The 288,358-nt window shown below is 33.9% G+C and overlaps 4 protein-coding genes and 1 long non-coding RNA gene across 6 annotated transcripts in view; 3 read left to right on the top strand and 2 right to left on the bottom strand.

Moving 5' to 3' along the window:
- Fbl6 (F-box and leucine-rich repeat protein 6) overlaps positions 1-10,932 on the top strand; it is a 58,329-nt gene extending 47,397 nt beyond the window's left edge. The window contains exons 9-11 of the mRNA XM_072530370.1: positions 1,467-1,686; positions 6,332-6,491; positions 8,981-10,932. Coding sequence (XP_072386471.1) covers positions 1,467-1,686; positions 6,332-6,491; positions 8,981-9,230 — 630 coding nt within the window. The 3' untranslated portion in view covers positions 9,231-10,932. The remainder of the gene's footprint in view (positions 1-1,466; positions 1,687-6,331; positions 6,492-8,980) is intronic.
- Positions 10,933-12,542: 1,610 nt separating this feature from the next.
- On the top strand, positions 12,543-17,885 carry LOC140440096 (uncharacterized). Its single transcript, XR_011950786.1, has 2 exons — positions 12,543-14,381; positions 14,471-17,885. It is a non-coding gene; the product is annotated as an uncharacterized lncRNA (long non-coding RNA).
- Positions 17,886-38,883: 20,998 nt separating this feature from the next.
- On the bottom strand, positions 38,884-39,486 carry LOC140438968 (uncharacterized). Its single transcript, XM_072528602.1, has one exon. It carries the CDS (start codon positions 39,484-39,486, stop codon positions 38,884-38,886), a length of 603 nt encoding a protein of 200 aa, XP_072384703.1.
- Positions 39,487-46,244: 6,758 nt separating this feature from the next.
- On the bottom strand, positions 46,245-149,768 carry poe (E3 ubiquitin-protein ligase-like protein poe). Its single transcript, XM_072530367.1, has 46 exons — positions 149,572-149,768; positions 149,355-149,452; positions 132,044-132,283; positions 126,810-126,997; positions 125,001-125,182; positions 124,523-124,844; positions 124,172-124,465; positions 122,759-122,996; positions 119,249-119,578; positions 116,526-116,743; positions 114,627-114,753; positions 111,931-112,157; positions 109,067-109,440; positions 104,718-105,001; positions 102,923-103,091; positions 102,588-102,831; positions 100,632-101,688; positions 97,721-98,361; positions 97,162-97,423; positions 96,399-97,105; positions 91,675-92,143; positions 89,596-89,948; positions 89,236-89,543; positions 88,755-89,176; positions 87,702-88,351; positions 87,339-87,616; positions 87,014-87,257; positions 84,036-84,210; positions 83,522-83,970; positions 83,032-83,250; positions 77,651-79,272; positions 76,077-76,264; positions 74,770-74,934; positions 73,043-73,257; positions 72,569-72,742; positions 71,068-71,686; positions 64,803-65,182; positions 64,566-64,745; positions 60,362-60,586; positions 57,816-58,036; positions 57,042-57,583; positions 54,014-54,257; positions 50,096-50,416; positions 49,673-49,997; positions 48,427-48,583; positions 46,245-46,495 (listed from the first exon to the last, which is right to left on the bottom strand). The coding sequence occupies exons 1-46, from the start codon at positions 149,706-149,708 to the stop codon at positions 46,431-46,433; spliced, it is 15,549 nt and encodes a 5,182-aa protein (XP_072386468.1). The 5' UTR covers positions 149,709-149,768; the 3' UTR covers positions 46,245-46,430.
- A 1,331-nt stretch (positions 149,769-151,099) lies between these two features.
- On the top strand, positions 151,100-232,286 carry Vav (Vav guanine nucleotide exchange factor). 2 transcript variants are annotated; one of them, XM_072530368.1, is made up of 14 exons: positions 151,100-151,358; positions 165,353-165,604; positions 170,936-171,108; positions 175,685-175,750; positions 191,585-191,726; positions 206,982-207,143; positions 213,815-214,015; positions 217,251-217,370; positions 217,868-218,149; positions 223,395-223,597; positions 223,879-224,253; positions 228,169-228,324; positions 228,622-228,799; positions 232,001-232,286. In XM_072530368.1, exons 1-14 carry the CDS (start codon positions 151,323-151,325, stop codon positions 232,058-232,060), a joined length of 2,406 nt encoding a protein of 801 aa, XP_072386469.1. In that variant the 5' UTR covers positions 151,100-151,322; the 3' UTR covers positions 232,061-232,286. The 2 variants fall into 2 exon arrangements, with proteins under 2 accessions (XP_072386469.1, XP_072386470.1); XM_072530369.1 differs by lacking the exon at positions 191,585-191,726 and adding an exon at positions 199,831-199,933 and having other exon boundaries at positions 151,103-151,358.
- The last annotated feature ends 56,072 nt before the right edge of the window (positions 232,287-288,358 follow it).

Here is a 288,358-nt window from a genome sequence, read left to right as displayed (position 1 = left end):
AGAATATACAGATCAGGTCAAAATCTTAAGGGGGTGAGACAGGGGTGCATAATTTCTCCACTGATATTCAATCTTGATTCAAAATTGATGCTAAGACACTATGGGACAGAGCTGGAAGTACAGATATACGACGTAGATGCAAGGTGGAAATGACAAAAAATAGAGTAGTAAAGACGGCAAGAGACGGTTCCCCAATAGGAAGACCACGAAAAGGATGGAACGACAACTTACTGGAGGCACATTGAAAAACACACAGTCATGTCTAATAAAAACACGAAGATATTCAATATGTACTCGGAGCACATTTTTGAAGAGGCTCCAAAAGATATTGATGAAAAAATCTCAATAAATGGAGTCAAGTTCAATAACCTGCGGTATGCAGATGATACAAGAGTGTTTTTCAATACCATAGAAGGGCTGCAAAACCTAATGAACAAAATAACGGAAACAAGTAGAACATATGGACTGGATATAAACACTAGCAAAACCAAGCCAAGCTAATGATCATCAGCAAGGAAAACATAACTGGAGCAATCTCTATGTGAACCAAATGAGAATTGAACGTGTCTCACAGTACAACTACTTGGGAACTATAATCAATAGTCGTGGAACAATACCCAAGAAATTAAATGTCGCATCGGAAAGGCAAAAAGTGCATTCTTGACTATGAGCTCTATGTTCAAGAGCCATGACCCCACCTTAGAAAAAAATAAGGCTCCTTAAATGTTACGTATACTCACTGCTTCTGTACGGAGTAGAAACGTGGACACGTGGCGGAAACTCTATCAAAATTTCAGGCTTTTGAGCTATGGTTATACAGAAGGATCCTGAAGATACCATGGAAAGACAAAGTCACCAATGAAGAAGTACTACGGAAGATGAACACAACCGCGGATTTTGTCAACATTTTGAAGGGCCATAAGCTGCAGTACTTGGGACATATAATGAGAAATCAAGGCAGATATATGCTACTCCAATGCATTTTGCAAGGTAAAATTGAAGGAAAAGTGGCCCCAGGACGAAGAAGAATATCTTGGCTTGCTAACCTGAGAGCATGGTATAGAAAGACCTCAACACAGCTATTCTGTATAGCAACCAACAAAGTCATCATAGCCAGAATGATCGCCAACGTTCGGAATGGACAGGTACCTTAAGCAGAAGAAGAAGGGTGATCTATTTATTACGATTCATTAACTGTTAGAGGTGACATAAGTTAATGTCACCTCTTCTGATTTAAAATGTTTCTCCTTTGACTAGAAGAAGCATACGATCGAACACATATGTCTCTACATGTAAATATTTATTTACCAATATATCTTATTCTGGAGTTCCAAGTTTTTCAATATTACTCTCATATTCGTACAAACAAAAAAACTAAAATTATATTTGGTCTTTAATATTCCATTCTTACTAAATTTTTATATTTCTGAGATCAAATTTGGTAGGAAATTCTCTTTGTATCGTAGGTTGCGTCTCCTGGATTTCCTCGCTTGGAAGAGCTTTCTCTTGCTGGACTGGAGGAAGATCAAACGACTACTTCTAGATCAGTGGACGACGATTGTATAGAACGTCTACTAAAGAATAGCACCAAACTGAGACTACTGGATGTCAGGGGATGCAGCAAGCTGACCGATTCTGGATTGGTAAGAGTACCGGCTTGGGATCTTGAGCATCTCTTTTTGAGTGGTAAGAATTTTTTTTATTATTTCGAAATTTTAAATATGTATGAATTATTAAGAGGTTTGTTAAAATTTCGATCTTATTGAGATTATTAAAAATTTTGGTGGCGTTAACATGATTTTGTATCTATTTTATGAGATATAGTTACTATTTATTTTAACTATATGGTATTTTCAAAATTAATGAAATACAATTGTTATACTCATACACTCATATATTGATAAGAAGTTCATAATGTCAATCGCTTATGTAAGCTCACCTTTATAACAGCTGAATTCATGTGTGATATATGACCAAAGCTCCATCTGATAATAACCTATGGATGTCAAACTTAGGTTGTAATGAGTCCGTTACTTTAATAATCCGTAAACATTTTTAAATACAATTTTAAAATCCCAATCCTCTTAATGCTTTTCTGAATTTTGAATTTCTAAGTTGGCTTAAACAGCGACACCTACGATGATGTAGGGCAACATGATCATCCGGCTAGCAATTAGCGCTCCTTCTGGTTTTGACCTTTTGGTAGACAACATCGTTTAACAGAAAAAAAAGGCTAAAAACAAATAAGGCTAAATTTGTTTTAAAGAATATTAATTTCGTTGGGAAGGAAGAATATATACAGTTTTTAGTTGTTTCGTAGTGTATACCCGTTGATTTATAAGCCACTTCTAGTCGCCTACCCCAAGAAGTTAAATCCAGGATCAAGGATTTTTTTTTCATTTATTTTTGGGGATTTTTTTTACAAGGAGGAAAAGAATTTGCGTTTTTGAATTTGCCCATTTGCCCGTCTGTTCCATCAGAGGTCCAGAGCTCTCTCAGACTACTCTCGGACCACTTCAGGATACCAGCCCGAAAGACCTCCCTTATTTAGAGTGTGGAACATTGTTCATTTTTTTATATTTTTTTTTATTCATTAATTGTTAATAATTTTGTTTATAATATTTTGTTTCCAATCTTAAATCGTACTGTTTCATTTAATAATAAAGACCCGTCATTTTTTCTAAATAATTATAAAATATATAAGCATTAAAATTGTCACGTCCAGGTCGAGGTTTTAAATCCTCCCATTTAACTCAGTTTGTGCGATTTTATGTGTACACATCTAATCAGAGAGTTATTTATTAAGATTTTATTATTATTATATTTTCAAACCTTTGGACATTTATCCCTTCAGGATATTGTCTTCATTACTTTATTACAACCTTCAATTGAAAGCCAAAGTACAGAGTTGCATCTCTGAGGCAAGTAAATTACCTTTTTAGGTCAATCATTACAATTTTTCCTATATCTTATTATTGGTAAATTTAGATCATCAAGGATCAGTTGCGTATAACCAGGGCATTTATTTTTTTTTGTATTTAATTAACTAAGTTGACTGTACATAATTGGTGGTGGGTATTTTAGGGTAAATTTAGATTGTATATATTGGATAGGGATTAAATTTTTGGTTAAAACTAAATATTTCAATTCATACCTGTATCCTTTTTTTGTATTTCAGCAAATAGCTTTACAAGATACCTTGGAAAGTTTATGTTAATACTTTCCTGGCGCCCACTCACATTTTGGAGCAACTTCTATAATCATTTTTATTTACATTAGTTATATACCTATAGATTGTTTATTACCTTGTCATTCATTTTCTTATTCTACGGTCTCTGTAGGGCATGCAAATTTGCCGAATCCTCTTTTGAGTGTTAAGTAGTCACTCTCCGGCACATTCAGCTAGCCAGCTTTAATTTATTTGTTTTGTTACATCACTCCTCGTTTGTTTTTGTTACAAGGTGTGGAGTCAAAAACATGTAAACCGCATAGACATCTTCGAAAGAAAGGTACTGAGATGAATACGAATAGGCCCTATAAAATGAGAACAACAGGTGGCGAATCAGATACAGTTATGAAGTATATAATATTATATGAATCGATTATTTCTTAAAGGAATTAAGTGATATTTTTAAGTTTTGAGAAAAACAGAAGAATGTTGTTTATTTTTTCACCTCTTGATATTTTAAACTTTTTCTTTTTTTCATTAGTATGGTTCGGTTAAAGTTGTGTATTAATCAAATCAATCTAGAATTTTGGATTTTCTTTATTGGTCAGATTTTTCAAAAAAATTAAATTAGGTACTTTCAAAAATATACATTTTATAAAGCAAATTTAATTTTTTAGGATTTTATATAATCCTATAATGTGGTAATTTTATTGTGAAAAACAGCCACAAAATATATTTAACCAAAATTAAAGAAATAATATAATATAAAACATAGAAATAAAACATTATTCTTACAAAGTTAAAAACAAAATAAAAAAAATATGGTTTTTAGTTCTATTAAGATGCTTTGGTTAATTGATTATATTGACGTAAAACTCTTGCTTATCATCTGGTACCCACTGGTTAAAGCTTGTCGCTCACTTAAGCGCGGAGAAGCAGAGAGAAGCGAAGCACGGCGCGACGAAGTTTAGAAATGAGCGCTAATATGTGCACGGTTTTTCGCTTATATACGAGGTACAGTACGTTGTTGTTCGGTTTGGAATCGAACGCAGTTGTATTTTGGCATTGAAGTACGTGTGTAGACACGTGTTGTACGATAGTTTTTGAAATAATGACATCGAGTAGCAGTTCAGAAGAAGACTTTGTTATTGCATGTGCAGTAGCTGAAGAAGAAGAACAGAATATGAATCGTAAAAGAAAACCCTAGATTCATAAAATAAATTTAAAAAGGGAAATTTACGGAGAATTTCACCACCTTCATGGTGATTTGCTCAAAGATGAAAACAAATTGTTTCACTATTATAGAATGAGCCCAGAAAAATGTACTGAACTCGTCGCTCTATTGCAACCAACTACACAGCGGCAGCATACAAAATTTCGTCGTGCAATCGGTGTTGATGAAAGGCTAAAAATTATTTTACATCTGACGCTGGTTCTGTGTCGTGGCCAACTGAGAAGGTTAGAAGCGGCAAAAGAGATAACATTAATCATTAGGTACTTGGTGATACACTAACATTTAGATTTTATTGAAATATATGTATAACTTTTTCACTAAAAATGTTAAAAAAAGATGTATTTAATGTGTCAACTAAAATTACCAAAGTTAAATTTTTATTATGTAAAAAATAAAAAAATTGTAATGACAAGGCATTAAAACCTAAGTATTTTTAAAACTTGCACCATTACAAACGAAACCATAGCAGCACTTTTCACTGCATAGTCTCTTAAAAGACTTTTTACTGACGCTTGGGGAAAACTGTAATATTAAGTACTTTTAAGTTTATCTTAATTTGTAATGTTCGAAGAATAAGGAGTAAGTATGTTTTATTTGGAGCAATAGTGACTTTTTGTCGTTATTTTGCAAATGTACGCAATCTAACCACAAAAAGTATCACTTTTACTCCACTCTTAAAACATTGTACTATTTCCCTTTATAGACATAAACGTGGAATATTAGAAACATGCAAATAACTAAATATGTAATTTTTAAAATTAAAGACATTGTAAAACTGTAATTTTCAAACTCTGAAACATCATACATTCTTTATAATGTTGAACAATCAAAACAAATGTTTCGTCATCCATACTGTCTTTACTTTAGATCAGTACCTACAGGTGTAAAATACAAATACAAACCAACTATACATTAGCGATATTAGCACATAATTAGTGAAGGTGGTTACTTTTTTTCAGTGCTAGACACGTCGAAAGTAGTCGATGACAAACGAAATTCGGAAAAGTTTTCGCATGACTTCCGTAGACCTCCGTTCACTAGTGCAATGCGAAGCGCGCCGAACAGAATTTCTTCGCCTAGGCCCTAGGATTCTACGGTTGCGATCCGTGTCCCTTCTCTTCGCTGTGAAGCGCGTTGCTTCGCACAGATACGCGCGAGTATATTTAACTACATGAAGAAAATTCATAACAACCTTTTTCTCCGCGCTTCGATTCGCGGTGCAGTGCATAAGTGAGCGACAAGCTTAAGGCTTTGCAAATGGCCTATTTTTTTCCAAAATTGGCACCATGTCTTCAGGATTTGCTGGTATTTTGGGCCATTAGATATTAAATTGGCTGTTGTGTTTCGGTAAAGCCAAGTGGAAGAGATTAACACCAAAAATGCTATTAATATATTCCGATGCCCTTACATAACCTGGAGTTTCGGAGCTATATACATAATGGTTAAAGGTGGAAATTGCAAAATGATTTTTTTGATATCAAGGAACATTTATTTGTTGAGATTCAGTGGACATGCTTGTCTTTTTATAATACTTAGACCACCATTGCTTAAAATCAAGAATCTCGCTAGTTTGAACTTCTTTTATAGTAAACTTGCTTTTGGCACTTGAATTAGCAATAATTTCTGTATACTTATGAATTTCAAATATTCTGTAATATTTGAAATTCTTAAAACTTTTGTAACCAGTAATTGGATACCGCCACCATATTGTTAGTTTCAAATATCAATCAGAAGTGAATATAACGCGAAGAAGCTGGTCAGATCACAAGGCCAAATTCTACCAACTTCAAGACTTTCACGTACTTGAGACGGTAATATGAGTTGCCTAACTCTTAGTACTTATAAATTACTATTTATATATTTAAATTATATAAACGATTTACTGATTAACTGGAACGTTACAGCACTATAAAAAATTATTTTTGCAGCTTGTTATATAACCAGGCTACAGAATTCTGGTTTGGAATTAATTGTTCAAAAATGGTCTCACAGTCTGGTAGAGGTTGATTTAGCTTGGAGCACGGCCACAAATCCATTGGATGCCGCTGTTTTGGCATTAGCCGAAAAGGGATCAGAGTCGAAAATAAGGTAAGCTCATATATGTTTAAAACTGCGCGAAGATGTAATTGTAATCGAACGCCTTTAAACGTTCTAAATTTAAAAAGACGGTGCCAATTGTGTAAACTAATGAAGCCGTCAGTTAGAATACACTTAGATACTCACATTATTGGTTTATTAAAATTACTGCAATTGTGAGACAAGAGTATTTCAAATAATTTTTAAACTCTTTACCACTGGTTTATGACATTACTTTCAGATTATGGGCAGTACGATAAAAACGGTGTTATCAATAGTTTTTAAAGAAAGTATAAGAGTAATGAGTGGTAGAGGTTGTGGATTTTCTAAACGGCTATGACCTTGAAATTATCTGCGTATCGGGTAGTCCAAAATTATTAAATTTTGAGACAGTCGCAACAATTTTCAAATTACGAGCTAGAAATGGCATGCAGTTCTGAGTATTCGCTGTTAACGGTCAGTCTTTCTCGTGTTGTTTAAGTACATGCACACATCCCGAGAGTTTTTTACACTTGTTGTGTGTTTTCGAAAGAGGAAAGTTTTTTTGTACTAAATACATTAAGGAGTTATAAAATATTATATATAATAGACCAAGGAGACCTTTTCTTATCTTCTGCCGCGATTGTATGTTTTGTTTGCACGATGTTTTACAATATTAAGGACTGTTGTTTATAATGTATTATGGTCCTTCTTAAGAAAAATGTTTTGGGCCACCATGGGAAGTGTCTCAAGGTGGCCCACAATGTTGTAACTTAATCTGCAATCATGATATTTGTTACATACGTCTCGCGTTTGAAAAAGAAAATCTAACAAAGGATTGTTTAGCACAGAGGCTATTAAAAGTGCTGTAGATGATGTGTTAACACATAACTTTAGCCTCGCAATAGAAACCGAGAGAAATGACATTAAACATCAAACATTAGCGCAATATGTAAAGAAAGTTAAATAAACTCCCAACAACGTATTATTGTATAAACCCCACTACGATACTCAAAGGGTAATAAATGATGAACAAGAAATATTGCTCAAAAATTACGTAATACAATGCAGCAAAATGTGGAAATTCTACAAAAGACGTGAGGCAATTGACTTGCGAACTCTGTATAATAAAATTCATTTGCCTTAGAAATGAAGTCTGCTGGACTTGACTAGCTTCATGGTTTCAGAAAGAGACATCCCGAACTCAGTATCCGCCAACCGGAAGGTTGCAGCTTATCCAGAGCTACATCATTTAATCGTTATAATGTGGATGCATTTTTTTGAAATTTAGAGGAAGTTTGAATCGTTTTGATAGATTTTCTGAAGGCACACGCCAGTTCTAGTGGGAAAAACCATCCAAATTATAAAATCATGACACCTCTTTGTTGCTAACTGCACTTAGTTGTTTTCTTTCTATACACTCAGTGTGTATGGATCGATTTAGAAAAGCTGTTTGGAGATTTCAGTGCCCAATACTCTTTAAAAATTGAAAGTCTTTGTTCTTGTGAAATATTATTGGTACATTTATTCCTACAATGATGATTTTCAAGATCTCGTAACTTTTTTACTACATGAGTATTGTGTTTTTTATCCATGTAAGCTTACCTAAATTTCTTGCTATTTTAGACCTATTTTTTTCTACTTATCTGGCCTCTGGATCAGAAACGAACTCTTCTTAAAAACACTAGTTTATAATACCGTAAAACGCTGCAGTTTACATTAAAATATGACTTTAAGATCAAAATAATATTGAGACCCATCCAAAATGATAACAAACTTAACTAACAGTCTGAAACAGTAGAACAGGGGTACAAATGCACTTCTATCTCTTCTCTCCCAAGCCCTACTCATAGTTGGCTTGGAGGCTAAGTAACTTGCCGCTACAAAGCAGCTGCTGTTAGACTTATCGCTTAGATATCTTTACCTCCAAACAGTTTAAACTTTCTCAATATTTACAAAAATGTCACTTATACCCCTTTACTTCTAGGGTCCTCATATGTCATTTGATATTTTGAAATATATAACGAATGCTTTAAATAATTTTAGTTGTTTTGGATTTGTCTCAAGCTGCCCCACTACTTGAACCAGGTTGTGACAAAAAAAGTGTTTTTAAAAATAATTAATAAAAAAAGTAGTTTTTGATTACGAAACTGCTATTTTTGTTTGATTATAAATAGATTCAATAACTTCATTTTGAATTTGAAATAAAAAAAAATCGGTAATAAACAGCTTATAGCAACGTGGCTCACTCTCCCCTACGTTCGAATTGTAAATTTCTACTTTGTGCATGCATGAGTCATCGCCGTTTAGATAATCCACTTCCTCTAATACCAATATTTTAAAAGACTTTATATCCAAATTTCCTATATTATAATAAGGATAAGATAAAACCTTTTAAATAAGGTGCTATTTTTTTTAATTTCATCTATCTTTGGAACTTATAACTGTCCAGAAATATTATGCTGGATGGACTTATGTTTTGCCGTCACATAACTTACAATAAAATCGTAATCTGCTTTCAGATTTTTGAATCTTTGCGGCTCCTCCGTCAGCCTCGAACCAGTGAAAGCAGTATTGGAAAAATGCCCAAGATTGTATTCAATAAATTTACAATCATGTCGAGCGCTACCTCGCGGGATAAAACGTCTTTACACCGGTAGTCAAGTGGACGAACTACGCAAGAGTTTGCAGGACAAGCCAAAGACTGAAGCGATCGAATCGGAAACTGACCAGTCACCGGCGCAAACGACTGTTTCACCGAGGAATGAATAAAAACTTTGTTGAACGTGTTTAGGATGTTTCTTTTTGGATTGATTTTTATTGTCAATTGCGTGAGTTGAGGAAAAGTGGGAAAGTGAATGTGTCTTTGTCATTTTTACAAATACGATTCTTTATTATATCTTCTTTTAAATAACCGTTGATTATGTACAAGATAACTGTTTTCATTAACGATATTTTTTAACTTGCTTTACATAGATAGCTAGTTAACATTTGATGCTTGATTTTTAATATTAGTAAGTCATATTCGTGGCATAGAAAAGGACGTGGATGCAGGAAATCATTATTCGAATATACGATTAAAGTCATTAAAGAGTATTGGCGATGTAAACGAACTATAGATGCTCAGCTGATCGAGCACGTAGGAACAAACAAACTGCCATAGCCGTAGCACGTGAAATATCGTCTTAAGTGAAGCAATCTCTGTATGTATTACCTCCGATTTATTTTTAGTTGGTTTAATAATGGAAAATAAAGATATTAAAAGTCGTCTGGTGCATATTTTTAAATATGTAGACGACACAATAAGACCGTTAACAGAAGACAAGGTGTTGTTACATGCTGGCCACGTTTTGTTGTGTGCATATATAATAAGTTAGTGGGTTTGTGTCTAAAAAGCAGTAATTTAAATGGTGCTTCACATGAAGTAACTGTAGGTGTGTTACTAGATATTCTTCTTCTTCTTTAGGTACCGTCTCCTCTAAGGAGGTTGGTAATCATCACAGCTATTTTCACTTTTGAGATTGCAGCTCTGAACAAGTCGACGGAACTGTAATTATACCACTTTCTCAGATTGTTGAGCCAGGAGATGCGTCTTCCAATACTTCGTTTTCCCTGTACTTTTCCCTTCATTATGGTTTGTAGCAACCCCTCTCATAACGTAGCCGGGATATTGTAACTTTCTTATCTTAATCGTATTCATGATTTCCATTTCCTTTCTCATCTTTCTGAGGACCTCAACAGTTTGCTACTGTTGCTAGATCGGTAGGTGGCAAAATGCACTTGTAAAGCCGGACATGGATGAATGTGCATACATGTGATAGCAATTTGTATATATTAGGTACATATTAAATAAATGTTGCAATTATGCTCAGAAAACTTACTTTAAAAATATCTTCTTCCTCTTTATAAGCAATTCTGCTTGTTCATTGGCGGATTATAACCTCTACGGAAGGTTGTCGCTCCATTTTTTGCGCGGTCTTCCGATACTTCTTCTGCCGATTGGTGACTTATCTCTGGCTATTTTGATGACATGGGTCTCCCCCATTCTGCTTATGTGGTTATTCCATTCTGTTTTTCTATTTAGTGTCCATTCATTTACATTGACACTGCATTTGTACGTTGAATTTTCGTCTAATGTCTTCACTTTTCTTTTGATCTCTCAGCGTATTTCCTATAATTCTTTGCAGTATTCTCATCTCTGCTTGTAGCAGTCACAACTGCTAACATATAATTAATTAATATAATTTATTATTAAAATCATGCAGACAAAAAAAAAATGCCGGTTAAGGCTTGGAGAAATACACCTCTCTGTGTGAGTTGTTGGCCAAAACTCCTTAGCCGAGCGCCTCTTGACCTGTAGTTGTTACACTTGCGCATCGTCTCGTCTATTGCCCATAAACGTTTCATAAACGGGATTCTGAGGGGTTTTAGGATTTTAATAATAAATTATATTAATCAATTATATGTTAGCAGTTATGACTGCTACATGCTGTTTCCAGTAGCCTTTGTGTTGTGGCTGTGTCGGGTCTTGTTTCTGAGGCATATGTCATTATTGTCTTACACTGCCTTTATAAATTCTTGATTTCATCTCAGTTTTAATGCGTCTGATGTGCCATATAGTGTTATTAAGGCATCCTGCCAGTCTATTTGCTTTTTTTACTCGATCTGTCACTTCTTTGTCCAGGTATAGCTGGACAGTGTAATCCAAAAAAAATCTGTTGATAAAAAATGTTGTGAACACAATATCATACCACTTTTTATTATTGATTTCCCAACTTTTAATTCACGAGCCCAACGACATTGTACATTTTTATCTCGAGGAAAAAAGTGCATACTTATTGCTTCCAACCGATAATTACTGCATTGCGGTACAAAACAGTATTGTTTGCATTTACTTTTTAAAAATATGGTACCTTATTATGCCTTACTTAATCTAATATTATTTACACTATTTAACTAAATTTCAAATGTTTTGTTTCCCTACTTTCTTTAATTCGAATTTTTGCCGCACCATGTCGTCTATTTCGTGTTTGGCATTGCCATAGTATGCTAGGAATGTTCAAAACCTACGAAATATTCTTAACATTATAAAGATAAATAAAACATCAGATGTGTGTAGATAAAGTATCCATACATATGAATATCTTGTACTTGTAATGATAAAACAAATTACCGCCTACTGCGGAATAAAATGCACAGCAAAATAAATGGAAAGTAACAGTCAGATTGTAGAGTTCCACGATTAGTAGACATATGCCCGACGACGCTAATAAAAAGTACAGAAAATGTTCGCATCACCAATACTCGAAGGTTATAGTATCAATACATATATTATACCATATAACTAATAACATATACGTATACATTAAATCCATCGATCAGAGTAATGATTTACTGTATGTATATCCGTAGTATCTTTTTTTTTTTATTATTTCGATTTACTTCTCTCTCTCTTTGAAAAGTGTAACTTTTTGGCGTCGAATCAAGTCAAAATCGTTATTCATTGGGAATTGATGGGGAAATTATGATCTGAAATAAAAGTAATGTGGTCATATGCAGAAAACAGTTAACAAAAAAGTCAGATATATTAATAAGTTTTGTGAAATGACAAACTATATTAACATGTTTAATTTTTTATTGATTATAAACTTATTGTTGAACGTTTTTTTTTATTTTTATACAATAATATTTTGTAAATATATTTTGACAAGTCCATTTGAATATAGTCCTCATTTGCAATTATAACCTGTTATTTGGAAAAACCAATTTTTTAGGGAACAGTGACTGTTCTATGGGATTTTTATAACTTATTCGTTGAATTACACAGCCTGTGTGGTGTATTATTTTTGGTTTTTTATGTTTTTGATTGAATATATATATATATATATATATATATATATATATATATATATATATATATATATATATATATATATATATATATATAGTGTGTCCAATTGAGTGTGCACCATATGGGAAATTTTTTAATTTTAGTTTTATGAAAAAAAGTTATTCTTTATAAAAAGAAGAGTCATATACGCGGTTTGTCAAAAAATATGAATTATTGTAAATATACATCAAATTCATATTTTTTGACAAACCGCGTATATGACTAAAAAAATTTAATATCTGATGAGTATATTCTACATTTTAGATCATTAAGAAATTTTTATAAGTAACTTTTTTCATTAAGTTAAAAATAAAAAGTTTCCCATATGGGAAACTTAATTTTGCGAAAATAGTTATTCTTTATAAAAAGTTCCGAATGATCCTCAACCTCAAATACAATCATCAAATAATAATTTTTTCCGTCATATACGCGGTTTGTCAAAAAATATGAATTGTATGTACATCTACAATTCATATTTTTTGATAAAGCGCGTATATGACTGAAAAAATTTAATATTTGATGATTGTATTTTAGATTTTAGAACCTGCAGAACTTTTATAAAGATTAACTTTTTTTCATAAAACTTAAAATAAAAGAGTTTTCCATGTTGTATCCACTTAATTGGACACCCTGTATTATATGTGTTTAGTGTGCTAGTTTTACGGATGGAAGACAATATGTTTGTACATTCATCCGTTGAGAAGCTGGTTTCCTTATGACATAAAAGGATTGTAGGCCTTTCAGTTTGCTCTCAACTGATGAAAACCCGAGAATATTAAAAAATTACGTATTTACAAATGAGTGACTTCATTTACTGGTAACTAATATTGACCATGCGTACAAATAAATATACTCTTTTTTCTACAAGATCCGTTGCACGTCATTGGTTACATTTTAAGTGTAGTTTAAGTCATCTGAAACGTATCAATTTTCAATGTAGTGCATGACAATTAATGGTTATAAAAATATTTTTTAAAGCAAATGTCAAAGAAACCCTTTCTGTCAATTTTAAATTATTTAATTTAGCAGACAGATCAAACAATATAATTCTAATATCAAATATTTTCCTCTAATGCGATACTACGAGCTAATAAATTAGAGTTACAACTAATCGGTTGCTCTGTGATAACATTTTTTGTCATTGATTAAGTATAACGACAATTGTAGAAAAAAAAATATTTATTTGATCTTCCAAATTTCAGTATTGTGGTTTCTATAAACAATTTTTCAATGTCTTTTAAATCTGGTAGTACAGTAAAAGTACATGTTATATGAAAATAGTATTTAAACCAACACCATTTGGTTGATGGCAGTAATTACCAAACAGGAACAACAAAATGGTCGAGGAGGAGAGAATATATTCGACAAGATGAAAATGATATAAATGGTTAGAACATGTAGAGGGGCTAATGTAAAGATGTTTATAACAACGAAAATAGAAAATATATGAAAAGAGAAAATAGAAAAAATAACGAAGGAATTAGTAATGGAGGGAAAAATGCACCTTATTTTTGAATTAGTGCGTAGAGAATGACATAAAGATCAAACTCTATTGTGATATTAGACCGGGATATAGCAATCTAAAGTTCAACTACTTATTTTTCAGTTATACCTATTGAGAAAATGAGAGATAAGTAAAACTGTGAAAAAATCTCATCTATTTTCCAGGGCCATCTTTGTGAAAATTCAATTCTCTTGTGCAAAAAATCACTTGTATAGCGATGATTTTGTCACTTCTGAACTTCTGGCCTTTTTATAAAATGGTATGAAAATATCGATTTTATGAGTAAGTGTTGAATACATCATGGGAAAATGTAAACAAAACATATAATTTTCGCTAATTTTTCCATTAGCTCATAAGAGACATCTCTAGAAATAAATTTGGGGCTCGAAAAATATGTTGAAAGTTTTTGGATTTGGTCCGTGATTGTCTAAAAGGAAATAAAGCTTATAAAATAATAATCTAAATATTCATTATTCAAAACGCTTCTTTAGAGGCAGCTACTAAATATGTTCTAAACATATGTATCAAGGTATATAGTTAACATTTTTGTTGAAAATATTCGTTATTCCAAATCTTTATTTCAATAAGTTACTAAATATATTTTAAACATCTGTCAAGGTATATAGTAAACATTTCTACTGCTGGCATTGAGAAATTGTTAGAAGAAATATATCTGAACATCTGGAAGAACCTGGTTAACAATTTCATAATCCATTTTTGCCTCAACTAATGAATTTTTGAAATTGGGATAAAGAGTGGCGTTTTTTTGAATCGTTGTAAGTACAAGTTTAAGACTCCGCAAGGTTTTAATGTCTTATCTCAAACAATCTTTATGAACTATTTCATGCAATGCGGAAACAAACGTATTGTACCAAAAGTCACGTTTTTAAAAGGGTACAAATGCATTCAAATACTACAAAAGAAACATATTTTTATATGATCAGCAAAAAATTTGTACTAAAGAAATCCATTTGCTGAATCAACAACAAAATTAGAATTATCCCAATGACAAATTAATCCCTTGTTGGATGTTGCAGATTGTCCTTATAATAGTTGGATAGAGCAATAGTGATATAATCTTAACAAACACAAATTATTATATAAATAAATTTTATTATTTCTTGAGGGTCTTTTGTTCTTCGGGTTTTCATTACTGATGCTGGACAGTGTAGGTTGGGAGCGGCAGCTCAATTGTTTACACCTTGTTTCAGTGTCTTTATTTGTTGTTCTTATTTTTATAGTATAGGATCTAGATTTTCGGGTTGTTCATCTTTTCGAACAGTTTTCCTTTTGGTAGGAATGGTTTGTAGACGTTTCGATGAATTATCATTAGTCACTTTCGACATGTTATACTTTGCGTTAAAATTAAAGATTTTCGATATGCCAATTGGCAGCTATAATACCAGTGACAGACGACTTCCGAAAAAACAGAAAATATTTTCTTTAATATGCCTAAATTATCACTTCTCGGACAAAGAGAGTAAGTACACTGCGCTTCCTGGTTTGAGTGGTGTGTAGGGTAGGCCTCTACCTTGGTTCGGTTGTCTTCGATTTTTTTCTTATAAATTTCGATTTTGGGTTTTTTAACTAGTCATTTCCGTGTTTAGTACGTGTTTAGCCACGCTATCCTTATTATTGAGGCTTCAATGTGCTTCTATTGATCTGCTTCTCTTATTGGTTATGATCTGGTGAGGTTGTGATCTTAAATCAAGTTTGACTCGTCTCAAAATCGAATATTTTCAATTGTAAAGTAATCATTATAGTCAGTCCCTTTCTTTTTGTCTACCCCTCTCATGCAACAATTTTCTCTATTTTTAACAGCACATTTCGTCCATTAGCTTCTTGCCATACACTCTGCTGTCCTTGATAAGAGACAATACAGTGACAAGATCTGTCGGTTTTTAATTTAATAATATAATTTTTCTAATATGGCCCATTCTCCTGAGTATTTTTTAGTTAAGAATATTAACCGTTTTACATGGTTTTGTAGATTCAATATTTAAAAATCTACTTTTTAAAGAAACAAAGACAGTTAGTTAGATTTATCTCGCATATGAATCATTTACATGTTGATAATGTTGCTCTCGTTATTTTAAATATTTACTAGATTTGTTGGTCTAGTATATTTTGGTTCCAGATCCATTTTAGTGCCATTGTTACTCCAGATATTTACAGGAGATACGATATTTGATACGAAACATTTATAACCCAAACAATACTTTAAACTGGTTTAAAAAAAATTAAACTGGTGAAAAAAAAATCGGATAAATACGTTTTTGATAGGACTTTGAGAAAACGCTAACTCAGCTCCGTTGTTGTTCTTTCACTAGCATGGGGGGGGGGTCGGTTTTTGTATTTCACGATTCCATTGCATATCAAAATCTGTACACAGGGAGGATACCAGCTATAATTTATAAAAATAGGAATGAAGCCTTATTAATCAAATTATACTGTACTAGTGACATAAATAAAAGAACAACACCTGAAGAAAGATACACAGAAACGAGAATCGTGGATGACCGATGAAATACTTCAACTTATGGATCAGAGAAAAAAACAAAGAAAATCTCCAAGAATATAAGAGAATACATACCATCCTTAGAAGAAAGAAAAGAGAAACAAAAAACAGAACAATGTCAAGAAATAGAGGAATATCAGAGTCAATATGATAACTTCAATGTCCATCGAAAGGTGATGGAAATAGCTGGAAAGTTCCGAAAACGCAACAGCGGAAAAATAACAGATGATGAAGACAATCTTGCCAAAACCAAAGAAGATAAAAGGAAAGTATGAGAATAATAAGGCCAGCCGTCAGACAAATGAAGGATGGAAAGGCACAGGAACTTGATGAAACAAATAAAAATAATAACTGAAATATTTACTAAATATACAAGGCATGAAAAATACCAGTAGAGTGGCTCAAGTTCGTACCATTGCCCAAAAAACCAGGAGCAAAAGTTTGTGAAGACTATAGGACCATAAGCCTAATGAGCCATCTGCTGAAGCTGTTTTTAAAAGTCATACACAAAAGAATTTACCGGAAATGCAAGGAACAAGTTGCGCCCAATTAATTTGGATTTGTGAACGCCGTTGGTAAGAGGGAAGCGTTACTTAGCGTGCAGGTATTGTTTCAGAAATGTAGAGATGTCAGCTTTGATGTGTTTGGGTGTTTGTTTGACTACAAAAGGCTTTCGCTAGAGTCAGGCATGAGCAAATGATGGAAGTGCTAAAGAGGACAGGGATTGACGGAAGAGACCTAAAAATAATAGCTAACCTTATTGGAATCAATCATCAAGAGATTAAATGTCGCATCGGAAATCAAAAAGTACATTCTTGACTCTGAGCTCTGTGTTTAAGAGCCATGACCTCACCCTATAAACAAAACTAAGGCTCCTTAAATGGTACGTGTACTCGGTGCTTCTGTACGGAGTAGAAACGTGGAGGAAGGCGGAAACTATCAAAACTTCAGGATGATGAACACAACCGCGGATTTGGTCAACACCGTGAAGGGTCGTAAGCTGCAGTACTTATGACATATAATGAGAAATCAAGGCAGATATGAGCTACTCTAATCCATTTTGCAAGATAAAATTGAACGAAAAGGGGTCCCAAGACGAAGAAGAATATCCTGGCTTGCTAACCTGAGAGCATGGTACAGAAAGACCTCAACACAGCTATTCCGTATAGCAACCAACAAAGTCATCACAGCCAGAATGATCGCCAACGTTCGGAATAGACAGGTACCCTAAGAAGAAGAATACTATACTTATAGATATAATAAACATAATCGCCACTCAAAAGCATGGTACTCGACGACTAAAAGCCGCCAATTACCCCTAAACCGTCTAAATTAACCCACTAATTAAAGGCTTTCATTGTTACACAACTTGAAGTTAGTGACTATTATGTGTGGGTTAATTATAAATAAGTCTAGTATATTTTTTCAGTCTTTCAATCTATTTTCCAATTGAGGTTAGAGAGGATCGTTCTGTCAAAACTAATCATGTTCCTTCACTTCTGACAGTTTTTACCAGTATTGTAGCTTAAAGAATTTATATTCTTTGGATCACACTGTCATCTGCAAATGTAGTATTTAGTACGCCAAGACCAATTTGGATCTTTCTTTCCTGCACTAAGAATCTTTTCGGAAATATATGTTGTAAAGCGTTGGTGCTATAACTTATTGCTATTTGGTATCTTGTAATAATTGGTATATTACCTACCTTTTCCTTGCCAACACTTGTAGTTGCCGTTGCCGTAAATTCTTTACCAGTTTCCGAAATATTGAGAGACAGCGCCCCACGGTTCGGTGAATCTCATTCATACTCCCTATGCTATCTTTCGAGTCTTTGCTTTTATCTCTGTTTACGACTACTTTGTATACACGTATATCTCAATAAGAAACTCAATAGTTTCTACTACTATACTTCTGGAACTTATTCCGCGCTAAGATCTTTTATTTGATATCAATTTTTACTTACCAAAGCTCTCTGAAACAAAACGCTCTAAATTAAACTGTTGCCAATGACACATGCTTAAGATTGTATCACTTTCATATGCACCAGTTTCAGTAGGACAATTTGTACATCGTCCATCTTATTGTTTTCAAAATTTGTATTTATTGTAACTTAGGCTTTATTTAATTTTATAAATTTTATATTGATATTAAATTTATTACAAGTAAGCTAGTTTAAAATGAAAAATATATATATTTGTTATATTTTCTTTTTTGTAATTTTAGGAAATATAAAATTGTACAGTACCTGTCCTTTAACAAACAATGGTTAACACCAATTATATAGGTATGTGTGTGAGGTATCCTTAAGATTGATTTTTGTTCTTATAAGAAAGAGTATAATGTAGAAAAGAAAATCAATTGCTGCAAAACGAGTCTGATGTAAAAAAATGTATAAAATTCTAATGTATTAAAATATTTTTTAAAATCGATAATCTTCTGAACCACAACAGTGTGTTAAGTAATTAGGGCCACATCCGTGACATTTTGTCATTTACTTAGAAAAGCAACATCTGTGATATTTGTCTGCATTTCTTTCAAGTATCACGTGAAAAAAATCATAACCGGTCTCGATCCCATTACTGCAATAATTATGTTGATTTTATGATTCGATAACTTGTATGCAAGTTATGGAATCTTGAACAACTTTCACCCCCTTGTACAATCCGTTGTAAGGGCATAATTTTTTTGGCCTTCCCTTTATTTTGTCAGGTTTCTCTCTTAAATCATACCAATGTTAACAGTTTAATCGCCATGTAACCTAACGTATGGATTACACGATACTTGTGATATACGGTCACGAGATCTGACATTTGGCATCATCATGTAACATCAACTTAGGCTCTGTGAACTAGTAGATAATGCCGCGTGCTTATTATTAAAATGTAATGGTTAGGGGTCCTAAAACTTGTCGGAACCTGAGAGGATTGTACATCTAAAGAGAAATAATTTACAATTAACATTTTCATCTTTAATTTGATAACAAAAAATAAGATTTACCAACTAAATCTTTTCATCTCTATGTAATCGGGATTCTTGCGAAACTCCTTGATAAGGAGTTCCTTTTTTTTTCAATACGTTTATTATTATTGTGATCTAGGATTTTTTCTTATTAGTTTGCTTCTTTATTCTAATTTTAAATTGACCTGCCTCTGTTATGATATTTTTAAAGTTTATCCATGTATCTTCTATTGTCTCTTCTAAATTGTTCGCCTCTGGTGCAATTAGTCATTCTGTGGTGTCAACATGTTCATGGTATTGCTGTGTCTGTCATGATCCACGTCATCCCAATTTATTTTATCTGTATTGTCTAGTTGTATCATACGCTTAACAGCTTAGCAGCTTGTAGGCGTGTCACTTGCTGTCTTAATCAATTATTCTAAGATTTCCCTAAGGATCCAAAATTTTCGACATCACAACAGTTTCGTATGTTTCTAAACCGGGAATGTAATTTTCTTTCCTGATCTCTCCTACTCTCAATCTTGCCGTGAGGAGAAATTTTACGAGCGGGTACTTTGATCCACGCTAGACTTATCCCAATTAAGAAACCTTGCGCTGTTTCGCCACATAACAGTTCTCGGCCTACTCCACTCCTCGTCATTGGTAACTCGGTTAATCCACAATTAAGTAGTCCTATTTTAAGTAGTCCTCTCAAAATCCACATTTTGCATGCTTTAATTCTATTTATTGTTGACCATGTCTCTGCACATAAAATAATATTGACCACACATAACACCTAACCACACGGAATCTAATATTTAAAGGAACATCTGACCGAATGAGGTATTTCTTGAATTTAAAAAAAGCTGTCTGAGCCATACTTACTCTTATTTTAATTTCTTTATCACAGTCCCACTTACTTGATAGAGTGGATCCTAGAGGCTTCAAATTCCAACTCTTACTTTTACTGTCACTGGATTATGGTCAGATTTGATGTCACGCTCGAGATAAACTTTGAAACTGAGTACCGTATCACTGAGGCCTTTGTTGATCATAATCTTTTCGGTTTCTAATTCGGTGTTCTTCCGGTGTTATGGGAGGATTTCTAGGCACAAGACCTTCGTTTTGGCAGCTAAAACGAGATTTTAGTAATCATTCATTTTTTTTTTCTTGTAATAAGATGAAATCCACGATTATTTATGTGACTCAATTCGTGCGATCTCACTATGGTGTCGATTTTTTCGTCACAAGTTTGGCGTCCAGTCCTCCATTCATAGTGTCTAATCGGGTGTGGCCAGTTACCTCTTCGCTAGATTTCTAGACGTTTGGGTAAAGCTAACAAGTTTTATTAAAGTTAGTTAAGGAGAAATTAACTGAAAGTTAGTTAAAGAGAAATAGGACACCAATAAACATATTTTTTTTCACAAAATTGTGGATAATTATTCAATTTAATTATTAGATACCAATAAAAACACTTATAAGGATATAAACTCATTACTTTGGGATACCTGATATATATAATTAATAAATATAATGTCGTTCAATTATTAAGAACCTCTTGTACATTCATAAAAAATATATTTTATGGGAGAATTATATTGAGCACTATTCTAAAATGTTTCAGTTTTATTTTATTTCATTTTTTTAGTTAAATTGGCCGGGTAAATGGAAAGTTTTCTTCCATTAAAAGCATAGAAGTCTCTATGAAGTATATTACATATTTATATAGGTTTTATGTAGCTTAATATGTAAATTTGCTGCTTCGATAACCTCTTTGTTTTATTAGTGTATCCGGAGAGCTACATCGAAAGTAATCATTTTTAAAATGAATATGCAGCATATATGAATCATATGTTGTATGTATATCTCACCTATTCTAGCTGTACTGGTCGGATCCGCATAATTGCCGAGGACCCTTTATACGAACCAGTAAAGAGCGCTTGCTGGGAAGTACAATTGGGAGCATACATTTTATGGAGAGAATGAAATATATATTACAAAAAAAAATTATGGAGAGTTGTGTGTTTGTAGATTTCTTACAACAAGAAAGCTGAAATATTTAGGCCACATTACCAGAATGCGAAATATGAGATATTAAAGCTCATAATGCAAGGTAAAATCAAGGGTACAAGATCCATAGGAAGACGAAGAATTTCCTGGCTGAGAAACCTAAGAGAGTGGTATAGTTGCAGCTCAGTAAATCTTTTCAAAGCAGCCGCCAATAAGGTACGGATAGCTGTGATGATGCCAGATAGGAAAAGGAACTACAAGAAGAAGAATATTTCTTACTTTTCGATATGTTCACTGTCACTAATAACAGTGAAATGGTAGACATCTTATACATCAAAGTTACTTAGGACAAGTAATAGTAATTCAGACTACATGATTTTACAAGGTGTACTAGTATACAGAGAACCACTTGTGGAAGTGATCATTACTTATTAAACTATGACTTCATTTGGAGTAGTGAAACCACAAAAATTAAAAGAAGAATATGAAATGAAGAGCATAAACCACCAACCATAAAAGTATTTCGCTTCTCTAAAATCACGTTATATCGCTTAACGATCGTTTAATCTTGTTTCTTTTTTTTTAAGAATCTTTAACTTTATAGTAACAATAGTATCAGCGTTAGGTCACGGCGCTATAAAAAATATGTGATTATCGGTATGTCATTTTGAAATACATAGTAGGTATTGTCCTAATCATACATTTAAAATGTGTACTTATTTTATTATCTTCTTAATGTGCCAAAGAACTCAAAGATAAACTCAGAAATTATAAAAACACGACAGACACATTTGGTGTTTACAAGAAGGTCCGGAAATAACAGGAAAATTCAAGAAAAAATCAATAGGAAAAATGAAATATGACCAAGAAGAAATAATTTTAGATATCGAGCAAATCAAATTAATATGGAAAAATTACATAAAATAATTGTTCTCAGACCTAAGAGCAGAACAACAAATGCCGAACATCATAATACGCCGACACTCTTTTAGAGGAGGTGGAAGCAGCAATATCCCTTAAGGATGAAAAAGCTTGTGGTCCAAGTGGAGTTCAGTCACGGATGATCAAACTCTTCGATGAGAACTTCAGGAAAGAATTAACTATCATTTTCAATGAGATATATGACATTGGAAAATACCTAGAGAATGGTTGATATTACAATTTATAGTACTGCCAAAAAAGTAAGGGACCGAAAAGTGTAGTGATTACAGAAAAAGTGGTACGATAGGCGGTAATGTAGACTAATGCGAAACTTCATAGAGTGCGTAAATATTTCAGCTGGACATAGGTAATGTACATTGAGTTAAGTGTGGCAACTGCGCTTTTGTGTGCGATTCCCACCGAAAAACGAAAACGTATTCTAAAAGTAGTTTAATGCAAATAAATAATTCATTTAAAGAAATTCAAAAACAAACAATGCATTCTAATGTACAAAATAACAAGTAAACTAAATCAAAGATTCAAATATGCCACCTTATTTTGCAAGACAATAACCTAGTCTCTTATCAAATACTTGCCTTAGTTTGCAAGCTGTTATGGCGTAATCGTAACACATGCATTTCTTATTTTATTTTCTAAATCAACTAGATTATGTGCCCTCTCGAGGTTGCCATAGATGGTGGAATTAATATGTCTCCAGAAAAAGAAATCCATGGGAGCCAAATCTGGAGATCTCGCAGGCCATTTAATTTGGCTTGTTTCACTTATAATGCGATCCTGAAAAATGTGTTTAAATAAATTCTCACAAATTCAGATCTCCCCTAATGAAAAATGGACCAATTAGATTCAGCTAAAATGCCAGTCCACCCATTAAGTTTTAAGGACGTTGGGCCGATGCACAATACTTCGATGTTCATTTTCCCGAGACCAATATCGCGTTCTGGAAGGATTACAACCTCATACTTAAAATGACGATTCATCGGTGAAAATGATATTTTTTTATAAAATTATCATTTTCGTGAGATGCATTCATTACAGCTTCACAAAACTTCATTCTACGATATTAATCTCCGGGAAATAATCCCTGAGTTTTCTAATATTTAAAACTCTTAAAGTCATATGTTTTAAAAACTTTATTAACTATGGTATGCGAGACATCCAACTCCTCGGCGACACTTCTAGTGGTTCTGGACTCGCTGGTTCAACCTCGCTGGTAGCACAAATACTTTCATGTCTCCTTTCGATTTCCTGCTGTCATTCCGCGGACATCTCGTTTCTTTTGTGACATTTTGTACAATCTTCTAAACAATAATGTGTTTCAAATTTATTTACAATACTTGCATTCATTGCAGCTCCACAAAACTCAATTCTACGATCTTGATCTCCGGGAAATAACTCCCGAGTCTTCGAATATTTAAAACTCTTAGAGTCAAAAGTCATAACAATGTGTTTCAAATTTATTTATAATATTTCAATTGTTTGTCTACAATGCATGGGTCTATCTTCGAAAGTACAGTATTCCCCAAAATAAACAGTACTGAAACTGAAACACAGACGTCTCTTTGTGTTCGCTGTCATATTCAAATTAACTAGTATAGACCTGTCAAGTAATCCTTAAACAATTAATTATTAAGGCCTAATTGTTAAAAATGGTATTAAGTACAAAGGAGAAAGTGTTTCTTGTGGAGCATTATTTTCGCTTATATGGAATCAGCCGACGTAATACTGCAAGTCTGCAATACGTGTGTGATCAATTCACACAACGGTTAAATAAACCTTCTCCAAGTAATGCTGTAATTTTAAAGGTTGTTGAAAAGTTTAGCAATACGGGTAATGTAGTGTGCCAACGAAAAGGAAACTCAGGGCGTCCCAGGACAGTTAACAACAACGGGAACCATGAACGTGTTTTTGAGCGAATCTTGGAAAATCCGAAAGCCAGCCAGACAAGAACAACGTTGCATCTTGGCTTAAAACCAACTTCCTTGCAAATAATCCTGAAGGAGCTGGGTGCATTTTCGTATATGATTCAGGTACGTCAACAATTACATCTCAGGAATTATCACAGTAGAGTGGAATATCGTGCCAGAATTCTTGTATTACAGTATGAAAATCCTGAATTTTTGAAAAATGTATGGTTTTCAGACGAAGCACATTTGTCAGGCCATGTAAATCGTCACACAAATCGATTTCTGGGCTTTGCCAAATCAGATGAAGTTCAAGAAGTTCCTTTACATAGCACAAAAGTGAGTGTCTGGTATGCAGTTTCGGGACACGGAATCATTGGTCCATACTTTATCGAAGAAAATGGTAGACACTTAACTTAATCAACAGGTACATACAAATTTTAACAGGCTTTATCCGTGATCTACGATGGGGCAACTTGCCATACTACTGTCGCAGTTCATCAATTTCTTCAGGGACATTTTCCAAACAAATTCATTTCACGATTTACTGACTTCCCCTATCCTGCACATTCTCCAGACTTAACATTTGGGGCATGGCTAAAACTGCCGTTTTTAAACGGGCACCACAAACCATCAATGAGTTAAAGGATGCCGTTAGAGCCGTCTTCGCGGACTTGAGACACCCTTTATTCCATAACATTACGAGAAATCTGGAATATCGGTATGAATACTGTCTTGAGAGAGGAGGAACTCATTTAGAACATGTTATAAGTGTCAATAATATGTATTTTTTAGAACAATAAAATAATTACAAATTCAGTACTGTTTATTTTGGGCTATACTGTATTAGCAAATAGATGTACACATTCTGACAAAAAATTGCCTTGATAATACCATTTAATTATTTGAACCTTTTCTGGAGACGCGAGTTACAGTACAATGACCGCTACCATCCAGTAAGTTCCACCACGTGGATTCCAACACGGGGCTACCGCTTGAACATTCTGGACTAAATTGCGACGTATTGAACAGCAAGATCAGCAATTAATAAATTATAAAAACACCATGTTAAAATCAATATTTTTCAGTCTGATTTAAAATTATAGTCTGATTTAAATTATTATTGTTGTTACTAAAATCTTTGTCAGTCGAAATAAAAGTTTTAATTGTGAAGTTCAGTTTTTAAAAAAGTATTTTTCCCAAGAACATTCATAATTGGCGCAGAGTCAGTACGGAAGTGGAAGAGTCTTTATAGATCCTCGTCACTTTTAAGTGTTTGTCCACTGTTCCAAGAACCAGCCCCAGGGAAACCGTCTGCAGAGTTCACCCGAGGGAATTAGAGAATTAGAATTTAGAAGAAGTCTTCAGGAGCAAAGGAATGCACATCGGCATCGTCTTTATCCTGTAAGCGATTTTATTATTACTTAGAATTAAGAAGATTAGATTTTGAAAGAATTTTTAATAAATCAGACTCCTCTGAGTCCTTAGATTGAATCAGAGCTAAATTAGAAGATAAATAAAACAAAGATTTGAATAGATTAACACAAAGATTAAAGTAATTTAAAAATATCTCCTCTAAGTCCTTAGATTGACTTTAGAGTCAGATTTAGACAAAATTGAATAGCTTAATAAATACTATATATTAATAAACATAGAGATTAATAGATAGAAAATAAGTAGATTAAGATTTATATATTTATATATGGATTATTGAAAATTACTATACCGATTTGACTATTGACTATATATTATATTGAAAATTTTTAAAATATGGCAGTTCCACAATTTGACGTTAAAAATTTATGCATTCTTCCAAATTTTGACGGAAATCCAAATGAATTACATGAATTTATTAAAGTTTCTACAATACTTCTAAACCATTATTATGACAGACTTAATGCATCTAGTATACAAAACAAATTTTTGCTTCATGGTATTATCAGTAAATTAACAGGTAGAGCCAAAGAAGTTATATCTGTATATGGATGCGAAAGTTGGGATGAAATAAAAAACGCATTAATTCAAAATTTTGGAGACCAGAGAGACGAAAATTCGCTTACAAGGGATCTAGTAAATTTAAGACAAGGCTCAACAGAATCTATTATGCATTTTTACGAAAAAATCATGGGACTTTTAAGCTGTATTAATAATTACCTAGAATTACATACCATAAATGCCGATATTAAAAGGAGCAAACAAGAATTTTTCCGTCAACAAGCTCTTACAACATTCCTAGCAGGCCTACGAGAACCAATGGGCTCTGTTATCAGAGCAATGAGACCAGGAAGTTTAGCCACGGCAATACAGTACGTACAGGAAGAAAATAATGTTCGATATCTTCAAAAAAATCAAATAAGTCAACCTTCAACATCAGGAAGAAGTGAAAATTATCAAGAACGCCGACCTCAGAGACAGCAGATGCCTATACAGATCCAAAAACCATTGTACCAACAGACAAATTTTGCACCTCCACGATGGCAGCAACCAATGAGACAATTCTATCCGCAGAATCAATTTCAGCAACCACATCGGCAACAAAACTTCGATCAATTTAGACAAAATTCAAACCCTCCAGCATTCAGGACCCAGAACCAGTCAAATGTATGGGCACCCAAACCTGGACAGTCAAAACAGCCTAAACCAACACCTATGAGTGGAATATCAGAAACCACAACCAGAGGCCGTCCAAATTTTACACCAAATTACCGAGCACAGCCAAAATTCACCGTAGAAGAACTTTACAATATACAATGCCACGGAGATGAGCAAGAAGAGAATGCCAACTACAATGATTACTACGAACCTCAATACGACAATTTTCTACAAGATACATACGAAAATCAACCAACCGAATACGAAGAAAACGTAAATTTTCGAGAGGACCCACCAGAAGCAATCGGAACGTAATTGAACTTCATTCATTTCCCGACAAGAAGGAGCTACCCTACATCGAAATCTCTAAGCCTTCTTTACGACTTTTAATCGATACAGGATCCACAAAGTCATTTCTTAACCCAGAAATAGCTTCTTCGTATTTTCCAAGTTACATAAAACATGAACCCTTTGTCATCACATCAATTTTTCAAAACTATTCCCAAAAATATTGTGCCGAAATTCCTTCATTTTCAGAATTTAATTCTGACAGCAAAATGAAATTCTACCTCTTTAAGTTTCACAAAACTTTCGATGGTCTTATTGGCCTCGACAATCTAAAACTCTTCGAAGCCCAATTAAACTTCCCTAAATCGCTTCTAGTTACAAAAGATTCTACAATCCCCATTAAATATTACGAAACAAATAAAACACAATTTTATTCCATTCATTTGGAAGCAAATTCTATTAGCCAAGTAAAAATTCCTGTCAAAGAAAAAAAAGGAACCATCATTATTCCTACCCAAAAGGTACAAGGCGTCGTAGTACGAGAAGCCCTTACTAACGCCGAGAACCATCTCGCCTGGACCGAAATTGCCAACTTCACGTCAGAACCCATTCATCTTTCTCTTATGGAACCACTCGAAAGCAATAAAATAGACATTCAAGATTTCCATATATATTCCATGGAAACAACCCCCGGACCAGACTACAGACAAGATATCGACGACTTAATTAAAACCGAACATCTTAACGAAGAAGAAGAGGAACAAGTTCGCCACCTATGCCGAAAATTCTCCGATATATTTCACCAACCAGACACTCCTCTCAGCTTTACTAACGAAGTTAAACACCACATCAGAACCAAGGAAGAAGAGCCTGTATATACGAAATCATACCGGTATCCGTATGTACACAAGGAAGAAGTAAAGAAACAAATATCTTCAATGTTAGAGCAAGGGATCATTCGACCAAGTCAATCGCCATGGTCCTCGCCCATTTGGGTCGTAGCAAAGAAACCCGATTCATCCGGTAAAATAAAGTGGAGGATAGTAGTAGATTATAGAAAGGTCAACGAGAAAACAATTGACGACCGATACAGAATCCCTCACATTACCGATATTTTGGACAAATTGGGAAGATGTCAATATTTTACGACTCTTGACTTAGCAAGCGGATTTCACCAAATCGAGATGGCTGAAGAAGACATTCCCAAAACAGCATTTAATGTAGAAAATGGACACTATGAATATTTAAGAATGCCCTTTGGACTTAAGAACGCTCCGTCCACGTTCCAACGTATGATGGACAATGTATTGAAGGGACTTCAAGGAGAAATATGCCTTGTCTATATGGACGACGTAATAGTATATTCAACATCACTACAGGAACACATAGTAAATCTCACAAAAGTATTTCAACGACTAAGAGAAGCCCGACTAAAAATCCAAGTCGACAAATGCGAATTCTTAAAAAAACAAGTTAATTTTCTAGGACACGTAGTCACACAAAAAGGCATAAAACCGAATCCAGCGAAAATTGAAGCAATAGAAAAATATCCAATACCGAAAACAGCGAAAGAAATAAGAGGATTTCTTGGACTACTGGGATATTACAGGAAGTTTATTCGAGACTTCGCAAAAATCACAAAACCACTAACAAGATGCTTGAAAAAAGATGCAAAGATCGAACATACACCCGAATTCGTAGAATGCTTTGAAAATTGCAGGAAATTATTAATGAATGAGCCATTATTGCAATATCCAGATTTTTCCAAACCGTTTAACCTTACAACAGATGCCAGTAACTTCGCTATCGGTGCAGTACTTTCCCAAGGACCAGTTGGCAGTGATAAACCAATTGCCTTTGCTTCCAGGACACTAAATGAAACCGAAACCAAGTACTCTACAATAGAAAAGGAAATGTTAGCAATGGTGTGGGCAACTAAGTATTTTCGACCTTACCTATTTGGAAGAAAATTTAAAATACTTTCAGACCACCGTCCTTTGCAATATCTATTCTCCCTAAAGGAACCCAACTCCAAGCTAGTACGTTGGAGATTAAAATTAGAAGAATTTGACTACGAAGTAATTTACAAAAAAGGCAAATCTAATACAAACGCGGACGCACTGTCTCGAATCGAAATACACACAAAGGAAACTAAGGACATCGATTCACAAATTAAGGAAGTCTTTGATGATTTAGTAGACATGGAAGACGATGGATGGTCAACGACTAATAATCCAGATGCAGATCGAATAATCGACGAGATTGTAGAAGAAAAAGCAACAGAATTAATTCCTGAAAACATCCCAGAAGATACTGTTGAAAACGAAGATCAAAACATAGACGAAGACGGAAATGAAACCATACATACAGCAGTAGAAAACCCAATTCTTGGTATACCTATTTCGGAAAAACCACTTAACTTCTACAATAACCAAATTATAGTCAAAATCGTCAACTACAATCCACGACCTCCAGCAATTATACAAACCTTTCCGAATAAAAGACGTTATCATATCCAGCTGTCGAAAGATCAGTTAAAAGCTGATACCATAAAAATTTTTAAGGAACACCTCAACCCGAAAAAGAAATATGCAATTTTATTTGAAGCAGAAGAAGAAATTTTTGCAGAAATTTGCGAAATTATCAGGAAAACCTTTAAAAACAACGCATATGACTTAGTAAAGTGCAATCTTCTATTAGAAGATGTTAACCTAGAAGAACAACAAAAAGAGATTATAAAAAACTATCATGAAGGAAAAACGAACCATAGAGGAATAGCTGAAACAGAAAGTCAAATAAGGAAACGATATTACTGGCCTAATATGAAGAAGGACATAGAAGATATCATAAACTTTTGCGATATATGTCAAGAAAATAAATACGACAGACTTCCTCCCAAACCAAAATTTATGGTTACACCAACTCCCACTAAACCACTGGAAATAGTTCACATTGATTTATTCCAGGCTGATGGACAGAAATTTCTAACCATAATAGACGCATTTTCGAAGTATGGGCAAGCCTACCCAATAAATGGAGGAAATGCAATCAATGTACTCAACGCCCTATTGATTTTTATAACACATCATGGACTCCCAACAATGATAGTAGCCGATAATGGTACGGAATTTAAAAATGGAGTAATACAAGAATTTGTAGACTCTCATAAAATCTCAATCCACTATACAACACCAGAGAATCCGCAATCCAACGGGATGATTGAGAGATTTCATTCTACGTTAATCGAACATCTTCGAATCCTAAGGAACACCAAAGCAAAGCTCTCGATTAAAGAACAAATGCTATACGCTATAATTGGGTACAATAATTCCATACATTCAGCAACGAAGTTAAGACCCATCGACATATTAAACGGACATATCGACGCAAAAGATCCCTTTGACGTTGACATACAGAAAGTAATACTGAACAATTATATCCAAAATCATAGAGAGATAACAAAGGAATTATATAAGGAAGTAAACCAACAAATACAAGAGAATAAAAATAAAGTCATTGAAAATAGAAATAAATCGAGACAAGACCCTATTACGTATAAACCAAGCACAAAAATCTATACACGAAAAACAGTTACCAGAAATAAATTACTTCCGCGATATTCCGCAAAACATATAAAAAGAAATAACGAAGTGACTGTAAAAACATCAAAAACTACAGTTCACAAGAAAAACATAAAACATCAACCTAAATCAAAAACTAATTCTAAACCGTCCACACAGGATCACCCTGACGATGAGAGAAGAAGAGAAGATCAAGGACCTGAAAGACAACCCAGGATTAATTCCCCTCAACCTGGGACAAGCAAAGATTCATACTAGTACACACGATTTCATATACTTTTTCAAACTACTACCAATAAAAGAAGAATTTGACAGAATTGAAACCAGTACGACGCAAAGACCACAGCACTTCAAAATGGACCTAGCCATTACCTTTTTCGTGTATTATATTTATCCTTCATTTTCTTGTCCTATCTTATTAATCTTAACTTATCCGTCCAAACTTATCTCATCAATCTTCCGCCCAGATACAAATTCAAAACCCCAATCCAGAGTTACATAAATTCAAGGACAACCATCCCAGAGCAACCGCTAATGCTTCCCAAAATAAGGACCATATTCAAACAGCGATTAAATTCAAATCATTAAGGATTTGAATCATCAATTCTCTAAGGAAGATGAACATCTAGAGACAATTAATCCGAAATTATGGAACCATAGCCATAACCATTTTTGGATGACTCCTTTATATATCTTTATTACAATAATCTGCCTCTATATATGTTACAGGTATAAAACACATAACAAAAAAAACCTAGCGACGAAACTCCAGAAGAGGCCAACTCAACAGTTCTGTTCGTCCCTCACAAAACTTCTTCAGGGGATGGAGTAGTTACAGTACAATGACCGCTACCATCCAGTAAGTTCCACCACGTGGATTCCAACACGGGGCTACCGCTTGAACATTCTGGACTAAATTGCGACGTATTGAACAGCAAGATCAGCAATTAATAAATTATAAAAACACCATGTTAAAATCAATATTTTTCAGTCTGATTTAAAATTATAGTCTGATTTAAATTATTATTGTTGTTACTAAAATCTTTGTCAGTCGAAATAAAAGTTTTAATTGTGAAGTTCAGTTTTTAAAAAAGTATTTTTCCCAAGAACATTCATAATTCGCGTAAATAAACATTTTAAAACTATACTTTTCGCTTCACGGTATCAATTGAAAATAAATGCGTACAGCTAACCGATTCTAAGATGCCGATTATTGAGTTATCAATCGCATTGTAGACTATCGCTTAATGTGGTGGGATATTGGCATAGACTCGAGAAAGCGCAGTTGCCACACTTAACTCAATGTATATTACCTAAGTCCAGCTGAAATATTTACGTACTGTATATTTTCTGTATTTTTAAAGTTTTAATAATGTTTTTAAAACTGAATAAAGTAATTTAATTATTTATTAATCACTTTAATTACACGTGTAATTTTAATAAACACGTGTGAATCACGTATCACGTGGTGAATGAACAACAAAATAATATTTAAGAATTACATAAAACCGCTGTTAGTTAATATCCTTTTCATAGATTTTAATAAAATTTCGTTACGCCGTGTCGTGGCGCTACTTCCGTGACGCAAGTCTTGGCATTTTACTATAGAAGAAAAGTAATACATTAGTACAGAATTTTGGCTTAAATAAGGCCATTGACCAACCAGAGCTTAATATTCCTTGTTATTGTTCAGTTTTTCCATATTTTAATTAATTTAGCTGTTGCGGTTCGGGCCCTTACTGGTCTACGCTTGATTTCTGAGGACCTATCGCGATTGTTGGTTATCAGGAAGAAAAAGTATTAAGTAGAGTATTCCAAGTTTTAAATAGTACCTAACCTGATAAATTACTATATTTGGGTAGAAACTTTCTTTGATGAGTTTACAATTTTATTTACAATCTTTTAATTATCAAAGTCATAAAATAATTTAACAGTGTTAGAATATAAAGGTAAAAACAGATACGTATACAATTAAGTAGTACTGATTCGGATAATAATTTTTTTTATCAAATTTTAATGGGCAACACCGACAATATAACGTACTTTAAAAGATACTTATCCCTAGAACCGTATGGTTAATATTTTGGACATAAACCGTAAGGTGTTGTCATAAGTGACACCATATAAATTAACGTAAATTGTTACCACCAAAAGAAAAAAGTAACTTTTATAATTGTTTTATAAATTTAATGGTTTTTTTCGATAAATTGTTACAAGAATTTAGTAAAGAAACAAAATGAGAAAATAAGAAATAATTTATTAATACACACTTGACATATTGCACTTCTGTACTAGGCGCACAAAGCTCCCTAAAAAACCAACACAAATTACGCGAACCCTCCTGTTTGCACTTCTTGGACAAATGTGGAAACGTTTACTACGCCCACTAGCATATTGTGCTGCACTTATCCTACCCTCTTGTCTTCTTTTCCCAAAACATCTAACATTAGTGAACGCAAAGGTTTTAAAATCGTTTGAATTTTTAGTCATTCCTCTATATGTGGAATTATGAGCTGCATGGCTAAGTTTTTCAAATATGTACGTCTCGGTACGGTACGTCTTGTAGGTCCTGTTTCATCGACTTCGAGAAGGCATTCGACAGGGTCCGACATGAAAAACCAATAGAATTACTGAGAAACAAAGATATAGACAGACGAGACTTACGAATCATTATCAATCTGTATTGGAATCGAAAAGGCCAATATAAAGATAGAAGAACAAAAGTCCTAAAATATAGATATAAAGAGAGCAGTAAGACAGGGCTGTGTTCTGTCACCATTACTGTTTAACGTGTACAGTGAAGCCATATTCCAGGAATCGATAGCGGATCTGGGTGATGGAATCTCTGTAAACGGAAGAATAGTAAATAACATAAGATTCGCTGATGACACCGTTATAATGGCAGACACCCTGGAATCGCTACAAGAATTGGTAAATAAAATTAACGATTATTACATTAGATACGGACTAAAAATAAATAAGAGAAAAACTAAATTTATGATTGTCTCAAAAACGCAATATGGAAATGAAAGATTAATGATAGAGCAAACCCAAATAGAAAAAGTAGAGACATACAAATATCTTGGAACCTGGGTTGATGACAAAAATGACCAAAGCAGAGAAATCAAAGTCCGAATTGAAACTGCAAGGCAAGCATTTGTGAAAATGAAGACAATGCTTATCAACAGAGACCTTCAGTTGCATCTCAGATTGAGGGCTCTAAGATGTTACATATTTTCTAAACTTTGATCAAATAAAAGGCATATATCGAGCACAGTTTAATTTAATCTTGCCCAAGTACTTTCGATCCCTAGATCATCTTCAGGGGCATTTCGTCAATTGCGGCCTATCTGACAAGAACAAAATGTCATAAACATATAATTGTACATTACACTACACTACAAAAGGATTTCCATTTATTCGAGCATTCAACCTTATATTTACATATTTTCTATCTTACTATACGGAATGGAAGCTTGGACATTGAAGAAACAAGACATAAGAAAAATAAAAGCGTTCGAAATGTGGTGTTACAGAAGAATATTAAAAATTCAGTGGGTTCAAAGGATTACCAATGCTGAGGTACTACGACGTCTAAATAAGGAGTTAGAAATTATGAACAGCATAAAAAGAAGAAAACTATGAGCTGCTGAGAATGATTATGCAAGGAAGAAGACGCATCTCCTGGCTGAGGAACCTTAGAGAATGGTTTAACTGTAGTTCACTACAACTTTTCAGAGCAGCAGCCAACAAAGTGACCATAGCCGTTATGATATCCAACCTCCGATAGGAGATGGAACTTTAAGAAGAAGATGTCTTGGTATGTTTTTGTAACTAGCATCAATGTTTGCTTTGTTGGAGCAGGAATTAATGCATATGTTATTTTTAATTTATATTAAAAGATCTATAAAGACCTCTATAAGATTCCATAAAACACTCTGAGAGGCTACCTACAAGTTTTTCTAGCAACAGTTTTTGAATTGCACAATAATTGGTCGTATGTATCTACACCCCCTTTAGTATCATTGTAAAAAAGCACTATTTCAGGTTTCCTGGTAATTTGATCTATTCCATTGTGTGAAAGGTTGATAACAGAAGTACGATTTTACCTTTTTGGGAGAAAAAGATACCAGAGCTTTATTACAGTCGTATGCAAAATCTGAACCCGGAAAAATTCTCTTTAATAGAAATGATGGTGGTATTTATTTTTATTTAGTTTATTTTTCCTTAAGGTCATAACCATAGTAAGTGTCTTTTGTAGTAACTTCTCTGCTAGATCAGAAAATAAGAACCAGTTGCCAATTGTAACATTTCTATAGTTCCATAAATGCTTTCACATAACGTAGAGGTGAGAATAATTATAAAGTTAAGGTCGCCTCGACAGCGCAGTGAGCAAATCGTTTACAATTACTTTCTACTACGAATCGCTTACAATGTGAAATTTTTATTTTCGTCTTGAATTCCGCCGAACACATGTTTTTGCTATTAAAAGAAACTGTCTGGTCCGTTGGGTCAGTATTTGCTTAAGCGAGAACAACGAGGTCGACTTTACATAGTAACAAGGTATTTGCCCAACGCGCTACATGAAACCGAAACGGTTTCGCACAAAAGCACGTTAGATCGTGGTAAATATTTGCTGCTAAGTACATATTAGACTCTGAACTAAAATATATTATTATTATCTAATTTGAAAGAAAAAGTTCAGAAATTATGGTATCAAAATTTATTATATTAAGATGATACCATGTATTCCTCAAAAACTCTTCAGGGTCCTTTTTCGAAATGTTTGACATTTTACTTAATAAAACAACTAAATTTTCGGATATTTTAGACACCTAAAAAAGCAATAGGGCTCTTAGTTATAGAGACATGACAGTATGTTTATTTACTTAAATAGTGATTTCTGAGAAATCAGAGCGTTACAGTACAAAAACAGCACTTATAATTTTCTTATTTACCTGAGCCAAATAAACAAATGTTAAGTTGTTCACAATCTTTATACAACAGTAACAAATATCATAATATTAAAAATACCTCTATCTTTCAGAAACAAGTTCAGTCTAGTTTATTAGTAATGCAAAATATTTTGTACCTGTTATATTAAATTCTTGATCTTCTGGTGTGAATGTTTCTAATATCTTTATTTGAATTTTTATTTTACTTACACATATAAGTCATATATTTTTACTCGCAGCATCTATTATGTTTAGATATCAGTTTCTATGGATCCAGAAAGGGTAGCCATCAAATCACTTGCAATAGCTTCATGTATGTCTTTTATTCTAACCCAAATAGTCGGCAATGCACGACAAATTTCATCACAATCAGCTTAACTCACATGACTGTCATCACAAAAAGACAAAGCATGAACTGTCACGAATACCTCTCAATATTGCAAGAAATACGATTTTAAGCAAGAGAAACAATACAGAGATTGAAAAGTACATAAAAAACATAAAAATATCGAAGAAGAAGCTAACAAAAGTACTTGTCAATATCAATGAAACTGAATTGAAAATGATATATATATATATATATATATATATATATATATATATATATATATATATATATATATATATATATATAAATGAAACATTGATATCTATCAAATATATTATTAAATAATCTTCCGTCTTTTTCCTTTTTGATTTTAGGAAATTCGCCAGTTTTGCCTTCATACACCTGCCCTCTAGCTTAATCATCGCCCCACCTCTTTCTGGGATTGCCCAATCACTGATATCCTACTGATGATTTCCTGACATTTTTGCTGCCCTTATTGTTATTATATCGTATCATTTTCAAAATCTCATTCTAAATATTTGAATTATATTTTTTGCTTGATGGTAATTATTCCATCTACTTGCTTGTAGATGGAGTAGATTGTATATTTCAAAGGGGTCCTTTCAACACTGCTACCTAAAATATCTTTTGTTGATATCAAACATCTTTCAGTCCAACAGATTTGGGCTTCTACTAAAGCCTATTATTAGGGATGGCGGTTTTTGACAAAACACCGGTTTTCGGTTATACCGTTTTTTTTTCGCTTACGGTTTAACCTGGCGGTTATAACCGGCCAAAAAAACCGGTTTTTCCAAAAACCGGTTTTCGGTTTTTTAATCCAATAGGTTACAAGTTTGCTTCTGTATTTATAAAATAAAATAAAATTTGAACTATGGCTTGTTTGGAATAATTACTGGAGAATAATAATTATTATTGGGATCCAAAAGAATACCTAACCTAATCCTAATCACACCATATACAAAGCCCTTATACAACCAGTGTTGACATATGGGTCGGAGACATGGACCATTTCCAAGGCAGATAAAAATCTCCTGCTTATATTTGAACGAAGGATCCTGAGAAGAATATTCGGTGGCATCTGTGAAAATGGTGTTTGGAGAAGGAGGTACTACTACGAGATATATCACAGATATAAACATATATTTGGTGCTAAAGACATAGTATCCTTTATAAAAATGGGAAGACTAAGATGGGCAGGACATCTGGTAAGATCACAGCAGAACAACCCTCCTAGAATAATCCTTATGTCGCAACCTGTGGGAAGTAGAAGTAGGGGTAGGCCAAAACTCAGATGGAGGGATGGTGTAGATCAGGATGGTAGACAAATAGGTGCAGCAAACTGGCAACAGTTAGCAATGGATAGAACTGACTGGCGTAATAGACTTGGAAAGGTCGAGGCTCTTTTATAGGGCTGTAGCACCAATGATAATGATGAATCCTAATCACCGTAAAAACCTAATAACCGGTTGTTACTTTAAAAATAAAAAACCGGTTATAACCGGGACAAAAAAACAACCGATAAAACCGGTTATTGCGAAGTAAAAAAACCGGTTTTCGGTTAAAACCGGTATTTTTATCTCATCCCTATATATTATCCTTTTCGCACGGACAGTTGTTACCTTGTTAGGTTCTAAAATGACCTGTTCCAGATATTTATGGCATTGGCGACCAATTAATTGCCCTGCAGTTGCATGTTCCGCTTTTTGCGTTTCTTCTGCATTTTGTCTGTGAAGTTCTTCTCTCTACTTTGCCCATTTCATGTAGATGATACCTACGTGAGGAGTATTCAGTTAGAACAAGTTTGATTACTCATGAGTTCAATGCTAAAGCTGTAAGTGTGTTTTTGCATAGTAAGCCGAAGGTTGTAATAATTTTTTTGCTTGCTCTTGGCCTTCAATATTTTATCAATAGGCTACACAAGTTCCTTTTTTCATATTCACGATAATCCTACATTTTACGGTTTTTTAATATACCTGACTCTTTTTTATCAGTATTAGTATCTTCTTTAACAAGACTATCAACATTCTCATTGCCAGCAATTTCTTCATACCCTGGCTTCCATAACAAGTCCTTGTGCCACTTCCTGAAGGGACTGTTTGCATCTCCATAATTGCTATCAAAGATATAAACTTAAGTGCAGCTGATTGCCTGAAACAATAACGATTTTTGTCTAAATTGAGATTTTTTTCAGGTACCCTATTCGTACTTGATGCCCTGGTACCCAGACAAGCTCAACGTTCCGGTCTCTCCGTTCGTTCAGTTCTTTGATGCAGCCTGGACGTCACTTCCTGACAAGCCAGTGCCGCTTGACTGTCAGACAATATATGGATCTGCTTTTTTTCAAGGGCTCTTTCATTATTTCCCTTTGCACATTGCAGAATCGTACAAAAAAACTGAATGCACTGAAAAACGGTGTAGTTCCTGTTCAAGGCAAGGTTTTCGCTAATTTTTTGATTATTTGAGTGTATTTCTGCCCCCAAACCATCTATTGTATTGGATCCGTCTGTATACCAGATCTTACCCTGTTGGTTGTGGTCCTCCTTGTTTTTCCATACATTCCTGTTTGAAATAGACACCCTATATGAATTCTTAAAATTGTATCTTTTTGTTATGTGATCACGTTTCTCATTCAAAATGTCCTTCGTCAGTCCTTGTGATTCTCATATGACCTGTCCCTTTATTGCAAAGTTTCAGTGATTGTTTTATTCTCTAGGCTCACAATCTTGCTTCTCCTTGTATTATCAAATTCAAGGGACGCAAGCCTAGTAGAAACTCCATATCTGCTGTTGGCACCAGTTACCCTCATATACGCAAGTCTTTGCACCTTGCTGAGTTTGGCTTTTGCAGCCGTTTAAAGTGTCTTAGTCCACCACATCGTCGCTGCATAGGCAATTGAGGGTTTAATCATCATGGTGTGCACCCAGCGCACCATGTCCGGTTTTAATCCCCATTTTTTTTTCATACATATGCCTGACCCTCATAATGGTAGTAACTGCTTGGTATTTTTTCTAATTGCCGGTTCCAGGTAAGTTTCGAGTCTATAAACCCAAGATCCTTTACCTCTCCTTTTAGCTGAATTTTTTGTCCCTGCAGCTTTAGATTACCTAATCCCTCTAATTTTCGTCTACGCGTGAAAGCGACTATGGCGGATTTTTGTGGACTTATATTTAGCCCCTCTCTATAAGTCCATTTCTCACTAGTTCTCACAGGGCCTAGTTGATACGATCTCTGACTATCGTATTGTACTTTCATTGCAAGATGGTTACCAAAACATCCGCATATCCAAATTGTTTTATGACCGTGTGCCTTGAAAGTTCCTATGAGTCCCTCCATCACCAGATTCCACAGTAGTGGGGCCAGAACTCTACCCTGTGGATATCCTCTATTGAGCCGGGCCAACACGGTCTCTCCAAGCATAGTAGTATTTACCACTCTATTCCTGAGCATAGATTCTATCCAGTTCAAACAAACATGCTCGACTACTTTACGTCTCAGGGCAATGATTATGGATGTTATCGAGTGGTTGTCGAAAGCCTCCTCTCTATCCAAGGCTCCCAGCATCACCTCTTTATTTTCAATTGTATCCACTTTCTTCTTTGCAGTACTTACGTTACCCGTAAAGCTGCAGTGGACCACGATCTCATTGCAAACGTGATTCTTACACAAGTAAGTTTTTCCATTTTTGAAACTCGATAATTTTTGCTACCTTGTTATGTTCTTAATACTTAACCTCTTTCGAGATTAATAGTGTTGTTTCATGCATTATCAGTGGCTGAATTGTTATTTCTTCCCGTTTATGACTGAAACAAATGTCATTTTATTGAGATTTACTGAAAGTCCGTTTTTTCCCATTTTATATCCTTTCATTTTACGCAATTTTCTTATTATTACGTTCTGATGATATAAGTTAAACAAAAAATATTCAAATATTAATAATAAACTACAGAAGGGAAACCACTGGAATAAAGAATAGCAGAAACTTTTTCTTGACTGTCACGCACATTCGAGTTAGCTTCACTATTTTTCTTGGTATTCCCATTTATTGACTAGCCATAGTCTGCAGAAACGATAAAAATAAATATTTATAAGAAAGTAAATATATAAAACTAAAATAAAGTTGAATAAACTTAACAAGAGCTGAATGAACACAGTTATTTTCCATGGAAAGTAGTCTGATATATTATTTTATCGATAATATCCAGTAAACAAGTAATTATTGTGCAAAATATTTTGTAACATTGTTAAGATTGTGAATGGCGAAACTACTATATTAGACGCAGGGTGTACCACTAAATATGTTGATTTACATATGCAGTCAAGAACAAAATAGATTTGATTTGGTTCTAGAACTATCAACATAACCATACTTTTCAGTATTTTGTTAGTTCTTGAAACGATAATGAATTAATTGTTATAGATAAATCTAAAAAATATAGAGATTTTTTAACATTTGGAATTGTATAGAGCCATGCATTGTGATATTAAAAATTTGTACATAGTTTTCTATAAAGAAAAAATATTTTCGGTTTCGTTACTTTTGGACACCCTGTATAAACGGATACATTTAAGAATCGGTAGTGTGTAACTGAATGTGTAGAAACGTTTTTGTTATATATTATGTGGTATATTCAATTATAAATGTTTTTTTATTTCTTCTTTTTTACTTTTGTGCACTTTGAGTAACCTGTAACAAAGTTTATATTATTTATGTAAATATATGACTAAGTTAACAAGTTTACATTATTATATTTCCTTATTTCTATATTTCCTACAAATTCCTTAATGACGTAAATTAAACAGTATATAATATCTTAAGGCGGTGTGAAAATTTTATAAAGAACTAGTGTTGCCCAAAATCGGTCTTGGTCTTGCAGTATTGGTCTTGTACTTGCGTTTTTGCAAGACCAAGACCAAGACCGCCTAATTTTAGCAAGACCAAGACTGACCGTGCAAGATTTAAGCAAGAACAAGACTAAGCCTGCGAGACTCTTGCGTCTTGCAGTTAGGACTGAGTGTGGTTTTATCGAGTATAGTAGTTCGGGTATATACTTAAAGACTCTATGAGACGCAAAAAAATATGTAATAAAAATTTGAAAAACTGGACTTATGCGCATTAAAAACAATACTATAAACATACATACCGAATCAAAATATTCATTACAAAAACACATTTGACACGTGTTCAGAGGTCATAATTACAATGTAAAAATAAAATATTTTGTACATTATTTTCCAGCAGACGACTTCTTCGCTCTGAAATTAATTGTCCATATTTTGAGAATAGCCGCCCTCTAATCATAAAAATAATATTCTTGCATTGCGACGACGCCGACAGTAATATCGTATCGATATTTTTTTAAATATGTCACCCTAGCTAATAAAAAATATAATTGTTACGGACACCCACTTAATAATTCAATTTTTTCCCATTATAATTTAGTCAGGAGGAATCTAAACAAATCTTATCGGCCTTTTTTTATTTATGACTATAAATTGTTTCTGCTGAGTGTGCGATGAGATCATTCGGTTAAACAACATTTGCTGAAAGAGCGTGGCTAATATTCAAAAGTACCGAGACAAATTAATAACAGATAATGTCTAACAGATTATGTTAGTAATGAAGTATTTAGAATAACGAAGTAACGATATATAATTCTCGGTTTGTTATTAGATACTTAGGGTATTGGATAGTAACGAACACAAAGTAACTAGTAGTACCTATAGTAGTTACTTTTTCGACATCACTTAACTTTATTCCCAATTGAGCTTTTCATTGAGTCTAATGTAATAATTGTTTTTCATCTAATCCTTGTTGTTCCCGGAGTTTATAATTTGACATGAGGGACAAAGATTCAAATAGTTCTAGTCCGAGTAGTGAGCGTTAGAGTTATAGGTCTAAAAGACCTAAAAGCAAATTTGATGAGTTTTTCGAAATAATTCATGCATCCCAAATTGCTTTGTGTAAATTGTGCCTAGATAAAAAGGTTGAAATGAGAATGATCAACAGAAACACGTCAGATTTAAGGAAGCATCTAATATCTTTTCACAAAAAGGAATTACAAATATTTCTTCCCGAAAAACCAAAATTCGGTGGAAATATCACAAGCTTTTTAATAACCTCTAGAAAAGGTGGACATGTAAAAAAATATAGTTATTACCTTATTACCAATTACATATATTATGTACCTACTACTTTATTTTTGGTAAATTAATGTATTTATTAAGTAGGATCTCCTTAATTTAAAATAACTTATTTTGATTACCATTGCTTTTTTAACTATTCTTTATTTTTCAAGTTAGTTTTTTATATAAAAGTAGAGATAAGATTGGTAAAAACATTTATTTTGCTTTAATAAGTGGATTATACATAGTTTGTTATCTTATCACCTAAAAAATCTGTGCCCTTGATACATGTATGTGAATTTTTTGCCCATCAATCCCTTTCTAGGCAGATAATGTTCTTTAAAATACAGGCATGTTTATGTCAATAATTTTTTTTTTGTTTTAACCATGTTTTAGCACATGTAAGCTTAGTAAATGCAAACAATTATTAAGAAACAGATCGACTTCCGTGGGGCCTGGTAGATAGCTGAGTTAGTTAGACCATAGGCACGGATCGCTTAGATCGTCGCTTCAAACCCCACCCGGTGTCAGTTGTTTAGCCATTTATTAATTTGGTTAGTCTTTATTATGGCTATGTTAATTCAAGCTTAAAATGTACTTACTCTGTTACGTTATTCTAAGATCTAAAGTAACGTTTAATAAATAGCAATAGGCTAATTAATGAGTAACTGCAAGACCAAGACCAGGTGTATTGGCGCAAGACCAAGACTGTCTAAGTCTCGTCTTGTTCTTGCATTTGGGCAACACTATAAAGAACATACTGAGCCATATCCTCCGATGGGTTCAAGGGATGACTCACACACTTCTCGTAAGGAGGCGTGCCTAATCTACACAGTGCTGAATACGGCTCATTAGAATGACTCTTATAACGGCAGTCTAATAGCAAGACGTGCCTGAGAGTTTTGGCAACAGCCAAACGTTCCGTTCTTATTAACGTGAAATAAAGTTTGGATCTTTTCTCTCTGCTGTGAATACATTGCATCGTCATACGCAATGTTCAGCATCGTCAGAAGTATTCTGAATATTTAATGTACTCATATAAGTCTAAAAGAGCTCGTTATCATCTGTAGTCTAGAAAATAATACCCAAAAATAGGCCCTACCGTTGATTTTCCGCTAAGTAAGATGAATTTGAATGCAGTTTTGGGTATTCGATTCGTTATAATCTCTACAAACTTTAGTGACGTACCTGAAGTTTTCTGAAAATTCGTTTTATATATAGCCAAAACTCTTTACTCGGGGGGTTTTCAAGGTCGCTGAACAATAGTGTAAAACCTGCAGAACCCCGGAGTACCTGGTGCCAGGTAAGGATGTTATCAACGCCTTTCTCTGGAGTTTTGTGAAAATTTGTTTTATAATTAGCCAAAACTCTAATGAGTACACAACCAGCAAGAGTTTTCCGAGTACCTTGTGCCCGTTAAGGTTCTTATCAACGCCTTTCTCTCTAGTTTTATGAATTTTTTATATAATCAACCAAAACTCGTTACTTTACAAAGTTGCTGAACACGAAAATAAGATCAATTATACATATCTCTCACAATCTTTAGATACACTCCCTTCTTATTGAGCTGCCACCACAGAGTAATTCTATCAATTCATGCTTTTTCAAGATCAATGAATATGAGCGTTTGTCTTTATTTCTATATTTTCTATGAGCTGCCTTATAATGAAAATTATATCTGTTGTTGATCCGCCTGGCGTATCCTTCTATCAATTATTCTCTCCCATATTTTCATGCTGTGACTATGTAGTTTTATGGTCCTGTGGTTTATGCATAGCTGTATCTCCCTTGTTTTTGTAAAGTACTGCTTCCCCATTCGTCTGGCATGTGTCACACTTCCACAATTATATTAATAAACTTACCTATTAGCTAACTTGTTCCTGTCTCATTTAAAGCTTCCATACTTCCCCAGGAATATCATGTAACCTTTCTTTATTTTTTAAAGTGTCCGAAAAACTTCCTCGTTTGTTACTTTGGTGTTTGACTATTGCTGTTACTATCTGCGTTAGCTCAACTGGGTTTCTATCAAATTCAACATTTAGCAAACTGTCAAAGTACTTTTTCCAACGCTTTTTGCTATTTTGCATTGACTTTCTTTGTTCTATATTTGGCTATTTTATATATCTTTGTTTCACCTTTCCTGGTATTAAGTGATCATATAGATTTTATACGCTTCTGTTTTAGTTTTTGCTACTTTTGAAGATCTGTGTCTGACCTATTTTATTGCCACTGTTTATATTATTTACCATTTTTTTTATTTTGTCTTGAACCTCGTTTGATCACCACCAGGTCGCTTTATTCTTATTTTCCTTGGGTATTTCCAAGTATTTCAATAGCAGTATCTGTAATGATACTGGCTTGTCTGTATACCATTACTTTTATAAAATGAAAAACTAACAAAAATTATATTATTTTTTTAGGTTATTGATCTAAGTAGTTTTTGACGTGACAACGTCTTAAATTAGGTTGTGGCTCGGAGTCATTTAAGAAAAAGTGTAACGCCCGCTCACGTCTGTTACAGCGAGTCGCCGAACGAGAGAGAGGCCCGCCGGACCGGCGAATGCCTTGCGTCTCTCTCCCACTCAAACATGATCGGTCCGCTGCGCGCGGCACTAGAGAATTAGGCGCGTTGAATCGCTAAAGTTGAAAATCGTTGAAAGTATCGTCAGCTGTGTCTGTAGTGAAAATGTGGAGTGCTTAGATTCGTCATTTACAACAACTACAACAATAAAGGTAAATAATTGTACACTAATATTTCATTATCGTAAACTATGATTGATTGATTAATTGTTAGATTGACACAAAAGTTGAGAAACTGAGTTTATAGGTTATGTCATACTATTGACAAATGTTGATAGTGTTAAGTAAATTATTAGTTTAAATCACTCTGCAATCAATCGTAATTCAGTCGATTGAGAAGAAACAGCGCGTATTGCTAGTCAAACATTTAAAATAACAAATTATAACTTATAACCTGTCAAAACAGGGCGACCAAACAAACGAACTAAACCGACCAATCACCACGCGCGGAGTTAGGATTTAACTGTGTTTAGCAAGAATTTCAAATTCCAATTTTAGTAAATGTTTTAATTTTCAACTTTACCATTTACATTTACAAATTTTAATTAATTTCAAATTTATTTAGCAAAAATTTGAACCTTCGATCTGAATAAGTGTTTTGATTTTCAAATTGATTCTTTAAAATTAAAAATATTAAAATATATATAATCAGAAGTGAACGTCACATAACATTATCTGTACTTATTATTATTTAATATGTAGGCAAATACATGTGACCATACTTGGTAGACACAATTGGAAATAGTAATTTTTTATAACTGAAAAAAATAAATATATAAAATAGTGGTAGCAAACAATAACTTCAATGATCGATATCTCCGCAACTAATTGATATATCGAAAAAATTTTCAAATAAATTTTGTAGAAAATAATAAGATCAATCTTCTTCTTCTTTCAGTGCCTATTCGTTCCGAATATTGGCAATCATTCTGGCTATAATTATTTTATTGACTGATGCTTTAAATAGATTCGTTGTTGTTGTGGAGAACCATTTCCTCAGGTTCTTCAACCATGATATTCTCCTTCTCCCAATTCCTCGCTTTCCGAATACTTTACCCTGTAGGATTACCTTCAGTAATCTGTATTTAGTGCTGTTTCTCATTATATGTCCGAGATATTCCAACTTTCTCCTTTTAATGGTATACATCACCTCTCTTTCTTTGCCCACTCTTCGTAATACGGTCTCGTTGGTTATCTTGTCTGTCCATGATATCCTTAGAATTCGCCTGTATAGCCACATCTCGAAGGCTTCAAGTTTTTTCTCCGTTGCTTCAGTTAGTGTCCAGGATTCAACTCCAGTGTCCATTAAGATCAATAATATAATATAAAATAAATAATATATAAAATAATATATAAAAATATAATATATAAAATATAAATAATATATAAAATACCTAATAAATCGGTAATGCAATTCTTATTTTCATTCAATTCCTTGTTCCTATTGTGCAATTTAATAATATTCATATCAATAAATATTCTACCGAGAAAAAGACGTTGTCACGTAAAATCTTCGCCCGTAAAACCGACTTTACAGGCAACCGATTTTTTTTTTTCGATTATATCGAGTGTTCGGGAAGTATATCTGGCGATATGCCATATTAAAAAAAGTCCAGTATAAATTAAAATTTAATTCAAATAATAATTAAATCCGTAATTACAATAATTTAGTTTTTCTAAAACTCCAACAACAAGCAAATATATACTACATTTATTTAGATTACAACCTAGCAGCAAGCGATTAGTAAAAACAGTGTACAGCCTTTGTTTACATTTTAAAATTCGGAAACATTTTATACACATTAAGGTAATCCATTCAGCAGGTCACTTAAATACCTATCCGGCGTGGTTATAATGTCGAGTAAACCTGGAACAAAAAAAGAATAATTAGAAAATAGGAATCAACAAGATTTATTTTATTATGGTATCCAAACTATTACACATACAAACTAAAACAATAATTTACAGAACACTAAATTAGACCTGTAGTGATCTATGGATGCAAAACCTGATTAAGGACAAAAAAGATAAAAACTCAGAACATTTTGAAGAAGGAATACTGACAGTATTCTGATACAAGAACATTCAAAAGTATTTGGAGAATTCAAAGAAACAATGAAATCAATGAACTTAACGATGAGCATATACCGTTCATTTAAAGGATTTTGTCCTATGAGTAAAATCATCCTCGAGGCACATTTAGAGTTATATATCTGTCAGATACAGGCAAGTTAGGCTGTTAAGCGACGATGGAATGCACTGAGAAACATTATTTTTTCTTTTATTCAGCTTAGAATTAGTTTGAGGCCACCCATTTAGCGTCTAGCATGTTACTTAAAATGTAACCAATGCAAACGAATGATTCAGCGCACTCCAAAATGACAGTTACAGTGGCGTCATGCAGCTTGCTACGCCACGTCGTTAAAAATAGAGCTTGTTCTACTTTTTACCACGTGCTATTTGCATTTTGCATGTGTGTTTGTTAAAAAATGTAAATATGGAAGACAGTTCAGAATTTAATATTCGTTTTGTTTCATAAATTGAGACATTTCCGGGTATCTATGACAACACAAGTCCGGAATTTTTTAATTCTTTAAATACATTAAATCTACTATGCCCTTGCATCTCTTTCCAATAAGGGTGTACCCAATTGTTCATATTGTTGACGTTTAAAAGCGTTAGCATAATTTCATCCTCAGAAGGCGATATTTTGAATTTAGCTAGCCTTTTTAATGTCATGCTACTTTGGTGTGCGCTACCTTCCACGCCAGTGCCATGCTCGTGCTATGCTACTGTTATGTTACATGTCACGCCAGTTTGGTGGGCGCTCTCCCTTAAAGTAATTACTATTTTAATGGGAATAAGCCACAATTGTAGTTTAAAATAAATTTATCGATGTTTCAATTTCCACTTCGGAAATAGTTCAAATTGAATTGAAACGTCAATAAACTTATTCTAAACTACAAGTGTGGCTTATTCCTATTAAAATAGTAATTACTTTATTTTTAAAATAACCTTTTAAGTTACTGGAACCCTGTCAGCTTCTTCGTTTCCCGTTATTCCCACGTTTGAGGGTACCCACAAAAATTGAACTCTTCTTCCATGTTGATGAGCTTGGAGCAGTTGGTATTTTAGTAACTTTTCAAAAGGATGTTTCAAAAATATGTTTTAATAAAAACACGGTATAAAGCGTAGAGCTCAGCTGAATATGTGCTATATTCTAGGGGTAGACGGAAAAGAAGCTTGCTTTCTGAGGAAACGATTGATGCCCCCACGCGGGTGGTCGGGGTACTTTTGTAAGAGAGCTTCGAACTCAAGCCGAATCAGGGAATTTTTTGTACTAGATTTATCGAAATATGTCAGAGATGTATCACAGATTGGAAAATCGATCATCCAAGGCTCAGAGTATTTAATATTCGAGGAGAAAACATCCGGAAAATTAGTGTTTAGATTTTGAAGTATGGATTTAATTCTTTCGTAATATGTTTTTTAGTACAGCGAATATCTTGGAATTTGTTTACATATTTGTTTGTAAAAGTGTTTTGATACATTTGTTTTGAAATATCAAAAGCGACTGAGGAACTGCATGTGATAGAGCGGTGAACATGCGGCGGTGATGTAGAGGTGGTTCTCCTAAAAGAGCATAAATGCTGGGTACAGGGGAAGTTGGAAAAGCCCCTGTGAATAATCTAAGACTTTTATTATAAATAATATCTAATGATTTAAGAACAGATTGGGATAGGGGTTTTATTTTTGTTTTAACCTAAATGGGATGTAATAAACGTAATAAATATTTACCTGCCACATCACAGAATTCTGAAAAGGAAGTACAAGGTAAAAATTCATCTGTATAATCAGCCAAGAGCTTTTCTGAAGATTTCATCAAAGCTTCATCATTGTGGCGAATGTAGTCTGCTAAGTTGGTTGACCATTGTTCGTCTGGACCTCCCACATTCTAAAAAAACAAAAAAAGAAAAACATTTAAGTAATATTCAACTAGTAATATTTAAGTAATATTCACGATATCAACATCAATGGAAACATTTCTTATTTTGTACTTGTGACCGTGGATGGGACGTTGTCTTCCTGACTATTTGCGCCTATTCAGGGCTTTCGTGCTCCTTTGTTCTAAAATCTCAACGTTCTAATGGCTTCCTCCATGTCATCCGTCATAATTTTAAATATATGTCGAATGAAAGACTAAGTTCTACTTGCAGTTTAACTGCGTCTTTTGATCCATACAATACAATGCCAATTTTATGCCAAATATTATCTAGCATGTTAGTTATCTTCACACTATCAAAATATTTCTTGAAGTCGTCTTTTTTTTATTTACTACTAGTAACTTATAATCAACTAAATAAAGATTATTACAGATAAGGACGTCTGACGTGGTGCATTAATAAAATCATCAACATTTGTTTCATTTTTTAATGCGGGAGAGGAAAGTCTTAAGAAAACACTAAAATTTTAAGATTTCTATTAACCCAAAGCTCCATTCATTAAAGAACCTATGGTGAAAAGTACTTCACCATACCACCTTCACTTTCTGATCTTTTCTAAAACTATAAATTTTCTATTTCTCTTTCATCACCCTCACTACTATACCAACCACTAAATATTTCAGGCAAATTCTCGCTAGGAAGGCGTCAAATCAACCAGTATCTTCACTGTGGTCCTCTCACCTAAGCCTATTTCATACTTCCATCTTTCTTTCTCTATCTTTAGTATATAGAATATGCTCAGCAGTATCTGTATAACCCCCTTGTCAATGTACACACAGGTCAGTTTCCTCCTTGCCGATCCGTTTCAGACTAGAAGCAAAACAACCCTACCACGTGAACACCTGTATCGAAAGATGATTTACCTATTTTTATTTAAATTTAAACTGTGCTTTACTAGGTCTGCTGTCACACTATATTCATAATTAGTTCAACTCTTTAGTTTAATTGTTACATTATAATTCGATAAAACTACACGTTAAGGAGATTTATTCTACACAATAAATAAAAAAGTATCAATTATACATTTTTCTTTAGCTTACCTTAAAGAAATGGTTATAGATTCCATCAATAAGTCCAAAGAACAACAAGTACGGTTTATAGATATTGTAATCTTTTACTGATTTGTCTGATACAGTTTTGACAGGTCCGGACGGTTGACAATGTCGCACGTGTGCCAAAACCATTAATCGTCTAAAGTGAGAAAGACGATGTGCTTGCCACTGTTGTCTGGAGTGAAGTAAAATGGACATCGTTATCCAGTATAAAGGACCTTCAGCGTCATACGCTGTTTCTATCCATTTTTCTGGGTTAGTAGCTTCGATGTAAGACATAAGGTTGGCTTCTTCTCTTTTATTCACTCTTGTACTAAAATGAAGACAATATATATATATATATGAAATATTATACAAAATAGACAATCTGTATGTAGTATTAAGAAAAATTATTATAGAAATGATACTTACGTATTTATCACATATAAAGCAACGTGTATCAGATATGGTATTAAATGCATGTTACTTTGTGGTCCACCGCCTCCCGTATCTTCGTGAAAAGATTTTTCTTGTGCAAACCTCAACAGCAAAAGCTTCAAATCGTGAATAGTTGAATTGTGTCCTATATCTCTATGATTCGTGCTTTCCTGCAAGTATGTGTTGTGTCTGGCAAGACAACTGGCAAATGATGATTCGGGTACTTGTGGACCCCATAGCGGCAAAAGTCCGTTGCATTTGGTGTTGGCATTTTGAAGGGCAGCAGATTCCCATTCGTCACGAGCCCTTGCCAACCTAAAAACATAATTTTAATAAAAAACACTTTTATTGTTATAATAAATTAAGCTAAAAACGTATTTTTGACGATAATTTAAAATGCTTGTTATTTGAATATAATCGGAAATGGATGCATGTATACAGTTCTTTAAGAAAACAATTTCAGTGCTCTATTTCTTTCTAAAAAGTTTAGTTAGAAGCGACAAAACAGGAAACGTATTCTTATTTTTAATATGCCATACCCAAATTTGAGCGTAGACAACTGCTCTGCATACTTAAACATAGAGAGAAACTTATAGACGTGACAATTCTGGTAAACGCTTTAAAAAATCAAACTCTGCTTCCTGCGATTTTATATATATTCTGAGCTTAAAGTTATTGGTGATTTTCTCTGTGTGATTACAATAGAAATGACTTCTCAAATAAACCAATTTAAAATATTTTATACAAAGGTGTATAAAATGTTGCAAAAACAAGATGTTGACATTTTGAGAAAATTTGAGACATGTTGAGGAAAAAAACATGTTGACAAAAATAAATTAAATCAAAGTATAAAACATAAACACATCAAGTAAGAAAAAAATGAGCATATCATTTGGAGAATTGAAGCGTGGAACATTAAGAGCATAAATGGCAAAGAAATCTAAGTAGTAGAGGAGTTTGAGACAGCAAAATTAAATAGATATTGACCAAGAAAAAAAAAAGGATAAGGAATAGTAAAAATGGAAAATAATCATACCTTAATATATAGTGGAGTCTCAGAAGACAAAAGAGCAGCCTCAGGTGTAGGTTGTGTAATACATAAAAGACTGGAAACAGATATACTTCTGGAAAGCATGGTCAGAGAGAATATTACTAATTGAACTGAATGATAACTGAGTGTAGCCGTAATATAACTATTATAGTAATATATGGACCAAATGAAGATGATAACGCACAAACCAAAGATAAGTTTTGGAAAGAGTTCACGTTTGCGATAGAAGTCGCAAAAGGAGAAATATACATTGCAGGAGATTTCAACAGCAAGGTGGGAATAAAAGACAAAAATATACAGTAGACATATAGGACTATTTGGAGAAATAACCAGAAATAAAAATGAAAGGAGATTGCTAGAATTTTACACTTTAAACAATATGACAATAACCAATACATTTTTTACAATTATAAATAATCGACGTGGTTCCGCCCGGAATGACCCCTGTGACCGAGGACACCATCAGGCAGGTGTGTAACATAGGTAAAAACACATCTCCTGGCCCTGATGGCATCCACAGAAGATGCCTCAAAAATCTTCCAGAGAATATAATCCCGCTGCTCACCAACATAATCAATGCATGTCTTGCGCTGAGCTACTTTCCAATGTCATGGACGTCATGATTCCCAAACAAGGGAAATCCCCAACCAACCCTGAATCATACAGACCTATTTCACTACTGAGCACAGGATCTTTAAGGAGAGACTCATAGAATTCCTAGACACTCACTTTGCCATTCCAAATTATCAATTGGGATTCAGAGCTGGACATCCCATACAAAATGCATTGGATGAAGCATCAACTTTCATTTCACAATCAATTAACGAAAGAAAACACGTCATAAGCATATTCCTAGACGTCCAGAAAGCATTCGACCAGGTCTGGCACACAGACCTGATCGAAAAACTCCACCTTGCTGGACTGCCCACAACTTTCGTTAAACTAATAAATTCCTATCTCTCCAATCTGGATCAAGGTTGACAACATTTTATCCTCACCATTCACTCCACAAGCTGTAGTACCCCGGGGCTCAATTCTTGCTACACTACTAAACACAGTCTACAACAGTGACATCCCCCTCTCTCAGTATAGATCGGAAACCCTACTGCTGTATGCTGATGACACTGCGCTCCTCACGTCAGGCCCACATAAGAGTGCGTGGACAAATGTCTGTATTCGAAAGAGCTCAAAACTACCTAGACCGAGTCGCCTCCAAAATCCAATTAATTCTATTTAAATCTCCCCACTGCTCTGATGTCCAGGGCCAAACAACCCTGCTAGGAGAAGACATTTTCAGAAACTCGGTTTCCTATTTGGGAGTTCATTTTTAGTAGGACTCTCAACTGGAAAACCGATATACAAAACACCCTAGACAGGATAAGAAAAAGGACTAAACTCGAATAATCGAATACAAGACATGCGTCTACGCGTCACTTAACACCCGCCAAATGAACACCATCATGACCACTGAAAGAAAAATTCTAAGATTCTGCATGAGGAAGCGCAGAGACTATCCGTCAGCACTCATACATCAAGTAGCCAACGTAATATCAATCAAGGACAGAATCCTGATCCTCAGCAGGAGGTATATCCTTCGCACTATAGCAGGCTCGAACAACCGAGCCAAACAAATACTGGAAACTCCTTGCAGTCACCGAAGGCAAATGCTCACCAGGGTTCCTAAAACAAAAGTTCCATTCCTTCCAGCAAAACTTCTACATAACACTGGAAACGAACTTCCTGATGAGAATTTTGATATATTAGAATCAATCCCCATAAAATATAGCAGCTAACAACTGCAAGCCAAAAATGCTAATTAAGAGCCGTTCCTAGTATGGCTGGTAACACCTTGAAGTACCTCCCTTTGGCCTGTTTCGCTTACCAATAATTCCTCTTGTGCGCTCCTTATCACAATACGCCACCTTCTGAACCCCAGCTTTCTAGCACTCCACCACTACAACTCCACACACATATCACCGTTACATTTACCACACCCCCTCGCTCCACAGAAAAAAAGGAGCACCCCCTTCCTTGAAGAGGCAGAAGCCTAAACAAGGTAAAAACATGGAATCTGGAATCATCATCCTCCCGGAAGACTGATACCATTTTGATTCCATAAAACTTTCACATTTGGCTGAATACAATCCTGGCAACTATCAGATTTGTCTAGAATTGCATGTAATTGTTTGCATGACCAAACCACAACTATATGTCACAAGTAAAAGAAGGCTTTGGTCATAGACGTAATATATTAACATAGACTGGGCAATATATAAAGCAAAATGTAGACAATCTTTTTTCTAGTTGCTTATGTCTGTCTTACATCAATCAAGTATAGCAGAGTCTCTTTTTGGCGTCTTTGGGGTGAGAGACAGTGGCGACTTTAAATGCCCTAGATAGAGACATATCGAACAACCGCAAAAGATGCCGTCACTGCTCGTTGCTTATATGCTCATTCTAGTTTAATATATTACGCCGATGCGATGGCTTTGGTAGGGAGTGTGTATAGTTAGGGGTGAACGGCATGTTGCCATTCAGGAAGTTGGAGTTTTTAATGTTGGATCTATAAAAATTTGGACCGGAATTAATTTAGATAGTCCCATGTCGCTAGAGAAAGAATTTCTACAGGTATGCCAAATATGTAATTGAGCGGCTAATACTGAGTTCCCATTGAACATTTTTGTCCTAATATATGCATATTAAAATTGCTTGAATTTGTTTACTTATTTTGCGGAGAACTGTATTTATAACAAATCATCGATAAATATTTAAAAGTAAAATAGATAAAAAACTTGTTTTAAGATCTAAATTCAAGAAGAACGATTAATACTAAATTATATTTAAAATAGACCAAAACTTACCTCACTGCACTCATGTGACAATCGATATGAACGATGTTGAAGTGGCTGACAGTAGTGTATCCAACAGTTTTTCTTGGTTTGCCTTCGAATTCTTCTACGTTACACCTTTTCGTAAACGTGTACAGTCCCAAAACTTTGGTTGGTTGATATTTGTATCCTTCACGACATATGCAACACACCAATCCGGATTCTTCACCCAATTCTTCAATTTGTTGGAGTATGTTAGACTTTGCAGTGACTTGACCTGATAAGTAAAACACGTATAAACAGATAAATATATAAATAATCACTCTTCTTCATTATTTAAAATCTGGGTCGAAAGAACGAAAAGTCTTTACAACAGCTATGTTTTCCTTTCCTGATAGTACAGATATGATGTCAAAATAAGACTTAACTTTGGCCGCATCGTATTTGATATCTGCCGTGTAGTTGAAAAACAAGTCTAGAAGAATAAATTCCAAAACACTGCTTCTAAACCCCGAAAACAATATACCATTATAATTATACAGTAGTACCTCGATATAAGAGCGCCCTAATATACGAGTATTTTGAGATACGAGCTGAGGAGCGAGCGATATTTTTCTTTGAGATGAGAGCAAGATTTGAGATATGAGGAATCGGTTTTTATTCAAATTCATCTCTTATTTGACTACTTCTAATTTGCTTTGTAAATAAAAGGTAGTTTTACTGGTAATAGATCTTTACGGCCTCGTCATAACGATCATTTTACGGGTCTGTATGTCACTATTACTTGGACCGACAAATTAAATGATCATTGGAAGTTAAATCCGACAAAAATTCGAATTCTAATACTAACCATATTGCACTCTCGATGTCGGTGTAATTTACACTGTGTAAATTTTTACTAGAGACAGTTTATTGATTTCATATTTTATAGACGGCACTTTGACATTTATGTTTATAGTACCAATCTACAGCAGATCAGCAATTTGTAAAGAAATCAGGTAGCTCCAACAACCTTGTCTGTCTGCTTTGCTTGTTTCCCTCATTTTCGAAGTATTGTTGATAAGTTGGGTTCGCGTTTTGTGCTTTTTGTACATTACAATATTACAATTATTTTTACAACCTGGGTTCGAAGAAGATGATATCTATTGAACTAAAACGTGAAATCATTGAAAAACATGAGCAAGGTGTACGAGTAACGGACTTATCGTGGAAGTACGGGCGTACCACATCAATGATATGTACTGTACTTAAACGGAAGGAGGTGATAAATGGTATAATGCCAGCTAAAGGCGTTACATTACGTTAAATAATTTCTAAGCTCCGGACTTCTCTCCATGAAAAGATGGAGAACTACTAATGGTGTGGGGACAGAGAAGCAGCTTCAAGGAGGAACCTTAACACAAAGCGCCATATGTGAGAAGATTTGCTGAAGCAGATCGATTTAAAGCCAGTAGGGGCTGGTTTGACAACTTTAGAAAAAGGACCGGCATTCACCCCGTCGTCAGGCATGGTGAGGCAGCAAGTTCGGATGTGAAAGCAGCTGAGGTTTACATCAAAACGTTTTCCGAACTGATAGAAGCCAAAAGATACATCCCCCAGCAAGTATTCAACTGTGACGAGGCAGAATTTACATAACAGCAGAGGAGAAGTCGATGCCAGGTCACAAACCTATGAAAGATAGATTAACTCTACTACTTTGCGCCAATGCGAGTGGCGACTGTAAAATCAAACCTATTCTAGTGTACCATTCAGAAAATCCCAGAGCCTTTAAGTCACATAAAGTTTTTAAAAGAAAAACTGCCAGTTATGTGGAGGGCAAATCCAAAGGCGTGGGTCGCCAGGAAATTCTTTGTGGAGTGGATAAACGTGGTGTTTGTCTCTTCTGTTAAAAAATATATACAGCAAAACAAGCTACCCATGCAAATTCTTCTTGTCCTAGATAATATCCCTTCTCACCCACCAAATCTCGAAGATGATTTATTCTAAGAGTTCAAGTTTATAAAGATTCTCTACCTACCAGCCAATACCACTCCTATCTTGCAGCTCATGGATCAGCAAGTGATTTCTAATTTTAAGAAGTTTTATACCAAGCACATTTTTTGGTGTTACTTTGAGGTGACGGAGAACACAAACCTTACCCTTCGAGAGTTCTGGAAGGACCACTTTAACATAGTAATATGCCTAAGAATTATTGAGCAGGTCTGGCTAGGTGTTACAACAAGGACCTTAACCTCTGCATGGAAGAAGCTGTGGCCTGAGGCTGTAGATGAAAGGGCCTGCGAAGGACTGGAACCCGAAGTGTCAGTGGTAAATGAGATTGTTTCTCTTGGAAAATCCATGGGTCTGGAGGTGGATGAAAGAGATGTGAAGGAACTTGTCGAGGAACAGTCTCAGGAGTTGACAACCGAGGAGTTAGACGATTATATTCGCAGCAGCATACGGTGGTTCAACGAAAAATTAGTTTTGAAGAGGAACCAGAATTGGAAGACGTTGTCTCTACAAGAGATATATAGGAGATCCTGGGAATGTAGGAGAAAGTTGCTGAGTTCCTGGATAAAAATCACAACGAAAAAGTTACAACTGGTCGTGCATCGGTGTTGTTCAACAAAACTTGCCTAATACATTTCCGCAATATTCTGAAAGGGAGGAAGAAACATAACTCCTTAGACAGATTTTTTAAACGATCTGCAGATGAAAATGAGCAAAGTGTGGCGAAAAAAGTGAAGGCCACTGACGAAAATTAATCGCTTCTTTAAGCACTTCATTTTTTGTTACTTATAAATAAATGTTTGTTCTTTTAAATACATTTGTCTTATTTAAAAACACTTAACAAAAACAACTAACGTGTTTTTTGGGGACTGAACGGATTAATGACATTTCAGTTAATTTTAATGGGGAAAATTGCTTTGAAATTCGTGCAATTTGAATTACACTCTTATGTCGAGGTACCATTGTAGTTTGTTTTTAGTATACTGTTTTTATTCTCTTTGTTAATATTGCTCTTTTTATTAAGAAGATATAACCCGAAACAATGAATCATGCTATTGAACTTGTTAATTACCTTTATCGTTGGTTCTCATTCCCAGCTGACCAAGTTGCTTTTCCCTCATCGCCATGGCGAGACGTTTCTTCTCAGATCTTGTAAAATCTCTAACGGCATCAATCTGCTTTGCGACGTCTGGATTCGTGCAGAGTGCTTCTAATAAGTTTTCAGCTAAAGATCCGACGTGTTCATCTGAAGAGACCTGTTCCAGACGATGAATAATCGGAATAGTTTCGGCAGCAGCTATTGCTAACTGCGTCTTTTCGTGACTATGTGCCAATCCAGTTAAAAATCTCAAAATGTATTTCAAAGCGGGTTTGGATATGAAATCTTTCAACTCGTCGCTGTCTACCCTTAATAAAGTCGGTTTAACACAAGGTGCGTGCATAGTTATATATTCTAAGGCATTTTTGACTATTTCTAAAGCGATTATGTAATCCTTTAAAGTGCTGCCAATCGCATTCTTCTCGATGCTGTTGGTTAAAACGCAGAACATCTCCAGTTTCTGTTGATCGTCTGAGTTATGTTCAATGTCATATTTGTTGAAATCCAGGACGGAACTGAAACAATAATAAAATTCAAATTAATAAAATTATTTGCCAATGAAAATTGGCGAAATATAATAAACTCTTGGAATAGAGTACACTTGGCTTTCAATCAGTTGTATAACCAATTAATCTCCACCCCCTTTTCATCTACTAGAATATTCACACGTATCCTATTAAATGTTATACAGTCCCTATTATTCTGCCAAATCACGAGGTATTCTTGGATATGTATATATACGCTTACCTGAAATGATCGAGTAAAATCTTCATTTTCTCTTTGTTGCCGTAAACCAAAGCGGCTAATACTCTGGTTAAATGGACTAGAACGGAACTGTTCTTCACTACCTGCTGATTAGTACACGACAGTAAAGATTTGACGTATTCGGCACTACCTAGAGTTTGTGAGAACTCTGTGAAGTTTTCTTCGGATTCACTTGTTGCTTTCGACAAGATCGTTTCCATAATCTGAAAAATACGAAATTATAAACATGTATACCAACATTATGAACACGAACAACTTTCAATACCAGACATTACATTTTTAAAGTATGACGATCCATGACATACAAATTGTCATCATACGCTGCAAATCTAAATGTTTCCCCTTTCTAATGTCTCAAATGTGGCCAAGAATAAGACACAGTTTTATTCTGACAACGTAGAAGAAGACGCACCATACGAATGGAGTTGGTATATTTGTAACATAAGAGTTCACAAAATATGTTAAAAATTGTATACCTGCTAGGGACAGAATTGTAGTAATCCAGTCAAATAGTAGAACATTGAATGTCAATATTAACATGTTATGTCAAGTATACGCCCCTCCTGTAGAAAGGAAATATGACAATGAAATAGGAACTTGCTTCTGGACAATGGACTACCGAAGCTCTGACGTCACAATGGGCGGTTTTTAAAAACCTTTCCAAACAAGTCTGTTTTACGTGTATTTCTCGCATAAGAAGTTGAAAATATTGGTTTTTTTTAATTGTTTGGAGAATAAATAAGGACTTTTGGTTATGAACATTCATTCTGTGTGATTGGTATTACTTGTTATTCGTGAATTTGTGAAGTAAGATTATCAAAGTATTAAGATATTTACTCGCAAAGTTATGTGTGTTTTGTTTAAAACTTTCTTTATTTCAAGGTATTTTGTTGTTGTTTTTATCAGGGTTATTTCAAAATTAATTAATAAATCATTGAATTTATTTACGAAGTTGAAAAATATTTAAATCAATGTTTTATTCTTTTTTAGGTGCAAGTAATTTTATCCCATAAAAAGGATAAAGATATTCGATTTGTAATTAATAAGAATTGTTATTTTATTATTACATCCATCTATTTAATAAAATGGTTATGTGCTTTGCTCCAAGCTGTAAACATTGCAGTGAATAAAAAACATGCAAGTATTTTGTATTCCCTTCTAAAATTTCAGAGAGACGGAAGTGGATACATCAAATGAGGTAAAAGTAGTTGTTAGTTTGATTTAATATTGCTTATATTTCAGATATTCTGTGATTGTCTTTTCAGATTTTCACACACTGTAAATATATTATTTCTAATTCTTTTCTATTCTAGTATTTTCTCCGAGCCGCTATAAAAACCAGTCTGGGTTCCCGTTCATTCGAGGCAATTCAGATCAACACCGCTGCGAGCCACGATGAGACCGGTCTTCCCCCATGTTCGAGCCAATTCATGTCTGCTTCGAGGGAATTCCAGAACTAACGGCATTTTATATTTAAAGAGGGAACTTTGCTGAGAACAGTTAGTCGAAAATAAATTGTTGTATCGAATAAGTTGTAAAATAAATTAATATAAATTATTGTGTTTTTAGTGAATTAGAATAAGTGTAGAAGACTGTAATAAATTAGAATAAGTGGAAATAAAGATTAAATAAACTAAGAGTTAGAACATTTTAATAATAAATAAAGACGATAAATCAGATTTAATAAAAATATTACAGTATATTTCATGATTTTTAAAGATAATTTAAAATGTAATTGTGCTATTTGTATGTTAGGCTAAAATTATTGCCTTATATTATAATAACTCTGATAAAAACAAGAACAAAATACCTTGAAATAAAAAAAAAAATTAAAGTTTTAATCAAACATAATATAACCTTAAAATATGAACTTTGACAGTAAATATCTTAATACCTTGATATTCTTACTTCACAAATTCACGCACAACAAATCCAATCGCACAGAATGAATGAATAATTAAACAATTAAAAATATCAATATTTTCAACTTTTAATGACAGAAATACACGTAAAACAGATTTACTTGGAAAGGTTTTTTAAGCCCCGCCCATTGGGACGTCAGACTTGGTAGTCCATTAAAACCGACACTCAAAGGCTTAAAAGAAAACGAAGTAACAATATATTCATGTTGTTTTTAACAAGACAATTGGACAAGGTCGAAAATCTGACCTGGTAGGCGAATATGGACCAAGAGAGAGCAAGGAATAATGCGATAGATTATACCAGTTCAGCCAAGAACACATTACAATCACAAATACCTGGTTTACACCACATAAGAGAAGACTGTATACATGGAAGCGACCAGGAGATAATCCACTTCACCTAATCAGAACACAGATTATACTTCAGTAAACAAAAGGATATCAATATATCCTGGAGCAGATATTGGTTCAGACAACAACTCTCGAATACCACTTTGGTTTAGAAGGCCGTATACTGGCCGCTGGGCTACGGCCGCCAAAACAGAACGTAATTATAATATACAACACTACAAGTACTGAATGCTTAACCTAAAAATATATACTTACATCTAATAGCTGTTCGGTAACGCCAGTTTGACTAGAATCTTTATCGCTGTCTAAACAAAGTTGCAACGTGCGTAAAAATACTTCCATGGACTTCAACTCCGGCTTTATTAAAACCTCTTGACAACGAGTAACTTTCACACATAACCTAAATAATTTTAATAACACTTGTAACAACGGTCTAGCTCTGGTGACGCTCGGTATCGCTCCCAATCTAGTTACCATAACCTGAAAAAGACATTTCTACATAAACAAAAATATTTATAAATGTAAAATATATGACATTCAACTTTATAATTATTCCATGAGTAAACCTCTACATTAATACTAACACGGTTACTGCCGATTTCAGGGCTTGCCATGTGAGCCAATCCTGATCACATTTTAGTGACGTGTTTAACTGGCGTATTATACTAAAAAATGGATAAGCTTAGATGAAGTGCTTAACTTGGGCGGTTACTGTACCGCGATACAAATTATACGTCAAATTAGATAAAAGTGTAAAATATACAAAAAGAGTGTATTAGACTGGCTAATGACTGACTATGGTATAATTTCACTATTTGAGAGAGTGATTCATTGTTTAAAGGCCCAGAAATGCGGAAAGCCATTTGGAAATCCAGTGACGTACACTTACTTTTATTTTAACGTTAATTATATTTTATTTTTCAAATATTAATGTTCGAAATAGGCCACAATATATTTATTTACAAGTTTTTACTGACGTTTCGATCTCTATATCCAAAGACCGCTTTCAAAGATATAAATGATAGTTATATTTATTTTATTTGTTTATTATTATATATTTTTATAATCTTATATTGTTTATTTTCTTTTTTTTTCTATCTTTAAAAACGGAATAGAGATCGAAACGTCAGTGTATTAAACATGTAAATAGATATATTGTGGCTTATTTCCAAACTTCTCCCTAAAAATACAGAATGCCACAAACAAGAAGCTATAGAAAAATAAATATATCTGTCATTTGTATATTTGAAAACGGTCTCTTTATAAAGATCGAAACGTCCGTAAATTAAACATTTGAATAAATACATTGTGGCTTATTCCCAACATTATTTCTAAAAATACAGAACGACAAGCGAAAAGCCATAGAAAATAAATAGTACTATCATTTGTATAATTGAAAACGGTCTCTGGATATAGAGATCGAAACGTCAATAACTAAATATATGAATAAATATTTTGTGGCTCATTCCCTACATTCCCCTAAAAATACAGAATACCACAAACAAAAAGCTATAAAAAAGAAGTAATTTTGCAGAAAGTTTACTGATACCAACCGGCTGTCGCGGAAGTTACGCTAAAACTTCTTTTGACGTGACCCGTCCTTAAAGAGTTACACAATGAAATTTTTTTAAAACAAATTTTAATACAGTTTTTTAAATGGGTGTTCGCCAAGAGCCATATTGTCTTATTAAATAAAATGAACAAAACACTTAAACAGTATAAAACAAAACAAAATAAAATCCTATAAAACAAAATAAAATTCTATAAAAACAAAATAAAAATAATGTTTGATGTGTTTAAACACAAACACTATACACACTTACTATGTTCTTCTCGTTTTTTTTTTGTTTTTGGGTTTTTTTTTATGTTGATGTTCTTATTAAACTATTAGAAAATATTATTCGCTGTCTAAATCTGAAGATGCAGTGCTGCTATCGCTGTCATTATCTTCACCACCTGGTGTAATTATAATTGGCTCTAGTAAAACTTTGATATGAGTGTCAAGGTCACACATACGATGTTCTTCTTTAATTATGTGGCCTATACATTTAGCCCATTTCTCTGGAGTTACATGGAGGATTGCTTGAATCAAAAGTTTCTTAATTAAAGTTAATTTGAACGTTTTGTTATTGCGTGCTACTTCTCCTTTCACTTGCTCCCAGATAAGTTCAATGGGATTAAGTTTACAATGATAAGGTGGTAGACGCAGAACTTTGACACCATAATCTTTTGCAGTTTCATCTACAGCATATTTAAGATATTCACTTTTCCTTAAGCGTGCAATGTCATGTAGCTAAATTTTGAGCATTGACTCTTCGTATGCAATCCCCTTTTCTGTAAGCCATTCTTGAATCCTCCCTTTCAATTTCTTTCACAATCACCTGTTTTTTTCGACTCAAATTGAAGAAAATCCTATATGGGTGACGATTAAACGCCGTCCCTTTCCTGATGGAGCTTTTAATTCTGTATATCAGCCTTCTATAAATGCTTCGCGTTTACTTTTGACATTTAAATCTTGCCAAACTTTTCCAACTGTATGACCTTTTCCAACCTTCGTTAAATCCAGGTTTCATCCAAATAACATATTTTGCTTCCAGTGCTGCGAATTTTGCGTATTTCTTCTAAATATTTTCTTCTCCACACAATAATTTTATTTTTTTCTAATAGCATACTTTTTCTGTTGAGTTTTACATATCGAAAGTTCATTTCACGCATGGTCCTGGTTAAGACTCTACAAGATATCTTGGGTAAGGAGTCATCGTTTTCGAGCTCTTGAGAAATATTTTTCAGTGTTGGAATTTCACTCCGAAAATAAAATGAATGAATTTTTCGACGTATAATATTCCTTGTCTCGTCATCCAAAACAATGCTTTTCCTACCTCTAGTTTTACCTTTTTCTGCCGACAATTCCTTCATAAACGTTTCGTTTTATTACCTTCTCTTCGGACGTTAACATTTTCCGTCTCTTTTGCGGCATTTCATTTTTGGAATCAACATCAGAATTTTGCTGTCTTCTCTTGGAACAACTCGGTTTTTCGTCCAACTCCAATAAAACTCAAACCAAATAATCACAGAATATAACTAAAAATTTACTATAAAACGACAAACTATAACACTCGTATTATCAATAACACGTTTTATCAATAACACAAACTTATCGCATAAAATATATTCTCAAAATGCCCTACCCTCAGAAACGCCAATGTAAATGAACTATTGTTGATGGGCACTCGCTCGACAAAAACTAGTTTTACGGCTTTCTGTGGATTTGAATTGAAACGGAGTTCCGTCGCTAATTCCAAAGTTGCCAAACGATTGAAAAATATTGTTTTAAAATATCGATTTTTATTTTATAAATTTAAATATGTAACGAAACGGAACATATAAATAAAATTTATTTAATTACAATTTTGTGCTTAATTTTTACTATTGAAAAAATAATGTTTTTTGGTATTTTTATGACGGTAATAATCGCTGCGTGGAAGAATACAGGTTTTGTATGACCATAATTACTACTTGTGAACAAGAATTGGCTACACTGTACGACAACTCCTGGTCAGTTTTTCTATAGAGAAGCACAAATAAATATACTACTTATATATTGTGTAATTTCTTATGAGAAAAAGCAAATTGCAATTGAGAAAACAGGTAGTTTTCGAGGACTGCTGTGTACATTTAAATTTGAGGATATTCAGCGTTTAAACGATGAATCACTCTCCCAAATAGTGAAATTCTACTTTAGAGTGTAATTCTAGACTGGCAGTGAACGTGTTAATCTATACTGTTTAATTTGGGCGGTTACAGCTATAAATTATATTTCGTATCAGATAAATGTGTAAAAAGAGTGTATATTTAAATAATAGAGTGGCAGTGACCATGTTAATCAATATTGATTAATTTGGGCGGTTACTATACAGCTAAACATATAAAAACTATACTTCGTATCAGATAAATGTGCAAGATGTACAAACAGAACCACTTGTTATAATAAATGGTATTTCGTATATTTTTGCGATATACTGTAATATTTTGAATACTTTTAAGGTTCTTGTACTTTTTTTGATAAATATTTTTATATGGAATTAAGCCACATTGATTGTAATGATATTTACATTTTACATTCGTTTTCAAAAATAATCTTAAATAAAATAAACATTATGAATGATTTTAACCACCCACTGGTGTTACTGGTATTGCCACCCACTCCCAATTATAAACATTTATAGGTTCAGATCATTAAAAATTTATTTTTATTATTACATGTAAAATTTAATTCTCATTAAAATCAATTGTAGCTTTATCCCATACAAAAATATCTATGTAAAACATGCCACAAAAACAGTTTCAGAACCTTCTTAATAATTCTGATAATAATAAATCAAATGGTCAGATACAAATTTATTATTAATTTGAAGTCATTATTTTATCTTTAATATTATAATAAATTAACTTTCCATACCTGAAGTCCTCCACAATCAGCTAACTCATTGGCCATTTTATAGACCTCTTCATTATCTACATCACTTTGGGATTTATTACTAAGACTTTCTACAAATTCTTCGGTAGCATCACCAAGAAGCCCTCTCATCCTGTACACAATTCTCATCGGTTCATGGTCACTTCCTTCTGCCAACCAAATCTAAAATATTTGAATTATTATATACTCCAGATATACTAAACACACAAAATATGTTACCTTTTTATATACATCTTTTACTTGTAAATCTAAACTCATGATTTTGTTGTTGACCAAGAGCTCCATACCATTGTCGTCCTCAAGAAGAGCCACCAATTCACAATCTTGACAGATCTTATTTTTGACGTCCCTCATCAAAGGCCCCAACCCAGCTTCCAGACTGCAATAAGGATTGCCTAACATTCGCCCTTGAAGGAAATCTTCCTGTTGGGGGTCTTTTTCTAGCGTCAAGAAGAATTCTCCTACATCATTCTCCTCGGGATATATAATGGAACAAAGACGTTCAAAGATGAAGACCGGAGTTAAAATGTCTTGAAGACTGTATCGCTCTACTGTTTGAATGCATACTGACATAAAAGCTTTGGTCTCCTCTTCCGTACCTGTAATAAAATAACAAAGATAATTATATACTTAAAACGTACCTCTAAATGATAAAAAAAAAATCCCTACAAAGGCTTCTTAAAACTTTTTAGGACTTTTTTAGAAATTAAATTGCCCGACCAAAGTTGGCCCCTCACAACTGCAAATAGTTGTTATTAATACCTTAATATTTCCTACGAAGTATTTTTTTAAATAAAAGAACAAAATAAAGCTTGGGTGGTGGATTGAACCCACGATTTTTGGATGGCGACACCTGAAAGTTATTATTACAACTTTTAACACCTTTGTTAAAAAAGCTAATCCTAAAAATGTAAGGAATATATAATCATTAGATTTAGTTATTTATTCAAAACATTCAACAAACCAAAATAATTCACAAACGAATGTATTTAAAATGCGAGGAATATCTGACCCATAAAAAGTTTGGTTTTAGGGATGCTGTAGATGCAAGTGATCACGCTTTGCTACACAAGTTGTGTTCCAGCGCTGCAGAGATGACATATATATGTTAGACTATCGATTTAATAGAGTGAAACATGATAAATTAATATCTACAGTAGTCTCTCTTTATAACGATTCCCTATATAACGATAATTCCTCTATAACGATGAAAATAGTAAACGTTGGTTGGATCGTCATAAGGACAATGTATTAATTCTTTCTCTATACTGATATCGTTCTCTCTTTATAGCGATGACTTTTCAACGTTCAATAGTCGATGACAAATGTGTTATTGTGTTTAAAGTTCAGACTACCTGAGTCACAAGTGGCAAAGTCATTGTCCAGCAGTTATTTTGTTTTGCGCTTAAGGAATGCGGCCACCCATTCTACTCATTCTTATCAGAGGGTTAAGTGACTCGTTTTTATTGTTCGGGTGGCGTGCCTAACTGTTATCGCTCAGATTCTGTCATCTATTGACGACTTTTCATTCCCAGTTTGAGTTGTGTCTCAAAGTGTCAACAGTCAACATGTTTTCGAAAAAGCGTAAAGTGTTCTCGGGGAGGAAAAGTTATCGATAACTCGAGTAATAGAGAAAGGTGAAAAGCAATCTGATGTCGTTCGCTGTACAGGGCTGTCTCATTTAACTATGGCTACGATATGGAAGGACAGAAAAGATGTCTTGAAGCGGAGATGGAGAGCGGTAGCAGGAAGAAGTTGCGGAAACCTCAGAACGAAGATTTAGATCACGCTATGCTTCAGTGGTTCCAGTAGCAGCGTATGAACCATATTCCACTTTCCGAGCCTGTGATTAACACAAAAGCTTGGGTTTTTTGCAACTGAGCTTGGAATTTAGTATTTCAAGGGATCTGAGGGTTGGCTGAACAAGTGAAAGCTGCGGCACAAGATTAACTACAGGCAAATCAGCGGAGAGGCTCGCGATGTTAACACAAACGTAACGGATGATTGGCTAGAAAACGTGTGGCCTGGACTGAAGGCACGATATGTGACAGACGACATTTTCAATGCTGATGAGACTGGACTGTTTTTTAAAATGACACCAAACAGAACTTAAAAATTTAAATCGGAAAAGTGCGTTGGTGGAAAGCTCTCTAAGGAACGCATTATATTTTTAGTAGCCGCTAACATGACAGGTTTGGTGATGCAAAAATTGTTAGTGATAGAGAAGTTGAAAAACCCACGTTGCTTAAAAAACATAAAAAATCTAACGGTGACCTATAAAGCAAACAAGAGTGCGTGGTGACTTCGGAAATTTTTGAAGAAGCGATAAGAAAGTGGGATATCGAGTTTAAAGGGAAAAAAATTCTTCTGCTTGTAGACAATAATTGTCCTGCTCATTATGTACTGTGCGACCTTAAAAACATTGAACTTTGTTTTCTGCCAGCAAACATAACGAGTGTCCTTCAGCCCATGGACCAAAGTGTCATCAAGAGTTAGAAAAGCCATTACCGAGAAGACTTTGATGGAATTTATTGAAAACAATAACGATCTTAAACTAACATTCTTGACGCCATCCTAATAATTAGTAAATCCTGGGGCGAGGTAACGAGCAATACAATAAAACATTCCTTCAAACATGCAGAATGGCTGGAAGATCAAGGATTGACTGATGGTGAAGATGACCTGCCATTAAATGTTTGGGCCAGACAGATTAAACTTACTATCACCTACGGACCGGAAGAGCTAACAGATTTTGAAGAAGTTGATGAAAATCTAGCTACAATACCTGGACTTTTTGACGAGGACATCCTACAAGCAGTTCGTGTAGAAAAAAACAGTGATCCGGAAGTGAAAGTAGAGCCAGAACCAGCTCCGACCACTCAGCAGGCATTGGATGCGGCAAAAGTACTGCATCGATTCTTCATCCACCAGGAAGACGATATGAGTGCTTTTGAGTGATTTATGCTGAGACTTTTTTAGTAATGTAGGCTAAATAAATTTTACAGTAGCATATTATTTTGTTATTGTACAGTACACATGTTTTAATTGTACATTCATTTTTTTATACTGTATTGCTTATATTATTCGTTAATAAATCTATGTGGAATACAATACAGTGTTAATTCATTTATATTCGTTTTGATAAATTTTTTAAATTAAAATAGGTTATTTAGTACAGTATTATTAATATTACAGTACCGAATTTTGTCTCTCTCTGTGTATAACGATCTCTCCTTATAACGATGAAAATTCCCGGTCCCTTGCATATCGTTATAGAGAGAGAGGACTGTACTTATATTAGTGAACACTGGTCTCAATGACAGAGACCTTAAAATAATCAGCAGCCAGTATTACGACCTCACAGCAAAAATCAGAATATACAACCAAATGAGTGATAACGTCGTTAAGAATGTAGTTGGTTATAAAGAATATCAACGTTAATCTTCAGTCTCATTGTAACCTAGTGCTAAGTGCTAATTCAAAAAGACTCCAAAATTTGACCAACACTCTAGACCAAGCTGCTAAAGCAGTATGTTCTTCTTACTCAATTAACCACGAAGTACAAACCCACACAGATCTAAAGGGAGTGATCAAACAAAAAATACTTCGGTTATGGAGAGACCAGTAAAATAAAAACTAAGTTAAACAAAGTTCAACCCAAAATGTCTCGCTTCATAAAGACACCAATGAATATAAAAGAAAATAATTTATTCGCCAACTTCGAAGGATTCGCCTAAGGAGAAGCTGCAGAGTAACAAGAAGAGATAGAATAAATAACATGGAGATTAAGAGGAGAATGGGAATGAACTCCGACATAATAGACTACATCGAACAGAAGAGGTTAACCTGGTACGGACATGTCAGAAGAGCAGACCAAAATCGGTGGATAAATAGAATAACAGAGTGGAGCCCGATAGGAAGAAGAAAGAGAGGCAGACCCCGAAGATCTTTCAGAGATGAAGTGGACGAAGCAATGAGTAGAAGAAACCTACAGGAAGGGGACTGGCTAAACAGGAAAAATTGGAGAAAACGGTTGAGTGAAGGAATACAGTGAAAACTGTGGAAATCCTTGTATATATATATATACATCTCATTCACGGCTACCTAATGACGTCTGACAATCCCCCAGTATGCCAGCACTGCAATACTCTTCTTTTCGTTAAACGGGACGTGCTAGTGGACTGTCATTATTTTGCTCCTACTAAAAGAATACATAACCTGAAAGGAAATCTAAAAACTATTCCCAATTTCCCGAATCGATTTACATACATTTAGACACATTTACTCAAATTAATTTAAACTAGTGAACTGACTGTTAATTTATTCTTTGTTACCTGCATAGTTAATTTACTAACTGTTTGTATTAACCCTGTGTATTTAGAAAGATTGAAGCCAAACCAGAATTACCAAATTAAGAAGAATTACCACAGCTGTGTTGTACTAGATTAAAATCAAGAAAATCAGCCACACGCGCAGCTGAACAACTTCAAAACAATAACTATGATTCTACACAACTTTGGAATCTCGATTGGAACCTACAGACAAATAACCAACCACAGACCTGGTTTGAAGGCTACACCTGCAATATCACCTGCATGAAATTAAATCGTAAACAACGGTCCGCATCCAATCGAGTGCGCACCTGCCAGGTGTGTAAATTGTATGAAAGGATGCTGCGAGTACGCATAGACGACATGATTGAGAGGTCAGGTAGTTTATCAAGGAGGCAATTTGGTTTTTGTAAAGGGAAAAGCACGATTGATGCAATCATGAGTGTACTCGAAGCATTGCACAACAGAGGGGATGAACATCGCTGGACGGCTCTGCTGTTGTTTGATGTTAAGAATGCATTCAATACGTTGCAGTGGAACGAGGTAATGAAGGCAATGAAGGAGAGAGAATGTCCTGGTTACCTGATGAATGTGGTGGCGGAGTATCTGTCCGAGAGAAGGATTATGGTGGAAAAGGGCACGATCGTGGACGTGACGGCCGGGGTACCCCAGGGATCTGTCTTGGGCCCGACGCTATGGAATCTGGCATATAACGGGGTTATGCACTGTGAATACGGAGAGGGTACAACCCCCTTCGCATTCGCGGATGACCTCGCTGTACTGGTAGTGGCCCGGGATGAGCCAGATCTCAAATACCGGGTTCGAAACGCAGGCGGCGTCGTTGGAGGCGTGGTTGGCGTTGGAGGACCAAACCTTACTGTGGCCGAAAAAAGACAGGAAAGGGAAAGGTCATTTGAAAGAAGGCAAGAAGAATGGAACAACACGGAAGATGTGACACAGTGGACGAAAATGCTGATCCCGAACATAAGAGATTGGGTGGACTGTGGCCACAGGCGACTGGATTATTTCCTGACGCAGGTGCTCACAGGACACGGGTTTTTTAGGGCCTACCTCTATAGGATCGGAAAGGCTGATACAGATGAATGCCTATACTGTGGATACTCGGACACTGTGACACATACGATGTTAGATTGCAGCAGATGGATAGTGGAAAGGAACAGAATGGAGAGAGAGACAGGTGTGAATTTTGTTACAGTGAGAGAAATGATTGAGAGAATGATTGAAAATAAATTAGTTTGGACTAACATACACAGCTAAATGTGAGGAAGAAGAATAGAAGAAGAGAAGAATGGAGGAAGAAAGACTACTAAACCAACGCTAAAGGTGAGAGTGAATGATGCTGAAAGGTGAAGCTAGAAAAGTGGGTCACACTGTATGAGTTGGAATGCGTGAGTCAGACTGTGGGGAAGGAGGAAATGCCCATCGGGAAATAATGCCGAACTAGGAGCGATGAGTGTCTTCTACGCGCTACCTGGAACGAGAAAGGGAACCTCCTTGCTGATGAATATAGTGTGGATGTGTATGAATGGAGAATGAATGAATAAAGGTAGTGATTCGGAAGTGATGCCGGCCTTACAGCGGCCATTGCGCTTCCGGATCGCTGGATGACAGAGGAGGGTCTGGTTTAGCAGGTAGGCGTTCGGCGTAGTCTCGGAGACGAGAGGGCATTTTAAAGTACCTCGGGAACTATCGGCGGGAGTACGAAGAACGAATCCTGCACTAAAGTTAGTTGAAGATTCCAGACCCCCCCCCCCCCCCGTATAAAGACGAAAAAAAAAAGGTGTGTAAATTCGCTCCACGAAGAGGGAAAAGCGAATGTCTCTTACGAGCATATACAGAGAATTGGTCCGACTTCGTGAAAGCATCCCTGACGGCGATAGAATGGATTTCGAACGTCGATATTGATATGTAGTTTATTATTTATTATATTAGGTAAATCATATTATATTAACCTGTAACTGTATATTTATAATAATTCTAACACTTGTTATAAACTCAGTTCGTGTCAATGAACCCAACTAACCGAGACACGTTAATATCAAATAAAAAAATATATGTGGACAGAGAACCCAGTGTACCCCTTTGACGAATAGAGTACATAAAAAAGAATAAAAACAAGCTTAATATGTTACCTGTAGTCATTTCTTCTAATAGTTCCAATAATTTTTCCTGAGTATCATCTATCAACCTAGTTCTCTGTACAACAAGCCTCCTTAAGGACAGGTATCCATTCAATACCGCTCCAACAAGTCTGCTTTTGTATTGTCTTCTAATAGCAACGTCATCTAAGAAATAAGACAGCAACTCCGTTATCTGATTCAATGCATATCCTTGTGCAAGATCTGATGTCAAAGTTGTTTCTTCGAGCCTGTGAAGTTGTTCTATCTCAATGGTAATAAGATGCGCCAGGACTGTAAGTACGCCGTTTACAGTTAAATATTGCTTCCAAGGCGTTTCCGCGATAAGTTCCTGGTAAATGGCAAGAAACTCGGCAGAACTTTCGCCTGCAGTATTTAATTCTGCTAGGAAATGAGTTAGCAGATCGAGCATATCGCGCTTGCGTTCGAAACTGCTGCACATGATTTCTATGATATTACATGCGACTTGTCGGGCCAATCGAGAACTTGAGTTGAAAATGACGGCTTTGAGCCATGAGGTATCGTCGAAGTTAAGCCCGTCGCGGATATATAAGTTCTTAATGTGTCTTCTCCATTTGCGCCAGTATTTCTCAGCCAAATAGTATCTTCTGTTCTGTAATCAATAAAAAGAATCGTGAATAAATGGTCGAAATACAAATATGGTAGTACAGAAAATTAGCGAAACACTTTTTTTTAATTAAAGAAATTAATATACTTTGTTTAAAAGTGTGAAATTAAAAATATTAGTGTGACAGTGAAAATATTAAAGAAACAACAGGTAATCTAGATGTAATTCAATTTTAAGATAAATTATGTGTGGGGTGATAATGAAGTCATGGTACAATTCAACTAATTTATGTACCATGACATATCACTCCACACATACACGTTGTTGTCATTTCAAGCTATGTACATAGAAGTAGGTAACTTCGAATATACGCCTATTAAAATGCTTTAAATTTATTTGCATGTATAATCAACCTATAATTTATTAAGAGCGTAGGCGCAAAAATTTCGGGCCAATGCTTTTTAAATGCATTCATTTTTTTCGAATCCTGAGAAAACTAATAAGTATTTTTGAAAAATTTAAACGTAGAATAAAAGATTACATTATTACCGAGGGCCGAAAGTCCCTGAAAACTTCTATAATGTTTATTTTAGTAAGTTATAGGGTTGAAAAAGAATAGAAAATTAAGTGTGATTTTTAATTTCAAATATCCCATTCAAAAGAAACTTTTTGTTTATTCTAAGGGACTTTCGGCCCTCGGTAATAATGTAATCTTTCATTCTGCGTTTAAATTTTTCAAAAATACTTATTAGTTTTCTCAGGATTTGAAAAAAATGAATGCATTTAAAAAGCATTGGCCCGAAATTTTGCGCCGACGCTCTTAAGTATTGGAAACAGAATTATTAAAAGAACAATAACAGATGTAAATGAACAGATAAAAAAAAGTAAAAAGACAAAAAAAAGTTGGTATACTTTTGCACTACTCACCTCATCTTTGCTGAGTTTAGCCGCGGCAGAGCCCTCTTGTGTCTTAGGGAATCTTGATTTCCAACCATTAAAAGTATGAGCATCATCTTTATCCAAAAATTTATTAAGGTCAACCATTGCACCGTATGGAGATTCAAGTTGTACGCTTAGTTGCAAGGCAGGCGTTGGTTTTTCCTAAAGTACAAGAATAAATTTACTATATCTGTAGTAATATAACTAATAATATCAGTTATAAAACTTTATATAAGTTCAAGCATAAGATTCAAAAAATTTTGTTGAAACAACAACTGTATTTAGTGCGTGTAAAAGGTATAAGATTAACTTCAAAAGGGGGATTTATTATCATGTTTTCAGATGACCGAAAATAAGGTAACCGAATACGTTGCAAATTACCATCGAATAAAAAAATTAAATGAGGAGATAAAAACATTGACGATTAAATAAAATTTGTAACAAATATTATCAAAAAATTACCTTAGTTTTCTTAGAACCAGGTTCCGGAACTTTCATTAAACTTTGCAATATTTTTAAACATGGTAAAATGATAGATTCCATTACCAAGGGACTTCTCGATCCCTCACATGCTTTCAGAAATAGATTCATCATACATCTGAGTTTAAGTTCCCAACAGTCATCTTCTTTTTGAACCATCGCTGCCAAGAGAGCAATTTCATGCCGAACACTCGTACCTAAACATGCGTACATAATTAATGTATAATTTAAAAAATTAACTAATTATAATTTACATTTTTTTTTAATAAAAAAGAGTTCGTAATGTATTTAACTTGATTGCAAGGAAGTATTACTATAAGGCAGTATATGCCTATAACATAATAGATAATCTATAACACTTCCAAATTAAAAAAATAGCAATAGTTTATACAGCGCATGCCTAAAGTTCGCTAAAAATTGTTTTTACGGTGTATTATTGCCATAAAATAAAATTATATGGCAGGTAATAACCTCATTTGAAAACTCTTGTTTCGTTTAGTAAGTTTTAAAATTTTTATATGATTCGGTCTGACAGTTTCAAAATACCGATCGTTTAATGAAAACAGGGTAGAAAAAGTATGATCTACTCCTAATGTTTCGGTAGTTTTCTGATTTTATCGAAAACATTCGCACGGGTCAAATAATTTTTCAAACTTTCCAAATACTGATAGAAAACTTTTGTTCGTTTATTGACATCTGTCAAAAACATGACGTCATCGAGATTGATTTAAATAACAATATATGACATGTGAAGAGAACTTTTTAACATTCCAGCCTCCTGCGTCCAAAGTTGAACATAGGCCTTCCCTAATTTTTTTCCAGTTCTGTCGGTCTTGTTTCCTGCAGTCAATTCCCAGCGATTCTTTTGACGTCGTCTGTCCATCGTGATCGTGTAGGTGGTCTACCTCTGCTTCTTCTGTCAGTTCGTGGTCTCCACGCTTAAATTTTTTTGGGTCCAGCGGCCGCCTTTCATTCTGGCCCGCCCAATTCCACTTCAGCCATGCTATACGCTCTGTGACATCTGTGCACTTGTCCTTATTTCTTTGTTTCTAACTCTGTGAGAGTCAGTCCAACTCTGTTGGTGTTCTTGAAGATAGAGCTTCATATGCGGCCCATGCTAAAGTGATTCTTCTTTACAGTTCAGCAGTTTGGTTTTCCCTAGCAATTTGGATTTCATGGCCTAAGTATTTATATTTAATCCTTATTGAGAGCCGTACAGGATAAGGAAAGATTTGTCAGTATTGTTGCTGACGTTCAGGGCACTTTATGAAGAAGACGACACGTAATAGATAATTTTTAAAGCTCTTGTGTCACGCAATATATAACTTCTATACGATTTTTCAAATTATCGTTCAAGAAAATATCGTTAACGTCATTTTTGACAGATGTCAATAGAAAAATAAATGACAGAAGTATGTGATTAACTGGAAAAATTAATTTCGATGCTCGAGCGTTTTCCATACAAGCTTAAGAATACCAAATTATTAGAAGTAGTTCATATTTTTCGCACACTGTCGCTATTTAACATTAAATCATTACCGTTTTGAAACTGCGTGACAGAATCGCAGAAACATCGAAATACATATCGGGTAATATAAGATCTTTCAAATGAGGTACTACTTACCCTATAATCACATTTATAACCATTTTACAAAAAGGCCTAACACAAAAAAATGCAGAGGTGTATGATATAATATAAAAAGAAATACCCAAGTCCGCAGAACTGATGTGGCCGTTCAAGCTCAAACTTATTCTCTCCATTAAAAGATTGCAGAGTTCTTCCGTGGCACTCCTGTTATCCTTAGTCAGAACGCAAAGTAATTGTCTGACCTCCTCTTGACTGTGAATGCTTCCATTTCTTAGATTGTTCCATACTAAAAAATTAACGAAACTGAAGTTTTACACATAAAAAAGTATTTAGTGCTATATACGCTAATGTAACAATGCAAAAATAGGCTGTTATATATTTAATGACAATTAACTACAGTTTTAATTGAAAATATATTTCGATTTTTCCTTCAGAAACATTTTGTATTTTGTGAGATTATTATTATTATACTTTGAAGGCGATTTCTGAAGTGGAAACCGAACCGTCAAAATACCCGTTTCTTCATTTAAAATTGTGGCTAATTCGCATTAAATATAGTAGATAGTTTTACTTTTAAAGATTTATAAGAAACACCACATCAACATTATACTAGTCGACTTTAATGCAAAAATCGACAAAGAAAAGTAGCTGATATTACTAGAGGATACGGATTAGACAATGGTGGATGCGAAGAAGAGATACGTCGACGCCTTACACGGGCCAGATCAGCAACGGTCAAACTTACTAAAATCTGGAAAGATACGGACATAACCAAGAACACGAAACTGCGCCTAGTAAGGACGCTTATCTTTCCTATCGCTACCTATGCGTCAGAAACTTGGACCATTAAAAAGTCCGACTCACGACGTATAATCGCCTTTGAAATGTGGGTATATCGTAGAATGATGCGCATACCCTGGACAGCACATCGCACAAATGTCTCAATATTGACAGAACTCGACATCAATACTAGGCTTACCACAATCATCAACCAAAATATATTGAGGTACTTTGGACACATTACCAGACGAATGGAAGGCATGGAGAGGTTGGTGGTTGAAGGCAAGGTAGATGGTAAAAGAACTCGAGGAAGATCGCCACTCCGATGGTCAGACCAAATAAAGTGCGCTACCGGTTACTCTCTGTCTGAGGCAGCACACCGCGCCCAGGAGAGAGAAGAATGGATAGCAACCATTCGTCAAATACCATAACGTCACCACATCCTTACGAAGGATAAAGGATAGAGAAGGAAGGAAGGATTAAATGTGTTGCCGGCGCAATCATGTCCATAGCTTAAAGGACCTTTTATTGACACCGGATTATAGCAGGTACCATCGGCGCAATCGTCCTCTACAAATTGACAAAAGCTTATCTAAATGTTTAAAAATCAATCCACGCTTAAATATGTTCAAGAATTAAAAAACTTACCTAGTTCTTGGATGAGTCCTTGTGAACATAAAACTTGTCTGGTTGTAGGATTATGTGCTAATGCTCTTAGCAAAGTCAAGCAGTGTTCTGTGGCAGCGGTGGAACAACCGTAACAACGATTGCTAACGCAAGGGAAATTGCCTAGATTTTCGCTAAGGACCGGTGTAGATTTCGGCAATTCCATATCTCTGTAAATATTTTAAAGATAATTTTGTAAATATCTAATACTTAAAATCGTATCCTTTAAAACTAATCATCGATTACATTTTAGAAAGTCGTTAATAAAGTTAAACAGACAATGAGAAAAGATAAGCATTATGATAGGTATTAAGTACACAAAAAAAATGATTATAAAATGAGGAATCAAATCATAGGTCATATAAACACTTCAATTAAGAAGAAAAAATCACAATTTATGACTCATAAAGACAAAGGTATATGTAGATGTGCAGTCCGACAACTGAGATCACTCCAAGCTGGCTACGACTCACAGTCTTAACCGAGCAGTTGTTCGTCGTGGAGTTCCTTAAAGCGGTGATGATTCGTATATGAGTTTGTACCAAACGGTCTCTGATATTACCATTGGAGTCACTGACAAGAATTACAGTATCATAAGATATCAGACAACTGATTTCCCTAAATGCTCACTGAATATCACAAAAAGGACTGTTCCTAAACGGGTTTAAAATTTCCATTTATCAGAAACGAAACCTCGTCGTTAAATTCAAAAAGTTCAAATATGTCAAACACATATTGTCTTCTGGCTCAGTGTTTTTTAGTCAGACAAGTTTAATTGTATGAGTTTATGCTTACTGGAACAACAATAAACCTACATCGTCATTATGAGACTTTGTTATGCAATTTAAAACAAAGAAAGACATGCTACCGAAGAGAATGTGTTTTCATTACAACGTTTATCTCTATACCAACTGGACAACAGAAAATCTCGCCAAATTTAGATTAGGCATTGTCGAATACGCCACCTATATCTCGGAACTAGTACCTAGTGACTATCGTATATTTCCTGGGTTTAAGTCACATTTCGGTGGGGCATATGTCTCAACGACGAAAAGTTAAAAAATAAAGAAGAGACCCATAAGTAACTGATACACTTGTGGGATAATAATATATTATGTGCCGTTATATATACCAACCATAAGAACACCGCATGAAAAAATTGATCCACCTAAATCGTGAGTATGTCGAAAAATAGTAAAAAGTCCAGGTTTTTCAACCATACATTATTCATTACAGGGGTCAAAGAGGTTAAACAGACATCACAAACCAAATGTCAACCTCGCCTTCTCGAGTGGTCTATAGAACTACGCGGTACACCCTGTCAGAAATTAACGAACCGTTGAGACCGAGTATGGCCGATATAACCCTAGCATTACAAGCATGGAACAAATGCGTTGCTACCACACCTGAAAGAAAGCGAGACTAGTCCAGAAGGTATAGCCAGCAACTTGAACAATTTTTACAGAATTTTTCATTTCGTAGATTTCTAATCTTTTAAAAACATTATATAAAATGAATTTCTATATTTTATAATAAAAAAATTAAAATCATCTCACCTGTGCTTCCTGTCATAAGCCACCAATTCTTTTCGCGACACCAATACCTTCTGTATAATTTTGCTGAGCTCCTCAAATGAAGTCTTGCATTCATTACAGTATTGTTGAGCGAGCATTTGTATAGTTTTGTTTACTTTCAACTGAGCTCCAGCACCAGCAGCTGCCGCCGCACCACCAGCTGCCGACGGTGCCGAGGAAGTCGAAGCAGCATCTTCTTTTTTATCGGGTCTGTGCTCTGTAATTTTAAGAACTAGCGATTCCAAAGTAGGTTTGTTGGCGATGAGTTGTTTGTAAACTCTGTCGGCTTTTTCCAATAAAGAATTTATACTAGAAACCGTCTTTTTGCGATCTTCGTCGCTTTCTATAGGCTCTACAGCACAACAAGGTTTTGCCAGTAAGCTAAAGTCGAACTTTGCATATTTACAGAATCCACATGCGTGGCAGAGGAAAGGATCTTTTTCATCGTAGTTGATAGCACGGCATTTATGACATTGGAAAACGTTTTCACCACAGTTTGCACATACTCCTGGGTTAGCCGGCACCGAGGCACTACATCTTGGGCACTGTAATGTTTCAGATGAAGCCTGGATGTTCTCATAAAAATCTGCGTACTCTACCATTAAATTGCAGGCTACTATTGGTAGAGGAAATTCAATTTTTACTTCAGTTTGTCCAGATTGTAAAGTAACCTTCTTAGCTTTATGCCATAGTGCAGGTTTATTTTTAAGCTCAACTACTGCCTGTACAGATCTATTATTGTAGTAAATATTTACCGTTCTAACCATCTTTGTTCGTTTTAAATCTGCTATTCTTATAGTGATTTTACTAATTGTGTGACTTGAGAGTAGCTTTACAATTTGTGTAGTTGTTGTGAATTTTGAGTCAATCTTAATTGAACTTAATTTAATGACAGTAAACGAAACTTCTGGATTGTTACAAACAAGGCATGGTTCTGATTCCAAATAATATCCGTCAAGATCTACAAATTGGCCCATATGAGCATATAGATTAGCATTTGGATGGTGCGCCAACATTTCGTTCTGAGCTTTAAGAACACTGAACGCTCGTTCGACATATTCGGGAATAGCATCAACACCCTCGACCTTCTCCGTATATCTCAGTGAAAAATAACCAAGTAAATCGACGAACTGGGCAGCTTTTCTACCATAAGCTGGTAGTAATGGCCATAATTGCCATAAAAGATCTAATATGGCTTCTTGATCTTTAGGCTTACAGTTTTTATAAATGGCTAGTGTTAAAGCATGCGCCTGCCATCTTACAGAAGTTATGTTAGTTTCTAGCATAAATGTCTTTATAAAACGAGCAAACACTTCTTTGGATATATGCTTCGTGATCTGCTCAACTAAAATTACAGAGTTAGATTCTTCAAACACGGCTTCGGTACTTGAATCATCAGACTTTTCTCGATCTTTCCTGGACGTTGTTTTCGATGGATCGGGCTTCTTCGCCGGCGAATTAACTACTATTGCGCTTTGAAGAAGCTGTAGGACAGTAGGTGCAACACCATCATCCAAAAGAAAACTGATACGTATCAAGAACTGGATTACATCTTCTTCCTTTATGCAGAAGCGTTGCCAGTTACCGGTGCGACTTTGAGCAACCTGAAAATATTTAAAGTGAATACTAGAGAGGTAACTATACATAAATTATATACATGTGTTTGGTATAGAATTAGGGTTTTAGTTGGGTCAATCAATGTAAACTCCTAGGCCTATTTATCTGGTATTAATTGAGACAGGCAAACGCGCCAATTAGACGTTATCAAGATGAAAATAATTAGTTCCCGTTAAATACTCAAATGTTTGATGTCAATATTGGTTTTTTATTGTATTGTAATAAGACGTATATTTGCAAAGTAAGAAATAGTTGTCAGTGACGTCACTTAAAATTGACAAAACAATTTTTTGTAAGTGGCCTAAAATATTATTGAGATAAATAACGAGATAATACAATCAACATGAATAATACGTTGCCAAGTTATCTGCAAAGATCTAAAAATATCATTTGGTATGATATTTCGGAATTTAACAAAAACCGCTATCTGACAACAAGAATTCCCACTTAAAGGCATTCGTGACAGAAGCTCCAATATGTCAATGGAAAATGGCGAGGAAATGAAAAAATAATAAACCAGATACTAGAAAAAGTGTTATTAGATGAATTTTAATGTGAAATTTTAAAAACTGAATACTAATAAAAACAAAATAAAATGGAAAATGTAAAAAGGATATTTTACAACAAAATCTGTTCGATTATTAAAAAGAACAGTAATAGAACCGAAGTTTTGATACTCAAACAGAACTAGGAAACATCTATTGGCCGGAAAAGATGAAATTGTTTCATGGAGGAGACTGTTATTAGAGACAACACGTGAAGTAACACAAAATAATCCTAAACGTATTTTGTATAGTCAGTTAGAAATTCTATTATCGCACACATTCGAAGAAATAAAATCTTGTTAGAGGATAATGAATTTTCTAAATAGCTATCAGTCATATCGACGCAGAACACAAGTTTAGATCTGAAATAAGTTGTACTAATCATCCTAAAAGTTTCAGCAGTTAAATTTCATTCTTTGGCAGCTCTTCGTTCAGGTTGTTTCTAGTCCAAATCTTTGAATAGTACAATAAAATTTGTTTCTTTTTTAATTATTATAGTTTTTAGTTTTAATTGTTAGTTAAGTGACTTTTATATACAATAATTTTTAAAAATATTTCATGCGGTGAAATAACTTATTGGAAAGCAAGGTATTTTATTACGTGGTTTGACAAGTTATAATATGTATATTATATGTATCGACGCATGCTTTAAAAACTCACATAACTGACCCTTCAAACCAGTGGCGTTGAGCGCTAGCTGTCTTTTACTTTATCTTTGATATCTCGAGTTTTTCACAGCTGGCAACCCTAATTTGCGACCATTTTTTCTCAGACAACCTTATATCATCATATTAAGAAAAAATCCATATACGTCACGAGCAGCGTATTTTATTTAAAAAATAAATGATCGAAATAAAATTTATGTTAAAAATTAATTACTATGAATTGAATTAAAAATATTTGCTGATTGTTTCCAATTGAGGAGTCGGGGGGAAAACAATCATAGTCCACTTTTGGTCGAAATTGAGATGGCTAAGTTTTCTAGTGATGAATATATATTACTTTCGAATGGTATGGAGTAAAAGGGAAAACCATTTACAGTCCTTTTATTACAAATGTTAAATAAAACTGTGTACTGGGGAAGAACCACAATAGTCTTCGCGCTGTGAGAGAATAACCGTCAGGGTCCGAAGGTGCCCCCTCTCTGCCTCAACAGGTCGGGTCGGGTGCAGCATTTCTGTCATTCTCTTTCTTAGTTTAGCTACTTCGTTGGTGTGTTCTAGTTTGCCAGTTGATTCTATTTTAACAATAGTAAAGTAGTTAGTGTACATACTGATTAAAATGGAAAGTAGTGGTAGCGATTGTAGTGACGTAGGAACTGCTGCTAAAAAAAGAAGTCGTGCCGCTATGAAACTTCTGAGAGCTACCACATATGAGGTAAGGTCAGAATGCAAGTGCCACCGTTTTCGTTGTTTTGGGAACGTCAATGAAGCCGAAAGACGATGAATTTTGACTCAATGCAATTAACTTGCTAACTACGACGATCAGAATCGATATTTAGATCAGAGTCGACGAATTCGAGTGGATACAGGGACACCTAATATTGCTTCTTATTGTTATCGTGTTCGGAGTGGCCCCGATGGAGACTTTCGTGATGTGCAAGTATGTTTCAAACCATTCGTATTCATTCATGGAATTTCTGCTTTCCGAGTGCAAAGAATTCGAGAATCACTGGCTTCAACTGGCACTGTACCATTAGACGCTAAAAGAAAATACGGAAATAGGCCCCACAAAATTTCTGACGATACTATCGTCAAAGTGACAGAATTTATTGGTTCGTTGAAAGAAAGAAAATCGCATTAATCCCGAAAAAAAAGTAAGAAAACTTATTTCCGTGAAGAACTCAACATAATTAAAATACCTTCAGCTACTGTTATACACACTAATGTCTCTTTTATTGCCTGTTTACAGACCTAAACCATCAAGGTTAGGTTAGGTTAGGTTGTAGTTTTACAACCATTTGTAGTTACAAATACAACCAAGGTTGTAGTGTTAAAAATATTTTTATTATTTATCTCATATGATCATAGATGTATCAAATAATGATATTTACAGGTAAGTAATGGTCTACTTTTGGTTCTCTTCTAACTTAGGAATTTTGTTTGATAGGATAAGTTACATTGTATGTACTTAGAAAAAAATCCCGATAATAAATGATCTTATGACAAGTTTCGCGAAATTTTTGAAACAAAGTTTAATATTGCATTTGATTTTCCTAAAAAAAAAAACACCTTTAGCTACTGTGAAATTATATGGCAGCAGTGATGAATATAAAACCCTAATCTTGGAGAAATTACAAGAAAAAAACAACGAAAAATTTTATTGTGTAAAAAGAAAATATCGAGAATTGTCGTCAAAAGCAATCGATACCGAAGCCCTAACCACAGACTTCCAAAAAAAATTTACTAACCCCTAATATGACCTCAAACGATTTCTACTATAATCTACTATGCTGGGTTATTTGCAAGCTCGCTGTTTGAATGCAAAGTTAAACCTCGGACTCCTTAATTGTAAATGTGAGTTATGAACAGAGTGATCCTGCAGTGGGATCTTAGACAATAATCAATGTTTATAGCAGATGTAATATTAATTTAATTTCAAGTCCTAGACTCCTAAATAATTTTTAATTGCCTCAAATTATTTTTCTCAGATACCTACAAGCTGACTGGAGCTAATTTTACATTGTTATTAAAATATTGTAATATGCTAATTTGCTGGTAATGAGGCATTAGATTTAAATATTTAACAAATCAGTAAACATTAAGATTTAGAATTAACCAGAAGTTTACTTATGTTTATTAAATATATTAAATTTTTAATTTTATATTTGATGTATGATCACAATTTTAATCTTCTTTAGTTAAATATCTCATTGCTTAAATTATATTTTGCAATTAAATTCTTATGATATTTTTATCATACTGGCTATCATACGGAACCATAAATGCGTCTGACTTTTTCAGTTTTCACTTTGACCTTACAGTGCTTCGCTGCCAGTTAGATCTACGCAACTATTTACAACGTCATAGCTGTTTAGAAAATCCATTACTTCTAACCTTTTTATACATAAAAAAATCTTTTTATCATTATCATCACAGGTCTCAATCAAAGGTACTGTTAAAGAGTAGTCTTTAACAAATAGCCTAATCATAAATTAAAAATTATAATACTGTACGCAATCGATAAAAACTAGTAATTTACCTCAACACAATATTTCAAATGTTCAATTAATTCAACTAGGGCATCATACGGCAGGCTCAAAGCATGCTGAATGTCAGTAGCAGGTTGGTATCCAGCCTTGGTACAACATTCCATTACTCTCTTCATATGGTTTCTCAATCCGTGCAAGTCTCTCAATTGCCTATACGTTTCCTTATTTCCACAAATGAACATGAGTAATTTACGTACTTGTCTTCTTACCTATAGTAACAGAAAAACATATATTACGGATGTTTAGCATTATTTTGTATTTTAGTTTACATTCTTACTAAATAAATACACATAAACCGGGGAAACCCTTGCTCGAAAGAAATCCGTTATTATATAAAATAATTACGGTTATTTTTTTAGGAGTTGGTAACACTGCAACAACTGTCAAGTCGCGACGCAGAAGCTCTAATCTTTCCCTCATCAACCTATTATGGTTAACGTGGCATATTTCAATAAACAAACAAATTAATGCAATACTTACAAAAGGTGTCTGTGGTGTCATCATATAATCACAGAGATGCTTATACCATGATACATGAAACGCGGCACTGATAGGCTCTGAAACATCCGAATGCCTATGCACCTGATAAGGTAACCTCAAAGCTATTTCTGTCAAAAGTTGCGGATACGTGTGGAATACGTCTTGATTGTCTTTAACAAACTGCCTCTGGAAAAATGGTGTCATATCAGGTGGAGGATGAGGCAATCTTTCTTTAAGAAGATTTCCTGTGATGCTGACAGAATCGTCCTCATTAGTAGAGTTTCGCCAGTAGCTCAACAAAGCTTGAAGGAGTTTATTGCAGTAGTTTATAATGTCAGCTTTATGAAGAGCTGTTGCTGTGGTGCGAGAAACAAAGGTAGTGCTGTCTGGTATTGGGGTTTTGCTGGATGTTGATGTTGATGATGTTTTACATCTTTGCATTAATACACCTAGAAAAAAAAAAATAAATATTATGATATTTATATCTTAAAAGTAGAATTATATCTGAACTTACTGAGTAATCTCAACAATATTAACTGAACTTCTCGTTGAGTGGTTCGTGTGCAAACATCAGCAAAATTATCATTTGTTAGTTGTAATTCACTTATTATTGTTGTTAAAAGTGAATTTAAACATACTCGGTCTCGTTCTGAATGGCCATCAATATCTGCAGTTAATTGTAGTACCACCTAAAAAGAATATACAGCTTTATAGTATATAATTCGGTTATGGATTTTAAAAACTATAACACATACATGAATTGCATCAAAATTTTTTAGTAGGTACATTTAAACTAACACTAAAACACGAAAGTAATTGTAGATGCTATAAACAGCAAATATTCATGAATAAAAAAATTATTTATTTATTATATTAATTTTGACATGACATCTTAGAAAATTCACTGTAAGTGACGACAAACTCCCAATGCATCACCCCTCATCAAAGGATTAGTCTATCATGAGCTCGAATAGTTCTACTGTTTCTTCTCAGTGACATAACTGGTGTAGAGAAATTTTCAGAGGGACCTAATTGTGATGTCGGTTCATCTTTTTCTACGATTTCAAAAGTTTCCTCTAATTTTGTGTCAGTTTCAAGAAGTTCAACCTTGATATTGGGTAATAGGTGGAGAAACTTCCTATTTCTTCTGTATACACCTTGGGGACTTCGAAGGATATATGAATAGGAAGACCAATGTTTTTTTAACGACTCCTTGACTAAGTCTAAGTCAAGAGGTATACCTATACCTCTTGTCCATGAGTTAATTCAGAAAATTCAGAGGCTTGATGGTGAGCCTGAAAATTCAACTTTTTTCCTTTATCTTTTCCTCCCTCATATGTACCTTTTGTGAATCTGGAACTGTCGGAATCAATTGTGATGAGGCAATTATAATCGTACCTATTAGGAATTGGAATCAGTAGTTCAGCTGGACTATAACCATTACTTATAAGTTATAGAAAATATTAGGTTGCGCACTTTTTATTTAGTATGATTCATTTTTTTATAGTCTACTTCCTTTTCGATTTTGTTTTATGTAAACCGTTTTAAGCATCCCAGGTTTTCTTCTTTTTATCTACTGCCCACCAGAGCTGCCAAGCAAGGTCTGAAAGTTTTGACTCACTTTCCAAAGCTCGCCGTTGTATATTAAAGACACCTAGCAGCCTTTAGCATTGTGTAATAACATTGGAAATCCTAAGATTTCCTACTTAGCGAGATGGCGTTTTAACGTCTGTAAATAAATATTTTTATAATTATTGCACTATGACGGGAGAGATATTAACTATATTAATAATTAACGGAAGATCTATTAACAACATAAGATATGCAGATGACACCGTAATTATGGCAAGCTCTGCTGAACAACTCCAATTACTGATAAACAAAACAAACAGTTTCTGTGAAAAATATGGACTAAAAATGAATATAAAAAAGACCAAATACATGATAATAACAAAGAAAACAAATATACCAACAAACATACATTTGGGAAATATACCGATAGAAAGGGTTGATAAATACAAATACTTAGGAACCTGGATTTCAGACAATAATGATCAAACAACCGAAATAAGAGCAAGGATAGAAATAGCAAGAAATGCGTTTGTAAAAATGAAAACAATTCTCTGCAATAAAGACCTTAGATTAGAACTGAGAGTAAGAGCACTGAGATGCTACGTGTTTTCGATACTGCAATATGGACTTGAAAGCTGGACATTAAAGCAAGAACACATAAATAAGTTACAGTCCCTTGAAATGTGGTGTTACAGGAGGATGCTTAGAATAGCATGGACACAGAAGAAAACTAACACGAAAGTATTGCGAGAAATAGGCAAAGAATGCGAAATAATAAACACAATAAAAATAAGAAAGTTACAATATCTGGGACACGTAATGAGGGGACAGTGATATGAACTGCTAAGGCTGATAATACAGGGAAAGATAAGAGAAGGAAGGAGTATAGAAAGAAGGAGAGTATCATGGTTGAAGAATTTAAGGGACTGGTTTAAATGCAGTTCTATAGAACTCTTCAGAGCAGCAGTAGATAGAGTAAAGATAGTGATGATGATATCCAACCTCCGATCGGGAGACGGCACTTAAAAGAAGACGGGAGAGATTTAATTTCGATTCAAAGCCTCTGCATATGTCGCTCTGATGATACCTAATGAGGTTGAAATACGTATAAGTGCATGATAGGTACCCTGCATTGACATTAAATCTAAGAGTGCGTTCATTACGGAGACCATGGCATGGTATCCTCGCCTAGAGCATAGCACTGACAGTGAACGCTCGCATTTAAAATAATGCATTTATTTTACGTGGCGATGATAATATAATACCATCCTATGGTCCGATCGAGGGTCGGCGCCTCGTTATGAACGCACACTAAGACCGTCTTTCTGTCATTGTGTAATACTTTAAACCAGGATTTATTTGTCTACTACTGATTAGAGTACTGAATATTACTTCCAGGTTTAGTGTATGTCACACTGATAACATTCATGTCATTATACAACACTGTATAAAGTATTTTTCAGGCTCTCTCTACACGTTTTTACCGAAAAATACAAAGTACAAAAATAGGGTACAAATAATTATATTATTTAAATAAAAAGTAGAAAAAAATCATCATCCATCATCAATATCAGTTGGCGCTTAAGCCCTTCGTGCGCCCTGGCCTGCGTAAAAACACTCTTCCGTCCTTCCCTGCCAAGTGTCTGTCTTCTCCATCCCCTTGAAATCACTTCCCAATATTTACCTAATAATCAATATATATATATATATATATATATATATATATATATATATATATATATATATATATATATAATAAACAGCTAACAAGGGTACTTTAAGTTTACGGCGCTTACTTCTACTGTAAATCCCTACAAATCGATATTGTATTTCTGAATAAAGTATACATATTGAAAATATTTCACCACACTGTGCTATAAATACTTTTATTAAGTTACTACTTGTAGAATACATACTTACTTGTAAAAAGGGTATTACTCTGACTCCATCAACGTTTTTCAGCTTTGGAAGATACTCTACCAGTTTTTCCAGAAGCTGCAGCCTGAGAACGTGTAATCTACTACTGCTTTCAGTTTCCAGTTCAACTTCTTCATGCTGGGCATCGGCCTCAACCATACCGGCAACCGTATTAGCAATCGAACTGGTATCTGATCTAGAAACTAGATTTATTGCTTCTTGCATATTATCTCCATATGCGGAAGACCTACAAATATTCTTAATTAGCATCTTAAATATTTACTGTATCAATAAAATTAATAATGAAAGACTGCAAATGTGTACAAACCTTCCAGAAACATTGTGTTCTCCAGTAATACTTTCAACTCCACTACCACCACTTTCTGATCCAGCTTGTTCTGCAGGTGAAGTCCTCAAAGTTGAACCATCAGTTGCAGCTGTTGAACCTTCATCATCTGATCCAGCTGCTGAAGCTGTTGTGTCACTAAAATTAGCAGATTCTTGCGCTTGCGCATTTTGGCCTTGGTGGGCGCCAAGGACGTCTTGACCTAATTGGACTTGAAGACTTTGTAGGGTCTGGTTTTGTTCACCTCCAATTTCATGATCCTAAAATAAGTTTCAAATAAAAAAAAACTATTGAACTCAAAATATAAATTTGTAGACACAAATATAAATATAAATTTGTACAAACCTGTAGACTTAATGCAATTGCCAATTCTACCATAGCTTCGTCATCAGCATCTGGTGGAATATCCAACAATGGAGGAAAGCCTACTCCACCGCCAAGTAAAGCTTCCAAAGCATTAACATTGTGGTTGTCTTGCTGTTGACCGGGCTGTTCCAGTAATCCAATAGCTTCAATAGCGTCCACATCATATTGATTTGGGTGTCTTGGTTGCAAGTCTTCTTCATGACTAACTGATTGTTGTATAGCGGGAGGAGTCTTAGACCTATCATCTGTGCTCTTCTGAAGCGGTGGTGAAACACAATGTGGAGGGCTAGGTATGAAAACCTTTCTTCTCTTGGTCTTTGGTTTAAGCACTATACTAAGAGCTTGTTTAGCGCTAAATGCAATCAGAGGATCATTGCACAATAACAGTTGAAGATATACTGCTATGGTGACATTGCTGTATGTATCACAGCTGTTAAAGGCATGCACTATTTCAACAAGTGCATGAACAATCTGTTCGGTGTGCTTGAGTCCTTGTGAAACTACTAGGGACAATGAAGGAATTTCTGGATTCAGAGAGTGCAATAACCAAAGGACCTCCATTAGCTGAAGAAGAAGATGTTGACTATGTTGTTTACGTTCAAATGGTTTGATTTCTTTGGAGGTTGAACCTAAAAGAAACCAAGTGTAAAAAGTTTATCAATATATTGATTTAATTGTAATCGTCAAAAAGTTTAGATTCAATTACAACATCAGAAATAATGCACGTGACGCAGCTTATAGAAAAATACAAAATAATATTGCTCGTCTGAAGTTACACCTCTGTGTCGATTTTGGACCGATGGCCCTTGGACCGATGTGGTCCAAGGGCCATATTCTAATCCAAAAAAACCTGACCATAGTCTATGTTTCAATAGTTACGACTCACCTCGTATATAAAACTAACAATACTGAAACATAGATGTTTTATACTTCTAAAATGGTTCGCTTAAGAGCATGTTTCATTGCCAAAAACTTTTTATTTAAATATTGCATTTAAACTGCACGAGTGAATTTAATTCAATAGAAACTCACCTTGTTTTTCTCTTATAATATTTTCCAGAGGATCTTCCAGGACAACATCTTGTATCGAAGTATGACTATCGGCAAACTTTACCAAATTCTGTGGTCTAGCAACAGCAATTCCTCTTACAATCAAAACCAGTCTATAATAGCTCTCAGCATCTAAATCTTTAATGTTAGTACTTGTCATTTCTGTCAAAGTTGTCAAAACATGTTGAAGTAACGCTTGGTCTTTGTAATTATGATATAGTAGCCTTGTAGAGTGAAGTGATGATAAAAGAGCCTTAGAATGGATTTGTACTGACGGCTGGGTAGGAAGAGTTAACAAGGACGTTGCAACTTTAAGTGTTGGTGTCTTGAAGGTAGCCAGTTTGTCTTCAGTTGAATGCAGGGAGAAGCTGCCATCGAGTGATTCAAGTATGCCAACCACAAGCCTAAAATATAAAATAAAAATTACATCTTAATTTAATTTTTAATTCATGCAATATCTTACTTTTCGAGTTTACTTAATTGAGCTTTATTTCCTGAACTTTGATCACTATCTGAATTGGAAGCAGCCTGTTGGGAACTTCCCGTACCACCAGCAGCTACATTTTCGTCACTTTCTTCGGGCCATCCAAATGAATCCTTAGTTTTTCCATAAATTTTTATACTATCGACCATAGTAACAGTTTCAGGGTCTTGGGAAGGACCAAATAGGATTGTGAGTTTCTTGTCTGCTTGAAGGCCTTCTTCTCTTGAGAATGGAATGTCATACCAGCGGCTGCGAGTTGCTGTTATAGGAATTGTACGTCCAAATATCTAAAAGGAAAAATTAGAACCATATCTACATAACCATGAATTAAATACCAACCTCTACAAAAGATGGGATCCTTATGACATCTTGACTTCCAACTAATACTCTCAATCCCACCATAACAATGTTCGGATCATTATTAGTTACTTCGATGGAAAAGCCTAATGGTTTATTGCAAGCTACGTATAAGCCAGTAGTGTTGAGTCGATTTTTCAGTTGTGCCTGGTTATAAATTTGCAAAAGATCATTACCGCCTATTTCAACCTCGGTCAGAATTGTGCAATGTTCAAAGAAGTCCACTGGGAAGTTTACGGAATTTGTAGTCTTCCCTGATTTTATTATTTTCTTCTTTTTCGGTTTTACGGACGAGTTGGTAATATTAGCTTGAATGCTTGACGACATCCAAAAACCTTGAAATAATAATAATATCCAATTGTAGAGCTCTAGTATCAATAAAAGGTAAGCGGTTGTATCATTTTTATATACCAATTACCAAGTAAATGAAACTGCATATATAAAATACTACAAGCGAACAATGCGATTAACAATTAATGAAACAGTCCGTATAATATCGGGTTGTCAGAAACCGACAACCACCGAAGACATCTATCCCATAGTTGGAATCGCTTTATCATCCATCAAAAGACAGGTCACGACAGAGGTAGAACGAAAGGAGCAGGAGACGGACCGAAGAGATCGTTTGCATAACCAGCAAACTCAGCCAAGCAGACTTCTCAGCCGACGTCTCGGAAAGGCTTAATGAAACCATCAAGATCCGTCCTCGAAGCACCTGAAACGCGATCTTATGACAAGCGTCAGCTTTCAATACTTTTGCCCCTTCAGAGGAAATGGATGCAGGACGCAAATGACCTAATTTTATTAAAAAAAAAAAAAAAAAAAAAAAAAAAAAAAAAAAAAAAAAAAAAAAAAAAAAAAAAAGGTTGTTTTTGTGATATGCAAAAGTAATATCATACAACAAAAAATCATTTAACAATTTTATAGAATACGAAATGCTGCGAAAAATAAAACTCAATACTAAACAAAAAGCAGTATCACTCAGCTAAACACTGATGTCATTCATGAGCTTACTGAACGGCCCGTCCACTGTTTATGGCAGAAATGCAACAAACAATGAGAATAAGCTATGTGAGTGGTCAATCCATTATGAGGACAAAATCACAAAAACAGTTTTAAAAAACATCGGTATGGTGGATTCCCCATGTCTAAAATCGACGAAACAGTTTCGTGGTGAAATTTGGGGAAGAAATGTCAATTCAAACTAGTGTTTCTATGAAAATTTTAGCTACAATGTTTTGGGATTGTGAATTTTCTTTATTACTCCAAAAGAATGGGAATGTCCAATATGACCATGAAAACTAGTCGAAATTCATTTGACTGTTTTTGAATATCCGCCACATAGTTTACACCTTTCCCCAGGTGACTGAAATGTGTTTGGTTCAATAAAAGATAAAACCTGCTGGAACAATTCATAACCGAATAATTATAAAGACATATCCTCGATATTTTTATGGAAATCGGATACAGAATCTACTTAGACGCTGGGAAAAATATATTCAAAGGCACTTCTATGGGAAAATAAGTTCATTATTCGTCAATATCTATACGCTGTGTTTGAGCTTTGCCTAAAACAAGTATTTATGCAGTTCAAACGTCAAACAACATATAGAGAATGAACTTTTTGAATAAGAAACACAAAACTAGTTACAGACGAATAGATTCTTATAGATTTTGTGATGAAACTTTTCAACGCCTTCTCTCACATGAAATATAGAAAAATATATATCAGCTTATATGCATATAAAAAAGAGAAAGACCCAGAACAAGGTTCCTTGATAACATCGATGAAGACATGAGAAATTTGGGAATACGTGCTTGGCGGAGAAAGGCGATGGATAGGGACGACTGGAGAGATATTCTTGAGGAGGCTAGGGACCCACGCAGGGTTGTAAAGCCAGAATGATGATGATGATGATATGTATATAACGTAAATAATATATAAAAGCTCAAAAACATATTATGGCCATTTCTATTTGCAAAATTTAAATGCGAAAATGCGTATGAATATTCTAAGACTCCTGTTAGAGCAATACAATTGTCAAAAAAAGGTAAACTCACCTGTTTGATCCATATTAGCCATATACATTTTTAAGCTACCATCTTCGCACAGCAGAATCAACGTTGTTCTCAATTCATTTCCAGAACTATGCCTAATGGCAACCATATCCATAATCTTACTTTTGGCTGGTACAACTCTAATCTCCTGTATTAAAATCGTGTCCGGTTTGAGCATCAAGATAACAGGATTGTTATTTGATTGCATAGCGCAACAAATTAAACCAGGATGGTTTGGGATCTCCGTCCACTGGCATAATGGTTGGTTAGCAGAATTTTTCGAACCGTTACTTTTTGAAGTAGTGTTATTGGTCTGCGGTAAGTTTATGGCAAACACTAAAGGTAAGCTGTTGCTTTTAGGATTGATGGGAGATATAAAACTTTTTCCTTGGGCATAACTGTAGAATAAGAGGCCAAGAGTATGTGAGTAATAGATCGATACGCCACCTCCTGCTACTTGACCAATGACATCCTAAAATTAATGCAATATTATAATAAATAAATTAACGGCAAAAAAATAAAACCGTTAAATTAAACCGATTATAGCATCCTACCCGTGGAAAGCTTTGACTAAATAAAATATTTTTGAATACGGGTAATTTATACCAAATTAACTTAAACTTAGTGAGTCTTTGGAACCACCTTGTGTATTGTGAGAAGAACTATATTCATGATTAAGTTAACAGGGTATTAAATGTAATAAAAGAATCTGAGCTGAGCTTTTTCAGCTATACCTGCGTGAGTACACTAAATGCAATACAAGCATTACAATGTTATAGCATTTTTTCCAACTCTGTATATCATACAAATTTGCCATAAGGTTTTAATTATATATATATATATGTTACGAGCAATGCCCGAAATTGGACAATCCTAGCATTGTACGTAAAATCTTGTCCACTTCTAGAATTGTACCCCTTTATTGTACAATCTACGAAATAGACCTAATCGTCGGACTTTGTATAAAAGAATTGCTGTACAATGTTCGAATTTCAATAAATAGCCATGCGTCAAAGTTTGGGAATATGACAGATATCGATTCATATCGATTTTTACGATTATTCCACATTTATTAGCAAAGAAAAACAAACATCAATGAGGTTATAAATCCATAACTAATTAGGGCTTTTGACTTCTGAATTGTAGGATTCAATTATTTTAAATTATCATACACGTCTCTTAAAAATCTGAAATGTTTCACTAACATTATCACTCTATTGTAGAACAATTTTTTCTTATTATTTATATTTTAGTTTGACACACCATTTTATCACATTGTTCGTTAAAGAACCACTCTATATATAAATAGAGAATATAAAATTTTGATTTGGTGTGTCGCTTGTCATAATAATCGATTCGAATCGATTAGCGTTTCGATAATCATTTTTAATTTTGATCATTTCGGACATTGTACAGTTTGGTGGTACAATGCTAGAAGTGGACAATAATTTCCGTACAAAGCTAGGATTGTCCAATTTCGGGCTTTGCCCGTAACATATATATATATATATATATATATATATATATATATATATATATATATATATATATATATATATATATATATATATATATATATATATATATATAGCATAGAGCTGCGCCATCGAGTTCTATTTTGCGCTAAGGCCTTCACCTCATTCCAAGACTTTCCTTGACCTCTTATCTCGTTCATGATGGATCTTCTCCAAGTTCGTACTGGGCGACCTCTTTTTCTTCTTCTTTGGGGATTCCACTCTAGGGCAATCTTTGCAGTACTGAAATTATTTTTTTTGAGTGTGTGACCAATCCAACCCCACTTTCTGGACTTTATTTGATGTTCTACCCTTTTTTGTTCGGTCAAGTGTAGTAGATTTTCGTTTCTGATGATGTTAGTCCAGAAAATACGAACAATTCGTAGTCATTTATTAATAAAGACCTGCTTATCTGTAAGGGTTTTTGTCACTTTCAAGGTTTCACATCAGTAGAGTAGAACAGACATGACATTTGACTGGAATATGCGGATCTTTGTCCTTGTAGTATACTCGCCAGATCTCAAAACAGGGTTGAGCATGCTGAATGCTTGTTGAGCTTTTCATATCCTCATACGAATATCGTCCTCTGTACCTCCGCTTTCTGTTATAACACTTCCCAGATAAATTTACTAATATTGATTTTCAAACCTACTTTATTGGCTTAAGTGGAAAGTGTTTCCAATTGATCAGCCACATCTTGGAACCTTTGTCCTAACAGGCACATATCGTTGGCGTATTCCAGATCGCTTAAGCGTGTGGTTAACGTCCATTGTATCCCTCTTGTGTCTGAGTCTAGTTTGGAGAGAACATAGTTTACGGCTATGTTAAAAAGAAACGGAGAAGGTACGCATCCCTGTCTGACTCCAGTAAGTATGTCAAATTCGTCGCTGTTGATTCTATTGTGTGTCACGTTGCATTTCGCCTCAATGTAAAGTGATTTTATAATGGAAATTATTTTATGCGCGATATTTCTTAGCTCTAAAATTTTTCATAAAGCATCATGGGATAAGCTGTCAAAGACACGCTCGAAGTCAACAAAAACCATGTATAGGGGTATGTTCCATTCAACCGATTACTCCATTATTACCCTCAAAGTATTAATGTGGTCCATGCAGGAGGATTCTGGTCTAAAGCCTGCTTGACCAGCTCGAAATTCAATCTTGTTTGTTAATCTTTTAAGTATGATGGTCGTGTAGATTTTATTTATTCCGGTAAGCAAGGTTATTTCTTTCCAATTTTTGCACAGTGTGAGGTTGCCCTTTTTTTGGAAGCCTATGATGTTACCCATTTTCCAGCCCGCTGGAATGCGGTTTGTTTCCCACACCTCTCGGATGTTACCGATTCTCGGAGACTTGTTATTTCTCAGAGATTTGATAGCTGTTATTACCTCAGTTTTGGAAGGGGCCTCGCAAGACATACGCAAGTCTACATTCTGCGGGTTTTTGACAATTTCATCTGCGTTTTCCCTGGGCGTGCCTAGCATCTCCTGAAAATGCTCTTTCCACCTCTCTGCTTGGTCATTTGTTGTAGTAAGTAATTCGCCTGTCTTGGATCATACAATATTTGAACAGTTTTTGGCCCAGGCCAAATTTTTTGTTATTCGTCTAGTAATTTCGTATAGCTCTGTAGTTATGTTGTGTTGTGCAGCTGTTTCAGCTTGTTTTGCCAGTTCTTCAACCCACCTACTTTTGTCTCTTCTTGCATTTCTTTTAACTGCTTTATTTATTGTTTCATGTTCTTGTTGTCGGTTCGCTCTTTCTTCTACAGTTCTTGCTTGCAAAATATCTTTCTTTTGCTGTTTTCTTTTCTCTCTTTAATTTGCGTCTTACAAACCTTCGAAAGAGAAACACTTACAATTGCGTTTCAAAATCTTCGACGAGAATAAACAAAATCCAATTGTTTATTTACATTGAAAAATGCCGCTATGAGAAAAACATAAAGCCGACTGGGAGATTGTACCGGCGAGAGACGGTCGAAGCATTATAATCAGAATTACCGTTTAGATCGTCTAGGAGTCAAGTCGAAATTGTTACTCTGGCAATGGGCCAGTTTAGATCGCGTTCGGGACTTCGGTTCTGGCGCAAAGCGTCTCCTGAAAGATCACCGCTTATTCAATATAGGTGTTGGTAGTTTTTGTGCTTTCGTTATGAGAAATCTACTATGGTTCTTTTAGTTTGTGATATATCTCTTGGTTCAAAAGATGATAGCTACCTGCTTATAGGAGCGGAGCTAAAACGGTGTTCCTCAATTCCATGGATTCCTACTTTAGTCGAGAAGTCCTGGGAAGCAGTTTATCCACGTATTCGTTATTAGAGAGATCCGCATATATTGCAGTCAAAGGGTATAGTTAAAAACCCAAAATTCAAAATTTTACTTTTGGTATTTCTGTTAAAGAAAATTACAAAAAATTGCAAGAGTTGAAATTTTCTTAGTGTGCCCTTTTAAAATGTGTAGTAGTCAGTGAAGTGCCAGTCATCTGTCCTTGTGGAGTATTCGGTGCTTATCGTTTCTTGGCCAAAAATGTAAGATTGCTTACTTTCCGGATCAGCGCAATTTATTTGGTATGTTTAGAAATTTAAAAATCAATGCATGTATTCAAGTTATCAGCTTAATGATAATAATGAATATTAGCAAAGTAAATTCTTAATTTTTTTATTCAATTTTTTGTTTATTTTAAAATAACATTTATTATTGAAAGATATAAAATTTGTTTTAAAAATATCATTTTTTAATGACAATTTCTGTTTTTGTAAAATGTAATTTAAAATGTCCACTTAGTTATCATACGGAGTTTTTGATCCAGCAATAAACATAGTTAGTAGGTAACCACTTACAATACCACTACAATACCCAACTTATGGGCATCCTTTTTACCCATACAGGTTTATTGTACGTTACAATGTTATACAGCAGATTCGCTCTTAACAAACTCAACCATTCAATGGACACCTGTCCTACACCTATATTTTTAAGACAAAAAGCATTTGGATATATTAACCCTCTCCCACTCAATAACAGGGCTGGATAATAAATTATATATAAAAAATCTTTTGAAAGAAGCAAAAATGTGAAAACACATACTGAAGATATAGTTGTTGAAATGTACATGTGCTGTAAACATGAGCACATAATAATGACAAGCATATACACTTTTTAAACACACTTGTTAAAACTTGATACCTAGTCTATGTTATATAAAGAGAAATAACTTACCGCCGCTTCTAAATGAAAAACTTCTAAGGTATTTGTCACATAAAATGAACCATATTTCGTAGAGGAGTCGTCATTCAAAATTTCGGTGTATATGTGCCCCGGTGAAGACATTAACAAAATGTGATAAGTGCCTTCATCATACATGAACGTACAATCCCGTATCTTTCCACTTGGTACCAAAAAGTAGTACTGAGGACTTAAAGCGTCAGTAGCTAAGTCGTAGATTTTCACAAAATCTGCTGTTACGAGAGCTAATTTGGTTTGAGAACCAGGTAGCCATATAGCTTTTATGATGAAATTTCCAGTTTCTAATTGGGGATGTAGCACTAAATGATCACAAACTGACCCTCCAGATGTGAATGTGAGTACATGACAATCCTTCAATCCACAGACAGCTAAAAAGTCTTCATTACAAAGATTACTTGATAGCGATAGTACAGTAAAAGGTATTGGTGCTGTAGATAGTCTTGTTAATGTCAACTTTCTAGTAGAAGAATCAGCTTGTTTAAGTAAAGCTGACAATTGTAATACAGTTATTTTGCCCTTTTCGTGTGATACTGCCAAATGCTGTCTACGACCTTGTGTAGATGTCATACAACACATTGCAATCCTTCGTACTATATGTGCCGAAAGCAACTGTCTTATGGTTTGTCCTTGTTCACCAGCATAACTCATTCTAACATTTTCAAAAGCTCCTTCTTGAGAACCTACAAGATAATACAAATATAAAGTCAGTTTAAATATTATTTTAAATCAACTTTACCCAAAGTTGGTACCATAAGTTGATCTGTATGTACATATTTCTTTTCATTTGAATATAGTTGATCCAAGGCCTTAATACCGCGTAAGTGGCATCCTACAAGTGAATTTCTACGACAGTTTTCTTCAATAGCTGGGATTAAAGATTGTAGGAATTCCAAAAGAGATCCTGCCACCAAACTAGATCCTAAATAGTTGACGATGAACTCTTTCGAACCATCTAACTGTTTGACAGTGTTCGAATTTTTTCGCTCCTTATAAATAATCTAAAAAAATGATAATTATTCGTTTAAATGATATATTTTTTAAAATAGATTTAAAACATATTTTTGAAAAAAATACATGATGGTTCATCACTTTGTGACTTTGTGTAGCCAGGAGAATCCTAATACGAAAGCGATTGGTTTCTATCTCGAGCACAGGACTATAGACAAAAACCAAGTACTAGAGACAACTAGTGATTAGCCTGAGGTAAGAAGGAACTACCTTAACATACGAAGAACAATGTGGTGAAACATGTCATGTTATTTTTTAATAAAAATAAATTTTTAAAGCTTCCTTACCTTGTCAGCTGGGATGGGACTTGACGTTTTTCTTCTTAAAGAACTGGTCAACATATGCTCAGAGTTGTTTCCAGTTGCTGCATTATTGGTTTCGTTGGTTTGGGGACTTCTCTTTACCAAGGCTTGACAACTTCCATCCTCTTTGGCGCCACAATCACAGAAAAAGTTACCATACTTGGCGTAACTCAAATCGTGCCCTTTGTGACAAACTCTGGCACAGATGGAGCATACACCAACGCCATCTAACATTTTACAAGTGTGACAGTGGTACCAGTGCTGATTCATAAATTCTTTTTGGGTTACAGTGAAGGTGCAAAGTTTGTTGCATAAAGAATCTTCATCGCTATCTTCGCCGCTATCATCGTCATCGTTAGCGAAGTCCTGCCACTCAGATTCCAACTCTAAAGGTGACTCACTTTCCCAAGGAGGACTAAGAGGTCTTATCGTTTGTGGATGCTGGGCAGTAATAGTTGATATAACATCGCTAACATAGTCTAGAATACTAGAAGAGGCTTCCATCATAGCATTTTTCTTCAAGGAATCAGGATTACTAGTTAATTTTTCAATAACGTCTTTTTCTGAGATGCGTTTGTTACACAGTTCTATCCATTCCGCTGTAGCAGGGAATAAATAACTGTGACCTAAAAATAAAACATTCATAAAAAATATCCACAAAAAGGGAAAAGAAGACATGATACTAGAAGACTATTTATTAGCAAATGATCAAAATGAAGCTTATGGGCCTTTCCAGAGAAAAAACATTTTTTTAAGTTCTTTACAAATTTAAGGGAAATAAAAACTATATATTGAAAGTGTAGTATGCTGCTTCTACCCTTCGATTTACTGGGCGCGATTGTGATAATGGGACCAGTCATAGGAATACTTAACACATTCCCTGCCAGCCATATTTTCGTATATGTGCCTCTACGGGCCAATGTTATTATACTGTAGTGTTTTGTATATAAAGCCTTGCTGTTTATTTCGTCAAAATTATTGTTTATTTACAAAATTAAAAACCGCGTTGATCCCATCGGACCAACGCGGACCGTTGAAGCACTTCGATGCCTCTACACGTCGTTGGTCCCACTGCAGTGAGGAACACATGACACGGCATAACTTAAAATTTTTATATCAGTCTATGTCAACTGAGTGTGTATGTTATAAAAAGTTAAAAGTGTTGATTTTATGTGTTTATCTTCAAAATTATAATATAATTAAGCGCCAAATATTATTTTTAAACTATTATTTTGTACTTTGTGATACACATTTCAGAATGTTTCCTCGTAAACGTAAACTGACAAATCTACAGTTACAAAAATATGCAGACAATTGTGGAAAAATGTCAGATGAAGATGACTGGGAACCGTTCGAGAGCTCAGCTCCAGTATGGATCCTAATGAATCATTCCAGTATGAGTCCGAATCAGAAGCAGAAACATCATCCAATTCAGAAAGTGTAGAAAATATGCAGACATATTCTTTCTCTGTTCCATCGAGAGTGAAACCAGGTGTAGCAGCATTGTTGGCGAATGGTACACCAGGTGAATTTTTTGATGCTGTAGTAGATGATAAAGTAATATCCCTTATTTGCGATGAGACAAACAACTATTCGACTTAACTTCTTACAGCTGAGGACGCTATACCAAACTCCCGTTTACATGCTTGGAATCCCACCACAAAGTCTGAAATTAGTAAAACAACCATTACTGCCTGACTACTGGAGCACATATGAGCTATTTAGTAATATCTTTGATTCAAAGACATAACATGACGAAACATGAAACGACTACAACAAAAGTAAAGCAGCTGTAGATTTATCAGATCAATTTGGAGCCTATTCAAATCCACTCAGGAAAAGTGTAAAGTGGATTTAAAGGGATTTGAACTTATTGTAACCACATCTTTAGTAAATGCGTACATTTTATATAAACTGATAACAGGAAACACGATCTATATAACAGATTTCCAAAAAGATGTGGTCAATAAAAGCCGAGGAAACTGTAGACTGCGCCACTCATACCTCATGCCTGATTAAAGTTAAGAAAGAGGGGAATAAATATAGCAGAAGAAAAATGTGCAAGAACTGCTACAAAAAAATTCTTCACGAGCCATCTCTTTAGATTTGGGAACACATAATAATCGGAGGGGGCTAAATCAGGAAAATAAGCCGGATGAGAAAGCAATTCGAAGCCCAACTCATGAATTTTTGCCGACTACTGGAAACATATTTCAGGTAAAGGCAATCAAAAAATTTAAAAATGTTCGCTGTCCAAAAATACTTTTGGAGCTTCAGAAAACTGAACTCTACTACTCCCGTTACTGACACTACTCACTCACATATCATCTCCGTAAAATGGGCAAAGTAGACAAAGCAACATCCATCACGACATTTAAGTAATCGAAAAAAGGTACCAATGTCATTGGAACGAAGCTATGCTTGCAGAATACTGCAGATTTACATGTAGAGATGCTCCGGAACTCACTTACAAGAGACAAGTTAAAAGACGGCGATCAAACGAAACCAATACACGATTCTCTTTAATTCTAGTAACATCTAAAAAATGCTCCCGTTAATTTACAACTCTTGGAAGATAGCTTTTATTAAAGGCAATTCAAATGAACTCTTTAGTAGTTTTTCATATAAAAAAAATGCTTGTGTTTTATTTCTGAATGTCTGAAAATAACACATACTATTATATATCATTAAAACTAGAGCTAATAAAATAATTCTCTTATTATGTTCATTTTTCTCAACCTCAAACCATAATTAGCAAGACTGGATTCATGAAGTGAAGGAAACTTAAAAAAAAATGTAGAGCAGTGTGGAAAGATTTAAGAGCCCAATTGCCCCTCTGAATATGTCAAGATTCAACCCTAGTAAACAAGTATTTACAGATTATTTCAAAACTTACCCTTTCCTGAACCAGCATCTGCTAACATGATCATATCCACCATTAAATCGGTAAAACCAGTACCTTCTAAAGTAGGCGATAAAAGATGTTTTCCAAGTTGGATCAGTGCCTTCAATATTGTTATCGAAACTTCTTCGGAAACATTACTATTTTGTTTAACAATAAAACTAGTTAAAGCTTGCAACAACTGACTATTCTCTTGAACCAAGGACTTTTGATCGTCGTTAGATGTTGGAGAATTAGCCTCTTTACTTTCGACTGTGGTTATAGTCCATTTTCCGTTGGTAGATGTCGCTGGAGATTCTTCTTTATTGATGGTAACTGTAGTTGTCACGACGGGTTCAATATTACTTGTACCGATGATAATTTGACGCAACCAAGTTTGCAGTTTTTCACTGTCTACGTTTGCTAGTTTACTCATACTTGAACATAAGTAATTCAGACTTGGATCGGTAGAGCTTTTCTCGGCCGCTTGGAACAGTTTATTAAAGAAATGCAGTACTCTGGTACCATAATGTTGTGACATTTGCGGACTAGATACAGACATCAAGACTTTCACCAAATCTCTATCTCCCGCAAAGAAGATTTCTAAAGCTTGTCTGCCTGACGATTTTTCAATTATTTTTTCGTAGAACTTCAAACAGTGATGCAGTATTTTTTCGTCAATATTAGCACTATATGTCTCGGAATTACCAGACGTGTAGTTCGTTATGAGTTTATAAGTATGATCTAAAACTCTCAGGTAAACTCGTTTTTGGTGTTCGTCTATTTCGGTATCGCCAATCATCTTGTCCAAGGTCTTAGTCACAGTGTCATTCAAAAATTCGGTCCTTAGATCTAAAGTGATTGAAACTAACAGTTCAATCGCTTTATTCTTCGTATCTGTATTTTCTGTTTTAGGAGCATGATCGCAAATAAATTTGACTAGACATTGTAATAAACGTCGAAGCGACAAATTGATGCTGTAAGGGCTGCCCATCGAAAGAGTAGATACATGTGCGTCTACTACTTTTAAAATGGCGCTTTCTGATGGGATGATGTCGTTTTGATAAGCACTCTAAAAACAACAAAAAGAGAATTTAGTAAGAAGGGTAATTAGTAAAATAAAAAGATAATGTAGAGATAGTGCAAACACTCCTGACCACGGCGCAGTAAACGAAATTTGGTTTATAATAGAACCTTTCTGCCTTTACGTGAATTTTGACTCCGCCTTCGCGCAGCTCCATGGTCAGGAGTGTTTGCACTATCTTTAATAATAATAAAAATGAAGAATAATAACCAAATCACCAACATAAAAAAGTAAAAATTGCTTTAAATTTCTTATGACCTTATTCAAAGGGTCCTGCATATTATGAAGATTTTCTATTAAAAAGTGGCGTTTGAATTTTGTTTGTAAAGGTGTAAACTTTCTGTGGCTTCTCGGATAGTTCTTGGTTTATAAAAACGGATGGGGGTTGCGGTTTTAGAGAATTCAAAATCAATTTTGTGACCTGTATGAAGATGTTGATCTAGAGCTGAAATTGAATCGGAATAGAATAGAATGTTCATAAATCCTATTTTGGACTCTACGATTGGTTTGGCCTATGTAAGGTCGGGGACAGACTGCACATTGAACTTCATAAACTACGTGTTGTTCATTTGGAATTTTGAGTGATCGGACAAGAGATGAACGTTTTTGTTGAGGGGTCACGTCAATGAACCAGGTCATCATCGACGGTATAAATGACCATCCGCCATCCCTAGCACCAGTAGTGCAGTGAGTAGTGAATATACTTGGGGGCTCATGAGACTGAGTGTGTGAAAACGAGTACCCTGAACTGGGCAAACGTCTGAAACACAGTATACAGATTATAACATAGCAGTGACTAATTTAAAAATATGGAGAATTTTTTGACGTCGTTAACTTTATCTCTTTACTGTAAAATTAAATCAGGAGTCAGAAGCAGGGTTACTTACCAATGAAACATCTTCTAAAATTGTCTTATAATTCTGCAACTGAGCAGAGCTTACACATGAGGGCAAAAGAGTCGTTAGCTCAGAAGATAACGACATCGTTAGTGTATTCTTTGTAGAAGCAATTGCAAGTACATCCTGTAGCCCTTCAAAATTCTGCAGTGAGAATTTTTCACACGACGGATTTTGGTCAGCAATAGTATGTAGTAGGGACCATCTGGTACAGTGTAGTATTGCCTGAGTTAACCTAAAATTAATAAATCCATTTACCAAACCGCAATGATTTGTTTATTAAATTATAATTAAAGCAAAAGTAGAATGGTGGAAACAAGTCATACCTTAAAACGTGGGGCAGTAAATCCTGGACGTAGGTTCCGTTAGACACAGTTATCGAAGTACTTTCAGTGCTTCCTTCGGGCTCTTCTAACGCTACTTGTACGTTCGTCATGAGAGCGTCGAGTAAGAATAAATGCCATAATGGTGGAAGGTTTTCTTTGGTTACCATTCCTATGAAAATAATAAGAGTCACTAATAAGTTAGTTACAAATGTATTAAAAAAAAGTAGATATGCAATGTCACGATTTTTAAGGTTTTTAATTCAAAAATAAATGTAAGAATACAACCGGAAGGTAAAAATAAGAAGAAAAAAAAAGGTAGAAAAGGAGAATAAAGAAGGTATAGAAAGATAATATACAATATTGAATACAGTAAACGAATATTAATAAACAGAGGAGATGGAAAGATTTGGTATACAGTGTATAGTGATAAGTAAGACGAAGAGCACAGGAAATGCAATTGTAGACAGAGGAAGATGAAGGAAACATGATTTATAATTTTTGAGTGTTCTAACAGGATAAATAGCAAAAGAAGTAGGTATAATAGTAACGAGAGAAATAAGCACCAGAGTAATGAAATTTAAACTGATATTTTCACGAACCATATACAAATATAATAATGGAGTTGGAAGAATAATGGCACCTTATTCAGATTATATGGGAACAAAGGAAACAACAGAGTCATCCTATGTGCAGAAATACAGAAACTGATTTGATTGAGAAATACAGGAGAAAATTAAAAACATTAAAGCGTAATACCAAATAATGGAACTATGGGACGAGGCGCTTGGAAAAGATTGGTGAAGCTACAATGATCAGGGATAAAATGGCCAATGATAAGCTTCCGTCAAAGAAATGTAGTATAGGCAGAAAAAATAAACATATTGTAATTGATTATATAATATACACTCAGATAACCAAAGAATCAAACAAGAATACAACACAGACGGAAGATAGTAGAGGTAAACAGAAAAAGGGAAATTTAATAGAAAAACCAGAATATGTATATAAGAGTAGCAGTACGTAGATTGAAGAAGATAGAAGTGGAGAAACTATATCAACAAGAGACGGATAATAGACATGAAAAAATTGTAAGTATAATAAGGCGGAGTTGCACTTTAACCATTTTATAGAGATGATCTCAGTGATTGTCCAGTGGGAATACCTGTAATGACTCTCGAGTTCACTCTTCTGAAGCCCAAAGGGTATTTTTACGCAGCCAACAGAAGGGTATAATAACCTATGAGTATGCCTTTGGCCTGGAATGTGTTCCCAGTAGGCTACACTACACTATGCAGGTTTTTTGTATACCGCAGAATGGCTTTGGTCCGATAAAAAAGAATATTAGCTCCTTCTTTAGCATTACTATCAGGACGCGCATTACCAATACTTTCTTTATAACCTGTTACCCACAGTCAAGTTACTTTGTTATCCCCTGGCCGTTGCTTAAGGAACTGTTTGCAATTCCAAGCTAATACCGACTAATAAGTGTAGATTTCAGTAGATTCACGGCAACGGATGCAATAAATATTTTGGTTGAATTGAGACGTTTTTTCAAGTACTAGTGAACACAAGAACTATATTAGACAGGGAATTTGAGAAGGTTAAGATTGTAAGGGCTGCACCTCCAGGATGATAATAAACGGAGGAAATTATCAGCAACGGAATAGAAAGAAAATTACACAAAATATCGAAATATTACCAATGGATTTTTTGTTAATTATAAATCACCGCCGATAATAAATAGTAATATCACTTAACAAAGACAAAAAAAAAATAGTATAAATACTATAGATACCTTTTTTGACATCAGGAGTAAGCGACATAATACAATTTTTAGCATTCGTTATATTATATTTAATATTATTAACTGCTTCAGACACTTCCTTTAATAATTTGTCGGTGTGTTGCGTGTACATCCCTTGCTTAACTAGACAGTCCTTCAGCCACCTACTGAAATTCTTGTGGGACGCTCTCGGTCCCCAGACTAGAGAATGAAGTAATAAGGGACCAGCCGTCAAATTTTCGCCTGTCGCCAAGCGTTCCATATATGAAGCTGATGGTGGAAGTAACTGTAATAGCCTGAAAAATAAATAAACAAAAATAATAAATGAAACACACAATTCTACAATATCATTATTAAATGAACTTACAAAACGAAAAATTTATAAAGGTATAATACAAGCTATTCGGACCAATGGAGTCCAATTTTGAGATTATGCAAGAAAAATACCAATTATAGTGTTCAATACTATCTTGTATATAACATACAGAAATTTGTTGAAGGCGATATACAGTGTGTTTCACGACGAGCTTATACTATCTACATATTGGAAACTACTTGCACGATATTTATGAAAATTGGTTTCTGTGGATTACAAGTTATGATGAAATTAAAGAAAATGTTTTGACAGACATGCCACTTCTGGTTATACCGGAAATGAACAACAACTTTGGTAATTCAAATGGAACATCCTGTATATTATTGCATTTTTAGATTCTACGTAAAATTATAGACACAATTTGTATAAGGTACTATAGGTCAAAACTCCACATTTTTCAAGTTATTCCGAGCTCATCCAACTACAAACACAATGTCTTGAAAAACTTTGCACACAAAGAGTCGGCAACGTTCTTTCAGTAATTTACATCGCAATCGAATTTATAGATACAGGGTGTTCACAAATGATACGCCATTTCTTTAAACTTCAAACCACAGTAAGTCAATAATTTTAAATGAAAAACCCTATTACACCCTAGTTCATAAGGGCTGCCCAGTTGTGTATTGCGTAAATACAGTTAGTTACCGTTACAAAGTGTAAGAACAGTCCTGATATATTTGGTTACGTGTGTGGTGATTTAACAATAGGAAAGCATCAACTAAACAGACTTTATAAAGAAAGCTTATCACGCTTACTTCGGTGTAAAGCTTGGTGATCAGGACAAACCTTGGGCTGCACACAAAGTGTGCTTTCAGTGTGTCGAACTACTGAGAAAATGGACAAAAGGTACACGTAACTCTTTACCCTTCGGCATTCCTATGGTATGGAGGGAACCAAAAAACCATAGAGACGACTGCTACTTTTGCTTCTGCGATATCAAGGGTTTCAATTCAAAAAATAAACACAAAATTCAATATCCTGATTTACCTTCTGCTAAACGACCTGTATCTCATGGACAAGGAATCCCTATTCCTCCACCTTTTCTTCAGACCATGCAACAGCAATCATCAGATGAAAGTTCAGACGAAAAAACCGATGAAGATGAATTCAATCCTGAGATAGATTAACCTCAAAAGTTTATCCAAGCTGAACTTAATGACATAGTGAGAGACTTGGGCCTATCGAAGGATGATGCACAAATCAAAGGATCACGACTGAAAGATAAAAATCTATTGGCTCCAGGAACCACCTTTTCGTGATATAAGCATCGTGAAAAAGAGTTCGCGGAAAATTTTTCTCAAGAATGCTCACTGGTATATTGTCATGATATTCCTGAAGTAGTCATGAAAGTGGGAGCTGACAATTAAGATTCCACATCATGGCGGTTATTTATCGATTCTTCTAAGCGAAGGGCGTCTTGTTGCACAATGGTAATACTTATGCCTCAGTGCCTGTTGCTGACTCCATGCATCTCAAAGAAACATATGAGAATAATGAGCTATTGCCAAATAAAATAAACTATAGCGAATATTGTTGGCAGCTCTGTGGAGATCTCAAAATAATATTCATGCTTTTAGGTCAGCAGTCTGGATTCACAAAGTATCCATGTTTTTGCATGGATGCTTGCAAAGAAATGTGCAAAGTGATACACTAGTTTACCCAAAATTAGTTATTTTGTCTCCTCTTTACACAAAGTTAGGAGTGTTGAAGCAGTTTGTCAAAGCTTTAGATGAACAAGGTTACTGTTTTAAATATCTGTGCGACAAATTTCCTGCACTTTCTGGAGGTAAACTTAAAGAAGTAATTTTTGCAGGTTATCAGATTGTTCCAGAATACAATGAACCAGGATGAATCTGAAGCATTGAGTTCTTTTGTAGAAGTCAAGGCGGTTTCCGTGGAAACAAGTCTCCAAACTATAAAGAAATTGTAGCAAATATGGTCAAAAATTATAAAAAATTGGGATGCAATATGAGCGTCAAACTTCATTTTCCTCCTCCTTTTATAAAGAGGATGGAGAGGCGTTACCAAGGAATATGGGATATAAGAATGATGGTTGATCCATAAATAATCCATAAAAAGAAGACCACAAAACGCAGTTTTCATAAAAAAAGAGAATGGTTTTATTCAAAAAACCAAATATTGTCTAACGTAGGTTATAATGAGTTCTTTTTTTTTTAAGAACAACTCAATTTTGAGTGTTTGTATTAAATAAAGTTTCAATAAATATTTTCTCAGTATTTTTGGAAGTTTCTATGAAAAATTTCAAACACACTTTTCTTGAAGACCTGAGCGGGAAAAAACTAAGTACAGATTCGTGATAAGCACATCCCATTTACTATAGGACACCTATTATACTTAAAACACTTTTTTATGAAAAAAAAATTTAGGCCTGTGTAGTCTTATTTAGATAGTTTACTACGGCAATAATTTAGAAAACTATTTTTTCTTCACGATCGAGCTCCTCCTCATTGTTCCAAAATGGTAAACCAATTTTTAGATGAGACATTTGAAGATAGCTGGATAGCCTACAATGGTCCTTTCCGATGGCCCCCTCGACCACCAGACATAACACCTCTAGATTTTTTTGTATGGGGCTACATAAAAAATGAGTATATTCCCATTCCCTTACAATAAAGGAAGATTATGAACTTACGAGTTTGCAATGCATTCAATTATCTCCCTGCAGCAATGATTAGACGTGCAAGAAACGAAGACGTGATAAAAAGACTCTATAAATGCTTCTTGAAGTTTAAGGACAAAATTTTGAACACTTGTTATATTGTATTTAAATGGAATTAAACAATAAAAATGTAGGCTTCATTTTTTTAATATTTTGTTAAAACCAACCGACATGTAGACCAGCAAAGTAATAGCCATTACGGAAATAATCAATATATAGAGATTGAGAGCAACTAAAAGAATAATAAATTTACAAACAGACTTTACATTATTCAGGCATTTCGTACATTTACACATTTTAATCTTTGTTTTGCTTGCTGACAATTATCGCCAATTATCCAAATTAAAAAAAAAATATTAAACTAAGCGATGGATTCGACCGTTACTTGATGGAAATTCATTTTATATAACAATGAAACACTGAAAACTTCGTTTTCAAAACTTCAACGAAATTTATTATATCTTATCACTACAGCTGTTTCGACAGAGTGCCTTTCTCAAGTGATCTATTTTTGGTATGTATTTACACTTTATAGTCTTTAACTGAATAGGTTGAGGAGGAGAGAACTGTTTGTCTCAAGTTGGTCATTCAGAATTATGTCCGTATTTTTTAGTTTGTTAATTTTCATAGATTATAATAAATGTAGCTTAATGCCTTTATTTTGGATGTGGAGAATTTGAAATTCATTAAAAGAGTGATTATGATCTAGAAGGTGAAGTGCGTATGTAGAATGTTTTTCTATTATTGAAAGCCTTTTTATGTTCTACTATACGTTTGATAAAAGTTCTACCAGTTTGACCGATGTAAGTTTTTGGGCAGTCGCCACATTTAAGTTTGTATAAGCCACTGTGTAAGTGCTTTTTATTATGGATCTTGTTGTTTTTAATATATTTGTTTAAATTATTGTTTGTTCTAAAAGCTGGCGTTATTCCTTTCTTTTTTATATGTTTGGCTATTTTTGTTGATATCTTGCCTGTATATGTAATCGAGCAGACTGGGTTTTTTCCCTGGTGGTGGAAATAGTAATTTCAAGGCTTTCATATTTTTGATTTAAAATTTTATTGTTTGTTCGTTGACATCAAAATTTCTATTGATCTATGTAATATGTTATGGTAGGCTGCCAATTTATGTTGTGTAGGATAGGATGATGAATTGTGTATAAAGTGTAAACACATACCAAAAATAGATCACTTGAGAAAGGCACTCTGTCGAAACATCTGTAGTGATAAGATATTATAATAAATTTTGTGGAAGTTTTAAAAACAAAGTTTTCAAATTTTAAACTGAATTCTAAAAAATACGTACCTCCAGCAAATAGTGAAACAATATTGCGTAGCACAAAGTCCCAGAAAACTGATTTTCGATGCGTTAGCACCTGAAGTAATATGTGTCACGTTCAAAATTTCAATTAGAGCATCCAACAACAAAGGATATCGTAGTTTATCTGGAGTTCCCAAGATAAAATTGCACGCTAAACCGTCCAGTTTCGGAGCATCTTGATTGTTCACTTCTAAATTTGTCAAAACATAGAATCGAGGTTTCATGGCGAATTCATCAACTGCGGATATTTTTCGGTAGTTGTCTTCTATGTCCTGCCAAGCTGTGTACATACGGGTCATTGTATTTTCTTTTTCTTTGTCGGAATTCAGGTTTGTCAAGTAGAAGAGGTTCCATTGAATCTGTGAAGTAAAAAATATTTTATTTAAAATATTGAAATGGACATACGTTTATTAAGGGGTAGCAGAGAAATTATTCAATGCTAATTTTGCTATCAGATCTATAACATTTAAAAATAAAAATAAATGGGAAGAGTGTTAAGTTTTAAAAAAGTTTAATGATCAAAAGATAGGCAACCACTAACCCAACGTAGAGCTTCTTCTTCTTGTAGTCCCTATCTGTTTCGGATGTTGACGACCATCATGGCAATCTGTATTTTGCAAACTGCTGCTCTGAAAAGATTTGTGGTTGTTGTGTTGAACCACGTACATAGGTTTTTCAACCAGGAAATCCTTCGACTTCCTGGTCCTCGTTTTCCTTGTAGAGTTAATTGCAGCAACCCATATCTTTCTCTGTTCCTCATAATGTGACCGAGATATTCGATTTTGGCTATTTTTATTGTGGTTAACGACTCTTTTCCTTTTTGCATTCTTAATAAAACAGTCCTGGTTAGTAATGTGGTCTGTATAGGATATCTTCCGAATCCGACGATAAAGCAACATTTTGAAAGCTTCAATTTTCTTGCAGGTAGCGCCTGCGAGAGTCCACGACTCAACTCCGTACAACAGTAAAGGACAGATATAACATCGTAGTAACCTGATTTTTATGGGTACTGATAAATCATGGCATTTGAATATCTTAGCCATTTTTTGAAATGCAGATCTGACTTTCTCTATCCTATATTTTATTTCTAGGGAATGGACCCAATTTTCATTGACGTAGGTAGGTGTATGTTTTTACTCTTTCTATTGGTTGACCATTTACACTGATTCTTTCAATTTGCTGTTCCTTCTTAGAGATAATCATACATTTGGTTTTCTAATGTTCAGTGAAATTCCATATCTCTGACTCACTTCTGTGATTCTATTCATTAACTCCTGGAGGGCTTCATAATTGTCAGCAAATACTACCGTGTCATCCGCGTATCTGATGATATTGATACATTCTCCGTTAATTCGAATTCCGGCCTCAACATCCTCTACTGCCTCTGGAAAGATTTTCTCAGAGTATATGTTAAACAGCAAGGGTGATAGTATATATCCCCAGAGTTGCCCTTCCAGTTACCAGCTCATCCGCCCAAAGCCTTTGGCCGATAAATGGTGGATTATTTATCCCAGCAAACACTCGACGTCAGAGCCTCGTTGGTTATCTAGCAGGATGTACCAGATGACCATGATCTAGATCATCGTACGAGCAGGTGAGGTTGACATTTGAATAGGAGAGGCTATATGCTGCGCATCACTAGTAAAATGTTAGGCGTCGTTTAAAAGCGTTTCTTTATGTAGATTATTAATTCGTTCTCAATATAGTGTAGTCTCAATATATGTAGTTTTCTCGGAATATAATATACAAAGCTCCATTTTCAAATTTTTTTTCATCATAAGTTTTTTTTGGATCTGTTGCAACTTATGAAGCACTAATCCTCGGACAGACGGACAGACACAGCGCAACAAAACTAAAGAATTGTACGTGCGCAAATAAGTACGCAAAAAACTGTACTCTTCTAACAAATTTATTTCGATTCAATAGTTGAATTCCTGACCAAACTTATTGCAAGAACTACTAATATTGCAAATTTTTAAAATTTTAATACGTGAAATATAGTACCTATACCCAAAGTACGAAATAGTTTGCAGTGATGTTAGTTTGCAGTGTTAGTTTGTGGAGAGTTACGGTGTTTTGAGTTATAGGTGGGCGGTTATAGCGTTGTATAAATTTAAAAAATAAATTTATTGCAACGTGATTTGTTATTTATTTATTATTTTAGTCTTTAATTTATGTAAAATCTTTTAACACTAAAAACTAGAACGCAACTATCAATTTATAATATTTATTTATGACTTGGCGATACAGTATAAATTTCAGACTGAATCTACGATTTTAATTTAGCTCTTTATATACCACCGGTCTACCTCTTTAAACCTTTAAATGATTCCGTGGCGTCAGCCCGTTTACTCTCGAACAGATACCAGCTTTTCCAGTATTTACTAGTCCAGTCAGGTTGCTTTTACCATTACGATCAGGGATCAGTAGCTTAACATTATATTTTAAGATTATTGAATGAAACATTTTATATTGAGAATATTGTGGAAAAGCATGTTATACCATTTGTTAAAGGCCACTAATAATTTGCTATATTTCTAAACCGTCCTTTCGCTATTAAATATAGACGTATTGTAATAAACTAGAGATATGTAAAGTAATAAGACAACTATATGCGGTAGAAAGGTTAAAAAACGTTTGTTAAATAAGATTCAATACAATGAGATATAGAACAATATGAACATTAATATAATGATTTCTGAAGAGTAAAATGAAAAAAGTACTAAATAGAACGATGAAACGTAAAAGAAGGTAGGTAAACAATAAATACGTAATATCTAGGTCTATATTTTTAACACTTCTGACATATATCACCATTGATTTTTGTTTTGTGTACTGGTATACTTTACCTGCTCTAACAACGACGTAGGTGGATCGTATAGGTGCTTCATAATGTAGTCGAATAATAGCAATACTCTAGATAAGTGCAGCAACTGTGAATCTTTAAGGGGACCTCTTGCTATCTCGGAACATCTTAAAACGCCACCAGCCATAAGTAACACGACCGATTTCTTTTGCATCAAGTTCAATGAATGAAATAAATAGAGCAGCACTTGGGCATGTTCCACATTTAAATCTACAAAAAAAAATAGTCATAAATATTATACTTGCTTAATATTTTAATATAAATATAAAAAGAGCAGTTGCATCTAAATGTTCTTAAAATCAATGAAAAGTTTTAAATATTTTTAAATTATACCTCTATATATATATATATATATATATATATATATATATATATATATATATATATATATATATATATATATATATATATATATACAGATTGAACGAATTTAAAACGGAACATACGAAATCAATGTATTTCGGCTCAACTCCGCTCTAGGTGGTTGGCCAACAAAAGCTTGTCAAATAATTATATTATAAAAATCCAATACTTCAGCGGGCTGCTGGATTCTGAATTCTTTCAAGAACAAGTCAAAACTCCACCCAAATAGGTTGCCTAGAATCACTGAAAAAACTAGACTACACAAGCAGTTATTATGCTGTCAAACCACTTATCGCTTCCTTATAGTCCAAGAGATAGAGCCGAAATTTTGAACTGATCAGTAATATGACATTTCTCTATTGGAATATATTCATTGTAACTGGGTTAAGACTTTGCCTTACAGGCGGACGCCCCTCGTGGTACAGAGGGTGGCTATACAGGGATGAAGTTGTCATTTTTTCGGAAATATGGCTGAAAATTTGCCCAGAGGTATATTTAAGAAAAAAATGTGATTTGTAAAGTAAATATGACTTTAGAAAACATTATCATAATATCATTTTAAAACTACAAAATATTCTATAAAAGATTCAGACGATGACGTAGAGTTTTATCAAATGTTTAAGAAAAGTTTTTCTATTTTTTTTTCTTATCGGAAAAATCGTTTGAAAATTTTTGGAAAAAAATCATGGTATAACTGACAGAAAATCGAAAGGATTCTACAAATTAGATTTTACCTCAAAAAATTACGAAAATTTTCATTTACGGAAATTTTTTTGGAAAATTTTGAGAAAAACTCTACTTAACGCTTTTTAGAATAGTAACAGAAGTGAGCATACAAATTTTCAAATCAATCGGTATAAAAATATCATAATAAAATCAGTTTGAAAATTGTTACCGAGACCTAAAATGCGCAGGCAAGTGGTACATTTGATCCCGTTTTATGGCTCCCTGTAACAACCCAGCTGTCCGCTCTTTTCGATTTAGAGTTTTTAGGGGCTAAATAATGAGCCATGAAAATGGCGGACATATTATCGTTAATTTTTCCCCAAAAAATTGCAATTTCACCTCTGTCCGCCACCCCTTATGTATCCACTCTCGCGTCCGCCCTTTGGGATTTCGTCTAGTTATACCAAGATCTTACTCTGGGCAAATTTTCAGCCATATTATCGATCGTTAATTTTTCCGAAAAAAATGACAACTTCATCCCTGTATAGCCACCCCCTGTACCAAGAGGGGCGTCCGCCTGTAAGGCAAAGTCTTAACTCAGTTACAATGAATATATTCCAATAGAGAAATGTCTTATTACCGATCAGTTCAAAATTTCGGCTCTATCTCTCCGACTATTAGGCAAGCTCCTCTTTCCTTTAAAGGAGACAGATAGTTGAACGATATTTTATACAATGTCTATCACCGGGTATGGATTTATTTTTGTCCAAGTTTTATATTGGTCCACTATTTCAAATGCAGTTCAAACAGACATATATTAAATTGTATGTTCCGTTTTAAATTCGTTCGATCTATATATATATATATATATATATATATATATATATATATATATATATATATATATATATATATTCTGATATTATATTTTTATAACAGAGTATATACTTAAGATCTGATTTTCTAATTTAAGGGACTATTATCGTCTAGAATGCTAAAAATTCAAATTGTTCAAAAATTGACCATTTTTCCAAATACCAAATTGACTAAATACATCAAGTTTTATTAAAACCAACCGACTAGATCCGGAGATAAACGTTTTGCGAAAAACTACCGTTTTTAAAAGTGGCGGACAGTTAATCTCCGGATGTAGTCGGTCGATCTTAGTAACAGGAGAATTTTACTGTCATCATGGCATGTGTTTGTCTTTTTAAAGACGAATTACATGCTATGATCTTTTCTGACGGATATTCTCAAGTTAAAGTTGATTTCATGCAATCGAATGAACTACTTTACAAGTAAAGTCGTCACAGGAACGCAACTCAACAATATTGGCAATATCATTTTAAAGTCTACTTTAAAATGTATAATGTATGTCTGAATTGTCAATATAAATGAGTCAGATAAAATTAAATTATTAGAAGAATTTTTCACCAAGTAACAAAAAAACAAAATTTGTTTAAACTAATGTTTATATTTTGAGAACGACTTCCGAAGTGGAAATTGAAACGTCAATAAACTTACTTTAACCTTTAGTTGTGGCTTATTCCCATTTACATAATAATTATTTTATTTGAACTATAAAAACTTGGGTCTTTAATATGGACTACTTAGTTTTATGTATAATTAATTAATTGACTTTAATCTTACCTTCATTTTCTGATTCCACGACAGAATGAGGATTGTTGAGAACATTTTCTATGAGTGTATTCACCAACCTATGCCATATACTAATTACAGATGCCTCTTTCTCGTTCTGTGGTCTCAAAAGCAAAACCTATAACCAAATAAGCAATATATTTATGGTAACTTATTTCATCGATTTATATACATAAAATGTCAGTTTATGTTGTGAGTACAGTTAATTCTACAAGGCAAGATTTAGGGTAAGAGAGACTCTGGACGCAGACGTATTTCCTGGCTGGGCAATCTTAGGAAATGGACTGGTCTAACGTCAACTGATATATTTCAAGCTGCAGAGTGAATACAAAAAGATGGGTCAATGTGGTAGCCAACATCATAAGAAGATATAGATCACAGTTGATTAGTGCAATTCTTCCACATTCTGGTTGAAAACTCGAGTTACTTTTGAAAGCATTTGAATCTTCGATCTTCCTAAGAATGTCATTGTCATCATTCTTCTTGCAATGCCCAAAGGCCTATTAGGTTAAATTATCACTGACATTGCCTAACCTAACGTTAGTTCGGATGACAAATGACGTTAGGTCAAATGACTACAGGTGATCTGTCTTATGTCAAGTGTCTTTAGACCAAGTATATTTGGGTGAAGCTTTACGGATTCATAAGGATAGTGAAAATTCCGAATTTGAAAGATGTAGTCCAGAAGAAATTAGTGAAAAAACAAGTGTGACTACTTCAAATTTATTACCGGAGATTGCAAACAAAATTATTTAAAAGAATATGATACTTTTATGGAAATATATATGGATAATATATAAGTTTGCTAATTTTTAAATTAATGTGATATTAGAAAACTGGGGGGAAATGATACAACACACCCAAAATCCCTAAGACATGACAGCCTCAATCATTCGCTTTAGAAACGATAGAAAAGTCTGTTTATATTTATTCTGTTGATAATTATATTTATCAGAACAGAAATTCTGGTACAGATGCCTTTACACTTTTGTCAGCATGATAAAAACGGGAAAGACAACATAAACCTCATTGGTGTGTGCCTTTATAGATACAGAAGGGACAACTGACAACACTCTACATGAAACAGCCATAAGAGAACGGAACGAAAGAGATAAACAACACTGTACAGCTACTTAGTTCACGAATAGTAAAGATGAAAATAAAACAAAGACACCTTCTGCATCTACACACTTAGAAGCTGGCCACAAGAGGGAATTGTGTCCCTCATTCATGCTAAGTCTAGTAGTAGATCAAAATATAATGTCCACTGGATTTGGCCAATATCTCTTGGTATCCAATCAAGAATACGCCGCTGACATCGTAATACCTGCGATGGAAAAGTTCTGAGGAAGGAAAGAAAACATCCTCTGTAACATAGTTAAGAAAGGACTGAAATATACAAACACATATTGCAAAAAGATGGCACTTAAGATCAAACTCACAAATGTAGTTACCATCCTATGGATTTCAAAATACATAACGAAGTGGAGGGAAACAAAACTGTCAAAAGTTTAACTGTCACGTGTTTAACGCTGAATGAAATCGAAAGAGAAGTAACTAGACCTCAAAAGATCTAAACATTGAAAGATTTATATATACTTATAAAGAACTATTTTTAACCTTGAAAGATTTAAAGATTGCGATAGTACAGAACTTGCAGTAGTACTGAGGGATTAGTTCTTTTAATTTTTTATTTGTAAATATGTATTTGGATTTTTCAATTTGACATTAAATTACATTAAGTTGACAATTTTTGCGTCTCCCCGTCAACGACTCATACTAACAAAGTTACGTAGAAACGTCTGCGCTGTCTCACCTTTCGTATTCTTAATACCCACCTAAAATTATTGCAGATTGTGCCCATCTCTTAAAATATACAAACACTCTTACCTGAGCTAAGACAGCCAATGTTCTTGGATATACTTGTAAGGGCCACGCGTGAGGGACATCGGTATTCCAGGGAGATACTCCTAGGTGATTTAAAAGGCAAGCTTGCAAATTACTCAAATTTCCATTCGTTACTAAGTTGTGTGCGAATCTAGTTAGTGCTCCGGAGAATTCGCAATAAAGTTGACCCAGCGCTTGGCCGAAATACACAGAAATTGTTCCTGTAATATAAAAAAAAATCATATATTTAAAACCTAAACCAAAACAACATATTTAACTCTTACTGGACCGAGATTTTATAAAATGAACCTCTAAAATATCGACTCAAGTTCTCCGGTGGTACAGATATGTACCGCTTATTAAATGTTATTCTGTACTGTTCTGGTGGTCTATTTGGTCAACCGCCAATTCTCTGTCCCAAATTAACACTCATAATTTAACGACATTTTTACATTCATCAGTCAATTAGATACAGTGACGGTTTCTTCTTCTTTAGGTGCCGTCTTCTTAGCGAAGGTTGGCGATGACCTCTGCAAAGTCTTCCCTATTTTGGGCTTTCCTTATTAAACTTTGAAAGTCTAATCCAGTCCAATCTTTGATGTTGCGCAGTCAGGTCATTTGTCGTCTACCCAGGCCGCGTCTGCCTTCTATTTTCCCTTCTATAATAAGCTGAAGGAAGTTATACCTGTCGTGTCTAAATATGTGTCCAAGATAAGACGTTTTACGCTTCTTGACAATTTCTGTGAATTCACGTTCTCTATTCATACGCCTTAAAACTTCTTCATTTCTAACGCGGTCGGTCCATGGAATTTTCAGCATACGACGAAATATCCACATCTCAAAGCTCTGTAAACGTCGTAACGAGCTGTCCAAGCTTCCACGCCGTGTAATAGTACACATACATAACACTATCATGCGGTATCGTAGGGACAAATCAAGATTACGGGTAGTGAGTAACTGTCGCATCTTTAAGGTGTTTCTTGCCTGTTCTATTCTACATTTAACCTCTTGTTCTTGGTCTAAGGTTTCATGTATCCAATAGCCTAGATACTTAAGTGACGGTTTGGTACTAAAAAAACAAGGACACGTCTGTCTTTATATATAATGTTTGGAAAGCGATATATTTACGAAAGCGCTGCCTTTCACAAAGATACTATAAAGAGACAGGAAGTCTAAAAAACATTTGAAAAGCTGAAGAATAAAAAAGCTGCTGATAAATGAATATGGGATACTAAATGAACTGCTGAGGTTGCAACAATGCAAAACTAACAATAATGGACAATAAAAACGTATAAGAAAATTTCAGATGTATCAATTTATTAAATACTATCCTGAAACTTAACAATTAACATTTTTCAAGCAAGAATAATTGAAATGATATGCGTAGCAAATACAGATAACAATAGACGTAAGACTTCATTCATGTTGACCATCCTTTCAAAGTGTCAACGAGTAAAGCGTTGTCGTTCAGTAACAGTAACATTATTTCACAGCGCTGTGCATTATTTTTTGTTTTGGATTATCTATTTGTTCATTAAAATATTTTAAAAATGCCAATATACGGAAAAAGAGAAAGTACTGATACCCAAATTACTTAACTATTTTCAATTAGAAAAGGAAGCCGGACAAAGTACATTCCAATTTTTGCTGTTCGTAAAGTAAGTTTAAAATTAATTAATTAAAAAGTAATTTCTTTGCCAACTATAAGACGATTGACAAATAATGGTATCCAAAAAGATTCTGATTATTCCATCACAATAAACTAATCAGTAGCCACTAGTCGTGAACCCAAATTGATAATAAATAAATAAGAATTTGCCACCAGGACTCAGGTATACAGAATGTTTAGTAAAAGAAAAATGGTTATATTACATTTTCTTTTGATTTTGATGCTCTGGACCACCTTTTTACGTGACCTAGTGGTTCAATGGTATCATTATTGGATAACATAAACAAACACTCTTATTATACCATTTCACATGCAAAATTTCATTAGTTTTGTCGAATTTATAATCGTATGTACCTCTTGCCATTTTCTTCATTAGTTAAGACACCATTACTGGATATTTTTGCACATGATTTTCTCTTACAGTTCCCGTCGCCTTTATGATTTTTTTGTTTTAGATATATTATTAGTTGATATGTCGTGATATAATTATATTAGTTACCCAATAAACATGTTTGAAAACCGTCATTTTTGTGTTTATTTATTACTGGATCGTTTTTTGTCATTTTTAAATGTTTCCATATTTATAAATTTAATAAACAATATTGTTTACTATTTAATCCACCTTGTAATAAAAATACTAGTTTAATGCCATAAGCTTTTCACATGTGGCTAAGTACGATCCTGGCATCTGCCAAATTCGTCAATAATTACATGAAATAATTCTCGAAACATCCAATACGTTATATGACGTCATAATTAATGACGCACTAAAAGAGTGCTCTCAGAAGAATCATATATGATAATTTCAAATGTAGATGCACATAGGAAGATGCAGTTCTCGGCTTGCATATAGATAAACGATAAGTAGGAACAGCATACAGATAATATGTTACAAAATAGTTCCAGCAGTGGGCATGCTTGGAAGACTTGACAATTTTGCTATTCTCTAATAAAACCACTATGTCTTATTTAACCATTTTGATCGGTATATACTAAGATGATCAGTAAAAATAGTTACTCAATTTAAATGGATATTCCTAAACTAAAACGTACTTACCTATTTCAGTCCTAGCTGTTTCCCTGTCCAAGTCTCTAATGATCGCAGCCAAAATAATCATCTGCTGTTCCGTTAAGCCATTTTTGACGTACCTCGATATAAACGTACTCTTCGTACAAAGGAAGTGTTTATTTAAGAACTCGAAAACACTAGTTGAAAGAGCGATAAATCCGTGAGCTTCTCCTTTTTCCGGAACCATGGATCGAGATCGTTCGTTTTGGACAGTTTTAGTTTCTCCATTTTCAGAAGTTGGCGATTTGGACTCGGTTGTTTCTGGGGGCGCAAGGGTTTCTTCAAACCATTGACCTAAGATGGGCTCACTGTCATCGTCTGAAAACAATAAGTATATCACAATAGGAAATGAAATACTACTTAGCTTATGATCTCAATATACAAACTGCTTTATGAAACGATCACATTAAAGAAAAGATACAAAAATAATGAAATTTATTATGAAATAAATTATGGAATGTATTTCTTGTTGTTAAATAAAACTGTAAAAAACTAGAAAATTAATATCATTACGCAAGAGATTACTACAAAATACCAGTACCAGCGACAGAATTAACAAGATGTAAAAAAATTTAGAAAGTTTTAACAAGAAAATTCAAAAAATATATTAAATTATTCTTGAACTATTATTCTGAAGCTACAGCCTACTGAAGTAATTGGATTCAGGTGCTCAGTGTACGTCAAGCGCACTTATTCAGTCAAGTGAACCAAAATATTGGTTTATGAAAGAACAGATACATATTTTCTCAATGCATATTTGCACGCTGAACATGAATCAGTGGTCAAAAATAGATGCATCGTATTTTAGTCTTCAGAAAACAACTAAAAAGTCTTCGAAAAACTGAAGAACGCATGCTGAATACATAACTGGCCTCAGCAAGGCAGCAGCACCATTTAATTAAAAAAAAAAGGTGAATCATTATTAAATAACTACCACCCACTGATCTACATGGAAGGTGCTACAGCTGAAGGTGCTTGACAATTATTAGCAAGATTATTAATTCGTAATGTGGTACAAGCTAGAGTTGAGAATGACAAACTGATTAGAAGAAATGATCAATGGGAAGGCTTCATAATCTTGTTTTCGATTTAGAATACCTAAAAGATCTTACGATTGGGATATATCAGATTAAACTTGTACCCTCCTACATACAAGATTAGAGACATTGACGAAGAGATTCAAATTGATGGGAATATAGATGAACCCAGATTCAAGAGTTCGAATATTTTCTAGGTTTCAACACGCTAAAAAAACCAAATATTCATTTCCTACATGGTTGATGAAGATGAGCCTGCAGAAGACCCGATTGGCGGACACTACTGTACCTGTCAATCTGGTGCAAGAACTGTTGGTACTTGTGCTCATATAACCAGTGTGTTGTGGTTTTTAGGCTTTGCAAGACATCAATCCAATATTAAGTATCCTCATAGGTCGTTGCTTAACACGACTTATGATGCATCTAACCGAAATTAGCAGAAACTTAACATACAGATAGTTGAAGATAACTTAAACCTGAATTTCTCATAAACGATTGAAATCTGGCATAGCATGATCTTAACTGATCGGACTTAGAATTTTCTTGCCTTAACTGGCTATTTGATGAATTTTTGTTTCAAAAAAATCTTGTGATTTTCAAATCTTTTAAAAAAGAAATTCTGTGATAACGTGATATTTTAGGTATTGTCTATGCAGCAATTATCACTGAAGCAGTTCTTCATTTTTTTAATAATGATTCAGCGTTTTTTTTTTTTAAATCAAATGCCGCTGTTATTTTGCTGAGGTCAGGTATATATTCTGCATGCGTGAGATGTCTTGTGCCACTCTAGCAGCACTTGGTGTAGTTGTTCCTCAGTTTTCTGAAGGCGCTTCAGTAGTTTTCTGAAAACAAGGCAAAACTGCAGCTATGCTGGAGTTATGTCTCTCTAGCAGCACATTTTCTACCACTGTTCTTCAGTTTTTCGAAGATTTTTGGCGGTTTTCTGAAGACTAAAATATGATGTATCTATTTTGGACCACTGATTCATATTCATCGTGCAAATATGCATTAAGAAAATATGTCTCGTACATCAATAACTTCAAAAGTCTGTAGTTTCAGAATAAGAGTTTTTCAGGCCTAGTTCCCATTGACTTTTTGAATCTACGCATTGAGAACTATCATTGACAGGGTGCTTTATCCAAAGATAATCATTCATTTGTTTTTAAGTAACAAACTTTTGAAGAATTAATAATAACTATTTAGCAAACAAAAATTCTCAACTATTTTTTACATTTTACCTTTATACCCAAAATACTCTCACGGATAATGAACGAATGTTCAGTTAAGATAAGATCTCCGAATCGTGTGAAAGCTTTTTTAAACGTGAGGTCATAGAAGTTTACTCAGACTTCTATGGGGGACCATCTTAATGGGTAAAATTGGAAGTCGAAGATGACTTAGTTACAAGCAGGGTATAAGAAATATAAGAAACTCATGCGGCATACCTGATATTAGTACAATAATGAGAAGAAAGGAATAGGTATCTCTGTGCATTTGACAAAAGAAGTCTTTTCCGGCGATTTTTCTGAGACTTTCAATTAGACATATAGGGTATCGGATATAGCTCTTGGGATATTTCCCGTTTCCGCGACTCTTGCTAATTTTTTTGCCGCAGCGGTACTTATATTTCATTTTGAGATGACTCGGTTGTTGACAATGATAGCACATCAACGGTCGTTTCCAAATTGTTATTAAGTGGAGAGTTATTGTAGAAGCTTCTTTTAACTCGTTAAGAAGCTGCTGCGGTGTAACCAGGAGGAAATTATAGTTCTACCTAGTTTCACTACACTTTTATACTCTTCTTCACTCTTTCAAATTCAAAGAATTTCTTCCGGGAGTCTAACACTGCAACATTGGATATAACCGGCAATGCAACACGAGCGTATTCATTGGTATTAATACATTAAGAACAATGAATCTTAAGAGCATTTTATATCATCACAGACATAAAACAATGACACATTTTAAGCTCAGTGTCTTATCTATTTAAAATAGAAAAGACTAGTCAACATTAAAAAAATAGAGATATAAAATAAACATACCCAGTAAAAGCATTGTAGCAATAAAGCAATACGAAAAACACCAAAAAACCCATGTACAATATTAAATCTATTCCAATCTTAATTTATTCAGATAGGAACCAAATATTAGTAAAAAATATAAGAAAATACAAACAACTGAGTTAAAAATAGACGAGAAGAAAATTAAATCCTAACGCGATATATCGAATAAAAAAATTAAGTAAGTTGGAACGATATCACTAAACAAAAAATATATAGAAGCATAAGAACAGGAACGAATAGAATTCTTATAAATTATCAAAAATATTAAAATGGACTGGGACTGACATAACATTAAGTAAAAACAAATGCTGAAAACTATTTGTAACTATAAAGAAATGTGACAGTAAAAAAAGTGTGAACTTAATAAATTTTATTTCAATAAATGCAGTTTTTTTTACCTTCATCCGTTGAACTATCGTCGGAGCACATGATCATATCTTCATAATATGTCGTTGAATCTGATTGGCTAAAGGTGTCGCCCTCTGGTGGATGTAATCTTTTAAGTGTACATGCTTTTCTATAACTGACTATTGCTAGATAAAACAAAAGGTGATTGAGGGGAGCCGCGTTCAATATCCGAGAAATTCTCTGCAAGGCTGTGAACTGGCCCATTATTGCTAAGGGAGCAGGTTCAACCTAAAAGAAGTTGTTAATTTTAATTTTTTTTAAATATTTTGATATACGGTATAAGCAATATTATCACGAGTAAAAAAAAATAAAATTGATTTTTTAATAGAATTTTTTCATATTTTTCTATACTATGTTTTTAGTTCTATTTAGCCCATAAAATTATCAATACAACACCGTGAAACAAGCTAATTTTTCTAACAATAAAACACTGAAAACTTTTGTTCTCAACACTTCCACAAAATGTATTTTAAATTATTATAACTACAGCTGTTTTGGCCAGAGTGCCTTTCTCAAGTGATCTAATTTTGGTATGTGTTTACACTTTATAGTCTTTAACTGAATAAGTTGAGGAGGAGAGAACTGTTTGTCTCAAGTTGATCATTCAGAATTATATCTGCATTTTTTAATTTGATTATTAAAAGAATGAATATGATTTAGAAGGTAAAGAGCGTACGTAAAATCTGTTTTTCTATTATTGAAAGTATATTTGTGTTTTGCTATACATTTGTCGAAGGTTCTACCCATTTGACCGATGTAAGTTTTTGGGCAGTCGCCACATGAAAGTTTATATACAACATTGTGGAAGTGTTTTTTCTATTGACTCTTGTTGTTCTTAATATATTTGCTTAAGTTGTTGTTTGTTTTGAAAGCTAGCGTTATTCGTTTCTTTTTTATGTATTTGGCTAAGTTTGTTGATATCTTGCCTGTATATGTAATCGAGCATAAAGCACTGGGTTGTGCCACTGTTGGTGTTAGTCTTTTTGTATGGATAATACCCATTGAGACTCAAAGCTCTTATATATTGAATCCATCAGTCTCCCCAATAGTAGTAAAAAAACAAAGTCATTAATTAATTCTGAAAACCATAATTGACACTGAATAAACAGAATGATTGAGATGATAGACCTCTGAGGTAGATTTCTATTCAGTATTTTAAATCATAACCCATATATTTGTTTCTATGTAATGAAAACACTTTTATTTCCGCTTACTGCCGGTTTATATTTTTATTTACTGTAGATGTGATTGGACAATCTGTAGTTTTCCGAAAATTTTCATCGTAATATTAGCCATTTTCTAATTCTTATAACCGACGTAAGTTATGCTCAAACGTTTTGGTTTAAATCCTATAATATGAATGATCACGATAAGCAAAGATCCAGCAGATCTACTGTACTTACCTGGACTATACTCCCTGCTCCACCACACACTTCTAAATATAAATCGTCAAACAATTCGGATAACAAACTAAGCGCCCTAGAAGCCAGAGCTACCGAAAGAACTCCAAATGATTGTTGAAATTTTTGTAATCCAGATCTGGCAGTATTTCCGTCTCGACTTTTACAGGGGCTTCTACCCTTTTCCTCTCTTTCTCTAAGATGTGGTGATTTTTCCGTAGACGTACTGGAAGTGAGATGAGTTTGTAGACCCGAAATGAGTACCCATGCCCCAGCAAGTAAATAATTTTGATACACCTAAAAAATATTTTTTCGTTTATAATGTTTAGTAAATATCAATTGTTTAATACATACATGGCCTCCTGCTCTAGTAGAAGTTTTAATAACATTTCCAATAAAATTATACATATTTAGAGTCTCTTCGACTAAAGCCACTGCGTTTGAATCTAAGTCGTCTTCTTTCAAACCAGCTTGTGACTGTTGATTTGAGCACTTGGGTGAAACCACTGAACCCATAGAAAGAACCGCAGCTGCTGCGGCTTGACTAAGGGCGCAATGTAGTACTGCCATAGCTAGGCTACACAATTTATCTAATTTGCTCGAGGTTAACGGTTCTAAGACCGGTAGGTTTATAGCCGACATGGCTAAGTTAATGTCAGATAAGGTTGACGATAATCTAAAATAAATATGAAAAATATTACAATAAATAAACAATAAAGTGTATAAAATAAAATGAATTGATAGTAGAAAAAAAAACAGGTACATGTTATTAATCAACAACATTAGTTTTGGTACAGTAGTAGTAAAATAACGGATTCAGTAAAAAACTTACGTATTTCTAAGAGTTGTCGCTTCTGCATGATTGGTTGGTATACAAAAAGGTTTTCCAGCCAAAGCATCTTCGACTTTGCTTTTAGCTTTTTTGATGGATGGTAAACTAAGACACAGATCTATCAAAGTATCACCGGCCCTTAACGATTGTAAACTTTCTGTGTTTGCTTTTAAAAACAAACGCTAAAACAAAAATGGAATATATTAAATATATTTCATAGTTATACTTTCGACACAAACGAAAGAAGTGGTAGATAAATACAGTTAAAGATAATAATAGGGTGATTACAAATACATTTTTTAAACTGTCTAATAGACCACTGTATACAAGGCAATCACCACAAGATAACAAAGGACATGTAGCTAGAAATCAAATAGAGTATCTTGTAACAAATAATTAAAATAATTAAGGGTACAGAAACAATATTACATCAGTTAAATCATATCCCGTAGCTGCTGTATCATCCAACTATAATCCTTTAATAACATAACTAAAATTACAGAGAACGAAAATAACTACAGAGAACACCGCCAATATTGGTAGATTGCAGGAATGGGAAATTAGAGAAAAAGAGATGTTAAAATATTTTTGAAACAGTTCATATCTGGAGAATACGAGACAATTTTAATAATGCTGTACTATTTTCTTTTAAAACATTTGCTACTGGAAAATATTTGTGAGATGGAACATATTCATGTTGTCAGAATATGCTGTTCTGGCCCCGTACTAACGGAACAATATGATTACTCACATAACAGTCTTTTGTTATAAGTACATGGCGTACATTAAAAGTTTTGCACAGAGCCATCTATCTTAAGTTTCTCCACTTTGTAAATACGATATTCGTAAATTTTGACATTTCTTAACACTGGCAGATGGCATTTCGTGGAAATATTCAAAACATAGTGAAAATTTTCGTGCGATGATTTTATACGATTTTACAGTTGGCGTAACTAAACAACAATGCGTCGATTCTTCGTCTTGATTTTCCTGATAAATCCCCACACCTATCAATTGTTCATAGATGGTTTGAAGAATTCAAGCGTGGACGTATCAGCCTCAGTGACGAATTGAAGCTGTTGTCCCGGAAAACATTGAGGCCAAGCGCGGCATAATTAAAGCAAATCGAAAAATCCTACTTAAGCAAATCATTGGGCATAAGCATGAGTCAAATACAAACAATTTTGTATTGCATATTGCGAACACTATTTATAAAAAATGTCAGTGCAACAATGGTCAATTGTCCAATTGAGATCCGTTTAGCTCATTGGATGTCTTGGGTGGTGCTGGTCGTGTAAGTAAGCTAGAAGGCTGGTTTTCTGAAGGCTGTGTGGTAGATAGACTAGTTACAGAGGCAGCAACTGACGTGGAGTAAAAGCAGGTGTGCCAGCTAGAAGACCAGATGTTCGAACTGACAGAATTTTCTTCGCCTTTGCAACAGCCTGTGCGAAATATCGAAGTTAACCTGTAACCTGATGTTTAGAAATGATTCTGCTTACTGTTTATCTTGTTAAATTTAAGATTCAAGGATTGAAAAATTTATAGTTGACTACCAGGCGATGTTGATGAATTCCCAAATTGCGCATATTCGTGCAGTATATTACTCAAGTTTAGAACATGACCAAATAGTCATAAACTATGTAGAAGTACTCCTTCTTTGGTAACTTATTCTCAAATGTCATCAGGATAATTTACCAATTTACTTATTATACAACAATATATCCATAACAAATCTTTTAATTTCAAAAAATCCCCAAAACTATTCTGCTATGAATTCTATATTAATATACATAAAATATACAAACTTACATTAATTTCTGAAGAAGGGTCACTACCAGGTGTCACTTCGGGTGCAGTTGAGGGACCGCTAGCGCCAGTATCGAGAGATATTGACCGGCCATCTCTTAATGGTAGTGTTAACTGTTCGTAAATGCTGACTGATAAATCCGATCGATTTTTAGACGATTCTTGTTTGTTACTGACATCTTTTTCATTTCCTAAAATGTTAAAAATTAATAAAAAATACAGCAACACAGCAAATTTACACACTCTACGAGGCTTGTTCAATTTAAACCCACCTTTGGCTAAGAAAAAAATTATTGGCAAATATATCTACAAATAATTACCACTACAATTAAGACATATATCCCATTGTTTCACCATCCGATGGCATATTGTACCTATTGCTCTGACTGAAGACTTTAACGTCTTTTCAGTGGCCCGAAGATGTGAAAATCGCAAGGCGTTAAATCGGGACTATATGGTGGATGCTAATATCCTCCATTTCTTTCGTTGTAGAGTTTCTTTCACTACTTTGGTAACATTAGACCGAGCATTGTCGTGCAGAAGAATAACACCACGTGACAGTTTCCGTGGACGTTTTCGTCTTATTGCTTGATGGAGCTTAACCAAAGTTTGCTCAATTAACTTACTGACTGAAAGACCTCTTAAATTGTTTAGTTTCTGTGTCATATACTAATTCACATCCTTTATAATATTCGTTTGATGTCATCAAGTCAATGTTTCTGTCACTGTCTCACTTCCATAACTAATATTCTCCAGTCTCCTTATTGGTTTTGATTGCTTTTGAGCGGTAATTTCTTCGGAAATGCAAAAAAAAAATTAAAAACGTCGAATTATCCTGCATCACAACAATATAAGCTCCCATACAGCACAGTCCGATTTTTCGTACAGTCCTAATGATTTTCTCATGTTCCCAAAAGGAGTGGTCAACTATTTTCAACACCAGACTAAGCCCTTGGTTTTTTTTTTTTTAAATAAACTTTATAGTATAAAACATATTTAAAAGTCAACAAAATGGAGAACTTTTTTGAATTTTTAGACCCTTTTTTGCATTTTTAATTGTTTATAACTTTTATAAATAACAACGAAATTTTGGTTGTAGTATCGACCATAAAGAGATATCTAAATAGTAAAATGCCGTTTAGTTTATCTTGATATGTGCAGTAGTTTCGAAATACGAGTGACACATAGTTGAAAAAACGTGGTTTCGAGAAAAGCCCACTAAAATAAACAGCTGCCGTCACCCGGTCCGCTTGAGTGGCCGAATTAACCGATTGGTCCTCTCCACTCGCCCCTCATCATTACCTACTTCAAGATCGCGTGGGCCTTTGGGACTAATTCTGTACTATTTCTAAGAGTATTTTCTAACAATTTTTGAAAAAAAAGTTTCGATTTTGTGAAAATTGTTTGGAAGAACGTGGCCTTAAAAAGGAAATTTTGCTTATATGTAGAATCTTCTGATTGAGTTGCACGTAAAAGAATATATGTATAATGTAATGATGAATATTTTGAAGTACATTTGTTAATTCTAAATATTTCTGTTTTCTTTTACCCAGAAATTAAGCAACCACCCTCGTACTAGGGCTTCATCAAAAAATCAAAATACCGTGCATAATAACGAGAAAAAAGTCATAAATATCTAAAAGAATTTAATTTTAATACGTCTAAAAATGCACCATGATCTTTCTGATCACACAAAAAAAATTAGACAAATTTACATTTCATTACATAGTTTTGGCGATTGACGAGTCTGTAACAGGTGTTTACCAATTTCTCCTTTATTTTTAAACAACAAAAAATACCAAAACATATTGCTTTTTAGTTAGAAGCTTTATTTTTAGCTCGCTTTATCGCTTTTAGTAAATATTTCGGGTCGAAAACATAAAATATACAATTTGATTTATTGATCACATCAACATATGAAAAGTTATGTCACCTTCATGGCACCATTATTTAGATCACTGATACAGTGCGTTAATCATAGGATCGTCGCATTGTATCAACTGTTTCTGAGTTACAGAAGTTCAAAGTGACGGTTTTTAGTTAATTTGAATACATATTTGTATAATATATAGGGTGTTAGTAAACTGCAACAAACTTCAGGAAGTGATTCTGCATAAAAAAATAATAACAGTTGAAATATAAACGTATGTCCGCCAATACTTCGTTCTTCGAGATACGGGGTGTTGAAATTTTTCTTACAGAGGATTTATTTATTGCTCTGCTACCGGTTGAGATACGCAAATGAAATTTGGTGAGTTTAAAGAACTAGTTATTGCGCATTTTTTTCTATACATTTAGAATTTTATATTTATCATGGACGCGCATACGCGTAATGGTCTAAACTTTTGAGTTCGTCGTTTAATTTGTGACAAAAATCTTTTTTTTTTGATATAATTCGCCGCTTTTATGCAAAAAAAAATTAACACGTTCTTTTAATTTTTTTAACATTGAGAAATGTTATTCCGATATTATATTCGAGTTATTGCGGAATAATATTAGTAAAGTGGATGGATAATAACATACTGACAGTAGCATCTACATGTCATGGCGTCAATCCAGTCACTCAAGTCAAACGCTATTCTTGAACCGAAAAAAAAAAAATTATTCAAGTACCACAACAATCTCATTTCTGAATATAATCGGTTTATGGGAGGCACTGACTTCATGGACCGGCAGACATCCAGATATAGGATTTCAATTCGCAGAAAAAAGTAGTGGTGGTAAATTATTACTTGGCTACTAGATGTTGCTGTAGTCAATGCTTGGTGTATATACAAGTGTAAACATCAAACACAGCTTAGCCAACTAGAATTCAGACGAGAGATTGCTTAAGCATATCTGATCAAATATGGCATGGCTTCAAAAGGTGCTAAATCAAGTTTATCTTTCAATAGGGTTTCAAATAACTGAAAATATGACAGAATACACCATTTTTTGACAAAAATATTTCCAATAATAAGAGGCGTCGATGTGCCGGAGAAGGTTTTAGTTCAAGTATTCGCACTATGTGTGTCAAATGTGATGTAGGATTATGTTCAGAGTGTAACATAATGTTTTACAGCCCACAGTTATAATTTCCTTGTCCAATAATTTTTTGTATACCACAGCCGGCTATGGTTTAAAAAACGTAAAGGCATTTCTTGAAAAAAGTAGATATATTTTGAGAAAAATACTTGCAGCAATATGTTTAATAAAATTTTTTGACCAATATCTCTAATGTTTCATTTACTTTTTTTTGCAAAAAATGTTCCGCCGTTGAAGGGTTAATGTTGTATTAGATAGTTCTTGAGAATATATTAACGGAATGAAAAATAAGCGTTTATAAATATGTTTAATGGCGGCGGTGTCTCATATGAAAAATAAAGGAGAAATATTTTTTGCCACAAATTGAACTAATAATTCAAAAATGATTTTTAATTTGAACTATCTCAGTGACGTACCATTTTTTCTTTAAATAAATTGAGACCATTACCGGTATGGACGCCAATGATGAATATAAAATTTTTAACTGTATGCCAAAAAACGACAAATTTCTCTCAGCCAGTTTAAGAGCAATAAAAAATCGTCAGTTTGTAAGATAAATTTCAACAAACAGTATCTCGTAAAACGCTGCATTTGCGGAAATATGTTTTTATAGCAAACTGCCATTATTTTTTGATACAGAATCACTCCTTGGAGTTTGTTGCGCTAATTTACTAACACCCTGTATATTATACAAATATGTATTATTCAAATGGTCTAATCACCGACACCTCTGTAACTCGGAAACAATTGATTTATTGGTCTTAAGGCAATGAGAACTTTTGATCAGCATGAACACCTACCAATACCTCTCTGTTAAACCACTTTTACATAAAAAAGGCATTATGCGCATGTGCTTTACTATAATCCAGATGGCTGTACGAAAACTTTCGGCCGTTTGTACTTTTCCTTGTGGCATGATCATGTTTGAGACGATGTGGTCAGCGTATCTGTAGCTGATTTGCCTCTGACTCTTTTACTTTCCACGCCATCCTGGATTATGAACTTCCCAAGACCATTTCTTCTTAAAAAGTGTCCAAAATAGGCTATTTATTATTTACTGTTATATATGTCCTTAACCTTTTCTTGATATTCAGTTGTTCTAGTATTGACACATTTATTCTGCGGGATTAGTTGTTTATTTGAGTTAGTTGGTTTTGGTTGTTTTGGCCTCTATTGCCATGATCCTTATCTTATCTGTTTATTTTGAGATGCGTTTCCATCATTCCATTGCTGAGTTAGTGAGCTTGTTTGTGTCATCTGTATATCTTATGGTGACACCGCCATACCATCCATAAGTGGGTTTCCACTTAATCAATTCCATATTATTGTTAAATAGGATTGGACTGAATAAGCAGCCTTGCCTTACCCCCTGAGTGACCCAAAAGCTTTCAGTTAATTCTCCATTTACTTTAACTAGCGATGTAATGGTTCGTAAATAGGTAAGAGTTTTTAAAAATAGCTGCGCCAATGCCGAGAATGAGGAACGAAATATAATACCTTCACACCTGACGGAGAACATCGGCGAAAGAATGAAATAGAACAGACGCTATACGAATATATCGTTACGCATTGTGTTTTCTTAACTCTAAAAAAGTGTGCTCCATAACATCCTTAATAAGACATAAAGCAATGCTAATGGTTAGGTACCGAAACTGTTGACTGATATGCGGAAAAACAAACATTTAGCCAGTGTGTCCTGGTTTTCTTGAGCTACCTTCGAATATGTGGTGAACCCTCTTGCTAACTTTTAAGCGAAACTGTCATATGAGTGACATACATTCCTTCGAAATTAAAGCAGCACGACTGCGGTTTCCTTGTGGCATTTTTCTTTGAGGTGATACAATAAATTATGCAACCATTTATGGGACCAATTGTTTCTCCAAGACAATATTAATTCATACAAGACTAGTCAAACACCAAGATCCCATCAAATTATTGGTCGGGAATATTCCTTGATTCCTCATCGAAAAGTATCGATTTAGTATCTAATGGCTAACACCAATCTGAATTTGAAGAAACTTCTAAACTCTAGAATTAGCAGTAGACCTTTATAAAAAAGAGATTGGAAAGCTTTTTGCAAGATTCGATGAAAACATTAATGTTCGTGGTAATTATGCAAAATAGTTTTTTTGTGTGTTTGCTTTAAAACGAAACTTAATGTAAAAACATGTCTCGTAGAAATTACTTAATAACTAACAAACAATCAAGCTTACCTGAAGGCACTGGATTCTGTTGTGGTAAATTTTCTCCCTTCATACTGTCGACGAGGACGGTGACCTCCGTGGTGGACAGCAGTCCCGTACCTATGCAAAGTACTTTTATAGCATTTAAATATCGTTCAATTTGGGCACTGCTCGGATTGGTTTCGCTACATGCGGTGCTGAGAGCACTAAGCAAATACTTTAATAGTATACGACATGCGGCGTTTACAGTTTCTAGTTGACTCGCAAGTACTAAAACAAAAACGTTTATAAAATGAGATAAATGGTATTAAGATATACCTCAATAGTACATTCGATAAAGTTTAAATAAAATATAAACTAGTAAAGCAAGTAGTACTAAATCGGAAATACAAAATTTGTCATATAGAATATGTGGTATTTTTTTAAGAATGTTTTCCGCCACTGTGAGTCTAACGATGGCCACGAAGTTAGATTAACTCCTATCAACTAAAGCTCACTTCATCTATTTGGATATCAAGAAATTTTGTAAATAATAAGAAGCATGAAATTCAAAAGGAATAATGAAGGACCACAAAGTCTATTTCTCGCTGACATATTCCGCTCCAAAACTATTGATGCACGCGGGACGTTCCAGTACCGCATTTTGTCCCGCGGGACAAGACGGGACAAAGATTTTTCTGCGGGACGGGACACGAGACAGGACTTTCCACATGTCCCGCAAAAACTGCACTTTTATTATTATCGGAATGATTTGGTAATTAAAGTTATAAAAGTATCTGCATAAAGTAAAAATATTTATAGAAATTAAAAGGTTTTCTATTTTAATAATTCGTATTGATGAAACATCATTAATACATTTAGTGTAACAGAAATTTTAAAATGTTTTCGACAATTCTTTTTAATTTATTGCGATGCACGCCTGGTATGCAAAAAATTGTTTTGGTTTGGGTACTTCTAATAAACCGTCACCCGCCATTACGCGACACCACCAGATGATGATCCTTTGATTTTAACCGTGAACTTTGGTTAACTGCTAACCAAAAGTAATAATTAATGAAAAAATATTAAATTCGAAGGTGGAGCATCTTTTACCTCCCTCTCCTGGTTTAAATTTTCAGAAATATACGACATAGTCCAGTCGTCAGAGAGTTGACCCCTAAAAATCGTACAAACAAGCTGAATTTTGCAGAAAATATTAATTTTAGGACTCTAAAAAAATGCAAAAAAGTTTACAACTTTTACCACCGGGGTTCCCCTTAAAAGCCCCCTCGCAGATGGGGCAAAAACGCAAAAAAATCAATTTGCCAAGAAACTGTACAACGTAGAAAAAAATGTTTCAAATAAAAAATGTAGCTGAGATCATTTTAAACAAAAATGGTTATAAGCATTTTTTGTGTAGAATAAACCACTCTCTTAGAAATAACGCTTTAAGCGACCGTCGATTTTGCATGTCAGTTACGCGCGCGAAATCAATGTTCAATAAAATTTGTATCAGCTCGATGGTAAAAATTCGATATCTTTTGACCCAAATGTCCTCTCAACAAAAATCAAGATGCGTTTTAAAGGCTAAGAGTGCAGCTTTTGTATGCAGTTTTTTTTATTTTGCCGAGAATAAACTCAGTTTTTATAATGGTGTTAAATAAATTATTGGGCGCGATTTTTGCCATTTTTTACGAATCTCGTGAGATCAATAAAATTGATCAGTTTCATTGACCAGTTGTAATAAAATTTCCATTTTTAGAGATCAATCTTTAAAACCTATTACATGAAATTTCAATTTTTGAAATGTTAACATTGATTTCGCGCGCGTAACCGGTATGCAAAATCGACGGTCGCTTCAAGCGTTGTTTCTGAGAGAACGGTTCATTTTACACAAAAAATGTTTATAAACATTTTTATTTAAAATTATCTCAGCTACATTTTTTATTTAAACATTTTTTCTACAGTGTACTTGGTAAGTCTACTTGGTAAATCGATTTTTTTGCGTTTTTACCACCCTGCGAGGGGGGTTTGGGGGGAAGACGAGGATAAAAGTGGTAAACTTTTTTGCTTCTTTTTTTGGGTCTCAAAATTAATATGCTTTGCAAAATTCAGCTCGTTCGTATGATTTTTAGAGGTTCAGTGGCATTTTCGTCTCTGACGACTGGAGTAACAATAAAACATTTAAAGCTTCTAATTGAATTGTTGCGTGAACGATCCTATATGGTCTAGTATCTGAAACAATTTAAACAGGAGAAACTCAAAACAAATAGAAACTTTTACATAATGCATTGTACAAAAAAGCTGCCACTTAGTAAAATAAAGTAATTAATAAATTGGCCTAATAATATAATTTTGATGTTTAATTGTTAAGAGAATAATTTGTAAAAGCAAAATATGCTCAGAAAAAAATATATATATTAAATTTGTCTTTATACCATTATTATAAACAATACAGGGTGAGTCATAACTATTGGGACATAGACTAAGGACAGGTTATTTGGACCAAAATATGGCTATTGGGCCAAATATGCCATAATAAAATGTTGCTGAGAAAAAAGATACAGGGTGTTAAAGTTAATTTTTGTTTTTCGTTTTTTGCTAATAGTTTCCCTGTATATTTATAAATTGCTATCAAAATTGGCACAGAGGCATAATCTTAGACAAGAAATAGTATTTTATTTACAATTCCACTATCAAATACCAAACTAATAAACAAAGTTGCAACTAACGTAAGGTTTCCGTTTTGACGATAAATCAAAACTAAATACTTTTTAACGAACTCACAAAAACTCAAACTAAATGTTCTACATGGTCTCCTCCGATTTCTATGACTTTTCCAATTCTTTTTATAAAGGATTTTCGGACGTTAAAAAAATATTATTCTGTCCCCTTATAAGATTAGCTGCATTTTGAATGTATCTCCAAAGTTCGTCTCGTGTATTGAATTCATTGGCATAAACTAAGGAGTTTACATGTCCCCAAAAATAAAAATCTAGCGGGATACTCAGGACTTCTTGGTGGCCATTGAAAATCACTGCCTCTGCCAATCCATCGTTGAGGAAATACGTCATTAAGATAATTTCTAACAGCTAATGAAAAATGAGGTGGCGCTCCATCCTGCTCCAAACCACATTTTTCTTTTTACATCCAGTGACAGATCATCTAAAATATCACTAAGAGTATTTTCCAAAAAGAATAAATAAGAATCTCCATTTAAACTGGGAGGAAGAACATAAGGCCCTAGTAGTTGGTCGCCTATAATGCCACACCAAATATTCAATTTAAACTCATGCTGAAAATGTCTAGCTTTAATAGCATGCGGGTTTTCTTCTTCCCAATAATGACTATTTCGCCAATTAAAAACCCCTCGTCTGGTAAAAGTTGCTTCGTCGATGAACATAATATTCTTAATAAAGTGTCTGTCATTGCGATGTTTATTCAGAATACGTTGGAAAAACTGTAACCGTCGTGGAAGATCTGTTGGAAGTAAATTTTGAACAGGAGTGAAGTGATAAGGATGGAGGTTCTCTTTTTTTTAGAATTCTAACAATAGACGACTGACTTACTCCAGTTGCTGCTGATAGATGTCGTGAACTTATTTCAGGATTTTCATCTACTCGAACCAAAAGTTCATCTTCTTGATTAGGTGTGATTTGTTTCGGTCGACCACCCCGATTTTTAGTGTGAAATGACCCAGTTTCACCTAAACTACGATATAATCTTGCAAAAGTTTTGTGATTTGGTTGCCTTCTGTTTGCGTATAACATTCCATACCTTCTGGCTGCCGAGCGACCGCAAGAATTTTCTTGTGCGTTATACGCAAATCATATCTCGCATTTCTTCATTGGTAAAATGATTGTGACGAGGCATTTTTAATCAAAAAAAGTAATGATTACTTTTAAAAAATGCAACATTACACTACACTGTCACATCAAAAATAATTTAATCTGAACAAATGTTATTTACCAACAACAATTATCTGACAGTCAAAAGCATACTTTTCATAAATGAAATAATATTTGAAATCCTTGTTTAAGACTCTAGAAAACGGTTGAAATTATCATGTTTAAACAAGAGTACCAATTTTACGTAAAAATGATGTTTACGTCATATTTTCTAATAAAAATTACTAAAAAGTTTCATCAGAAAAAGTTTAGAGTCAATTTGATCATTAGGAATGATCCACGTGGCGCCCTCTATGACAAAACGTAAAATTGTAAATAAAATACTATTTCTTGTCTAAGATTATGCCTCTGTGCCCATTTTGATAGCAATTTATAAATATACAGGGAAACTATTAGCAAAAAACGAAAAACAAAAATTAACTTTAACACCCTGTATCTTTTTTCTCAGCAAGATTTTATTAAGGCATATTTGGCCCAATAGCCATATTTTGGTCCAAATAACCTGTCCTTAGTGTATGTTCCAATAATTATGACTCACCCTGTATATTTACTGATTTAGAAAATATAATTTAAGTTAGCTTTGCAGGACAGTGACGTCCTTCGAAAAAAAATTGCAAGTTTTCGAAAGAAAACTAATGGGATCTAGATGTAATAAGCGTATTAGATGGTAACATTTAGGGCAGAAGACCAAAAGCAAACAACTTTGCTAAACGTCAGGAAAGGAGGCAAATGCTCAATTTGAATTGAAGCGGCTATTGGAAATAGATGATTATTTAATAGAGTTCGAAATCTTAATAGTTTTCAAATACTCACAGCACATCACTAAAAGATGTTATGTTAATACACTACATTCTATAGATTATATCTTATATTAGATCGTTATTATGTTTTTTATCAAGAATTCTGTTATTTTACTTTTAGGATGATAATTAAAGAGTGGATTCCTACGAAAACTATAAATATCCTTTTTTTTTTGTATAGCAATTCAAATATATTTAAATCAAACTTGAATCAACTCTACAAATAGAACATATTTTAATAACTATAAGCAGTTCACGCATTCTAAACAAAAATAACAGTTTACAATTTATTTATTAACAACAATTTCGAAATTTGTAAACAAAAATTTTAGCTATCTTTTATCTGTTCATCTTTTATCTTCGACAGATTGTAGAGGACAAAGCCCTCAGTATCAAACAACGCGCTATTATTAGCAATAAGGTCGTTGGATTTATTTTGGATTGCAGAATGTGGCCAATGTCATGATTTTAATTCACCGATACTTGTTACAACTCCGCAACGTGCAAAAACATTAAAGGTTAATATGCGTGAGCTATTAAACATACAGGATTATACACAGATCCAATGATGTCGAATTATTATTTCATCTCATATATTTATAACACCTCTAACCACTGCACGCAGTGCAGTGGTTAGAGGAAAGTGATGATGATTACCTTTCTGAAAGAGATAGTTTATCGGATGATTCAGAATTAGATGATAATTTAGAAGTAGCGGAATATGAGCCTGAAATTCTGCAGGTAATTTTTATTTTTGTTTTATGTACGATATTTCTATCTTGAGTTTATTATATTTTAGGCATCTGAGAGCGACAGTAATAATTCTGATAAACCAGTTTTGGGGGCAGTAGATTCCACATTTATTTTCAAGAATGGTACAGTTTGGAAAAATCGTCCTTTACGACAAACTAGATGTCGCACAAAAAACTTGCTCGAAAAACCAGGGCTTACAGAAAAATCTAAAAATGTCGCTAAAATTAGTGATTGCTGCAAATTATTTGTAGATGAGAAAATTGTAGAGATCATCGTCAAATGTACAAACCAGAAAGCGGAGAAATACTTTCAGGATTGGAATGGGAAAAATCCTAATAAAACAAGAACCTGGTTGCCCACTGATTCAGTGAAAATTTATGCGGTCTTGGGACTCTTGATTACGGCGGGTGCGCTAAAAGCCAATAGGGAACCAGTGCACTTTTTGTGGTGTCGAAACCCTTTGTACAGTCGATCTATTTTTCCGGCTGCCATGTCACGCGACCGATTTCTAGATTTAATTTCACTTATGCGATTCGATGATTTGAACACTAGAGAAGAACGTAGAAGTTCTGACAAACTAGCAGCTTTTATGGAAGTGTTTACAAAGTTTGTAGAACACTGTAAAGAAAGTTTTAAGTGCCACTCTCATCTAACTGTTGATGAACAACTTGTAAGTTTTAGAGGTAAGTGTCCATTTAGAGTCTACATTAAATCAAAATCAGCCAAGTATGGCATCAAAATATGGGCTCTAGTTGATGCAACAATCACCTATGCTGCTAACCTTCAGATTTATACTGGAAAAGATGGTAACAAACCAGAAAAAGATCAGGGCAAAAGAGTAGTACTTGATTTGGTCTCATTTCTAAAAACTGGTTATGGCATCACTACTGTTAATTTCTTTACCAGTGTTCCCTTGGCAAAACAACTCCTAGATCGACAAATAACATTATGTGGAACACTTCGAAAAAACAAGCAGGATATCCCTCCAGCCCTACTACCCAATATTTCTAGACAAGAAAAGTCCTCAGTTTTTGCCTTCACTGAGGAAATAACACTGGCGTTTTACGTTCCTAAAAAGAATAAAGCAGTAATTTTATTGAGTACAGAACATAACGACGATAAAATTAGCGGAGAAGAGACGGACTATAAGCCAGACATAATCTTGCATTACAATTCTACAAAAGGTGCCGTAGATACTATGGATAAGATGGTAAATGAATATTCTTGTAAAAGAGCCTCTAAGAGATGGCCATTTGTTTTGTTTCAAAATCTTCTAGACATTGCAGGTCTGAATGCATACGTACTGTGGACGACAAAGAATTCCATTCGTGCGTATGAAGCTTCCCACAGACGCAGAGAATTTTTACTAAACCTGGGTCAAGAACTTATAAAGCCCCATGTCGATAGGCGACTACAAAGTCCACAAAAATTCCATAAGCGAATTATAAACGCGATGTACGATTCTCCCACCGCCACCAAGGGAGAATCGCGAAAACGACGCCACCATCTTGAAATCCTCAGGGCGATGTTTACTTTGTCCACGCAAGAAGGACCACAAAAGCAGAAAAACGTGCAATTCTTGTAAATTCTTTGTTTGTGCTGAACATCAAACAACCACAACAATTCAAACAATAATATGTACAAAATGTAAAGCTAATCAAAAAAACGATAATTAATTTTTTCAAGACACCATATATTTTTTTATTGTTACTTATATTCAATAAAAAATACTTGCATTTGTTTTAATTATGTTTTAACTAAAATTATTGCATTATGTTAATATTTAATCTATAAAAATGCATGGGATACATAATGTACCCCCTCCGTCAACTACAAAACAACTTGACCCTTCGGTAGCGAAAGGTTAAGAAATTTTATATGTCAAACTCCTATTAATCCTACATTGTTCAATTTTCTGGTTTTACTCTGTATAATAAACATGCTTTTAAGTTTTTGTCTTGAATGTTTTCAATATTTTCAGTTTCAATTATTTTCAATTTCCGTTCTACTGTATATACAAAATTAAGCAAAGAACTAAGTAAATAATGCAACAAATCATTATTTTTTGCAAGGCAAAAATTAAGAGATTGTGATAAAGAATCAGTGAGTTAATTGGTACTATAGCATCACTTACTTAAGATCACAACACGAAGAGAGAAAAAGTTCATATACAATATAATACACAAGATAATTAGGCATACAAAATTATAATATTGCACAACTTGTGTAACTTAATTAAGCTATCAGAATTCATTTTTATCAATAATTTTATAACATTTGTTTGCAATTCCTAAACAAATGATTGCAGCAATAGAAAATATATAAAAAACACCATACTTTTTATTCAAATAATACTCACATAAAATAAAGATAAAGATAAAGAAATAAAAAAACAAAATATTGGAAATTTCTCAAGAAAGGATACAAGAAATTGTACAAGAAAATGTGTAGACTCATACGGCCACAACAAGTTGGCTACTGACCACCCTGTTGAGACGAATAGTTAGATTTTAAGTAGATATTTTCACACAAATATATTGGAAATTATTATAGGAACATAATGTGCATGATTGACTGATGGTACATTATGAAATGAGAGGTCGAAATGCCAATATAATGCACGTAAAACTTTTCAACGCAGCTAACCTGCTAACTCCATTATTTACCTGAAATGACATTTGAGCGGATTCTGCATTTATATACCTTCATACACTATCCCACAAACCCACTGACTCCAATGTAGTTAAGAAATAATAAAATTTTAAGTGCACATTATCCTGCTTTCTCCATAGCGATATTTTTTATACGGCAAAACTGCTATCTCCAGTATAACTAAGGCTGGAAACAAGTGAGCATGTGCTTGTGAGTTGCAAATCCTAGTTTTTCAGAGAACTATTAAAGAAAATTAATGTTTTTCGTATTTTTGACAAAGAGGTAAGTGTATTTCATTGTTTCATGTTCCAGAAAAGGCAAAAAAAATGTAAAAAGAGGTTTTAGTTCAATAAAAAGACTTGGTATGCTGAAAAAAATAAGTCGTGGGGAAGGATATTTTAAAAGACAAAAGATAAACGGAAAGTGGAACTATGATATGGAGAAAAGACCCCGAGAATTAAAAGAAAGATGTTCTTGCAAGACCAAAGAAAATTGATTACTTATATATAAGGTTCTTGAACTCCTAAGTGGAGCATAGAGCTTCAGTGAAAACGCGCCATCGGGTTCTATTTTGCGCTAAGGCCTTCACCTCATTCCAAGACTTTCCTTGGCCTCTTATCTCGTCCATGATGGATCTTCTCCAAGTTTGTACTGGGCGACCTCTTTTTCTTTTCCCTTGGGGATTCCACTCTAGGGCAGTCTTTGCGATACTGCAACTATTTTTTCGGAGTGTGTGACCGATCCAACCCCACTTTCTGGACTTAATTTCATTTTGTACCCTCTTTTGTTCGGTCAGGTGTAGCAGATCGTCGTTTCTGATGGTGTTAGGCCAGAATATACGAACAATTCTTCGTAGACATTTGTTAACAAAGACCTGCAGTTTGTCTGTGAGGGTGTTTGTCACTTTCCAGGTTTCACATCCGTAGAGTAGAACAGACATGACATTTGATCGGAATATTCGGATCTTTGTCCTTGTAGTATACTCGCCAGATCTCCAAACAGGGTTGAGCGTGCTGAAAGCTTGTTGAGCTTTTCGTATCCTCATACGAATATCGTCTTCTGTACCTCCGTTTTCTGTTTGAAATTGATTGTTGTTGTTTGTTTGGGTTTATATGACTGCGGACACTAAATCCATTCGCCAATCTTACAATTTTTACTCATTTTTCATTAGTCATTGTTTCTTATACAATCTTATCCTAAATCTATTACTAAGTAGTATTGATCTCTAATACATAGTCGTTTTTTTTTGGTAATTTGTTTCTAGCTTTTTTTTTCTATCAGGTGCTTTTTAGTTATTTATATATAAAATAGGTGATGAGGTCCTCAGAGTTCCACAGCAAACTTGAAATTGATTACTTAAGTGTAATAAAATTTCTGAGAAACGTAATATTTAAGTACTTCTGGAATTTAATCTGTGGAGAAGAAAAGGTAATATTTGTAGATAATACTGTAAAATCGACTTCTATAAATAGATAGAAAGTATACCGCAAAATGTATTTAAATACGACTGGTATTGACAGATGGACACTTTTAAATTGGAAAAATAACTTTTCATTACCATTCGAATCCAGAGATTCCACACATATGCCAAAACCTAACGTCTATAGGCAAAACAAACGCCCTAAAAATCCGTTTGAAATGGAAAATACGGCATTGGATGATTTTTTTAAACTACCGTGTATGGAGTCACATTATTGTAGAGCTTCTACGAGTAAAAGGTATCTTTTACCAGAGTAGTCTTCAAAACAAAATCTATATAAATTTTACGATTGGTATCATTCAAAGAATGTAGCTTCATTGTTCAAGTTCACGTTCAATAACGTGTTTAATACACAAAATCTAGCCCTTTTCCGGCCTAAAAAGATGAATGTGGGCTATGTGTTTACAAGAATAACCATGTTTCTGAAGCTGAATAAAACTTGCATATTATTAAGAGAAATTAAGCAAAGATTGAAAATAAAATGATTCCAATAATAAACCTCATCTATATGCCAATTGGTTAAAAGTATTAGACCTAGGAAGAGGAAGGGAGACTCTAAAGTAAGTAATAACGAATGGGAGATTCTACCACAGCATATATAAAAGCCTATGGAGACTTGTTCTTGATCGTGTTCGTGAACTTGATATTCTGCATGTAAACCTTTTAAAAATAAAAAGTATATAGATTCACAAGAGTTAAAATCTACTTTATCAGCAGACCACCATGAATATTATGACAATTTTCCTCATGAGTAACGGTAAATGTAATAATTATACAATTTTTAGTTTAAATTTTGCAGTATTAATTTTGTAAAAGTTTAAGTTACTGATTTTTTTATCAAAACTAATTTAGTCGCAAAAAATCTAGCGTAAATACATAAATGGAAATAAAACCCTTTCTTATTTTTTTATTTATAAATAAAACTGCCAACTCCAGATAGAGTTCAACATATATTCTCGAAAATCTGTTAACTCCATTTTTCAGTTCCGTAAACTAAATGTACGAACATTTTTTAAAGAAAGATAATCAAATAACTCCTATACTATAATAGTTAATAAATAATTGTGACAAAAAATGTCTTCAACATTAGTTTTGGATAAACTTACAAGTTTTTTTGTCTCCTGAATACTTTTCTATTCTGGAGTTGTCAGGTTAACACTCTTAATCAACGATATACGAGGTTTGTCTTTTTAGTTTTGCATTTGGCCGCTTAGAGGGCGCCACCAATAAAACCTTCCGACACAAATGTAACCTCAATCTTTTGTTGACATAAATCGAGAGTTTCATTGCGATACAACAAGTCGTGTAGATACAGTGAATTTTTGAAATTAGCAAGTCGATCAAAAAGTGGATCTTAGCCGAGAACATTTTCGACAAAAAAATTTTTACAATTTTGATTTCACGATGAGGAAAAACCAACAAAAATGATCCATTCTCGAAGTGTGTCAAAGAACGGTTACTACTAATTGGTATATAACCGTTTATTTACCAGAAGTTATCGCGAAACTCCTACAAAGCAACACACAACGGCGAATCCTCCTACATCAGGACAATGTAAGTGCTCACACTGTCCACAAGACAATAAAGTTGTTGGAGCTTCGAAACATTGAATTGTTAAACCATCCATCGTATAGCCCAGACCCAAGTCCCAATGACTTCTTCACTTTCCCAAAGATCAAGAATTCAATGCGTGATCAGCGATTCCAGTCGCCAGAAGAAGCCATCGATGCCTTTAAAACAGCAGGTGTCAACTGAAGACTGGAATAACTGTTTTACCAATTGGTTTGAACGTATGCAAAAGTGTATCGATCTTAGGGGGACATATTTTAAAAAACAATAAAGTACTTACATGCAAAATTAAAAATACAACCTTGGTACTCGTATTTAGAAATAATATTTGAAGTTTATAAAGAACAAACATCACAACATAAATCATAGTAAATTAATCTGGTTATAATAAATCTCGTATCTCAGTGATAGGGAATAAAACATACGCCTACACAAAAACCAGGTTTCTGCACATAATGAACACAATCGTAAATACATAGTCCTGCCATAAATATTGACACGAGTGTAAACGCCGTTTGAGTCGTTACGTCTAGTTTGAGCCGTTACGATGAAGTGGACAGACAAAGAGAACCGTATTGCTGTCATAGCTCTTCGTAAATGCGAAATAGAAAGAGCGCGTATTTTTTAATTACTAAAGCCGTTAAATATTACGCTTGTTTTTGTGTATCGTACTTTGAAGTTTTTTTTTTGATACGGGAGGAGTAAGCGACCGTAAAAGATCCAGTCGGTCTCGCGTGGCTCGTACGCCAAAGGTTATTAAGGCAGTTAGGTCAAGAATTAACCGAAATCATGTCCGAAAACAAAAAATCATGTCTCGGGAAATAGATATTGCGCTGAGAACCATGAGTCGCATTATCAAGTCTTGGGACTTGGGGCTTTCTAACGACAAACAGAACCGTTGCATTAAACAAAGTAGGAAAACAAAATCAAGACGCCTCATGTCGTTTTACGGTAAACAGCGTTACAAAGAAATCCTTTTTACAGATGAAAAATTTTAAGCAAAACGATAGAGTTTATGCACGGTAATCCAAGAAAGTCCGCGCACTAGTGCCAAGGATCGAACAAGGTCATTATCCCGTCTCAGTGATAGTTTATTGGAGAGTGTCCTATGACGGCATCACTTCTTTACATTTTTGTGAAAAGGGCGTTAAAATGGCGGCCAGAAATTATCAACGGGACATTCTAACAAATTTAGTGGAGCACCTACACACTATGTTTCAAAAAATAGACCATGGGTATTTCAACAGAACTCCGCACCTGCGCATAAGTCCAAAACTACTCCACAGTGGCTTGAAAATCATGTACCCGAATTTCTTAGTAATGATGATTGGCCGCCAGCCAGCTCAGACCTTAATCCACTCGACTGCAAATTGTGGTCACTTTTAGAGGGTATGGCCTGTACAAAACGACACCATAATGTGGAGACATTGAAGCAGGCGCTTGTAGAAGCTGTGGACAATTTCCCTAAAGATACCATCTGTACAGCGATTGATGAATGGCCTAGACTTCGGTGCTGTATTCAGGCAAATGGTGGCCATTGTTTATAACTTTTTGCAACTTGTACTTCATTATATTAGTAATAAAATATGTAGAAAATTTTCAAATCAAACTAGTTAATTTTTTTTTAAATAAATACCTTGTATCAATATTTATAGCGGAACTAGGTAGTGCCCTTTATCTTTTTCTAGGAAAATGTATGCTCTATACTTTTCTTCCAATTTGGGAAATTTATTCTCCTTTGAGAATTGACCCTGAACAAACTTAGTTTGTAAGTGTCTGCAGAACGTGATTTTAATTGGAAAAGTAAAGTACCTGAGTGCTTGGACATACTGGTATTGAAGGGAATGAAAAAGCGGACCTTCTTTTAGCGGATTCATAGACCCTGAACCTCTCGGTGACATAACAATAAGCAAAGCAAAAAGAGCTATATCGGACTGGTTGGAATGGATAAAGTGTAACCACTGGTACAAACAAGTGAGCCAAAGCTGGGCTGTCAAATTTAACCTAGAGATAAACCACAATAGACCTCTTAAGTTGAGTGGAAGGGTGGTCAAGCATCCAATCATATTAAACCTAAACTAGTACTACCCTAGTGAGAATGCATGTTCACATGTCATACCTATGAGGAAAGAGAGACAAGAGTATCTATGAGTGAATAGTTCTTTTTATCAAAAGTTATTATTCCCTGTCATATGAAAAGTTGTCACACACTTTAGTCACAAAAATTGGGTTCATAATGCCTGTAAGGCTGTACATGAGGTACATTTAAAACAGGACTTTGCCATTTTTGCTACTGTTTAAACGAATTAACTTTATTTTAGTAATCAAATACAATATTTACTTCAAAGGCAGTTTGAAATGCTTTAAAAATCATGTATACTGGCCTGTTCGCGTCCTTCTGATTAAGTTTAAACTATCAAGAGACCAAGAACGATGTGTTGTATTTTTTAAAAACATCAGAAAGATATTGGAAAATTGAATATTTGGAGGTATGAAGAAAATATCTTTTTTCATCAATGATAAGCAGAACACAATATAGTTTGTTAATATAGAGAGAATATGCATTAAAATGAACATATTGAGATGGGCGGGGCATGTCTTAGAGGAATAAAACATGAAGAGCCTGTCTGAAAATTGATGTTTGAAAAACATGCGAGTCAGAGACAAGGCAAACTAAAAAACGCTTCCTGAACTGTGTGGAAGCTAATCTATAGGTATTGGGAATAAGAACATGGAAAAGACTGGCCCTAGAGAATGCTGGGAAAAGCTTTTAAGAGATTTTAGGACCAATCAAAAGCTGTAGAGCTATAAAGAATTATAAACCAACTATTATGTTTGTTTATATTTGCTTCCAATATGTAAATACTGTACATGCTAGATTATATATATAGATATTACAATATTTCTAACAGTATATTAAAAACGATTTAGGGACACAATGTGTAAAACTATCATACATTTTGATTTTTATAACACAAACACATACATAACAGGTATTTGATAAGTTTTTGTATAAAGTATAGACCTATACTTTTCATGCAGCTAATATTATGTTACTGTTTGTAGTGGTTAAAAATTATGAGTAGAAAAATGTATCCTTTTCTGTCTACAATAATCAGTAAAAATACATCATTTCAAACAACATTTTATTAAAATATCCCAAAATAATTATACGATAACATGTAGCCCCATCTATTGTTAACCAATTGTAAACATTCTGTTCTCTGTGCTTTAGAACCTTGAAATAAAGTTTAGTCTGTGCTAAGAACTCAATGAAGTGTGTGTCAGTCCACTGCCATCTCATTATAAATGGTTATTGGCCCAGATTAAATAAAAAACATGTGTTCAGTTTTTGTTTGGATCATCAAAATACATCATGGAAGTAGTAGCAGAACATTATGCTAAAGCAAAAGCAAAACTTATTTTAACAAGAGATGCATCTCTTTATATTCACATAAAGGGAGCAGTTAAAACAGTGGAGTTATGGCAGAAATTGAAATCCTTGTTTGATGACCCTGGTTTTATCCAAAAAATTAGTTTACTACATTGTTTGATATCTACTAGAAAACAGTGATTCTATGGCAAGCTATGTAAATCAAATAGTGGAAACAGGACAAAAACTGTGTGGTATAGGTTTTAAAGTAGACAATGAATGGATTGATCATTATTGTTGGCAGGAAGGATTGTTATAAAAATGTATAGTGATCATGGCCTGAACATTCTGGAATTTCTATCACAATAGATGCAATCAAATCAAAGTTACTAGATATGGTATTGAAGTTGGTGACAAAACAAGTGAGCTCTTTGGTAAAACTAGTGGTCATTTTAAAAATAAATGTCTAGTTTAGAAAATAATAAACCAAAGCCATCAAATGCATTCATCTAAATTCAGATGTCATTTTGCACTTAACTACCAATGAAGAATGGATTGTTGATCCAAAACAAGCAAAAATTTGTGTTGGGTGTAAGTGGTTTTCAAAAGAAAATGTGACTGGGTAAAATTTTTTTTTAATTATTTACAGGGGACTAAAAGTTGTTTAAAATCTTGTGAAATAAACTCAGAGTTAGAGAGTTTTGTAGATGCTGATTGGGTAAGTAATTACTTAGACAGGATTTTGTTTTAAACTTGATGGTTTTATAACATCTTGGGAAAGCAGGATTAATTATGCTTATTATTATTATATATTATAATATATATATATATATATATATATATATATATATATATATATATATATATATATATATATATATATATATATATATATATATATATATATACTTAGATTAATTATGCAAGGGAAGAGAAACCCAGGACAACACAAAATATCCTGGCTAAGAAATTTGAGAGAGTGGTTCGGTTGCAGCTCATTAGAATTATTCAGAAGCGCGGCCAATAAAATTAAAATAGCGATGATGATTTCCAACCTCCGATAGGAGAAGGAACCTGAAGAAGAAGGGAAGGTAGGAATCAAAATACTGTCACATTGTTAAGCACTAAAGCTGAGTACATGGGAATACCTGAAGCTTCAAACAAAGTTATATACCTGAGAAACTCATTTTGTGAATTAACATGTGACTTTAATTGCATAATCACATTTAATGACAATCAGAGGGCAAAGAAGCTGTATGTTAATCCTGTGTTTAATAAAAATTTAATATTTGAAGACAGCTGATATGCCCTCTAATGTCTTAACGAAAAGTTTAAGTACCAGGTACCACTAAACATTACAAATTTTTAGATAAGTTGGGTGTTGTCAATTAAAGTATTTTGTGATAGTAGGAGTTTTGATATATCCCAAGATAGTTATATAGTTACATGCAACCCCATCTATTGTAAACATTATGTTCTGTGTCTTACAATCTTGAAATAAAGTTTAGTCTGTGTTGAAAACTCAATGAAGCATTCATTCCACTGTCACTTCATTATAATAAATTTAAGGTAATAATCTTGTAAGTAATTAATATCTGTTAAATTAAGTTTTCTGAATGTTAATAATCATTTGTTGCTTAAAAAACTGTTAAAATTAGTCAGAATTCTAATTTTCAATAATTTTAATACAAATTGTAAAAATCAATCTACAATCCTGTTACTGCATAAAAAGTTGGTTCATGCAGTGAATCCAAAGTGGTAAAAATTCCAGTGATTTATCAAATACTTTAATTGATATTTAAATCATTTATTTTAATTTTTATATAAAAAAGTTGACAATGTAGAGGAAGATCTTAAAACCATGAACATCAGGCAGTGGCATAGGAAATTTTCCTACAAGGCAGAATAGAAAAATAGTGTCACGCAGGCCAATATTCACAAAGGGTTGTATCGCCATTAAAAGAAGATATAGAAAGGTTAGTCTCAATGTTTATACATTGAATCCAGTGCCATTAGGTATATCAGCAACTTAACACACAGTGACGAGAATGTAATTGTGTTCAGTTTTTTCAAGCAATAATAAGTATTTCGCTAATCAGACAACATCATTTTAAAGCTTTTTAATGAATTATACTGACCTTGAATTTTGTTTTGAATGTTTTACTTGTTGTTACACTAACATAATAAAAGGGTGCATTTTCCCACCACTATTAATTGTTAATAACTAAAAACTACCACAACACCTAAACCATTGCAGGAAAAGTAAATGTTTTTGTCCTAGATGCCTGTACTACATAAAAAAAACTTATCAAATACCTGGCCTGGTCAGAGTCCTTATTTCTCTCATGTATGGATGTTTTAAAACATTTTAAAGCTTAATTTGCGCAAATATTTCTTACCTAAAATATTAAATAACTTTTCCACAAACTTAGCTATGTAAACATTGTATGTCTCTGATAAAACAATACACAATTGATTAGCATGTAAATGACCATGTTTTTATTATGGTTTATAATTATATTATCTTTTAGCAAATAATTCCTTAAGGACGAGTTATAAATATATCTATTATTTGTATTCAAAGGGTGTAACATCTATTTCTATGTATAGAGATCACAGAGCTTCAAACAATAGATGTTAAGTCAAAGCTAATTAGCATATCCCTGAATATTGCTTATACTTTTTTGGACCAATACTTTTAGAAACCAGCTAAAAGACTCTATAAAAGATGTTCGCGTGAGACATGATAATCTATTATAAACTCCCTTGGCACTGACTGCCACTGGTATAGGACATTTGTACAACTGAAAATATAGATCATACTTACAACCACTAGTACTACTGCTAATATAATCTGAAGCTAGAACCGCAAAGGAATTGAAGAAATTCTTATTACTCTCTTTATGTCGCAAGATTTCGGATTCGCTAAAATTAAAACAAAAAATAGGATAAACAAAATGACTGGTAAAAAAACCTGTCAGTATTTTTAGATCTACATCATCAAAAAATTCGTATCGAATATAACTAATATGTGATGTACGTACCTTTTTACAATAGCTGAACATAGTTCTATCAATTCTGCTGTATTAGAAGTCTCATAATTTTTAGATAAGAATGGTTTTAAGACAGTCGTCCAATCAACTCCGCCACTGCTCGCTGCCATTGTAATCTGCCATGCCATTTGCTAGATCCAGCAATTATGACAAGCAGGACGTCGAATATCTGGGGAATTTTATATTTTCACATTGAGTCATGACATGCGTTGTTTGTTGTTGGTGCTCCATATTACATTTTTCAAAAGTATGTTTTAAGTGTTTGACAACCAGATAGAACTTTTTCAATTATTTATAAATATATTTAATGGCATATACTAATTTCTTATGTATTTTATATAAATAAAAATGTTTAATAATGACATTCGTTCCTGACATTTCAAGTTGTATTTTTGTAACTATTTGCAAATTAAATCTATTGAAGAATATTCACAATAAAAATTTTATTTTTGACGTAATCAATTTTACAACTTTTTTTTTTAAGTAAATGACAGCATCAATGTTTTCATTTTCATATTTGTTCAAAATAATATTCATTTAAATTCCAAATAAAAATTAATATCATTATTAAATTGAATAAAAAATGGACACCTATTTAATTAAATATTTTAAAACAGATAACTACTCTAAAATACAATAATTCGTTGGATGATTTACTGGATGAAAATTTTACTGATTTAGAGATAAAAGATATTAATTTATAAAGCCTTTAAAAATAAGTAAAAATTCAATAAGACCTACCTGCACATAAGAAATTTTTCTTCAAAGAGTATACATATATAAGATTTAAGGGAAAAGCAAACACTTGTTTGCAAAAAATTCTAACCATAAAAAATATTTAAAACTGGTTTTTGACAAATTAAGCAGAACATGTCATATTTCAGTTTTAGATATTTAGAAATGATTTTAAACTACTGTAAATTACTGGTAAACGTAATAAGGCATAGGTACGTTAATGTGCCATATCACAAACATAGTTGTTGCCATATTCTAATACCGTCTATAAATTAATAATTTATATAATTATAAATAGAGAAAATTCAGAACAATTTCATAAATTTAAAATTCATAAACACACAGATTGAGACCCACAACAAACCTAGATTCAAGTGGTCCATGGTAAAATTTGCATGTTTAGGCCAGGTATAATAATTTAAATACACAAGTACCCGGCTTTATAATTATTGCTAATATTTGATCATAAATACAGATCAATTAATTTGATCATTGGGTATGCTTTTATTTAAATTGAATAGAGTAATGTCAGTGTTTTAAATATATAATTTAAACTCGATTAATGATGACATCATACTAATAAGTTAATGAAAAATGTTCTTGTATTAATTTACAATACATATTAATATTACGAGTATCCCGGGAATAAATTTTGTACTACAGCAAAACACATGCCTTCGTTTTGACAGTGACAGTATTGTGATGACAGTGTAAGGTTTATGTCATTCTAACTCCCCACCTTAAAAAGAGATACACATATAATTTTTAACGTAACAGAAAGAGCAAGATTCCTTGATAAATAAAAAATCTTTTTGTTTCCTTTGATAAATGTTTTCATTGCATCCATGTATTTAACAACGGTATGGTATTAATGAAGTGTTGTAAATAAAAAAACAATAGGAGAGTGCAAGTTACATAGCCCGATATATTAGTGCTTCAAGATAGCTCAACAAACTTAATGCTTCAAAATATTTCACACAGATCTTGCTCAGTTTAATTAAGCAATAATGGCTACAGCTTCATTTGCAGAAAATGATACACTGGTAAGATCTTTTCTTTTAATGTTTAGGTTGTTACTGTTAAATTCTTAATGCAAATGAAATGAGCCGAAAATTGTTGATATACTAAAGCTGAGAGTTACATAAGGAGTAAAATATTGTTCATTTGTGGGAAATATGCTGGACATATCTTGGTACACACACACACCCTATCTCTTTGATTAGAATAACCACATTTGTCGAAAATAATGCATAATATTAAAAAGAAATAAGTTTAGTATTGTATTGATCTTGTATGTTGGCCTTGTAGAATGTCCAGTTTTTTTGTCTTAATAAATTGTTGACAATAATCTGAGTTACCACAAAAAATTTTGAGTCTTTCACAAAAATGTTTCTTTTCTAGTTTGATTGGATTGTGTTTTATCTGGATAACCATAATAAAAGATATTAATTTTATAAAACTTTTTTGTTTTTAATTGTATCATTTTTCATTATTTATTTCTTTATATAATTTATATTTGCTTATCAGTTTTGTGTCAATTCAAATTCTGGGTAAATTATTATCACATTATTGAGTTCAATAACCAGCCAATTAACAAGCCAATTTGGTTCTTGGATCTTGGGTAGCAAAATAAGTGTGTCACCTAGAGGTTTAGTTTCTATGGGAAGCAATAAGAATAAACTAGAAAGTATTGGTATTTATTGTAAGCAGGAAAATGGGTAGAAAGGCAAAAATATGTTATGCAAGAAGGAAAACTATTTTTTGTTATACCCAGAGAAAATTCCTTATTCCTGATTGAAGGGTACTTAGTGGATATAAAGCAAATTGTATTTCATATGTTCCTACTAAATAATATAAAAATATCAAAAGGTATAATTACAAAAATGGATACCATTCACTAAATTAGTACTAAATTTAGTGAGATTTTGAAAATACCTAGTTCATGTGTAAAATGCAGGATTAGGTTGTTGACAAAAATTAATAAAAAAAACATGAATTTCAATTAAGAAATATTGATAAAAAGTTTTGATAAACATCTAGTAAACTGGAAAAGACTATTTTTTGCATTTTTGTTTTGGATTTATCCAAAAAAGTGAAAGAAAGGCTTTTTTTTATTAATTTGGTTTCGGAAAAGTACAAAAAAATCTTAACTAATTGTTTATAAATATAATTATAAAAAAACTATTACAAAATAATATGAAATCTATTTAAATAAATATAAATACCCATAAGTATTTATGCTGTTAAACCATGAAAAAAATAAAAAATATTACAAAAAGACATAATTTATTCAAATTGTAAATAAAATTCTGGACATCTGTAATAATTGGAATTTTATATACATTCACAATGTTACCATATTTATAATTGCTTTTTACAAAGTGAAAATGTAACAAATATATATTTGAAATAATAGTATATAATAATTTAAAATAATTCTCAAGTTCTCAACATTCTTCAATGACTAAAATGTAACCTGACCAAACCTAACCTAATGTAATTGAAATTAAAATAAACAACTTAATAACTGGAAATTGAAGTGACCTAATTGTAGTGACCTGTAGTACCTTCCCAACATTATTTTATGACTAAAACATAACCTAACCAAATGTAAGCCAACGTAATTGAAATGAATAAAAACAAGTTAATACAGGAAATTGAAATAATGTACTACCTTCTCAACATTCATTAGCATAGACATATAATACAAATATACTGAGTGCTACAATACAATGCTACCCTTTGGAAAGAGATGCAGGGACTGCTTTGTGTCAGTTCTCCCTGTCACATTGGGGGAACACAGCTGTATGATAACAGTCAGTCTATTTGTATTATATGTCTATGTTCATTAGTGACTAAAACGTAACCAGACCAAACAAAAAGTGACCTGACATTACCTACAGCACAATCAAGATGGAGGATACATTTGAAAATTGATGTCAAAACAGGAAATTTTTAAATGGGATTTATAAAAAAAGTATGCATTAAAATATAGAATCCATATTTTTTAGAGCATTTTAAAATGTGTAGAAAGCCATACATAAAAAATATTTCAAATTTTTCAGCTTATATTTAAGGTCATCTGACACCTAGACAAATACCAAAGTATTTCGTCTTCTTCTTCTTCTTTAAAAGCAGTTCTGCTTGTTCATTGATGGATTAATACCTCCATTGAAGGTTGTCACTCCATCTTTTGAGTAATAATTTCTTGTTAAAACTAAGTTTTTTTCTTTTTGAAATGCATTTTCATTGTAGCACATGTTTTGGGCTCATTCATATAAAGATTTGATAATTATTCCCTTTGGATGTTTATGTTGTGGTTTGAGTGGTAATTTAAATATCTGATATTTTGTGTGGGTTGGTTTTCTGTAAACTTTGGTTGCATATCCTGTATCCTCTTTTGTGATTAACATCACTGAAAGTCTTGAATGTAAAGGTAGTAGCAAAGAATATAGACGCTTATAGAAGAATTGTTTACTGTTATTTTTGAAAGTTAGCAAAAAGTGGGACATAGATAAAGAAAAGTGGGACGAGTGGAAGGCATGTGTTGCACATGGTACCACTAAGGAGCGGTCATGTCAGCTGTGGCTCTACTATTGCTTCTAAAATATGAAAGAGTGGGGCAATAAATACAACTTTAGATATTTTTATATATAGATGCCGAGTGGTCGTAGAATAGGATTAAATTTTTGCGTTTTATAAAATTTTTTAGAGAAAATAATATTGTTTTAATTTTTAATTAATTAATCTTTTTAGAAAGATTATTATGATTCAAATTTTTAATTGAAATAATGTACAAATCTACAAATAATATAATTAAAACTCTCTTTTTATAAACTATAAATAAAATTAATTAAAAGTCAATCACCGGGAGAGAAAGCTCAAAAAATTGTAAGGTGTTTTGATCAAAAAACAATTCCTGATCTTGTTAGTACGCTAGGATTGCTTTTTAACACATACACCAAAGAATTATTTTTTACAAATGGAGAATTCGAAATTCTGAAGTATTATTCATTCATTCATATATGAATAAAAAAATCGGTTATGAAGATAATATTTTAGTAAATGTCATACATTTCTAGATAAAATTTGTTTAGGCGTAGATGCAAAGTTACCCGTTCGTACTCCTTTCCCACTTCCCCCTAACTACATATTTCATTATGAAATTTTCGCCACGGCGCCAGGCTTTGAGTTTATGCAGCCACCCTCAGGAGGAGTGTTTTGAAGTATAAACCGTAACCAAATCGCCCATTTGAACAATTCTTCTATAAGCGTCTATATTCTTTGGTAGTAGTCTCTTAATATTGTTCAGTTTGCTGAATTTCTATATGCTTCAAAACCTTTGATAACAATAGGCCATACACACTCAAATGATATTTGACTTTAAACAGCCTTATTTATAAATTATATTACATTACTGTCATATACTTTCTCCTATGTAGGTATGTTAGAAAAGTAGCAAAAGAGGCTTATATGTGTTTTAAATTTTCTTTAAATTTGTATTTTAAACAAAGAAAAAAATTCTAAACCAATTAATTATATGTATTACATTTAATTATGTTGATTCAATATTATATTAAGTTAACTGGGGGAACACTGGTCTCTTCTCAAGGTAAAAGTCACTTGGACTGATTTTGTGTCATTCATTTTAATTCTTGACTTGTTTGACCACATCTCAATTTCATTCAGTTGTACCTGTAGAATGTTAGATTCTATAGTTGGATTTTCGATGACTGCAAGGATGACAGCAAAACATACTAGTGATGGTTTTATTATTGGAGGGTAGATCTGCTGTGTATTGCACATATAACATTAGTTTAAATTTTCTTCTATATGAAGGGCTAATCTATTTACATGTTCGTCATTCTGTTATTCCTAGTTCTAATAGGAGATGAAGTGATAAATCTAAAGAGTCCATACTCAATATCCAAGTGTTCCTTTGGATGATCGGGAGATCCAATAGAATATAATTATATCATACAGATAAACTTTTATTTGAATCACATTATATGTCAATAATTTCCAAGTCTTTACAAATGCTTGGCTTTATAAAAAGATGCACTAGAGACTTTCAGAATATTGAAGCAATTAAATTACTATATTGTTCTTTAGTTAGACCTCATATAGAGTATTGTTCTTGTGTATGGTCTCCATCTTATAGCATTTACATATAAAAAATTGAGACAGTTTAGTACAAGTTCGTGAAATATGTAGCATATAAACAGGGTATACCTTTGTGAATTAAATCAAGTAAATTATGATCAAATTGAAACCCAACTTGGTATTCTCTCAATGTGACTGATGATTAATTAAAGGTGCAAATATGTTTTCTGGCATTATTACTTCTACGTCTTGTGTCCTTAGCTACTTGAGCAGGTTGGTCTGCATGTATCTCTCCGTAGAACATGATTAAAGCAAACTTTTTATGTTCATCTTCACAGAACCAACTACGCATATAGTAATTTTTACCTCTAGCACTAAGGTGGGCAAATATTCACCCAGATGTAGATTTTTTGCACTGAAGGATTTATTCATTTCTGGTCTCAGGCATGTGTTTATTTGAGTGGCTGTAGAAAAGATAATCATCATTTTGATATGTAAAACTAAGTTATTGGTCTGATGACTGGTTTTGTAAATTCTGCCTTTCATTTCTTTTCTAATATTTTTATTTCTCCATATTGTTTCATTCACTTGATCTTCCACTTCAGTTTTGAGTGTTCCTTAGCTAGATAATGTGATGCCTAGATATTTAAACTCCATAACTTGTTCTATTATCTGACCTTCCAGCTTCAATTTACATCTTAGTAAATTTGCTGCATTTTGTTTTTTTTTCAGGAAATTAACGTTAATTTTTTTTGCGGTTATATTAAATTGGTGTAGCATACGTTGTAAATTGTCTTCACTTTGAGAGAGTAGTATTGCGTCGTCTGAAAAGCCGTCGGTCTCGGCTATTTAATTGGTCGTTAAGTCATGTTAGGGGCGCTTGCTTGACCGAACATTTAGCCAGAAGGTTCGCTAACTTTACTTTTACTATGGCTAAAATTCAGTCAAGTAGAGTAGAGATGCAAACCTTCAACAAGCATATTTCTAAGTGACTCACTTGCTCTCAGCACATCATAGCTGTGTGCCCGAATCGCTAAGTGTCTACACGAATGTAAAACTCTATAAATAATGTATATAATCAATAATTAACACTAGAAAATGTAGCTTGAAAGCCTACCTAGAAAGCCTGAAGGGATCATTTTGGCCCTAAGTTCTTAAATCAATAAAAATCCAGTTTAAACCAATTATATCAACTCGAGACAATAGAATATGATTTTATGTTTTAGCTTCATTGTTTAAATTATTGGAACACCATAAAGTTTGCAGTTTTTGGCATTTGCCACACATTGCCTTGTTACAGCCGTGACACTGATTGTATGATTTCCTTTACAAAATATTTTCAACTAACATTTTTTTTGGCTTTTGGATAGTAATACTGCTGGTTGTTGGTAGAACCAGTGTTGCTGGGCATTGTAGCAGATTTCGGGAGGCTAGGTGTGGAGCCCGTAATTCTTCACACAGCTAAAGAATAAACTTACGACGACTAAGTCTCCAATTACTTCTTTATAAATAATCCATGCATTTATTGCTCCTAAGTCAAGAATGTTATAAAATATGTGCATAGGCTATCGTCTTGAAGCAATTTTTGTATTATAAAGACGCACCATTTGGTCTTCTATTTAACCCCATCTTTGATTTGATTATAAAAACTGACTGTTTCAGGAAGTTTTCTTTTCATCGACAGCAACATCCACTGATTGATGTAACGAGCTCAACAAAAGCACATTTTTGTGACTCCTTCCTTCATATGCAGTAAGTGTTATTTTTTCGCCGCTCTGGAATATATGGGTAACATTCCTCCATAATTCTCTATTTTCACGCTTTAAGCTTAGAGAAACTTCTTTTCTGTTGCGATTTAAAGTACCCACAAGACTTGTTGATTTCTTTTGCAATGCCTTCGCAAATTTTATCGATGTGAAGTAGTTATCTGTCGTAACATTTTTGCCATTTCCCGGTTGATTTTCCATTATTCGCAAAACAATGTTTTCACCAACACTTGTATCTTTATTGCGTAGATGATCAGTACTAGTATAAGGGTAACCATGTACAATATATTTTGATGTCACTCAAGCCAAAATTTGATGCAAAACTTATCAGGCTTATTTGCTATGTCCTGTATGACTGGCCACCTGGCTTTAGAAGACAGTAGTTGTTCGCCCACAGTGAGGTTCATTCCCTGTTTGTAACACCCACCACTATTTTTTATAAATCCATTCCAAACCGCAGAGGCTAGAGCAAATTTGTCGGTTTTTAATCGTTCAGATCTAGTTTGCTTTACGTGAAATATTTTATAATATCCTTGAATCTGTCTCGTGGTATAGTTTGCCTAAAAAATTAAGGACCTCATACTATTTACTACGAACTGTTAGTTGGGAAATTTTTTTGAGAAACATGCTCTCGTTGATTATAAGATGCCAAACACTTACCACACAATTATTCTTTACGTTCCTTTTTGCATACGAAGTAGGACCTGATTCCTCTCGACATATATTGTGCTGAGTGCAGCATCCTATAATGACAGTAACCATTCAATGAATGTGAAGAAACTAAAAATTATTATCTTACCAGGTACTGATCCAGAACCAATAACTTTCCATGTTGTTACGTCGTTTGATTCGTCGCTGCCTCCGATTGAAATAGCTTTTGCTTGTTGACGTCTTTTTCTCTTGCGACTTGGCTTAGAAGCACTTGGATTCACAATAATATTAGCTGAATCGTGTTGTTGAGAAGTAGAAGTAGTGTTTACATAAATTGATGACTCTTGAACAATAAAACTTTCTAACTGATCTGAAACATCAGTCACTTGAATCACTATTTTGTAGTGGTACGTATTCTTTATCGTCTGACTCATTATTTTCTTCAAATTCAGATTCGCCTCCCGAAACGTCTTCTATTTTTCGTACTTCTTCAAGAAGTTCAAGTTCTGATAGTCTACGTCGAGACATCTTTACAATTGTCTTGAATTTTCACAAATGAACAAATGTCGCAATATTCATGAAACGAGAATCAGCAGAATCTAATAAAGCGCACGATCAACGAAAAAACAATATGTAACAAAAGACCTACAGTACATTTAACCAACTTACACCTCTAAACGATTAACGGAATTCGCAGAAAACCTTTCATTGTAGTAAAAGGCACGGTAAACTGCACTGGAGTGTCTTGAATACTAAGAGAGTATTGTTTAGAATATTTTTGTCTGTATTATCAGTTAGAGTTAATTTGTATAAAATAAGGAGCAAAAATTCAAATGGAATTTTAAATATTATCGTTTATTTGGCTAATAATGAATTTATAAATCTAGTGGTTAACCTGCTGTACGATTATTTATTAAAAAAATATAACAAAATATGCAAAACTATGAACAACGGGTTAATGACACATATATTTATTTTATACATAAAATTTAGCAAAGTGTTAAATATTATGGAGAACACCAGTGCAGTTTACCGTGCCTTTGACTACAACGAAATGTTTTCTGCGAATTCCGTTAATCGTTTAGAGGTGTAAGTTGGTTGAATGTAATGTATTAACAAACGATGGCGCACCCAGGGGGGGGGGTTTGGGGGTTAAACTCCCCCACAAATTTTAAGGACTCAAAATGGAGGTAGCATCATAAAAAAATTTCGGTGCCCAACAAAACCCCCCACAGGAAAATTCTAGGTGCACTACTGGGAACAAACGTACATAAATATAATTTTACCCATCCGACAGGAAGTTGAAAGAAAGAATGGTCGAATTTCTGAGAAAACGATAATAAATGACACAGGACCAGTTGACCCCTTCAGACTTCTATGGTATTTTGTTAGAAAAAACATTTAATAAATTTAGTAAACAATATTTTTTGTGTTAAATAAGACTTTTAATATCAAAATATTAAAAGTCTTAAAATATGAACTTATTATTTGCCTCAAATAAAAAAACTACAATAACTCCAAATCTCAACAGGGGCCAAATTGGCCCCTCCGACTTTCTAGTGTTAAATGAACTATTTTTTACTATTCCTTTGTTTTCACATTTAATAATCAGTGATGGATTTCATTGTTTATTTTAACCCTAAACGGGTTATCGATATATTTGTAGAATTCGCCTAAACACCCTTTTGCACTCTATAGAAATAATTAACTTGTTTATTGCCAATATTGAATGTTTATCATTAATTTAATATAACCGAATTATTGTTATATCAAAAACTAATTAAAAATGCAATCAAAGAATTTGAAAGCTCCTTACGAATGATTACAGTTTACATCTGAGTAAATATAAACAATTTCTTCTTTCAGTTTTATTTTTAGAAAATATTCTGCTAGTCATAGTTCATTTAGAATCCTTGATTTTAGTTTATTTCGTATTTCTTAACCCAGATACTCCTACTGTCCGTTAAAACATACGCTTTACAAATTCTTGTATTATTCGACTTTTACTATTATTTACTAGATGTCACAACGTAGCCTGCTTTTTAAATATGCATCAGTAGTGGTTTGCATTTATCTGCAGTCGACGTTTAGCTAAGTAGGGTGTCGAAAATTTGCAATAAATATTAGCGCACGTGGTATATACAAAATGGATAAAAGGAAGTAAGTATTTTGAGGATACTATGGCATTATTTTTTCAGAAAGATTTAACATTTACTTTCGTTTTGGATTATATTTTACTATAGTTATTACTGTTATCAATATTTATTCTTTTTTCTGGGAAAAATAATGCTCAAAAACGACTGTATGTTATAACATACGGTAGGATAACATGCTACTCAGTCATAACATTTTGTAACTTTTTAGTTATTGGACGAAACCATTGAATCTCAATGAGTTATTAGATGAGATTGAACACCTAGATGATCCATCTTCATTACTTGATAGTATAATTGTCTTCCCTTCATCCGAAAAATATGATACCGACGAAGATTCCGGGGATGAAAACCACATTGACATAAATAACCTTCCAGGTAGTCAATTAGAAGTACAAGCTGAAGTTGTTTTTGATAGTGCACCGTTGGAGGATGAAGGATAGAATGAAATTATTATTTCGGGTCCAGAAGATACTACAATTGAAGATTCTGATAATGAAGATAACCTCCCGTTGTCTGTGTGTGTGTGTCTCGCTTTGATGTAAGTGCTCCACAACCTAAACCGAAGAAAAAATGAGAGTATTCCTCGAAAAAACAAAATATTGATCCCAATTTTTCCGACTGAAAGCCAGTAAGTGCACCAAAAAATATTCTCACGAGTTTACAGTTATTTTCCCTTTTCATTGATGATGAAGTTGTGGACCTAATTACACATTTTAGTAATCTATATGCATCTCAACACAATCGCTCTGGAGATATCAATCAAAATGAAATTAGGTGTTTTGTTGAGATATTACTTCTAAGTGGATATTTCTCATTTCCTCGAAGGTCTATGTACTGGGAAAACAACGATGACGCAGGGTGTAAGTTGGTGTATTCGGCTATATCGCGAAATAGATTAAATTTTATTATGCAAAATATACATGATTTCTGATAATATCGAATTACAAAAAGACGATAAATTTGCTAAAATTCGTCCGCTATTTGACATAATCAATAAAAATTTTTATATGTTTTATCCATTTGAAGAAGATCACAGTGTTGATGAAGCGATGGTCCCTTACTATGGGCAGCATGGATCAAAACAGTTTATCTGAGGAAAACCCATTAGATGGGGCTATAAACTATGGGTCGGTACCACAAAACAGAGATATGTCTAGTGGTTTGAACCTTATCAAGGTGCCACAACTCCACTTTCTGATACATACAAGGAATTAGGATTAGGAGCCAGTGTCGTATTGTCATTTGCCGATAAATTGCAATCTGATAATCCAAGTACGCCGTTTCACTGTTGATTATTTTTTTACCTCACTTCCATTACTACGTGAGCTAACAGTAATAAATTTAAAATGCACTGGAACAATTCGAGGAAATCGAGCTCCGGGTTGTCCTCTAAAAAATTTCAAGTGTTTCAAAAAATATCAGAGGGGTGTATTTGAATACTTACTCGTCGAAGACGAAAATATTATAGTATGTAAATGGAACGACAATAATAACGACATTATTGCATCAAATGCTACTTCACCACTGCCAACCCTACAGGTGAAAAGATATTCGCAGAAAGAAAAGAAAAGTATACTCGTCCCACAGCCATTTATGATAAAAAAATATAATGAAAATATAGGAGGAGTATACCGTGCAGACCAAAACATGAGCTTATACCGAATAGGTATTAGAAGCAAGAAATGGTACTTTAGTTTATTTTCGCATTGTCTTGATATGGCAGAGCACAATGCCTGGCAATTGCATAAAAGTAATGGTGGGAAAATGGATCACCTAGCATTCAGAAGATGCATAGCGTCAGGATTACTGGAAATGTATAAGAAAACAACTAAATACGGACCGTCAAAAAAAAGTCAACTTACACATTTTGAGTCAAGGTACGATAGATTAGACCATATCGTCATTTATCAAGAAAAACAAACAAGGTGTTGTGTATGTCATAAGCAGGCAGCGTTCAGTTGTAACAAGTGCGATGTTGCACTTCACCCTAAATCATGTTTTTTAGTTACCATAATAAAGAATAACTTTAATTTTTATACTTAGTTTCATCTATTGTATAATGAAATCATTGATCCTTAAGTAGCTTGAATTCCTACTGTTGGTTATAACATACGCCTGATAACTCAAAAACGGCCAACCTAAATGAAAAATTTTATTTGTAAAATTCGTATATAATTGAAGTAGAAAGCCATTTATAGCAGAATTTAATAAAAATTTTGAGATAAAAAGTTTTAGGAGTATCTGGGTTAATATAATGTCTACACTAATAAATAAGAAATATATATGTAGGCAAGGGTAGTACACAATGAGACAAAAAATACATTAATTTTTATTTCTGACATTAACATTTTTGAATTTGTCTACAAACTGAGTTGAACAGTCATCAATATGGTTCTTTGCTCAATATAATTGGAAATAAATATTCCCTCATGAGTGAAGAAACAAAATCTACGAATATTTTTCTAACCATCTACATCTGTCTCATTGAGTACCATTGTCAAGTGGTATTATTTCAATATTTTGTTAAAAGTAAATACATAGTGTTGTTTTTATTATTTAAAATAGCAATTTTACAGGTAAAATAAAAAAACTGAAATTAAAGAAAATTTTAATGAATCTTAATACTGCTAAACTTTACATCAAATTTGAAATAAGAAGGAAGACGCTTGTTTTATTGATCTACAATTTTTTGGTTTTGGTAAAATTGATACAACGTCTGACCTTGCTACTGCAGCAATGTCTTCAAATGAAGGAAAAAAGCAGCCTTCAAACTTTTTCTTAAAAATGACACTTGTAATTCATAATCGTCTAATGTCTTGAGAACTTTAGCAACATAAAATATATTGTTTTCAAATTTCACTAATACAAACCTATCAATGAAAATTTCTGTTCTAGCATCAATGAAAGTTTTTTTGGTTGCTTCTTGTAGTTTTAACAGATCAAAGTCAGGTGTGTTAGTTAAAATTGCACCCGTTTTAGTTCTCCTTGTCATTACACCTGTTCTCTTTTCTGCTTTTGGAAATCTTTTAAACTCGTGAGGGGTCATGGACGAACTTGAATTCGCAGTTGATACTATTGACTTAGAGTTTTGAGACATTATCGGTTTTTCAGGTGTCCTTGGTGGGAATACTAATTGACTTTCAGGTGTCTTCGATGAGGATGATATAACTTGATTGGAAGCCACAATAGAGATTTCTGTCGACTCTGGTTTTGGTTTTGACTTTTTAGTTTTATTTGGTCTATCAGTCACAGAACTTCATATAAGCTTCAGAAAAAATATCTCTATTAAGGGAAAAAATTCCCGATTTATTAAAACCTGACAGAATATTAGTAGGTGTTAATGCTTTCATATGTGCCTCTCCTACACATTGTGCTCTCTGGTACATTGAAATAGGTTACCAGCATGGCTCAGCAACCATTAGTCCGGCATTGTAATACGCTTTAAAGGGAGCGAAAATTGAAACATCAAGAGGTTGTAGTTTGTTACTGCAATGAGGAGACAGAGTCAGTATGATTACACCATTATCCTTTGCCAGTTGAACAACGTGATATGTTACGTGACTCTCGTGATTGTCGTAGACCAATATGGAAGGGTTTTCAATTGAACTGTTGCTAAACTTGGTGAAGTGTTTTATAACGTCGACAAACAGCTCGCTATTCATCCATCCACTTCGATTTGCCAAACCCAGTGTGCCAGGTGGAGCTTTGTGTCATATGCTCCTTAATATTTTTTTGGAAAAACCATGACAGGGGGCAAAAACGTACCATTTGCACATACAACGACACATGTAGTAATAAGAATACCCCTTTCACCGCTAGTACAACTATTCAGTTGTTTTACACCTTTCTCCGCTACGACTTTCTTAGTTTGTTGTACGAGTTTCATCAAGGTTATATATCCTGATATTAGACACAGCTGATAGATATCTAGAGTAAACGGCATGTATATTGTAGAAGAACTTATTGACATTGTGTGGATTGAATGATGTTTATCTTGATAAACTGCAACCCTTTGGTTGACGTATACTAAGGTTCCCACGCCTATTTAAAAATGAACGGAGCCATTGAGTCCATCTATTCTATCTTTGATCCAATTCGCTGGAACTGGACTATTGTTTTTAATCTCTATATCATATGCTACCTTTCGTGCTTGAATGGTTGTTAATCCTTAGCTCATTTTGCTATAAGTTTTCATGTAATCATACAAAGAAATTTCTTGTTCCTCTGAAAACATAAGTCGTACAGCATAATTGGGTTCAAATTTTTTGCGACATATCTTTGTAATGTCTGAAATTTTACTTCGTGTTCAACGGCAACAATTCTCAATGATTTTCCGTCCAAAACGGCACTTGCCATATCATCGGAGCTGAATATCGCTCTACTCCTTGTTTTTTCTTTGTGCATCATGTCTGTAACAAACAGAAATAGAATAAACTTTTATTCTAGCTATACAACATATTATTATAGCATACACACTTGGTACAAACTTTAGTAGTACACAATGGGACAGTCTCATTGTGTATTATCACCTAGTGTCTCATTGTGTACCAATTAGCATTGTTGTAAACACATGCAAATGATCATATTGTAAGTTTTAGTTTTGAGACACGACTATTGGAGGTTACAACCGTGGAAATCCTGTCACATTGTTCTTATTAAAGATTTACATAAGTTAGGGTCGAATCTATCCCATAATTCATCTAATTTTCAGACCTAACATTTAAGTCTGGACTGTTCGAAGGTCATGAGAGGACTTTAATGTTATTGTCTCCAAACAATTTTTTAATTGTTTTAGCCGTATGGCATGCAGCACCGTCCTGTCGGAATATAAAATTCTAGTCCGGGTAGAGATCGTGTGCACTTGGTACAGAACTATTTTTCAAAATTTTTTGATACTTTGCTGCGTTGATTGTGCATTCCACCACCTAATATCTTCCTAGAGCCGCCGATGACATGCACCCCCAAATCATAATTCCTTTGGAAAACTTCACAGTTCTTTTGAGGCAATCTTTATGAAATGCTTCATTTTTACTTCCGATAACCCGTTTTCGAAAGTCCCCCACGCAAACATCAAATTTCGGTTCGTCGCTGAATATGACTCTGGACCACTCATAAAAGGTCCATCAAATCTTCGATTTTGCCCAATTGAAGCGTTTTGTTCTTTGATTCTCTGTTAGCAGAGGATTTTCTTTGACCTAAAACATTTCGAGTAATACTACGCGGAGGGAGGTACGACACAGTGGTCCACAGTGGAATAACAATCGACGTATTTTTGTATTTTTTTCATAGAAAAATGTGTCTTAAAGATATATAACGGTTAATTTTTCTCATCAATAATTATCATGTTTAATTTTTTTTCAGCTCAACAACTCAATGGGCCAAGTAAGCATATATAGGCCAGAAACCAATGATGAACTCTGGAAGGAATGCACCACTTGGCTTACGCGATGGGAAGTGCTTAGATCTGATCACAAGGCCAACTGGCCGACCGCTTCTATTGTAGATTTGGCGAATATACTAAGAGATGGTGTATTGCTTTGTAAATTACTTAGTAAAATAGATCCTGGTTGTATAGATATGAAAGATGTCAACTTAAAACCTACTTTAGCGCAAGTAAGTCAAACTTTATATATACAGATTGAACGAATTTAAAACGGAACATACAATTTAATATATGTCTGTTTGAATTGCATTTGAAATAGTGGACCAATATAAAACTTGGACAAAAATAAATCCATACCCGGTGATAGACATTGTATAAAATATCGTTCAACTATCTGTCTCCTTTTAGGACGCACCATAGTCTTTAGTACCGCTCAAAGTCAATGTTGACAATCGCCGTGTAATAATTCGATTTGCGGATCTTTTTGAGAGTTATATCTTCTTCGTATCTTTAAATAAATATTTGCCTATATTTTTCATTGTATTTACAAATCTACTACAACAGACTAATAACAAAAATAAACTTAATGGTTTGTAGTTATTTCCTTTCTTTTCTGTAAATATTTGGTTATTATGGTTAACACCTTATTTGAAAAACATCTAGAGGAATGAGATTGGCAACACCGCTCAAAATACCCATCTGACTGCTTAGATAACTAAGGAAGCGATATGTGGTTTGACAGCATAATAACTGCTTGTTTAGTCTAGTTTTCACAGTGATTCTAGGCTGTAAGTCCGTAGCGTGAAAATAAAATATTTTCGTAAATATATTAAAATGTATAAAATTGAAGAAAAACTACAAATTTTAACTTGGTATTTTGGAGGTCACTCGATTCGAGATATAGTTAATTTATTCGTTGTTTCTATTGCGAATAGGCCGGTTCCTTCGATTTCCACAGTTGAGAGAATAATTCAAAAATTTCGCAAATGTGGATGTATTCAAAACTGCCGCAAGTGTAACAATCTTGGTGAACCACCTGTTCGTCAAAAAAAGGAACAACGTATAAATAATGAAGTTGATGTTTGTTTTGTTGTTGAGGCCAGCCAGCCGTGTTCAAGCAGGGAAATTGCTGAACAAGTAAACTTAAGCAAAAACACTGTTCGAGGTATTTTAAAAAGAAATGGATATCGTTGCTATAAAGTTCAAACAACTCAAGAACTTTTTCCCGAGGACAATACTAGACGAATGGTATTCTGTGAAGAGATGATGGAAAAGCAAAATGCTGACGAACATTTTATTTACTGACGAATCGACATTTTCTCTTCACAGGAAACACAATCCATCCATTTTTCGATATTGGTCTCGGGAAAATAAACATCTAAGTATTCCTGTGCGCACACAATACCCACAAAAACTTAATGTTTGGACGGGTATTTTGGGCGATTATGTAATAGGTCCTTTTTTTATTGAGGGCAACCTGAATGGCACTAAATACCTCGAACTGCTACAAAATCAAATCGTTCCGGCTATTCAGCAACTTCCTAATATGAATTTTGGAGATATTTGGTACCAGCATGACGGATGACCCAGTCATAATACAAGGGCAGTTACCGAATATCTCCAAAGGACATTTCCAAACCGGTTAATTGCGACAAACGGTACAATCAAGTGGCCTCCAAGATCAGCAGATTTCTCCCCAAATGATTTCTTTTTTTTGGGGGTTTCTTAAATCAAAGATTTATCGGCACAATTTTGAACGTGCCGAAAATTTAATGGAGTTAAGGGCGAAAATTATCCAACATTGTGCCGACGTTACGCCTGATCAACTCAGAAATACAAGAGCTTCTTTGTATGATAGATTCACCTATTGTTAGGATGTTCAAGGTGGATTATTTGAACCTTTACTCCATTAAATTTTGTGCCTAAATAGGTTTTTTTAGTTGTTTTTAGAATTTTATGTTTTAAGTTTCTTTTAGAAATCAAGTTTTGTTTCTTTTAAGATTTACCCAAGTAAGTTTTAAGATTCTTTTAGATTTTATATTTTGTTTTTTACGAATTTATTTTTTATTTTCCAAACCGTTACGGCAAAAAGCAATTACAAACCTATTTCATTATGAAAGAATTATTTGTAAATCGATTTTACAAATAATTTTTCGAGCATAAAACGTGATAGGTGCGTAAAAATATGCGTTTCATATAAATTGTTCGACATACTCCTTCCGTGGATCATTGATTACTGGCTGAGCTCGCTCACTGAGCTGAGAGCCGAGTGTGACACGGAGCCAGTGTTGCCGATGTCACGATATGAAATTATGTTAACAGCTGCTAAAATTATCAGATTTTGCCAAAAATTATGTTAAAATTTTTGCAAAATTATGTTAAAAATTTTTATCTTGGTAGTTTCTAAAGGTAATAAAAATACATTAAAAAAAATTATTTTATTCAACTTAACTTGTTAATTAAAAAAAACATGAACAAAATATATTTAATATCAAATAGGTACTATAATAAAACTAATTTACATAATTATTATACAAATTTATATAATTTAGGATTCTTGTATAATAAAAACAACAGCTAACTTAACTAGAAATTAATATAATATGAATATTTGTAAAAAAAACAAACTTTTTTATATTTCAACAGGCCATTTTGTGCCTTCTTATACAGTTGAGTCCACGGATCTTTACCCGTGCGTCATTAATACCTGGCTAGATAAAACACATACTTTTTATGTAGCATCATTGTCTTCCACGCATGAAATTAAGGATAAACCAGCTACCGCCTGTTATTAAGTAAAGACACATGTTATTTTTATGAATGCTCTACAGTCAGTACATCGAAAAGAGATAGGCACAAAAAAGACGCTTGGACGTTTTCAGATTGTAAGTACAATTTTTGACGTTTCTGGTTTGTGTACTTTTGTGGCTGTCAGTTTGTTGACTATTTTGCTATTTTTTGTCCTGTTTTTACATTTTGGAATTATCTATATTACACAAACAGTTATTTTCGCAACTAACTTTATATTGCAGTTGAAAATTTTATGGTAAGTGTATTTTATTTTGCCCTTAATTTTCCTTAAAGGTAACGTTATTTACACAGATTGTCATAACCACTTTCTGTCACTTGCTGTTGCGTTGAGTAAATTTCCGACTGATTTCGTATGCTTTAAATCATGACGCACGGGTAAAGATAAATTGACTCAACTGAAATATGTCGTTATTGAATTCGTTATTGATCGAATTTCATGGCATGTGATTTCTCTCATCAAACGTGACAAAAATAAATAAATAACGAACATTTTCCTCCGGTTGGCAACACTGCTGAAATAAAGACAATAGTAGCTTTCAATTTTTATACGTGATGGGCGGGGCAACCTATTTGGATGGAGTTTTGACTTGTTCTTGAATGAGTTCAGAATCCATCAGCCCGCTGAAGTATTAGATTTTTATAATATAATTATTTGACAACCTTTTGTTGGCCAACCACCTAGAGCGGAGTTGAGCCAAAATACATTGATTTCGTATGTTCCGTTTTAAATTCGTTCAATCTGTATATATATATATATATATATATATATATATATATATATATATATATATATATATATATATATATATATATATATATATATATATACACTTCTCCAAGAAATTAACGCACCACTTCAATAAATCAATTTTAGTTGTAAACAGGTAAAGAATACAAAATAAAACTTCACCAGATTTATTCTAAATTTTATTAGTAATTATAAAAATTTGTCTAAACATCAGAAAATGTTGAAGTACAGGAGAAAAAAAAAATAAAACAAAATTCTAAAAAAATAATGATAAGAAAAGTAAACTAAAATATGAAAAAAGTCTTAATAACGAGTGTTTCCACCTCTACTATGTATAACAGCCTCACATTGTTGGCCCATACTTAAAATTAATTGCCGAATTTCATTTTGGTCTAGTTCTCTCCAAATCTGGATCAGCCTCTCTCCCACTTCCTGTAAGTTGTTTGGTTGGATCGGTGTCGCTCTTAATCGCCTACCAAGTATATCCCAGAGATTTTCAATCGGATTTAAATCCGGACTATGTGCTGGCCATTCCATAGTGTTAATTTCTACCTCTTCTAGATAATTTCTGGCGACCTGTGCAGCGTGAGGTCTGGTATTATCTTGCATTAGTAAGAAATTTTCACCGATATAAGGAGCGAATGGTACTACATGTTGCTCCAGGATCTCCAATATGTACCTTTCAGCTGTAACAATTCCATTTTGTATGACCACTAGGTCCGTACGGGCGGTCAAAGAAATACCACCCCACACCATAACGGATCCTCCACCAAAAAATGTGGTGTGCGAGAAGTTACACTGAGCATATCGTTCGTTGGGTCGTCGCAACAAACGAACACATCTGTCGTTATTGTACAAACAAAATCGGGGTTCATCGGTAAATAGCACTCGTTCCCAGTCAGCCTCTACCCAACTAACGTGTACTCTGGCAAAATGTAGTCTCCCTCTTCGATGCTCTGCAGTTAATAGAGGACCTCGGGCGGCAATCTTAGGTGTTAAGTTGTATTCCCTAAGTCGCTGGCGAACAGTTTTAGTACTAATTTGTATAGCATGCACGTCTCGAAGCTAAATTTGTAGACTTCGATGTGTTACAAAACGTTGTCGAAGAGCAGAAATTATTAAAAATCGATCTTGAATAGGGGTAGTTACCCGGTTTTGGCCTTGCCCTGGTCTGCGACTGCGAGTATGATCCCCTGTTTCGAGGAATATTTCTAACACCCGTGAGACGAATGTGTGGGACACATTAAACCGACGACCAATTCTTCGGTAACTCCAACCTTCTTCCGACAGTATCACTGCTTGGTCACATTCATCTCGGGTTAAATTACGTGATTGACGCTCTATAATAAACACAATTAACAATAATCAACAATTCAATAGTAGTCGAATAAAATTCGTGAACACTTGGAAATTAGTATATTTATAGAATTAGTACATGTTTGTACATTTGTTTTGTTGCTACTAAAAAAAACTATAGCGATAAAACACAGTCAAAAAATATAGTGTACGAATAGCATATACAAGGGACCTGCAAAATATAACATTACAATGGAAATTTTTCTAACGCTAATAAAATATTTTAATATTTCAAAGTGGTGCGTTAATTTCTTGGAGAAGTGTATATATATATTACAATAATAATACAATAAATATTTTTAATGAAATTTATGACAATTGTACTTAACTCTTTTACTAGATTACTTTTCTTTTGATATAACCTAGTCCAAAATACCTATAATCTACAATCTACAGTTCATTATATAATGTTCTTTTGTTCTGGTATTTTTGATACTCGTATAAACGCTTTACTTTTTTACATAAGTACTTCAGAAGCTAAAAATCTTTGATAATATTTTATTTTATCCATCTATAATCTAGTACACTATACTAGTATTATGCCTAATTCTAAAATTAGCTCACTATATATTTAGTTCCTTTGTATTGTAATTATTTAGCATTGAGTAGAATTTAATAAAACTTATCTTAATTTTTTTGATTTTAGTTTTTGTGTCTAAGAAATATCAATCTATTTTTAAAAATATGTGAGAAAAATTTTGCACTGAAACAGTCTGACTTATTTGAAGATATCATGTTATTTGATCTGACGAATTTCCATAGAGTATTATGTACATTATCAAAGCTTTCTTTGTGTTCAAAAGCCAGGTTTCAAGTACCGTAAGTATAACATTGTTTTTAATATTAACCTTACATAATAGTTTTGTTTTTAATATTTCCAACTGAGCACAACGTTGCACAATAAATAATAGCGTTTGGAAGTTGGAATAAAATATAAAAATATATTTATTGCTCAATTTTGTTTCTTAACTGGTACTATTGATAACACTGCGTTATACATGACGTTGAACAATATGTGTAAATGAGGATGTAATGTAGATGATTATAATTCAAATAACAATTGGCAGATTTTTTTAACTCATTGACACTAATTCACTTACCTTTTTTGAATGCGGCCGATATCTATAGAAAATGTCACACTGAGAGTGCAGTACGGGTAAGATACGGCAATGCTTTTCTTATGGAGAATAAACGCGCAGGGTTGTCGGTTTTCTCCAGCTGTTGATTCCTCATTGTCTCACAGGACCGGCTTGGATAAAATGCATCTGCCGGCAGTACGAGTAAAATATTTTATATCATGTATACGTATACAGTAGAATAAAAAGACATTGATGAGTTATTGACAACGAAAACTATGAATTTTGCATATAAAACGTCAACATGAGATATACAATTGAATCATATTCATAAGAGTAACATTTGAACACCTCTTTACAAGAACAACATACAATAACTGTAGTTTTAATGTTTTACATAAAATAGAAAAAACCTACATAATTTCTAGGAAAGAATTTGGAAACTTGGAAATGATATTATTTATAGATATTATATATAATATTCAAATTTCCAATTCTTTCATAGAAATTAGATTTTTTCTATTGTATGTAAAATATTAGAAATACAGTTATGTTGTTTCTATAAATAGGTCTTCATTTCTTTTGTAAAACTTCTGCTACAAATTACCATCATTAACATAATCACCTAAATATGGCCATAAGTTTGTTTGTCATAATTAGTATTTGATAAACTCCAAGCTTTTCCTATTTCATCCCCTACCCATCCTAAGGATGGGTAGGGGGTGAAACTGCTTTTCAAAATTTAGTCCGAGTTTCAACAGAGAGCATGGAGTCCCATAAGTTTAAATCCGGTGAATTATTTAACGGTTGCGCTAAACTCGTAGTGTTAAATGTGTTGTGTTTTTTACAAAATACGGAACAACTTAATGTAAGTGCTGCTGTAAGACGTACTTCGTTGATGACTGGTGTTAGCGAAAGAAGCATTTACAATTTCAAAAAAGAAAAAGAACAGAGTGGAACGTTGGAATCGCCAAAAAAACGTAAAAAAGACTGTGTCAATCAAATTCTAGAATATTCACATATGACGAGGGTGTAAGAAGTATTCTACGGAGAATTGTTCATTGTGAATTTTTCATGAAAAATTTGCCGCCATTCTTAAAGCATATACATAACTTCATACAAGGTAATGAGAATATACAGCCGTTGTCTCTTTCTACTTTATACAGACTTCTGAAAGATATTGGATTTGTTTATAAGAAACGTGGCCGAAGAAGCAACATGGTGGAGCGAGAGGATATTATTCATTGGCGCCATAATTATTTGAGAACTATACGACGTTTGCGAAAAGACCATTGCAATATCATATATATTAGGACGAATCGTGGGTTAATGTTGGCCAATCTATAAATTACGAATGGTGCGATACTACGATACAAAACAGTCGTGATGCTTTTCTCAAAGGTTTAAGTACTGGCTTAAAAGCACCTACTAAACGAGGTCCACGATATGTTTTATTGCATGCAGGTTTTTCAGGAGGTTTCCTTCCTGGCACACAGCGTGTTTTTCTGGCAAAGAAAAATGATGGCGACTATCACGATGAAATGGATGCCGCATATTTTGAGTCGTGGTTTAAGGAGACATTAATATCAAATTTACCAAATAATGGTCGCAGGAATGTCATTGTAATGGACAATGCATCGTACCACTTCCGTAAAGAGAGATTCCCTAACAATTCCTGGAATAAAGCTGCAATCAAGGAATGGCTAGTGGAAAAAGACATTTTTTTCGAGGAGTGTTATTTGAAATCCGAGCTATTAGAAGCAGCGCGTGCTTTTAAAGATCAATACGATAAGTATCATCTTGATGAGTATGCTTCACAACATAATGTTTATATTTTAAGGCTTCCTCCATATCACTGCGAATTGAATCCTATAGAAATGGTGTGGAACCAAGTTAAGCGATATGTAGGTACCCATAATACCACTTTTAAAAACGACGAGGTACGCCAGTTGATCGACGACGGTTTCGCACGCGTCACAGAGCAAAATTGGCGCAATTATGTCACTCATGTTGTTGAGAAAACGGAAACTGAGATGTGAACTGCGGACAACCTGCAAGATGACGTAGACCAATTGATAATACACGCGAACACAGGGGAGAGTAGCGAAAGCGAATCCGACATCTCGGATGTAGAGGATGACTTTAGTATAATTAATTGAATATCTGTGAGTAACCTCGATTATTTTACACTGTATAACCAATAAAATGCATTTACCAGTCCAATCAGAGTATGGGCTTTTCGGATATTGGGCTGGGTGCACGGAAATCGAGTTCCCGGAGGTTCCACCCTGTATATTTATAGCTATCAAGAAATGTAATTTAAAATATATTTGTTAGTTTAATAAAGTATAAATATAATATAATGTTAAATAACTTACACTATAAACCTTATACCTGCTCATCTGGTCAAGTGTGGGCAAGGAAAACCATTATCCCATATGGAATAACACAAGGTTTCGCTGAAAACTACCAGGTTGCTATGCCAAGGAACTAGGTAAACTTATGTTGTGTGTAAAAAATGCGAGACTGCATTATGTTTTAACAAGGACAAAAACTGCACTTCAGATTTCCACAAAAAAAAATTTCATAGTAGGTGTTAAAATTTCGCAGTGATTCAAGTGCGCAACTTGTTTTTTTAATAACATCACCGGGATTAAAACATGTGCAAAGCTTTTTCGATATTCCCGTTCCTGATAATTTTTCACATATTTACAAAAGAAAAAGTGTTTCTTGGATATTGGGCTGGGTGCACGGAAATCGAGTTACCGGAGGTTCCACCCGGTATATTTATAGCTATCAAGAAATGTAATTTAAAATACATTTGTTGTTTAATAAAGTATACAGTTTTATAATAAAATTCTCGCTAAAAACTTAAGGTCTTTTTATTCAAATTCATGCCTCTTATTTGGCTACTTGAAGGCAATTATTTTATCAATATATTATTTTTAAATAACAGAGCCCGGCGTAGAGATCTGGGTACGGTTCTGTGACTACCACTTGGACCTGTTTGTATCGCCAAGCACAAGGCGTGAAATCCGGCAATTGTGCATTCCTATATTAGCCGTACTGCACTCTCGGTGTGACATTTTCTATAGACGTTAATCAGGAAGTACATGCATGTTTTATCGATTTTGAAAAGGCGTTTGACAGTGTACGCCATGATAAGCTAAGAGACATTCTTGAAAGAAAGGACATAGATAATAAAGATCTGCGAATAATTCTCAATCTATATTGGAATCAGAAAGCTAACATCAAAATAGAAAATGAGATATCACAAGCAATAGAAATACGTAGAGGAGTACGACAGGGATGCATTTTGTCACCGCTGCTAGTTAAATGCTTATAGTGAAAGCATCTGCCAGGAAACCCTATTGCAAGCAAACGAAGGAATCGTAATCAATGGAGAGGTAAATAATATTCGATACGCAGACGACACTGTGCTAGTCGTAAGAACAGTAGAAGCATTACAACGATTACTTACAAATATAAATATTGCCTGCAACAATTATGGCATAAGTATTAATATAAAAAAACCAAGTATATGGTATTCAGTAAGAACATGACACAACCAGCACATATTAGTATAAACGGCATTCAAATTGAAAAAGTATCAAGTTACAAATACTTGGGTACTTCAATAAACGAAACTGGAGACCAAAACAATGAAATAAAAAGACGTATCGAAATTGCCAGGGCCACTTTTATTAAGATGAGGAAATTCTTCTGCAACAGAGATATAAGCATCCCACTCCGATTAAGAATGCTAAGGGGCTACGTATTTAACACGCTACTATACGGTGTAGTGGCCTGGACTCTCAAACAGAACAATATAAAAAATATTGAAAGTTTCGAGATGTGGTGCTACCGTCGAATGCTGAAGATAAGTTGAGTTGAAAGAGTCACAAACTTTGAAGTAATGCGAAGGATAGGAAAAGACCCAGAAATTTTGTCAACGATCAAACGAAGAAAACTCGAATATTTGGGTCACCTGATGAGAGGACATACATACGCATTGCTTCAAAATATAATGCAAGGAAAAATAGAAGAAAAACGGAATCCAGGCTGTAGAAGAATGTCATGGTTGTGTAATTTGAAAGAGTGGTTTGGCTGTACCACTAATTAACTCTTTAGGTCAGCTGTAAACAAGGTCAGGATAGCCTTGATGATTTCCAATCTCCGATAGGAGTGACACAAGAAGAAGAAGAAGATTCCTAACATCTCTTATTTTTAAAATCTTTTTTAAAAATGATTTTGATTAATGTTTTATGTATTTATAAAAATAATCATTATAGTTATTAACGTTCATTTGAACCTTTTAGGGGATTTGCCGCCCAAAAACTGAAGGGAAAAGAGGAGGAATTGGTATTTCAGAGTCTCAGAAGTGTGTAAGTATTATTTGAAAATAATTTTAACTTGTACAAATAAGGATTTATAAAATTATATCATGCTAGAATCTAAAAGTGTATGTAAGTTGTATACAATGAAATAATAATCAATCGAATTCTGATAAAAACACTGATATTTTTCACCGCGACTGATGTAATCAAAATTTTTTTAGATACTTAAAAAAACTGCATTGTTCTATGCGACATGTTGTGTTAGTTGACATGTGATGTACTTAAGAAATTTCAATAGTGCAGTAAATGACATCGTGGTTCAAATAATTTTAACCGTTTGTGTATTTTACGGTTTAACCCTCCGGCAGCCACGTCTCTTAAAGTTACATGAGTGGACACACTGCGGCACTTAATGCGGCACATAGAAAAAATGGTATTAAAAGTTAAAAATTATCAAAACTTTGTTAGAAAAATTTGTAAACGACGCAAAAAAAGAAAAGCGTTATTTTTAGCAATTTATTGTATGACTTTAACATAACTCAGGCGCAAAATATAAAAACAAAGAAAACGTTTACAATAAAAAATATTCTCTCACAAAAGATCAAAAAAGAAAAGTATCTAAATACAAAATAATTAAATTAGTCTTCCTCCATTGAAGGATACAAACACATACTACACTGAATTTTTTTCTCACTGTGATTTTTGCAAACAAATTGTTGGCATGAGTCACAGGAAACGGTTGTTTTATTGTTTTTATGCGCACTGCATATATGGCACCGTCCACTTCGACTTTGGTTTACCGTGCCGGTGGGTTCTTTGGCATTTTGAAAAGGCAGCAGAAATTCTCTTACATCTTTTGGAAGTGTTAGTATCTTCGCTCGGTCTTCTAAATGATCCCTCATCAGGGAGAAACTTAATTCAAGTAAGAATTTTCTCCTTCTTTGTGGCGACATATTTGGTTTAGTGCAATTATAAATAACTTCGGAATTTATTCCAGCCATATCTAGTATGCGAAAAAATATTGCTAATGGCCATCTTCTGGTAATCCTTTGTGTCGTGTAGGAAGCACATTTTTGGTCAACCGTATCGACGCCACTTTTTGTTTTATTGTATTCTATAATCATTACTGGTTTTCCTGTATCTTCGTCTATTTCGTCTGTATCAATCATGGTAGAGAGCAATACTACAGCTTTATTTCTTTTAGGAACATATGAAATTAGGGACATATTATCTTGGAACCCGAATATTGAAGATCCAATAGCTCGCAGTTTATTCGGAAGAAATTGGGGAGGAAGTTCTTTTTTGATTTTCTTCAAGGTGCCAATAACGATCAGGCCATTTTGCATGAGATAATCAGCTAAAGGATAACTACTATAATAATTATCCATTGTTATATTTCTTTTGGAGTTTTTTATGGGAGAAACTAAACGCTGTACTATATCGAATGGTTTATTTGAACATTTGTACGGTTCGTCTCTTTGTATTCCACAATATATCTCGAAATTCCATGTATAGTAAGACCAGCTATCGCAAAGTGCATACAGTTTTATGCCATATTTGGCTGGTTTTTGTGACATATATTGTACAAAGCCACATCGTCCTCTAAAAGGGTGAAGCATTTCGTCTATAGTGACGTATGTCTCCAAACAGTAATTACTCATACAATTATTCAGAAAGTCTGTGTATATACTTCTAATAGCAGCTAATTTATCATTTTGTTCACGATCTTTTCGTGTCCCAACATCATCGAAACGAAGAGCACGAAGGAGAAAGAGGAATCTTTTGTAACCAAATGCAGCTCTGGCCCGTATCATACCGGTTCCGTCCTTTGCCCATATTTCTTGAACGTTTACATGATTTCCTTTTTTTACTGCAAGAATAAATAAGATCCCAAACAAAGCTTTGATTTCATTACGAGAGGTTAATTTGCAATTTCTGTCTCTCTGGCAAGATAGATTATATATATATATATATATATATATATATATATATATATATATATATATATATATATATATTAGTGCAAGTAACAATACTGTCAATCATAGCTGGAGTTATAAATAAAAGAAACGAATCTAATGGATTCAATATGTTTTTTGCATCACCTTTTGGTCCAGGAACTTCTTTTATAATATTTTTTGCTCTGGTTTTATTGCCATAAGCTATTGGGATACTTTTCCAAATTGTTTCTTCATCCTTGCTTATATAAAATTGATAATCACCATCGTCTAGCTCTTGTAACGGACATATATCATCACTATCATCGCTACCAGATAGTTCCGATTTGCTGTCGTAATTATCATTTTCAATAATTTCTTGTTCTCCACCTGAATCACTAAAATCAACAATATCTTCGTCAAAATCAGACAATTTTCCGCAATCTCTTGCAACTCAATCTCTGTCAAATACTTAATTGGCCTTTTTGCACTCCTAAAATGACAAAAAGTACATCAATTAATTTAAGTGCTAAAAAACTGTATGAACAAATTTTACTTACATGACAAGCTACGCTGCGCTACGGAATGCCGCAATTGAACAACTTCCACTTGAATGGTCAATATTAAACTAATACAACACTTTAGGAAATGCAACATGCAACATCAGCAGGTAATATTTTAAATTTAGTCACGTTCACATATCTAAATAGACAGTAGCGTATACGAAAGAATATTGGTAAAATTATTAAAATATTAAAATTGCGCCACGGAGTGCCGCTGCGTGGCCACCGGAGGGTTAATCTACATTTTTTCGTGCACTTTCAAATAATAATGTTATTGTTTAATTTTTTTTATTTTTAAGACAGCTAAAAACGTATATTGTTGGACATGCCTTATCATCTCATTATGTGTATTTCCCATTTAGACAAGGCGAAAAGCTCAAGTTCGTTCAGAAAAATATTTACATGCAATTTTTTTGCATAATCACTTTCATGAGATACCCCATAATAAGGTTGAAGAGGTCGCCCTGGCGAAAAGTTTTTTAATCCAGGATTTCTTCTTGTCTGTACTTGATGTCAGTACATTTTTCTTTATAGTTTTCGTGACTTGGACTGATTTAATTATTTTTTCTTTAACACCTGTGCTGTTTTTTACAGCAGGTATGAAGTAGCGTTACTGAGCCTACTTATGGTTTCAGTTCTGATTAATTGATTTTACCATACATTATTAAAATTTTCTTGATAATTATCTAAATTGGGTTAGTCCAGTCGTCAGAGAGTTGACCCTTAAAAATCATACGAACAAGCTAAATTTTGCAGAGAATATTAATTTTGGGGCCCCAAAAAAGATGCAACAAAGTTTAACACTTTTACCCCCGAGCTTCCCCTTAAAACCCCTTCGCAGGGGGGTAAAAACGCAAAAAAATCGATTTACCACGAATCTGTACACCGTAGAAAAAAATGTTTTAAATAAAAAATGTAGCTGAGATAATTTTAAATAAAAATGTTTATTAGCATTTTTTGTGTAGAATGAACCGTTGTCTTAGAAACAACGCTTGAAGCGACCGTCGAATTTGCATGTCAGTTATGCGCGGGAAATCAATGTTCAATAAAATTTGTATCAACTCGACGGTAAAAATTCAATATCTTTTGATCGAAATGTCCTATCGACAAAAATCGAGATGCGTTTTAAAGACAAAGAGTGCAGCTTTCGTATGTAGTTTTTGTATTTTGCCGAGAATAAACTCAGTTTTTATAAAGTTGTTAAATAAATTAACGTGACGCGATTTTTACCATTTTTTACGATTCTCGTGAGATCAATAAAATTGATCACTTTCACTGATCAGTTGTAGTAAAATTTCGAGTATCCATCTGTAGTTTTGAAAGTATAACATGGAAAATCAGTTGGGTTAAATTGGAAGGGATCCAATATCACACGCGCATAACTGACATGCAAAATCGACGGTCGCTTCAAGCGTTGTTTTTAACCCAGATACTCCTAAAACTTTTTATCTCAAAATGTTTAATAAATTCTGCTATGAATGGCTTTCTACTTCAATTATATACAAGTTTTACAAATAAAATTTTTCATTTAGGTTGGCCGTTTTTGAGTTATCAGGTGTATGTTATAACCAACAGTAGGAATTCAAGCTACTTAAGGATCAATGATTTCATTATACAATAATAAATGAAACTAAGTATAAAAATCAAAGTTATTCTTTATTATGGTAACTAAAAAAACATGATTTAGGGTGAAGTTCAACATCGCACTTGTTACATCTGAACGCTGCCTGCTTATGACATACACCACACCTTGTTTGTTTTTCTTGATAAATGGTGATATGGTCTAATTTATCGTACCTTGAGTCAAAATGTGTAAGTTGACTTTTTTTTGACGGTCCGTGTTTAGTTGTTTTCTTATACATATCCAGTAATCCTGACGCTATGCATCCTCTGAATGCCCATCATCATCAGTGGCATTACAGCTCGTTATGAGCCAAAGCCTTCTTCAGAACAATCTTCTATTCGCCCCTGTCTCTGGCAACTCTTCTCCATGCTTTATCCGATGGATTTTAGATCATCCTCTATGTTATCTTGATACCTAAGTTTTGGTCTTCCTCTGGCTCGTCTTCCCACTGGTCCTCTTCGGTCGAAATGCTAGGTGATCCATTTTCCCTCCATTACTTTTATGCAATTGCCAGGCATTGTGCTCTGCCATATCAAGACAATGCGAAAATAAACTAAAGTACCATTTTTTGCTTCTGACACCTATTCAATAAAAAGGCTATGTTTTGGTCTGCACGGTCTACTCCTCCCATATTATTATATTTTTTTATCATAAATGGCTGTGGGATGAGTATACTTTTCTTTTCTTTCTGCGAATATCTTTTCACCTGTAGGGTTGGCAGTGGTGAAGTAGCATTTGATGCAATAGCAACGACATTATTGTCGTTCCATTTACATACTATAATATTTTCGTCTTCTACGAGTGAGTATTCAAATACACAACTCTGATCTTTTTTGAAAAGCTTGGAATTTTTTAGAGGACAACTCGGAACTCGATTTTCTCAAATTGTTCCAGTGCATTTTAAATTTTTTGCTGTTAGCTCACGTAGTAATGGAAGTGAGGTAAAAAAATTATCACAGAATAAGTAAAACGGCGCACCTGGATTATCAGACTGCAATTTATCGGCAAATAACAATACAACACTGGCTCCTAATCCTAGTTCCTTGTATGTATTAGAAAGTAGAGTTGTGGCACCTTGATAAGGTTCAAACCACTCGACATATCCCTGTTTTGTGGTTCCGACCCCTAGTTTATAGCCCCATTTAATGGGTTTACCTCGGATAAACTGTTTTGATCCATGCTGCCCATAGTGATGTTCTTCAAATGGACGAAACATATGAAAATTTTTATTGATTATGTCAAATAGCGGACGTATTTTAGCAAATTTATCGCCTTTTTGTAATTCGGTATTATCAGAAACATGTATATTTTGCATAATAAAATTGAATCTATCTCGCGATATAGCCGAATACACTAACTTACACCCTGCGTCATCGTTGTTTTCCCAGTGCATAGACCTTCGAGGAAATGAGAAGTAATATCCCAACGAAACACTTAATTTCATTTTGATTGATATCTCCAGAGCGATTGTGTTGTGATGCATATAGATTGCTAAAATGTATAATTAGGTCCACAACTGCATCATCAATGAAAAGGAAAATAACTGAAAAGGCGTGAGAAAATTTTTTGGTTCACTTACTGGCTTCCAGTCGGAAAAATTGGGATCAATATTTTGTTTTTTCAGGAATACTCTTTTTTTCTTCGCTTTAGGTTATGGAGCACTTACACCAAAGCGAGACACACGCACAGACGACGGGAGGTTATTTTCACTATCAGAATCTTCAATTGTAGTATCTTCTGGACCCGAAATAATAATTTCATTCTGCCCTTCATCCTCCAACGGTGCACTATCAAAAACAACTTCAGCTTGTACTCCTAATTGACTACCTGGAAGGTTATTTATTTCAATGTGGTTTTCATCCCCGGAATCTTATGGTTTATGGTCGGTGTGGTATGGTCGGTGTCATATTTATCGGATGGAGGGAAGATAATAATACCATCAGATGATGAAGATGGATCATCTAGGTGTTCAATCTCATGTAATAACTCATTGAGAGTCAATGGTTTTGTCCAATAACTAAAAAGTTACAAAATGTTATGACTGAGTAGCATGTTATCCTACCGTATGTTATAACATACGGTCCTTTTTGAGCATTATTTTTCCCAGAAAAAAGAATAAATATTGATAACAGTAATAACTATAGTAAAATATAATCCAAAACGAAAGTAAATGTTAAAACTTTCTGAAAAAATAATGCCATAGTAACATCAAAATACTTACTTCCTTTTATCCATTTTGTATATACCACGTGCGCTAATATTTATTGCAAATTTTCAACATCTTACTTAGCTAAACGTCGACTGCAGATAAATGCAAACCACTACTGATGCAATTTGTAAAGCGTATGTTTTAAGGGACAGTATTTAGGAGTATCTGGGTTAAGAAAACGGTTCATTCTACACAAAAAAAAACATTTTTGTTTAATATTATCTTAGCTACATTTTTTATTTAAAACATTTTTTTCTACGGTGTACAGATTCCCTGCGAGAAGAATTTTTATGGGGAAGCCCCGGGGGCTAAAAGTGGTAAATTTCTTTGCATCTTTTTTGGGGTCCCAAAATTAATATTCTCCGCAAAATTCAGCTTGTTCGCATGATTTTTAGAGGTTCAGTGCATAGCTGGATAATAATGTCGCAGCGCAAACTTCCAAATTTTGGGGTAATGTCAACGATTCTCCTTCTTATTGCGCCGTCTGATTTCGAAGGTTGGCGATCAAAATGGCAATTGTAGCTTTGGAAACTGCTGTACGAAAGATTTCTGTGGATGATCGGTCTAACCATCTCCTCAGGTCTTCCAACTGATCTTTTACCCTGCCTTTACCTTCCAATATGATTTGGAGTAATTCATATCTTTCACCTCTCAACATATGACCCAAGTATTGTATTTTTATCTCTTTAATTATGCTGAGTAATTGTTTTTCGGTGATAGGCGGCTTATTACTACCATTATTAGAATGACTGGCATTGCCTGACATGAGTACATTTATATAAAATCAACATTCGCAATAACACCCATACTGCGAATGTGGACAAAAGGAAACATTAAAACACATAAGTATATTTTGGGAATGACCAATAAACAAAATAAAAATTATCATGTCCATCAGGAACTGATCAAAATTAATATGAAGATCAACCATAATTATAACCTTCATAATAACCTATCCAATATTAATATTTAAACCACTTATAATAAAACAGAAAACATAAATAAAATGTACTCATTTACAACTCAAACCAAAGGACTGAACATAATAGCTAAGGATTTAGACTTATATGCGTCTATATCTATATTCTCTGATAATAGGGCATGAAATATATTCTCAGACTCATGACAGTGGCAAAAAAAATTTACACAACAAATGTACTGGCTGATTATTGAGTAGAATAAAAGCCAAAGAAAAAGAAGAAGAAAACGAAGAAGGTAAGATGTTCGGCATCACAAAAAATGAACAATTTTAGCCCAAAATATTGACACAACCTCAAAATTTCATAAAACGTCAAAAATCGTTTTTTGGCCATAACATTTTTTACTAAAATAGATTTGACCGTAAGAAACGGCCGGAGTTGTGGAAAAACAAGCCGTGGATCTTGCATCAGGACAACGCACCTGCCCATAACGCGCTGTCTGTGAAGCGTTATTTAGCCGCTAGAAGCATTTCAGTGCTCGAACACTCGCCGTACTCACCTGATTTAGCACCCTGTGACTTTTTCCTGTTTCCTAAAAGCTTTAACAAAAGAAGACTTCCAGCATTGCTTTGACCAATGGAAAAAACGACTGGAACGGTGTGTGGCGAGAGAAGGGGAATATATTGAAGGAGAACATTCGATTGTAGAATAATTTTTAAAATCATACTCTTTTTCATAGCAGTCTCGTTATTTAATACCCAGAAATCGTATGTTACTGGTAACAATAAATACAAATAAATAAAGTGTTTACAATTTTCTGCTTCTTCTTCGCAGCGTGGTCGTAAGTACTAATCATTGATTGTCCTACTGTTTGCATTTGTTTTAAATCATCAATTCATTTTAGAACATCTTATAACATAAAAAATATAGAAAAAATGAAAAAAATACTTTTATTTGATTATATTCTGGTTAAATTAATATGGTCAAATTAATATTATTCTAAAACATTTTCAAGTGTAAATAAGGGTTTTGATTTCAGTTTTTGAAAAAAGTTAGTTAAATAATAATTGGCGAAATATCCTGAAAACCGAAGATTCTAACCAGATTTTCGTCTTTTAAGTCATCCTAACTCCTGTTCTAAGAGTCCAAAATGGTTCATCCATGGGTCCAAATTAAAGCTTTTGATGTCAACTGATGGCTCCAATGATTTTCAAAAGAGTAGAGTATCTCTAACTAAAGGTATAACTCAAAAACGGTGAAAACGTCGGCGAACCGACGCAACGGTTATAATCATATTTTCGTCTTTTAAATCAACATAACTCTGGTTCTAAGAGTCCAAAATGGTTCATATGTGGACCAAATTAAAGGTATTGGCGTCAGCTATTTACTCAAATAACTTTCAAAGAGTAGCGCACCTCTAACTGAACATTTAACTCGATAAACAGCGAAAAACGGCAAAAAACCAGTTTTTTCTATTTTTAACTACCTTGTACCACTTAAAAAATTCTAGAACATAGTTTTGGTGGTCGTACATGATAAATATATTTTGTTCAAGTGATCCAAGTGATATTTTTTTAATTTTCTTTATAGACGTTTAAAATTTTTAAACGCTCAAATCAATTTGAATTTTCCGCCAACAATCATTTTAAGGCAGCTATTAGAAAAACTAAATATGGTAAAGCTGTAGCGCCTGAAGCTCTAGTCGCTATGCAAGTGCTTATCCAGAGGTGCAGGGATCTCAACTGTGATGTATATATTTGTTTTATCGACTACAAGAAGGCATTTGACAGAGTAAAACATGACAAGCTCATATCCATCTTGAAAGAAACGGGCTTGGATAATAGAGACTTGCGAATTATATATAATTTATATTACAACCAAACTGCCAACATTAAAGTTAATAACCAGTTGACAGAGACAATCTCCATAGATAGAGGAGTGAGACAAGGATGCATTATGTCTCCAGTGGTATTTAACATGTACTCGGAGCGTATATTCGATCTAGCACTGGGACAACTACAGGAAGGCGTCTTAGTTAACGAAGTGCGTCTAAACAACATTAGATATGCTTACGACGCAGTATTTTTTGCAGATAGCCTAGATGGTTTACAAGCAATAATGTCGCGCATATCAGATATAAGTCGAGAATATGGTCTGGATCTCAATACGAACAAAACTAAGTACATGGTAGTTGGTAAGCGCGAAATATTAAATACACATCTTTTGGTAAACCAACAGCCAATTGACTGGGTAAACAGCTACACATATCTTGGTACTAACATAAACAGTCAACGGGACCACTCTACTGAAATAAAACAACGCGTAGCGAAAGTAAGATCAGCGTTCGTAAAGATGAAGTCTTTTTTCAGAAGTCACGATTTACCACTTAGTACCAAAATCTCTATGATCAGATGCTATATATTTTCTACATTATTATACGAAGTAGAGGCATGGACGCTCTCTGAAGCTTCTTTAGGAAAGCTCGAGGCCTTCGAGATGTGGTGTTACAGGCGCATCTTACGAATTTCATGAGTGAATCGTGTGACTAATATTGAGGTCCTACTTAGAATGGGCAAGGAATGCGAGATCACTAACATAAGTAATGAGCGCAAATTAGAATATCTTGGTCATGTTATGAGAAATGAACACAGATACGGCTTATTGCAACTCATTCTTCAGGGCAAGGTATTTAGAAAGAGAGGACCAGGGAGAAGAAGAATATCTTGGCTTCAAAACCTAAGGACCTAACGTCTACAACCGGACTGTTCCGAATAGCTGCGAGTAAAGTTAGGATAGCTATGCCGATCGCCAACATCCGCAACGGGTAGGCACCATAAGAAGAAGAAGATCTGGCTGTGTCCTTAGTCTTGACCGTGAGATTTATTGTCAGTACGTATTCGTGTATCAGCTTGTTTGTTGATTGTTGTCACAACAATATACTTTTTAAGCTGATTTTATTGTTGAATATTTTTATCGGTTATATTGTTGACTGTCAAATCAAATACAGAAAACACGCATTATTCATTAAACCTAAACTTTTTATTTTATTTTAGATCGAAATTAAATATTTATATTTATATGAGTTTGATAAGTATTCCTTTGTTGATATTTTTTTGATAAGGGTATCGGAATTTGTTTCCTGTAAACGTTTTAATCTGATATTGGTTTGAATTAGTTTTTGCACTATATTTATAATGCAAGGTTATTACTCATAGGTATTAGAAAGTCTAGATTGGAGAAATACATCTGTGGCTAACAATTATATCACATTAAATAAACAGACAAAAGTTTCTAAGTGCCTAATGTTATACTGTAATTTTAAAACAATATTTGACTAAAACTTCATATTGAGTATTAAAAATCTTACATTTTTCGTTAGATTATGTTATGGTGAATCAACGTAAGAGTACAATCTGCTAAATTAAATTAAATTTTCATATATGATAAAAAAATATAAACCAGTGTGTTTATATCCACACTTATCTGTGTTTGAGTTAGCTTGTTGTAAATCTCTTGGCATCATATATTGACTCCAATGATTCTACAGAATCATATTAGCCTATCACTCATCATCATCATCATTATCATCATCATTATCCTTATCGTCATCATTGCTCCACAAACCAGATTGGGCCTGTTTTATGAATCCTCTCTATTTATTTCTATTTTTAGCTTTTCTTCTCCAGTTTTTAGTTCGAGTTGTCTCAAATCCCTCTTATTTGGTCCATATATCGTATTTTTGGTCGCCTTGTATCGCTTTCCCACCATTTGTTCTTGAGTTATGATTCTTGCTGGTTCAGAGAGTTCCATGCGCTCCACATGATCTATCCATCTCAGTCTGCCAAGCTTTATCAGCTTTACTACATTCGGCATTGGCATGTTGCTTTTCAACATGCCTGATAGAGCTTCGTATGCGGTCCATGCTAAAGTGATTCTTCTTTGCAGTATAGTGGTTTGGTTGTACCTGGTAATTTGGATTTCGTGACCGAAGTATATAGAAGGCTATCCTAAAAGGCTATACACTTGGAAATCACCTTCAGACAGAAAAAATAAAATTGTTATAATATATAACAGAAAGAGACAAGAAACAATATTAATAACTAATAATAACGAGATAATTATAGGTACAGAAGACAGACTAGAGAGATGAAAAGAATACATTCAGAATTCAGACACTTTTTGACGATGATAGACCTTGTTCTCTACCATCCACGGATAATCGAATAAATGAAAAAGGTCCAAAAATAACAAAAGAAGAAGTTATTTATGCAGTAAAAGCTCAGAAGACCGGAAAAGCCACTGTTACCGGCAATATCAGTGTCGAAATACATAAATTAATTTCAGACAATGAAAGTAAAAGCCTCGACTTAATAACAGCACTATTCAACAAGATATATTCTTCTTCTTGATGTGCCTATCCGTTACGAATGTTGGCGATCATCATGGCAATCTTTATCCTATCTGCAGCAGCGCGAAATAGCTGAACAGATGTTGTATTGAACCAGACTCTGAGGTTCTTTAACCAAGATGTTCTTCTTCCTGGACCTCGTTTTCCAAATATTTTTCCTTGCAGGATGGCTTGAAGGAGAGCATATCTGGATTCATTTCGCATAATATGTCCGAAGAATTGAAACTTTCGAGATTTGGTGGTGGTCAGTACCTCTCGGTTCTTATTCATTCTTCTGAGGACCTCCTCATTTGTGACTCGGTCCACGATTCAACACCATAAAAAAGGACAGAACAAGAATAAGATATATGACACAGGTAAAATACCATCAGACTGGCTAAAATCAACCTTCGTAACATTACCAAAAAAATCCAAAGCGTCACACTGCGATGACTATCGAATATTAAGCATGGTGTCTCATGTGCTTAAAATTTTTTTCAGAATCATTCACACACGAATTTACAAGAAGTGTGAGTTTCAGATGAGTGACACCCAATTCGGATTTCTAAATAGATTGGGAACACGAGAAGCTCTTTTTGCTTTAGATATGTTAATACAACGATGCAGAGACGTGAATGTAGATGTATATGCATGTTTTATTGATTGTCGAAAAGCATTTGACTGCGTTAACCATCAAAAGATGATTGAAATTCTGAAAACAACTGCAATTGACGAACAAAACTTGCGAATTATCTCAGAACTATATTGGCACCAAACGGCAACAATTGAAATAGAGCACAGAACATCCGAAGATATACGAACCCGTCGAGGAGTGCGGCAAGGTTGCGTCTTATCACCGCTATTATTTAATCTGTATTCGGAATCTATATTCAGAAAAGCATTAGACAAGGTTCAAGGTGGAACCAGCATAGACAACATCAGGTACGCTGTTGATACCGTCCTAATATCAAGCAACACACAAGAACTACAAAATATAATAAATGCGATAGTTCTTCATAGCGAAATGTTCGGTTTACATCTAAATGTTTCCAAAACTAAAATTCTAGTATTTTCAAAGATACCAACAAACGCACATTTGTATGCGAAGGGACAAATAATAGAACAGGTAACTTCCATAAAATATTTGGGAGCAAATATCAATAGCCAGTGTAACCCAAAAAAAAAGGAAATCCTATCAAGAATCGAAAAAGCGAGGAAAACACTCATGAACATGAAAACATTTTTTACAAGATCAGATCTTAGTCTAGAGCTCAGAATTCGAATGATCAGATGTTACGTTTTCTCTGTTTTGCTGTATGGCTGTGAAAGTTGGACAATGGACTATGAAACAGAAAAAAGAATAGATGTCTTTAAAATGTACATATATATATATATATATATATATATATATATATATATATATATATATATATATATAAAAGGTAAAAGAAATAATAAGTTAGACTTACTCACAATCAATTTAATTTAACTAATCGGACGACCGGTTTCGCTTTCTATAATATGCAAAGCATCTTCAGGTCACGATACAAAGTTAAAATGCTGAAAATAATAATCCCATATTAGGGTGTTGTCTAATAAAGATAAAACATAGGTAGGTGATATAAATTATATAAATTACAGCAATTATGCCAATATTACATGTCTGTGGCATAATGTATTGGCATAATTGCTGTAATTTATATCACCTACCTATGTTTTATCTTTATTAGACAACACCCTAATATGGGATTATTATTTTCAGCATTTTAACTTTGTATCGTGACCTGAAGATGCTTTGCATATTATAGAAAGCGAAACCGGTCGTCCGATTAGTTAAATTAAATTGATTGTGAGTAAGTCTAACTTATTATTTCTTTTACCTTTTGAAATGGACTCACACAAGCAACACATTCATGATATATATATATATATATATATATATATATATATATATATATATATATATATATATATATATATATATATTTATATATTATATACAGACGTTTGCTGAAAATTCTATGGATACAAAAAGTTACCAAGTGTTAGGTTCTTCGGCGCATGAGTAAACAAAAAGAATTACTCAGCATAATCAAAGAGAGAAAAATACAATACTTTGGTCATGTGTTAAAAGGTGAAGTGAAAATCATATTGGAAGGTAAAGTGCAGGCAAAAGATCAGTTGGAAGACGCCAGAACCGTGGCTGAAAGACCTGAGGAGATGTTTTGACCGCTCATCCACAGAAATCTTTCGTGCAACAGTTTCCAAAGCTACAATTGCAATTTGGATCGCCAACCTTAAAAAGGAGACGCTCTTCTTTCGCTTGGTACCAGATTTATCATGTATTGTGTGTTTCCAAAATTTATGTTTATTATGTTTTTATCCTACTAACAAAATATTCACGAAATATATACAATATAAATTCCTTTTCAATCTGAGAACGAGGTGCTACCTTCAACCTGCATATTTTCTTTTATTAAATATTTCTCAGTGACGAACCTCGATTTGGTAAGATCTGAACAGCTCACACAAGTTCATATAAACTTGTTGACCAGCATGTTGATACGCAAGAAGCCCGAAAATAGTTGATTTGATGCATCTTTTTACTCTTTATCAGTCGCTTTAAATATGCTATTTGTTGAGATTCTTGTATTCGAAGAAAAAGCAGTATTATAGAGGAAACTGCAACTATCTCCAAAGTGGCATGCAGGCATAGTTCGAGTATAATGGGCCCCCATAGTGCAGGAAAGCTTAGGCGCGCTCGAGAAGGACTGGCTTGAAATTCGCTCAACAAGTGAATGTGACGGACAACACTATACATCGGGTTTCTTGCCTTTTTGTAAATGTGACGGATTTTCCAAGTCAGTTGTCCAATAGGAGAGGGAGTACAAGTTCGGGTGACGCTGCAGGAGCGGTTATTGGTCAGAGATTGAGAGCGTCCAACGACATCACTCTCTTTTTGGAGGCTCTCGTAGTTGCTGACATTTATTAAAGAGAAAAAAAAAACTGGTATGGTCATGTGAAAAGAATGGACGACGACAGGCTGCCAAACCAAATTTTAAAATGGACGCCAAGGGAAAGAAGGAAGAGAGGAAGGCCAAAACAATTCTGGCTGGGCGGCATTCAGAAGGCAATGTCGGAAAGAAACCTTCACCCTGGCGAATGGAATGACCGACGTAGCTGGAAACTGGGAATCGGAAGGCGGAGAACGCTATAAAAAACCGGGAAAAAAAAACGAAAACATATGAAAGGTAAATTCAGTCGTACGGCTTCTTTCGACGACTTAGTCTTCTTGGTGTTCCTTTTGCTTTTGTCCGCGCGAATTCTGTATTCGAAGATCCTTTTTTGGACCAGTTTGTGGAGGTGGTGAAATTTCCAAGTCAATTGTAAGTCAAGGCAAATGGAAGTACAAGGTTCGGCCCGGGGGTTGGGGGAATGGGGGTCCGATGACAAGCACAATTATCTGAGAGTGAGATTTTATTTCAAGTTATTTTTTTAAGCAGTTTAATTCTTTTTTTAGTGCTGTTGATTGGTCGGTTTTTAATACTTACGTAAACTAAAATTTTAACAAACCATGATATTTACACGAGAGACAGTAAACAAGAAAAAGTTGCTATTTTCTCGTTTTGGAGCAACGTCTCCTTCCGAATCAATCTTAACGTTGTGACGATTATTCAAAGCGATTTTGGAGTTTGGAAGTGATTTTTCTTCTCGGTAATTTTCTGTCTAATATTCCGCCTACATTTAAATTCATGATTCGTTGCATGATTTGTCATTGTCTCGTTGTGATGTTATGACAATCTTCTTTCTGTTTCCCGTTTCGTAGGAGTATAACCTTGAAAACAGCGAAATATTCTGACATAGAAGAAATCTTATCCAATCAAGACTGAAAATTTTTTTTATTAGTAAATACTTTGTACCTTATGTTAAGAAAACCAGTTATTGCATAAATACATAAATAAAAGTTTTAATTTTCTCATTTACGTGTTAAAAAAAGTAAAGGTAGAGTATTATTTTATTGGTCATGTGGAATATCAGAGTTACTGTAAAAAATAGTTAACATATTTTGTAACACCACCGAAAAAATTACCAACTTTGAGCAGTAGTCATATAATGCAGTAGTTAAAAACATTAAAAATTTTTACTAAACAAATTGTGATCTAGGTTATTTTTGTTTACATCTCTATTATGTAACACATAAATATATTTAAAAGGTTGATTTGTTTCCTCTGTTGTTGATAGCACGATACCTTTGCAATCGGACACGAATTACGCCCGTCCGAATTGGTTACAGTTTAGGATACCGTGTTCGCAATCCGCCGATTGGGAAGAAGATGTGTACGGCGATTTGTGTTATGTCACTCTTGCGTCCACCGTGCCGGAGGTACGGACTATGGAAGATGTTAGAGTAGTGGTGTTATTGACGACGTTGCGTTGGTGGAAAAGTGCATATTCAAAAATCATTTACTTTTTATTATTGTTAAACAGTTACTACTTATGCAAAAGACAATTTAAATTTTTGTATTTAGTTCATACAGTACAGTTACAATGATACATAGTTGTTTTGTGTTATACAGGGCAGTTAAAAAAGTAATAACCGAATTTCAATGAAAATCGTAACATGTTTAACGCCCTGTATAATTGAAAAGGGGTACAAAATCAACGACCTGTTGTGGCCATATATTTTAAATGATTGTCAAAATACCTAAAAATGATTGATTTTGCCAATACTCTTTAAATTTAATGCAACATAAGTCAAAACACAAATTCATTATTTACTCAGTATTTTTAAATGCAGCACCCTGTATTTTATATCAGCATTATATACTTAAGGCGATCTATACATGCGAGCAAAAAAATCGACTCAAAAGTAAAATGAGTTTTGGGCAGAAGTGAACAGAAGTAATTTTTGTTGCAATGACACCAATATTTATAAAGTTAGTAACTAAAGAACATAACAAAGATAACTTAATATTCTATGTGAGAAAACAAACATGTTATGAATGAAAGTCCTCAAGTAATGAATATAAAAGTAAATTAACATAAAAAAACAAATCGAGATAATGAGTGTTTCCTCATTTGGAAATTAGCGATCAAGTGATGAAAGTGGTATTACACTTTCCATGCGATCTCTTAAGGACCTTATTAAGTTTCTGACTGATTCCTGAGGATTCGCATCCCACTCTTCGCCTATATAGCTGGCGTAAGGAACAACGTGGTCTTGGAAAATATCCGTTATGTAACGATCCGCTGTCGCTTACACGCTTACCATCGGGCACGAACACAAGTTTTGTATTTCCTTCTAAAGATATACCACCTCAAAACATACACTAACTACCTCCATAGCTCACTGTTTCGACACTGCAGCACTGATCAAATCGTTCTTCAGGTCTCCGATAAACACGTTGTCTTCTGTTATTATTATAGAAGCACATTTATCTCTCATCAGAGAATAAAACTCTGATCCACTGGCCAAGGTCCCAATTGACGTGTTCTCTGGTAAACTGATATCGAGCTTTTTCCTGACGTGCGTTCAATTTGGGCCCTGCGTTAGCTCGTTTGGGAGTCAAAGTGACAGCTTTAAGTCTTCTCCTAACTGTCCACCGAGTGACGCTGACACCTCGTACATTCCTTAAGGGTTGTTGGAAGCTCAACTCCTGTCGCGGGCAGATTCCACAAGACACTTAGGACAATGAATCGATCGTCCCTCTCTGTAGTTACACCAGTCTCCTAGTATCGACGGTAAGCTGTTAAAACTGCAGACAGCGTCATAAGTAGGCGACGGGCGACAGTCCTCTGACTATAGCCTTCTCGTAATGTAATTACCTGGGTCGCCTTCACTGGCGAAGTATCCATTTGTAAAATATTCACTTACTGCACTTCAGAAAGCTGGAAGATCTAAGCGGTGAGAAACAATTTGGTTTCAAGAGCGGACTGGGTACACGTGAAGCAGCTTTCTGCTTGAATACGCTTGTACAAACCTGCATGGATCAACGAAAGGACATAATCATAACATTTCTCGATTATGAAAAAGCGTTTGACACCGTAAAACATGACGCAATTATAAAAATGCTACCCAACGCTAACATTGACGAGAAAGATATAAGAGTTATCCAGAATCTCTATTGGAATCAAAAATCACGAGTGAGACTGAACAAGTCAACCAACACAGAAGAATTTGAAATTTTAAGAGGGGTGCGACAGTGGTGTATTTTGTCTCCTATGCTCTTCAATCTGTATGTGGAGAACATTTTTGCAGAGGCACTGGAAGGCTCTCAGTGTGAAATAAAGGTAAAAATGCTGGAAAAACTAAATGCATGGCAATAAGAAAAAACGCACTTTTAAGAATACAACTGCAAGTACATAATATGCTCCAGTCGATCAAGTGAAAACATTTAAATACTTGGGAATGATGATGAATGACCAATGGGATCCTCAACAAGAAATAAAATGCCGTACGGAACAAGCAAGCAATCTTTCCTTCAATCTCCGATACAGGATGGTTAAATGCTATGTATGGTCCATATTGTTATACGGCATGGAAATATGGACGTTAAGAGTACCTTTCATTAATAAGTTGCCTTCGAAATGTGGACGTTGCGAAGAATGTTCCGCATACCATGGACAGAAATGGTGAGAAACGAGGAAGTCTTAAGAAAGGCAAATACTGAGAGAGAACTTCTCAATTTGATAAAGGTACGAAAAATTGGATACCTCGGCCATATTCTGAGAGGAAAAAATACGCAATCACTCAACTAATACTTCAGGGAAAGATTGAAGGCAAGAGAGGAGTAGGTCACAAACAAATGTCGTGGCTACGGAACATAAAGAACTGGACATTCATAAATAACACTGGCAATCTTTTGCATGTCGCAAAAGATAGACGTCTGGCCTTAAGATAATTCGCTAACGCACTATAGGTGCACGGCACCATAAGAAGAAGAAGACTGCACTTCGAGGTGTACACACACGTCAGCGTTTGAAAAGCACTGAGACGAGCAGCGGCAAATTCGTAGAGGTCTACATAGTGCAGAACATTCCCGTTACAATATTTGCGGCATTCCCTATGCCATACAGAAGTAGACAAATTTTACAACACGTTGCCAATTTGCATAAACCAATTATTTTTTGAAGGATCAACAATAGACGACATTTTTTTACATTAGTTGTTTTAATTCAAAGCAATACAACATAAAATTACTAAATGTAAACTACAATTCATCAAGTCAGTCGATTTTTTGCTCGCAGTTCAGTTTAATTTGTCCCTAAGTATTTCGCATGACTATACTTAATAGTTTTGGTGATATTTTAAATTGTAGTGGAAAAAAGGGATATTTTTGGAATTAAATTTAATTTTATTTACTTTACTATTTACGACAACTACTATTTTAAATATATTAAAGCAATACACAATAAATTAAATAAAGGAATTATTGTTATTTTTATTTTAGGTGTTCCTATATCATTATGAGTTCCTATACCATTATAATCAAGGTTGCTGTGAAAGTATGTTTCACAAATTGACAATTCAGTTTTAAATCAAATTGTCTTCGCATTGTCTTGAATTTTAATTATTTTACAAAAGTAAACAATTAATTTTGAAACGAATGAACTGGCCGCAAAGCTTTATGTGAATGGGCATAACAAAAAATATTTATATAAAGAATTTTTTTCGATATTGTTTTATTCGGAAATGAATCTACATTTCATGAAAACGGATATGCCAATCGGCTTTCACTATTACTCCACAACAAATCCGTACCACATAATTGCGAAGAGTCAAACTAGGTGGTTCTTAAATGTTTGGAGTGGTATCATGGGTAATATCAAAGAGAAGAAGAGAAGAATACATATCGCTAATAAAACATATAATGGACTAATTAAATATCTAAGATCTAACAACATCACAAGAAAAACCAAATGCAAAATGTACAATACCCTGATAAAACCGGTTCTTGTATATGGATCAGACATATGGCCACTGTCGAAAAGCGATGAGAACCTATTAGGTACGTTTGAACGAAAAATCCTTAGACACATATATAAGGGGGTGAAAGAAAATGACAACTATACACAGCATACAATGACGTCATAACATCCATAAAGATCGGAAGTCTGCGCTGGATGGGCCATGTTGAACGGATGTTGGAGACTGAAACACCAAAACATATAATGGGGCAAACACCAGTAGGGATAGGGAGAAGGTCAAAGAGAAGACCCAAACTTAGATACAGGGAACAAGTGGAACATGATCTGAAAACACTTAAGATTACCAACTGGAAAAACAAAGCAAGGAACAGAACAGAATGGCGGAAATTCCTAGAACAAGCCACGACCCAGAAAGGGTTGTCGAGTTACTGATGATGATGATGGTCATAGGTAATTATGTAATAGTAATCTTCTTTGAGGAAACAGTAATCGGAGAAGTTTATTTAGTAAATAATTTATCCATTTTCCTTGAAAACCTGCAACTCAATATCCGTCAACAATTATGTTATTTACATGACGGAGCTCCTTTTCATCATAACGCACTTATCCAAAGTGAATTGAATGAGCAATTTCCTAACAGATAGATAGAAAGGAAGGACCAATTCACCGGCCAACAATTTCTTTATTTCATTTTTTTTGTGAATAGCTTTTAGATAGTGGTAAGTAGTAAAATAAATATAATATAATACCACTACAATATATTTCCAGATTACATTAGCTTACATTAAACTGCATTGTATTTAGTTTATGATGGTGATATAAAATATAGGGTGATGCATTTAAAAATACTGAGCAAATATGAATTTGTGTTTTGACTTACCCTGTAAGTGTTAGCAAAATCAATCATTTTTAAGAATTTTGATAATCATTTAAAAACCTTTTGAAAATGAAAACAAAAAGAGAAATCAAACGATTTCTACCTGGCGAAACCGAATTCAAATTTTTACCACTGTGCTTTCTAAAACTTGCAAAGCAAACAGCTTGATAAATAGAGCAGTCGCTATACAGTTCTGAGGAGACCTAAAGAGGTCGAAATACGTATTAGCGGCTTGTCGCTGCCCTGTATCGAAACAGAAATCTAATACCGTCATTATGTTTTCTTTTGAAAATGATTGTCCTTTTCCACCAAACAGACTTTTCGTATATTTTTGATGTATTTTTACCCGTTTTTTGCTAATGTCCACTTTATGTGTAGTTATAAAGTTCACCAAATTTATAAACACATTTTCTATGAGGTTATGACAGTGTTTCGTTCGTATTTAAGTTTTTGTTGGTTTTATTGTTTTTATCAGCATGACAATTTGTAGTTAGGATCATATAACAAAAAAATATTTGGTTTGGTCATGCTTCTCTAATTTGTACCTTCCATAACATTTCTTTGTTTTGCCTGTAACAAACTTTTGGTAGTTCAAAGACGGCCTTATTTAAATACATATTTGTACTAAAATTTTCTAACCCGAAATTATTTTGATGTAGGTAATGAGGCTAAGTTTTTTGGAAAATTTTAAGCTGATCTATGCATCAAACATATTTTTAGAACTCAGGGAATGATAAAAACAAGATTTACTTTTTCAACAATGCAATTAGTTCAAAGATATACTATTAATAGAATTCCCTTATAATTCATGAGCCCTAAAGAGAACACGTCAGTAAGATTCTTATCGATGAAAATGTTGCATTGCTAAAACTGAATTTTGTTAAAATCACATATTAAAACGCTTCACTTACAATGAACTAATTTTCGCTATAAATAATCGTAAAGATAATAGTCTAGGATACGATCACACCAAATACTCCATGCTTATTAACCTTCCAGAAGTAGCAAAACATTTTCTACTAGACTTTTTAAATCGTTTCGTTCAAGAAAATCCTGACGCAGATATTTTTAAATACATTATTATTCCGATTCTAAAGCCCGCCGAATATTCTTCTTCTCATTGCGCCGTCTCCTTTCGAAGGCTGGCGATCCAAATGGCAATTGTAGTTTTGGAAACTGCTGCGCGAAAGATCTCTGCGGATGAGCGGTCGAACCATCTCCTCAGGTCTTTCAGCCACGAGTTCTGGCGTCTTCCTACTGATCTTTTGACGCCGAATATTATTGACCCATTTTTCTCTTTTCGCGTGTATTTAAAACTTTAGAAGTGATGTTAGAACACAGACTAGAATGGTGGGTCTATACCAAAAATTACTACCAAACAATCAGTTTGGATACAAACGAGGATGTGGAACTTTAGATGCTCTAGCTACACTTGTAACGGATATACAGAGTAATTTTTCTAAAAATAATTATCTAGCTACTTTATCTCTAGATATAGAAGGCGCTTATTACGTGGTCCAAGAAATGAACTTCTTGGGCCACGTTATCATAGTTGGAGATTACCCCAGGGATCAGTCTTAAGCCCTTTTCTTTTTAATCCGTATACTCCCGATTTTCATAATCTTAATGCACCAAATATTACTTATGAAACAATCCAATATGCTGATTATTTTCTTGTCATACTGAAAGGACAAAATATGAACCCTCCCTTACAATCTTAAGAAAATTACATGTACATTTCTCAAACTGGTTTTGTGAAAATGGTTTTAATTTATCGACTAATAAATCTAGTGTGTGTATTTTTTCACGAAATAATATTCCTAACATAAGTACTATTTTATTAAGTGAATAAACTTTTAATTTCTGTAGGTCAATAAAATATCTAAATAGGTATGTTTCTAGATCAAAAGTTAACATGGAAATTACACTTCGAGTATAAATATGCTTGTCAAAAGCAATAAAGGTCTCAATTTTTTAAAATCCATTTTTAAAACTTGGTGGTGAGCCGACGCGACGCAGAAACAGTTTTGCTTTTTTACAAATCTTACATCAGATCTATTTTGGACTATGGATGTATACTTTATGGATCAGCAAATAAACACATTTTAAATAAAATTGATGTATTTTAACGTACTGTTCTACATATGGGAATGGGGAAACATGCAATGGAGCTCCATTGCATGTTAAAGCTTTAGAACCTCCCTTGAATTTTAGACCAGATTATCTAAGAGAAAAATTTGTAGTGAAAATTTTCATGTAGATATCAACAATTCCTTATATTCTGGCATAAGCTCACTAAACACAGATAATCTAACAAACAGTTTCTGGACTCATAAAAATCTAATAACTCTTTGCACGGCCTTTAGGGCCATGTTTAACAATAAGTATACTAACAGTATTGGCAACCTTGATATTAACGACATTTCGCATTTTTTTATGAAGCTGACATACATATACGAACATATTATAATACTTCATTATTACAGTATTCAGTATAACTTAGAATTAGGCAATAGTGAGATACTTACCATACCCCTTGGACCTTATAGTTTTGTTGACAAATTCCGATTGTGTAGATAGTTTAGTCAGTTTCTCTTTTTTATTTGCTACCAGTCCCTTTGTATCAGTACAGTTTACATGGATAAAACAAAGAGATGTGAGGTATACATTAAAATGGTGAATTATGTTAACATAATCGACTTATTCTGACCAACTATTGTTATGGTCCTAGCTATATAGATTGATATTCAACACCAGGTTTTTTCCACAAGAATCTTTTATTTTAGTTTTGTGAAATATTTTTTTTATTTATTTTTTATCACATTCACAAACTTAATAAGGCATTAACATGATTGATAAAATGCGAAACTTCTGTAAAAATAGATACACCAAAACAGCAATATCATTATTTGTAACATAAAAAACATTTTATATTAATTTTATAACAATTTAAACAAATTGTACTTTTGATACCGAGTGATATTTATACTTGTATCTGAAATAAAGAAAAAGTAAAAATAGAAAATAAATCCTTTCGTCTTGTGCTGTCTATCAGACTGTCTGACGATTAGTGCAGCCAAAATTGCAACAGATACAGAAAACTGATGACAATTTTGGATGCAGCATTAAAAGTTATAAGGGGACAAAATTAAGAAACTCTTAACAAATTTCTTCTGTTCTTTCCGGGTTCTTGTCAACATCTTTGCGTCTGTCCATGTAACTCCTCTTCTCTTCAATATCTTTTAGATTACTTCATCCCATCTCTGTCTTGGTCTGTCTGTTTTTCCATATTTTTGATTCCCAAACTCTTCCCACTGGTATCGTATTTTTCATACAGTGTAAATGACCCCATCAATTGAGCTGTATCTATTATATAAACTCCAATATGGATTGTATTTTCAGTTCGTGTCCTTTATATATATATATATATATATATATATATATATATATATATATATATATATATATATATATATATATATATATATATATATATATATATATATATTCTGTATTATTCGGTATCTTAGGATAATTTGTTTCTTACGTTTCCTTACAATAAAGTCTGTTTTCGCAGTGAATATGTTCATGTTAAAGATAAATTATTTTTAAGATTTCGCATTTTTAATATCATGTACCTTATTTTTCATAAATTGATCATTGCATGGCTTTTTTGTGTTAGAGAGATGCCAGTCAGACCGAGGAGTCTTGCCGACAACCATGTTTTTAATGTAGCTAGTGAAGAAATATATCAAGATTTATGTCTTGACAGAACGACGATCGAGGTACATATTCAATTTATTTCTATCATCCGTATCATTGTAGTTAGTGTATTTAGATTTATTGTTACTTGTGAGTATTTTAGAACCATACAAACTTTGATATCTCTAAATTATATTTTAATGTTGGTTAATGATGGTTACTGCACATGTCAGTATTTACGTGGATTTGTATTACTAGTTAAAATCATTTTATATTACGGTAATAATGATAATAATACCTACATTGTTACATTTTTCTAGAACTTTTTTGTTCGACAAAAAATATCAGTGCCAATATACCAAAACACACTTAAGGTGCGTGTGTTTTATGCGACTGTCACATGTGTTTGACGCAAGCAGCAGTAGCAGTAGTGACGCGCTCTGTCGCCAAATGGTAACTACTGCAAGCTGTCTGCGTTATCCGCTCGACGCAAGGAATCTGCTGCATCAACTGCATATGAGAGCAGTGTTCTGTAGCGACTGCATGCGTCCAATTCACAATACACTAAAACATTGAGCGGTTATAGGTTATGAGCACAGGTTGTTTTCAAAACTTCCATAAAATTTATTATAATATCTTATCACTACAGCTGTTTGGGGAGAGTGCCTTTCTCAAGTGATCTATTTGTGGTATGTGTTTCACTTTATAGTCTTTTACTGAATAGGTTGAGGAGGGTAGAACTCTCTTATTGATCATTCAGAATTATGTCTGTATTTTTTAATTTGTTAATTTCCATAGATTCTGATAAAGATAGCTTAAGACCTGTGTGAAGAATTTGAAATTCGTCATTAAAAGCATGATTATAATCTAAAAGGTGAAGTGCGTATTTAAAATCTGTTTTTCTGTTATTGAAAGCCCTTTGATGTTCTGCTATACGTTTGATAAAAGTTCTACCAGTTTGACCGATGTAAGTTTTTGGGCAGTCGCCACATTTAAGTTTGTATACACCACTGTTTAAGTGCTTTTTTGTGTAACAAGAGCCAAAATAAAACCTCCCTCTAGCGCTTCTTAAAACTTTGTCTTTACTTCTTTATCTTTTTCTTTTGTGGGAGCACGTGCGTTCATAATGTTTAACTTTTTGTACTTCCCGTATTGTCTGATTTTACATATCCTATTCGAGATTAGCCAAAAATTTATAATTTGTTTTTTATATTTCTTACATTTAAAAAAAGTTACAACCAAAATATTCACTGGTAAAAGAAGAGACAGTCTTCCATTTCTGTAATACCTGTATTGTTGTTTTATTTCTTGTACAACTAATACATTAAGTCCATATTTTTCTATTTTCTTCATTATATTTTTAAAGCTCCGTTTCTCGTTATTCCTTTTATATTTCATGTTCCACCAATTATTCTATTAATTCTTCATTTTTTTTTCTTGTTTCTTTACCCGTGACCAGTGCCATTACCTTGGTCGAGCTTCCCTTACATCGACCTATAGCCTCTGTCAGTAATGTTTGTAGTTTGTGGTACTGTTTATTTTTTATCGTACCATTTCCATTTTACCCCAATTTCAATACAGAGTTAGTTGTAGTAATAATTGGTCTTAAAAGGATCATTTTTCATGTTAATTTTGGGAAGACCATGCAGGCAGTGCTTCCGTCTGTCGTATATTTTTGTTAATTTGTTGTTTATAATAATTAGCTTGAACAGTTGGACACACTCTCAAACGAACTATATCCAGAACAAGGTGTCAGATAATGATTTATACTATCTCCACAATTATTTAATATATATGGGGAGCCCATTATGAGACGAGCGCTTGAAGGATGGGAAAAGGACATCTCAATAAGTGATCGAAAAATAAACAACTTACGTTTTGCACATGACATAGCCCTTCTTGCAAATAGACAAAAAGAGTTAATTGATCTGAGTTTTATCTAATGATAAAACGAAAGTCAAATATTTGGTCTGCAGTTAAACATATCAAAGACAAAGATTATGATATAACTACATAACAGTCATCCACACATAACCACGATTGACTGGTTTGAGATTGTGAACTCATACTTATATTTGGAATCATTGATCACAAACACAGGGTTAATACAGGAAGAAATAAAACGTAGATGTGATCTAGCGAAAGTCGCCGTAAGAAAGATAGCCAAAATATGGAAGAACTATCAAATTTCACGAACTCTAAACATGAGGTTGTTCAACTGCTTAATATTCTCAATACTGACATACGGATATCAATCTTGGACCCTACGAAAAGTGGAAAGAAGAAAGATATACCCCACTGTAATGTTCTGTTGGAGGAGGAGAATGTTACTAATTCCTTGGACTGACCTAGGACAAATATTTCAATTTTAAATGAACTAAAGGTTAGCAAACGGCTCTCCAGCAAAGTACATATCCAACAATTAAAATACTTTGGACATGTTATAAGAGCAGATACAGAAAACATGGAAAGACTTATTATCCAAGGAAAGCTAGAAGGCTGAAGATAAGGAGGAGATCCAACCAAGATCCAGATCGACCAAATTACAGAAATATGCAAAAGACCTATGCATGAGTTAAAAGAAATGACTAGAGACAAAGATCTTTGGAGACAGACCATACACAATATCCCAATGACCACTACACTTCCGCTGGGTGGTTGATTAGCTTTTCTCCGAAAAGTTTAGTCGCGTAAACCTGCTGTGGATGCCACGGTACCTCTAAATAGTCCGGACGGGCACCGAAATCTGATATTTCTTTTTAAATTTTTTTAGCAAAAATGTTACAAACAAGTATACGCCACGCCGTCCTGAATTTCATCATCATCATCATATAACGGGGGTCCTACGGCGATTGCCGCTTTCCCGCATTTCAACCTCCATCTTTTCCTATCTCTCCAATCTCCCTCTTCTAAGCCTCTAGATTGCATTGTTTTTGTAATTTCTCTTCTCCAGGAATTTGGTGGTCTTCCCCTTTTCCTTCTTTCTGGCGGAACATACATTAAGGCTTTCTTTGGCCACCGCTCCTCCTCCATTCTCATCACGTGACCATACCATTGTAATTGCCTTCCTTGTATTCTATCTGAAAGAGTATCTCTAATTCCTGTACGGTTTCGTATTTCCTCATTCCTGATTCTTTCCATTCTCGATACTCGACATGACCTTCTAAGATAATCATCCATTTCCACAACGTCTACTTTATCTCGTTCATTCTTTGTCATCGTCCAACATTCGGCACCATATGTGGTAATTGGTTCTACAATTGCTCTGTATACGCGAAGTTTGGTATGCATCTTTATTTTATTAGACCACAGTAATGAATTCAGTATTCGGATGCATTTTTTCCCTTGGGTTATTCGGTTTTGTACATCTATCTTAACTCTGCCATCTGCTGATATGATGCTTCCTAGATATTTATCCTTCTATTTATCCTTCCTGAATTTTAAGTATAAAATTATGAGGGCTGGTCAACGTTTATGCAAAAGAGGCAATTTTTGGTTTTGTCACCCACAAAAAAATCCTGGCCACGCTACTGCTTTTCTGTAAGTGTTTATGTCCAGTAGTTTTCAACTCTTATTATTACTAATTAAAAAATTTAATTTCATTTTTATCGTCGGTTTTAAGTACGACAGTGGCATTCCATTTATTAATAGAAAAAATTGAAACATCCGTGTCAACATTTGTTTTTATTTTCCAAAGTCGTAAGATTGCTTTTTGGGTGGTTTGGATCGTCGTAATATTCGTGAAATTTCCATCCGCATTCCATCTGAGATATTTTACGGTAAATTCGAACAACAAACGTAGCGTAAATATTCCGTTTGCGTCTGGTACCATTTCATTCTGTTATTTTATCGGTTCATGTTATTGCAGCGAGCTCTCATTCTACTAAAATATGTTTTATGAAAATAATTTATGCAACTAATTTACATATATCTGATTCACCGTCGATTAGTATTAATTTGTGAAATTGCTTCATTCAACAAATATAGAACTTGTTTTGGTTATTTTTAAACTTGAGATTTGTAGATTTATTTAATAGGCATTACGTCATGTTTTGTTATGACAATTCTACATCTTTGAGAAAGTAAAATTACGTGATGGGAGTTCTTATTGCTGGTTTTACACATCGTTACTGTGTACAGTTCCACATAATAATTAGTCTGAGTTTGAACACTTTTAGTTCATCATTGTAAGTGTAGATTTGATATCGTGGTATCCGGTGCTGCACCACTGCTTTCTACTACAATGATATTATTTATATTTGATTTGTTGTGTTTCCTCGTGGTTATTGCAAAGAAGATTATTTTCTTAATGTTTTCATGGATGTGGTATGATCCTACGTTTTCTGCTTTAGTGATCGTTCTTTTTGGAGCGTATCTGTTTGTAAATGACGTAAGTTTATAAAATATTCGTAAGTTACACTTAGTATAGTTTTATTTAGTCCAATTTACAATAGTGTTATGCAGAGTTCACATGAGTTTCACCTACTACTGATGCTGTTCTTCGTTGTAGAATTAAAGGTTTTTGCAGTGTGGCACCATTCATCACCATCATCATTCTCTTTGCCTCTATGCGAGGTCGGCTTCCCCAATTACATTTTTTCATGTTTCTATATCGATATCTATCTATAGCTCTATCTATATTTCTATATTCTCTTTTCAGGAATCCGCAGATCAGCAAATCTTCATATCGGGTAATCAATGTCTCGACGATGTACATTACCAAACGATCTTAAACTTTGCTCTTCCATTTAGGCATCAATTGGTGCCACCCCTAAATCTTGTAAAATGTGTCCCATTGTCACTATAAACCGTTCTTTGGCGTCCTCGCCTTGCAAAAAAGCGACGAAAAGCTTGAATAAAAGCACTTGTTGATAACGTTTATAAAGAGTTGCTGTACTGCATGATAAACGGCACAAGTGAGTAAACAAACCCCTGCTTTCTCGCCCGATTTCAAGTAAAGAAGTCTAGCTAACTCCATTACGGAAATTTCAAATACTGTAGCATCCCGAATTCTATCGACTGGAAACGAAGGCGTTTGTACTTCAAACAATTTCCCTTCTTATCTCTTGCACACAGCACATTCTTTTAAAATGGTCCGCACAATCTGTCTACCCCCTAAAGTCACCCAGAAGTAAGATAGGCACACGAAAATCTTAGGTGTCAAGTCTTTCAGTAACGCGAGTTTTTAAACGTATTTAGTGAGGAAATTCGTATTTGAACCGAACGCTACATTCTGCACTAGCTTCAATACAAACATTTCAGCTTTATCGATTTTCTCAGGAACCAATTCACCTGTTCTTTTTTCGTTTGAATTTCTTGTATTATAACAAAATCGTAGCACTAAGTTCTAATTCTTAGAAGTTTTGTGTACTGAGAAAAGTAATGCAGATGCCAATCGTCGGACGTTATATTCAACAGTGACGAACTATCTTTATTCCTTTTCTCGGTACAGGCTTCTTCTTCAACAACACCTACTTTTTGTTGGGGCTAATTACCTATTTCCGTTTCTGTTCAACCATTCCGAGCCCTTCCTTCGAAATTCGAACACCACAGCTTCTTGATGGAAGATCAGCAGGATTAAGAGGACCAGGCACATATTTCCAACGCTCATAATTGGCTAAATTTCTAATCTATTAAAAACAAAAATAAACCGGTCATCCTTAAGTTGAATCCAAGAAAGAACAGTAGTGGAATCTCAATACTCGACAGTTCAGGAAGATAAAATTCCTCAGTCGTGTTATTCTTGACTGGAGTATCCCATCTTTGGCGCTTTTCCCAAAGTTTCTGTAGCAACAGATTGAGGAATAGAAATACTGGACAAGTAAAACCAACAGATTCAAATATACTCTGAGCTATAGAAAGCATCAGTCTCTTAGTTATCGTTCATTTCCCAACCACTGCTGGAAAGGTTTTACTATTGATTCTTAGAATGTCCCTTGAGAAGTCCCAGAGAAGTCCAAGAACAGGGACAACTGTTTTTTATACTACCAGAGGCCTACCACTCTCTTAAGTCTATCTTAGCTTCCTACATGACGGCGGTTGCTTCTGATACAAACTTTCTCAACTCATTTTCATCGGTAACACTGGTTACACAATTATCCACATACAGCCCAGTCAAAAGTTTTTCAATTGTGTTTTTTAGAGTACGGATTATCATTACAACATTTCTCCAGCGCCATTGTCAAATGAAATTCTATAGTAGCACCAAGAAAAAATGGACTCAGATAAGACGAAGAACAGTGCTTCGTAATGCATTTATGAAAGTTGCTAATGCTCTGGACAGTTTCTTTCACTCGGCAATCAGTATTAATGATCAATGGGGAAATGATGGGGATACATGCAGTAAAATAAGAATAGGATCGATGAAATTAAAGAGGCGATTGGTGTGTTGTATGACAGAAAGAAGAAGAAAAACCAGCTATGATGTACGACACTGAATGTTGTCAGATTTGTCTGCTATTGCAACGCGCATGTTATAGCTATATAAATCCTTCTTTCTTTAGGTGCCGTCTTCTTAGCGAAGGTTGGCGATGACCTCTGCAAAGTCTTCCCTATTTTGGGCTTTCCTTATTAAACTTTGAAAGTCTAATCCTGTCCAATCTTTGATGTTGCGCAGCCAGGTCATTTGTCGTCTACACGGCCCGCGTCTGCCTTCTATTTTCCCTTCTATAATAAGCTGAAGGAAGTTATACCTGTCGTGTCTAAATATGTGTCCAAGATAAGACGTTTTACGCTTCTTGACAATTTCTGTGAGTTCACGTTCTCACAGCTCACGTTCTCTCATATAAATCCAAACAGCAAAATAAAGTTTTTCATGTAGGAAAAGTTCCTCCTAATAATGCGTGTCACGACTAGACACCTAGAGTTGTATTAGTGGAAAACACAAATTAAACAATGATAATTCCAGTACTTACAATTATTTTTGTATAACTCATTCGATTTTCTGGTTGGAAAATAAATTTCAATTAATATTTTTAAATATTTAAAATAAAACTTCATTTTATTGTATTAAAAATAAATTAAAAATTAAGTCTGGCGAAATATAATTGACGAGATATTAAAGTTTAACAATAATTGTTTTACAAGTTTTTATCACCCAATTATCGTCCTCTTCACTTGCGGTGATTTTAGCATCCTCAACCGACTGAAAAAAGGGATTTTGTGATCAAGGAACTATTAGATACTGAAAAAAATTACGTCGATGTTTTGGAGAAATTAAGGAAAAATTTTATGCTACCATTAGTTAATCAAATGAAACCAGAACATCACACCCTTGTATTTTTTAACATTAAGGTATGTATATACTTTTTTTTTGTAAAACTAATCCGTTTTAATATTTACAATAGTATGTTGACGTAATACTAGTAGATTTCTAAATATTACTAAGTAGTGTCTTTGGTACACATTCACATGCGCCTTTTGATTTTTAGTGTTTGCTGTGTAAATTTGTCGATAAATTTTATGATTTAGTGGTTCGCGGTATATATATATATATATATATATATATATATATATATATATATATATATATATATATATATATATATATATATATATATATATATATATATATATATATATATATATATATATATATATATATATATATATATCTGTACCTTAGTGCTAAAACAACCAATGTCAAAATTTCTTGTGTTGAGTAATTCAGGTTTAAAGATTTGCCTAAAACTTTCATATTTTTTTACTTCGCTTCAGTTATACTTGGCTCTTTGTGATTTAGGCAACTTTAAGGTGATTCATACCTGATTGTTTTTCTGGGTCTTACCCTAATTTATTTTATTTGGTTAGTTAAAAAATATTGACATTGGTTGTTATTGCATAGAAATATTTACTACATGAAATAAGTAATAATCCCTTAACCGATGACATTGGTTGTTAATATCAATGTGTTTTTTCGTCAAAATCCGAAGTGTATTGGACTCAGTAATGAAATATAAACAGTCAATTATTAGAAATTTATAGAATAACAATTTTTTTATTAAAAATGAAAAAAACATTGTTTTCTCTGTTCTATAATATTAGGTATAGAAGATACATAACTGAAACATTACTTATTATTGAAACCAACGTAACATATTATAATTTACACTAGGTACATACATATTATCAACTTAAGCAAAATCATCTTCTGATTCTCCATTTTCCCTATCACCAGCAGTTTTCAGAGATTGAAAAAAAAGATAACTGGCGGGGTTGATGTATTTTAACAAACTGCATATGTCATCAATTTTTTTTTATCCAGCGGTCGCGGCTCTGCGTACCTGGGCAGTAAATTCCTATTATTAGAGGACGACCTCTGTCTTCTTCTGTTGATGTCAAAAATTTTAAATTCCTCCTTTTCGTCGAAACTTAATTTGTATTTTATCACCCCTGGTTCGCCTTTATTGAATTGGAGCCACTTTAATTTAAACCATGGCACTTTTTCGTTTTTGTGGATAAAAGTGGTTTTTAACAGCTTCTTGAAATCCAGAAAGTCATTCATGGTCATTTCCACGACATTTTATCTGTTTGCCCACAGATCTGATAAAATTTGCCCAATCGTGAGGCACTTCAATTTTCATGTTTGTCTTCTTTTTCCCTCTCTCAATTAGAGCATGGATCGTGTCGGCTTTCATGTGGGAATGCCCAGGTTCTAAAAATTTTTGGTTTATTGTCATAAGATTGTGTGCAAAATCATTATCTTTATTTAGTGCCAATCTCATCATAAAAAAACTGAACATTACCGCAACATAAATATTCCTATTTTGTCCTGGACAGGTGTCGCTGAAAAAGTTTACCACTTCAGTGCAAGTTGGGAGGCTCTGTAGGTAGGCCCAAAGACAAGAGGCCACCTGGCCACCACGCTCCGCAACAGATTCATTCTACATGTAACAAATTGGTGTAGCTTTTTTATTTGATACGGTGTAAAGTGTGAGGTTGTATGTGCATAAGGATCGTTTATAAAAAGACACTGTTATTTAGAAAGGGAGTAAGTAGACACTTTTTTAAGTCAAAACTGGCAAAAGCCACTTTCTCGTCATGTAGGGACATTTCCTTATCTTTTTTTTTCTCTAGATAAGATGTTTCAGCAAGGGTAAGGTGTGCCTCACGTTGCAATTTAAATTTATCGCACTTTTCGCAAGTGTCGTTATAAGGGCGTTTAAATGATAAATTAAAATTTTCAACAAAAATTTTTCGAATGGCCGACTCTTTTATTGTTGAGATAACTCCTTGCTCAATGCAGTAGTCTTGGAACAGCCTAAACATTTTTGAAATGGAAAGGTCACTCGAAAGATACTTTTTACTGGTTCTCTCTCGTGAATAGTGGCTTTCCACTGCTGGGAACATTGATATATGAGCCATAACTCTCTCTTTCTCTAAGTTGCATATTTTGGGCTGCTTTCCATGTTTTCCTCTCTTATCAGGGGGGCACAAATTAGTTCCTGTTTCTCTTTTTTTTACAACTATCATTCGAATTTTCATTAGACTTATATCAAGAGTATTCAAGAACATCGTCTGACATACCTCAACTACTGCAGTTGGCGAAGAAAATAAGACATACTTTCTAAAAAATTTTCTTCTGCTACTTTCTCCGTGCGAACGCAATCGTTCTGTTTGTTTTTTGTGTTGTGTAACACTGGAACTCAGAAACTGGTTCTGGGCATCTACTGGTAGTTGATAAAATTACTTAAAAATACGGTTTCTACTTTCTTCGGTAATCAGCTCTTTACATTTTTTTGAGCAGCATGGTGGTTTTAGAGGCTTTGCTTTTATCGTTTTACCTGATGTTGTAACGTATTCTTTGCCTCTAGCCTTTGCAACTTGTCTCACATTTCTTTTCCAATCTTTTGCATTCCAATCTTCCTTTTTCTTGATGTCGGGTTTTGTTCTGGTCGTTTTGCAAATTTAACTGCTTCTCTAGGCAAACTTGGAGAAGCGTGATCCTCAGATTGTGAAGAGTCAGAATCGGACTTGCCTTCGGGGATGTACTCATCAGAGCTTCCGTCTGATAAATCTAAAAAATAGTTTAAACATAAATGAGTTAACTGCATAAATTTGAATAGCTTTCTACAAATGAAATAATGCAGTACAAACCATTTTTGTCTGATGAATCAGAGACCTCATTATGAAGCTAGCGCAAATAATTTGAGGGGCCAGGTGTAGGGTTTTTATAGTCTATATTCAGCGGCACAACATCGGTAACTGGTTGTAACTCAGTAAAATTTTTGGTTCCTCCATCATTTCATCGCAGTTAATGAATTCTCCTGCAAACATGAAAAGTTGTAACAGGCCTGTTCAACTGAGCATGTGCTCAATAATTTTATCTATCGAATTTATCAGATAATAAGCCCAATACTATTTTGGTACAGAACAAACCTTTTTTGTTTAAGGAATCCAAGTCTTTCTCATGAAGGGGGCCAGAATTAATTTGCATATGGTCAGAGTTGTTTTCTCTGCACAGCAATGCATTATCCGTTACTGGTTGAAACTCAGCAAACAATTGCTGTCCTAAGTATCCAGTTGAATTTGAGCTTCTCTGATCTGCAAAAGTAATATTTATAATAAAACGTTGAGCCTACCTTACACCTAAAAAATTGTTAACCATCTCACTAACTAACTAATGAAAGAGCAAGGCAACTGAGTATAATTGAAAAATAAGTAGGAAGATAACCATTTCTACTCACCATTCTTTGGTTTTGTACACAAAAGTACAAGTTGTGTTCCACGTTTCATGTTTACACAAAACAAAACACAAATTACCTGCTTAGCAAACAAATTTAGAATAAATCACAATAAGGTAAAAGATAAACTGTAAAAAAGTATTTAAAACAAGTTTCGTTTTTCTATCAAAAATTAAAAACAACAAACAATATGAATGTTTCATCACGAATGGAATGTCCAATGTCAGCTTATTGACAAACAGTTTTGCCAATCTGACAACCACAGTCGACATTGGTTGTTATTGCACAAAGATAAACCGATCTGAATCGAAACTAAAGATACCAATGTACACCCTGGCTTGACATTGGTTGTTTTTGCACTAAATTGCGATAAAAGTAAATAACCAAAGTATACGTTGGATGTTATAGCATTAAAAATATTTCTAGATAATGATGACATTGGTCTATCAGTTATACTCTACCTCTGAAATGGCACTAGTTGAGACATTGGTTGTTCGTGCACAATATAAAGGACACCGTATTGCACCCGTTGCGATGAAAAACCGAAAATCTCAATTTTTGACATTGGTTGTTTTAGCACCAAGGTACAGATATATATATATATATATATATATATATATATATATATATATATATATATATATATATATATATATATATATGCAAATACTTTTTTCTTTTTGGGTGTGGAAGTCAATAAGAAATAGAGCTTTGCTAAGGCCACCTACGGTGGTTTTTTGCCACCTTTATCATTGTAAGGCTAAGGTTTTTTGCCGCCTTTATCAAGGTCTACAAAGAAAATTACTATGTTGTAACAATTTGAATGGTGCACAAAAAGCTATAAAAAACTTACCCGAATGTAAGATTCGTGGCATAAACAACAACGTTAAATAACATGATAATACTGAAATTGCAACTAAACTTAAAAATGTTACTGTTAAAAAGACACTTTAAAAATTAATAGATACGTTAAAAAGTTAAAAAACAAAATGAAGGACGACATGTTAAAACAGTCGTCGTTGCAAGCTTGATTTCAGTCACATTTCACGAGCAGAAAGAGAAAGTGGGTGGACAATTATTGTTTAAATAGTTTGAAGAAAATACAAAAAACAACTTTGAAACTAACGTCTCACAAAATACTGTTTATGAATTTTTGAGTACTACCAACTGTATTAAAAATTTCATTATTTATTGAATATTTTTTATCAAACTTCAGTTACTAATTCAGTTTTGTTTTGTTTGAGTTGTTTTTTCTAAACCTATTTACTAAATAGTATTTTCTTTCTATTGCTTATGTTATAAATAATATTTTTAATTTCCCGCTTAATTTCAAGTTGGTAATACAGTTGGTAGTACTCAAAAATTCATAAACAGTATTTTGTGAGACGTTAGTTTCAAAGTTGTTTTTTGTTTTTTCTTCAAACTATTTAAACAATAATTGTCCACCCACTTTCTCTTTCTGCTCGTGAAATGTGACTGAAATCAAGCTTGCAACGACGACTGTTTTAACATGTCGTCCTTCATTTTGTTTTTTAACTTTTTAACGTATCTATTAATTTTTATAGTTTCTTTTTAACAGTAACATTTTTAAGTTTAGTTGCAATTTCAGTATTATCATGTTATTTAACGTTGTTGTTTATGCCATGAATCTTACATTCGGGTAAGTTTTTTATAGCTTTTTGTGCACCATTCAAATTGTTACAACATAGTAGTTTTCTTTGTAGACCTTGATAAAGGTGGCAAAAAACCACCGAAAGCTTGGATTCAGAATAAATAGTACGCCTTAGCAAAGCTCTATTTTTTATTGACTACCACACCCAAAAAGAAAAAAGTATTTACATATATTTTTTCCAAACTAGTCAAAAAATTTTGGACTACTATATATATATATATATATATATATATATATATATATATATATATATATATATATATAATACCGCGAATTTAGTGTAGCAAACGTCCGAACATGTGCTGCTGACATTTTGTACATTTAGACTTCACGAAATTTGTCGCTGCCTGCAGACCTTGTAGATACAAAATTTCTTTAAATTTAAAATTACTAAAATCTACTTTGGGATGGATTTTGCTTTAATACCTTAATATGATCACTGTGACACAAATATCGACTCGCACTGCTATTTTTAATAAATTAAAGTTTATAGGCTAGGGCCGATAATTTTTGAGACAAAAAAAATTAACATGATGGAACCCAAAATTAAAGGAATAATAATTTACGGCTGATTTGAGATCGGGAAGTGGAAGGGGGTAAGTTTTAAGGGTAAAAGCACGATATCTGGCAAACCGACAAGCTCAATGGAAAAAGTTAAATGGCAACGTTGTAGGAAGTAAAAAGATCTGCAACTATTGTATTTACACTTTTTTCACATAACCTAAAAATTTATACGAAAAATTCAAATATCCAAGTTTTTGGAATATTTATTTTTATCTTCCATAAAAAAAATTTCAGAAATTTGATGAAAACTTACCGTTTTATGTCCCAAACACACTGTAGTTAATTATGAAAAAAAATAGTATTTTTTTTTTATTTTAGAGCAGATTGATACATTATAGGTAGTATTCACCTTCTATGTATATTCCAAAAGTTTCTTTTAAAGAAGTCAATTCGTCACGATTTTCAAGTAACTCAGCGTGCATATTTTGATGTGATAATTTTTGTAGATTGCAGTGTTATTTCCCCATAAAACCATGGTACGCCAAATGTGGGTATATGGACAGGAATACTATAGCAAATATTAATCGCTTACGTAGTGGACATTGTAAAACTCCTTGCTATCTCTACAAAATAGGTAAAACAGAAACACCGGTATGTGAATGTGAAACCATTGGAACAGTGATCTACATTTTCTTTGAATGTCCCATAAACAAACACAAAAACATGGATCTATATTTAGAATTATTAAAAGCGGGAATAGGGAGTCCAATATCTTTAATTAATAAATTTATCAAATTCTTTCAAATAGATCTAAAAAAATTTTTTACATGTCAAAATAAAAAAAAAAAAAATAAATTCAGAAAATATTGGAATATCCTAACATATAAAAATTTACGTATCATTCAAGTATCACCCAGCTGTCAATTAGTAGTTAACAGAAATTGATCGCTGGTTGTGCATTGCCTAGAGCAAAACGAGCATAACCTTACATGTACTGGGTAAATGATTATACAATCGAAACAAAAAAAGAAAGGAAGAAGAAGAACATTAAACGATTTCTATTAGTGGCCAGAATGTATTCTAATAATATTTTGTTTTGTTTTTAGGATTTAAAAGATGTGCATGCAGAATTTCTTGAGGAATTATTTCGTATCCGTACACATCCAAGTACCAGAATTAGTAATATTTTTATGAGATTTAGGGAGAAGTTTTTAATTTATGGAATGTATTGTGCCAATCTGACGAAAGCTACACAAATATTACAAGAATTATGTGACTCCGACGAAGTATTTAATCAAACTGTTATAGTAAGTAAGATTATGTACCGTTTTCATTTTTGGCCTATTTAAAAGTACACGTTTACAGAGTGCTACATTATCACTGATTCTTTCATAATCACCGAAGTCTTTCATTTAAGAAAATCATTGTTAGATATATTGCTATAGGACGCAATATACGATCCTACATCGTATTTGCGCAAAATTATTCAATCCTTTTTAGATCTGCAATGGGCTAAACACTGTGAATGACTGGAACATTCCTTTTTAACTTACTATAACCTATTCTTAAGCTCTTTCTACCTCTCTTTCTGATATCTATAATTGCTATTTTTAGTATTACCACATATTATATTAACTTATTTTTTATACGCTTTTTTGAATTTTTTACGGAAATTTGAGATGTTAGGTTACTCTACGATTTGATATCGTCTATGTCTTTCAATTTAACCAATTGTCATACATTATCTACTACCAACTATGAAGCGCCGAGATTACTAGACTACTATACCAGTTCGTTATTTTAAAAATTCTGGGAAAATGTATAACCAACAAGTTGCTGTTAGTTGTTATGTTTTTCAAAATTTTGAAAAGCTAATAAGAACAAAGACATGTCAAAGAAGAAGAAGAAAAAGACATGTACCAAAAAAACAGTTTCAAAACCAATCAGGTTCTTATCTAATGTAACTTCTCTATTGCATTCAGGGGAGGGGGGTTCAGGCACCCTGAATTCCTAATAAATTGTGGCAAGTATACAAAAGTTTGGCTGGCTCGATTTTTCACAGACATCATGGTAACTGGAAATATTCCACAAGAACTAAAGCGCTCTAAGATAATAGCCATACTAAAGCCAGGCAAACCCTCCGACAACCTAAAAAACTACAGACCAATTGCGCTTCTCTCTGCCATCTACAAACTATTAGAGAGGCTTATATATAATAGAATCAGTACATAACTGTTCCAGGCGATCCCAGTCGAACAAGCGGGTTTTCAACCAGAACGAAGCTGTGCAGACCAGGTAATGTCACTCACCACCTATATCGAAGCGGGTTTCCAAAGAAGACTTAAAACTTCAGCGGCATTTATTGATCTCTCGGCAGCTTACGATACAGTATGGAGAGAGGGCCTTATATACAAAATTCTCCGTGCAATCCCCTGTAAACCAATAGCACGCCTAATATGCTCAACGACCGAATGTTTCAAGTAGTGATGGGCACAGATATCAGCCCACCAAAGAAACTTAAGAATGGCCTACCACAGGGGTCAGTGCTCTCTATACTACTATTTAGCTTATACCTAGCAGATATGCCGGAAACACAGTCAAGAAAGTTCGGATACGCAGATGACTGGCCCTCACTACACGATGCAGAATACTAGAAACGTCTGAAGAAGTTCTGACGCAGACTTATATACATTGGGCAAATATTTTCGCAAGTGGCGACTTCAACCAAATGCATCCAAAACAGAAGTTGTTGCTTTCACCTGAACAATAAACTTGCTGGAAAGGAACTCAACATACGGTTTGAAAATACCACACTTACCCACAACAAAACACCGAAGTACCTGGGCGTAACACTAGACAGAACGCTATCATTTAAAGAGCATTTAACAAAAACTGCCCAAAAGTTGAGTACAAGAAATAACATTATACAGAAGCTCTGCGGTACCACCTGGGGAGCATCGGTTTCCACTCTCCGCTCTACTGCCTTAGCCCTTGTTTTCTCGACAGCTGAATATTGTGCTCCAATCTGGCTACACAGTCCACACGTAAAAAAGGTCGACAATCAGCTGCACAGCACTATGAGGATGATAGCTGGTACAACTAAATCAACTCACACCCAATGGCTTCCAGTATTAAGTCACATCCCACCTCCACATTTACGACGAGTCGACGCACTTACACGTGAATACAAAAAGATCATGAACAATATAAACCTGCCGATCCACCAAGATACCGAGGATGCACGAAATACCCATCTCCGTTCTAGAAAACCACCAATGAAAACGGCAAGAATGATACATGAGGAGTTCAACATCACGAATGCATGGTCAAAAGAATGGAACGAATGGCAAAATAACATGCCCTGCATTACCCACAAGCCACCAGGTTTTGATCTTCCACGCAAAACATGGTCCACTCTAAATAGGATCCGAACCAGACATGGCAGATGTGCATACATGCTACATAAATGGGGAAAGAATCCGTCTCCTCAATGTGACTGTGGGGAGAACCACACCATCGACCACATTATTCAAGAGTGTCCCTCAAAATCCTACAATGGTAGCCCTGAAGACTTCCTGTTTGCAACTTCAGAGTCAATTGATTATATAAATACACTTGATGTTTGTTTGTAACTATTTAAAGTTTGTCAAATACCTATATTACTAGTGTTTGTGTATTTGTTCTAAATGTGTTGGAATTGCCATACGATAAATAAAATAAATCTCTATTGCATAAAGCATTGTATCAATGAGCCAGATAAAATATAAATATATATATATATATATATATATATATATATATATATATAAAAATAATATATATAATTTTTTTTTATAGTTCTTGATAAAATCAAAAAGTTTAAATGTACAGGTATTAAAGATCTACGTATAATAAGAAAAAAAGGACGGTGCAGTTACAATTCCCAAATATATCGTTATTGATACTGAAATTTAATGGTGGAAAAATAGTTTTAACATGAAAAAAGTTTAATCATGTGTAGCTTCGAGAATTTAAGCATATATTTAAAAGTATCTGAGTCGACACATACGATATTAAACAGTGGTACAAGCGGATCGTCATGAAAGTTATGAAATATTTATGGATCTGATATGATCATTTGAACCAAACCATATCAAACTTATCTGGTTCGGACATATACATATACAAAGAATGGATGAACAACGAGTACCAAAGGAAATACTAAAATGGTACCAGATGGCAAGGGAAAACCAAGTAGACCGGAAACAAGTGAATAGACAAAGGGGCGAGAGAAAGAAACGTAGAAGAGAACATATGGAACGACCGAACTAAGTGGAGATTAAAAGTTGAAAAAGAATTGATGTATTCATTATTATTTCATAATTATAAAATAATTTTTGTTTAATAAGTTAGATAACTGTCTTATCTTAATTTTTCTCCAATTCTACTATTAACATGTGTTTTGGATAACCCGCGGATCGGTCACAGTCACAGTAATACTTTTCATAATATTTGATGTTTTGTTTATTGATATTGAGGTGCATAATTCATTATAATTTTTAGAAATATGAAAAAGAAGTTAATAATGGTAGGTTTAAGTTAAGGGATGTATTATCTGTGCCAATGCAACGAATTCTCAAATATCATCTGTTGTTGGACAAACTTATTGAACATACTAGTGAGGTAAGTTTTCTACATTTTGTTCATTAAATCTATATAAATCTATTAAATATATATTATAAAGATTAATACTATTACAGGAATTAATATTAAACTCAACAGTTTTCCGTGTTGAACCGCGTCTATTATCATTGCGCCGAGCTTTCGACATCCTCTTCAGGAAGCCCTGAAGAAGACATCGAAATTTCTACGCGACGGGCGTTCTTAGATTTTAATGAAAAGTACCAAGCACCATCTTCAAACAGACTCTTTGTTTTACAAGACCTTCTAAATCCAACCAGCAGTTATTTATTTTTTCTGCTAATGATTTTTCATCTGTCTCTCTCTTTTGTCACACCAAGAAAGTATATTTTAAGTGCATTATATATTTCATATAGCGCTCGTTCTTATTGTTCATTTTTCAGCTAGTGTTTTACAGAAAACTGTAATCGCTATAAAAACTATATGTATTTTTTTATATGAATCGTTTTTTTTTTCCATTAACGTAATGTATGTTTTAGTCTCACGAAGAGTACAATGATCTGAAAAGAGCCAGAGAAACGATGATAGATGTAGCCGGTTATATCAACGAAGTAGCAAGAGACAGCGAACATTTAGAAGTGATAAATAATTTGCAAGAAACAATAACGGAATGGAATCTCGCGCCGAATCAAAAATTATCAGATTATGGTCGACTGGTGAAGGACGCGAGCCTTCGAATTAAAGCTCACGATGACCAGAAGACTAAAAATAGATATGTGTTTATTTTTGACAAGTGTATTTTGATCTGTAAACAATTGAAGGTATGTTCTTTTTTTAATCCATTAAATTTTAACATTATTGAATATGGTTAATACAATCAAAATGGAATCTTATGGGCACTGTTAATTGTATGCTAGTGCCCATGGTAAAATATAATTTCTAACGGTTATATATGTACTCATTTGATTTTGTTTTCATTTGTGAATTAATTCGTTACAGAAAATATTTGGGGTACATTATAGTCCTTTGCGAATCATCAATAACATTTGAACTCCGTCACGGTGCTGAGAAATTCTCTAGCAATAATTTTAGTATTGTTTTAATTATTTTTGATGTATTTACACAATAATCTCAAAAGTTTAGTACTCAAAAAACAATAATTTACATTAAATACCATTGAACTAACGATACATCGATTGATCCTTAAATTAATGAAGAGCAAATGACGGAAACTGTTAGTACTGTTTCCAGAGTTGTCATGTGTATGACAATCTCTAACGTAAAATGGATATTTTTCGAATACGCTAATAGGAGAACTTCCTAAATCAACCCATCTCTTATTCCGTTCTTTAATATAGAAAAGTGGGTACTTAGCATTCCTAAGAGCGAATTATGCGAACGGTACAATCTTTTTTACTCAAAAAAAGGTTTAGGGCGTATGTTACATCCTTTACATTATAGTAGGATCGTTTTAGCCTGTCGCATAAGTAATAAAAGTGTCTGTTCAGATTTGCCTCAGGTAGTCAGCGGTTCTCAAATTAAAAATGTACGGTTTTCTTAATTTGATAATACGACATTAGGGATTTTTTTAATAAAATAACTTTGTATTATGTTTGGTCGTCACTGGTTTCTGCAAACTTGGAATAATGGGTTATGCAAAGCATTCTTCTAGCACTTCCGGTTGTACCGGAAGTCGCCATTAAGTTTCTTATTTTAAATACAAACTGTGCTTTTTGTTATTTTTTTTTAGAATCTACGTAAAATTCTGGATCGATTTTTATTGGGATACCAATCTCGGAAAAATAATCGTTTTTGAGATATTTAAAGTTTTTGAAAAATTTTTCATATTACACATGCAACTTCAAAAATTAATATTGTGGTTAATATTTATGCTGAAAAAACAAAAATTCTTTTTCAGCGTGTACTAAACTCTATTTTTATTTAAGCATAAAAAAATTTGCCAATGTTAATACTGGGTGTTCAAAATTTTGTATTATATTTTTATTTTTATATATTTTATAAATATATCTATAAAAATATATATCTATATAAAACAAAGACTTATTCCTACTTCCCACACACACCTTCCCAAACCCACCGAGGTAGGTTGTCCTCCTGCGGTACAACCAGCCCCGGCTTTCCTCCGCCCCCTGGTCTTTGGAGCCAGGTCTCTACTATTTCGTGGTATCCCCTGTCATGCAATGGGAGATTTCCGTGTATTTACATTTAAATGGTAGGTTAGCCCATTTGGCTTTATCACTACCGGTCAAAGCAATTGTTCTGCGATCTAATGATGGTTGTGTGTGCCGATACTTGCTTTCCCTTTTCTCCACCAAGTGCAGTCGAGAGCGAGCAAGCATCGAATCCTTTCATCCGTCGTCTAATACCCAGTCATTCGTCCAGTCATGACCTTAATCTACCTTACTTGCCAATCTAATTTTTTTGGTGCTTGTATTCAAGAGCGTCGTGCGGCGTGCCTCCGGCTCTCTCCTTCATGCGGTTTTTGTTTTATTTTTTTTTGGTGGTTGGTATCCTTTTGTGTTAATTTTTCTATCTACGTCTTAATCTATGGACAGGTATCATCACTATCTGACTCGCTCTCCGATTCATCTGAATCTTCATCATTACGAATAATTAAAGGTCTTACTTCATCAATAACTTGTTCTATTTCATATGACTCTAAAATTTTTTTTTCAGTATGCTCAATACATTTTCGTCATTGTTCTTCATTGACTTGGTTTAGTCCATCTTGCCAGAGTTGTAAAATAATTTTTTTCAATAAATTATCATCACAAAGCATTCAATTTTCGTTTTTTCACGTTTTATAAAAAAATTGTTTTGGTAGCGCTGATTTATCCTCAAGTACTACAGCCGACCAGTAGGAGGTTCAGTACCACAAAGCAGGTAGAAAAGGGAAAGCACAACAGAGTGGCTGTAACTAGAGTCATAAATTATTTTTCGGGCGTTAATCCGAAATACGACAGGGTAAAACGACTTCACTATAATACATTTAATAAATTTTACATTAAATTACTTAGGTACAATTTACGTTACATTACAATTCACATAAACGATTTATTGTTTTTTTATTTTCTGGTTCTCCGTATGCGTTTACTATTTTCCATTTTTCTGTTGTTCGCAATTTCTTTCCAGTCAAGTACTTCAAAACTTTTTAGATCTTCTATAACACTGATATCACCGTTTCCTTGGGCGCCCCTTCGTCCTTTTCCTTATTGATTGTCTGTTTTAAACAATTTTTGGCATTTTATCCCTATCCATCCTTTACCCCATCCCCAACCATCGCAGGCTTTGTGCTTTTACGAAATTTGTAAGATTGGACAATAATAATGTAACGATACTTTTCTGGATGGGAAGCGGAGGATTCAAAGAGAAATAGGGAATGCAGCTGCAAGTATGTTCACCTTGCAAACCGGCCCTCAGGTCTTTTGAAGGACACAATGGCGAGCTTTGGGACGTGGGTGTATAGATCTGGAGTGGGGTATATTTAGAAAAAAATTAAGAATTGAAATGTACCAATGGAAATGATAGAATTTGGTACTGAAAGAAAGGAGGAAAATAAAGGACGCCACCTAGTCTTTTGTCGAAGGACGAGGAAAACTCGACACTTGACCTATGAGAAGAAGGGTTTAAGAAAGATTAAAAAATGACAGATAGGCTAAACCCTTCTTAAAAAAAAAAGAAAACGTATACATAGGTAGTCAAAAAGACAGAGAGGCAAACAGACTTACTTTATATTGTCTCTATACATTTCTGTCAGATTTACCTTTTTATCAGTTACCAGAAGAAAGAAATATTATGAACGAATGATGAACAAATAATTACTACAAATTAACAATTTTTATTTCTTTTAAAGTTTAGCCAGGTAAAAATATTATAGAATGTCAACACATTAGCAAAGTAGCCATAAATCAAACATGTAAATTTAGACAAATCAGGTATTAAACAAATATTCCTAAAATTAGATGGAATACCTTAAAACTGGGAAAAGCTCAAGTGTGAATTTAAATAGCAAAAATTAACAAAGATATTTTGACATTACTTCAGTTATAAAATAATTTTCATGATATTATTGGTATTATAGGTTATTTAATAAAAAAACCTACAAATTAGCTGAACAAAAAGGTATTACTGAACATACAAACTTTTAGGTTGTACTCGAAGAAACGAGAGCACCCTATACAGAAAAACATGGCACTACATTAAATACGTATGTAATAAAAGCTTTAAACGGAATCGGGTATATTTCTGAGGTCTACCACATAGAAAACATTCTGCGAGTGTATCTTCAAACATTTTGACACACAGTTCCACTTTTAAAACCTTTGTATACATTGCATCGCAGCACCTTACCATCTGGCTCAGCTAATATATACAATTTTATGCCGAACTTGTGTCGTTTACCTTTTAAAAATTGAAGAGGAGACAGTGTTCCTCGTCATTCATCTAAGAATAACGATTTTCCAGGGTAGTAAATTTCATCCATTCGTTTACTGAAATAATCTTGAAGATTTCTGATTTTATGTAAACGATCACTATAACCAGGATCTAACATTTGTTGAGAGGTGAAGGCACCTCATAATGATCATGAATCCGTTTCTGCTCATGTATTTTTGTAAATACATGAGCAGTATTATTTACCAGGAATAGTAAACAGTTTGTCCTTTTTCCATTAAAATCCATCTTTAACTCTACTAGGGAAAATGGTTTCCACTGGGTTATTCTGGATTTTTCTAAATGACTTAAAAAAATTCCTCCGCATAAATATTCGTTTGATCTACAATGTAATTTAGCAATTCATCAGTTACAAGCAATCTGAAAAAATCGTATGGATTATTACTAACAGGTGGTGGTACATGAAAGCCAAGTATTTCAGTGAAAGCAATCGTTTTTAAATCAGGAGTATTATTTCACTCTGGAAGCAATCTTGTTTGAGTGATATCATCATCATCGTCGTCGCTATAAACATTATCAGGATCATTCACAACATCAGCCTCAACACTATCGTTGTCAGAATTATCATCTGCTCCCAACCAATAATCATCGATGGAACAACTGAATCTTCATCTGAGCTTTCTCACAATGAATCTGCTAATTCTTGAAGCTGTTTTTTCGACAATGGGATCCTCACATTTCGTTCTATCCATACACGCTTCGAACTAGACGATCCTGCAACGTTACGATCCATAACTATATAATAAATCACAAAATTCCGAAACCGCTAATGCACGTATATATTTTAGAATATATCTGACGAAAACAGAAACGACTCTAGAACTCTAACGAAGGCCGGACCCATACTACTTGAAAATAGTCACGTATGCGCTTGACGCACATGGTGTGCCGTTGGCTTGTGACCACAATAGCTGATGGCGCACGGTGTGTGCCGCCGGCACTGAGTGTGTTAATATGGATACCATTTTTTCACTCAACTGCGACAAAAAAAAAACAAACAACCCTTGCGGGTTGGACTCCACATCTTACCTTGACGGTCGTCAACTCGGGAGTGAAGTGATGACAAAATTCATTCTCCCCTGAGCGGAGACGGAAAAATTCTTAAGTGGACGTTTTGTTATTTCATGCGTAAATAGCCCATATGAGAACTCAGCATTTTATTTTAAACTCTATAGGCGTTACTGATGTCAAACGAGTTCCTCGTGAGACAAGTAATATTTCTTCTCGAAAGAGCAGCTGCTAACTATAAGCAGACTCCAAAATGTTTAGATTATCAATCTTAGAAACGCAAAAAGAATATGAACCATTTTCAGCACTTAGAATTTACAGGGTGAATTTAAAAAATGCTACAATAATTAACGCATTTCTTTTTCTTACCCAGCTATAAATCCTTGTTATATTATGCTCCAATTCTCTAATTGCTGTGCATAAATTACACTCAAGATCATCCGAATTTTAACTTCAATCTCCGAGCAAATTGAAACACATAACGCTAGTATAATTCCAGAGACGATTCCCGAATATAGAAGTATCTACAGATAAAATAACTAGTTTTATAGTGCTTACTTATTATTATAGTAGATATATTTTTAGGGTAACCAGTTTGCCTTTCGTGATCTCATAAATATAGCAGATTATCACGTTGACGAAATCCACAATAGGGCTGTCTTAAATAAAGAAGTCCGATCTGTTTACCAGTTTTGTCTTGTAAAAAACGACAACCAGAACGCCTATACAATTTTTGTGCGAACCGTAGAGCTCAAGCAACAAATAATCAAAGCCATCAAGGATTGTATGTAAGTACCTTATTTTCAGTTATTTACGTTTATAGAATGCGAGTTTGCTTAGAATTTTTACTCGATTTTTTTTAATAAATCTTTCTGCCAGGTGTATAAGTTAACACATCTGTTCAAATTCGGATATAACACATTATATAATATATGATGGATTTAAAAACAATTACTCAGGGCCTACGATACAGTAATTTACAAGCCGACATTTTAAACATAATATTTTTAAAGTAATCTAAACAATTATTTGCTCGCCAATGCTTTTAACCATTTTAACTTATTTCCAGAGATAATCTCAAACCGAAGGAATTAAAACACACCAGCCACAATTTTGAGCTTCACACTTTTCTCCAACCTACTCCCTGTCTATTCTGCTCGAAGTATCTTAAAGGCCTAATTTCCCAAGGTTACAAGTGTTCTACGTGTGGCATAAGCGTTCATAAATCGTGCATACACAAAGCGGGAAAATGCGGCCATAATGTAGTTACAAGCAACTCCATGACAAACGGATTCAATGATCCGTTACGGGACAAGTTGTGGTTTGTCGGGGAAATGGATAGGGTTAGCGCTAGTATGAAGTTGGAAAGGAGAGAGAACGGGACATTTATGGTTCGGCTCAGGCCTTTGTGCGATACAAACGACATATATGCCCTAACATTAAAGTAAGTATGGTATGCTTTTTTGATTTCATTGGTATTTTTTATCAGAAATCAATATCGGGTATTGATTTCTTCAAGAAAGTAGTCTGGTGTTGGGCTCCCGCTAGGTTAACCCAACCGATTATCAATGTTGCAGTTTTAAACGAATATAGATGGTATTTTTTTCTTCTTTATTGATAACTCAACAATTACATTATGACCCATGTCAGGTCGAACATCTTAAACAAAAGCTGGTGTCTACACTAATATTAAGACATAACTTCTTCTTCTTCTTCTACGGCACTACAGCCCAAAATGAGCCTTGGCCTCCTTTATTTTTTGCCTCCACCCTTGTCTGTCTGTGGCTGCTCTTCTCCATACACGGACTCCTAAAAGTGCTTGTGCGTCGCTGCTTACTGTGTCTTCCCAGCGCTTTCTTGGCTTTCCAACTGGTCTCTTTCCCTGCATTCTGGCGTTCAGTGCTCGTTTTGGTAGCCTATCCTCTCCCATTCGTATCACATGTCCGGCCCATTGCAATCTTTGTATTCTAATGAAGTCTGACAGGGGTGTTTCCTTATACAGTTGATAGAGCTCGTTGTTATATCGAATTCTGAAGATTCCGTTTTCCCTCACAGGTCCTAGTATTCTCCTCAGTACTTTTCTTTCGAATGTGTCGAGTTTGTTTTTGGATGTTTCTTTCAGGACCCATGCTTCGCTGCCATAACATGCTATTGGCCGAATTAAAGTTTTATTAAGAATTAATAATTAATAATTAATAATTAATAAATTAATTATTAAATTATTTATTAAGACATAACTACTAAATCATAAATTTATATTCGTAGAATTAAAAGCCGCTTTAAATACATCATTTACGCTGATTTTGCAACGCCGATTACACGCCGTACTTTTTTATTGTAAATTCACATATTGATTATTATTACTGTTTTATTATAATTATCGGGAGTGTCATTGGAGTGGGTATGAAAATGACTAATAGAAAACTAACAGTTTGAACTTAAAATCCAAAAAATCCTTGATGCTGCTGCAAACTGCAAAGTTAAAAAAATCGCCAATAAATCTTAACCAGAGATTTATAAAGGACCAAAGTTGTTAAAATATATCAAATCATCACTCAAACCAAACTATTAATATTAACATTTTTACCTATATAAATCAGAAAACAATAGCCAATACAATAAACTCATAAAAAATAATAAACTTCAATAAAAATCTGGATTTATTAATTTCTGTTGAATTTGGGTAAATACAGTCAACAATAAACTAATACCTAAATAAATTTCGGTCACACGGTAGATAAAAACAGATGATTCTTCAAAAAAGTGAATTATTGTTTAAATTTTCAAAAAATGAAAAATGATATGATAGGTATGGACCTTAATTTTCAACCGAAAAAGCTTTTTGGTTCTATATTATACCTACACGTAATCTACTCAATACATAAATGAACTTTATTATTATATGGAACTTCATAATTAACGAAATAAATGAATATATAGTCGTAAAATAAATTCTATACATATATCTCTAGATCAACCATCAAAATCTAATGTGAAATATCTTCACACTTTCACACTTAACTCAAAATTATCCGGACGATGAACTGAAATACGTTCATCCTTAGAGGTCATGAAAAAAGGTCGTGTTTTTTTTACATTTTTGGAGACGGCTATTGCCGTATTCCCGTTCTCCTCCGCCAATCCTCCCGGTCCAAGGCATGCTCCTCCTCCAAAGCTCTCGATTCCATCGCTCTTCTAATTCCTTCATTCCATACCTCTTTTCTTCTTCCAGGGGGCTTCCATCTGTTAAGTTTTTGGGGCCAACGTTCGTCAGGCATTCTCAATAGGTGTCCAAACCATTTTAAACCTCTTCTTTCTATTCTGTCAATGACCGTTCCTGTAGTATTAATGTGTAGGTTCGTTGGTCTTCCTTTCCAGCCTTAATGTTCTAGCACTTCTTCTCAAATAATCCATTTCGACTGCCAACAATCTTCTCTTCAGGTCTGCATTAATTGTCCTTACTTCAGAGCCATAACAAAGAACTGATTTAGCGATGGTTTGCACTATTTTTTTTTCTTCCTTTTGGAAATGTTGCGATCCCACCATAAGGAGTTCAGACATCCTACAATTTTATGTCCCTGATTAATTCGGTGTTTAACTTCGGTTTCTCCCAAGCCGTTCTTAGCAATGAATGCACCTAAATATTTAAATTTTTCCACTTGTTTGATTTCTAAAAATTGATAACTAAATATTCTGTTTTCTTCATGCTGACTTGTAACCCCCATTTTACATATTCTCTGTATAGACGCTTAAATTCTAGATCATAAGAATTTTGAGCTAGGACGACTTGGTCATCCATAAAGTTCAGGGAGAACAGTACGTCATTTCCTATGGGGATTCCCATTCCCTGGCAGTGGTTTTTCCAATTTTGGAGGGCTGTATCAATATATAAATTAAACAGTAAATGTGACATACTGCATCCTTGTCGTAGTCCTTTAGTTACTTTTATTGGCTCTGATAGTCTATTTCCGATATCTTTCTATCTAGATATAGGTAAGTAGTGTTATCCCTGTATACTTCTGTGATTATTCCTAAAAGGTATGGACTAATGCCGAGTTGTAAAGCTTGCCACAATTTAAGTTTTAGAACTGTATCATACGCGTTTTCTAGGTCGATGAAGGCTAGATGTACTTGGGTACCAACCGCTATTCTTTTTTCTATTAATTGTTGGAGTATAAACAAGTTATCAGTGCAAGATCTCCCAGGTGTAAATCCACTTTGGTCTTCGCATTAAATGTCCTACATCATCTTGTATTTTTCCATTTATGTATCTTTCCAAATAATCTCCCGAAAGTAGGTAGGACACTTAATCGTCTGTAGTAGTTAGGATCTTTTCGATTACCCTTTTTAAAGATGGACATTTGGTGAGCGGTTTTCCATTCAGATCGGTTTTCCATCAATTTGTTGGCAGCATTGATTCATTAGAAAAGTTATTCGTTCTATTAGGAGGGGACCTCCTGCTTTAAGTAACTCTACAGCTATATTGCCAGGTCCTGGAGATCGCCCGTTTTTCATTTTAATTAACACAGTACGGACCTCGTTGTTAGTAGTATTAATGTTACTATTTGTTTGTCTCTCCATACTGTATTTCTCTCCCATATATTCAAATCTGGACTCTTGGAGTAAATTTTTATAGTGATTTTCCCACTTTTCTATCAAGTTGCTTAAGGAGTTATGGGTGTTTTTCTTTCTTTCTTCTAAAGAAAGAAAAAAACAAGAAAAGAAGGTCGAAATCTAATGTGATTATATAATAATGAGGACGGCTGAGGAAAAATATTTTCATATTTTCGTGGTCGAATAAAAAGGGACAAAAATAAAATAACTTACCAATAATGTGAGTTGTCGCCACAAAACTGTATTTACGAGACTAATTACTTAAGCGTCTGCCGCAAATGCCTCACATCTTGGCATCTGGGTATTATATATACCCTTTAACTAGACAACTTAAAACTAAATGATAATATTGACATTTTTAATGGGTACTTCGAGAAAGAAAGTCTGTGTTTATAATACAAAATTGGTTACATAGTAGAAGGATTACATACTTTTTAACTAGGATAAACACAGACGAAATCCTTATAGGAGAACTGAAAATGCAGGGTAGTTATACGCAATAAAAATAGTCTATGAAACTGTACAGATACAGCACAATCAAAATTTAAGGGTCGTTATTAGAAAAATCAAAACTTTTATACAACTCAAGGTACATTTTGATTTAATTGATAAAAGTGAAATAAATATAGAAATGTTATTAAATATCTCTTTCGCATATACTTTTACTCGTTTATAACTTTGACAGTTTTTCTTGATACCCTTTCTTGAAAATCACACATAATAATGATTATTTTCCATATTTTAGGACTGATACAATAAAACATATGAAGATATGTTGTATAACTGAACCCCAGGGAAGGGACTCCAAAAAGTATTATTTGTCTCAATCGAAGTTTTTCAACAGTATTGAAGAACTAGTGCTCAATTATCAAAACTACAGTCTCAACGAAAATTTTAATGGGTAAGCATATGTGTATCTACGTTTTGTATCACTGAAACATTTTTTTTATTCCACTGAGTTTTAGTTTTTCCATTCAAAGAATATTTTTTCATTTATAATCTATTTCTAAAGGATTTAACTGACATTAATCCTTTAAGCATTAATGTGAGTTAACGTCAGGTAATTCTTTAAGGATTAATGTCAGTTAATACTTTTAATTAAGATATTATTTATCTTATTTTTCCAAATGACGGAGAAACTTACTCAACATTTTTAAGATTTACTTATTATATTTAATCTCACAATATTTTTTTTCAGGTTGGCCGAAGACACGAAACTATTATGGCCGTTTCGACAATTAAAAGCAGTTGTTATTACCAATTATGATGCGAAAGATAAATTTCAAGTTAGTTTAAGAGTAGACGAAGTTGTTTATGTTATTTGTAAAGAAGGTTACAAAGAAGACTTTTGGAAAATTAGAACTACAATGAATGAGGTATGTAATTAAATTTTTTTCTGAATTTACTCTTGTGCTTGTTTAATTAAGAATTTAACACGAAGTTTAATGATTAAATTATGGCGCAGTCTCGTGAGATCGAAAAGATCGAAATTTCGCTTGGTATCTACCTACAGTAGTGTATCTGCGAAGTATTAATTACTGTTAAAATCTTCAAAGATGTCATATACAGGGTGAGTCATAACTATTGGGACATAGACTAAGGACAGGTTATTTGGACCAAAATATGGCTATTGGGCCAAATACGCCTTAATAAAATGTTGCTGAGAAAAAAGATACCGGGTGTTAAATTTAATTTTTGTTTTTCGTTTTTTGCTAATAGTTTCCCTGTATATTTATAAATTGCTATCAAAATTGGCACAGAGGCATAATCTTAGATAAGAAATAGTATTTTATTTACAATTCCACTATCAAATACCAAACTAATAAACAAAGTTGCAACTAACGTAAGGTTTCCGTTTTGACGATAAATCAAAACTAAACACACTTTAACTTAAAAGAACTCACAAAAACTCAAACCAAATGTTCTACATGGTCTCCTCCGATTTCTATAATTCTTTTTATAAAGGATTTTCGGACGTTAAAAAAATATTATTCTGTCCCCTTATAAGATTAGCTGCATTTTGAATTGATCTCCAAAGTTCGTCTCGTGTATTAATTTCATTGGCATAAACTAAGGACTTCATATGTCCCCAAAAATAAAAATGTAGCGGGTTGTACTCAGGACTTCTTGGTGGCCATTGAAAATCACTGCCTCTGCCAATCCATCGTTGAGGAAATACGTCATTAAGATGATTTCTAACAGCTAATGAAAAATGAGGTGGCGCTCCATCCTGCATAAACCACATTTTTCTTCTTACATCCAGTGACAGATCATCTAAAATATCACTAAGAGTATTTTCCAAAAAGAATAAATAAGAATCTCCATTTAAATTCGGAGGAAGAACATAAGGCCCTAGTAGTTGGTCGCCTATAATGCCACACCAAATATTCAATTTAAACTCATGCTGAAAATGTCTAGCTTTAATAGCATGAGGGTTTTCTTCTTCCCAATAATGACTATTTCGCCAATTAAAAACCCCCTCGTCTGGTAAAAGTTGCTTCGTCGGTGAACATAATATTCTTAATAAAGTGTCTGTCATTGCGATGTTTATTCAGAATATGTTGGCAAAACTGTAACCGTCGTGGAAGATCTGTTGGAAGTAAATTTTGAACAGGAGTGAAGTGATAAGGATGGTGGTTCTCTTTTTTTAGAATTCTAACAATAGACGACTGACTTACTCCTGTTGCTGCTGATAGATGTCGTGAACTTATTTCAGGATTTTCATCTACTCGAACCAAAAGTTCATCTTCTTGATTAGGTGTGATTTGTTTCGGTCGACCACCCCGATTTTTAGTGTGAAATGACCCAGTTTCACCTAAACTACGATATAATCTTGTAAAAGTTTTGTGATTTGGTTGCTTCTGTTTGCGTATAACATTCCATACCTTCTGGCTGCCGAGCGACGGCAAAAATTTTCTTGTGCGTATACGCAAATCATATCTCGCATTTCTTCATTAGTAAAATGATTGTGACGAGGCATTTCAATCAAAAAAAGTAATGATTACTTTTAAAATATGCAACAATACACTACACTGTCACATCAAAAATAATTTACTCTGAACAAATGACATTTACCAACAACAATTATCTGACAGTCCAAAGCATACTTTTCATAAATGAAATAATATTTGAAATCCCTTTTTAAGACTCTAAGCAGTTCGACTGCGTTTTTATCGAAAACGGTTGAAATTATCATGTTTAAACAAGAGCACCAATTTTACGTAAAAATGATGTTTACGTCATATTTTCTAATAAAAATTACTAAAAAGTTTCATCAGAAAAAGTTTATACTCAATTTGATCATTAGGAATGATCCACGTGGCGCCCTCTATGACAAAACTTAAAATTGTAAATAAAATACTATTTTTTGTCTAAAATTATGCCTCTGTGCCAATTTTGATAGCAATTTATAAATATACAGGGAAACTATTAGCAAAAAACGAAAAACAAAAATTAACTTTAACACCCTGTATCTTTTTTCTCAGCAACATTTTATTAAGGCATATTTGGCCCAATAGCCATATTTTGGTCCAAATAACCTGTCCTTAGTCTATGTCCCAATAGTTATGACTCACCCTGTATATTTGAGTTAAAAGTCACATATATTTGAGTTAAATGAACAAGTGGACGCTAAGGAGCACGTAATAAGCCATTTCACCCTTTTTTCATGGAAGTCGTCTATTGTAGATCGGTCGACTGTTTTAGATAGTATTTTAGTGTACATTTTCAGAATATATATATTTTTAAAAATAAAGTTCTGATTAATTGCAAATTTTTTTCCTATTAAGTGTGCAACATTACACTAAAAACACAACGCTTTATTTTGACTGTTATATATACAGAGTGCACCAAATGTCTGGAAACGCCAAATTATCTCTTAAATGGATGGTTCTAATTGTACGAAAACCGGTATACGCCTATTCTGCAATATGGAGATTTCAAATTTGATGCTTGTAATCTTGTGAGATTTACCATATTTCTGATATCCTTAACAGTTTGGATTTTTTAAATACAACAGTAATTGTATTATTCTTGGAATCCTCACTTCAATACGAGTTCAATCATGTGAAACACTTGGCATTGTATCTTAGTCACGAAGATCTTAAATAAATAATAGTTGTATTCTACATAGTTTGAATCAAAAAATTTATTGAGACGATTAGGCGTTTCTAGGCTCTTATTTTAGATGTTACTGACTACATAAAATCGAAAATATCGTATATGGTTGAATTGGTATTGAAGTGGAGATTTCAATAAAGGTACAATCTACAGGATGTTGTATTTAAAAAAACCAAAGTGACTAATGATATCAGAAAAATGGTAAATCTGGCAACGTTACAAACTTCAAATTTAAAATCTTTATATAGCAAAATAGGTGTATCCATTTAAGAGATAATTAGGCATTTTCAGACTATACATCTGCTTCTAAACCGATATAATACATAAAAATTCATGGAAAATGTAAACTTTTAATATTTTTAATATTTAGTCATTTGCTTTTATTTTCAACATTTGTCATCAAATGTTTTTCGATATTACATGTGATACTGTGTGTTTTAATAATATATTCTTTTTAGGTCGGGTTCGTTCCATCTCGTATACTGAACGTGGAAGGAGAAGTTAGATTTGAATCTTAACAATGTGCGATCATCAAAATTGTGTTACTAGTCAAGAAAAAGAAAAATGTTGAAACTGCAATAATAGTTAGACATACTCAACGATGTTTATGTGTAAATAATTTATAAATGTTGATTTTATAGAATTTTTTATAGGTCTTAAATCATTTCTTATATACGTCTATATTTTATATATATAAAAAAGAACTTTATAATTTATAGCATGATAAATAAAGTACAATTATTGTTCATGAAATATTTTTTTATTTTAAGTTGATTGATGCCAATTAAAGGACTAGAAAAAAATAAATTATGTATGAAAAAAGTTTACCACTTTTAGACCAAAATGGAAACACCATAATTGATACAGGAAAAACTAAAACACTGAAAAGAATACAATGAAGAGTTGTTCAAAGACAAAAGAGGAAAATTAGAGCACATATCGTTGGAAGAAAGAAAGGAAGAAATAGTACATGCACTCAATACCGCTCAAAATGAAACGAAACACATGTGGAACAAAAGCTGTTCGAAGACAAAAGAGGAAACATTGAGCAAGTATCGTTTTCGATCAGAAATGGAGCACATATTATTATCGAACACCTCAGTTTAACATCAGTTCAGAACAAATAAAAATCTCATGGAAAATTAGTGAATGATATCAATTACCAGCAAAAAGCAACAGATTTGCCCAATGGAAGGATGGAAAAACAATATCTGGAAGTTGTGTATTAAACAAATTAATAAAAATTGGGAAAAAAGTATATATATATATATATATATATATATATATATATATATATATATATATATATATATATACAGATGTAAGACTATTAAAATAACTGTAACTGAATCTGCTGAGGAATGTATTGGTAAATGCGCGATTAATTTTTTCAGGGAACATGTTCCCTGGTGGAGTGAATCGTGCAAAATAGCAGTCAAAGAATGCAAAAAAGCTTAATCAAATTCCGGAAGACCCGTACGACAACCAAACTAAAAATAAATTTTAAAAAACGGATTCAATTCCAGGCATATTTTAAAAGAAAGTACGAAGCCTCATGGAATCAGTAAGTTAGTTCAATCACAAAAGACACTTGAGCAAATGTGGTCAAAGATAAGACGTGTAAAAGGTAATAATACATCCAGCAACATTGCCTCCCACTTTTCAGATAAATCAAATATTCCTAATCTTCCTAATAACTCAGATACCAACATATCCAGCCCCAAAATGTTTTCTAACACTAGTTCTATGAACCTTCCTTTTAATCTCATAGAATTAAACGAAGCCATCACCTCATCAAAAAACTCAGCTGCCGGTCCAGACCATATCCGATCAATATTCTTAAAAAATCTTCATGCGAGTACACATCTCAAGCTACTATAGTGTATTTTTATGTATGAGAGAGTAATAAAACAATAAATTATGTATGCAAATCCCTAAACTGTTGATACGGGTGACTCAATGAAAAACAGATATTTGTCAACAAGTTTACAGAAGTATATAGGAAAACAATTTTAAATTGAGTATGACCACCAGGTATAAAGGTTGGAGCAGAATAGACTACAATAGTTGTGAGGTTTACTAATCCCTAAATAAGGTTGCCAGTGTCGGAGTGATGGAGGTTAACAGGTACTAATGAATTTGCAAGAAATGTAAGATGTTTATTTTATTGGTTATATATAACCAATAAAAGTTTAATAAGTACCTACCTATTTGCAAAATAAAGTTTAATTCTTTAGATAAAATAAAACGTTTTATTTTATCTATTTGCAAAATAAAGTTTAATTCTTTGCCTATTTGCAAAATAAAGTTTAATTCTTTAGATAAAATAAAACGTTTTATTTTATCTGAAATGAGTGCATTCCACGAAGTAAGGGTTTCAACAATCAAACATTTAATTCCAGGAATCTACGACAGTAATTGACTAGATAATTACCTTCTAAACTTATTCCACAGAAAATGTGATAGTGGGTTTTTCTATTTTGTATATAGGAAGGTCCAAGTGGCGTATTCAAAATTCTTAACAGTTCACTAAAAGTAGGTACTTCAGTTGCAAGGTGCAGTTTATTGTGTATACTAGTGTTATGGAAAATTTGGAAGTGCCGTGTAAACGCCGAAAAATTGGTCCTCTAACAGTTAATGAAAAAACATTAATATTTAATTGTTTTAAATCATTTACAGACAAACGTTTATGTGAAAGTGTTGATGAGACCGTTGAGTTAGTTAGCAGTACACTTTGTGTTGGGAAATCTACGATTTACAGAGTTATTAAAGAAGAGAAATGTGGTAGTTTTCAAATGCCACGTAATGCTCCAGGGAAACCAAAATTTCAAATAGAATATCATTTTAAAGAAGGACTTCGACGGAAAGTGCATGAATTCTTCTTTAGACAAGAATTTCCAACATTGGATAAAGTTCTTGTCTCAGTTCGAGATGATAAGGATTACCCAGAAATGAGTCGAAGTACGTTATGGAAACTTTTAAAAGAAATAGGCTTCCGCTGGAAAAAGAATCCCAGAAAGTCTATTTTATTAGAAAGAAGCGATATTGTCATATGGAGAAGACATTTTCTAAGAACCATAAAGGAAATAAGAAACCAAAAAAGAAAAATATTTTATCTTGATGAAACATGGATCAACGAGGGTCATACACCAAATAAATTTTGGCAGAATGAAACTGTTACAAGTCAAAGGCACGCTTTTGTAAATAACTTATCTACTGGTTTAAACCCACCATCAGGAAAGGGACGCAGCTGATAATAGTACACATTGGCAGTTCAGACGGTTTTGTTGAAGATGGTTTATTAACTTTTGAATCAACTCGTACCGGTGACTACCATGAAGACATGAACGCTGATGTCTTTCAAGAATGGTTCGAACAAATGATAGATCTTCTTCCTAAGAACTGTGTAATAGTAATGGATAATGCAAGTTATCACTCCAGACTTATAGAAGGACTGCCCACAACCAAGTGGTTAAAAAAAGACTTGCAGAATTGGCTGAGTTCAAAAAATATTACGTACCATCCCGGATCTATAAGAAAGGAACTTTATTCGTTATGTGCCCTTCATAAAGAAAAATTTAAAAAATACGAAATTGATGAAATTGCCAAAAATCGTGGATTGACAGTTCTTAGATCCCCACCATATCATTGTGAATTAAACCCGATTGAACTGGTATGGGCACAGATAAAGAGTGAAGTTTCAAGAAAAAATACCACTTTTAAAATTTATGATGTTAAACAGTTGTTTTTGGAGGCCGTAAATAATGTAAAACCTGAAAACTGGGAAAAGGCAGTAAATCACACTATTAAAGAAGAGGAAAAAATGTGGAAGCTGGACAATATTACTGATAAAATGATCGAGCCAGTTATTATAAATCTTGGTTCTGAAAGTTCATCTTCTGAATCTGATTTGGATTTGTAACAAGTAGCTGTAAGTTTTATATTAATATTTTTATTCATCTATTTAACATACCTTAGACGGTTTTAAAAACTCTTTTTCTCTTTTGTAATTTTTAAAAATTAAAAAAAATGTGAATTTTTTAAAACCCTTTTTAATGTAGGCCAGTCAGTTCTAATATAGTGTGTGATAAAAGAGGTCACTTTTGTTTACATACACATAACACTTTATAACACTGAAATAATTCATTTATTTTTTACAATTATTCAAAGTAATTTTTCAATTAATCTTGAGCACGCCCATGGAGTGGTCGGAGCTACCAGTTAAAATTATGCTAATTACTCTCTCGTTCATAAAAATAAACTATAAAGTTGTATCATAAGATCTGGTCTCAAACACAATTCCCAACGTTATGGCGACAAGCAACTACAATTTCTATCAAAGAGAAACACTCATCTCCAAATTTTCTAAAATCATATGGACCAATTTCTCTCACTTAAAAATTATAAATGTAGTAATTTTAATTGGCTGTAATTTTACCAAAATATTGACCATAAATATATTATGTATTTGGTAAAACTTAAATTTTTGAACTAAAATTTCTAATTGGTCTAATTAATTTAAAACAGCTGTGCTTGTACTGCATTGTCTCATTACATCCCCAAAGCATCTAGGAAACAATTTAAAAACACAATTCTTGCATTGGAACCTTATCATATAAGCTTAAGTGGTATTTAAAGTACATCCTAAAATATCAGCTTGAATTAAGAACCGAAATTGAAAAAAATCTAGACGAAGAAGCGGCCCTTCTTCGACAGACGAAGAAGACAATAACATAAACAGAGCAAAAACAGGAGGTTTCAACATGGAAATTTTAAATTATATAAAATTATATTTGAGGATAGCTCATAAACAGAAGAAAGCCAACAAAATATACGCTAAATAAAACGATATATGGAAAGAAGGAATTAAACAACAAAACTAAATATCTAGTACTTATATAATACAATAAACTTACCAATAGTAAGATATACAAGCGAAGGCTGTGTATCATTAAAAAAAAACATGAAAGTAAAATAAATTCTATTGAAATTAAAGTATTGAGGAGAATAACACACAACACTAGAAACTAAAAATTCTTCTTCTTTAACTTCCATCTTCCATTGAAGGTTGAAAATCATCATGGCTATGCGGATCCTATTGACTGACGCCCTAAACAGTTCTACATTATTGCATTCAAACCATTCCCTCAAGTTCTTAAGCCACGATAATTTTCGTCTTCCCACATTCCGCTTTCCTCGAATTTTGCTTTGCCTAATAAGTTGCAATAATGAGTATTTTTTCACTCTCATCACATGTCCTAAGTACTCAAGTTTCCACCTTTGGATAGTTAATCTTGTTTCCGCTTCATTTCCTATTTTTCTAGTTAATTCTAAAACCATTGGTAGAATAATTATTCTTCTTTAACGCCAAAATTCAAATGCAGACAACTTATTCAGATGCACCTGTTTTAATGTCTATGCTTCTAGTCCAGAAAGAAGACTAGAGGATCCGTACACCGAAGAATCCTTAGGGGTAGTCCTAACCTTATCCCGACAACAAAGAAACTTTTAAGTTTAACAAATGATGCACGTGCTATTTCAATACGTGCCTTAATTTCTTTGGTTTGGTCTACATCTGATGTTATCCATGTTCCTAAGTATTTGTAGGTATCCACACTCTCAATGATAGTATCTTCAACAACGAATTAGATGTTAGTCATAATCATACATTTAGTTTTCTTTAAATTCATCCTTCGTCCGTATTCATGACAGCATTCATTAAGGCGTTACATTACGTTTTGTAAATCATTGTTGTTATGTCATTATTACTGTATAATCTGCAAAACGCAAAATTATTCTAAATTTCTACATTGATAGATATACCTTATATTGAATCTGATTGCGCTGCTCACTGTAGACATTTAAGAGTAATGGAGACTGCACTCAACCCTGGTGGACTTCTCTCTGTATTTTGATATCTCGGATGTTCTGGTTGTCAACTCATACCTTATCAGTTTGATTCCAATATAGATTAGCCAAATTGTGTGTCACTTATTTCATATTCAAGAGTTTTAACAACTCTGCTGTGTAACTATTTGCATCGCCTCGCTAGGGTCAGCGCTTCGTACACACGCATCCCTACCAGAAGTTCCTCCTCCATAGATGTGCGCTAGAGGAGATGGAAGGCCTTCGACCGCATAAAAGAGCAGCCGCCGCAAGAGAAGACAGAGTTCCGTCGGAGTATTGATCTGAAAACAACTCCAGTGGCCCTAGAGTATTGAATGAATGCCAAGCGCTTCTGCTAGAGTATTAATCTATTGATTCTATCTAACGGTCTATTGATCTGAGATCTATTCTATACAGATTCTTCTATATCTGAGAATATCTTTAGATATTCTCTGCTGTGTCCAAGTGATTGGACACCGTCTGTTCCTCGCGGGCCGAGTAGTGATTGGCCCGTTTCATCTCTATTTTTTCCACCCGTTCCCTACCGTCTGTGGTGTTTTGCACCGTAATTGCTGTTATGATTTTCTGTAATTAATTGTATTTAATTTTTGGCAGATATTAAACAGTGGGTCATATCGCCGTCGATGCCGTCGTCGCCAGGATTGACGTTCTAATTTTTATTGTATATATTCCCTAGGATCTAATTTTATTTTGTTATTTATTTAATTTAAACCTGTGTTTTACTAAGTCTGCTGTCTAAAAGCAATACTCGTCACAGCTGTGTATTATCTTCAAAAAGGTTTTAAGTGCGTGACTCATTACAGCTATTGTTCTGTGATCTGAGACTGTTGCAGTTGACATTATGGGGATTGCTATAAAGGTTGATTGCAGCCATTGTCTGGGTATGGTGGCAGTCTGATATATTAGATTACAGAGTTCAACCATGACATCAATAATATCTTCATCAATGAGTTTTAATAAAAGTACACATGTTCACATCATCTGGTCCAGTAGCTTTGCCCTCTTTTACGTTTTTGGTGGCATATCCGGTTGGTGGTCCGGTATCCTCTGTGGTTTGTAATGACAGCTCTTCTCTTTCATCATTAAATGAATCGCTAACTGCAGAAAGGCATTAAGTCCAGTTTTGCCAATTTTTCAGAAGAGACAAAAAACTTGGTACTCAAACACACTACTGGTATTAATTTTTTTGCATTTAAAGTTTATGTGATTGGGCATTCTGGACTACTGCATACTTATAAAATATTTAAATATTTTAAGAGGAGAGGGTAGATAATTTTTTTGCGTTAAGGATATGTTCTCTTTCTGCCGTAAACAAGAAACTTTAAGAAGTTCTAAGGAAAACATACAATATACAAACAGAATATTTTATAAGAGTTAATTTTAAAGAAATAAAACAATGTCCCATACATGAAATAAAGCAATTAAATCATAAATTAAAACTTTGAAGTAAATTTCAGTTCAAGTTTTAGGTTTCTTCTGTAAATGCCGGTGTAATTGGCCATGACAAAATCGGATTTCAAAAATTCATTTTTTCTTTCGAGATGTATACCAATGTTTTCTTCTTCCATCCATTCCTTCTTCCATTTTCTTGTTGTTAATTGGAAGTACAGTTGAATATGCTCTTCTAGTAGGAGCCTGAATTGCATTTCGTAGTTTGCATTCATCCATTATGAAGCCGCTGATGTGCATCTTACATTGAACCGTGTTAGGATTCTGTGATGAAAAAGTCATTTCTATGTATTGTGATATGGCAAAAGCCCTTTTTTGGTTTCTTGGGACATTTTTGCCATACGAATCATCACTTAGGCAGGTTTTTTTTATAAAACTGGGGCCACCATGAACTGAAGTCAATGAAATCATCAGCAGTCATTTTAATAACAGAAAATTTGCCGTCAATTTTGATGATTTCATTATAAGCTCTTCAACCTCATTAATAATATAATATCGTTCTTATTGCTTTAATTTTCTTCTGATGATGCCAAAATCTCTGTCATTTGGCATAAAAGAGTGGCTATTTCTTTGTATTTATGCAGGTCTTTTGCTTTATGTTTTCTTCGTTCTTCTATAAGTACAAGAATTGCTACTGTCACTTAAGGTTTTCTTTTTTCTCCAAGTATTTTGAGGGTTTCTTTTTCAACTGACACAAGGGCATGTTGAATTTTTTTCCCTTTTTGTGTTGTCTTGTTTAAGCCGCCGTCTATCCCTGATTTTCTTGGAGCTATGGTGCTTTACATTCTTTAGTTTCACGTTCATAATAAATAAAAAATCAGAAATGATTAAATAAAAATGTGGAATGGTTTGGGCATATACAGAGAATGGAAGACGAAAGATGTCCAAAGAGAATATTAGAAACTAAAAGAGTCCCTCCTCCTAAGTGCCTTCTCTGTTGAGGTTGGCGATAAATATAGCAAATTTCTCTTTGTTCTGGGCTTTAATTAATTAAAGGAAATTAATTCATTTCCTCTTGTGTGGGTCCAATCTCTGATGTTTCGTAGCCAGGATTATTTCTTTCGTCCTATGTCCCTTTTACCTTCAATCTTGCCTTCTAATATTACCTGGAGCTGCTCAAATTTCCTATGGCGCATTATGTGTCCTAGATATGACGTCTTTCTAATTTTGATAGTATTGACCAGATGAGTGCGTGTGTTCATTGCTCTCAGTACTTCTTCATTCGTAGTTCTGGTGGTCCAGCTTATTCTTAGCATTCGGCGGTACATCCACATTTCAAGTGAATTTAATTTGTTGACGTCATACTGTTTTAATGTACAGGTCTCACAGCCATATAGTAATAGAGACCACACATAACACTTTAGTGTTCTCAATCTTATTGAGACTGATAGCTTGGGGTTACAGAGCATTTTACGAATATTCATGAAACCAGATATTGCTATTTCAATGCGTGTTCTAATTTCTTTTAAGGGGTCTAGTTGACTATTTGGTTCTCTGCCCAGGTATATGAAGCTTTGAGAACTCTGAACGGTGATACCATTTATTTGTATGTTTAGGTGTAACTTGTTCAAGGGGGTTTTTGTGGAATACCAGAATTTTGGTTTTGAAAAAGTTAATGTCCAAGCCCAGCCTGTGACTTTCTTCTGATAATATCTTCATCAATATTTTTAGTTGGTCTTCTGTTTCTGCTAATACTACGGTGTCATCGGCATATCTTATATTGTTAATGATGATTCCATTGGCTCTGGCACCTTCAGGGCGATCTTCAATAGAAGCTCTAATTATATGTTCGGCATATACATTAAATAATAGGGGGGATAAAATGCACCCTTGACCCACTCCTCGTTCTATGTTGATGTACTTGGTGTTTCCGTTCTCTGTTCGAACGCATCCTGTGTGGTTCCAGTATGTATTACTTATGATAGTTATGTCGTGTCCGTCCAACCCTACTTCTTTTAGCACCTCAATCAATTTTCCGTGTTTGATGCGGTCGAAGGCCTTTTTATAATCGACAAAGCACACATACAGCCGTTTTTGAACCTGAAGATATCTTTCTGCCATCAGTGTCAATCCCATAATTGATTCTCTACTGCCTGTACCCATTCAACCATATTGAGAACGACTCAGGTATTCTTCACACTTGTTGTGAATTCGGTTATAAATTATTCGCATAAAAATCTTAGCGGCATGACTCATTAGGGATACAGTTCGATGGTCTTCACATTTCCTTGCTTTTTGTTTTTTAGGAAGAGCTATATATGTGGATGTTAGCCAGTCATGCGGTATTATGCCATGTTCATATATAATGTAGAAGATTTCCTGACAGCATTATCATTTAGGTGTTTAAAATGTTCGGCTCTTATTAGGTCTTCGCCTTGTTGTTCTTTGCGTCTTTTATTGCCTGCAAAACTTCATCGGTGAGAATGTTTAATTTTTTATCTGTATCTATTTGTGGGGGCTCTTCTGTTCTCTGATCACCAAACAAATCTTTAAGATATTGCTCCCATATTTCTTTCTGTTTTTCATGGTCTAATTCCATTCGGTTTTTCTTGTTTGTTACAATCGATAAGTTTTTGGGTTTCCATATTCCAGCTACTTCGTTAACCCTTTTTGTGTAGTTCTGTATCTTCATGCTTCATTTGCAAATCTTCTACCTCTCTACATTTTTCTTTCATCCACTCTTCCTTAGCTACATTTATTTTTTTCCCAATTTCCCTGTTTAGTCTTTGTATCTTGTTAGGTTTTTGTTTTTTACCATCCGTCTCCTCTCCATAATTTGTAATATTTCGTTTGTCATCCATGGTTTTCTGTGTTTACGGTTTTCTTTCTGTATACTTTGGTCTGCTGCCTCCAAAACAGTATTTTTAATTTTCCCCCACATGCCTTCAATGTTTTCTTTTATTGTCTTCTCCTTAGTGGGAGCTATTGTCTTAGACTCTAACTGCATGTCTACCATGTCTTCATACTTCTGTTGCTGTCCTTGGTCAGCACTACTCCATGCTATTCTCTCACTGGGTTTAGCCTTGTCTACTCTTTTAAGTTTTAATCGGATAGTTGCGACTACAGGATTGTGGTCTGAATTTATGTCACAGCTTGGGTACGTTTTTACATTCAGAATACCATTACGGAACCTTTTGTTAATTGTAATGTAGTCGATTTGGTTTCTCACAATATTTTCTTCGCAATCTTGAGGAGACCTCAACGTATATAGACGTCTTTTAGGTAATTTAAACCATGTGTTAAGAACCACCAGGTTATTCTCTTGGCAAAATTCAACAAAGCGTGTGCCTCGTTCGTTTCTGGTTCCTAAACCGTATGGGCCGATGATCGATTTGACTTTTTCTGTTCCTATTTTAGCATTCCAATCTCCCATAAATATGTTGATGTCGTCTGATTTTATGTGTTTTTTATCTTTTCAATATCAGAATAGAAAATCTCAAGATCTTCATCTGGGCTGTCTGCTGTCGGTGCATATATTTGTATTATATTGATGTCGAATGGTTGTCCATTTAATTTGATAATCATTAATCTGTCACTGACTGGTAGGAAACTTTTCGTGTGTTGTTTCATGGATGCTGTTACCAACACTCCTACACCTGACTGGGCATCATCATCTTTGCCTGCATAATAGAAACTGTTGCCATTTACTGTATTCACATATTCTTCTCCTTTTCATCTCACCTCGCACATACCAAGTATGTCCCACTTCATTCGTCTCATCTCGTTTTCAGCATTTGCTAGTTTGCCTGCTCTATATAAAGTTTTAACATTCCACGTAGCAATTTTAAGTTTCCTTCCGGGGATTCTTAGCACCCCTTGACGATTGAACGCCTGCCGTAAACTAGGGGCCATATTTTGATTTTGACTTACCATATTAACTATCTTGGGAATTTAATGCGATGGTTTCCCACTTGCCTTTTGCATCCTATGCCGTTGACGACGGGATACCGTTCATCCGCCTTCGGGCACGATTTCTCCTCCCCAGGACTAGAGGGTGCACTTGCGTCATTCCTAAGAACAACGTTGAATGCTTATACCGGCAAACACTCGGTCCCCATCTGCGTCAGCCACCTAAACGATCTACTTAAGTGTTGCCCGTCTTCTACCGCGTAAAGGTGCAGTTTCTGGATTGGAGGTTTCCTTTCATTGAGATTTAAAGGCATTTCTTGATACTCTCCAGTACTTTTAGAAGACACTAAAAGAGTAAGAAACAAAAAAGAGGAAGCCCAACAAAAGTTTGATAAATGAAATTATAATAGTAAGTAAATCCAGAGGGATGAACTATAAACACAGAAATGACAATGCTATCTAGAAATAATAAATAATTGAAAAAGATATAGACACCAACACAACAAAAAAAAAATCCGACACTATAGGGGGTAAGAGAAGAAGAAGGAATCGAGCTTCCCATCTGACGTCACGCGGTAGTCGCTATATGCGTAAGAGCATACTGTTAGTCCTGTATATTTTAATATATAATTAATAAATATATCCATCGTTGTTACATCCCGTTTTTGTTACCTCCAAGATAAGCAAAACATTATAATTATGTATAATATTTCATAGTACCTACCTTTCATGTATGAAACAATAATACTTCTTCATTAACCTCATATTTACTAATTAATGGAATTTAACTTTATTATCCATAGCTCAAATGAAAAGAGAAATAATTACTGAACTCTATTATGCTTTCCAAGTTTTATCACTCAGTGGCGGCCTGTTAGTGCAAAATGTGGTGGCACTGTCAAAATTTGGTAATAAAAAAAGCATCAATATATTGATGCTTATTGAATACATACATTGAATATTATATATTGAAAATATTATTGTAATTGAAAATTGATTGATAAAAGGTAAGTAATGCGGAGAACATTTACAAATAGCTTTTAATTATGTAAAATAATTAATAAAATAATATTCACTACCCTTTACACATTACTGAAAATTAACCATCGATCCATGTGCTTGGCTCAATAATAATTTTTTTATGTTTATTAGACAAAGTATATTTGCCCATATTTTTAGTAGATTATTTGATATAGCATTTTATAGTTTCTAATCTAGTGGAGTGCCTATTTCGGTTTAAATTTTTTTTAAATAGCTAACAAAATTCGACAAAGCTGATCGTTAAATGTCCATATTGTAAGTTTTATATTTCTATTAATAGGAACAAATAAGTAGCGGCTTGCGTAGCTGCACAAGCATTTATGTTATTTAAAAAAATACTTTAATTTTTAAGTGCAGTTCTCTCTCTTGTCGTTTCCTCATTGCTGAGGATCGTGATTTCCTACAATGCGGGCTGTCAATTCTCTCCATCTCTTGCGATTTTGGGCTGCTCTCATGGACTCGGAAAACGTCTCTCCAGTGACTTTCTGTACTTGATCTGACCATCGGATAGGTGAGCGTCCTCTGCCTCTACGTCCTTCTACGTTTCCGCACACAATTAGTCTTTCTAAGTTGTCATTGTCTCTTCTCGCAATGTGGCCAAAAAACTTTAAAATATTTGCAAGACACTGAGAGGAGAGTCTGGTCTGAATGTTTAGCTCTTCGAGAATCGACTGATTGGCTATGTGCTCCGTCCACGTGACGCATAGCATTCGTCTCCAGCACCACATTTCGAATGCGTCAATCCTTTTCCTATCCTCTGATTTTATTGTCCATGTTTCGGCACCGTAACGGAAGATTGAAAAAATGAGTGTCCGTACCAGTCTCATTTTGAGTTTTTTTGATAAAGAGCGGTCCTTCCATATTTTTGACAGCCGACTCATCGCGTTCTTGGCCATCCCTATTCTTCTGCGAATTTCCGTATGGGAGGAGGCTGCATTGCTTAAGGAAGATCCTAGATACGTGAACTCGTCTACTTTCTCGAATTGATTTAGGGCGCCTGTTGTTTGGAGGATATTCGCGTGGTCCACAATCATGATTTTTGTTTTCTGATTATTAATCTTGAGCCCACACTTGTTGCTTTCGGTTTCTACTCTCTTTATCAGTCTCGACATCTCCTCTTCAGATGTTGCTATCAGTGTTGTATCGTTTGCGAATCTTAAGTTTGAGATCTTTTTTCCTGCAATGGAGATGCCGCCTCTCCATCCATCGAGTGCGTTCCTCATTATGATTTCTCCATATAAATTGAACAGGTCTGGAGATAGTATGCACCCTTGTCGTACACCTCTGCTGGTTTTGAAGGTATCAGATTGCTGGTTTTCAATTCTTATTTTAACTGAGTTATCTTCGTATAAGTTTTTAATTAATATTGCCAAATGATCTGGAACCCCCATCTCATGAAGAACTGTCCAGAGAACTTCCCACTTCACACAATCAAATGCCTTTTGGTAGTCTAGAAAACAGATTATTATTGGAATTTTAAATTCGCGGGCCTTTTCTATGAGCTGCCGCATATTAAGGATTTGCTCTCTCGTATCCTTCCCTTTGACAAAGCCTGCTTGTTCTTGGGGAATTTGTTTGTCTAAGTATTGTTGCAAACGGCGTTTAATGATTCTTAGTAATATTTTGCTTGGATGGGAAATCAGTGAGATGGTACGATAGTTACTATACTTTGTAGTTGTTCCTTTTTTATGGATTGGTATGCACAATGATGTGCGCCATTCTCTGGGCCACTTTCCGCATCTCTAAATTTTATTACAAAGTTTCCACATTATGTAACATCCTTTGTCTCCCATCTTCTGAAGGAGCTCTCCCGTGATATCATCGCAGCCAGGGGATTTATTCTTCTTGAGGTGAGTTACAGCTTCTTCAATCTCGGACAGCAGAATTTCAGGTTCAGGGTTGTATGCGATGTTTTCGAGGGCTGAAGTGTGGCCTAGATTTACGTGTTCTTCCCTGTAGAGCTCTGAACAATAGTTTTTCCATGTGCAGTTAGGAAAATAAAAAACCCAATTAAATATATGATAGGGTAAGATAGGCAACTATTTTACCCTATCTCACTTTGTAAGATACTTTATAGTAATAATAAAAATGAGGGCGTTCAAAGGGAAAAAAAGATATCAAGCTAAAACCAACAACAATAAATGGAACCTGGAAGCATTAAAAGAGATTGAAACGAGAGAAAAATTTGAACAACAAATGAATGAACACATATTAAAAAAAAGACGACGTTCTTTAATTTTTTTATACGTATCCTGCAAAACTAAATTAACATGACGCATGACAGTGACTAGTGACAGTGACTAGTGACAGTAACAGTTGACTTTTGGTGCAATAGTTTTAACTTTTGCCTGGAGACCATTCAATTCACCAGACATCACAGTAGACAGTAACTTATTCGTCATAAGTTAACCCTACCAATTTATTTTTGATATCAAAAAATTTAAATCTGTCCTTTAAAATACCAAAAATATATTCTACCTAATGACTTTCACTCACGTCTGTAAAACCTCTCATAAATATTACCACGTAACACGTATCGAACAACAATTGATAATTGTGAATTACATGATATATCAGTAGTTTCATCTAGTTCTAGCGATAAGCAAATGGTTTCCTAAATCTAAGATTCAATAACGTTATTCAAAATGTTAATTGATTCTGTTAATTCATTTTGAATTTGTTTTAGGTACGCCGCTAAATGTCTTCGAATCAGAAAGTAAATTAGAAAATTCCAAATTTCTTAAAACTATTTATTAGTTCTCTATGGTTACCTTGATTTAACGAATGCCCGATTCATCGTGTTCCCTAAATGATAATTCCTGACAATTTAAAAAAATTACAATATTAGTTAAACGACGAAAAACTGCGTGATTATTTTTTACAATTTCGTTATTAGAATTTTCACGTTGGGCATTATCTAATGAAATATAGATATTTTGTTTTCCAAATAAATCTAATTTAATCTGACTATATGTATGATCTTTCAAAATATCATGTTTCTGTAAATAATTCCTTCAAATTATCGTAACCAGATTCACACCACGGATTTTGATGTTTGCCCCTATTTGTCGAAAATAGATGCAAGGCCAACAGAAAAGTTTGTTTTTTATACCACTCCCGGTAACCCATGAGTACTCGCTGTACCAATTAGTCGAAAATAATCTATTATTTACCTTACCCGCACTAATATTTATAAGCCGGGACATTTTAGGCAAAAGCCCTTATTTTTAATATCAATTTGTTCTTCGTATGGAATAGATGAAAAGTCATTTTGTAAAATATAATTTACAATATCAGATTAATCAGTACTTAAAGTTGCTCCCATAGCTTCCATTTTTTAGGTTGATTTACCTGAATTTATTTACACTTTATTTTATAAGGGAAAAAACTTCAAATATATCAAAAAACACTTTAACTATTTACGGCGGCGATAACTTATCACAGTATTACTTTGAAAAATCAAAACAAATCAATACAAAATGAATCGATTGATACCAGAAAAGCTAGTCAGTGCACTATCACTTCACTACTTAAGTACTTATCCGGAACATTTCATCCGGCGCTCGCAAGGCACTAAAAACTGCGGCCAACAGGGCCGCCCAGAGCCAGGCCGGGCCCCGGGGATGAGACCCGACCGCCCCCCCCCCAAATACCTAGTTGAACGAAAATTCCCAAAAATCTGATAACTCATAAACTGGGATATGTAATAGTGAACACTCATGCTATTAACACAGGAAGGAAGAAAATTAAAACAGTTTTAACAATTAAACTTTGTTTTTAATTATTTACAATAGAACTGTTAGTTACAACATAACTTTTCTTGCTTTCATATCCGCAAAAGTTTTGGATCACGTGGTCGAAATCAAGAGTTTTTGCAAGTTTCGACTCTATGCTTAACAGTCCCAAATCAGATAATCGTTGTTGACCCATAGTAGATCATAAACAATTCTTAATTCGGCTCAAAACACTAAATGATCTCTCGGCCTGAGCAACGGATACTGGTAGGCAACAGAATATGCGAAGAGCAATGCACACATTGGGGAAAAGATTTGTCACATTAAGGGACACGAGCTTGTTCAAAAAATCTGCTGGTTTCAGCGACGTATCTGAGATGTTTGATTTACTAACAGTTTTCAAGTAAATCATTTCATCAACTAGATCCCTGCTTATGTCACCTCGGGGGAACAAATAAGGGTCTAACCACCTTCTGTTATCTCCGGGTGCTCTGTCGAGAGCTCCTCTACTGAAGTCCATTTTCGGGTTATGGACTTGGAAAATATTTATCTTCGGTGTCTTGCCTTGAAAAAGGCAAGATATTTCTTACATGACAATTTCTTCGTCAAAATAAAAACACCAAGTTAAGTTGAAACAATTCTCAGCCACAGAGTATGGAAAATAAATGCAGGAAGCAGAGCCCCGAGAGCACTAAGCTCTCGAAGAGCCCGTGAGGGACTGACGTGGCTGACCTGAAAATCGCCAATATTTATATGCGCTGTTCGAGCGATAAATAGGGATTTCCAGGTCAAGAGCCAATGGGAAAATTCGAGGCGGGGCGATGCGCATCGAAATGCGTACTAGTCCACAGACTATGGCATTCGATGACACTTACATCTGAATTGTACTCTTCGGCGAATCTTACACAACTTTCTGAGATCGTATTCTCCTCCATTTCGTTATACTTCCATAAAAATGAAAATTTCATTTCGATTTCTTTCAGTGCTGTGAACCTCGTTTTCAGGTTGGCCGCCAAAACATCAATTATTGTGTAAAAAATTTCTGTTTTAAAGCGTTCTTCCGGGGATAAATTTAACATTACATCTTCTGTAGCTGTTTCATCGTGAAAAGTATTCCTCTTTCTCGCACGGGAAGTGGAGAGTTCTTATGCAAAGAAATAATTTCTTGCATATTGCCTTTTCCAAATGCATAATCTTCCTTATAATAATTTCATAATTAAAACCGCAAGCAAATTCAATCTGTTGTAAAATATTTTAATAAAAGGATTTTTTTTAAAATTTGCTAACGGCCGGGTCCGGGCCCCCTTGGGCCCCGGGCCCCGTGGTTTTGCCACCCCCTCTGATAGGGCCTGGCGGCCAATCCAAGTGAAGCATCGGCAGATTCATAACTGCCGTTCCTACCATTTAAATGCGTAAGAAAAGAAATGTATGTTTGGTTGCTTATCGACTAATATTCCGTTGATTTTTACATGTAAATCGTCAGCCTGGGGTCGGCTTGCCGATACGGGTCTAATAAGAATTAACACAGTCGGATGGATGACTCGGATCTCGGATCATTAATTTGAAAAGTTGATGCGCAGGGATCACTTAACGCTCGGATTGGTCAAATTCTTTTAAAACCCATGAATAAAATTTAGTCTGTATAATCTCACAGATATTTTTTTTATTTCACAGAAAAAAATCAACGTATTACTTGCGATAATTAATTATTGAAATACTGATGAAATTAACTATTAAAAAAATCTATATCTATAAATGTGTGGGTCCTGACCGGCCGCCACTGATTAAATAACGGTCGATTTGATCACTTCAAATTATATTGTAAATAATTCATGTTCTAACTTCGCTTTAGACATCCACTATTTGATTTTTTTGTTGTCATCTCTTATATTTTGATTTAATGTCGATTTTTACCCCAATTTTTAATTACATCGTTCCCTTAGTCTTCTCACTATTTATATAGTTATATTCTTGGAACATAAATGACGGTATCCTATTTATCTTTTTTATCACGATTCAAAACCAGAGTAATTGATAGGCCTTCGGCCATTCAGCTCTAATTTCCACCAAGTATAAACTGCAGAATTAACGTATCTGGACGTCTGAAGAAGAGCTTAGTTGTGCTTATTAAGTACGTGTTAGATCTCCTCATTTATAATAATTGAAGGGTGCATAGGAAAAACCAACATAGTCCAAAAATGAAAAAAATCCGGTTTACCTTTCCACAATTTCTGTTTGCCGTGTATTTTATCTTGACAAATCGTCAAAGGGAACAACAAACGTAGTCATAAGATATTCAAGCTTTTAAATATCTATTATTGCAGGGCAAAAACTAACAAAGTTAACATGAAACATGGTGAATCTACACAGTCCATAAAATTCGTTATTACTCTTACGCAACTTAAGGGTTGTCACTCCCGAAGGTACTTTTTAAAAAGGCCCTTTTAAAGGTACAACTGACAGAGTAACAGCACTTTATTTAATATAATTACAACTGACTTTAAAATGAAAATTTACAGTATTTATATGAAATTAATTGATGACAACTTGTCTGCAATATGTGTCGAAACTGCTGATCGGCTGGACTATTGAACTGCAATACTGCTGACAATCGGGGTTAATGTATCGTAATTTCTCCATCCCCTGGGGAAGTTTTGTGAGGGATGAACAAAACTCTGTGAACTGTTTCTGAGGACTCTGGGCTTTGGTCAGGGATGTCTTCTGCTGTGGTTGGATTCTGCTCATCTTTTTCTTTTTTCAGTTTGCGTAGCTTGAGAAAACCAAAAATTAAAAGGATTGCTACCAGTATATATATCGGTGGTGTCCATATGTAGCTGTGGTCCATTTGTGTTGGAAGGATGGATTGGAACCTTTCTTCTTCCTGTGATAACTTGTGTAGTTCGTCTAAAGGAATTCTGTCCAATTTTAGGGGTTTGACTATTGGGTGGTTCTTCAGAATAGTGGTGGTCTTGACTTTTGGTAATGTTAGTGGTTCTTCTTTAATTGTTGTTTTGGAATTTATGTAAACTTCATTATTGGTTCGTAGTTCACATCCTGGCGGTAACTCAATTAGATAGGTCCCTTCGAGTACTTCTATTTCAGTGGTGGTGCAATGGGTAGATACTTTCGTAGCCTTTGGAAAAACGGCAATGTAGTGTGCATCGGATACTTTTTGAATGATCGTTGTAGTGACAGTGACGGGAACACTTTGGCATTGGGCAGCATCATTGATTAACTGGAGAATTTGGATGATGCAGTCATTAGTCTGGTCATTCTCTTGTGGAAATTTCTCAGGACAGATGAATGATTTGGATTCGCTTCTTTTGCATGGTACATCCATATATTGAAAAAGGTCTGAGTTGTGGACTAGGTATGGACCAGGTGGAATGATTATTGTGTGATTATTAGATGGAAGGGAGTATAAATGGAAGTATGTGAACGACTTGGAATGAAGAATAGGAAAATGTAAAATAAAAACAAGGGTGTGATTCGTGTAGTAACCATCAATGTCTATGATTTCATAGTATTTGGTTAAGTCTTCTTCCTGAATATAGGGAATCTGTGATGCAGGGTGGTGTTCAAGCATCTTTTGCACGGTCCATTTTATTTCTTCAGGTTTAATGAGACCGTTGTGTAAAGTTTTGATTCTTGCAAATGTAATTGCTGTTTGTAGATCATCCAGTATTTGTATAATTGTTTGTAAATTTAGATTTATCTGGTCAAGGATATTTCGAACTTGCATATAATCATTAAAATCGAAAACGAATTGGTTCATCTCTAAGCTAATTTTGCTTGTCTCTTCAGCTATGATTTCTTGGTTGTGTGTAAGTAATGAAATTGTTTGGTTAAAATTTGTCATTATTCTTTTATTGAGACTGAGTTGGCTATTGATGTTAGTAATAATGTTCTGTTGGTTATTTTCAAGTGATTTAATGGCAGCGTTGTATCTTTCAGCATCTTCTTGATCTAGATTACCAGAAATAGATTTTATTACACTTCCCAATCCGTTTATAAGTCCTCTTTTGCTTCTGGATTTTGGATATATTGTGTCTAGTTTCTCTTTTGCTGTTTGGAGGAGGTACTGTACAGTTTTATCAAAGTTTTGTAGGCTGTCAAAATATGGTTGACTAAGTCCATTTTCTATTGCTCTGTTGGTGGTGATATACTGAGATTCTATGGATTCAATCTCTTCTGCGATGGGTTCTAGATGGAAATAGTGGATGAAGTCATGAGTGCTGGTCTGTATCCTCGCTTGTCCAAGTTTAACTGGGAGGATTCCTGGATTGTCCTTCATGTTTTGAATTTGAACTTGTTGGGCTGCTACTAAGGTACATCTGTAAAGCAGTTTTAGCATTAGTCTTTGGCTGGTGTTTGATGTTCTTTTTGTGTATTGAGGTATCTTGAGTGTCTATTGTTACGGGATTATTATTTTTCACAATGCGGGAAGAAAATCTCGGAAGAAGTTTATTTCTTTTTACTGTTTTTCTAGTGTAAACTTTTGTGCTGGGTTTATAAGTTATTGGTGTTTGTCTTTTTTGATTTATTTTTTCAATATTTTTCTGTTTGGTTTCTTGTAGCTTTTTGTTTATTTCACTGTAGATTTCTTTTGTCTTTAATCTGTGGCTCTGTGTATAGTTATTTATTAGAGTTCTGTTAATATCGATGTCAAATGGATCCTGGGGATCGATATGGCCATTTAGAATTTCGATTGGCTTTTGCTTAGTTGATGAATGAATGGAATTGTTGTATCCTAAAATAGCATACAACATATGTTCTTTAATACCCAGAGTCTTCCTTTTTTCTCTAAGTATTCTTAGGTGTTCCAAAATTGTAGAGTGAAAACGTTCTATCATTCCGTTCGATTGTGGATTATCTGGTGTTGTGTAGTGAATCGAAATTTTGTGTGTATCGACAAATTCCTGAACAAGGCCGTTTTTGAATTCGGTTCCACTATCTGCGATTATCATGTGTGGGAGTCCATGGTGGGTTATAAATAGCATGAAGGCATTAAGGACATTTATTGCGTTGGATCCTTCTATGGGATATGCTTGGCCATATTTCGAGAATGCATCAATTATTGTAAGGAATTTTTGTCCGTTAGCTTGGAATGTGTCCATATGAATGATTTCTAACGGTTTTGTTGGAGTTGGTGTTACCATAAATTTCGGCTTAATTGGATTTCTGTCATACTTGTTAGCTTGGCACGTATCACAAAGGTTGATAACTTCTTCGATGTCTTTCTTTAGCGTAGGCCAGTAGTAGCGTTTTCTTATTTGAGCTTCGGTTTCGTTAATTCCTCTGTGGTTAGTCTTCCCTTGATGGTAGTTCTCTATAATTTCTTTCTGTCTCTCTGTGCTGTTTATATCTTCTAGGAGGCTGTTGCATTTGACAAGATCGAATGCGGAATTTTTAAAAGTTTCTCGTAGAATATTGCATAGGGATTTGTAGAGTTCATCATTTTCGAATAGAATGGCGTACTTCTTTTTCGGATCTATATAGTTCTTGAAAAACTGGAAAATGTCGTTGTGAAGATCATTTTTTCCCAATTGGACATACATTCTCTTCTTTGTTACAAAACACTGCTCTATGATTGGATTCGCCGGGCTATAGTTTACTATCTTGAGAATTATTTGATTATTGTAACAATTTAGTGGTTTCTCGCTAATTGGAATTCCCATTATTGGATTTTCTGCCGTGGAATGTTTGGTTACATCTGTATCGTTATCTTCTTGTAAGTATTGGGAGTTTGATGGCTGAGCTTTAGATTTTTGCTGTTTGCTGTCTTCATGTAGGATTTCGTCTATTATCTTTATTTCTTCGGGAGTTAACGTTGCAGTTTGATTTTTTTGGATGATTTTATCTAAGTCACCTAAAGGGGTTGACGGATTCAAAGTTTTTTGAGACTCTTCGGCTGGGTCGGTTAGAAATTCTTCCAGATCAGATAAGGAACTGGGGTGATTAATCATGGAGATATCATCGTCATCTTTTGAGAGGAGTTTCATTATTTCTTCCATATTCTCGTCTACACTGTTTAATTCTTTCGTGTGAATTTCGACACGGGATAAAGCATCTGCATTGGTGTTGGATTTGCCTTTTTTATATATTACTTCGTAATCAAATTCCTCCAGCTTTAATCTCCATCTGACAAGCTTTGAGTTTGGATCTTTAAGTGAAAATAGCCATTGTAGAGGTCGATGGTCAGATAAAATTTTGAACTTTCGTCCGAAAAGGTATGGGCGGAAGTATTTAGTAGCCCACACAATTGCTAACATCTCCTTTTCGATAGTCGAATATTTCAGTTCTGTTTCATTTAAAGTTCTGGATGCATAGGCGATAGGTTTATCATTTGCTATTGGAGTATGGCTCCTATTAGTATGGCTCCTATAGCGAAGTTGCTTGCATCAGTCGTGAGGTTAAAGGGTTTAGTGAAGTCTGGATATTGCAGAAGTGGTTCATTAATCAATAAGCTTTTACAGGTTTTGATACAGTTTAAGAATTCTTCGGTGTGTTCAATTTTTGCATCCTTTTTAAGACATATGGTAAGTGGTTTTGTAATTTTGGCAAAGTCCTTTATGAATTTTCTATAGTAACCAAGTAATCCTAAAAATCCTCGAATTTCTTTTGTTGTTTTTGGTACAGGATAGTCTATGATGGCTTTAATCTTAGTCGGGTTTGGTTTAATTCCCTCGCAGGTTACGACGTGACCTAGAAAATCGACTTCTTTCTTAAGGAATTCACATTTGTCAACTTGTATCTTAAATCTTGTTTCTCTTAATCTTTCAAAAATTTTCTTAAGATTTACCATATGTTCTTGAAGAGAGGTTGAAAATACAATAATGTCGTCCATGTAGACCAGACATATTTCTCCTATTAGTCCTTTTAGTACGTTCTCCATTACTCTCTGGAATGTTTAGGGTGCATTTTTGAGTCCGAACGGCATTCTCATGTATTCATAGTGGCCATTTTCAACGTTAAATGCAGTCTTCTGGATATCTTCTTCGGCCATTTCAATTTGATGGAATCCGCTGGCTAGATCTAGGGTTGAGAAGTATTGGCAGCGTCCTAGTTTGTCCAGAATGTCTGTTATATTTGGAATTGGATATCGGTCATCGATGGTTTTCTCGTTCACCTTCCGGTAGTCGACAACTATTCTCCATTTAATTTTTCCTGAGGCATCTGGTTTCTTTGGAACGACCCAGATTGGAGATGACCAGGGTGATTGACTCGGTCTGATAATTCCTTGATCAAGCATCGAAGTGATCTGCTTACGTACTTCTTCTTTATGGATGTGTGGATACCGATATGACTTGGTATAAACTGAAACTTCGTCTTTGGTTCGTATATGGTGCTTTATTTGGTTAGTAAATGTTAGAGGATCGTCTGGATGATGAAATATCTCTGCAAACTTCCTGCACAGTCGTCTTAGGTGAGATTCTTCTTCGGTATTAAGATGATCGGTTCTAAGGAGAGGATCGACATCTTTTAGATTACTGTCTTCGGTAGGTATGATATCTGACGTATATATATGATATTCCTCGAGATTTATGGGTTGACTTTTGATGGGATCAGTTAATGCTACTTGGATGTATTCATCGGTGTTATTGACTAGCTCGGTCCAGGCGAGTTGATTACAGGCAATGGTGAGAGTTTCTCTTAGGATGGCACCTTCGACTTCTTGTCTTGGGATGACGATTGTACCTGATGTTTCCTTTACTGGTAAGCGGACTTGGGTAATTGATTGGGGCTCTAGCTGGACTGTATAGAATTGGGCTTTGTTTGTGACGTAGTAATTAATAGGAAGAATAGAATGCTCTGTAGTAAGAGTAGCTTGGGTAAAATCGAGATTTGCTTTTAGAAGTTTAAGATTATCTAGGCCGATAAGACCGTCAAATGTCTTGTGAAATTTGAAAAGATAAAATTTTAGGTTAATATCGGAGTTAAATTCGGGAAAAATTGGGATTTCTACACAATAATCCTGTGAATGATTTTGAAAAATTGATGTAACGATAAATGGTTCATATTTAATATTATTCTTGTAGAATTTATTGGCTATATCAGGATTAAGGAAAGATTTAGTGGCTCCTGTATCAATAAGAAGTTTAAGACGGGGATTTTGAATTTTAATGTAAGGAAGCTCTCTTTTGTCGGCATAGGAATGCAATTCTACTACGTTTCTTCTTTTTCGTCTTGAAACGTTTGAAAATTTACATCTTCCTCATATTCTTGGCTTTCTTGCTCATAATAAGTGTAATCTGGGTATGTGTCATTGTCTTTACCTTCATCGTAATTATTTTCCTCTTGTTCGATATTAAAGAGTTCTTCTACGGTGAATCGGGGGCTGGCAGTTTGTTGAAAGCGGAAGTTTCTTTGAGATTGGGGTCTATTAAAGCCGGTTTGGCGTGTAGATACGCTCATAGGTGTTGGCTTATATGATTGAGATGGAACTGGTTTATGAAAATTGGGTTGATTAGCCCTAGAATTTTGTGCATATGGAGTGAGTTGATGATTTTGTTGGAATCTAGGGGGTTGAAATGTCCCTCTTGGACTATTATTGAATGATTGTTGTTGCACAGGAATTTGATTTGGTCTAAAGAATGGCTGTGGCCATTGGGGCTTAGGCACCTCAGGCTGCCATCGTGTAGGAGCAGGTGTATGAGTTAAATTGGATCTCTGTGTTTGTGAAGTCGCAGATGGTTTATTAGAAGATGGCAAGGAATAATTATGAGTTTTTTGGAGATATCTAATGTTATTTTCTTCCTGAATATATTGGATAGCAAGAGCGAGATTGGGTGGTCTCATGGATCGAATCGTTGATCCTAGGGGTTCTCTTAGGCCTGCCAAAAATGTGGTTAGAGCTTGTTGTTGGAAAAATTCTTTTTTACTTCTTTTAACTTCCTCGTTTTCCGTGTGTAATTCAATATGATTTGAAATGGTATTTAAAAGACTCATAACTTTTTCATGAAATTGATGGGGGTTTTCGTTTGGAGCTTGCCGAAGGTTAACTAAATCTCTAGTTAGTGAGTTTTCGTTTCGTTGGTCTGCAAAATTTTGGACAAGAATTGATTTTATTGACGGCCAGTCTTTACAGCCGTATACAGAAATAATTTCTCTGGCTCTTCCTTTAATTTTGTTCATAATTCCCCGGGTAAGCATATGATTTTGAAAATTTTCGGGATTTGTATGATCCCAGAAATGGTTTAGAAGCATGGAAATAACATCAATAAAATTGTGGAGTTCATTTGGATTGCCGTCGTACTCTGGTACGATAGAAAGGTCTTTATTAACATCAAAAATGGATGCCATATTAGAATTATTTGAAATGGATGCTGGTGTAATAATTATAGAAGGTATTTCAAACAAATTTGTGGTTTTAAAAATATGATTATTATCAAATAAATGTAAATCTGGTTTAATATTTTCACTAGATTCTATATTAGATTCAAAAATTGTTGAAAGAGAATCGCTTATTCTAAAGGATGATACTTGTGAATTGATATTAGAATTAGAAATAAGATGAAATTTGCTTACAGTAATAGGATGATGCTTGGATGCATTCCTTTTAGGTACAAGTTTCTTTTCTTCTTTAAGTTTCTTTTCAGCTTTCTTCATAAATATGTTTCTGTGCCAATTTGCCTGGAATCCGTGGGTTAAATAGCTGCAGTTTTCCCTGGATTTGGGTTCGGTAGCGGGTAAACGTTTGAGAACGACGAGGATCTTCTGGAGACTCTCCCACTAATCTACTGAATGCGCCACTTAAGGGTTGTCACTCCCGAAGGTACTTTTTAAAAAGGCCCTTTTAAAGGTACAACTGACAGAGTAACAGCACTTTATTTAATATAATTACAACTGACTTTAAAATGAAAATTTACAGTATTTATATGAAATTAATTGATGACAACTTGTCTGCAATATGTGTCGAAACTGCTGATCGGCTGGACTATTGAACTGCAATACTGCTGACAATCGGGGTTAATGTATCGTAATTCGCAGGTCATTACAGCTGTGTTTATTAGTTGTTGTTTCGATACGTTTATTCAAGCTTGTTCGTTAAGTTGTTAAGAAATATTCAGTATTCTTCAGTTTTCAGAGTCTTTGTTGAAAGTTGAAAAAGCGTAAAATACGAGCCTAGACCTTTGAAACATAGACGACTGTCAGTGCAAGCGGTATAAGTGCTTTCAGAATATTTCTATTGCCGAACAAAGTGATTTAATAATGGTAATGATGCCCAAAATAGTTACTTATCTGGATTTATCTCATTACGACCTGTGTTTCAACGAAAGCCAAGGAAAAACGAAGACAATGCTAGATTGAATAAAACTACAGCTACAAAGTAAGAGTTAGAAATGGCAGAGCAGTAGAGGTACCAGTAAGTTTTAAAGCGATTCAATTACTGTTTGGAATTAAAGCCTTCCGAGTACATAAAATAAAAATAACTTTAAAAACAATTGGCAAGGCGCCGATCGATAGAACAGGAAAGCATACCAATAATAGACCTCATAAGGTAGATCAACAAACTCGTGAATGGTAATTGCAGTTGTTTGGCTCATTAAAGGGATGTAAAGCGCACTATAGTTTGAAGAACTCTAACATAATTTATCTACCGGAAAATATGAATGTTAAAAACCTTCTTGAATTATTTTTGACTAAACATCCCCATATTGAGATGTGTTATGAAACATTTAGGCAAATATAGAGTTTAACATCTCCTTCAGTTACCCACGAACTGAAACGTGCTGTTGGTGTGATGAACAGAAAGACAAAATTATTTAGCTTGATAGAAAAATAGCCGTTTCAAAAGGTGATGACGAAAAAGTAAAGTAAGAAAACGATATCAGGAAGCTAAAATTTGAAAAGACACTCCATTTGAAGAAGGCCGATTGGTTTTATGAATTGAAAATGCGTGCAAAAATTGAAGCTAGAAAGTCATCAACTGTAGAGGCTATCGCTATAAACTTCGGAAAAAATCTTCCTACTCCGAATATAACTTCTGCTGAAGTGTATTTTAGAAGACAGCTGTCATTCTATATTTTAATATTTATATTTTGTCAAATGCTGTGAATCATGTACACGTACGACCAAACCATCGCAAAAAAGGGTCAGATGACGTTGCCTCAATGGTCTACCATTTTTTTAACACCTGCCTGGTACTGCTGTTAAAATATGTGCCGACTCTTGCGGAGGACAAAACAAAAATCACACTATTATCAAGTTCTTCCACTACGTAACTGCTACACTAAAAATATTTGACACTGTGACAATTACTTACCCAGTGCACGGCCATTCCTTCATGGAACCGGACAAAAACATGGAATTGATTCCCAAAAGTGCAAAGGCTAAAACCCCAGATGGCTGGAGAGAGGTTACAGAAGCCGCCAGAATCAAGCCACATCCGTTTGTTGTTGTATCATGTGAACAAATTATGTTTAAAGAGTGGGGAGAGTAGGGGTTGAAGAGCAAACATTTTTGTCCTCCAAGTTCTACAAAAAGAAATTTTCTTTGCCTATTCGGCAACTAAAACAGTTAATGTTTTTGGAACAAAATGCAAAACCGTGGATCACAGGGAAACATATAACGGATCTTCCACGTCGTCCCTAGTAGAAGATCAACGGAAGAACCAGAAAGGGAAATCAAAGGTACTCGCTATTCAAGAACCCAATCAGCTGTACCAGACCCTTATGTCCAAAGAAAAGTGTACTGATCTAAATATTCTAATGAAATTAGAACGAGATTAACTTTAGTCAGTAGTTTGTAGCTTGCTTTGTTTTTTTAATGTGATATAGAAATGCTTTACGAAATAAAATAATAAAAATAAAATTTTTTTGATCTGTTCAGGGGAAGAACCAACTCAGTTCACATTTTGTTTAAATAAAAAACATCTAACTACGAAATAATAATTCAATCATAACATTATTCCAGCTATTTATAAAAAGTACATATCGAACTAAATATATAAAAAATATTTAGCAAAAATGTAAAAAAGCATAGGATTTTTATCGTTTCAAATTTTGTTTTCTTTCTCCTGAAAAATATAGTTCTTTGACTTGGTTGCCTTTTCCTTGTACCCTTCAATTGCAAACAGTGTTTTGAAAATTGTTTTAAATACTTTACTTGTTTACCTGCATATTTCAAGACTGATTTAGGTAGTAACTTTTTGAGCCAAATAAAAATACTTCATAAATATTCAGTATATACAAAATCGAAAACTAAGCATCGATCCGTATATTAAAACTTTACCTCAAGTTTAGAAGAGACTATTTACACTAGAGCACACTAATTTGATCGAGATCTATGCGAACTCTCCAAACGACAAAGTTCTGCCAACTCTGCGGTGCAATCTCCTCTTAATTAAATTTAAATCTGTTTGGAGAAGCTTTGCTCACTAGTTACATCGTCTCATTGGCCTTTACGTTTACCGTTTTTGTCTAGTATTCAATGACTCGTTCCTTTAATTCGATAAGTGACTATTTTTGATGCTCAGTTTTAAGATATAAAATCGCTTATCGTAAGTTTTTAAGAATCATAAGTAACATAAATTATTATGAATAGGGATAAATATATAAAAATGTCAACAAACTGATATGGCGTGGAAAAATATTCATTTTTCAGCCGTCAAGAAGTGGTTCCAAACTAAAAATATAAATTCGCCCCACATTAATAAAAGAGAATGGGTTGAATACACACAACCAAACTTATATGGAATCACCATTGATTTCAAACCATTATTTATTTCTTTAGAAAAACTTGTTATTGTTGCGAAGAATAAAGGTTTTTATTAAAAAGAAACAAACCGATAAAACAATTAGATAACACAGCTCGGTACGTAAAGGCGGCTGCAGACACACATGCAAGCTTGTCCAGCATGCTTGTTCAATCTTTTTGTACAACCAATATAATTGTATATTATACCAATCTTGACCAGGTTTATTTTGCTTGAAAGGAGTGTAAATGTTTGAATCTTGACAATAACTTTGAACGAAAGATAATAATTTTTCTTTATCCATGGGATAACCAAAGTCAGCTCTCGCTAAAATTAGCTGTTCTAGTTGGCCCTCAACTTCTTTTGAAAGGGCATTATGCCGACCAGCGCCGAGATATTCCAGTGAAGTTTTTCGTCTATGTATTCGGTTAAATATAACGCTTCTTGGAACTCCATAATATTCCGCAGCAGAGCGATAAGACCGGTTGTAGTTTTTGACGTCGTGTACGGCAGGTTTTATGTTCTCTGCTGTGTAGGTTGTCTCTGGTCTTTTTTAATATATTTTCTTACCATATTGCAATTTATTTTAACCTGTAACGAAAAAATGAGTATCAACTAGAAACCAAGTCTCTGTATAATAGTAATTAATGGTAATTGGGGACGCGTCCGCAATTGCCCCAAAATTCTGTCTTCATTTACCTCTTGTACATATTATTTTGGGGTAATTGTGGACACACAAAATAAACATCTCACAAAGATTTGCAATTAAATCAAGTATTAAAAAAATGTTCTACTTAATCAATCAAAGCCAACTGTAATAAGAAACATTCAATATTTTAAATATTTTTGACCTGATTCCTTCGACGTGTAGACACCTTTGACGAGCCAGGCTTCTTCGAAGTTAGAAGCCCCAGATGCCGATGGAAGTCCCGGAGTAGACCCAGTCATCGCCCCCCTACCGAAAGTGGTCGGACGACCACGTAGGCTTCGGCACACTGGTACCCTACGAAACCCCGTTGGATATGGCAGATGGGATCCGGACGACCGAAAAGAAGACGAACCCGTTGGAGGAGTTGGCACACCGACCGAGGATGGACCTGTAGGAGCTTGAGATGCCGTCATCACCACCGACCTCCCCCCGTAAGTGTGTTGTGTGAATTATTTTGAACATTTTTACTTGTATTTTCATGCATATTTTCTTGTGTATTTTCACATGTATTTTTAATGTATTTTTTATTCAATAAATATTTTTCCCAGCCGCAGAGTCTCAAGAAGAGGGGGGATGTCATCGAATGCGATAGTCTGTGGACTAGTACTCATTTCAATGCGCATCGCCCCGCCTCGAATTTTCCCATTGGCTCTTAACCTGGATATCCCTATTTATCGCTCGAACAGCGCATATAAATATTGGCGATTTTCAGGTCAGTCCCTCACGGGCTCTCCGAGAGCTTAGTGCTCTCGGGGCTCTGCTCCTGTTCTATTTTCCATACTCTGTGGCTGAGAATTATTTTCAACTTTAACTTGGTGTTTTTATTTCGACAATCCTTTGTCATGTAAGAAAATATCTTGTCTTTCTCAAGACAAGCCATAGGAAGACCACAACCTAATGTACCATTTTCGACGAGGAATTTGTTGTGTAAGAAATGTCTTGCCTTTTTCAAGGCAAGACACCGAAGATATAAATATTTTCCAAGTCTATAACCCGAAAATGGACTTAAGTAGAGGAACTCTCGACAGTATATTCGAAGCCCTCTACAGAGCACCCGGAGACAACACAAGGTGGTTAGACCCTTATTTGTTCCCCCGAGGTGACAATACCAGCTTTTTATCGTGAGTTCGTAGATTTCTGGTAGATGTCACCTAAGTATAGAGGGGAAATACAAAGACAAATTCAACATAGCGCTTTTATTAACGATTTTATAATAGATGTCCTCATTTGCCCCTGTTCACATTTACCCTGATTGACCTTATAATAGCCTGATATTTTTATTTAAACAGCGTGTTTTATTTTTATACTAACAATATTCAGTGTAATTCACACTTGAACTAAATAATAATTAAACAATTTACTTTGTAGATAGAATTTATCTTTAAACAACAATAAAGATCTATTAAAAAAACTAGTCAGGAAAGAAATTTTTGCATATAGTAAGCTAATTAATAATTAAAAATCTCGAAATTTGGTAATTATTCTTACTAAACCAACTATGAAATTGTCTAATACACAACTTTATCTCTAAAATACCTAATTACAACATTAGGAAAGGAATATTTATAATATACAATGGGTGTATGAATAAGATAGAGTAGATGCAAAACCACACAACAAAAGGTAAACTGATGAGCGAGTCATACCTTTTACATTTTGCAATTTCCGGCTTTTCATCCATTTTGCCACATTGTGTCAAGTTCTCTTGAAACGTTGCCCGTAAATCCAGCAGTTCGGGATTTCGTATTTTAGCATGTACTTTGCACTCTAATCATCTTTTTATTATCGTTCGCTAGTTGTGTGTTTGTGTGCTTGGCTTGACCCTTACCGTTTAGGTAAAGGTCAAGCCAATCATCCTTTCCTACAAGTCAGGTAGAATTACAACAGCAGCTATAGGGACCAGTGCGGGGTCACAGTATATTGTATTCATTTATAGTTTATTTTTATGAACGAGAGAGTAATTAGCATAATTTTAACTGGTAGCTCCGGCCACTCCATGGGCGTGCTCAAGATTAATTGAAAAATTACTTTGAATAATTGTAAAAAATAAATGAATTATTTCAGTGTTATAAAGTGTTATGTGTATGTAAACAAAAGTGACCTCTTTTATCACACACTATATTAGAACTGACTGGCCTACATTAAAAAGGGTTTTAAAAAATTCACATTTTTTTTAATTTTTAAAAATTACAAAAGAGAAAAAGAGTTTTTAAAACCGTCCAAGGTATGTTAAATATATGAATAAAAATATTAATATAAAACTTACAGCTACTTGTTACAAATCCAAATCAGATTCAGAAGATGAACTTTCAGAACCAAGATTTATAATAACTGGCTCGATCATTTTATCAGTAATATTCTCCAGCTTCCACATTTTTTCCTCTTCTTTAATAGTGTGATTTACTGCCTTTTCCCAGTTTTCAGGTTTTACATTATTTACGGCCTCCAAAAACAACTGTTTAACATCATGAATTTTAAAAGTGGTATTTTTTCTTGAAACTTTACTCTTTATCTGTGCCCATACCAGTTCAATCGGGTTTAATTCACAATGATATGGTGGGGATCTAAGTACTGTCATTCCACGATTTTAGGCAATTTCATCAATTTCGTATTTTTTAAATTTTTCTTTATGAAGGGCACACAACGAATAAAGTTCCTTTCTTATAGATCCGGGATGGTACGTAATATTTTTTGAACTCAGCCAATTCTGCAAGTCTTTTTTTAACCACTTGGTTGTGGGCAGTCCTTCTATAAGTCTGGAGTGATAACTTGCATTATCCATTACTGTTACACAGTTCTTAGGAAGAAGATCTATCATTTGTTCGAACCATTCTTGAAAGACATCAGCGTTTATGTCTTCATGGTAGTCACCGGTACGAGTTGATTCAAAAGTTAATAAACCACCTTCAACAAAACCGTCTGAACTGCCAATGTGTACTATTATCAGCCTGCGTCCCTTTTCTGATGGTGGGTTTAAACCAGTAGATAAGTTATTTACAAAAGCGTGCCTTTGACTTGTAACAGTTTCATCCTGCCAAAATTTATTTGGTGTATGACCCTCGTTGATCCATGTTTCATCAAGATAAAATATTTTTCTTTTTTGGTTTCTCATTTCCTTTATGGTTCTTAGAAAATGTCTACTCCATATGACAATATCGCTTCTTTCTAATAAAATAGACTTTCTGGGATTCTTTTTCCAGCGGAAGCCTATTTCTTTTAAAAGTTTCCATAACGTACTTCGACTCATTTCTGGGTAATCCTTATTATCTCGAACTGAGACAAGAACTTTATCCAATGTTGGAAATTCTTGTCTAAAGAAGAATTCATGCACTTTCCGTCGAAGTCCTTCTTTAAAATGATATTCTATTTGAAATTTTGGTTTCCCTGGAGCATTACGTGGCATTTGAAAACTACCACATTTCTCTTCTTTAATAACTCTGTAAATCGTAGATTTCCCAACACCAAGTGTACTGCTAACTAACTCAACGGTCTCATCAACACTTTCACATAAACGTTTGTCTGTAAATGATTTAAAACAATTAAATATTAATGTTTTTTCATTAACTGTTAGAGGACCAATTTTTCGGCGTTTACACGGCATTTCCAAATTTTCCATAACACTAATATACACAATAAACTGCACCTTGCAACTGAAGTACCTACTTTTAGTGAACTGTTAAGAATTTTGAATACGCCACTTGGACCTTCCTATATACAAAATGGAAAAACCCACTATCACATTTTCTGTGGAATAAGTTTAGAAGGTAATTATCTAGTCAATTACTGTCGTAGATTCCTGGAATTAAAGAATTAAATGTTTGATTGTTGAAACCCTTACTTCGTGGAATGCACTCATTTCAGATAAAATAAAACGTTTTATTTTATCTAAAGAATTAAACTTTATTTTGCAAATAGGCAAAGAATTAAACTTTATTTTGCAAATAGATAAAATAAAACGTTTTATTTTATCTAAAGAATTAAACTTTATTTTGCAAATAGGTAGGTACTTATTAAACTTTTATTGGTTATATATAACCAATAAAATAAACATCTTACATTTCTTGCAAATTCATTAGTACCTGTTAACCTCCATCACTCCGACACTGGCAACCTTATTTAGGGATTAGTAACCCTCACAACTATTGTATTCTATTCTGCTACAACCTTTGTATCTGGTGGTCATACTCAATTTAAAATTGTTTTCCTATATACTTCTGTAAACTTGTTGACAAATATCTGTTTTTCATTGAGTCACCCGTATCAACAGTTTAGGGATTTGCATACATAATTTATTGTTTTATTACTCTCTCATACATAAAAATACACTATAGCATTAAACTGTGGCGCGGTATTAATTTTCTTTTTCAATATGTTTTACGTAGTTTTTCCAAATATTATCTTCGAATTTTTCTGTTACTCGTCGAATGTTCTCCAGTATTTTTTCATTTAAATCAGTTGATTGATTATGTGTATGCCCACGTGTGTTGCAAATATTGTCTCTATACGCTAATTCAATGAGGAAGCAGGTCAGCTAATAGGTGACTTTGCAAGTCAATTAATTTGAATATCAATGACAATATTTGATTAAAGGTTAAGCAATATTATATAAAATACAGGGGATAGTCAGAAACTATGCATTACTATAAATTTACAGTAAAGTGAAAAACTTCTATTGTAAAATGTGTAGAGGAAAGTCGCCTAATACTAGGATAGCGCCTAATATTGGATAGCTAATTATTTCAAAAACAAATGAAGTAATAGCTGCCATCTATTCACACATGGCTAGACTATGGTTTAAAATTTAACGTAGAGCTCGCTGTAGAATCTAAAGATCGACCATCTTAGCATACTTGCAAAGTTATTGAAACGCACATCCCTACATTTTTTGACTTCACCTCGTTTTAGTGCTAAAAATATTTCAAATAAGGTAAGAAATTTAAATGTTTTTAATCGGTAGTGTAATGAATGTTAAAGTTGACATATTTATGTAGTTTTAGTCATGAAATCTTTGTCTGTTTATCTTGTAAAAATTCTAACCTGTAGTTTAAAAATGTGCCTGATATTGAACATAGAAGTATTCTCAATATTGGGTATTCAATATTAGGAACGTTTTTTATGTACCTATCTATACTGAAGAACGTTTTTGCTACAGAATGTCCATTAAAAAAAGAAAGCAATGGAATAAAGCAAATGTAGCCTCTGCAATTTCGGCCCCGCTCAATAGGGAGATGAGATATTTGAAAGCATACGACGTACCAAAAGCTACATTAGAATACTATTGTAAAAAAATCGGTTGCCTGTAAAGTCGGTTTTACGGGCGAAGATTTTACGTGACAACGTCTTTTTTTATATATTATTTATTTTATATTATATTATTGATCTTTTTTTATATATTATTTATTTTATATTATATTATTGATCTTATTATTTTCTACAAAATTTATTTGAAAATTTTTTCGATATATCAATTAGTTGCGGAGATATCGATCATTGAAGTTATTGTTTGCTACCAGTATTTTATATATTTATTTTTTTCAGTTTTTCAAAAATTACTATTTCCAATTGTGTCTACCAAGTATGGTCACATGTATTTGCCTACATATTAAATAATAATAAGTACAGATAATGTTATGTGACGTTCACTTCTGATTATATATATTTTAATATTTTGAATTTTAAAGAATCAATTTGAAAATCAAAACACTTATTCAGATCGAAGGTTCAAATTTTTGCTAAATAAATTTGAAATTAATTAAAATTTGTAAATGTAAATGGTAAAGTTGAAAATTAAAACATTTACTAAAATTGGAATTTGAAATTCTTGCTAAACACAGTTAAATTCTAACTCCGCGCGTGGTGATTGGTCGGTTTAGTTCGTTTGTTTGGTCGCCCTGTTTTGACAGATTAGAAGTTATAATTTGTTATTTTAAATGTTTGACTAGCAATACGCGCTGTTTCTTCTCAATCGACTGAATTACGATTGATTGCAGAGTGATTTAAACTAATAATTTACTTAACACTATCAACATTTGTCAATAGTATGACATAACCTATAAACTCAGTTTCTCAACTTTTGTGTCAATCTAACAATTAATCAATCAATCATAGTTTACGATAATGAAATATTAGTGTACAATTATTTACCTTTATTGTTGTAGTTGTTGTAAATGACGAATCTAAGCACTCCACATTTTCACTACAGACACAGCTGATGATACTTTTACCACACGTGTGAACTTGTATTATGACGCTTTCTCGGTTTTCCAACGCCAAGAACGCTCGAGAAAGACAGAGACACAAGCACGCACCGATTCAACGCGCCTAATTCTCTAGTGCTGCGCGCGCAGCGGACCGATCATGTTTGAGTGGGAGAGAGACGCAAGGCATTCGCCGGTCCGGCGGGCCTCTCTCTCGTTCGGTGACTCATCGTAACAGACGTGAGCGGGCGTTACACTTTTTCATGAGTAACTCCGAGCCACAACCTAATTTAAGACGTTGTCACGTCAAAAGAAAATCCACTGGAATAGCTCGAAAAATCAACTCTTGATCGTAAGCCAGTTCTTCCCGAAGTATTAGAATAACGGTTGGTTGAATACTGCTTGGAATTTGAAGAGGTTTTATGGTTTAACCTCAACAGAAATTCGCCGTTTAGCTTTTTTGTTGGCTTTAGCGAACAATTTGTCACATCTATTTTCTAACTCGAAGGCTACTGCGGGGAGAAAATGGCTAAGGAATTTTTTAAAGCGTAACAACACTTTTTCTTTTCGAACGCCACAAGGGGTATCTGCCGCTAGAATCAAAGGATTTACTAAAGAAAATCTTAAGAAATTTTATGAAACCAGAACTAAAAAAGATAAAATCTATTCCAAGCAGGATTTATTATGTTGATGAGTCTGGGATAACAGCTGTTCAACACAAGCATACTAAAGTTATAGGCTTAAAAGGAAACAAATTGGAACGTTAACAACTTCGGAAAGAGGTTCAGTTGTGACAGTTGTCATATTTATGAATGCAAATGAACATTATATTCCCCCAACGATGATCTTCCCTAGAAAAATTTTTAAAGCAGAATTCATGGATGGAGGAGCTCCTCCTGGAGCAATTGGAAGATGTCATCCTTCTGGGTGGATTCAATCCTACTTATTTACGTAGTGGATGGATCATTTTATTTCCTATACTAAGCCATCCGCCAAAGATTCTGTCATTTTAATTTTGCGGTCACTACTCGCACACAAGAAACTTGGATATCATTAATAAGGCTCGAGAAAATAATATCATTGTAATATGCCTACTTCCCCACTTAACTCGTAAGATACAACCTTAAGATGTAGCCTTTATGCAACCTTTAAAGACATACTATTGTCAAAAAATCGAAAACTGGTTAAGGAATAATCCTGGTAGAATAATTTCCCCGTACCAGATTGGTGGTTTGTTTGGAAAAGCTTATTTAAGGACAGAATCAATGGAAATCTCGTTGCATGGTTTTCGAAACTGTGGCATTTTGCCATTTGATAGAGATTTGTTTTGTGACCAAGATTTTGCAATCTATAAAAAGTTAGAAAGTTCTATTGTTGATGACAATAGTAACCACGAAAATAAATCTTCAAATACTATTGAGAAGCCCAAGCTCATTATCATTCTACAGAATGTTTCTGTTCAACCTGGTGGAATAACTACCAGAATTGATGAAATTAGCAATTTTGTAAAACCAACTGACTTAAAACCTTTGCCTGTTTTATCTGGTCTATCAGGAAGTAAACGAAAGAATTCTGGTGCAGCTGCTTTAATTAGTGGATCGCCTTATAAAAAACCTCTTGAAGAAGCACTATCGCCGAAAACTGCAAGCGGTGTTAAGAAAGTGATAAACCTTGACTTTTATACATGCAGAAAGTTAAAGAAAATGAAAGAAAACATAAACGCTGATACTAATTTACGCAAAGAACCCAAGCAAACAATTAAATTCAAAAACCAAAGGAAAACAGAGGTCGTGCAAGAAATACCGTTTGTTGATTCTGAAGATGACATGGATCAAAAAGAAGAGGATGTCGAATGCATCTACTGCCTTAAATTTTTTTCTTCCGACAAAGCTGGACAACAATGGATAGGCTGCCGCAAATGCTACAGATGGTGCCAAGAAGCTGGCGGTAGAGCTGAAGGCAACATTAATTTCATTTGCGAATTTTATATGGATGGACAGTCACTATTAACTTGTAATAATTATTTTTGTACCTTTCAGAATAATAAATATCATTTACTAAAATAAAATTGATATTTTGTAATCACCAAAATAACAAATATTTTGTTTACATTGTACATTAAATAAGCTTTTCCCTAATATCGGATACTCTATCCAATATTAGGCGACTATATTGTAAACTGTCGAATTTGGGTTTTTTTATTAACATTTTATTATCGCCTACAGGTATCTTTTAGAGTTATTTCAATCCTACCAGAACGTAATAGATAGTTATACCAATAAATTACTAAGAACAAAACAAAATTATAATTATTTTTTTTTGTAAAAAAAAACGGTTAAAAAAACGTATCCAATATTAGGCAACTTTCCTCTATACAGTGTGTAAAAGGAAAATGGAATAAATTCATTATTTAGGTTACTGTACATATTTATAAAAAATTATATTTATAACTTGACATTCTTTAACGTGAAAATGCAACCCCTAACTTCAACCCCCTTAGAATGACAGGTACAATCCCCAATTTTTAAAATAGGAAGTATAGGCTTGTGATATATCGTTTGAAAGGTCTTTTCATTCTCCATTCAAAAATGTTGTCGCTTTCAAGTTTATTAAGATTAATTAAGATAAAATAAATTAAAATCATGTGGTTACCGAAATTCGCTAAAATATACTCAAAACTTATTTCCCGTTTAGGTCTTGATAATGAGAAAGTGTACAAAAACCATAGCAATGTGGTTTGTAGATGGTAACCATTAAAAAACTTTAAAGAATTTTCATGGCAACGTTATTTTAACACGCATTAGTAAATTGTTTTATTTAAGTAGTCAGTATTTTAATTTAAGTAAAAAGTTCGTTCAATTCAATTCTGAAAAATGCTTAGATTAACGGAAATGCATAAAATAACAGTTTTACAAATGATTGGTTACGGAGATAACAGCCGAACACAACAGGAAGTAACTCGCCTATTTCATGAGAAATTTCCTAATTTACCGCCTATATCCCAAGGAACAATAAGTAAAATAGAGAAGCGGTTTCGCGAGTTTGGTCATGTAAGGCAGATAAAAAAAGCAGCTGCCAATGCACTGAGTGATGAACTCAAATTAGATGTGTAGCTTGAGTTTCAGGAAAATCCACATAAATGATGGACATGTTGGATAACAATATTATTCAATTAGAAGACGTTATGTTTTCTGATGAGTGTACTTTTTCACTTAACCGTCATGCTAATCGGCAAAATTGCCGCTACTGGGCCACGGAAAATCCTCACTGGATGAGAGAAGAACACACTCAATACCCTCAAAAGGTTAATGTTTGGGCAGGGATTGTAGGAAACAATATCATTGGTCCCTTTTTCATTGAGGGCAACTTGAATGGCAACAATACTTTGGCACTACTTCAAAATGATTTCATTCCAACGTTGGCAAATTTATATACTGATCCAGGAAACCCTCAAGTTCCAGCGAATACGATATGGTTTCAGCAGGATGGAGCACCACCATATTACCAACTTAATGTCCGGCAGTAGCTCGATACAATATTTCCCAATCGGTGGATAGGGAGGCGAGGATCGATTGAATGGCCAGCGCGATCACCTGATCTTACATTATTAGATTTCTTTTTATGGGGATATTTTAAGGGCCTTGTATACAAAACTAAACCTTCTGATTTAAATGACTTAAAAGAACGAATAACGCTTGAGATTAGGTCGTTCACGCCTGTTATATTAAATAATGTTAGAAGACAGTTTTATTTGAGATTAGGATGTTGCCAAGGCGTTCGCGGTGAACATTTTGAACATCTACTCCATTAACATTCATAGTTCTTTTTCGTGTTCTACATTTTATTACGTTTTGCATTACATTTTAGTTTTTGATTGTATTGTAGCGAATTTCGGTAACCACATGATTTTAATTTATTTTATCTTAATTAATCTTAATAAACTTTAAAGCGACAACATTTTTGAATGGAGAATGAAAAGACCTTTTAAACGATATATCACAGGCCTATACTTCCTATTTTAAAAATTGGGGGTTGTACCTGTCATTCTAAGGGGGTTGAAGGTAGGGGTTGCATTTTCACGTTAAAGAATGTCAAGTTATAATTTAAATTTGACGTGTTTCGGGATTTTTTTATAAATATGTACAGTAACCTAAATAATGAATTTATTTCATTTGGCTTTTACACACTGTATATTTAAAATTTATTAAAAAATGAAGTTTTTAAAATGGATGACAATTTTATCCGAATATTGTTTTTATTATCAGATTATGATCAGTAAAAACATAGTAACCAATTCAAACTAACCACTTAAAAAAGTAGTAGAGTAGAGTACATTGTTTTATTTGCATAAAATTTTTTACACCATTGAGTAAATAATGTCATATCACATTATTATTACAGATTAAAAAAATATTAATGCTACAATTTAAAAAAATATTAAAATATACACAGGGTACAACCTTACACACATTTTATACACAAAGTTACTAGTCACAAAAAGACAAGGTAACCGCAATATGCGGATCAAGAAGAAGAATAGGCCACAGGCACTCGCCATAGTATAGGGCTCAGTGTATAGGACTCAATATATCAAATGTCAAATGGTAGACGATTACTAGTAAAGAGAAACATAGTATATTCAAATATATACATGGCCAAATTCAAAGAAGAATAGTAAAGGGAAACCAAACTTACTTTTCACTCGCGCATTCCGCTCAAAAAATATACACAGAAGATAATAAATCAGGGTCTACAAAACTATTATGAGATCAATAGTATGTGTGTGTGTGACGTGGGCGATGATACAAGACACAAAACGAAAGCTGGAAGTCTTCAAAAGAAAAGTCCTAAGTAAGATATTTGGACCTATTACCGAAACCGCAGTATGGAGATCCAGATACAACCAAACTATCAGTAACACCTGTTCAAAGAGGCACCGATCTCAGAATTCGTTAAACTTCAGAGACTTTAATGGACTGGCCATGTGGAGACATCAATGGAGACCGAAGTATTGCCAAAAAGAGTCCTAGATATTAAAATCCTTGGCACAAGACTAAAAGGAGAACCACAGAAAAGGTGGGAGGATAAAGTGGCAGCGAATGAGCAAAATTTGCTAGACTTAAGAACCTGGAAAGATCGGATTCTCCCGCCTTTAATATTAAGATTACCCGGACTGCCTTTTTTTAAATATAAGGACAAATCCACCACCGCAGCACCCAAAAAAATTACTCCATAGCGCATAACAATAAAAGTTCTCCTAATATGTACTTAGCCGTACTGCCCGATGGCGCCACTATCTCAAGAGAAATCGACTATCATGAAATACATTCTCGTAGACGGCTAATGTCAAGATTTCAGCCGAATCGGACTCGTAGTTTTGTTTTTTTAGCGTATGTCCGCGGATTTTAGAAAAATGGAAAAAGAGCAATATCGGTTGGTGAATGGACTCTTGTTTTTTCAAGGGAAATCACGCAACAAAATCAAAGAGCACTAAATCATCAGTATCGGTTTTTTGAAATATTGAATCGACCATTTTGTCATCTCGATAATGTCCTAGCAGTCATAACTCTATAATTACACGTAACAAAGTCCTCAAAGGAGATTTTTAAATCAGACACCACTGTATTCCATTCTGCATGAGGTGAAATAGAAATATCTTCGGTTTTAGCGTTGACTGTTGACGACGATAAAAATCCACAGTGTAAATAATAGTTTTTTTTATAGTACTTGTAGTTACATTTCGCCAAGCTTTATCAAGTGTTGTGATGGCTTGCAAGAATAGTCGATATAATGACTGTTTTTAATTATATCTCGTCCACAGACTGTAATTTTAATGTGGTATTGGCGGGCAGATATTAGACTTTAAATGCTTTTATTATTAGAATATTCTCCATGAGCTGTACAATTATTAATGAATAACAAGATTTTTCTTATTTCTTTGGCCATTTTCTTATCAATAATTATGAGCCAGTTTTTGAATATTTCAGAAGTCATGTAGTGTAATTACCATGTTAAAAAACAACAAGGTTTTTAGATTTACTAATGACTAATGGTGAGAGACTTTCTATCTATAGATTCAAGATTTATTTAACTACGTTTACAAATTTTACATTTGTTTGTAGCAAGTCAATTATATGTATAAGTAAAAAAAAATATAACAAACAAAAATACAATAGGAGATGAAAATACATTAATGCGCATAACATAAAATAAAACATAAAATATACAAAATAAGACATATACCAACATAGTGAGTACATCCATGTTCATGTTACTGCCTTGAAGTGATCAAAGTATTCACTAACAGAGTAAAAAGCAAATCTCAAAAGGTATCTTTTCAGACTTACTTTAAATTTATTCATCGAAAGATGTTTTAAATCCTTAGGTCTCCCCATCCAAATCCAAAGTTATTCATTTTACCAGAAGACAAAACACGCAATCTCCAACCATTACTCTGAATGGAAATTTTCTCCAAGTAGTAGATCAAATAAAGCTTCTTGGCATTATTTTCGATAAAAAACTTTCCTGGAGACCACACATTCGAGAACTTAAGGGTAGCTGCCTCCAAAGAATGAATCTTCTTAAATCACTAGCTCATTATAGTTGGGGAGCCGATGAGGAAACACTACTAAAAATATATCGAGCTCTTATTCGCTCCAAACTTGACTATGGTAGTGTTCTCTACATGTCATCAAGTAACTCACTACTACGTTCACTAAATGTAGTCCAAAATACTTCCCTTCGACTCTGTTTAGGAGCATTCCGATCCAGTCTGGTGGAAAGCATTCATGTAGAATGTTTCGAACTCTCGCTTCATCTAAGACGACAACAACTTCTACTGCTCTATTTCGCTAGAGTTTCAGCAAATCCCACAAATCCCACAAGAAACCTCATTTGTAATAGACAATTACCAGTTACTAATAATCCTAGAATGGTACCGTCCACTATACAGACGTTAATTCCTTATTTAGATATCAATCTATTGTCGACCAGCCCTTTCACGGTCCCTCAAACTCCTCCATGGATATGTAAACTTCCAAATTTCAATATCGAATTATCCAAATATAATAAGAATGAAACATCACCTTCCGTTATCAAACAAAGATTCTATGAAATACTACATCAATGCAACTTCGATAAGATCCTTTACTCAGATGCATCTAAGACTGAAGAAGGTGTTGGCTGTGCTGTTACAACGACTACAACTACCGTCAACTTGTTTCGACTCTCCAGCAATTGCAGTATTTATACTGCTGAACTATATGGAATACTACAAGCGGTGAAAACTCCACTCAACGATGATAAAACTATAGCAATCTGTACGGACTCTCTGTCCTCCATGCAGTCCATAAGAAACGTACATTCTATCCACCCAATAGTTAAAGAAATCCAGAGTATATGTAATCGCCTTCAAACTAATGGAATTACAGTAACAATATTGTGGGTTCCATCACACGTTGGTATTCCAGGTAACGAAAAAGCCGATCAAGCAGCAAAACAAGCATGTTCTCTTAACGTAACAACAGACATTCAAACATCATCAGATTTAAAAAGAATAATCAAACATAAAATAATGGACCTATGGAATGATCATTGGAAAAGAAGCAATACCAAGTTAAGCATTCTACAACCAAACATTTTCTACCACAGGCTCCCACCAATGAAAAGAAAGGACAAATCTATCATTCGAAGATTGAGAATAGGGCACACACGCCTTACACATGGACACCTAATGAATTCCAGTAATCAGATTTTGTGCCAGTACTGCAACAGCACGACTTCCGTAACACATGTACTTCTTGAGTGTCAATACTACCTAGCGGCCAGAAGAAAATACAATCTTAGTAACGACTTAAAAGACATACTTATCTCAAACAGCAGCAACTATGAAAATGTATTGAACTTTTTAAAAAACACAAAGTTATACACTTTAATATAAAACAAAATGTATTATAAAAAATGTATTGTAACTAATTTGTACCCAATGTAAAGTAATAACCATGTAAACATGAATGTAAATTGTACCTGTGTCAATGACCATTAGCTGTCGAGACACATATTTTTCGAAATAAAAAAAAAAAAAAATCCTTAGGTAGGACATTGTAGATATTATAGTCAATTGAGTTCTTTTGTGATTTACTCAAACGATACGTAACTATTCTGATGTTATTTGCACCTCTTGTGCTATAGTTATGTAAGTCAGAGTGTTTAATTAAAGTATCAGCGTTTTTATGTATTTCTACATTAACGCTGTATAACCATAATGTTGGCAAGGGCATTATCTTATATTTAATATACAACAATTTGCATGATTCCAAATACCTAACTTTTGCAATTATTCTTATTGCTTTTTTTGCAATTTAAATATTGTTAGGGCATTGCAAGAGTTTCCCCACAGAATAAAATCATAGCTTAAAAATGAATGAAAAAGAGAAAAGTATGTTATTTTCAAGGTATCAACACTTGTAACAAGTTTTAATTGTCTGAGTAAAAATAAGGTACTAGAAAGTTTACCTTTGAGATGGTCAATATGGTTTAGTATAGAATATGAATTTGTAATATCATCCGTTCATTTAATCATTTTTCTCCATTAAAACGTCTCACAAATATTTTTTATGCTGAATATGTAATGTACCCCAAGTGCAACTACTACCTTTTACCTCTAATCGTTAAATGTTTTACTAACAAATCAACAATTAAATTATTGTATGTTGTATTGTTTTGTTTCATGTAGATTTTGTCTAATTTAAGATAAGAAAATTTATTCATCACACAATTTTTAAAGAAAAGGCAATGGGAATAAAATTCCAATTATGCCAAGATTAGCGAACGTGACGGAGCAACATACATGGGTTTTTTTATTAATTTTCATTTATTATTGCTTTTATTCACAATCAAATATTACGCCATTGAGTGAGCATTATCAATTTTATTTTAGACTGCATGATCATATTATTTACCGTACGTTCGATATCAGAATTTTTTTTCGATATTTTGGTGACCTCATTGGACATTCGCCAAATTTTGGAATAGATTATTTTGGAAACTGTGAACGCAAAAAAAGCTTTCTATGATTATTAAGAGTCATACTTAGGGATTATTAAGAGTCATACTTAAAGATATTTCATCGAAGAAGAGAAACATAATAGGAGTTAATTTTAATGCACGTGTGGGTTAATTTAAGAGAGGATATTTATTCAGACTGGGTTGTACGGAGAAGTTTTGATTGTAACAGACTGGGGATGGGAGCTCAAAGAAAATTCCTATCATCCAGTGAAGATGACACAGCCTCCTAGTCCACCAAGTGTTATGTTTTTTGAAGTTGCAAAAAGATTACGGCAGCTCTTATGGATGCACAAAGAATGGCTTGGTTTGCAATTTGGCAGGTAAAAATTGTACTGGATCCAATTGCACGAATATGGTGAACTGCTTGGTAGGTTTAGTGCTTTGTTGCCTCGTCTAAGAATTACATATCGTAATAATTATTAACACATTTGTTCATGTAAAGTAGATTAGCAACAGATGCAATTGTCAGTATAAGGTATTTGACGTAAAAATATAGAGATAAAAAACAAACGCTCATATGGTATTTGTTGATCTCCAGATAAATAAAACAATTACCATATTACATGCTTTACCAATTCTAATGATTTTTTCTAAATCGAGATCTTGCAAATATAAAATATCAAATGCCGTATTTGCAAGTCATTTTTCATCACACACTAATGAAAATTGTAGGCTTTGACTTCCAACTTTATTTGCTTTAAAAGTAGCTTTATATATCACATTTATCTATTTGTTATATGTTTTTTACTACAACTTTAAGGTTATGTCATTTAAGGTTTATGACGTCAAACTTCACAGCGTTGTCAAAACAACAGAATAGTAAATAAATATGGGGAATTTTCAAAATGTCAACTATTTAAGAATATAGTTGTTAATTGGGTTTTTAAAATGAAGCAAACAATCACATTTTCAAAATTTCTTTTAAAATTTTCTATAATGATAAAAACAAGATATGTTTAACCCATAATATTATAAAACACAAAAACTTTTATTATTTAAAATTGAGCAAAATTAGGGAGAAATCAGTGTGATATTAAAAAGGGCTGTAAAAGGCAGTGTGACAAAAAGGAAATAGGAAGTGGTGTAAAGAAGGAATATTCTGAAGTAAATGACAGAATTTCGAGAATGTAAAATGGACAGAAAGCTCAACTGATTTAAGATTTCAGGAAATGGGTTGGATAACATTAATTGTCAAAACAATCACAATAATGTTTTAATATCTCTTTTGATAATACAGTTTATGGTGGCAGATATAAATTATATTATAATTAAAGTTACTTACTGTTACCCTCCAAACGTTGTAAAAAATTTAACATTAACATTATTTTTTTTCGAATTTTGGGTTTTAGTTCCTTTGTTTCTTTTAGGTACTTGTTTATTCAGTAGAATCTTTAGTTATATAAAAAAAATGTTGACCTTATTGTTCTCTTTGCCCTATATATTAAATTATTCCGTTCTTGAATGCTATTTTTAATACAAAAGCAAATATTTAGGATTTATCAAGTTTTTCTTACCACAAATCTGATTAGGGTAAGATAATTCGTCTTAAGCAAAGTGAACCACAAAATGTATAGACAAATGTTTACGACTGTCTTAATAAGGCGTAAATAAAATGAGACAAAGAAAATTACGAATGTAGGGAAACAAAAAGTATCTTTTCTGTGCTTGCTTTGAGCGCTGATTAAAACAGCAGGTCGTTAGCTGCGTTTTTTTGGCCGTAATTTTAGATGGTAGATAAATATATTATTCCATTTTACCGAATTTGTTTTGCAAACGTACAGATATTACAGCAATAGGGATAATGGTTGTTCTGCCTTTGTAGAAAGGAAATTATCATTTTAAATTCCCACATAATTAAAAACTTGAACCTGTCTGAATATAACTATATTAATTAAGGTGACTTATTTCAAAATTAAAAACTTGGATCTATATGAGCAAGTTATATCAGAATATAAAGCAAAATTTATTAAACATTAGGAACATATATTTTAGGATGGGTTTAATATGAGTTTGGCTTAATCATCCTTCCACTCGACCTAAGAGGTCTATTGTGATTAATCCCTAGGTTAAAGTTGTTCTTTTAGCCCAACCGTGTTAATTTAAAATATACATCGAAATAGACCGATAACTCTAACCCGATTTATCTTAAAATAATGAAAAACACCTTGAATGACTACATCAAAAATGAATATCTAACAAAAATATTATGCACTCGGTGTAAGGTCTCAGAAGAATTAAGTTCAGATGCTCTCTACAATCTAGTATTAGTGGTAACTGTTCAGTGGAGTGGAAAACGGAATCTTCAATTCTTTCAGTTAATTGTTGGTTAACATTATTAGAACTTCCCGTGGTTTTAGTAAAGGACTCAAGACCGTAAATTGTTTAATCAATTTTAGGTAAATTTAAATGTAAAAATATAAAAAACTTAACTACTATTGTTTGTAATAATGAAATAAAAATAAATGTTACAAATATATATATATATATATATATATATATATATATATATATATATATATATATATATATATATATATATACATGTTGCTTGTTCAACGTTTTTAAACAGAATGTCTTCAAGATTAGCCCTGGCCGGAACCTCTTATCTTACCTTCGCGACAAGCTGTCGCCGGGATGCAAAAGACCACAGGGGCGTCGTTAGGTCATTTAGGTTTTAACATAAGTCGCCCCCTTTGAACGCCATAAGGGGGTTCAAAAATACAAATCTATAAAGCCTATAAGTCAATATTGAGCTGAAATTGTAAAGTTCATCAAACCACAACACAAACTAAAGTTGATTTTCAGTCGATAGTACACATAACTTTACAACCGGACGTTTGTATACACCAGAATTTGTTTTCAGTGTTACACTAAGCACAATTCCGTCACTGCCAGAATAGATGTCAGTCACTCTTCCTAAGACGTTCCAGTCCATCTTCTTTAACAAGTACTAAATAACCAATCTTGAGAAGGGAACTACATTGTTTCATCCATTTGACGCATTACTGAAGAGAAAAGACGTATTCTTTGGACCATTGGTCCAATAATATTGCACCATTTACTGCACCCTTTGAAACTGTTTTCCATAACCTCTAACATATTGCGGTCAGGAACTGATGTGAGAGGTGATCCAACCAGAAAATGTGCAGGTGTGAGAGGAAGTAGGTTTAGGGGTCATTGAGCATAGGGCAACTGCATTGGTCTGCAGGCTAAACTAAGTAAGGGTAGTCAGATATGGCGAAAATTCCACCGAGCGATTGCCGGTATAAGCAATCCCACACTTGCTGACCAACGGCTTCGGGCGGATGAGTTGGTGAGTTGAAGGGCACTCTTTTGTCCTGGTGCTAAGAAATTGGCACCAAAGGCGAATGAATCAAGTAAATGGTCAACGGCGTAAGGATGCAGAAGGCAAGGAGAAACCACTGCATTAAGGATCCAATTGGATATCTCTAGTACGATCATCATGACTGTACAACAAAAAGCCACGTCAACCACTGATCATGGGAATCGGAGACCAGGATCCGGCATGGGAGGTATATCACACGAAGACCACAGGGCCTCCCGGGTCGTCAACCAGCAAAATCCCTGTGAAGTACTAAATACCACTCCTAAAAAAAATAGAAAAACACCCAAGAGAGTATTAAAAATTGGTACATGGAATGTTAGGAGTATGTATGATCCAGGCAAAATGCATAATATAATACAAGAAATGCAAAGATTAAATGTCGACATTCTAGGCATTAGTGAGGCAAGGTGGCCAAATTCTGGCAGTTTTTCGACAACAAATGGCATTGTATATTACTCCGGAAACAGTAGTACCCAGCACAGACACGGCGTAGCAGTTTTCGTATCTAAGTCTATGATGCAGTCGGTCATTAATTTTACTCCAGTATCAGATCGGCTCTTATTTCTTCAATTACAAACAAACACAAGTAAACTAAATATTATACAGATCTATGCACCTACTGCAGATAAATCCGAGGACGAAATTGAACAATTCTACGAAGAAATCAATCAAGTATTAAAATCGACGAAACCACGAGACATCACCGTAATTCTAGGTGATTTTAACTCAAAAATTGGTAAAGGAAAAAGTGGAAAACATGTAGGAGAATACGGACTCGGTAAAAGAAATGAACGAGGTGACAGACTACTTCAATTCTGCCAGGAGAATAACATGATTGTATCTAATACATTCTTCAACTTACCAAAGAGAAGACTTTATACGTGGAAATCACCCCAGGACAATGGCGAAAGAATAATTCGAAACCAGATTGATTTTTTACTGATAAACGAACGATACAGAAACTCCTTAAAATCCGTTAAAGCTTACCCAGGCGCAGATGTCTTTTCAGACCATAACCCTCTAATAGCGCAAATGAGTATTAAACTAAAAATATTGGAGCAGAAAAGAAGAGCAAACCAGATAGATGTCAGTCATTTATGTAACCTGGAGGTAAAAGAGAAACTGCAAAAATGTATTAATAATAATTTCAAAATACTTCATGAAAAAGAAACATCTCAACCAACGAACAACATAGATAAAAAATGGCAAAACGTAAAAATGGCGATAACAGATCCTGTGAAGAAAATTCTGACTAAAGAAAAACCAAAAATAAAGCAAAGGTGGATGACTGATAAGATCTTTCTTCTCATGGACAATCGGAGAATAATGAAAGGAAAAAACGAACAAAGGTATAAACAAATACAGAAAGAAATCAAAATAGAAATCAGAATAGCAAAAGAAGATTTTTATAAAAGAAAATGTGAAGAAATAGAGCAATTGCAGGCAAAACATGATATTTTTAATGTACATAAAAAAGTGAAAGAACTTGCAGGTACACAAAAACGTAAGCAGCCAAATACCCTGTATAATGTCAACGGAATCATAATAACAGAACTAGAAGAACAGTTGAAGACATGGAAAAACTATATTGAAGAACTCTTTGCAGATGATAGACAACAATCTGAGCTAAGTAACATACAAGGAGACGAAGGTCCAGAAATAACGGAAGAAGAAGTAATGTACGCACTAAAAAGAATGAAAAATGGTAAAGCCCCAGGTCCAGATGAAATACCAACGGAAATCCTTAAACTAATAGAAAAAGACTCGATTCACATTTTAGTTGAACTTTTCAATAGCATTTATACATCAGGAAAAATACCACAAGAATGGCTTTTATCCACCTTTGTTACTATACCAAAAAAGATAAATGCCAAACAATGTAGTGATTACCGTACAATCAGTCTGATGAGCCATGTACTGAAAATATTTCTGAAAATTATACACTCTAGAGTACACAGAAAACTGGAAATGGACATCAATAATACCCAGTTTGGATTCCGAAATGGACTTGGAACAAGAGAGGCGTTGTTTGCACTGAACGTTATGTCTCAAAGATGTCTTGACATAAATCAAGATGTATTCATGTGTTTCATAGATTACAACAAGGCCTTTGATAAAGTGCGGCATGATCACCTAATCAGACTCCTGACAGAAAAGAATTTAGATAAACGAGACATCCGACTAATAGCAAATATGTACTACAATCAGAAAGCAGTAGTGAGAGTAAAGAATAATACCACTGAAGAAATTGAAATAAAGCGAGGTGTGAGACAAGGGTGTATACTGTCACCAACCCTGTTTAATCTCTATTCCGAAGACGTAATGAATAGAACACTTTCTGAGCAATCCGTAGGTATTAAAATAAATGGTGTTAGATTAAACAATCTGAGATTTGCCGACGACACCGTTCTGATCGCAGAAACACTTGAAGAGCTACAGACATTGGTGAATAAGATAGCAGACTGCAGCGAAGAATATGGACTATCTTTGAACATAAAGAAAACTAAATTTATGGTAATATCGAAATCAACACAAAATGTCCAAAATTTATATTTACACAATGAAATTATCGATCGAGTTAGCAAATACAAATATTTAGGCACTTTTATAAATGAAGACAACGATAGCTCAGCAGAAATCAAAATAAGAATAGAAAAAGCCAGATCCATATTCACTAAAATGAAGAGAGTGTTCTGCGGAAGAGATTTGAGCCTTGAAATGAAACTTCGCCTGATGAGATGTTACGTACTTTCTGTGCTGTTCTACGGAATGGAGTCATGGACATTGAAAAAGATTGATACCAAAAAATTAGAGGCATTTGAACTGTGGATGTATCGCAGAATCCTGAGAATATCATGGACCGAGAGAGTCACAAATGTCGAGGTCTTGAGAAGAATGAATAAAGAAAAGGAAGTCATATTTACGATCAAAAAACGAAAACTGCAATACTTGGGACACATTACAAGAGGCGAAAGATATGAACTGCTTCGAATAATTATGCAAGGAAAAATAGCAGGAAAAAGGTCCATAGGAAGAAGACGAAACTCCTGGCTAAAGAATCTACGGGAATGGTATAGCTGTAGCAGCAACGAATTGTTTCGGTCAGCAGTTTCGAAAATACGTATAGCCCTGATGATCGCCAACCTTCGGAACGAAGATGGCACTTGAAGAAGAAGAAGAGCATAGGAAAAAGTGGTCTGGAATTGAGAATTACTTTACTTTTAGTCTAAACAGTGAAAAACTCCTTATAGAAGAGAACCTTATTGCTAATGACTCGATGGTATTTTATCGATTTTACCCCCGCGTCCAGATACCACCAAAGGGAGGTGAACGCGGCGGAATGAATTTTTAATCGATACCATCAGAAGAGAATGTGTTATGTAAGTCAGAATTGTTAGTCTTGAGAAAGTTGGAAAGATCATTGTTGGCACCTTTAAAGGTGCTCCCATTATCGGAAAGAATAGAAGCGCTTTTATCCTTTCGAGAAGTAAAACGTCTTAGAGCTGCTATAAAGCATTCCGTAGTCATATTTAATAGTCTTGTAGTTTCTCGTAAGACGGTGCTTTAACGGAAAGGGGCCCGCATAATCAAGTCCTTGGTGGGTAAAGGATCGTGAAGGAGTAAGATGTGAAGAAGGTAGGTTACCCATTAAATCAGTTTCGAGTTTTTGAGCTGCCTTGAAACATGTGATGCAGTTTCTAACAACATTTATTACGACATAGCGTCCATTGGAAGATCAATATTTCTCTTACAAGGAAAATAAAAGTAGCTGTGGACCAGCATGTTATAATTTCATGTGCTCATGCCGCACAAGCATGTCTGTAAAATGATGTTTTTGTGGAAAATGATGGGATACTTTCTCTCGTATGAGATGTCAGCGTTGTGAAATTTTCCACCCACTCGAATTATAATATCTTGATCAAGAAAAGGATTTAGACCTAAATGTAAATGTAAAAATATAAAAAAACTTATTTGTTTGTAATAATGAAATAAAAATAAATGTTACAAATATATTATTACATGTTGCTTGTTCAACGTTTTTAAACAGAATATCTTTTCCGACAGGCGGGTTGATTTTAGTCAGATGTCTTCAAGATTAGACGTGGCCAATATATCTTATCTTACCATCGCGACAAGCTGTCGCCGCGATGTAAAAGACGACAGGGGCGTCGTCAGGTCATTTAGGTTTTAACAGTTATCATCTTTTTCTAAATATATATATATATATATATATATATATATATATATATATCTTCTAGAGATGTTGGCGACTACATTGGCCCATCTTATTCTATTTACACCAGCTCGAAATAGATCAGTTGATGTTAGACCACTCCACTTCCTAAGATTGGCCAACCAGGATATACGTCTACGTCCAGGGTCTCTCTTATCCTCAATCTTGCCTTGTAGAACCAACTGTAGAAGTCGGTATTTATTATTACGCATGATGTGGCCTAAGTAAGCCAATTTTCTGTTCTTTACAGTGTTAATAATTTCTTTGTCTTATCATATACTAGTAAAATGAGCTCTTGCTACATTCTTAGGTATTGTAAGATAATTGAAGGTATTGTTGTGAATTTATTAAAAGGTTCAATATTTATAACACTTATGGATTTAATTTATTTTTTATTTATATTAACTTATCTGACAATAATTTATATAGATCCGTACGTAACAATTAAATTCGCGAACGCGTCTTCAGAATTAACTGTCCCTTCCAAATAAAATGTCCTGTTATATATGCCATTGCCTTTACGCTAGAACCATCGAACAGCCTTCTCGACTAGCGGCGAAATTATAACGGTAAGGCAAACGGGTATTTTTACATCGGCTCGACCGTTTCTGGAAGGTCCCTTCAGGTAAATTGAAGCCTCTCGTAAAATCTAAAACATAAACATGTGAATAAAAACATGTTTACAGGTTAAAACTATGACTCATATTTTTACGTAACAGTATTGTAATTTATTAGAAGTGTTAACAATATACATTCCTGTTGCACACCTTTTCTTTTGGATATCTCCTCCATGTTGCTCTCTCTTTTGGATATCTCTTCCATGTTGCTCTCCATCCTTACTTGAACTATCTGATGCCAATACAATTCGGTGATGATTCTTAAGTCATTCTCATCTATACTTGTTGCGTTTATTATATCTGTTAATTTCTGGTGTTAAACGCAATCAAAAGCATTGCAATAGTCTATAAAGTAGGCGTACATTTTCACAATTATATCACGAGCTCTCTATTAAGTGAAAATAGAGAAAATAGACATATATCAGTTAAGCTTTTTTGTCTTTACATATTTTGCTTCACTTCTGTGCAGAACCATTGAGTGTTGTACCTGGGAAGTTTTTATTTCTTCTAATTTTGTTTAAAATAAGAATACATTTTTGTAAAAGCTTGAATATAACTTCATTATTTTTATCAATGATGACATGTATTCAGTGCGGATAATAAAATTATTGTCTAGCGTCAATGTTAAATTTAATACACTACTAAATAATATCAAATTCCATTAATCTCGTTTTAATGGTTTACATTATTGACAAAAATATTAATGAAACATCCTGTAGGATGAAAACGAGCACTATTTTACCCAAAAACATTTTGAGCTCAAACCCTTTATGTTGATTTTACCTATCACCTTTAGCTAATGTAAAATTAATACCCTGTATAATCTAGTAATGTAATTTTTCTTGTTAACTTTTCAAATTTGATTTATTATTTTTATATTAAATTTATTTATACTGTATAATATTTTTTTTCAAAAGTACATCGTTAAATATTTTAAATTTTCCTTTGAACTTTTTAAACATTGATTAAGTAAGTATGGAAACTCTGTTTCAAAGAAACCTAATGGAAGTACCGCATTCATTTGAGATCCTATATAATACATAAAGAGCAAAAGGTAGCGGGATGAGCCAAAAAAAGAAACGAAAGATTAAGGAAACGCGAAATATATTCTTTGTGTTTGTTCCATTGCGATGATTAAAATAGCAGGTTATTTCAAATTAAATCTAGTGTAGGTACGTTTAAATAAAAATTAAACGTGTAAATTCGAAAGTAGGCTTAAGGAAACTTGATTAATTTAATATGTTATTAAAACATAAGTATAGGAGACCTAATAACATATTGTCATAATTAATTAAATGTATAAAAAGGAAATTTTAATAATTTAATGCTCTTAGATGCATTAACCCTACACTGCCCAATTTGTTATTAAAAAAATATTTTCTATACCTTTAGAAGGTATAGAATATTGGAAAAATATTTAAAAAATTTTTTGGTAATATATATACTTATCAATAACAAAAACAAAAAAAGGTTGTATTAATAATGCTACACTGGGCATTAACACTAAAAATTAAAATTGTAATTTTAAAGAATTAAGTAGAATGAAATGTTACTAAACAATTAGTAGTTTTGTTTAAACACAAATGTAGTCCGCAATTTGGAGCATTAAATGAAAGAAAATAATTTACATGTTGGTAATTTACATCTCTGTTGGGCATGCATACACAGTGGCCAGTGTGCAAATGAATCAATTCTTACTTATTTTGGCGAAATGTAGCTTTTGAAATTGAAAACAGTTTTCTCTCATAGATTATCATCAAAGAAATATTAGAAAAAACGTATTAGAGTTTCTTAGTCTAAAATATAATTAGGCATAGTCTTGTCACCCAAAAATTTTAAACTATCTTCAGGAAAAACTAAAATTTTGTTTTTCCATGTAATTTTGAAATATTTTTCTTTTAATTTTTTTTACATGGTTGTTAGGTAATTTTGTGCGTTTATTTCGTCTCCATCGACCTTTTCTTTACACCCTTTAATAGTGAAGTTGAAGATCGACAGAATCTTTACCTTCACGCTCTTCAGCAGACTCATCACTTTCATCAAAGTCGTCTTAACTTTCTGAAAAATGTGTCAATATGACTTCTAACTCGTTTTCTTTCAAATAACCTTTATTTTTCTTATAGGACATTTTTCTGAAAAATTTTTGTATTCGTTATAATATTTCGTAAAAAAATGCGTGAATACATTTAGTGTATATATATATATATATATATATATATATATATATATATATATATATATATATATATATATATATATATATATGCCCTATTTGTCCGATGAACCAGATCTGCTACAACTATATTTATAGTCTCATACCACCTAAATATTTTTGTTTCATAAAATAATAACTACTTTGTAAAAATAACTTTTATGTTTTGGAATAAATGCACACCAAAGCACAATATCTCGGGTTTTTTTTTTGTAAATTCTTACAAATAACATTAACCTTCCAGACACCACTGATAGCGAGTACGACTTACAAAGAACTGACCTATCTAATCTCACTTCAATACCAAAATCCTCACAATATGCTTTGTATTTTTTATTTCCCACAATATTTTTTTAAATGGCATTTCCGTTAAGTCTAACATTTAATTTTTAGCTCCCAATTTTTTTTAATTCCTCCCCCTCCTCATTCTTTGGGCCTTTGTCAGGGTGTGGTGAAATTCACGATATGGTGAACGAAAACGATATGATAATATCGTTTTCTGTATCCTCTGCGCTATGCGAAATGTGATTTCGCTAAAAGATTTTGTCTTTTACACATTTCACATAGCGCAAAGGATACAGAAAACGATATTATCATATCGTTTTCGTTCACGGCCGCCAAAGCAGGTGGCGCCTTTGTAAGCTAACTACTGTTGTAGTGAAGTTTTGGGAGACATTCGTTGGACTTTCCGAGTTTGAATTTGTATCAGCCCAAGTGTATGATGAGAACCAGAACCAAATATAACCAATGAGAAAAAAGAACAATATGAAACCAAACATCCATAGAGAAGTTAAAAAAAGTGTGTTACCTTACACAGACATGTAGCAGTCAATGATGTTAAAAATATGAAAAAGCTTATGAAACTGGACATTTAGAGTTAAAGTTGTATAAAACAATTAATTGAAACTAGGTATAGTTTGCAATTTAACAAAATTAGCACAGCAAAAGAACATGTGATAAACATACATGTATATAAAAAAGTTATTATAAAAACTTTTTATTTTAAAGTGTAAAGAACTAGAAAGATCATGAGAATGCACTTCCAACAATTTATTTATAATCAATTAGATTTTAATTTTAACTTTAGGTAACATTATTGAGTTATTTAAGATAAAGATAAAATGAAGTTACCAGTCTTAAGCTTACTGAATCTCGCAGGTAAATGAATTTACAGGTTTAACACCCACGCACACAACGTGAATAGATATGGCCTTGAGGTCAAAATGACAAAAACAGCAAGGCAAAATACCAACCTCTAATATAATAGGGCGGTATATTCAAAGAATGTGATAAATTTGGTTGACAACTTGTCGTTAAAAAGCCAAACAATGAAAGGAAAAGGTGGTTAAGATCACCATGTACCCTACAGTGATTGATTTGTTAACAAAGAACAAAGCATGCGAGGTCAATCCAAAATATAATATATTATAATATTAATGACGTCACTGGTTAGCCAGCCAACAGGTGAAGATTAATTCAACTTCCACAGTCCAAGGTTCAAAACATTTGGAACTGTAATGAAAAAGATTCTATAAATCAATTTCAGTTTAAAATTTTATCAAACAAGTTAATCAAAAGGAACAATTACTTTAATTAGTAAAAGTGATATTGACAAATAGTTAATAAAATGTAAGTTGATAAATCTAAGTTAATAAGGATAGAATAATTTATTTTATTTTATTTTTATTTAAATTTATTATATGAAAATGTGATAAAAAACCCATTGTGGGACAAATTTTAAGTAAACAACATATTAAG

This window comes from Diabrotica undecimpunctata, chromosome 4 (genome assembly GCF_040954645.1).
Source record: "Diabrotica undecimpunctata isolate CICGRU chromosome 4, icDiaUnde3, whole genome shotgun sequence".
NCBI lineage: Eukaryota > Metazoa > Arthropoda > Insecta > Coleoptera > Chrysomelidae > Diabrotica > Diabrotica undecimpunctata.
This window is presented reverse-complemented; position numbering and strand designations above follow the sequence as displayed.

What these genes read in the sequence shown, in the direction of transcription:
- LOC140438968 (XM_072528602.1), bottom strand. Translation starts at nt 39,486, where the DNA reads ATGCTGGGAGCCTTGGATAGAGAGGAGGCTTTCGACAACCACTCGATA.
- poe (XM_072530367.1), bottom strand. Translation starts at nt 149,708, where the DNA reads ATGGCATGGCAGATTACAATGGCAGCGAGCAGTGGCGGAGTTGATTGG. An exon ending in TGTTTCACTATTTGCTGGAG is followed by an intron (nt 105,002 to 109,066) that starts GTACGTATTTTT and finishes TTTATTTTTCAG; the next exon opens with GCTATTACAGTTACTTCCAC. An exon ending in TTTTTCATTTAGAAGCGGCG is followed by an intron (nt 92,144 to 96,398) that starts GTAAGTTATTTC and finishes CATTAATTTTAG; the next exon opens with GATGTCATTGGTCAAGTAGC.
- Vav (XM_072530368.1), top strand. Translation starts at nt 151,323, where the DNA reads ATGGCTACAGCTTCATTTGCAGAAAATGATACACTG. An exon ending in TTATTGAACATACTAGTGAG is followed by an intron (nt 217,371 to 217,867) that starts GTAAGTTTTCTA and finishes TGTATGTTTTAG; the next exon opens with TCTCACGAAGAGTACAATGA. An exon ending in CTCAACGAAAATTTTAATGG is followed by an intron (nt 228,325 to 228,621) that starts GTAAGCATATGT and finishes ATTTTTTTTCAG; the next exon opens with GTTGGCCGAAGACACGAAAC.